The sequence below is a fragment of the Salvelinus namaycush genome, chromosome 26 (assembly GCF_016432855.1).
Source record: "Salvelinus namaycush isolate Seneca chromosome 26, SaNama_1.0, whole genome shotgun sequence".
Taxonomy (NCBI): domain Eukaryota; kingdom Metazoa; phylum Chordata; class Actinopteri; order Salmoniformes; family Salmonidae; genus Salvelinus; species Salvelinus namaycush.
Window position 1 is genome coordinate 4,732,380 of NC_052332.1, and position 254,579 is coordinate 4,986,958.

General features: G+C 44.4%; 5 protein-coding genes and 2 non-coding genes across 8 annotated transcripts; 1 reads left to right on the forward strand and 6 right to left on the reverse strand.

Moving 5' to 3' along the window:
* Positions 1-22,030: 22,030 nt before the first annotated feature.
* Positions 22,031-41,927, reverse strand: LOC120021510 (metal transporter CNNM3-like). The gene is made up of 12 exons (XM_038965298.1): positions 41,211-41,927; positions 40,720-40,914; positions 39,950-40,089; positions 39,481-39,657; positions 38,863-39,020; positions 38,531-38,674; positions 38,095-38,253; positions 37,024-37,193; positions 36,846-36,942; positions 29,508-29,638; positions 29,180-29,309; positions 22,031-23,735 (listed from the first exon to the last, which is right to left on the reverse strand). Exons 1-12 carry the CDS (start codon positions 41,922-41,924, stop codon positions 23,686-23,688), a joined length of 2,265 nt encoding a protein of 754 aa, XP_038821226.1. The 5' UTR covers positions 41,925-41,927; the 3' UTR covers positions 22,031-23,685.
* A 1,023-nt stretch (positions 41,928-42,950) lies between these two features.
* LOC120021342 (metal transporter CNNM4-like) lies at positions 42,951-87,720 on the reverse strand. Its single transcript, XM_038965052.1, has 7 exons — positions 86,307-87,720; positions 75,739-75,882; positions 66,828-66,965; positions 66,346-66,515; positions 59,018-59,114; positions 51,725-51,900; positions 42,951-47,660 (listed from the first exon to the last, which is right to left on the reverse strand). Exons 1-7 carry the CDS (start codon positions 87,718-87,720, stop codon positions 47,040-47,042), a joined length of 2,760 nt encoding a protein of 919 aa, XP_038820980.1. The 3' UTR covers positions 42,951-47,039.
* A 23,646-nt stretch (positions 87,721-111,366) lies between these two features.
* LOC120021290 (zinc finger FYVE domain-containing protein 16-like) lies at positions 111,367-162,099 on the reverse strand. 2 transcript variants are annotated; one of them, XM_038964984.1, is made up of 16 exons: positions 161,950-162,099; positions 146,757-146,871; positions 144,393-146,524; positions 140,954-141,050; positions 128,715-128,891; positions 127,928-128,031; positions 125,882-126,236; positions 125,443-125,598; positions 122,209-122,433; positions 120,824-120,906; positions 120,182-120,286; positions 114,799-114,949; positions 114,008-114,251; positions 113,803-113,908; positions 113,422-113,598; positions 111,367-113,173 (listed from the first exon to the last, which is right to left on the reverse strand). In XM_038964984.1, exons 2-16 carry the CDS (start codon positions 146,824-146,826, stop codon positions 113,015-113,017), a joined length of 4,341 nt encoding a protein of 1,446 aa, XP_038820912.1. In that variant the 5' UTR covers positions 146,827-146,871; positions 161,950-162,099; the 3' UTR covers positions 111,367-113,014. The 2 variants fall into 2 exon arrangements, with proteins under 2 accessions (XP_038820912.1, XP_038820911.1); XM_038964983.1 differs by having other exon boundaries at positions 127,928-128,067.
* Positions 162,100-196,099: 34,000 nt separating this feature from the next.
* On the reverse strand, positions 196,100-205,154 carry LOC120021761 (60S ribosomal protein L37-like). Its single transcript, XM_038965606.1, has 4 exons — positions 205,026-205,154; positions 204,191-204,326; positions 198,832-198,916; positions 196,100-196,211 (listed from the first exon to the last, which is right to left on the reverse strand). The coding sequence occupies exons 1-4, from the start codon at positions 205,026-205,028 to the stop codon at positions 196,142-196,144; spliced, it is 294 nt and encodes a 97-aa protein (XP_038821534.1). The 5' UTR covers positions 205,029-205,154; the 3' UTR covers positions 196,100-196,141.
* On the reverse strand, positions 203,186-203,264 carry LOC120021944. Its single transcript, XR_005472577.1, has one exon. It is a non-coding gene; the product is annotated as a small nucleolar RNA SNORD72 (small nucleolar RNA).
* LOC120021943 lies at positions 204,400-204,478 on the reverse strand. The gene has a single exon (XR_005472576.1). It is a non-coding gene; the product is annotated as a small nucleolar RNA SNORD72 (small nucleolar RNA).
* Positions 205,155-235,569: 30,415 nt separating the features above from the next.
* LOC120021822 (alpha-2,8-sialyltransferase 8E-like) lies at positions 235,570-253,423 on the forward strand. The gene is made up of 7 exons (XM_038965673.1): positions 235,570-235,715; positions 249,913-250,005; positions 251,276-251,362; positions 251,925-252,069; positions 252,249-252,361; positions 252,538-252,630; positions 252,961-253,423. The coding sequence occupies exons 1-7, from the start codon at positions 235,570-235,572 to the stop codon at positions 253,421-253,423; spliced, it is 1,140 nt and encodes a 379-aa protein (XP_038821601.1).
* Positions 253,424-254,579: the final 1,156 nt, after the last annotated feature.

Below are 254,579 nucleotides of genomic sequence, written 5' to 3' on the forward strand. Positions count from 1 at the left end.
TGTCTATGTTAGTTGATGTTGCATGTCTGCACTTGGTTTCATTAGCGTCACGGTCGTTTGTTATTTTGTTTAGCTTTGTATAGTTTGTTTAAGTGTTCTTCGTTTAATAAATAGAAGAATGGATTCACATCACGCTGCGTTTTGGTTCTCCTCTCTTTCTCCCAAAGAAGATCGTGACACTGTCATCAAGGCATAGGGTGGCTACTGTGAAGAATCTCAATATAAAATATATTTTGATTTGTTTAACACTTTTTTGGTTACTACATGATTCCATATGTATTATTTCATAGTTTTGATGTCTTCACTATTGTTCCACAATGTAGAAAATAGTAAAAAGAAATAAAAACCCTGGAATGAGTAGGTGTATCCAAACTTTTGACTGGTACTGTACTTTTGGTCATCTAGTGTATGTGGCCTAAGAAACAAGGTTCATGAAATCAATAACTTGCTAGTAACAGATGACATTCATATTCTGACTATCTCCGAAACTCACTTAAATAATACCTTTGATGATACAGTGGTAGCAATACATGGTTATAACATCTACAGAAAAGACAGAAATGCCAACGGAGGCGGTGTTGCGGTCTATATACAGAGCCACATTCCTGTAAAGCTTAGAGAGGATCTCATGTCAAAACTGTTAAAGTAATATGGCTACAGGTTCATTTGCCTCACCTAAAGACCATTCTTGTGGGAAGCTTCTATAGACCACCAAAGTCTAACAGTCAGTATCTGGATATATGTGTGAAATGCTTGATAATGTATGTGATATCAACAGAGGTATATTTTCTGGGAGATTTCAATATTGACTGGCTTTCATCAAGCTGCCCACTCAAGAAAAAGCTTCCAACTGTAACCAGTGCCTGCAACCTGGTTCAGGTTATCAGTCAACCTACCAGGGTATTTACCAACAGCACAGGAATTAAATCATCAACATGTATTGATAACATCTTTACTAATGCTGCAGAAATCTGCTTTAAAGCAGTTTCTATATCCGCCGTATGCAGTGATCACAATATAGTAGTCATATCTAGGAAAACCAAAGTTCCAAAAGCTAGGCCTAATATAGTGTATTAGAGGTCACACAAAACGTTTTGTAGTGATTCCTATGTTGATGATGTAAAGAATATTTGCTGGTGTGTAATGAGGAGCAACCAGACGCTGCACTTGACATATTTATGAAATTGCTTATTCGAGTTACTAATAAGCATGCACCCATTAAGAAAATGACTGTAAAAACTGTTAAATCCCCATGGATTGATGAGCAATTGAATAATTGCATGATTATTGGCAAATGAGTCTTGCTGCACAACCAACTGGAAAACGTACTGCAAATTGAGAAATCATGTGACTAAACAGAATAAAAAGATTTAGAAAATATACTATGAAACAAATATAAATTATATAAATAATGATAGTAAAAGCTGGAGCACTTTGATCATGTATTGTACTGTAATGCCTTGTTGCAAACAGGATGCAATATTTTCATTCTGTACAGGCTTCCTTCTTTTCACACTGTCAATTAGGTTAGCATTGTGGAGCAACTACAGTGTTGTTGATCCATCCTACGTTTTCTCCTATCACAGCCATTAAACTCTGTAACTGTTTTAATGTCACCATTGGCCTAATGGTGAAATCCCTGATTGATTTCCTTCCTCTCCGGCAACTGAGTTAGGAAGAACACCTTAGTAGTGACTGGGTGTATTGATCCACCATCCAAAGTGTTATTAATACCTTCACCATGCTCAAATGCATGTTCAATGTCTGCTTTTTAATTTTGACCCGTGTACCCGTAGGTGCCCTTCTTTGCGAAGCGTTGGAAAGCCTCCCTGGTCTATATAGTTAAATCTGTGTTTGAAATTTACTGCTCGACTGAGGGACCTTACAGATAATGTGTGGGGTACACACATTATCAGTTACACCTGAACTTATTTAGGCTTGCCATAACCAGTGGCGGAAAAAGTATCCAATTGTGATACTTGAGTAAAAGTATAGATACCTTAATAGAAAATTACTCAAGTAAAAGTAAAAGTCACCCAGTAAAATACTACTTGAGTAAAAGTCTAAACGTATTTGGTTCTAAATATACTTAAGTATCAAAAGTAAAAGTATACATAATTTCAAGCAAAGCCGATGGCACCATTTTCTTGTTTTTTAATTTACTGATAGCCAGGAGCACACTCCAACATCATTTATAAATTATGCATTTGTGTTTAGTGAGTTCGCCAGATCAGAGGCAGTAGGGATGACCACGTGTTCTCTTGATAAGTGAATGAATTGGATCATTTTCCTGTCAGCTAAGCATTCAAAATGTACTTTTGGGTGTCAGGGTAAATGTATGGAGTAAAAAGTACATTATTTTCTCTAGGAATGTAGTGAAGTAAAAGTAAAAGTTGTCAAAAATAATAAAGTAAAGTACAGATACCCAATAAAACTACTTAAGTAGTAATTTAAAGAATTTTTACTCCAGTACTGGCGATAACAAAGAGGTTGCATACTTATTGACCCAAGACATTTCAGCTTTCCATTTTTGATTAATTAGTAAAGATTTCGAAAAACCAATTTCCACTTTGACATTATGGGGTAATTTGGATAGGCCAGTGACCAAATCATTGCAATTTAAATCAATTCTAAATTCAGGTTGTAAACAACAAAATGTGGGAAAAGTCAAAGGGTGTTGTCACGGCCGTTAACAGAAGAGGACCAAGGTGCAGCGTGTTAAGCGTACATTTTGTCTTTATTTGATAAAAATGACGCCGAACCAAACAACAAACACTACAGAAACAAACCGTGAAGCTACAGGCTATGTGCCCTAAACAAAAGTCAACTTCCCACAAAGATAGGTGGGAAAAAAGGCTACCTAAGTATGGTTCCCAATCAGAGACAACGAGACAGCTGTCCCTGATTGAGAACCATACCCGGCCAAAACATAGAAATAGAAATTTATAGAAACACAAAACATAGAATGCCCACCCCAACTCACACCCTGACCAAACCAAAATAGAGACATAAAAAGGATCTCTAAGGTCAGGGCGTGACAGTCCCCCCCCCCCCCCCCCCCCAAAGGTGCGGACTCCGGCCGCAAAACCTAAACCTATAGGCGAGGGTCTTGGTGGGCATCTATCCGCGGCGGCGGATCAGGTGCGGGACGCAGACCCTGCTCCACCGCTGGCTCACCCCACTTTGGTGGCACCTCTGGTGCGGGGACCCTCGCCGCCAACCCCGGACTGGGGACCCTCGTTGCGGGCCCCGGACTGGGGACCATCGTTGCGGGCCCCGTACTGAGCACCCTCGTTGCGGGCCCCGGACTGAGGTCTAAGGTCAGGGCGTGACAGGTGTGAGTACTTTCTGAAGGCACTGTAGATGTTCATTGTTTCTTTTGAGAAAAAAAATTGATTTACAAAGGAATAGTTTCACCATATTAAAATGTGAGTTCAGTCACATGGCAGGGTTGACCTTAAAATGAGGGACAGACATAAATTTATAGCTAATCAGAAAAATATTATAATCTTCAGAAATCACTTTTAGTCCAGCGGATAGGTGAAATAATTGTTCCATTTTATGTCTGTAATGATTTTACCCCATTTTCTTCTAACAGGAAATCCAAATGAAATCCTCCCAGACTGCCTGTAATCTTTCAAATGTTCCTTAAGGTATTTTGTAATATTGTACCAAGTTCGACACTTGTACCACAAAGTGGAACGATCTCAAGCATATTTGGTTCTTATCAACTGGATTATTTGTCAAAGCAACAAAACAAGTAGGGCTTTTACAATGATGGGGAAAACTTGAGGTTAAAATGCATAGTAGAGATGTGAAGAGGATGGTGAGGTGTGAAAATCAGATGGCAAAAGATAAAGGGTAAATACCCAAATCCAACCTGTTCAGCTACTTTCTGATGCAATACTGAGAGAGAGAGTACGTGTGTGTGTGTGTGTGTGTGTGTGTGTGTGTGTGTGTGTGTGTGTGTGCGTGCACATGTGTGCGTGCTTCTCGCTAATGTCGCTGTATGGGTTATCGTTGGCAGGATGTTGGGGGACGGTTTGGGGAGCTCGGGGCGAGTAAAAACATTACACAGAAGATTGTGGTGAGAAAAGGAAAACTAACTACAACATCAACACACATCTACGAACAACGTAGAAGGATTCTCAATCTTGTGGTTTAGAAACCATACTATTGCAGTTTGGCCTAGATCAGAACTTTCCAACCCTGTTGCTGTACCTCCCTGTAAATTTCCGCTGAAACCCTAATCTGGCGCACCTAATTCTAATAATTATCTGGTTGATAAATTGAATCAGGTCAGTTAGAACTGAGGTTGGATCAAAACCTACAAGAGGGTAGATGTCCAGGAACAGGGTTACAGCGCCCTGGACAACAACAAAAAAACACACATGCATGCAAGTACAGTTGAAGTTGGAAGTTTACATACACTTAGGTCAGCTAGGAGATTTGAACCAGTGACCTTTTGGTTACTGGCCCCATGCGTTTAACCGCTAGGCTACCTAGGCCAGTTGAGAACAAGTAATCATTTACAACTGCGACCTGGCCAAGATAAAGCAAAGCAGTGTGACAACAACAACAACACAGAGTTACACATGACCAAACATACAGTCAATAACACAATAGAAAAATCTATGTACAGTTGAAGTCGGAAGTTTACATACACTTAGGTTGGAGTCATTAAAACTCGTTTTTCAACCACTCCACAAATGTCTTGTTAACAAACTATAGTTTTGGCAAGTCGGTTAGGACATCTACTTTGTGCATGACACAAGTTACTTTTACAACAATTGCTTACAGACAGATTATTTCACTTATAATTCACTGTATCACAATTCCAGTGGGTCAAAAGTTTACATACTCTAAGTTGACTGTGCCTTTAAACAGCTTGGAAAATTCCAGAAAATTATCTCATGGCTTTAGAAGCTTCTGATAGGCTAATGGACATAATTTGAGTCAATTGGAGGTGTACCTGTGGATGTACTTCAAGGCCTACCTTCAAACTCTGTGCCTCTTTGCTTGACATCATGGGAAAAACAAAAGAAATCAGCCAAGACCTCAGAAAAAAAAATTGTAGACCTCCACAAATCTGGTTCATCCTTGGGAGCAATTTCCAAATGCCTGAAGGTACCACGTTCATCTGTACAAACAATAGTACGCTAGTATAAACACCATGGGACCACGCAGCCGTCATACCGCTCTGGAAGGAGACGTGTTCTGTCTCCTAGAGATGAACATACTTTGGTGCAAAAAATGCACATCAATCCCAGAACAACAGCAAAGGACCTTGTGAAGATGCTGGAGGAAACAGGTACAAAAGTATCTATATCCACAGTAAAATGAGTCCTATATCGACATAACCTGAAAGGCCGCTCAGCAAGGAAGAAGCCACTGCTCCAAAACCTCCATAAAAAAAGCCAGACTACGGTTTGCAACTGCACATGGGGACAAAGATTGTACTTTTTGGAGAAATGTCCTCTGGTCTGATGAAACAAAAATAGAACTGTTTGGCCATAATGACCATCATTATGTTTGGAGGAAAAAGGGGGAGGCTTGAAAGCCGAAGAACACCACCCAACCGTGAAGCACGGGGTGGGAGCATCATGTTGTGGGGGTGCTTTGCTGCAGGAGGGACTGGTGCACTTCACAAAATAGATGGCATCATGAGGCAGGAAAATTATCTGGATATATTGAAGCAACATCTCAAGACATCAGTCAGGAAGTTAAAGCTTGGCCGCAAAATGGGTCTTCCAAATGTACAATGACCCCAAGTATATCTCCAAAGTTGTGGCAAAATGGCTTAAGAACAACAAAGTCAAGGTATTGGAGTGGCCATCACAAAGGCCTGACCTCAATCCTATAGAAATGTGTGGGCAGAACTGAAAAAGTGTGTGCGAGCAAGGAGGCCTACAAACCTGACTCAGTTACACCAGCTCTGTCAGGAGGAATGGGCCAAAATTCACCCAACTTATTGTGGGAAGCTTGTGGAAGGCTACCCGAAACGTTTGACCCAAGTGAAACAATTTAAAGGCAATGCTACCAAATACTTATTGAGTGTATGTAAACTTCTGACCAACTGGGAATGTGATGAAAGAAATAAAAGCTGAAATAAAAAATTATATTATTATTCTACTACTATTATTCTGATATTTCACATTCTAAAAATAAAGCCGTGATCCTAACTGACCTAAGACAGGGAATGTTTACTAGGTTTAAATGTCAGGAATTGTGAAAAACTGAGTTTAAATGTATTTGGCTAAGGTGTATGTAAACTTCCGACTTCAACTGTAGCTTTTAGAAAGTCCTTCATTTAGAAATAGGCTACCCACTATTGATCATAACAAATTATTGTAGTGGATTATTTTTGTGACTCACATTGGAATGATTTACAAGACAAAACTAAGGCCTAGATTCAATCAGATCAAGTGTTAGCAGACACCCACATAGCAGATGTTTTGGCAGAGGTGGAACTGCCCTCAAATCGGTGAGCAGCTGCTCTTGCAGTCATTGTCATGAAGCCACGCCCCACAATAACTTTGCTGAAATTGAAAAATCATTCAACGAAATTAGGATATCTATTATCCTAATCGAGGTGTAGATTACATCTCACATTCCAGTGTTTGAACTTGGGATTTCTGTTAATGCGACTCCAATGGCAATGTCCGCTTCAGGTGTAATGCCAGGAGACGCTTGTAGATTTGACAGCTCTAATGCAGTTCCACCCTCGACACAAACCGCTACGTAGATGTTGGCTAAATAGCACAAACACAAAGTCAAAATGTGCTTTTTGGTCTTAATTTAAGGTCAGGGTTAAGCATATGGTTATCAGTGTGGTTAAGGTTAGGTTTAAAATCACAAATAGGAGGGGTTTATGACTTTGTGGCAACTAGTGACAACCCTAAATCATTCTGACAATGGTATGCTGATTCAGTTGCCGGTCATTTTGCCATCGAGGAAGAGGATTTGGGAAAATGGTAGTACCCTGCACTTTATTCCCTATGGGCTCACAACAGTGGTTTTGTAACAATGAGAATTAGCCAGTAACTAGCCTCCCTAGGAAGACAGGTTGCCTCCCACATTCCCACATGAACAATGTTGTGCTGTTGGCATAGGTCCTAGATTAGCCAGTAATGGTAAAACGTATGGTTACAGTGTGTTCTATCAGACCAGAGGTAAGGGGAAAGTAAGGCTGGCTGTGTAACATGTGTGTTTCATCACCTCTGTGGTAGAGGTGTGCGTACTCTTACCACCCAGGGAATTCCACTGACAGGAAAAGTATAGTGCACAGTGTGTGTGTACATGCAGGCCATTACGACATTACACTCCCCCACACCTCCCTCTTATTCCTGTATTGAGGCCAAACCAACGTGGGACTTTCCTTTTCGTCACCAGAGACACGTGTTGTTCATTGGATCTTCAACAATACGGTCTGCTTTTTCCCTGAAAAGTATTGAACTTATGGAGAACAGCCTCTTGTTTTGAAACTAAAAAGTGAAAAACAGAGATCATTTACAGAAGTGAGAATAACACTGAAAGTGTACTCTACAGTGTAGATGGAGTATCAGTTGCATTGTCTCAAGTCTCGAAACCATGATTGCAGTTGGGCCTACACGCAAACATGTACCGTACACTGACACACAAAATCGGGGGCAACAAAATGTCCCATGCTCTAAGGGGAAGTTAGGCACTTGATCGTGACTCTCAGTTCCATCACATGACACATACAGTGCCTTCAGAAAGTATTCACACACCTTGATAGGAGAAAACTGAAGAGGGATCAACAACATTGATCGACAATACTAACCTAATTGACAAGAAGAAAGCCTGTACAGAGTAACAATATTCCAAAACACGCATCTTGTTTGCAACAAGGCACTAAGTAACACTGCAAAACATGTGGCAAAGCAATTCCCCTTCTATCCTGAATACAAAGTGTTATGTTTGGGGCATCTACAATAGAACACATTACTGAGAGCCACTTTCCATATTTTCAAGCATAGCGGTGGCAGCATCATGTTAGGGGTATGCTTGCAATCGTTAAGGAGTTTTTAATGATAAAAAATAAACAGAAGGGAGATAAGCACAGGCAAAATCCTAGAAGAAAACCTGGTTCAGTCTGCTTTCCACCAGACACTGGGAGATGAATTCACCTTTCAGCAGGACAATAACATAAATCTACACTGGAGTTGCTTACCAAGAAGACCGTGAATGTTCCTGAGTGTCCAAGCTACGGTTTTGACTTAAATATACTAAATCTATGGCAAGACCTGGAAATGGTTGTCTAGCAATGATCAACAACCAATTTGACAGAGCTTGAAGAATTTTGAAAATAATAAAATCGGCAAATGTTGCACAATCCAGGTGTGGAAAGCTCTTAGAGACTTACCCAGAAAGACTCACAGCTGTAATCGGTGCCAAAGGTGCTTCAACAAAGTATTGACTCAGGGATGTAAATACTTACAGCACGTAAATGAGTGTTTTCATGTTTTCACTTTGTCATTATGGGAAAATTGTGTGTAGATGCGTGTATTTAATCCATTTTAAATTCAGGCTGTATCACAACAACTGTGGAATAAATAAATACATTTGCATACCGCACCAACAGATCCACAGATGATGCAATCTCTATTGCACTTCACACTGCCCTTTCACACCTGGACAAAAGTAACACCTATGTGAGAATGCTATTCATTGACTACAGCTCAGCGTTCAACACCATAGTGCCCTCAAAGCTCATCACTAAGCTAAGGACCCTGGGACTAAACACCTCCCTCTGCAACTGGATCCTGGACTTCCTGATGGGCCGCGCGCAGGTGGTAAGGGTAGGTAACAACACATCCGCCACGCTGTTCCTCAACACGGGGGCCCCTCAGGGGTGCGTGCTCAGTCCCCTCCTGTACTCCCTGTTCACTCATGACGGCACGGCCAGGCACGACTCCAACACCATCATTAAGTTTGCCGATGACACAACAGTGGTAGGCCTGGCCACTAAAAAACGATGAGACAGCCTATAGGGAGGAGGTCAGAGACATGACCGTGTGGTGCCAGGACAACAACCTCTCCCTCAACGTGATCAAGACAAAGGAGATGATTGTGGACTACAGGAAAAGGAGGACCTAGCACGCCCTAATTCTCATTGACGGGGTTGTAGTGGAGCAGGTTGAGAGCTTCAAGTTCCTTGGCGTCAACATCACCTACAAACTAACATGGTCCGTGCACACCAAGACAGTTGTGTGAGGGCACAACAAAACCTATTTCCCCTCAGGAGACTGAAAAGATTTGGCATGGGTCCTCAGATCCTCAAAAGGTTTTACAGCTGCACCATCGAGAGCATACTGACGGGTTGCATCACTGCCTGGTATGGCAACTGCTCGGCCTCCGACCGCAAGGCACTAAAGAGGGTACTGCGTACGGCTCAGTACATCACCGGGCCAAGCTTCCTGCCATCCAGGACCTCTATACCAGGCGGTGTCAGAGGAAGGCCATAAAAATGGTCAAAGACTCCAGCCACCCTAGTCATAGGGTGCTACCGCATGGCAAGCGGTACCGGAGCGCCAAGTCTAGGTCCAAGAGGCTTCTAAACAGCTTCTACCCCCAAGCCATAAGACTCCTGAACAGCTAATCAAATGGCTACCCAGACTGTTTGCATTGCCCCCCTCCCCTCTTCTACGCTGCTGCTACTCTCTGTTATTATCTATGCATAGTCACTTTAATAACTCTTCCTACATGTACGACATCGGTGCCCCCACACATTGACTATTTACCGGTACCCCCTGTATATAGCCCCGCTATTGTTATTTACTGCTGCTCTTTAATTATTTGTATGCTTATCTCTTACCTTTTTTTTTAGGTATTTTCCTTAAAACTGCATTGATGGTTAATGGTTTGTAAGCATTTCACTGTAAGGTCTACAACTGTTGATTTGTAGCGAAATGCTTGTGCTTCTAGCTCCGACAGTGCAGTAATATCTAACAAGTAATATCTAACAAATTACACAACATATACCCAAAACACACAAATCTAAGTAGGAATGAATTAAGACTATATACATATGGACAAGCGATGTCAGAGCGGAACGGACTAAGATACAGTAGAATAATATAGAAAACAGGATATACAGTGGGGAGAACAAGTATTTGATACACTGCCGATTTTGCAGGTTTTCCTACTTACAAAGCATGTAGAGGTCTGTAATTTTTATCATGGGTACACTTCAACTGTGAGAGATGGAATCTAAAACAAAAATCCAGAAAATCACATTGTATGATTTTTAAGTAATTAAGATTCCGTCTCTCACAGTTGAAGTGTACCTATGATAAAAATTACAGACCTCTACATGCTTTGTAAGTAGGAAAACCTGCAAAATCGGCAGTGTATCAAATACTTGTTCTCCCCACTGTACATATGAGATGAGTAATGCAAGATATGTAAACATTATTAAGTGAATGAGATACAGTAGAATAGTATAGAAAGCAGTATATACATATGAGATGAGTAATTCCAGATATGTAAACATGATTAAAGTTGCTAGTGTTCCATTCCTTAAAGTGGCAAGTGATTTCTCGTCTATACCAATAGGCAGCAGCCTCTAATGTGCTAGTGATGGTTGTTTAACAGTCTGATGGGCTTGAGATAGAAGCTGTTTTTCAGTCTCTCTGTCCCAGCTTTGATGCACCTGTACTGACCTCGCTTCTGGATGATAGCGGGGTGAACAGGCAGTGGCTCGGGTGGTTGATGTCCTTGATGATCTTTTTGGACTTCCTGTGACATCTGGTGCTGTAGGTGTCCTGGAGAGTGGGTAGTTTGCCCCCGGTAATGCGTTGGGCAGACCGCACCACCCTCTGGAGAGCCTTGCGGTTGCGGGCGGTGCAGTTGCTATACCAGGCGGTGATACAGCCCGACAGGATGCGCTCAATTGTGCATCTGTAAAGGTTTGTGAGGGTTTTAGGTGACAAGCCCAATTTATTTAGCCTCCTGAGTTTGGCTCTGTTGCGGCTTCTTCACCACACTGTCTGTACAGGTGGTCCATTTCAGTTTATCAGTGATGTGTACGCCAAGGAACTTGAAGCTTTCCACCTCCTCCACTGCGGTCCCGTCGATGTAGATAGGGGGGGTGTACCCTCTGCTGTTTCCTGAAGTCTGAGCACGCACCCTTGTGTTAAGGATCAGCGGAGTGCAGGTGTTGTTTCCTACCTTCACCACCTGTGGGCGGCCCATCAGGAAGTCCAGGACCAAGTTGCACAGGGCGGGGTTCAGACCCAGGGCCTCAAGCTTAATGATGAGCTTGGAGGGTACTATGGCGTTGAATGCTGAGCTATAGTCAATAAACAGCATTCTTACATAGGTATTCCTCTTGTCCAGATGGGATAGGGCAGTGTGCAGAGTGATGGCGATTGCATCATCTGGGGATCTATTTGGCGGGTAAGCAAATTGGAGTGGGTCTAAGGTGGAAGGTAAGGTAGAGGTGATATGATCCTTGACTAGTCTCTCAATGCACTTCATGATGACAGAGGTGAGTGCTACGTGGCAATAGTCATTAAGTTCAATTACCTTTGCCTTCTTGGCTACAGGAACAATGGTGGCCATCTTGAAGCTTGTGGGGACAGCAGACTGTGATAGGGAGTGATTGAATATGTCTGTAAACACACCAGCCAGCTGATCTGCGCATGCTCTGAGGACGCGGCTAGGGATGCCGTCTGGGCCGGCAGCCTTGCGAGGGTTAACACGTTTAAATGTTTCACTCACGTCGGCCACGGAGAAGGAGAGCCCACAGTCCTTGGTAGCAGGCCATGTCGGTGGCACTGTGTTATCCTCAAAGTGTGCGAAGAAAGTGTTTAGCCTGTCCGGAAGCAAGGCGTTGGTCTCGGCGACGTGGCTGATTTTCCTTTTGTAGTCCATGATTGTCTGTAGTCCCTGTCACATACGTCTCGCAACTGAGCCGTTGAATTGAGACTCCACTTTATCTCTATACTGACGTTTAGCTTCTTGATTGCCGCCTTGCGGAGTGAATAACTACACTGTTTATATTCTGCCATATTACCAGTCGCCTTGCCATGGTTAAATTAGGTGGTTTTCGCTTTCAGTTTCACGGGTTACTTTTCCATTGTTCTTCAACTGCAGTGTATGATAGAACATGTTATATCTTTGAGTCTATACTTTCATACAATGTAAAAAACACAATTTTACATTTTGCTACATAAGACCGAATCGAGGCAGTCGGTCACATACTTGCTGAACAGGCAGTGAAGTTATGTCACACTCCAGGTTTTTCAATCTCTACTTCCTGTTGTCCAGCAATGTTGTAACTTCTTTTTTCAGATAAGGGGGTGCTCAATCTGCACGAAAGATCAATCATGGTTTTCAGATTGATTTCCATGACATACAGTGTTTCCCATGACATAAGTATTCACACCCCTTGACTTTTTCCACATTGTGTTGTGTTACAAAGTGAGATTAAAATGGATTTCATTGTAATTTTTGGTCAACGATCTGTAACGTCAAAGTGGAAGAAAAATTCTAACATTTATAAAAACAATTGGAAAAATAAAACACCAATATATCTTGATTAGATAGGTATTCAACCCCCTGAGACGATACATGTCAGAAACACAGCGATTACAGCTGTGAGTCTTTTTGGGTAAGTCTCTAAGAGATTTGGAAGCTGAATTGTACAATATTTGCCCATTCTAATTTTTTTATTCTTCAAGCTCTGTCAAGTTGGTTGTTGATCATTACTAGACAGCCATTTTCAAGTATTGCCATAGATTTTCAAGCCAATTTAAGTCAAAACTGTAATTAAGCCACACAGGAACATTCAATGTTGTCTTGGTAAGCAATGCCAGTGTAGATTTGGACTTGTGTTTTAAGTTATTGTCATGCTGAAAGGTTAATAAGTCTCCCAGTGTCTGTTGGAAAGAAGTCTGAACCATGTTTTCCTTTAGGATTTTGCCTGTTGTCACACCCTGATCTGTTTCACCTGTCTTGTGCTTGTCTCCACCCCCCACCAGGTGTCTCCCATTTGTCCCCATTATCCCCTTGTGTATTTATACCAGTGTTTTCTGTTTGTCTGTTGATGTTCGTCTTGTCCCATCAAGTCTTACCAACCTGTTTTCACGTTTTTTCAAGTCTTTCTAGGCTTACCGGTTCTGACCATTCTGCCTGCCCTGAGCCTGCCTGCTGTTCTGTACCTCATTGACACTGCCCTGGATTACTGATCTCTGCCTGCCCTCAACCTGCCCTGTCTGCTTGTATAATAAATATTATGAGAACTGTGCTATCCGCCTCCTGTGTCTGCATCTGGGTCATATCCTGAGTCGTGGTAGTACGAACTGGCCATGATTGACCCAGCAGACTCGGACCAGCTCTGCAACACTGTCTCCTCACAAGGAGCCACCATTAGAAGACACGAGGAGTTGCTACAGAACCGTATGAAAGGATTCCACACCGTGGCAGAACGCCATGACCAAACCTTACACACCTTACTGGAGCAATTCTGAGAGCTACCTAACAGGCAGCAAGCCACAACAGTACCCGCCCAGACTCTCTGTAACCCCGCTACTAGTGGTGCTTCTCCCCTTCCTAACTTGGCTCTCCGAGAACTCCACTTGGGGATTCTGAAACATGTCAGGTGTTTCTCTCCCAGTGTTCCCTCATCTTTGAGCTGCAGCCCTCTTCGTTTCCTTCGGATTGCTCGAAGATAGCGTATCTTATAACGCTGATGTCTGGGAGGGCACTCGCCTGGGCTACGGAGGTGTGGGACCAACAAACCACTGTGTGCCACAATCTGGAGGCGTTTGTGGCGGTGGTAAGGAAGGTGTTCAATTCTCCGATATCCGGGAGAGAGGTGGCTCGGAAGCTACTGCAACTGCGTCAGGATTCCCGTAGTGTGGCTGACTACGTGGTAGACTTTCGCACATTGGCCGCCGAGAGTGCCTGGAATCTGGAGTCCCTATTTGACACCTTCCTTCATGGATTATTGGAGAGGATTAAAGACTATCTCGCAGCCCGTGAGCTACCCATGGACCTTGACTTGCTCATGGCCCTGACCATAAGGATTGATGGGCGGCTACGGGAACGCAGGAGGGAGAGGAAGTCTGTTCCCTCGTTTGTCCTCGGTTTTTCCCTCATCTCTGAAGAATCCTGGAAGTCCCCGACGCCTACACTCCCGAAAGAACTGAAGTTATGAGTTCCCTCGGGAATCGAGGACTGTCGACTCGTCTCCTCCAGCGCCCACGCAACTGGGCAAGGCTAGATTATCCCCTGAGGAACTGTTATTGTTAAAGTGACTATTGTTATACTTTGGGACATTACATATCCACCTGTCCAATAAAAATCACAGGCCCATCAGTAGGTACGAGTACACTGGTGGGCAATACAGGGAGTCTCCCATCTCCCTTTACTTGTACTCCTCTCCCATGCTATCCTGGATGACCGGTCTAAATCTCTTCGGGTGCTCCTGGACTCTGGGGCCGATGAGAGTTTTATGGACACTGCCCTGGAGTCGGAGCTGGGGATCTCCACACAACCCCACTGTATCGACTACCGGGGCCTCAATGACATCACAGTAAAGAACCGTTACCTGCTAACACTCCTCTCCTCGGTGTTCGAGCCTCTCCAAGGGGGCGACTGTATTTTCGAAGTTGGACCTTTGGAACGCCTACCATCTGGTTCGGATACGGGAAGGAGATTAATGGAAAACAGCCTTTAACACCGTTAGCGGGCACTACAAGTATCTGGTGATGCCATTCGGATTGACCAATGCTCCTGCAGTGTTCCAGGCTCTGGTCAATGATGTGCTCCGTGACATGTTGAACCGATTCGTGTTAATTTACCTCGATGACATCCTTGTCTTTTCACGTTCGGTTCAGGAGCATGTCCTCCACGTCCGAGAAGTCCTACAGCTCCTCCTGGAGAACCAGTTGTTTGTCAAAGCTGAGAAGTGTGAATTCCATCGTTCCACTATCTCCTTTCTGGTATGCGTCATCGCAGCGGGGAACATTCAGATGGATCCTGACAAGGTGAGAGCAGTGGTTGATTAGCCTCAACCCACAACCAGAGTGCAGCTGCAACGTTTTCTGGCATTTGCACATTTCTACAGCTGCTTCATTCGGGACTACAGCACCCTGGCTGTAGTCCCCCCTCTCAGCTCTCACCTCTCCCAAGGTTCTGTTCACATGGTCCCCAGCTGCTGCTCGGTCGTTTTCGGATCTGAAGCATTGGTTCACCGAAATTCACTACTCGATTGAGGGACCTTACAATTATCTGTATGTGTGGGGCATAGAGATGGGGTAGTTGTTAAAAACTTTTAAAAATCATGTTAACCACTATTATTGAACACAGAATGAGTCCATGTAACTTATTTTGTGATTTGTTAAGCACATTTGTACTCCTGAACGTATTTAGGCTTGCCATAACAAAAGGTTGAATACTTATTGGCTCAAGACATTTCAGCTTTACATTTTCTATTAATTGCGAGAATGTTCTACAAATAAAATTCCACTTTGACATTATGGGGTATTGTGTGTAGATCAGTGACACAAAATCTCAATTTAATCAATATTAAATTCAGGCTGTAACACAACACAATGTGGAAAAAGTAAAGAGGTGTTGTAACGGCTGTCTAATGCCTCCTCCTCGGATGAGGAGGAGGAGTAAGGGTCGGACCAAAACGCAGCGTTGTATGCAGACATAATGGATATTTATTAAAGACAAGACGAACACGAAAAACACTTTGAAAATTACAAAACGACGTAGACAGACCTGAACTTGAGAACTTACATATAGACACGAAGAACAGGAAAGACTAGCCAAACGAACGAACAAACGAAACAGTCCCGTGTGGTGCAACAGACACAGGAACAATCACCCACAAACAAACAGTGGGAACAGCCTACCTTAATATGGTTCTCAATCAGAGGAAACGTCAAACACCTGCCTCTAATTGAGAACCATATCAGGCAACACATTTAACCCAACATAGAAACACATAACATAGAATGCCCACCCCAACTCACGCCCTGACCAACTAAACACATACAAAAACAACAGAAAACAGGTCAGGAACGTGACAGGTGTAAATACTTTAAGACACTGTATGTTGTAAGAGTAGATGTGATAATGTGTGGCCTCATTAAAAAAATGATTTTACGCACAGATTTCAATGGCAAAATCTGTTCCAATGGCAAAATCTGTTCCAATCTGGTTAAGCCATTGTTGATTAAGTCATTGAGTCATTGTTGACAGACAATCCTTTTTTCACCTCTGACACACTCACTTTACGGAATTCAAAAATGACAATGTTAGTCTTGTCCTTCAATAATTTGGTCAGTTATGCATGGATGTGTAGGTTTAGAATTTGTTGTTGGCATGTCATGCCTAAGTTTGCTAATCTTGCCAATGAAAAAATCATTAAAAGTAGTTGCCAATATCAGTGGGTTTTGTGATGAATGAGCCATCTGATTCAATGAATGATGGAGCCGAGTTTGCCTTTTTGCCAAAAATGTCACTTAAGGTGCTCTAAAGCTTTTCATTATCATTCTTTATATAATTGAAATGTGCTTCTTCTTTTTGTTCAGTTTAGTCATATAATTTCTACATTTACAGTACGTTTGCCAATCGTCTGTGCAGCCAGACTTATTTGCCATTCCTTTTGCCTCATCCCTCTCAACCATACATTTTTTAAATTCCTCATCAATCCATGGGGATTTAACCGTTTTTACAGCCATTTCCTTAATGGGTGCATGCTTATTAGCAACTGGAGTGAGCAATTTCATAAATGTGTCAAGTGCAGCGTCTGGTTGCTACTCCTCACAGACCAGCAAATATTCTTTACATCTTCCACAAAGAATCACTACAAAAGTTATTGTATGACCTCTTACACAATATACGAGGCAAAGCTTTTGAAACTTTGGTTTTCCTAGATATGGCTGCTATATTATGATCACTACATCCGATGGATTTTGATACTTCTTTTGAGCAGACTTCTGCAGCATTTATAAACATTTAATCAATACATGTGGATGATTGCATTCCTGTGCTGTTTGTAAATACCCTGGCAGGTCGACTGATAAGCTGAACCAGGTTGCAGGCACTGGTTACAGTTTGGAGCTTTTCTTGAGTGGGCAGCTTGATAAAAGTCAGTCAATATTTAAGTCACCCAGAAAATATACTTCTCTGTTGAGATCACATACATTATCAAGCATTTCACACATATTATCCAGATACTGACTGTTAGCACTTGGTGGTCTATAGCAGCTTCCCACAAAAATGGTCTTTAGGTGAGGCAGGTGAACCTGTAGCCATATTACTTCAGAAGTATTTGACATGACATCCCCTCTAAGCTTGACAGGAATATGACTGAACATGAATGGCAACACCTCCAACATTGGCATTCCTGTCTCTTCTGAAGATGTTGAAACCATGTATTGCTACCACTGTATTATGAAAAGGTATTACCTCAGTGCATTTTAGAGATAATCAGTATATGAGTGTTATCTGTTACTAAGACGTTAACGATTTCATGAACCTTGTTTCTTAGGCTACATACAGTGCCTTTGGAAAGTATTCAGACCCCTTGTTTTTTGCAGACTTTGATACATTACAGCCTTATTCTCCAAAATGGATTAAATAAATACAACTCCTCAGCAAACTACACACAATACCCCATAATAACAAAGTGAAAACAGGTTTATATGTTTTGCAAATTCATAAAACAGAAAAAAACAATAATACCTTATTTACATAAGTAGTCAGACCCTTTGCTATGCAACTCGAAATTGAGATCAGGTGCATCCTGTTTTCATTGTTCATCCTTGATTGGAGTACACCTGTGGTAAATTAAACTGACTGCAGATGATTTGGAAATGCACACACCTGTCTATATAAGGTACCACAGTTGACAGTGTATGTCAGACCAAAAACCAAGCCATGAGGTTGAAGGAAATGTTCCTAGAGCTCAGAGACAGGATTGTGTCAATGCGCAGATCTGGGGAAGGGTACCAAAACATTTCTGCAGCATTGGAGGTCCCCAAGAACACAGTGGCCTCCATCATTCTTAAATGGATGAAGTTTGGAACCACCAAGACTCTACCAGATCTGGTCGCCTGGCCAATCTGAGCAGTTGGGGGAGAAGGGCCTTGGTCAGAGAGGTGACCAAGAACCTGATGGTCACTCTGACAGAGTTCCAGAGTTCCTTTGTGGAGATGGGAAAACCTTCCAGAAGGACAACCATCTCCGCAGCACTCAACCAAACAGGCCTTTATGATAGAGTGGCCAGACGGAAGCCACTCCTCATGCCAACGGTCAAGCATGGTGGTAGTAGTGTGATGGTTTGGGGATGTTTTGCTGCCTCAGGACCTGGACGACTTGCCATCATTGAAGGAGACATAAATTCTGCTCTGTATCAGAGAATTCTACAGGAGAATGTAAGGCCATCCGTTCATGATCTAAAGCGAAAGCGCAAAATCCAATTGAGATGTTGTGGCAGGATCTGACACGAGCAGTTCCTACTCCAAAACCCCACAAATGTCTCAGTTCTGCATGGAAGAGTGGGCCAAAATTCGCCACAGCGATGCGAGACTGATCAACAACTACAGAAAGCGCTTGGTTGCAGACAGTCTTTGCAGCTAAAGGTGGCACAACCAGTTAACAAATGTAAGGGGGCAATTGGGTGTTTTTCACACAGGGGCATTGGGTGTTGCACAAGTTTGTTTATTAAATCAAATGAAATAAGTATCAGATGTGTTATTTGTTCACTCAGGTTCCCTTGCACTAATATTGGGTTTTGGTTGAAGATCTGTTAACATTTAGTCAAAATGTATGCAAAAATAGAGAAAATCAGAAAAGGGGGCAAACACTTTCACAGCACTGTATATGTCTATAATTAGTCTATAATGTGATGTGTGTCTAAGTCTGCATCTTTTTTTGCACTAATCTGATCTGAAAACATAGTGGGAAAAAATTATCAGAATTGTGCCGCCTATGTAAACGCAGCCTGTGTGTGACCAGATGTTACCTCACCAACTGCTCTCGCAGGTGCGGCATGCTTTTGGCTCCCTCTAGTGTCAACCAGATGTAGGCTACCATACCAAAGACCGCTCTCAGAATAATAATAAACGCACCATAGAGTCCAGAGACATAATTAAGGTTAGGATTGACGGAGGGTTAGCTGATCTAACATCAGTGGCTGCACACTATCTATAACCCTCAAACTCAACTCTGGACCTCAAAGTATGGTTGTATTTTTTATTTTATTTCCCTCTAATCATGGACTGATTTAGACCTGGGACACCAGGCAGATGCAATTAATTGTATTTATTTATTTTTATTTAAACGAGGCAAGTCAGTTAAGAACAAATTCTGATTTACAATGATGGCCCACCGGGGAACAGTGGGTTAACTGCCTTGTTCAGGCAGTCAGAACAATAGATTTTGACCTTGTCAGCTCAGGGATACCTTTCGGTTACTGGCCCAACGCTCTTACCACTAGGCTACCTGCCACCCCGGTAGAACAGGTAGAACATAAAACCAACAGGCTCTGCTCAATCGTTTGCAACATTATATAGCCTACTGTAGTCTCGGTTAATGATATTTGATGACGTTCATTGATTGTTTTGGATGGTTTGGATATGTGTACGAGCCCTCTACTTATATTTTTCAAGGCACAAACACCAGTGAATGGAAACAGCACCTGGTTTTGTTCTCTGCGCCCCAGCCCCAAGCACTACCGGTACTGACTGGTCATCAGGCCCCCCAGCCCATCTCCCACACTGAGCTGCAGGGAAGAAATAAAAATAATCTCCATGCAGGACCTGGGAAGCGCTATCCTGGGCCCACCAATATCTACTCCACTGGCTTGCTCTTCATTGATCCTACAGAGCAGCAGGGGTGTGAGAAGAGGGGAGAAAAGAGTTGCAGACTCAGCCCTTGACACGTCACTCGCAAAGACATGCAAATGATTGAAAAAAAAGCCACCAGCTTGTACCAGAGGTAAATAAATACAAATAATTTCAGACTCTCCTTTACTCTGATCCTCTTTCCTCTCTTCTGTTGTCATTTTTCCTTCTCTCCTCATCATGAACACTGCTCTCCAGACACTCCTACCCCCCCACTTCTCGCCACCTAAACCCGAAATGAGGGGAGTAAAGCTGCTTTCTAACTAAGAAACAAATCAGGTAAAGGAGGCTGGTGAGAGGAGGACATTATCAAACGTGTGATTTCCATATATTTGACTCCGTTCCATTGATTCCCTCCCAGCATTTACAATGAGCCCATCCTCATATAGCTCCTCCCACCAGCCTCTTCTGAAATCAGGGTAAAAAAAATACAAAAATAAATTGAAAGACAGATGTATACCAGGTCTGGGTTTATTACTAAGAAACAGCAGATATTGAAAGATTTCAATGCAATGTTCCCTGCAGCCACAACTCAGCATTCCAGAGAAAAATTGGGAAAGAATCTATACAATCAAAACCTGGAGAGAAGGTAGACCTGGTCTGGCCTTTATCGTCATGGTAACAGTATTATACATATGTACCTGAAAACAGATTAAAACTACAAGCTTAAAATCTACATCCTTGATTCATATTCTTTCTATAAGTATGTATATAATATACAGTTCTCTACATCATCAACAAACAAAATAATTATCCAGATCAGTATAAGTAGCACAAGTAATGATGACCTTTTTTACAATATACATTCAGTCTTTGATACAATATGAATGGACTTGATACAACAAAATAATATTGTTAAAACAGCTCAACTTTGAATCAAACGGTGAATCACTTAATTAGCATATGTACGTAATTACAGTGCCTTAGGAAAGTATTCAGACCCCTTGACTTTTATTCCCCCCCCCCCCTCAATCTACACACAATACTCCATAATGACAAAGCAAAGAGTGATTAGACATTTTTGCTAATTTATAAAAAAAAATATATATATATATATTTACATAAGTATTCAGACCCTTTACTCAGTACTTTGTTGAAGCACCTTTGGCAGTGATTACATCGAGTCTTCTTGGGTATGACACTACAAGCTTCTATTTTGGGAGTTTCTCCCATTCTTCTCTGCAGATCCTCTCAAGTTCTGTCAGGTTGGATGGGGAGCATTGCTGCACAGCTATTTTCAGGTCTCCCCAGAGATGTTTGATGGGGTTCAAGTCCGGGTTCTGGCTGGGTCATTCAAGGACGTTGAGACCTGTCCCGAAGCCACTCCTGCATTGTCTTGGCCGTGTGCTTAGGGCCATTGTCCTGTTGGAAGGTGAACCTTCACCCCCAGTGTGAGGTCCTGAGCACTCTGGAGCAGGTTTTCATCAAGGAGCTCTCTGTACTTTGCTCTGTTCATCTTACATCGATCCTGACTAGTCTCCCAGTCCCTGCCACTGAGGAGTGGCTTCCGTCTGGCCACTCTACCATAAAGGCCTGATTGGTGGAGTGAGGCAAAGATGGTTATCATTCTGGAAGGTTCTCCCATCTCCACAGAGGAAATCTTTAGCGCTGTCAGAGTGACCAGCAGGTTCTAGCTCACCTCCCTGACCATGGCCCTTCTCTCCTGCTCAATTTGGACGGACGGCCAGCTCTAGGAAGAGTCTTGGTGGTTCCAAACTTCTTCCATTTAAGAATGGAGTCCACGGTGTTCTTGGGGACCGTCAATGCTGCAGAAATGTGTTGGTACCCTGCCTCAGAACTGTGCCTCGACACAATCCTGTCTTGAAGCTCTACGGACAATTCCTTCGACCTCATGGCATGGTTTTTGCTCTGACATGCACTGTCAACTCTGGGACCTTATATAGACAGGTGTGTGCCTTTCCAAATCATGTCCAATCAATTGAATTTACCACAGGTGGACTCCAATGAAGTTGTAGAAACAGCTCAAGGATGATGAATGGAAACAGGATGCACCTGAGCTCAATTTCGAGTCTCATAGCAAAGGGTCTGAATAGTTATGTAAATAAGGTACTGTTTTTTGATTTGAATAAATTAGCACAAAAAAAAAGTTTGATTTGTCATTGTGTGTAGATTGCTGATGATTTTTTTTTTTATTGTTAAAGTAGATAAACAAAAACGAGACCGTCCCGCATAAGGGTGGGGAAGGACTGAGGCAAACAAGATGGCCGACCCCTAACATGGCCGCTGGGAAACACTGTGTCATGTTCATTAGTCACCAAACAGAAGAACACAACTGAAACAGGGTTGGCCTACCCGAACCTGTCCAATAAGAAATGCTTGTTTTTAATATTCCATTGCAAAACATTTTGCTATGGTCTGCACTGTGCACTCTGATCCACTCCAAAGACCCCCTCTCTCTTTGATATTTGCAGATTGGAATTAATCAGATAGGTGGACACGTCATGGTGAAAGGTCCCCTAGGCCTGACATAAAGGCTAGGTGGAGCCAGCACCTTTTCTTTAGATCAACCAACATTAATTCAATAACTAGGGCCTACAAGAAAAGGGTAGAAGGCTATGGGCCAGGGGAAGGCATTAGTGGAAGGCCCAAGGGGTTGATTCTGGACCAGGCCGTTCTCTAGGTTTCCAGTCTCTACAGTGGGTAACAGATGTGTTCCCTGCACACATGGGTAGGTACGCTGCAACATGGGAAATTGAGTTTCCTGAAGGAGTCTGTAAGACTAAATACTGACGGACAAGCGCTAAGAGTTACACACATGGTCAGTCGCACACACACGGCCAGCCAAACAACAGACACACACTCCCACACCTGGACACAGAAGTGATGTGGAATGTTAATGGAAGTCAACCTACTGGGCTATCAAGGATGAGAAAATCAACAAGGTGCTTTAGATATGACACAAACACACACACTACGGCAACTTCATGAATCTTGTTGGCCACACAAAAGGAATGCATGAAAGCAGATTGGGTCAGGGTAATCTGCCTCTCTCATCACAGCTCAGACCTAAAGCTAAACGTCTGACTGTGCAAAGGAATGGGCATCGAATCAGCTCTCTTAAAGGGATAGTTCACCGAAAACGTTAAAATACGAAAATGTTCAAATAGATATTTATTAAATGTTGGGCGATCTATCACTTTAACTAAAGAAAAAATACAGGCCTTCATTAGGCATCAATAAGTACTGCATTGAATGGTATAAACAACAAAAACAAGCAATATTTGGCTCTACATACAAATATGTATGCATCTGAAATGTGGGAGTGTATAAAATAAAAAATGGACGTATAATTGAACTACTAAAGCAAATCACCACACTTTTGTGCAAATCAACTGTTTTTTTGTTTTTTTTTAAACCACCCTCCGTCTAATGCTTGGATGGACGGAGTTTTGACAATCCACGCACACACGTACACCCACAGGAGGTTAAGGTGAGTCGCTTTGGCACACTGATAATAAATGAAGGAACAGGCAATGTAACGTTTAGGAAAGGAGGCTGAATTTACAACAGGGAGGAGAGACACACACACAGGTATGCATACACACGCACAATTGCCATGGCTGATTCAATGCGAAACATATAATGAATGAGAAGTACGACTGAGGATAGTGCAACAGCGCCACACACGCTCACACTAGCCAGGTTCAATCACTGCATTTCAGAGATAAGTGATTCACTGATAAACACATTAAGTCTACTCCTAAAAACAGCCTCATGTGACTGTCGGTTGGTCGTCTGAGTAACACACGTAGTTCTGAGGGAGAAAACTGCATTACCCATGAGCCTCCTCTTCTGTGGAACTCTCCTGGGATTTACTGCCACCTGTAGAACCCAGCCAATGAGAGAGAGGAGGAGGGTGTGAGTGCGGAGATGACATCACACAATGACATCACAATGCCACCCGTTATGACTTCCACAATGGCACCGGTGAAACAAATCACAATCCAGCCCACTATGAAGTCACAATGCATTTAGTCTTTACCTCCTGTGGGTGTACTGTATACACAGCAGATGAAGGAGAAGAGTGGGAAAATAGCGACATACATACCCAGTAGAGAGGGATGAGATAGGGCAGGCAGAAAAGGACAGAAATATGGGACAAGAGAGAGTATGAGGAAACAAATGGGCTTTCCAAGCACTCTCATTCACCTGGACCTGATTGTTTTTGTTTTATTTTATTTCACCAGGTAGGCCAGTTGAGAACAAGTTCTCATTTACAACTGCGACCTGGCCAAGATAAAGCAAAGCAGTGCGACAAAAAAACAACAGAGTTACACGTGGGATAAACAAAAGTACAGTCAATAACACAATAGAAAAATCTATATACAGTGTGTGCAAATGGAGTAAGGAGGTAAGGCAATAAATAGGTCATAGTAGTGAAGTAATTACAATGTAGCAAATTAACACTGGAGTGATAGATGTGCAGATGATGATGTGCAAGTAGAAATACTGGTGTACAAAAGAGCAAAAAAAAGTAAATAAAAACAATATGGGGATGAGGTAGGTAGTTGGATGGGCTATTTACAGATAGGCTGTGTACAGCTGCAGCGATCTGTGAGCTGCTCAGATAGCTGATGCTTAAAGTTAGTGAGGGAGATATAAGTCTCCAACTTCAGCAATTTTTGAAATTCGTTCCAGTCATTGGCAGCAGAGAACTGGAAGGAAAGGCGGCCAAAGGAGGAATTGGCTTTGGGGGATGACCAGTGAGATATACCTGCTGGAGCGCGTGCTGCGGGTGGGTGTTGCTATGGTAACCAGTGAGCTGAGATAAGGTGGAGCTTTACCTAGCAAAGACTTATAGATGACCTGGAGCCAGTGGGTTTGGCGATGAATATGTAGCGCGGGCCAGCCGACGAGAGCGTACAGGTCGCAATGGTGGGTGGTATATGGGGCTTTGGTGACAAAACGTATGGCACTGTGATAGACTGCATCCAGTTTGCTGAGTAGAGTGTTGGAGGCTATTTTGTAAATGACATCACCGAAGTCGAAAATCGGGTGGGAAAGTCAGTTTTACGAGGGTATGTTTGGCAGCGTGAGTGAAGGAGGCTGTGTTGTGAAATAGGAAGCCGATTCTAGATTTCATTTTGGATTGGAGAGGCTTAATATGAGTCTGGAAGGAGAGTTTACAGTCTAGCCAGACACCTAGGTATTTGTAGTTGTCCACATACTCTAAGTCAGAACCGTCCAGAGTAGTGATGCTAGTCGGGCGGGAAGGTGGGGGCAGTGCATTTAGTTTTACTAGCATTTAAGAGCAGTTGGAGGCCTGGGAAGGAGTGTTGTATGGCATTGAAGCTCGTTTGGAGGTTTGTTAACACAGTGTCCAAAGAAGGGCCAGATGTATACAGAATGGTGTCGTCTGCGTAGAGGTGGATCAGGGAATCACCCGCAGCAAAAGCAACATCATTGATATATACAGAGAAAAGAGCAGGCCTGAGAATTGAACCCTGTGGCACCCCCATAGAGACTGCCAGAGGTCCGGACAACAGGCCCTCCGATTTGACACACTGAACTCCATCTGAGAAGTAGTTGGTGAACCAGGCGAGGCAGTCATTTGAGAAACCAAGGCTTGTAATCTCATGATTATATCTCACTATCTGTGTGATACAAATAAAAGGGCACTAAGTATTGAGAGGAAAAAGTCTAATTCTAAAGAACCACTTCCATCTGAGAAGGTTCCACTCAGCAAGGGTTATTCTAGTGTCTGAGAAGGATCTGCCAAAGAGACAAACCTTCCTTAAGGCCGTATTCAGACTTGAAATCGGGCACGCTTAACTTTCCCATAAACCATTAATTGATGTCAATGGGAGACTTCCGTGAACATTCAGGTGTAGTGTGTGGATCTCAAGTCTGAATAAAGCCCTTAATGATTCAGGTGGTTTGTGACTAACTGCAAAGAAAATGACTAGACTGTTTTATTCTCTCTCTCAATGCCTTGGTAACCTTTCAGTATGTATGTATGTATGTATGTATGTATGTATGTATGTATGTATGTATGTATGTATGTATGAGCGCTATTGATATCATGCTACTGAGAAGACCATAGCTGTGTTCGAATACCTATACTAACATTCTGTATACTACATCCTTAAAGAAGGGCCAGATGTATACAGATATACTATAGATTATTAGTTCATTTTAGTGTACTGTAAATGAACGGTATCATTTCAGTTGAGCATACCCAGCGCTTCGCCTGTCTACCGGAAGTTGATGCTGTTGCTATGCAACCTCTGCTAGCTTGTTAGCATAACAAATGAATAGCTAGACATTTTATGATTTCGGGTGTGTTTGTAAATTCAATCTGGAGTGCCAGAGAGCACTCAGTTCGTAAATTCAGAGCATTGTCAGATTGTCAGTTCGAAGGAGGAGTAGGGTTGATCCGAGCGTTCTGACCTTACAACGGCAGTCAAGCACCCAAGCTAACTGGCAGACGTTGGCTAGCTACTTCCAGACACAAATGAGAGAACACCTCACTCTGCCCATTTTACTCGCCCTAGCAGAGCTGGTTAGGCTGTTTTCATGTTATCCAGATCATTGGTGACTAACTGCGCTGCTGGCAACAATTTAATTACTCTTTTTTTTGGCAAGATTTACTGACACCGCCCAAATTCAACAGGTGTTGGAGCATTTGTAAATTCACCAATTATTTTGCACTCTGGCACACTCTGAAATCTGAGTCGATAGCCTGAATTAACAATGTCCATTGAGAACACACTAAGCTAAGAATGACGTGAATAATCAAGTCAATAAACATTGGGCAGTTAGTTAGCATATAGTTATACTGCCTGGCAAGTTTGATGTATTAGCCAACTAACGTTAGGTAACTAGCTAACATACCGGTACATACTGCTGTAATTCTACGCGGTTTGTCAGGATAGCAAATTGTCAGCCAACATAACGTGTAACGTAACTTATTTGAAAAGTAATTTCTTTATTACATTATAACATTCGTCATAATTAAAGCAATGAATTTGTAACCACTCTCCGCCATTTTCTTCAAATCTGAAAACGTGAAGCCACGCCCATTTTCTGAAGAATTGCATTATGGGCCCTAAAAGCACAGAAATAGTGTCTACTGCTTGTATCCTTCGTATTTTGGCAAATTTAGTACGACATCCAGGAACTTTTGGCATGCTAACTTTATCCATACTATGACCTACAAGCATACTACATACTCAATTTCCGTCTCAAATAGTACGGTTAGTATGAGTATTCGAACACAGCTCATGACTCTTACCTCATGCACACAGAAAACACTAACAGTAGTTGTCAATGTTGTCAAAGAAAGAAAAGTTTACAGGGAACTCTGGAGTGGCCAGAGGAAGGACAGGGGAGTGGCCAGAGGACAGGACAGGGGAGTGGCCAGAGGACAGGACAGGGGAGTGGCCAGAGGACAGGACAGGGGAGTGGCCAGAGGAAAGGACAGGGGAGTGGCCAGAGGACAGGGGAGAAAAGGAAGAGAAGAAAGAAAGAGAAGTCTTAGTTCACCCAAAGAGAGTACACAGTAAAGGTTATACATGAGATACGTAACAACAAATATTATCATACTTCAATTATGTCATCGTTCTAGCCCATGGTGTTAGTATATGGGGGTCTGGGAAGGTGTGTGTGTGTGGTGTACAGTATGTGCCTATGTACAGTTGAAGTCGGAAGTTTACATACACTTAGGTTGGAGTCATTAAAACTCGTTTTTCAACCACTCCACAAATTTCTTGTTAACAAACTATAGTTTTGGCAACTCGGTTAGGACATCTACTTTGTGCATGACACAAGTCATTTTCCCAACAATTGTTTACAGACAGATTATTTCACTTATAATTCACTGTGTCACTTCCAGTCGGTCAGAAGTTTACAACAACTAAGTTGACTGTGCCTTTAAACAGCTTGGAAAATTCCAGAAAATTATGTCATGGCTTTAGAAGCTTCTAAATTGATATCATTTGAGTCAGTTGGAGGTGTACCTGTGGATGTATTTCAGTGCCTCTTTGCTTGACATCATGAGAAAATCAAAAGAAATCAGACAAGACCACAGAAAAAGAATTGTAGACCTCCACAAATCTGGTTCATACTTGGAAGCAAATTCCAAATGCCTGAAGGTACCACGTTCATCGGTACAAACATTATTACGCAAGTATAAACACCATGGGACCACGCAGTCGTCATACCGCTCAGGAAGGAGACGCGTTCTGTCTCCTAGTAATGAACGTACTTTTGTGCGAAAAGTGCAAATCAATCCCAGAACAACAGCAAAGGACTTTGTGAAGATGCTGGAGGAAACAGGTACAAAAGTATCTATATCCACAGTAAAACGAGTCGTATATCGACATAACCTGAAAGGCCGCTCAGCAAGGAAGAAGCCACTGCTCCAAAACCGCCATAAAAAAGCCAGACTACGGTTTGCAACTGCACATGGGGACAAAGATCATACTTTTTGGAGAAATGTCCTCTGGTCTGATGAAACAAAAATGGAACTGTTTGGCCATAATGACCATCGTTATGTTTGTGGGAAAAAGGGGGATGCTTGCAAGCCGAAGAACACCATCCCAACCGTGAAGCACAGGGGTGGCAGCATCATGTTTTGGGGGTGCTTTGCTGCAGGAGGGACTGGTGCACTTCACAAAATAGATGGCATCATGAGGATGGAACATTTTGTGGATATATTGAAGCAACATCTCAAGACATCAGTCAGGAAGTTAAAGCTTGGCCGCAAAATGGGTCTTCCAAATGGACAATGACCCCAAGTATATCTCCAAAGTTGTGGCAAAATGGCTTAAGAACAACAAAGTCAAGGTATTGGAGTGGCCATTAAAAAGGCCTGACCTCAATCCTATAGAAATGTGTGGGCAGAACTGAAAAAGTGTGTGCGAGCAAGGAGGCCTACAAACCTGACTCAGTTACACCAGCTCTGTCAGGATTAATGGGCCAAAATTCACCCAACTTATTGTGGGAAGCTTGTGGAAGGCTACCCAAAACGTTTGACCCAAATTAAACAATTTAAAGGCAATGCTACCAAATACTAATTGAGTGTATGTAAACTTCTGACCCACTGGGAATGTGATGAAAGAAATAAAAAGCTGAAATAAATTATTCTCTCTACTATTATTCTGACATTTCACATTCTTAAAATAAAAAGTGGTGATCATAACTGACCTAAAACAGGGAATTTGTACAAGGATTAAATGTCAGGAATTGTGAAAAACTGAGTTTAAATGTATTTGGCTAAGGTGTATGTAAACTTCCGACTTCAATTGTATGTGTATGTGACCTACCTTGCGTGGTGATGTTCCTCTCGTTGATCAGCTTGGTCTGACTGTTGGGAAGGATCTTGATTTCAGAAGGGTCCGGGCTCTGGCCAACACGTGACGCCATCAAAGCATTCAGGTACTGCATGCGAGTCACCTGGCAGAGGGAGGGCACTGTGAGTCTGACACACACACACACACACACACACACACACACACACACACACACACACACACACACACACACACACACACACACACACACACACACACACACACACACACACACACACACACACACACACACCCTCACACACAGATTCTAACACAGATTCTAACACAGACACACCCTCACCCGTATGAGCTGCAGGTCAGTGAGGGCACGGACGGTGTAGTCAGGACAGTAGCTGGACGAGCTGGTGGCATCTCCCAACTCAAACGGATCCCTGGGAGAATGACGCTGGGTCGACACTGGAGACTGGTGCACTGGACACACATACAAGTGCATAAAACAAACGTGCACGCACACTAACGACGGTGTTGCACTGAAGTTCACAGGAATCTCAAGGGACACAACACCCGTGTCAGCTCATGTTCTGCTTCCCTGTCAAACTGTGCCACCACATTGAAATACAGCATCAAATGATGACACTAACTTTGCATTATGTAATCAAATAACAAAAACAACAGAATACAACATGTAAATGACACTGGTAGCCTGGAACTCAAGATAAAAGCACTAGCTAGCGAATGTTGTGGTGTGATACATCAGAGGGCTGTGTTCATTAGGCATGAAACGGAAAAAACCCCACTCATTATTGTTTTCCATTGTGAAACGTTTATGATTTTTTTATTCCGTCGAGACCCCTAATGAAATATGTGACGTTAAATAATGTGGATTGTCGTTCAAGTGCTGTCTGTAAATCCAAATGTTGTAACCCCAGAGCTAGACTTGCCATCATCTTGCTGCTTCTACTGTCTGGAAATGTGCAGTCTAACCCAGGTCCTGACATTTGTACCCCTGCCGAATTAAGCAGTCAGAGTGGCCTGAAGTCTCCGCGTATGAATGTAAGAGGTATTCTGCCGAAGCTTGATTTTGCGAATATATGGATTAAAACTGCCGTCCCTGACGTATTTATGCTTTCTGAAAATATATATTTACAGACATAAATATTGGCATAAATGGTTACAATGTTTTTCATGCAGATGGTAAATCTAAGGGTGGTGGTGTTGCTGTGTACGTAAAAGACAAGTTCACAGCGGTCGTTCTGACTTCTGTTATTAAAACTAAGCAATTTGAATATTTGTCCATGGACCTAAACCTCGACTCATCTTTAAATACTGTTGTATCTTGTTGTTATAGACCTCCATCTGCTACTGCTGGCTCTCTGGGTAGTATTTTCGAATTCTGAGTTTGTCTTGATGGGTGATCCAAACCAGGATTTGTTAACCAGCCATGTCTAAGCATTTTTGGGTCTCCTTGATAAGATCTGTTTTTTTTCATTAAAAAGTTAAGCTGCGGCAACACACACTACGGAATGTGTGGTCGACCAGCTTCATTATTGCAATAATTAAATACGATGTTAAATAAAGATGACTGTTCGAAGAAATGACAAAATCTCTCTCAGTATACATTCATTTTCACTACATTTCTGGCAACGAGGAGAAGATCTGCAACTTCACCTGTTGACCGCTTCTGAAGATCTGTGTAAACTGTGCACAGGGGTTGCGATATTGGGATCTCAGGGAAACCACACTTATGATAGAGCAGCTGGACCCGCCTAAGAGCAGCTGGACCCGCCTAAGATCTGAGAGGAAGTGGACGCGGGTGGACGCCAGATACCGAAAAATAGTACTGACAGAGGTAGGCTTAGACAATCTATCAATAAGTGATGAAAATATAAAATATCTAAAATATCAAAATAAGAAGCCCCTGTTGAGGTTATGCTCAGAGCGAGGTCTTCCTTAAGAGGGTCACAGCTGAGGTAACTAGCAGGACTGAGTTGAGCTGATAAGAGTGTCCTTAAATGAGTTATCCTTGGACATGATTGTTAAATTAGCCAGTTGCAGGGAAACCAAAAGTCCAGATCCGTGGTACTGGGTTGATCACTGTAGGACTGGTGAGGGTAATGTGTAGAGCGAGGAACTAGAGCGCGAGTGGACTTGCGAGAGAACTCGCCTTGGTGAAGCTCATTGAACGAGGGACTAGAGCGCAGGTGACGCCTTACGAGGTCATCTGGCTTGGTGAAGTTCAAATTATAACATGGAATGTTTTGACAAATGAGGTAAACCGGTATGCCTTTACTATTGTTAGATGTTATTGTGAGTTTTTTGATATTTCTGGTACTTGGATTGGATTTTTGGGACCGTGTTACATTGTTAGTGGTTACTCTGTAGGTAGATTTGGATAGACATAAGAGAATCTATTCCACAGTAGGCAATATCCTAGTGTAGTTACAACACCCTGTTTTGGGACCACTAATTAGGCAATATTTTGATAATGGTATGGGTTTCCCTGTTCATATAGACAGGGTTTGAAATCTATAAACAGCGCTACCCGGTTTTTCCTCGTCTGTCTCATTCCCCTGTGTGTCCTATGTTCGTGAGTGTGATATGAGAGTTGTGAGAGTGTGGAAATAAGTGTTCATTTGAAGTTTGGATAATGAGATATAGAAATCTGTATAATAAACAGATTTAAAATTTGGATAATAAGTTTCGATATGTAGCATTATCTTGGAGTTCCGTCCATCACTGCCCATCATAGAATATCACGGGGTGGTATTGAGCACGGAATGCTATTTTAGAACAGTAGCGGCAAGTATATAATTTCTGGAAGTCTAGAGAACCGTTGATGATACGTGTGGAGCATTATTCCCATGACCGGCCGGGCAGCGTCCAGGAAACGAAAGTTCTTGGGTTCCGCTGGGATTATGGCGATGGGGTCGTTGAAAACGCACATGGAATGGTTAACGTGAGTACCTAAGATTTCCTATGTTATACATGGATTCTGTACCCTAACCAATGAAACCATAAACGCTTATGGGATTTTCTCCGTCCTGGTAATACATTTAAATAAAATACCCCATACAACTTGAACATATTTTTTCAGCAGTAAGAGTTAGGGGCATTTAACATGGAATGTAGACTTTTGATTTTAGATTTGATGGAAAGACTAATTTAAAAAAAAATGTTGATACAAATGAGGTTTTCATTACGGTGCCAAGGTGATGTAATAAAGGAATTTCATTATGTCGCACGAGAAAAGCGAATCCGTTTTTATTAAACTCGTCAGATCCGTTTCCAAATCAATGAATGTCGATTCAACTCATTGCCTGCTAATTTATTTCCCTGTGCGCATGTGAAATATTTGCAAAGAAACAGTTGGATGAACTTTAAGGCTATTTTCTGGTAATTGTGTCGTTATTGTGTGCCAGATGTTAAGACTACACAGCGTTATAAAATTGGGTTATTTGTGGGATTTACTTGTCATTTCAATAGGCATAGGTTCTATCTTACTGACTCAAATCTGGGTTTCTGATTGCAATTCAACTATTGCCATGTTTTTCTTAGATAAAACGATCACTGGCTGCTATAAGACGTAAACTGAACGTTTGAGCAGCTTGTTCAGATCAATTTGAAAGGCTAATTTATTCAACATGAATAGAGGGGCTATTTCGGGGTAGTCATTTTTTTGTGTTGCCTACTGAGAATGGAGTCGTATTTGAATCACTGAATCATGAACTGAATGTCAACAATTGCACGTGTTGGTTTTAGTAGCCGTAGCCTAATCAGAAGGGACGGTTACCTAAATCTAATGCATTCTAATAATAGCGGATAGGCAATTGCGATAGAGCAGTGATCGTGATAAAACAAGGCTACAACAGCAATGGATCGAAGATGTGCCCATCGAAATGTGTCTTTTCCTTAAGAATTGGCTGATGTATTTTATGCATTTGGCGCATTACAGGTTAATCTTAAAAATCATAGACGTTTAATAAGTGTGAAGCAGGGGTTGGTATTACAAATATAGATTAGTATTGTTGGGATAGACCACAACGTAAACACTGCCTTCTAGTAAGGAGAGAATAATCGTGTTTAGGTTTATTTTATTTTCTAAACCTTACGATGACTGACAGTGACAAAGGATTGATGTTAACTTAATGAGTGTTGACAGGATGTGAGTGGTATATGTTATTAGTGTTTTTTTTTGGAGAGCACTAATAATGCCATATTTGAAGAAGCTGAGGTTTCAATACTAGGTTAAATTATTGAGCCGTGCGATTGAAAAATAGATTCGCTGCGGTTGAAAGCGAGCGGGCTGTAAGGGGAGCATTGGGACATTTGGAGCAGAAGTATGAGAAATGTTATTTGACAGTTTCTGATTATTGTTGCTCGGTTTTATAGTTTGGGTAACAGCAGTGAATTGGAGCAGGAAGGTAATGTCATTTTAAACGATCATTTGTTTCCATTACGTGGAACAGTGTCAAGTATTTCAAGTGAATGTTTTAATATTGAGCTGCTGACAGCACCAACTGTAGGTCCTAGAGGTTTTACATTTTTACTACATTAATTCAACAGGTTAAAATGATAAGATTACCGGAAAGGGGCTCTCTGATTGTTTACCATAGGTGTCTTTTCCACTTAATGGAACACTATTATCTGATGTGTTTTGAGTAGGATTTTTTTCTTCCAGGACTGAAGGAAGTCCACTACAGTATGTATGTTACGGGAGCTCCCACATTAAATAAGTCCTGGCAAATTGTTTGTTTTTACCTTACATTATGAATGTGTGTTAGTGTTTTTAATGCTTTGTCTGATTTATTGTGAGTGGCCTATTTAATTTGGTTTTAGTGGCTTTTTCACAGGTTAGAGCCAAGTTATCTTAAAGGGGCACACAAATAAAAAATTTGACGTTTTTATTTTCTGAGTTAATTGAACACGTGAATTCTTTGATAAGAAATGTACTGCATAAACTTACTGTAATCTGGGATATGAAATGTGATATTGTGATATTGTTGTATGGAGGTATTAAACATTTTGTATTGTAGATATGTAGTAGTGTAATAATGTTATATGATGTACTGTTTTATCTTTCGTTTTATATGTAATGTAAGTGCTTTAATATGTTTGGATCCCATGAAGAGTAGCTACTGCCTTGGCAGCAGCTAATGGGGATCCCTAATACATACAAATACAAAATTATATGCAATACCTACAATCTCACTCAGATTGTCAACACTAACTAGGTTGAATATAAAGTATCCTCTGAAATCCTCTTTCATTGATTTGATCTTAACCAATACTCCTCATCGTTTTAATGCTTCTGGTATTTTTGCAAATGACATTAGTGATCACTGTGCTATTTATTGCCTGTGTAAAAGATGGTACAATTCCTAAGCGATCTCCACGTGTCGTTACGATAAGAAACTGGAAGCAGTTTGATATTCAAGTTTTTTTAAATATTTTTTTTACATGATGTATTTAGCATTGAATGGAATAGAATAGAATTAATCCCCGATGTCGAATTAGCCTTTTCTTACTTCCACAACGCATTCCAGGATGTATGCAATAGGGGTGCCCATTTAAAAATAAAATCAGAATTAAGGGCAGAGAGAAGCCTTGGTTTACTGATGAACTTAAATCATAAGGGAACAAAATGCTGTGGGCTAAAGCAAGAGGGTCGGATGATTGGATGGCTTTTAAACGTCTTTGAAATCTGGGTGTGGCTATGACCCGAAAACTGAAAGCAGACCACTACCTTAAATCTACATCGGATAATTTAAATAATCCCTCCAAATTTTTTGCAAGTAGTGAAAGGTTTGGAGTGCATAAAAGATACACAGCTTCCCAAGCAATTGTTGGTAGACACAGATTGTAACTGAGAGAACCTCTATTCTGAAAGCCTTAAAATCAAAATTTTCTAGATGCAGGCAGTTCATTTGAAAAGGTTACAGGTCTAAATGAGCCCCCTTTGAATTTATCCGACACCCCTGTGCACTCCTTCGCCAGGTTTTCCTTCTCATCCATCTCTGTTTCAGAAGTACGTAAAGCCCTGAAAGAAATTAATAGAAAGATATCGCCTAGCCCTGATGAACTAGACCCCCGCCTCCTACACCTAGCCGCAGACATCATTGCTCCCCCTTTAACACTTATTTTTAACCTCACGCTTGATGTTAAGGAAATCCTGAAGTTACTGAAATCTGCTTTTGTACGGCCTCGCCTGTAAGGTGGAGATCCTTCGCTACTAGACAACTATCGACCCATATCGAACGTGTCTGTACTTTCTAAGGTACTGGAGTCCTTAGTTAGTAGGCAGCGGAAGCCTTACCTCCATGAAAACGACATCTTAAATAGAATGCAATCAGATTTTAGGTCTGGCCACAGCACTGTTTCAGCAACATTGAAGGTTTTAGATGACATCCACTGTGCTCTTGACAAGAAGTTACAGTGTGTGTCTGTCTTTATTGATTTGTCGAAGGCTTTTGACACCGTGGACCATGCTGTGTTGGTTAAAATGTTGTGGAATTACTGGTCATGCTCTAGATAAGTAGTTTATAAACCAATCAAATCGTACACAATGTGTAATGGTGGATGGTTGTAAATCTGAGTTGTTCCGCAAGGTTCTATTTTGGGCCCACTGTTGTTCATTTTATATGTCAACAACATTGGGGATCATATTGAAACAGCGGATGTTCATTTTTATGCAGACGATACTCTTCTTTATTCAAGTTGTAGCAGTTCATCTTTAGCTTTTGAAAATGACCAAAGAGCATTTAACGCCATACAACAGAATCTGTATGATTTGAAGCTGGTTATGAATTTGGGTAAAACAAAATGCATGGTATTTTCAAATGCCAGCCATGCTACTAATCATGTCATTGCTACATTGGATGGACATGCTATAGAGCAAGTTAAAGTGTACAAATATTTAGGAGTGTGGGTGGATGAAAGCTGAGCTTCACTGTTCACGTGGAGAACTTGATAAGGAAGCTCAAGCTGAGAATAGGTTTTTATTACTGGCATAAGGATTGTTTTTTCTCTGGAGGCCAGGAAGGTTCATTACCAATCAAAAACGTCTAACACATCATTGTGATCTCTACAGCACCTTTGGCTGGTCGTCATTGACCTTGCGTAGGCTTAAACACTGGTATACACTGATTTATAAGGCCATATTGGGTAAAATGCCATTTTATCTGTTCTTTTTTAGTCAGGTCAGTAAATAAATAACAATGACGGTCCCATTCTGATTTGCTTCTAACAGTACCAAACATTAGAACAGGTCATGGTAGAAATAGTGTTAGTTACTTAACACCGTGGTCCTGGAATTCTCTCCTGAACATTTTAAAATGTGATGATCTAGTCACGTTGGTGGAATTTAAACACGCTTGGTCAATTTAAATATCATAGAAGAGTGTAATTGTCTTTAGGCCAGCTGTTTCTTTACATAATATGTAATTGTTGTACTGTACGCGTGTCTATAGTTTTGTTCAATGTTGTGTTCGTGTATGCAAGTAGTTTTTTCTCTGAAACTTTGTTCCCCCTGCTGCTGTTGAACCAGGTCTCGCTTCAAAAATAGATTTTATCTCAATGAGAAAAACCTGTACGAATAAAGATTAAATAAAAATAATAATAATGAGCTCGACCCAGGTAATGGTAGTGAGGTATTTGTGTGTCCTGCAGTTCTGTGGCTTACCTGAGGTTGGCGCTCTGAGTGCAGACACACCGTAGTATGTGAATGCTCCGTTCTCAAACTTCAAGCCCTCTTTACCGATCTCCACCTCCACACGGCCCTACAGCGAGTCAGTTCAAGTAAAACACATGCATGTGCCAACACACAAAACACATCTGTAGTAACACACGCATACACAGACCTGTAGTAGCAGTATGAAGTAGTCTACGGGGTGGTTGCGTGTGTAAAGGTAGTGGTCTGGGCTCAGGCGGTTGGAGGGGTCAAAGTGGACTTCCTGGTTGACACTGGGGTGACGCAGCAGGTGGAACAACACCTTCTCTGACACACGGGCTGGACTGAAGTGTTCTACCTCTGTGGGGAAACACACACAGTTACAGGAGAGGACACACACACACACACACATCTTCTTAGGACCTTTCCAAGAAACACACATTGTCATTGCTTTGCACAAGCGTGTTGCCAAATACTCAGGTCTGTGTTGCTTTCGTTATCCAATACATTTGTGTAGGGCTGGAGCAAAAGCCTGTACACCTCGCAACTATCCAGGAGCAGGTTTGGCGATCCCTGGCCTATGGTTTCATCACTGATCAAAAGTACACTCAATTGTAATTAGAAAAGACAAGCTATGTAACTAGCTAGTCTATTCTATTGTGTTCTACATTCTGTTCTGTTTTAAGTCCGAAACCTTATGGGCTTAAGACGGCTCCATGTCAAGCAGCTGGAGAGGACAGAAATGTCAAACAGAGACCCACATCCAAAGTCTACAACACACACAGATTAACAATGCCTGTTGAATATCCATTCCTGCATATTTTCCACTGAGTATTTAGCTTGTGCTTTCATTGACTTCTATTTCAGTGATATAATCATTACTAGTGGTATTAACAGGGGCGCAACTTTGGTTTTAGAAAAGGGAGGACATTATTTAATAATTTTTTTATCCGGTCGGATCAACACTCCAAACAGCGTACCCGACCGTTTGGAGGTGTCCGCATGGTCCTAAAGCACACTGTTGCCTTGTTTTGTATCACATTCCAATGATAAAACCGAGTAGGACTAAACCCGTCCCCAGTGAAAGTTGCGCCACTGGGCGTTAAACTGTCACTGTCCTGGTAAACCACTGACTGAGTGGGAAGGTTAGGGTCATAAGAGGCTGGATACATGAGAAGTGTGGGTGTCTCTGTGCGTTTCATTTACTCATTTTAATAGGAGTCTTTCTAACGCATGGACACACACGTACTCCCACCCTCACCTCTGGACAGGAAGCGGTGTGTGGCCAGCAGTAGCTGGGGCGAGGTGCGGATCTTGGGTTCGCCCTCGGGAAGTTTGAACAGAGAGAATTCTTCGTGGACGCTGCGAGGCTCCAGGGAAATCTCCAGAGGGGCCAGAGGACGCTTCACCTTCATGTCGACTACAGAGAGACAGGGTGGAGGGAGAGGGGTTAGGGGACAGGAGGGAGGGGTTAGGGGACAGGAGGAAGGGAGAGGGGTTAGAACAGGAGGACAGAGAGGGCAGGAGAGATATAAATTGTAGGAAGACAGAAGAAAATTCTAGCAATCATACTAAATACAACATGCTGTCCTCTTACCCAGTAACCCATTACACAAACGCTCTCTGTATCTCATTCATTCCCATACACACACTCTTACATTCTCTTAATTCTCACACACAAAATCTATTTGTCTTACTGTATCCGTCAGACTCATCTAGGATCTCTGATTTGATGATCTCCTCGATGACGTCCTCCAAGGTGACCAATCCCAGAACCTCATAAAAGGGGTCTCCCTCCCCCTCGTTGTTCACCTTTTGAACGATGGCCAGGGCTGAGTTTCCTGGAGAGAGGGGTAAAAGGTCAGGAGAGCTGGGCCCATCAAAGGTGAATTCATAAGCGGATCACAACTTTGGCTGTCCACAAGGCAGGCCTATGTAGGTGACATTAAAGAAATGACTTGACTTTATTGGCCATCTTTGTAAAACTATCACCACACGTGCGAGTGCACGCAAGCATGCACAGTCTCACCTTTCTTGAACTCCTCCAGCATGGCGTCCAGTTTGGTGTCGTTGAAGACAAAGTGCAGAGGGTGGTTGTAGAACTTGGTGATCGTTGTCATGGGAGTACAGTCATCAGGGTCGACCAGAGCCAGGTCCTTCACGTACAGTATCTCCACGATGTTGGACCTGGGTAAATGACATTAGATACCTGTTAGTGTGTGTATGCATGTGTGTGTGCGTCAGGGGAGAATGACTGCCCCCCCCGCCCCCCATTGAAAACACGGAAGTTCAAGGCCGTCCGCGTTTAAGCAGTAAACGGGATCCCCCATTAGAGTGAATGGAAAAATGGCAATCTTCGTGGTCAATCTGTGGAAATACATATTTTTTACCAATGGCACCAATTATTGCCCATGATAGGCCAGATGTAAGACCTTGAACCGATTATTTTTAAATTGCACACAGAAGAAGGTATAAACTGTGCATATTATGTCTTCATGAGACTCCATCTTAACCGACTTCATTTGGCTTCAATGCGCTCTTGAGTCTTCACATAAGAATGAATGGTGTCACGTGATCGATAGCTTTGTCCATTCATAGAACCAGTCATTGGGGTGTGGCCCTTTAAGTGCGTGTCAGATCTCCCCACCTCTCCTCTTCGTAGATTGGGACACGCGTGTATCCACTCTGCATGATCTCTGACATGGTGGAGAAGTCCAGCACAGCGGTGGAAGACAGCATGAAACAGTCCTTGAGCGGAGTCAGGATGTCCTCCACTGTCTTACTGCGCAGTGCACCACGGCTAAACTCCTCCTTCACAAATTCACTGCAATGGAATCACAACAACAATGGATGGATTACATGTATATCATATATAGCGTCTTCAATGAACTTTACAAACGCTCAAAAACCCTAGACAGAGGAAGGATAACTACAGTGCTAGAGAGCTAGGAGAGTAAAAGCTTTTGTTACAGCCCAGCACTCACCAACCTGATCAGGTTAATGCTAGGCTGGAACAAAAGCCTGCGCCCGTTGGCCACCCCATTCATAGGGCAGTGTGTGCCACCCATGAACGCAACACACGGTCATCTGTATGTGTGTGTGTGCGTGTCAGGTACCTGTAGGGGTCGTTGACATTGGTCCGTATCATCTCCATGGCCCTCTCCCTCACGCCGCAGGTGCTGATGTCACGTCTCAGTGCCAGATCCAGCACCAGGCCCAGTGGGCACGACAGTGGGCACGTCAGCACCATACACACCTGGTAGTTAGAGAAAGGAGGAGCCTGTTCAATTATATTGTATTAAGGAAAAGTATGATAAAGGGTCCTAGAAGACAGCCGTCCCACCGGATGCTAAAGGAAACATAGGTTGTGTTCATTAGGGCCGTGGTTCTCACACCTCTCCTCAGGGATCCCCGGACCTTTCGCAATTTTGTTGTAGCCCTGAAGTAGCACACCTCGGTCACCTAGTCAAGAGACGCGTTCCCCTGCTCAGACATTGCACGCACGAACCAACGGTTGAGTGCCACGTCACTGACTGTGCCGTCGGGCACTAGATTGCTATAACACATGATGTGGTTAGCTGATGCGTAAAATACCTATCCAGGAGTTGTGAGATCCGGCACACGTCAGCCACGTCTGAGCGGAGGAACACGACCAAAGGCTCGATTGAGTTGACAAGTTGAATCGGGCGTGCTAAGTCTGGAACTGATAAAACACATGTAACGGGTAGGGGTCCCCAAGGAAAGGTAGGAGAACCACTGCATTGGGGCATGCAACAGAAAAGGTCTTCAAATGGAAAACAAAAAGGTCGTCCCTCCCCGTCCGTTTTCTTCTGGTTGGTGCCTAATGAACACAACCCTGGCTTTTTAAAAACGTCTCCATACAGACCTGTGCCAGCCAGGTGAGGCCTGGGGCCAGCTGGAAGCCGTAGCCGGAACACACTATATGTGGAACCAGCTCTGACACCAGGAAGATGAGGAACCCGCTGGTGAAGACGGCGGGTGCTATGGAACCCAGGGCCCGGTAGAGCAGCACACCTAGAACCGAATGGCCCAGAGCGCACAGGAAAAGCAGGGAACACACCTAGAACCGAGAGTGGAGAGATGTGGAGTTAGATACTGTGGAGCCAGAGAGATGTCATACATCTGAATATTCTTGAGGGTAGTGCAGGGGTCTCCAGTCCTGGAGAGCTACTGGGTGGGTGTGCAGGCTTTTGTTCCAATCTAGACACGAGCTGATTGTCTGAAACAGGCGCGTTAGTGCTGGGATGGAACAAAAGCCTGCATGCAACCCTGGCTCTACAGGACTGGTGAAAGTTGGAGACCCCCCCAAATCCTGGTGTTTAATTGTGTGTGTGTGTGTGTACACTAGGGACCCACCAGGAAGTTGCCCCTTCTCCGGATGGGCTCGAGGCGCTTGGCGGCCCGTTTGTCTTCCTCAGAGCCGCAGCTGTGCAGGACATAGAGCTCCAGAGGGTCCAGCCACAGCAGGCTGAGGTTCACGGTCCTCAGCACCCCACACACCAGGATCAGCAGCACAATCAGCACCGCCACACCCCACGGAGGGATGTAGTCCGCTGGGAGACCATTTTCGTTGTTGATCCGCAGCCTGTCCAGTCCTACTGACACCCAACTCCCGCTCTTCAGCACACACAGGTGGTAGGTCGGGTTGGCATCATCCCCTGCAGTGAGAGACATAATGCTCTTGTCCCGCACCTTTACCTCTATCAGCCCGCTGTACTCCTCGTCTGCCGTGACCTCCCCGGTGACCTGGAAGGCGGAGGTGTCACGGCGGGTCTCCTGCCCACACGGGTCGGCTGCATCCCCCACCGCCCCGGCCTCCCCCAGTCTAGCCCCAGCGAACGCCACCCACGGCCAGGTACCATTCAGATCCGAGCCGAACAGCCGGAGCTTGAAACTGGCCCCTTGCGGCGCAGAGATTATCCTCTCCTTCATATACACCCGGCCTTCTGGGTCCTCCAGTCGCAACCCCAGAACGCGCGGGGCTTCCTGGCTGCAGGCGCCGTCCCCGATCCTCCCGCAGAGCAACAATATCATCAACAAGAACCGTAGGTCTGCCAAGCTGGCCACCATATTGGAATTGGGCAGCTTGGCTCTGCGCGAATCATGTGACTGCCTGCCCCTCGCAGCTGCCCGCCCGCGGAGGCTCTGCGAGCCACACAGCGCTCAGAGAAAAACTGGCTCCCTATTGACGCCATTTTGGGGAGAAAGTGCATTGGTTTTGTGTCATCCGCTGCTCTCGTTCAGAGCCACAATGGACGCACTTTCCTCGTAAACTAAACCCACCTTCTCAGAAATGAACCAATGAGAGTCCATGGCTGATGACATCCAATGGGTGCAGGGAAAATGAGTATCGCGCCACGCCCATCTTTGTTTGAGAGTCTTGAAAACAAGACACATTTAAAGGGGCTTCGTCAATATTCCTTGACGCATAATAGAGATTACTTAGGCAGCCTAATGATTATGTAACTAACCATTTGCCGGGCGATTTTTTGTTTTCCTTCGTTTGATTGATATTATCAGCTTTGTTCTGCGCAATGAAAACACAGATCTAGGATCAGTTCACCCTCCCTCCCTAAATCCTAACCTCAACTATTCTGGGGAGGGCGCACAAAATGTACGCAGACCAGCACCTAATAGGGACAAAGTCATCATACTCTGTGCACAGACAGCTCCCTCTGATACAAAGCCATGTACTTTGGGATACATTCACAAGAGAATCCTAATCAGTCTGGGTCAGTTAAAACATGGTTACTGATTAAGGATTCCTGTGAAGCATCTGTCACCGACCCAAATGAAAACACAGCATGGATATGCAGTGGAAGACTTCTACTGCACACGTTGTACCTAACAAACTGAACCAGATGACTTTGTGCTGTTGTGAAGTTACGCACCACAGAGCATTTTTGTTTACCTTTTGTTACTTAGCCTACTTTGTCACATAGCTCTACTGTTTGCCAACAGTCACTAATCTTTGTGACCTACTGTTGACATTGCAATTGTGGGAAATCCTTCATCTGTTTTTGTACATTTGACCCAGCTAAGTGAGAAAAACAGTGAACACAGACAGCCAAACAAAAAGGGCACAGGAGACAGTAGTTTACGTAGAGAAATATAACTCTAACTTTATTAACCCCATGTTGACTCCTTCACAGCTCCCTCAAGTCATTATAAAACAGTATGTACACTTTGCTTTAAGTTAAACAACCCAGGGGTAAGATGAAGTTACAGGCATTTACTCTTCAAATCAACATCCCCCTCCAAAAAAGAAAACAGAAAGGAAAAACATCCGAGTCTCTACCACAGAAGTTACTGCTGATCAGTCATTAAACATGACAGTCAATAGTTGTTGAAAACAAGCACTCCAAACCCTAACTTTAAGTAATAAATAAATATAACATTTAGAACTTCATCCCCGACCAGCTTCTTGTGGAAGACTCTCGCAGAGAGAAAGAGATTAGTGTGTGTACCTGGAGGCCAGACCCCTAGTCTCTGTCAGACTGTTCAGTGTGTTTTTACATATGGGGCTGACACTGGACCAGTGTGCTCATCTCTGTCTGAGTAACCTGTATTGTTTATAATCATTGAACTCATTCTAATTCCATGCACACAAAAAAAACATCCTTCTTGGAGGACATTCTATTCCATTGTAGGGTTCTGGTTCCCAAGCACCCAGGCTAGCAGTATGGCACCAGCCTGAACCCAGATCTGTTTGTGCCATCTCCTATATGGTCATTGACGTGACAATGGTCATATAGTAGTTGGCTGAGAGCCCAAACAGATCTGGGACCAGGCTAGTATGGCACCCCTTTGTCTACACAGTGGAAAAGCTGTCCCTGGTCTGAGAATACAGCACCAGAAATCTTAAACCCTCCACGTTTAGGTCGAATATTCACACTGGGGCTGAGCTAACCACACAGCAGAGCAGAGCCTGGCTGCCAGTTAAGCCTTGCCCTCCCGGCAGGAACCACCCACCAGCTAGAAGGATCTGGACATTAAAAAGAGCTTATAAGACTGTTCAGACCAGCAGTCAAGGAATTTCAATATAACATGACCGGCAAGAGAGGAGGGAAGAGAGGAGAAGGGAAGAAGTGGGGGGTGTGAGGGGAGAGAAGCTGGGGGAGAGGGTAAGGAAAGTAGCAGAGTAGGGAGGAAGAGGAGAGGAAAGAGTGGGAAAGGAAAGGAGATGAGGGAAAGGAGTGCTAGTGAAGGGCAAGGTAGTTCAGTCTAGCCAGACATAACATAAGCTAACAGCTACATTAACACAGCGCTGCAATACATCATGGTCAGAATGCTACTACATGCTACTTCAAAATGGGGGAAAAATTAATTTGAGAGAAAGGTAGAAATATTCTTTGTTGTCAAAACAGAGAAATGTTTTTATTGCTAATTCAATATCTTCCAAGTAAAATGTCTTAGTCGAAGGAGATAAAAGTTCTTATATCCAGTAAGTATTCTCACAGAGGCTACTTTATACATGTGTTCCATATAGGCATCCCCCCCTCTCACTCCCATCACAGATAATATAGTAGACAAATGCCAATTTCTTCACAATATACAGTAGTATTCACAGTAACATAGTACAAGCAGGAAATATATAACAAATCTCTTCCTCCGTCCCAGTAACCCGTTGACAGACGTGACTGTCTGTCAAAAATGAAAGCCTGTTTCACACGAGAGAACACAGAACAAAAATGACAGAATATTATTACTTTTCAAATAAATACATTTCTAAGTAGTCGAACGCTTTCATGATCTGACCGTTCTCAGTACAGACTAGGAGCATCGCAGCCAACCAGTGGCTAAACTGGGAACTAGACCAGTGGTGTAACAAAACCAGTAAGGCCCAATGCTATAAGTGACCTATGTGAACCAGCAGTCAGGTCTAGGGTTTTTGTGTGTAGAAGTGTGTAAGGCTGCACCAACCATAGACTTAGAAATCCTAGAACGGACGACCCCATTCAATACCCTGTACTGAGGGGGCATGTGTCCGTTCTATTTATTCCAATTCTAAGGCGGGGATATACTCTTAAAATTCAGGTAGGAACTCTTCCCTGTGGAACAGATCTTACAGAAATTCTTTGGAATAAATACTCAGTTCTACCTCGTTGTTCTAAAGTGATTTTCTTACCAGTGGTAAGTATTTACTTAGAGATACATTTGTATGTGTAAATTTTTTTTTGTCTTCATGTCGACCGTTGCTTGAGTTACTTCATTGTCACTTCATAATATATTTCTAGGGATCAAGATAGGTAGATGCTAGCAGCATTATATGTCTGGTCCGCCCTCCATCCAGAGAATGCATGGTGAGGGAAACGCATGTAGTAATCTCTAAGACAGCACGGCAGGGCACAGTGCGTGTAACAGTTTCATTTATACACACAATAAATCCTACATCAGATTGAATCTGAAGGGTCAATTGTGGAACCCCTGTTTTGGAATGTCTTTTTGGAGTACCTACAATGTAAATGGTAAGGGAACATTGTGGTGGAGTGCCTTTTTTCATGTCATGTCATTAGCAGTGGCAACTACCCCTCACTGATTGTATCATCACACAGTAAAACTCTCAATTCTAAACTCCACTGTGACATCACACACAAACTCTGAACTCAACTCCATTGTGGCATCACAAAGTGGAATTTCAACTCCATAGTGACATCGCCCCTGAAAACAGTGACTTCCATATTCCATTGTGACGTCACACAATAACACTCCAAAGCAACCAATCATGTTAAACCACAGCGTCTCAGACACCCAAATGCTAGTCCACTGCTTATTATGTGAAATTATACAAACAGGAAAACGAGCTAGTATTGTAGTTAAATTGAGCTATGTTCACAAATAGGAAGCTGAGCTAGTATCATAGTGAAATTATACAATAACACAATAAGAAAGAGGAGCTAGTATCATAGTTGAATTGAGCTCTGTTCAGTTAGGTGTGTTTGTAGGTTCTGGGGGAGTTGGTTGCAGTACAGTAGCAAAGTCTCTGTTCAGGAGTGTCAGTGTCATCTGTCACAGTACATGGAGTTTAGAGACTCTTCAACAAAAGAAAAACAATCTATAGAATATAAAACATTGACATCAAATAAATCTCAAAATACATACAAAAGTAATCTGTAATGCAAAATAAATATATTCATATTTAAATAATGAATCATATAAATATACTTCACATCTCTGGTTAGGAGGTGGGTTCACGGTAAACAAACCCACCTGTCAGTCAATTAGCCAGCCGACTCCTCCCCTCCAGCAACCCCGCCCTCCACCTCAGCCTGTTAGGCCTGACAGGGTCAGGTGGTCAACCACTTGTAGGGCTGTTTCGTTGCATAAACTTTCCGAAATGAGAGACAGCTCAGGAGGTACACGCGCAAACCGCTACCCTCCTGTCCCTCCTGTCGAGCCCGTGTCAACAGGCTCCAAACTCAACAATCCCCTAATACTAACGTTTTTTGGAAATTGCCATATTTGGAAGAAAGAAAGGACACCAAATATAAAATAAACCAAGATTCTAGAAATCCCTCCTGAGAATGTTCCATTTGTGTTGGGTGGGGGGGGGGGGGGGGGTGTTGAATGTCATTTCCATGGAAACAGAGCATGTGGGAGGGGAGTGGTCTCAGGAAGTGTTTTAGAGAACACAGGTGCGTGTAGGTGAGAGTTCACAGTGAACACTAAGCTAAAATGCATGAATCTCTAAATATCGCTACATTTCTCTTTAAAAAACATATTTTGCTGTCACTACAGGTCATATTTCTATATTTATTTATACCGACAACCGAAGTGCAGAGAATCAACACATATTATAAACATGCTATACGTGGTGGTCTATCTCCCCCTCCTCAACCCTCCTCCCCCGTCCTCCCCACCAACAAAGCTGATCCCAGACTGTGCCTGCAGCCACCGTTAAAACTGGCAAACACACATTGCATACACACGCACTCAACCGTATGACAGAGACGAGATACATCACACACAATGACCTCTGCACAAGTGTGTGAAGCACCAGTGTTCCCCGTCTCTCTCTCTCTTCACCCCATCTTGAGAGGTAGGTGGGCGGATAGGACAGAGACATGAGGATTCCCACAATGCACCTTAGAATCTTCCAGTGCTCCAGGGGGTAGTCAGTCCACGGCCAACAAAACGTGTGTGTGTATTCATTTTTTACAAATCTTAACCCCCCCCCCCCTGTTGTCAGATGGTGCTCTCTGTGTGTGCGTGACTGATGGTGTGCACGTGTGTGTGCAGGTGTTGGTGTGTGTGAGGGTGTTGTGTGTGTGTTTGTGGGTAGCTGGGCCTGCGTGTGCCGCTTACGCAGTTTTGCGGCTGCTCAGAGAGCAGAGAGGTCTTCTCACCCGGCCCGTTCTCCCCCCCTGGCCTCGCGGAAGAGGGGGATTTGGGGGGGAGAGAGGTGCAGGGAAGAGGTGGGTGGGGGAGAGAGGAGGTGGAGGGCGGAGGCGGGTGAGTGGTGCGTGCACCCGAGGAGGGGGGAGGAGGTGTTTGAGGAAGAGGGGTGCCTTTGGTGGGAGGAGGGGTGGATTGGGGCAGGGCCAAGCGGGGGTTGACTTGAGTGGGGGTGGTGGTTTGGGGTAAGGGGGTACGGTTGGTGGGAGGGGGGGTGGGTTGGGGGAGAGCAAGCGGGCGCTTGAAAGGTGTGGTGGCCAGGGGGAGGGGGGTGCGGGGAGGGGCTGGTGGGGTGATGGGGAGCGGGAGAGCAGAGGTGCTGTCCAGACGGGGGTGGCTGCCCTCGGGGGACTGGGGGGTGCTGTCCAGCCTCGACGCCAGCAGACCATTCTGGTACTGAGAACGAGTGATCTGAGGAGAGGAAAGAGAGAGTGTTAGGAAGAGAGAGGAGAGGAAGAACAAGTATATGAGAGAGACAGCAAAGCGTGCTTTGAGAGAGTATGGCGTCATGGTATAAGAGGTAATGAACAGCCAATCATCATCACAGGGACAACCCAGGGTGCACTGGCCCTCAGAGATGTAACGCTCCCTATACTTTGAATGCATTTTTCCCGCAAAAGGTGGGTAAACGCTCCTGCAAAATAAAAAAGCTGCATAAACAGCGTTTACGTGTGCTTACCCTCCACTACACCACTGCTGGCCAATCAGTTGGGCTGGTAAAACATTTCTCAGTAGAGCTGAATAGTGGGCTGGAATGTCTGGGCTAATTTCTGAAATATTTCAGGTCACCGTTTCATTACATGGGTTAGTCTTAAATGATTGTAAACAAAATTTGGCGACATCACTCTGCGAGAGAGTTTGTCACATTAACGGCTTACAATTTCTGTAGCACAGGCATTTGAAAAGTAACTTTTTAACCAGCACAACTGTAGAAATAGGGCCTTTTCCCATTGTAGTTTTTCCATTTCCATGGCACTGGCAGGGGTTAGAGGTTAAAGGTGAGAGTGTTGTGAGTCACTGTCACAGTCATACTCTGGACCTAGTTTTGTCCCATGAAATAAATGTTGTGGATCTTAATGTTTCTCCTCATAATCCTCGACTATCGGACCACCATTTTATTACGTTTGTAATCGCAACAAATAATCTGCTCAGACCCCAACCAAGGAGCATCAAAAGTCGTGCTATAAATTCTCAGACAACCCAAAGACTCCTTGATGCCCTTCCAGACTCCCTCCACCTACCCAAAGACATCAGAGGACAAAAATCAGTTAACCGCCTAACTGAGGAACTCAATTTAACCTTGCGCAATACCCTAGATGCAGTTGCACTCCTAAAAACATTTGTCATAAGAAACTAGCTCCCTGGTATACAGAAAATACCCGAGCTCTGAAGCAAGCTTCCAGAAAATTGGAACGGAAATGGCGCCACACCAAACTGGAAGTCTTCCGACTAGCTTGGAAAGACAGTACCGTGCAGTATCGAAGAGCCTTCACTGCTGCTCGATCATCCTATTTTTCCAACTTAATTGAAGAAAATAAGAACAACCCAAAATTTCTTTTTGATACTGTCGCGAAGCTAACTAAAAAGCAGCATTCCCCAAGAGAGGATGGCTTTCACTTCAGCAGTAATAAATTCATGAACTTCTTTGAGGAAAAGATCATGATCATTAGAAAGCAAATTACGGACTCCTCTTTAAATCTGCGTATTCCTCCAAAGCTCAGTTGTCCTGAGTCTGCACAACTCTGCCAGTACCTAGGATCAAGAGAGACACTCAAGTGTTTTAGTACTATATCTCTTGACACAATGATGAAAATAATCATGGCCTCTAAACCTTCAAGCTGCATACTGGACCCTATTCCAACTAAACTACTGAAAGAGCTGCTTCTTGTGCTCGGCCCTCCTATGTTGAACATAATAAACGGCTCTCTATCCACCGGATGTGTACCAAACTCACTAAAAGTGGCAGTAATAAAGCCTCTATTGAAAAAGCCAAACCTTGACCCAGAAAATATAAAAAAATAAATAAATAAATAAAATCGACCTATATCGAATCTTCCATTCCTCTCAATTTTTTTTGAAAAAGCTGTTGTGCAGCAACTCACTGCCTTCCTGAAGACAAACAATGTATACGAAATGCTTCAGTCTGGTTTTAGACCCCACATAGCACTGAGACTGCACTTGTGAAGGTGGTAAATGACCTTTTAATGGTGTCAGACCAAGGCTCTGCATCGGTCCTCGTGCTACTAGACCTTAGTGCTGCTTTTGTTACCATCGATCACCACATTCTTTTGGAGAGATCGGAAACCCAAATTGGTCTACAAGGACAAGTTCTGGCCTGGTTTAGATCTTATCAGTTTGTCTCTGTGAATGGTTTGTCCTCTGACAAATCAACTGTAAATTTCGGTGTTCCTCAAGGTTCCGTTTTAGGACCACTATTGTTTTCACTATATATTTTAACTCTTGGGGATGTCATTCGAAAACAATGTTAACTTTCACTGCTATGCGGATGACACACAGCTGTACATTTCAATGAAACATGGTGAAGCCCCAAAATTGCCCTCGCTAGAAGCCTGTGTTTCAGACATAAGGAAGTGGATGGCTGCAAACGTTCTACTTTTAAACTTGGACAAAACAGAGATGCTTGTTCTAGGTCCCAAGAATCAAAGAGATCATCTGTTGAATCTGACAATTAATCTTGATGGTTGTACAGTCGTCTCAAATAAAACTGTGAAGGACCTCTGCGTTACTCTGGACCCTGATCTCTCTTTTGACGAACATATCAAGACTGTTTCAAGGACAGCTTTTTTCCATCTATGTAACATTGCAAAAATCTGAAACTTTCTGTCCAAAAATGATGCAGAAAAATTAATCCATGCTTTTGTTACTTCTAGGTTAGACTACTGCAATGCTCTACTTTCCGGCTACCCGGATAAAGCACTAAATAAACTTCAGTTAGTGCTAAATACGGCTGCTAGAATCCTGACTAGAACCCAAAAATGTGATCATATTACTCCAGTGCTAGCCTCCCTACACTGGCTTTCTGTTAAGGCAAGGGCTGATTTCAAGGTTTTACTGCTAACCTACAAAGCATTACATGGGCTTGCTCCTACCTATCTTTCCGATTTGGTCCTGCCGTACATACCTACACGTACGCTACGGTCACAAGACGCAGGCCTCCTAATTGTCCATAGAATTTCTAAGCAAACAGCTGGAGGCAGGGCTTTCTCCTATAGAGCTCCATTTTTATGGAATGGTCTGCCTACCCATGTGAGAGACGCAGACTCGGTCTCAACCTTTAAGTCTTTACTGAAGACTTATCTCTTCAGTGGGTCATATGATTGAGTGTAGTCTGGCCCAGGAGTGTGAAGGTGAACGGAAAGGCTCTGGAGCAACGAACCGCCCTTGCTGTCTCTGCCTGGCCGGTTCCCCTCTCTCCACTGGGATTCTCTGCCTCTAACCCTATTACAGGGGCTGAGTCACTGGCTTACTGGTGCTCTTCCATGCCGTCCCTAGGAGGGGTGCGTCACTTGAGTCACTGACGTGATCTTCCTGTCCCCCCCCCCCCTGGGTTGTGCCGTGGCGGAGATCTTTGTGGGCTATACTCGGCCTTGTTTCAGGATGGTAAGTTGGTGGTTGAAGATATCCCTCTAGTGGTGTCGGGGCTGTGCTTTGGCAAAGTGGGTGGGTTATATCCTGCCTGTTTGGCCCTGTCCGGGGGTATCATCGGATGGGGCCACAGTGTCTCCTGACCCCTCCTGTCTCAGCCTCCAGTATTTATGATGCAGTAGTTTATGTGTCGGGTGGCTAGGGTCAGTCTGTTATATCTTGAGTAGTTCTCCTGTCTTATCCGGTGTCCTGTGTGAATTTAAGTATGCTCTCTCTAATTCTCTCTTTCTTTCTCTCTCTCGGAGGACCTGAGCCCTAGGACCATGCCTCAGGACTACCTGGCATGATGACTCCTTGCTGTCCCCAGTCCACCTGGCCGTGCTGTTGCTCCAGTTTCAACTGTCCCGCCTGCGGCTATGGAACCCTGACCTGTTCACCGGACGTGCTACCTGTCCCAGACCTGCTGTTTTCAACTCTCTAGAGACAGCAGGAGCGGTAGAGATACTCTTAATGATCGGCTATGAAAAGCCAACTGACATTTACTCCTGAGGTGCTGACTTGTTGCACCCTCGACAACTACTGTGATTATTATTATTTGACCATGCTGGTCATTTATGAACATTTGAAAATCTTGGCCATGTTCTGTTATAATCTCCACCCGGCACAGCCAGAAGAGGACTGGCCACCCCTTATAGCCTGGTTCCTCTCTAGGTTTCTTCCTAGGTTTGGGCCTTTCTATGGAGTTTTTCCTAGCCACCGTGCTTCTACACCTGCATTGCTTGCTGTTTGGGGTTTTAGGCTGGGTTTCTGTAGAGCACTTTGAGATATCACCTGATGTAAGAAGGGCTATATAAATAAATTTGATTTACCTTGACATATTGCAGGTCAGTGAGAGCCCGTACGTAGAAGTCTGGTGTGTACTGGCAGGCGGTGAGCTGCGTGTTGCTAGCAGTTACTGAGCCGCATTCTCCGGAAGCGCCACGCTCAGTGCAGCTTAGCGACGCCGAGCGGTTCAGACCGCTCGCGTGAGTAGGAGAACGGAACTCTGAGATACGGAGAAGGAGAGAGCGGGTGAGCTGGGGATAACCCACACACACGAAGTACACAAACACACACATTCCCACGGGCACACACATCCACATTTGCATGCATGCACACAAGCACGCACACAGTACATAAACACACACATGCACATTCAGGCGCACACAGGACAGTGAATTAGAGAAATCAACATGAAAAGAGAGTGAGATTGTCTATTGATGGGATAGAGACAGTAGGAGGATATGATCGTAGCGAGAGCAGCCAGAACAATATCAACAGTATTTGGCACGGCTGACAGCAACGACAGAGACATTAAGTTAATGAAAAACACTACAGTATGGTTTCGATCACTAGATGGATACTGGCGGTTAGTGAACACACAACACGTGCCGTCACACCTACAGTGCCATGAAAAAGCGAACAAATAACATTTTGATACTCTTCTTATATGTCATAAACCAAGTTATGCAACACCCAATGCCCCTGTGCGAAAAAGCAATTGCTCCCTTACAGAGAGCTCTAAAAGGAGACTGTCAGGCAGTAGGTCCATGATTTGAAGCGAAAGTGCAGCGGGGTCATGCAGCAAGACAATGATCGAAATTACACAAGCAAGTCCGTATCAGAATGGCTGAAAAGCAAGTTTTTTGTTGTTTTGGAATGAACTACGTAGTCAAAGTCCAGACCTAGCCGCCTTTTGCACACTCTTGGCATTCTCTCAACTAGCTTCATGAGGTAGACACCTGGAATGCATGCGTGTCCACACTTTTGACTGGTACTGTAGGCGTGAGACTGATCAGCAACTACAGGAAGCGTTTGGTTGCAGCCATTGTAGATAAAGGTGGCACAACCAATTCAACGAGTGTGAAGGTGCAATTACTTGTCACACAGCGGCATTGGGTGTCGCATAAGTTTGTTTATTAAAGAAATTAAATAAGTATCACCATTTTGTGTTATTTGTTCACTCGGGTTCCCGTTACCTAAAATTAGGTTTTGGTTGAAGATCTGATAACAATCCGTGTCAAAGATATGCTAAAATCTAGAATGTTTGAAAGGGGGCAAATAGTTTTTCACGGCATTGTACACGCAGCAATGCAAATGTATACACACAGCATCACAGAGAGCAACAGGTATATATGCACAACACAACAACACAAACATATGCACAAAGATGAAGGTTGAGTATGATTGGTGATTACAGAGGAGGATGGGGTTCAATTATGATTATATGCTGGGAGGGAGGGAGGGATTATTTCAGGTGCCAGGCTTCCCCATATCACATCAAGGATAGGGGGTGATGGGGACCAATCAACAGCCAGGATCAGGAGAAATGGCATTATGGCAACCAATCAACGATGGTTCTGTGCTTAACCAAGTCACCTGTGGACGTTTTGGTGTTCCTGAGCGTTCACCGTGGCTCAGAGATCGGCTCGCCAGGCATGCCATGCAAATGAGGCTCTGATTGGCATGGGGGGAGGTGGGGGGGATCGTAACTGTGTATGAGTGTTTGTGGTTGGGTAAGTTGGGGTTAAAAGGAGTGTGTAGTGAGTGATGCATGCCCTGTTCCAATTTTGACCCCTAGCTCGTTCCTTCTAGGCACACATCTAAAAACAATGTATAGGTATTGACAAAATGGTAATAGTATCACTGTGTCTTTTGATAGGCTGGGTTGAACTGTCATCCTATTGCCTATACATATATGCTCTTTTCCGCTCTAGTGCCTAGGGGAAGGGGTTAGGGAACTATATGGTATAGGAAGTAGTGAGTGGGTCAGAAGTAGTTTGGTGATTTCTGTGAAGTGAGTGAGTAGTGACCATAGAACTCTAATTCTATGCTAGTGACAGGATCAGGTAATCGCACAAGATACAGTAGAAGATGCCTTTAACCACAGACCTAGTATCAGATTACCCAAAATGTAACCAATGCGGTAATAAGGAAACATCTGACCCTGGACCAGTGGTTAGGGCAACTAGTAGGGGTTAGAGGTCAGATATGAGAGGTAGTGCCGTGGAGCAGAGTGGCTCCACCTAGAGCCCCATCCAGCAAGTTTCTTCCTTCCTCCTCTATTCCTCCTCTTCCTCAGTCGGTACTGTGTAGTCCAGCTCTGCCACAGGTCTGAAGAAATTGGAATCACCCATGTCAAGTCCCTGACACTGCTCCAATATGACGATAATGTTTCCTTCCTTCTTTCTTTCTTTCCCTCCATCCTTCCTTCCTTCCTTCCTTCCTTCCATGTCACTGGCAAAAGCAGTACTGAGGAAACCAGATCAGTGAGTATTCCAAGGAAGAGACCAAGGAAGGAAGGAAAGAAAGGAAGGAAGAAAGGACGCATAATATGCATGTAACTTCAACTGAACCCTTACCTTATTGGAACAGGGCCTGTCAACTGAGTGACGTTGTCCCAGGCTGCTCTGCTCTGCCCTGTCCTGTCCTGCTGACTGAGGACAAACCCACTGATGTGACCTGATGTGGCATACAATCCGTCAAAAGCACATAGGGCTCAGCTGCCATCATCAGCAGTCATCGGTCGAGTAAGAACTGCAAGTAGAACCTCACCACATCACTCAGTCACTAAGAGAGAGAGACCACTGCAGAGCACCGGCTTGTCCACCAACCTATTAATTCAATACCATCCTACTCCACCAGAGGGTATAGTGGAGCGTAAACCGGCATTAAATAGTATTAGACGCAAATATTATGCTAACAATACACTATTAGCTAGGATTAGCGCAGCTGACTCATCTCGAACGGCAGTCGACGTTTAACCGTTGCGGTTCTGTGCGTCGTTAAACCAGTGACATTAAGTGAAACAATAACGAGTGCAGTGTTCAGTCTGGTTTAACCAGGCTACTGTGAGTCGGCTATCGAGTTCTGGAGGAGAGCGGTAGAGCAGGGTTTCCCAAGCTGATTCAAATAATCAAAGCTTGATGATGAGTTGGTTATTTGAATCAGCTGTGTAGTGCTAGGGCATAAACCATAAACGTGCATCCAGGGGGGGCCCCAGAACCGAGTATGGGAAACCCTGCTCTAACTAATGCTCTCGAAAGCTGACTCACAGTAAGGCCTGATTAGATTACTAAGGCTTTGCACCCTTTGGTTTCCAGAGGGAATAAAACAAACACAGAATGAGAGAAGAATAAAATCTTGGGAGGTAAGAGTAGAAAGTTTTCGTATTTGATTCTACTTCAAAGAAAAGCAGGTAAGGCAAACACATGGTGTAACTGACCCTAAATGTAAAGTATTGATATTCTAGTGGATCTCTAGGCTGTCTGTCAGGTTGTACTTGCTGGAGCAGGGCTCTGAAGAAGAGGATGATGGGAGGGAAACAAAAAAGGTGATCTTGGCATAAAAAGTGGCCCCTCCCTCCCTCATGTTGCCCCTACCCTCTGGGCGGTTGGTTCTTTACCTGGGAAGCGAGAGAACAGAGAGAATCTCTTTAAAGAGAGACGTCGTGGAGGAGGGGACGCCACTGATGGGGAGAGAGGGGGAGTTACGGCTGAGCGAAGGGGGGGAGAAGGGGGGGAGAGAGAAAGACGCTCTTGTTTAATCATCGCTAGGCAGTAACAGCACTGTAGTGGTTAACAGCACTGTAGGATGCCCTGAAGAGACAAACCTCCTCCTTCACAGAGCACATTGACATTTTCACCTCAATACATCATTTAGTGAACCATTCACGGAGGCTGTGTCCAAAATGGCACTCCATTCCCTATTATAGTGCACTACTTTTGGCCAGGATTAGCCACATAAGGCTATGGCATAAAGTAGTGCACTACATAGGGGATAGGATGCAATTTCAGATTTGCCCCGGGTGACTCGTCATTTTCACAGGTCAACGAAGGCCTGCTGTCGGATTGGAGGGGGCAGATTGCCCAATGGGAGGGGCGTAACTGAGTGACATCAGACGCTGACATGAGTTGGACACAGTTTGACACATGTAGGCAGTAGTACAGTACACATCATATAGCGCATGCACACACACATTACATAGATGCTGCGCACACAAAGCACAGAGAAGACTACCACAGAGAGAGAGAAAGATGATTTAACATTTAAGAGGCTTTTGACAACCAGAACCTACTCTGCTCATGCCTGCATGTGTAGCACCATCTACAGAGGTACTACACTACTGACAACATTGAAAGCTCATCTCCATCCATTTCTATGACTTACACCATCTCTACATTGATTATGTAGAGGCTTCCGAGTGCTGCAGCGGACTAAGGCACTGCATCTCAGTGCTCGAGGAGTCACTACAGACACCCTGGTTTGATTACACGCTGTATCACAACAGGCTGTGATTGGGAGTCCCATAGGTTCGGCATACAATTGTCCCAGCGTCGTCCGGGTTTGGCCGTCATTGTAAATAAAAATTTGTTCTTAACTGACTTGCCTAGTTAAATAATATATTTCAGAGCAGCTATGGCTGCTAGTCATACTGGTATCTGACCACTAGGTGTCATCAGCGTTTCTAAAGCATCTGGACTCCAGCACTGTGCCATCATCACCCTCCCGCCAACTGAGCTCTCTCAGATATGCACACACCCCCATCATTGGCGCGCGCACACACACACACCTTGTCCTTTATAGGTGACACTAGGGCTGTGGCGGTCACGAAATTGCATCAGCCGGTGATTGTCAAGCAAATAACTGCCGGTCTCACAGTAATTGACCATTAATTAACATAAACACATTTCGCATCTCCTGCCTTCCACACATGATGCAGACCACTGATGCAGACCTTTGGAACATCTACATTAAAAAAATTATAATAAATCCATGTACTATAGCCTAAACCTTCACAATAAATTCCATATTTAGACAGGTCTAAAGGAACATGATATGAAGAAAATGTAGTATTTTTCAGAAGAACTGAAGAGCATACTGAGTTTTGCTTATGTTAGGTCCTGATCTGGCTATGTTAAATGGCTGTGGGCTACACTAGTTCATTTAGCAGACGTGGCATTATTTTATCGTATGAAGAATACAATTGAACAAAGCCGAATGAAATATAAAAAGGATATTTTCTCCAAATGATTTGAGGGAGTGCGCACATGCGGTTATTCTGCGTTGAGCGGTTAACAAAGAAATAGGTACACCTGTATGCTTAATTTAGAGTTATTAATGTAACTTCTGTTGTTCAACAAACATTGGGCTATATGTTTAGATTTTAATACATTGTAAGGCTGCATGATGCCACTAGTGATGATCTGAAAAAAGTAGCATGAAAGGCATGAGCTCTGCTTTGGTTCTTGCGCAGGCTGTACACACTACATCAGTCTCTCATTCACAATTTGACTAGCATTTGATAATGCCTCGAATCTCCTGGCGGCATCCCCTTTGTGTGGCCGCAATGCACCCTAAAATAATACATGCCTTTTGCGGCCAGTGGCCGTTTTGCCCTTGGGCTGAATATAATTATTATAATTCCCTTCTCCCGGATGCGTGCTGCGAAGCACCTCTCACTCACATGGCTCTCAGTCACGTGATCGGGTCTTTCTCATAGGTTACAAGTGAAGACAGAAACATCGGGGAGGCAACTGTGCGCGTCCTTATCCAATTCCGAGGCACATATTGAAGATATTGGAAAAACTGTCCACATTTACTTTATGTCAGCCAACAAGATGAGTAGGCCTAACGAACAGCAAAAGCCTATGTCCATCTACTATCCCCCATAGTACAAAAACCGACCTATTCTATTCTGTGTGAGAAATATTCCAAACATAGTCTGGGACAGTTGTGGGACGCAATAGATCACAAATTAATACAACCACTAGCGTAAAAAAAAAACGCTTTAAAGTAATGAGGCAAACGCAACAGATCAGAACGTTTTGCTTAAAATGTTGATAGCCTAATAGTTTATTTCTTCACATTATAAGCGCAGCAATGCGCTCACACAGCAGTAGGCTATAAGCGGGAATGTTCCATGAGCGGGAAAACGCCATTATCAAAAGTGACCGCAAATGCGATAAAGCATGTCATGCTTTTATTATAAATGTGCATTTTTTTATGGTGAAAACGATCTTCCTCAAACTCGAAACTCACACGCTGCTTATGTATGCCCTTGTAAAGCAGATTCATTTGCTTAATATTGAGAAGTTATTTGTTATCAGTTGTGAAGTGGCCAAACCTTAACAACCTTAACAAAACATACAGGCCTATGGGCTAGGCTACATGAGGTTTGCGACTATGACTCGAAAAAGTCGCAAAAATATCGGCTAATAGTGTCACCCATCAGATTATTCTTGATTTAATCTGGTCTTTACATATACTAAATAATATATGTGGCCTAGCCTATAGAAATGTGGCCTAGCCTATAGAAAGCTGATGGGATCCTCCCACCCTTTAATAAAGGCCATCACTCTGTTTTCTCAGGCAATTGCATAGCCTGTAGAAATGATGCGCAATGAGCTCATGGGCTCTCTCAGTGCTTGATTAGATTTTCCATGACATTTGCATTGATGTCAGAGTGATTAGAGGGACAATAGAGTGCTGAGTCCACGGCAGGTAGCAAGTTTGGCAGGCTACTAACGACCATCAGCAGCATCATAGCTTGGAGAAGCCTAGCTACCGTGACTGAACGGTCACGTGGAATTTGACTGCCGTCATGATTCTCGACCGCCAGTGTGGCGGTAATACAGTCACCGCCACAGCCCTAGGTAACAGTGGTGTACGTTTCTTTCTACCTGTTTATTAAATCAGCTGTGGATCACATTTCTGTCTGTTGGATCTCCTGAAACCTTAGTGATTACGCACACTCACCTACTTGTGAGCTTTGCTAACACACATTTCATTGTGAGCTGTGCACAGTGCTAGTTGGAGCATTTCCCCTATCCCTTCTGGTGTGTGGGTGTTTGAGTTGAGCACTTCTGGACGTTGGTCAGCGAAGCTGGTGTTTCAGGAATACAAATTGAAGGCCGAAATGCTGAAGACTAGACTGAAACAAGTTTAGACAGGGGCAAGTGCACAGAGAGTTGTCACATTGTTTGTGCATGTGTGTATGAGAGAGAAAGGGGGCGAAAGAGAGAGAGTCTGTATGTGTATCTCTGCGCCAGTGTTGATGTGCATTGCTTGTGTCTGTGGTCTGATCACATATACATTACGTGTGTGTGTGTGTGTGTGCTCACCCAGTGATGGTGAGCTAAGAGCCATGACTCCATAGTAGGAGAAGGGTCCTGTCTCAAACTTCATGTTCTCGTTTCCAGCCTCCACCTCCACTCGCCCCTGAGGAACACACACACAGAGTTTCAAAGCAATATAACACACTTTGACTTGCAGGCGCTGTGAACAAAAAGTAAACCAATTAAATAAAGATACATACCCACACGCTGATGAGTAGTTTGCACAATAAAACAGCAAGAGCATTCATCAGTGTGCAGGTATTTACCTTTATTTCATATACATTAACACACACACACAGATCTCAGTCGGACAAAGTGAACATACAGAGATGCAGCATTTCTACTGCTTCAGTGGTGTTGTCTCTTCTATCTACTATGTTTCTACATTCTACTTTTTAAAGTATCCTGTGTTAGCACTGATCTATCCACAAAGGCCCGAATCCTAACTCCATTGACATCAACGCACGATTTATGCAGTCGTCAAGTTAAGCCTGAGCATCAGACCAGGATTATTCTGATTCTATTTCTACTGCTAATGTTGTCTGATCTATCTGCTACGTTTCTATGGCTGAGCCTTCCTACCAAGGTAAAAGAGAACCCTGGCGGTCTCATCAATATTATATCACAGTGCAGGTGTGCATGCTGAGGTTCCAGTGTCACACACACACACACACACACGGTCTAATGTCAATGTGCCCTGGCAAAACACATCCCAATGACCCCCAACAGATGACACATACACACACAACCGTGCACACACACCTTCCTGAATGGTGAAACGAGAGCAACTGTGCTCATGTTGCTGTACCTGTATCTGCACAGTGTCACCTTGGGTATCATCAACAAAACACACAGAATTTTTTTTAAATTTTATTTACACACGGTCGGGCTTCGTCCCCTGGTATCATAAACACACATAAGACATGGAAGAATGTGTAGAATTGCAGAAAATTTGCTTTAAAACAGCAAAAACAAATCTCTGCCGCATGCTAAATGTCAAAAATTGCGTGAAATTAGCTTTAAAACTACAAAATGTTCACACCCCTCTTGTTGGCTGAGAGAACAGTTTGGGGTCGCGAGGTGGAGGTTTGTTACTACACCGATAAATTACATTATCCATCCGGACCTTTGCCACCGAGGAAGAGTGTGACTGGACCTTCTCAAATACTTCAGATTCAGGTCAACTTTATTATCCCATCTGCTTCAAAAGACGGTACATAAAATATGAAAACACAGAAACCACACAACAGAATTATTTGAAAGTGCCATAGGTACACATTTAAAAGTGAAAGTGCAATATGCTGTATACTCGAGGGATCGACAGACTATTATACAGCGTAATGGCTGTTGGAATAAAAAGTCAGGCTGCTGCTGTGACTGAGTTTGCAGTGAAGGGGATCTGTCCTGTAAAATGCTTTCAAGTTTTAGGAGATTTGTGTACAGGTTGATGACTGATTCTTGATCTATACCAATTATCCTTCCCGCCGTCTTAATCAAGCGCTGAAGCTTGACTTGGTCTTGTTTCCAAACATGCATATCAGACCAAAGGACAGCACACTCTGGAGGACATATTTACAGAACATTTGTAAGATATGGCGGTTCGACATTAAAACGGTTCGGTTTGCGTCGAAAAACATTATCGGTTGCAATTTCTTGATCTTTGCAAAGGCACAGTCCTTGCATTTCAGTTTGTCTATTTGGATCCCCAGGTACGTATATGTGGTCACTCTAAATCAGCTGATTCCCCATTGATCTTCGTAGGAGGTGGCGGAGTTTTGTTCCTTCTGAAATCCATTTCCATCTCTTTCGTTTTCTTAACGTTGATTTCAAGGAAAGTATTCAAGGAAAATGTTAACCCAGTTGATCAGTAGAGAGCGGACACCCAAATTCACCAGATTATCCACCAGTAGGTGGGGTTGGATGGTGTTAAACGCACTACTGAAGTCAATGAACACAATTTCACTAAGCTATTTGCCTTTTCTAAATGTTCGTAGATATTCTTCAGCTTGACCAGTAACCCATTATCAACACCCACGGTAGGCGAATTCATTTGGTTCTAATTGGGAAGGGAGACCAGAGAGAATTTGTTTTTCAATTACTTTTTCAAAACAATTCATTAGGTACAGATCTTTTTGTTCTTTTCAGGTATTGGGACAAATCAGTAGACTTTTTCCATAAGACTGGAATTATCCCAGTTCAGTGACAGCTGGAACAGCTTCTGGAACGGTAATGCGAGCTGGTCTGCGCATGCCTGAACTGCCTGGCTGCTGATGCTTTTTGGACCATATCATTTTAGTTTGCTTGACACATTGAAAGTATTGCTTGACGTCATTCAGAGAGATCTGTATATCAACTGGTATGCTGTCTATACTGTCCAAGGCCATTTTCTGCTGCGATGCAAAATCACACGTCAAACCTACAATAGAAACTGTTCAAATCAATTGCAAAAGCAAGGTCATTTCGATGGTCACACAATGTCTCATTGGTTTGTAGCCTGTGATGGTTTGTAGCCCTTGCCAGCCTTTCCTACTGTCCTTGAAAAGGTTTTCTAAATTTGTCTTTGTATGCTGCCTTGCACTGATTTAAACACTTGTTTTTTTCTGGTTGAGGAGCTCTTTTAATTCCTGAGTTACCCACGGGTTATTATTGGGGAAGATGTTGACTTTCTTTTTTAGAAATAACGAGATCCTCACAGAAACGGATGTCCTCCGAGACGGTATGCGCTGCCTCTTCCAGGTCATTGGTTCTGTCCGCCAGGACCGCCCAGTCAGTGGACTCAAAACAGTCCTGCAGGGCTTCATTAGCTGGGATGAGCTGAACCATGTTATGATCTGAAACCCCAAGACTGGGTAGCGCCATGGAAAAATACGCACCTGGGATGTTACCATAACGGAGGTCCAGACAGGCTTCATTTCAGGTCGGACGTGTAACATATTGCTGATATGATGGTTAAAGTTCCCCGTGATTAGCTTCACTGCTTCAGGTGACTCAGTCTCAGCCTGGGATACAAGGGCACGAATAACGTCGGCAGCTACTTGAGTGTCAGCGGAGAGAGGGCTTTGTAAACAATTAATAGCACCTGAATACCCCTGGTCCATGTGTTGTGTTGATGTATCGTCTGTGTGTATTGTGGTAGGCTATGGTATGTACACTTGTAGTGCCTTGCCCTTTCTCAGAAGAGATTAAAACCTTGCACAATTACACACACTGACAGCCGTGCTGAAATGACTGATTACCCAGGGCCGTTTAAGACTCATCGCCCCAATCTCTTCCCCAGGGTGATCTGGGTAATCCCCGCAGTGAATCAGCATGGGGTAGTGTGTGTGTGTGTGTGTGAGGGGAGGGTTAACCTTTGCCCGACCGACATTAAGGGAGCGGAACTCCAGGCTATGATTTAATGATGTGCTCTGTGAGGCAGTGTGTCTGTGGGCTAGGCAAACATACAAGTCTAAACACTGCAGGCTTTTACGGTCTGCAGTCAGAGTGGACTGATGCGTGTGTGCCTGATGCAGCATAGAGCTGACTTAAACAGGGATGTGATTCTTGTCTGAATGAGAATGATGTTAAAGAGTCACTCACTCACTCACCATTCTACAGTTGAGGTCGGCGGTTTACATACACCTTAGCCAAATACATTAAACTCAGTTGTTCACAATTCCTGACATTTAATCCTAGTAAAAATTCCCTGTTTTAGGTCAGTTGGGATCACAACTTTATTTTAAGAATGTGAAATGTCAGAATAATAGTAGAGAGAATTATTTCTTTCAGCTTTTATTTCTTTCATCACATTCCCAGTGGATCAGAAGTTTACATACACTCAATTAGTATTTGGTAGCATTGCCTCTAAATTGTTTAACTTGGGTCAAACGTTTCGGGTAGCCTTCCACAAGCTTCCCACAATAAGTTGGATGAATTTTAGCCCATTCCTCCTGACAGAGCTGGTGTAACTGAGTCAGGTTTGTAGGCCTCCTTGCTCGCACACACTTTTTCAGTTCTGCCCACAAATTTTCTATTGGATTGAGGTCAGGGCTTTGTGATGGCCACTCTAATACCTTGACTTTGTTGTCCTTAAGCCATTTTGCCACAACTTTGGAAGTACGCTTGGGGTCATTGTCCATTTGGAAGACCCATTTGCGATCACGCTTTAACTTCCTGACTGATGTCTGGAGATGTTGCTTCAATATATCCACATAATTTTCCTACCTCATGATGCCATCTATTTTGTGAAGTGCACCAGTCCCTCCTGCAGCAAAACACCTCCACAACATGATGCTGCCACCCCCGTGCTTCACGGTTGGGATGGTGTTCTTCGGCTTACAAGCCTCCCCCTTTTTCCTCCAAACATAACAATGATCATTATGGCCAAACAGTTCTATTGTTGTTTCATCAGACCAGAGGATATTTATCCAAAAAGTACGATCTTTGTCCCCATGTGCAGTTGCAAGTAGTCTGGCTTTTTTATGGAGGTTTAGAGCAGTGGCTTCTACCTTGCTGAGCGGCCTTTCAGGTTATCTCGATATAGGACTCGTTTTACTGTGGATATAGATACTTTTGTACCTGTTTCCTCCAGCATCTTCACAAGGTCCTTTGCTGTTGTTCTGGGATTGATTTGCACTTTTTGCACCAAAGTACGTTTTTCTCTAGGAGACAGAACACGTCTCCTTCCTGAGCGGTATGACGGCTTCGTGGTCCCATAGTGTTTATACTTGCGTACTATTGTTTGTACAGATGAACGTGGTACCTTCAGGCATTTGGAAATTGCTCCCAAGGATGAACCAGACTTGTGGAGGTCAACCATTTTTGGGGGCTGATTTATTTAGATTTTCCCATGATGTCAAGCAAAGAGCACTGAGTTTGAAGGTAGGCCTTGAAATACATCCACAGGTAGACCTCCAATTGACTCAAATTATGTCAATTAGCCTATCAGAAGCTTCTAAAGCCATGACATAATTTTCAGGAATTTTCCAAGCTGTTTAAAGGCACAGTCAACTTAGTGCATGTAAACTTCTGACCCACTGGAATTGTGATACAGTGAAATAAGTGAAATAATCTGTCCGTAAACAATTGTTGGAAAAATGACTTGTGTCATGCACAAAGTAGATGTCCTAACCGACTTGCCAAAACTATAGTTTGCTAACAAGAAATTTGTGGAGTGGTTGAAAAACGAGTTTTAATAACCTAAGTGTATATAAACTTCTGACTTCAACTGTATTTTCCTCCCCTTTCCAATCCTCCCTCTCCCCTCCTGTTCCCTCTTTCGGTTTCTCCTTACATAAAGGGATCAGTTAGTGAAGGGCAGGTCTGCCCCACAGCTAAGCGTCACACAAGGTCACTTGACACACACATACACACACACCTGTAAGCACTTAAAATCTGCTTAAAAAAACTGACTGAGCTTGGGCAATTTTGTCAAAAACTAATGACATAGGTTGCCCTAAGAGTTAATAGGCAGCTAAAGATGCTTCTACCAAATATTAACTCTGGGGTGTGAAGACATATGCAATCAAGACATCTTCGTTATCTTATTTTTAATTCATTAATTTCTCTAACTTTCTTTCACTTTGAATTATGTGGAGTAGATCTGTACAAAAAAAAAAAATCAAAATGAATCCCTTTTAGAAAAATCGGAACACTGTACAACAAGGGGTGTGTAGACTTTCACAAGGCTCTGTACATTGTGCTGTACACTGCAACAGCTAAAGCCAGTAGGCCGAGTCACACCAAAGGAACCACACAGTTGAGCCTAATTCACAGTCAAGAAGTCTGTGGCTGTGTCTGAATACCCGTACTTGCGTTCTAAACAGTAGAGATTTTGGGTATGCGAAAATAGAACGTACTTTGGAGTACGTGAAATTTCTAAAATGTTTTAGGCTTCAAATGCAAGGATTTCATACATTTTGGCTTGTCATCTAGTAGAATTTGCTGCACACTACTGAGGAAGAGAATCGCCTTGAGACCCGTGTGTTTGACAACAGCTGATAATCAGATATGGTGACGAGCTTTACCAGAATGAACGAATGGCAGGAATCAATGCAATTCCGCATTAGATGATGAATTCTCAGTATGGCTGAGGAGTATGTTGATATTTGTTACTTACTGCATTCGATTTGACTAAACAGTACGTTCTAAATAGTACGTAGTACGATTAGTCAAGAGTATGCAGTTTTATTAAGTAGTAGGCAAGTCAGATTTCGGACAGATTGCGTGTGTTTAAAGCTGTAAGTGAGCAGTCTACCTCTCTACCATGCCTTGTTAAATAAAGAAATAAAAAATAAAATAAATAAAACCTGCAAGAATAGGATAGATGCCACAATGTGGTATTGCAGTTTAAGTGCGTGTGTGCTTTTGCACGCGTGTGAGTGTACCTGCAGTATGAGTACAAAGTAGTCGATATACGTTTGCCTCTATGCTAGATGTAGAGGTGTGTGAGAGAGCGAGAGAGAAAGAGCGAGAGAGAGCGAGAGAGAAAGAGCGAGAGAGAGCGAGAGAGAGCGAGAGAGAGCGCGAGAGAGCGCGAGAAAGAGAGCGAGCGAGAGAGAGAGCGAGCGAGAGAGAGAGCGAGAGAGAGAGCGAGCGAGAGAGAGAGAGAGAGCGAGCGAGCGAGAGAGCGAGAGAGAGCGCGAGAGAGAGAGCGAGAGAGAGAGCGAGACAGAGAGCGAGAGAGAGAGCGCGAGAGAGAGAGCGCGAGAGAGAGCGAGAGAGAGAGCGAGAGAGAGAGCGAGAGAGAGAGCGAGAGAGAGAGCGAGAGAGAGAGCGAGAGAGAGAGCGAGAGAGAGAGCGAGAGAGCGAGAGAGAGAGCGAGAGAGAGAGCGAGAGAGAGAGCGAGAGAGAGAGCGAGAGAGAGAGCGAGAGAGAGAGCGAGAGAGAGAGCGAGAGAGAGAGCGAGAGAGAGAGCGAGAGAGAGAGCGAGAGAGAGAGAGCGAGAGAGAGAGAGCGAGAGAGAGAGCGAGAGAGAGCGAGAGAGAGCGAGAGAGAGCGAGAGAGAGCGAGAGAGAGCGAGAGAGAGCGAGAGAGAGCGAGAGAGAGCGAGAGAGAGCGAGCGAGAGAGAGAGAGCGAGAGAGAGAGAGCGAGAGAGAGAGAGCGAGAGAGAGAGAGCGAGAGAGAGAGAGCGAGAGAGAGAGAGAGAGCGAGAGAGAGAGAGAGCGAGAGAGAGCGAGCGAGAGAGAGAGAGCGAGAGAGAGAGAGCGAGAGAGAGAGCGAGAGCGAGAGAGAGAGCGAGAGAGAGAGAGCGAGAGCGAGCGAGCGAGAGCGAGCGAGCGAGAGAGAGAGAGAGCGAGAGAGAGAGAGAGCGAGAGAGAGCAAGAGAGAGCAAGAGAGATAGAGTACTGGGTACCTGCAGTATGAGTATGAAGTAGTCGACAGGTTTGCCTCTCTGGTAGATGTAGTGTAGAGCGGATCGCTTGTCGCTGTCATTGAATTTGATCTCCTGGATGACATCAGGGTGCCTCAGGATCCTCAGTAACACCTTCTCAGTGACCTGACAGGGACTGAACAGACTCACCTCTGTTGGAAAGGAGAGAGGGGGTGAGGGTTGAATGGGGAGAGAGACACACCCGGAAATCAGACTTACAGACAGCGCCTTCAATTCAGACAGATCGGTTACCCTTAAAGGGTGTATAATGCATTAAGATGCGGTTAAAATGCATCATAAAACTTGTGATGAGAATTTTGTCTAACCCCGTTATCAACCAGACTAAATACCAGCTGTTCTGTTGATACAAATAGATACTTTCATTGATTTAGAGAGACCATTTATTATAAAATGTATTATAAGACATTAGGACGGCTCATGCGAGCTTATGACAGTCCACTCACCTGTAGCCAGGAAGCGATGCGCAGCCAGCATCAACTGGGGAGAGATCTTCACCTTGCACTCGTTCTCCGTGTGTTTAAACGCAGAGAAGTCACGCGTTCTCTTGTTCGGGTCCACCTTCTTCCTGTTCCTATTGTCAGCTGGAGAGAGGAGAGGGAAAACGGCAACTGACATGTTTAGCACTGACTGACATGTGTAGCACTGACTGACATGTGTAGCACTGACTGACATGTTTAGCACTGACTGACATGTGTAGCACTGACTGACATGTGTAGCACTGACTGACATGTGTAGCACTGACTGACATGTGTAGCACTGACTGACATGTGTAGCACTGACTGACATGTGTAGCACTGACTGACATGTTTAGCACTGACTGACATGTTTAGCACTGACTGACATGTTTAGCACTGACTGACATGTTTAGCACTGACTGACATGTTTAGCACTGACTGACATGTTTAGCACTGACTGACATGTTTAGCACTGACTGACATGTTTAGCACTGACTGACATGTTTAGCACTGACTGACATGTTTAGCACTGACTGACATGTTTAGCACTGACTGACATGTTTAGCACTGACTGACATGTTTAGCACTGACTGACATGTGTAGCACTGACTGACATGTGTAGCACTGACTGACATGTGTAGCACTGACTGACATGTGTAGCACTGACTGACATGTTTAGCACTGACTAACATGTTTAGCACTGACTAACATGTGTAGCACTGACTGACATGTGTAGCACTGACTGACATGTGTAGCACTGACTGACATGTTTAGCACTGACTAACATGTTTAGCACTGACTAACATGTGTAGCACTGACTGACATGTTTAGCACTGACTGACATGTTTAGCACTGACTAACATGTTTAGCACTGACTGACATGTTTAGCACTGACTAACATGTGTAGCACTGACTGACATGTTTAGCACTGACTAACATGTGTAGCACTGACTAACATGTTTAGCACTGACTAACATGTGTAGCACTGACTAACATGTTTAGCACTGACTAACATGTGTAGCACTGACTGACATGTTTAGCACTGACTGACATGTTTAGCACTGACTAACATGTTTAGCACTGACTGACATGTTTAGCACTGACTAACATGTTTAGCACTGACTGACATGTTTAGCACTGACTGACATGTGTAGCACTGACTGACATGTGTAGCACTGACTGACATGTGTAGCACTGACTAACATGTTTAGCACTGACTAACATGTGTAGCACTGACTGACATGTTTAGCACTGACTAACATGTTTAGCACTGACTAACATGTGTAGCACTGACTAACATGTTTAGCACTGACGGCCCTGAATTTGTCTGAACCGTCTCAGTGCTTCGCCTCCCAATGGGGCGCTTACCTTTTAATTTCCTATTAAATAGCCAGCGTCTGCTGCACAAAAGATGGCTGACAGTGGTGGGAATGAGGAAGTGTTCAACCCTCAGTTCTGAAGCTCCTTTACTCGGTTTGTTTGACGTATTTAAAAGTTTGACGTATTTAAAAGTTTGACGTATTTAAAAGTTTGACGTATTTAAACGTTTGTATTGTAATCGTGTCGCAATAACAACACGGCTCAGATCTACTAATGTACATCGTTGGACTACCCATCTTCCGCTGTTCTCCGTGGCCTTTCTGTTCTTGGCGGATTCGTTTGACTGATCACGACTGTCTCCAACCGGTATTTCATTCGTTTTATTGTCATTTACACCGTGTTTGTTTATGTGTTCAGTTGTTTATGAAGATTACTGGTAGTTCTGATAACCTTTATTGTTGTGTGGCGAGAGAGTTTTTGAGATTCTGATTGTACGATTCAAATCAAATCGTATGTCACATGTGCCCGAATACAACAGGTGTTGACCTTACCGTGAAATGCGTACAAGCCTTAACCAACAATTCAGTTAAGAAAAAAAGTTACCAAAATATTTACTAAATAAACTGAAGTAAAAATTAACAATAAAATAACAATAATTAGGCTATATACAGGGAGTACCGGTACCGAGTCAATGTGTGGGGGTACAGGTTAGTCGAGGTAATTTGTACATGTAGGTAGGGGTGAAATAACTATGCATAGATAATAAACAGCGAGTAGCAGTAGTGTAAAAACAAAGGGGGGGGTGTCAATGCAAATAGTCTGGGTGGCCATTTTATTAATTGTTTAGCAGTCTTATGGCTAGGGAGTAGAAGCTGTTAAGGAGCCTTTTGGACCTAGACTTGGCACTCTGGTACAGCTTGCCGTGTGGTAGCAGAGAGAACAGTCTATGACTTGGTTGACTGAAGTCTGACCATTTTTGGGGCCTTCCTCTGACACCACCTAGTATATAAGTCCTGTATCGCAGGAAGCTTGGCCCCAGTGGTGTACCAGGCTGTACGCACTACCCTCTGTAGCGCCTTACGGTTGGATGCTGAGCAGTTGCCATACCAGGCGCTGATACAACCGGTCAGGATGCTCTCGATGGTGCAGCTGTAGAACTTTTTGAGGATCTGGAGACCCATGCCAAATCTTTTCAGTCTCCTGAGGGGGAAAAGGCATTGTCATGCACACTTCACAACTTTCTTGGTGTGTTTGGACCATGATAGTTTTCTGGTGATGTGAACACCAAGGAACTTGAAACTCTCAACCCGCTCCACTACAGCCCCGTAGATGTGAATGGGGGCGTGTTCGGCCCTCCTTTTCTTGTAGTCCACGATCATCTCCTTTGCCTTGTTCACGTTGAGGGAGAGGTTGTTGTCCTGGCACCACACGGCCAGGTCTCTGACCTCTTCCCTATAGGCTGTCTCGTCGTTGTTCGTGATCAGGCCTACCACCGTTGTGTCGTCAGCAAACATAATGATGGTGTTTGAGTTGTGCTTGGCCACGCAGTCATGGGTGTCATGACGTTGGCCTGGGGGTAGGTTTATGACAGTCATAAATACCTCTTTCCCCCTTTTTCCCTCTCCCTACTATAACTGATGTGACATAAGAAAACCCATTGGTTAACATAGAGATTCTGGGAACATCAGAAGTTGGGGGGAAATGAACTATATTCTGGTAATCCGACCAACTGAACATATGCGGTGGTACTTAAGGTATATTATGTCAGTTCGGTTGCCCTCTGACACATTCTCATCAATGATAGAATGACATAAACTCTACTGTGGAAAGTCTAAACGTCAGAGGTATCGGATTCACATGGAATTGTTGTTAAATTCAAATGTTTGAATATGAAATTATTTGTGAAGAGATGAAATGTAATTTTAGCTTCCAAATGAGAGATTTGGGTTTTGGGATTTGGGAGAGAGATTTGGGTTTGGCTTCTGCTCAACCAGGGGCCCGCCCCTGTGAAGAGACATGGGTTATAAACTTTTCAGACACACCCCTCTCCCTCCGACGTTACCACATATCCAGTGACCACCAGAGGCATTCTTCAAAGGACAGAGGACTCGGGTTGGCGATACTGTCTTCCATCTACCACCAACCTACTGAAGCGCAGCTCAGAGTAAATATTTATTGCATTTTCCTTTTTCAAATGGGCGGTAATTTAGAATGCATAAGATACTGTATTTACGATAGCACAGCTCGCCTATGTTCCAGTCTCCCGCTCTTTCACTAAAATCCCGCCCCTTTTCTTTGTGTAACAAGCTGTCATATCTATTCCGCCCGCTAGGGACGTTTTCCTTTATGACGGCAATTTGTGATCAAGTTATGATTTAATTGTGTATGTGTGATTAGTTAGGTATTTAGTAAATAAATAATTAAACCCAATTTTGTATTGCTGATTCAACTTGTTAGCCAGGATTCTTGCAGATAACCAAGGATTTACCACTTTCAGATGAGACTGAATAAAATGACGATTCATGTGACTGCTATGGATGTAAAATATTACTAAATCTTTAAGAGTTTATTCGAAAGATAACAGCTCTATAAATATTCTTTCGTGGTTTCCCTCTCTAGTTAATTACATTTACATGATTAGTTCAATCAGGTAATATTAATTAAGGAGAAATTATTTTATAGAATAGCCTGTCATAGCAATTAATCTGGCATTGCCAAAGACACGACATGGGTGAACAGGGAGTACAGGAGGGGACTTGGCACGCAGCCCTAAGGGGCCCCAGTGTTGAGGATCAGCGTGGCAGAGGTATTGTTGCCTACCCTTACCACCTGGGGGTGGCCCGTCAGAAAGTCCAAGATCCAGTTGCAGAGGGAGGTGTTTAGTCCCAGGGTCCTTAGCTTAGTGATGAGCTTTGTGGACACTATGGTGTTGAACGCTGAGCTGTAGTTAATGAACAGCATTCTGACATAGGTGTTCCTTTTGTTCAGGTGGAAAAGGGCTGTATGGAGTGTGATTGAGATTGCGTGATCTGTGGATCTGTTGGGCGGTATGTGAATTGGAGTGGGTCTAGGGTTTCCGGGATGATGGTGTGGATGTGAGCCATGACCAACCTTTCAAAGCACTTCATGGCTACCGACATGAGTGCTACGGGGCGGTAGAGACTGGGTTTACGGTACACTTTGTGAACGGACAATTGTTCACAATTTGGGTTCACTCTGCTCATTTACCGGGCTGGACATTTTTAGGCCTGAGTAGGGCTGTGGCGGTCACGAAATTTCGTCAGCCGGTGATTGTCAAGCAAATAACTGTCGGCCTCACGGTAATTGATCGTTAATTAACAAACACATTTAGCATCTCCTGGCTTCCACACACTTACAAGCCACTGATGCAGACCTTTGGAACATATACATTTTAAAAAGTCTAATAAATCAATTTAATGTAGCCTACACCTTCACAATAAATCCATTATCTATTTTAGACAGGTCTAAAGAAACATAATATGAAGAAAATGTAGTCTATTTCAGATTAACAGAATAGCATACTCTTAGTTATCCTTAAGTTAGAACCTGATCTGGCTATGCCATATGACTATGGGCTACACTAGTTCATTTAGCAGACAAGATTTGGTTAGAATTCCATTGGCATTATTTTAGTATGAACAATACAATTGAACAAAGCTGAATAAAATAGAAAGGATATTTTCTCCAAACGATTTGAGGGAGTGCACACATGCGGCTATTCTGCTGTTAAAGAAATAGGTACTCCTATATGCTTAATTTAGAGGTATTAATGTTCTACAAACGTTGGACAATGTGTTTAGATTGTTAATATTTTGTAAGACTCCATAATGCCACTCCAATGATGATTTGAACAAAGTCACTTGAAACGCGTGAGCTGTTTATTGCGCAGGCTGTACACACTTCATCAGTCTCTCATTCACAATTTGACAAGCACTTGATAACGCCTCTAATTTTCCGGCGGCAACCCCTTTGTGTGGCCGTAATACACCCTAAAAGAACCCATGCCTTTTGCGACCAGCGGCAGTTGTTCCCTTCTCCCTGAGTGCTGCATGCACCGAAGCACCTCTCACTCACATGGCTCTGCATCACGTGATCGGGTCTTTTTCACAGGCTACAAGTGAAGACAGACACATTGGGGAGGCAACTGTGCGCGTCCTTATCCAATTACGAGGTGCATATTGAAGATATTGGAAGAACTGTCCACATTTACTTTTCGTCTCAGCCAACAAGATGAGTATGCCTGACGAACAGCAAAAGCACTAGCCTATGTCAATCTACTATCCCCCATAGTACAAAAACCGACCTATTCTATTCTGTGCGAGAAATAAATATTCCAAACAGTCTGGGACAGTTGTGGGATGCAATAGATCCCAAATTAATACAGCAACTAGCATCAAAAAAACCTTTTTTACTCAATGAGGATGACGCAACATATCAGAACATTTAGCTTAAAATATGATAAACTATAAGGCTATTTCTCCACATTATTAGCGTAGGATGGTGGAAAACACCATTATCAAAAGTGACCGCAAATATGATTATTCATGTATTGTTCTTATTATAAATGTGCATTTTTATGGTGAAAATCATCTTCCCCAAACTTGAAATTCACACGCTGCTTATGTAGCCCAGTTAGGCTCTACATGCCTTGTAAAGAAGATTAATGTGCTTAATTTTAAGAAGTTATTTGGCCACTTTAGTTGTGATAAAAACCTTAGCAAAACATATAGGCCTATGGGCTAGGCTACATGAGGTGTGCGACTATGATTCGAACAAGTCACAAAAAAAAGGTATTGTTTCTTATGCTGGGCATCATTCACAAGTGATGATATAAGCTCAGCAAAAAAAGAAAATGTCCCTTTTTCAGGACCCTGTCTTTCAAAGATAATTAGTAAAAATCCAAATAACTTCACAGATCTTAATTGTAAATGGTTGAAACACTGTTTCCCATGCTTGTGAACCATAATCAATTAATGAACATGCACCTATGGAACGGTCGTTAAGACACTGACACTTTAGGCAATTAAGGTCACAGTTATGAAAACTTGGGACACTAAAGAGGCCTTTCTACTGACTCTGAAAAACACCAAAAGAAAGACGGCCAGGGTCCCTGCTCATCTGCGTGAACGTGCCTTAGGTATGCTACAAGGAGGCATGAGGACTGCAGATGTGGCCAGGGAAATAAATTGCAATGTCCTTACTGTGAGACGCCTAAGACAGTGCTACAGGGAGACAGGACGGACATCTGATCGCCCTCGCAGTGGCAGACCACGTGTAACAACACCTGCACAGGATCGGTACATCCTAACATGCTGACCAGACCGGACACGTCGCGTGCGCGAGCATCGCAAAATAAATTTAGAAATCCATGTTATTCAATTATTGCACGCGCCAACGAGCGTCTACGACGCCAGGGGCTAAAATAGAACTCATTCCTATTTCTGACGCAGATCGCGCTGCCTCTCCCATCTCCTCATTGGTTTATAGAAGCAAGTACCCACGTGCCATCTCCTCATTGGTTATACCCACGTGGGTGATTGAAAGACGTACTTTGTTGCCGGTTGTCGTGGAAATACAATGAAAGTTTAGATGCGATCGCCATATAAGTTCAAAGATGAAAAAGCCTGGAAGGAGGAGAGGACTAGAAACGATTCGGTTGGCCGTTTTGTGTGTGGATTAATTGTCAGAGTAGAGGTCCTTGTGCATTTCAGGTAAAATAACTCAATGTTCATATCCCAGGACAAATTAGCTAGCAACAGCAAGCTAGCTAAATAGGACAAATTAACGTTAGCTAGCAAGTGCAAGCTAGCTAGATAAATTGCCATACATGTTTAATGCTTTTCGACCTGTCCCCAAATTAATGTCATTGGTTCAGAGTTTGTTTTGATATTTTAACCTGCGTGTCGTGATCGCGTTTGGTGTGGGGGGGGGGGGCAAAATACATTTATGCACGATAGCGCACGCGTGCAGCCGGTTTGGGTTCCGTGTAACATCACACCTGCGGGACAGGTACAGGATGGCAACAACAACTGCCCGAGTTACACAAGGAACGCACAATCCCTCCATCAGTACTCAGACTGTCCGCAATAGGCTGAGAGAGGCTGGACTGAGATGCACAGCAGTACTTAATGCAGCTGGTGGCCACACCAGTTATTTTTTATTTTGACCCCCCCTTTGTTTAGGGACACATTATTCCATCTGTTAGTCACATGTCTGTGGAACTTGTTCAGTTTATGTCTCAGTTGTTGAAACTTGTCATGTTCATACACATATTTACACACGTTAAGTTTGCTGAAAATAAACGCAGTTGACAGTGAGAGGACGTTTCTTTTTTTGCTGAGTTCATAATTCACAAGCGATAGGCTAATATTGTCACCCATCAGACAATTCTTGATTTAATCTTGTCTTTACACATACTAAATATTATATGTATGAAATTTGTTTTGATTTAGAATGGACCATTATCGTGCACCTGTCTCGAAACAGGGGCAGGGGGGAAAATACATGTCATCTATGCACTTTCCTGTGGTTCATTTTCATGCCAGCCAGGTAGACTACACTCCTGTAGTAAAGATAAGCAATGTGCTTAATAATAGAAAAGTTTAGAAATAAATATAGTAGGCCTAGCCTATAGAAAGCTGATGGGATCCTCTTTTTAATAGAGGCCATCACTCTGTTTTCTCAGGCAATTGCATAGCCGATAGAAATGTTGTGCAACATGAGCTCATGGGCTCTCATGAAGTGTTTGATTAGATTTTCGATTACATTTGCATTAATGTCAGAGTGATTAGAGGGACAATAGAGTGCTGAGTACCAGGCAGTTAGCAAGTTTGGTAGGCTACTAATGACCATCAGCAGCATCAGAGCTTGGAGAAGCCTAATTAGAAGCCTCATTGTTTTTAAGTTATTTCTAATGTTTTTAATGGTTAATGAAAAGTTGACTTTCCAGTCCTTTGCATTGGTATAGATTTGACGGCCCAGACGGGACTCATTCCCTCACAAACAAAAAGGAAAAATCATACAATTTATCTGGCACGCCGACCTACCTGGCACCTATAAACAATAACCTCAAGTCAAAAACGTTACAGCATGTACACATGACACTAGTGAATTTACTATCGTAAAACATTTTCAATAAAAAACGAATCTTTAGCAGGAGAGGCCAACGCTCCCCTGGGAAGCGAATAGGTAGACTTTTGCTCTAGCCCTACACATATTCATTATTTTAACCTTTATTTAACTATTTAGTTCATTTTGAATGGGAATATGTACCCAAAATACATTTAAATAAAAACAAATACCATGCCCAAATGCCACCAAGTAAAGCCCTGCAGTTACACGCTTCATTCAGCTAATCAAGGTCCTGAGGAGAAGCTGATTAGTAGAATCAGATGTGTTAGAATAGGATTGGAACCAAATCCTGCAGGAGGGTAGTTCTCCAGGAGTAGGGTTTACTAATGGCCATGCCCAATTTAACTCATTACACTCCACACAGTTCACTACAGTTTAAGTAAATGGACTCTGGATTGATCCATCGTCGACGTGTAGTTTGACTCACTATAAAGGTCGGACTCATCCAGGATCTCTGATTTGATGATTTCCTCGATTACGTCCTCCAAGGTGACCAATCCCAGCACCTCGTAGAAGGGATCCCCCTCCCCCTCGTTGTTCACCTTCTGAACGATGGCCAGGTGGGATTTACCTAGAAGAGTAACACACCAGAGTTAGAGTCAAGACTAAAACCTACAAGACCTAGACCACAACCAGACCAAGTGTATACCAATGAGACAGTGACAAGACCAAGATCAGTCAGTACTGGAGTCAGTCCTGTGGTCTGTCAGTTCTGTGATCAATCAATCAATCAAGTAGTCAGTCAGTCAGTACTGCAGTCAGTCAGTCAGTCAGTACTGCAGTCAGTCAGTCAGTCAGTACTGCTGTCAGTCAGTCAGTACTGCTGTCAGTCAGTCAGTACTGCTGTCAGTCAGTCAGTACTGCTGTCAGTCAGTCAGTACTGCTGTCAGTCAGTCTGTACTGCTGTCAGTCAGTCAGTCCTGCTGTCAGTCAGTCAGTCCTGCTGTCAGTCAGTCAGTCCTGCTGTCAGTCAGTCCTGCTGTCAGTCAGTCAGTCCTGTGGTCTGTCAGTCAATTCTGTGGTCAATCAAGCAGTCAGTCAGTCAGTACTGCGGTCAGTCAGTCAGTCCTGCTGTCAGTCAGTCAGTCCTGCTGTCAGTCAGTCAGTCCTGCTGTCAGTCAGTCAGTCCTGCTGTCAGTCAGTCAGTCCTGCTGTCAGTCAGTCAGTCCTGCTGTCAGTCAGTCAATTCTGTGGTCTGTCAGTCAGTTCTGTGATCAATCAAGCAGTCAGTCAGTCAGCACTGCGGTCAGGCAGTCAGTACTGCGGTCAGGCAGTCAGTACTGCGGTCAGGCAGTCAGTACTGCGGTCAGTCAGTCATTCAGTCCTGCGGTCAGTCAGTCAGTCAGTACTGCAGTCAGTCAGTCCTGCGGTCAGTCAGTCAGTCAGTCAGTCCTGCGGTCAGTCAGTCAGTCAGTCAGTCAGTCCTGCGGTCAGTCAGTCAGTCAGTCAGTCCTGCGGTCAGTCAGTCAGTCAGTCAGTCCTGCGGTCAGTCAGTCAGTCAGTCAGTACTGCGGTCAGTCAGTCAGTCAGTCAGTACTGCGGTCAGTCAGTCAGGCAGTCAGTACTGCGGTCAGTCAGTCAGGCAGTCAGTACTGCGGTCAGTCAGTCAGGCAGTCAGTACTGCGGTCAGTCAGTCAGGCAGTCAGTACTGCGGTCAGTCAGTCAGTCAGTCCTGCGGTCAGTCAGTCAGTCAGTCCTGCGGTCAGTCAGTCAGTCAGTCAGTCCTGCGGTCAGTCAGTCAGTCAGTCAGTCCTGCGGTCAGTCAGTCAGTCAGTCAGTCCTGCGGTCAGTCAGTCAGTCAGTCAGTACTGCGGTCAGTCAGTCAGTCAGTCAGTACTGCGGTCAGTCAGTCAGTCAGTACTGCGGTCAGTCAGTCAGTCAGTACTGCGGTCAGTCAGTCAGTCAGTCAGTCAGTACTGCGGTCAGTCAGTCAGTCAGTACTGCGGTCAGTCAGTCAGTCAGTCAGTACTGCGGTCAGTCAGTCAGTCAGTCAGTACTGCGGTCAGTCAGTCAGTACTGCGGTCAGTCAGTCAGTACTGCGGTCAGTCAGTCAGTACTGCGGTCAGTCAGTCAGTCAGTACTGCGGTCAGTCAGTCAGTCAGTACTGCGGTCAGTCAGTCAGTCAGTACTGCGGTCAGTCAGTCAGTCAGTACTGCGGTCAGTCAGTCAGTCAGTACTGCGGTCAGTCAGTCAGTCAGTACTGGGGTCAGTCAGTCAGTACTGGGGTCAGTCAGTCAGTCCTGCGGTCAGTCAGTCAGTCAGTCAGTCCTGCGGTCAGTCAGTCAGTCAGTCAGTCCTGCGGTCAGTCAGTCAGTCAGTCAGTCCTGCGGTCAGTCAGTCAGTCAGTCAGTCCTGCGGTCAGTCAGTCAGTCAGTCAGTCCTGCGGTCAGTCAGTCAGTCAGTCAGTACTGCGGTCAGTCAGTCAGTCAGTACTGCGGTCAGTCAGTCAGGCAGTCAGTACTGCGGTCAGTCAGTCAGGCAGTCAGTACTGCGGTCAGTCAGTCAGGCAGTACTGCGGTCAGTCAGTCAGTCAGTCCTGCGGTCAGTCAGTCAGTCAGTCCTGCGGTCAGTCAGTCAGTCAGTCCTGCGGTCAGTCAGTCAGTCAGTCCTGCGGTCAGTCAGTCAGTCAGTCAGTCCTGCGGTCAGTCAGTCAGTCAGTCAGTCCTGCGGTCAGTCAGTCAGTCAGTCAGTCCTGCGGTCAGTCAGTCAGTCAGTCAGTACTGCGGTCAGTCAGTCAGTCAGTACTGCGGTCAGTCAGTCAGTCAGTACTGCGGTCAGTCAGTCAGTCAGTACTGCGGTCAGTCAGTCAGTCAGTACTGCGGTCAGTCAGTCAGTCAGTACTGCGGTCAGTCAGTCAGTCAGTACTGCGGTCAGTCAGTCAGTCAGTACTGCGGTCAGTCAGTCAGTCAGTACTGGGGTCAGTCAGTCAGTCGGTACTGGGGACAATCAGTCAGTCAGTCAGTACTGGGGTCAGTCAGTCAGTCAGTACTGGGGTCAGTCAGTCAGTCAGTACTGGGGTCAGTCAGTCAGTACTGGGGTCAGTCAGTCAGTCAGTCAGTCAGTACTGGGGTCAGTCAGTCAGTACTGGGGTCAGTCAGTCAGTACTGGGGTCAGTCAGTCAGTCAGTCAGTACTGGGGTCAGTCAGTCAGTCAGTCAGTACTGCGGTCAGTCAGTCAGTCAGTCAGTACTGCGGTCGGTCAGTCAGTCAGTACTGCGGTCGGTCAGTCAGTCAGTACTGCGGTCGGTCAGTCAGTCAGTACTGCGGTCGGTCAGTCAGTCAGTACTGCGGTCGGTCAGTCAGTACTGCGGTCGGTCAGTCAGTACTGCGGTCGGTCAGTCAGTACTGCGGTCGGTCAGTCAGTACTGCGGTCGGTCAGTCAGTACTGCGGTCGGTCAGTCAGTACTGCGGTCGGTCAGTCAGTCCTGCGGTCAGTCAGTCAGTCCTGCGGTCAGTCAGTCAGTCCTGCGGTCAGTCAGTCAGTCCTGCGGTCAGTCAGTCAGTCCTGCGGTCTCAGTCAGTACTGCGGTCAGTCAGTCAGTACTGCGGTCAGTCAGTCAGTACTGCGGTCAGTCAGTCAGTAAGTACTGTCGGGGGAATTTCTGACGGTTGAGAGGAGGGACTGTGCCTGGTCCCTGGGGGTACTTGTTTGGGATAGGGGGCAGCATTTTCACTTTTGGATGAATAGCGTGCCCAGAGTGAACTGCCTCCTACTCAGTTCCAGATGCTAATATATGCATATTATTAGTAGTATTGGTTAGAAAACACTCTGAAGTTTCTAAAACTGTTTGAATGATGTCTGTGAGTATAACAGAACTCATATGGCAGGCAAAAACCTGAGAAAAATCCAAACAGGAAGTGGGAAATCTGAGGTTTGTAGTTTTTGAACTCACCCCTATCGAATACACAGTGGGATATGGGTTATTTTTCACTTCCTAAGGCTTCCACTAAATGTCAACCGTTTTTAGAACATTGTTTCAGGCTGCTCATGTGAAGGGGGGCCGGATGGGAGCTGTTTGACTAAGGGGTCTGCCTACAGCCTCGTTCTCAGTCATGCGCTTTCACTTGAGAGGTAGCTCTCGTTCCAGTGCTTTTCTACAGACAATGGAATTCTCCGGTTGGAACATTATTGAACTTTTATGATAAAAACATCCTAAAGATTGATTCTATACTTAGTTTGAGAAGTTTCTTCGACCTATAATAACTTTTTGAACGTTTCGTCTGAATGGACCAGATCGCGCTTTTGGATTGTTTACCAAACGCCCTAACAAAAGAAGCTATTGGACATAAATAGACATAAATGATGGACATTATCGAACAAAACAAGCATTTATTGTGGAACTGCGATTCCTGGGAGTGCATTCTGATAAAGATCTTCAAAGGTAAGTGAATATTTATAATGCTATTTATGAATAATGTTGACTACCCAACATGGCGGATATTTCTCTGGCTGGTTTGGGCTCTGAGCGCCGTTCTCAGATTATGCTTTTTCCGTAAAGTTTTTTTGAAATCTGACACAGCGGTTGCATTAAGGAGAAGTGTATCTAAAGTTTCATGTATAATAGCTGTATTTTCATCAACATTTATTATGAGTATTTCTGTGAATTCATGTGGCTCTCTGCAATATCACTGCATGTTTTGGAACTACTGAATCTAACACGCCAAAGTAAAATAAGATTTTTGGATATAAATATGAACTTTACCGAACAAAACATACATGTATTGTGTAACAAAGTCCTATGAGTGTCATCTGATGATCATAAAAGGTTAGTGATTAATTTTATCTCTATTTGTGCTTTTTGTGACTCCTCTCTTTGGCGGGAAAAATGGCTGGGGTTTTCTGTGAATTGATGGTGACCTAACATAATGGTTTGTGGAGCTTTCGCTGTAAAGCATTTTTGAAAATCAGACACTGTGACTGGATTAACGAGAATGTTATCTTTAAAATGGTGCCTAATACTTGTATGTTTGAGAAATTGGATTTATGAGATTTCTGTTGATTTGTATTTGGCGCCCTGCAATTTTATTGGCTGTTGGCGAGGGCGTCAGGCTAGCGGAACGGGGTTAAGTGCACTGTATAGTAAGTCATCTCATCTCCCTCTGGCAGTTCCCCCAGTTTTCCTCTATTTAAGCTCTAAGTCTGTAACAAGAAAGGGGGATGGGGATAAAAAGACAGAAGGGGTAATCCACTCACTCTCTTGGCTTACCATTCCCCTTCTCCTCTCAAAGTGTTAGAGAGTTGGGAACACCCTGTGCTGTGCATTTCACCATTTCTGTCACATAATGTATAATATTCAGCCTATTGTACTGTCAGTCTCCAGTTAAAGGGGAGGTGAACACAAAGTGGGAAGTGATTGGCTGTCAAAGTCAACCTAACAAACAAACATCACAGAGTTAAGAAAACAAATGCCCATTCCACTGACAACACTGCTCATATCTCAAATACTGCTGTCACCTTCCAGCCAATAAAGAGAAGAGTAGACACCACTGGGTCAGGAGAGGGAGGTCACAGTGATTATATAGCCGTGACGGTTGTTAGGTTCGGTCAGCGTCGGGCCATCTTTGATCTCGGTTTGTGTGATGTCAGGATCAGGACTGTAACTATCAATATCCCTCCACTATCTCACCATGCTGTCTAACAACAAAAACGAGGCTACTTCAACCACTAACTCTACTCTTAACCCTCACCCATACTTTAACCCCAACCTTACAGCACCAGGGTGAGGTACTTCGCTGTCTTGGCACTTTGTTACCAGCAGCTTGCTTTATAGCGGAGCGCTACATTGCCTGACTGACAGTACAGCTGGTTTCTGTTTCTCGCATGTTCCCAACTGATCCATTCAATTCTCTGATCGCCCAGAGAGTACACACACCCGGTTTCCCAAGTCTGAATCAATCTCGGATTAAACTTTGAGGATGTAAACCAGCAGACACTGCAACCAGCAGACAAAGTGGCTCTCCAGGACCAGAGCTGTCCATCCCTTGCCTGAAATACACATTGATATGCTCAGTTTGCAGTACACAACAGTTTGGATTCCAGACAAGTAGGCTACAACCCTGCTCTAAGCACAGTGAAGAGACTTTGAAGGTACAGTGAGTATGTTCTGCTCTCTGTGGTGCGTTCTGGTGTTGCTGGATAACAACGGCAGCGATGCTTTACTAAGAATCGCTTTGTCATAAGGCCTAGGCTATATATAACTCTATCACAAACATTTATGACCGCTGGTGACAACTGTCTTTCTTTACACACTCATGATGACACAAACTGTTGTTTAGGTCAGCTAACCGGCTAGGCATAGGACTAGTTAGCAACACAACATTTAGTGTTCTAGTGTTCAATGTCAAATGACTTGATGTTGATAACACGTGTAAAGGGCTACTGATGTAACTTGTACCCGTATATGGGTTAAAAATGGCAGATTTGGGCACAAATAAGGGCCTAAATTGGAATGGACAGGCTGTACAGTAACATGCAATAAATTGTGTCACAGCTCAGGCTGTGGGTTTTGACTGACAACCATTCTGAACTTGAGCACTGCACGTGACAAGAAGCTGCCCCCATCCCTCCCGCTAATTGGGCAACGTTTGATATACAGTTACAAGATGACATGGCATCATACCCAGGGCTGTCCTGAACAGAATGAGCCTGTTTGTCTATTTAGAAGAAAATTTGCACAAGCTTTCAAATGATGCCCACCTGACCCAGATTGCAATTTATGATAGGCTGTTTTTGGATTGCGTAAACAACAGAAATGATGAGTTGGCGGGGGGATGCGGGGCTCTGTTCCAAACAAAACAACTACCAGTCTGCTTGCTCTAGTTCCTTAACGACATAGCTAGGAGAGTTCTAAAAAGCACCTTATAGTTCAAGACTCTTCTTTGAGTCATAAAAGTGCATTGCAATTACTACGGTGCCCACTTTGGAGAGGTGTGTGGCCACTTGGGAGACAGCAGTTCGTCCTCTCACTCAAACCCTTGTCGTTGTTTTGTCTTATGATGCACCTACAGTTGAAGTCGGAAGTTTACATACACTTAGGTTGGAGTCAATGAAACTCATTTTTCAACCACTTCACAAATTTCTTGTTAACAATCTATAGTTTTGGCAAGTCGGTTAGGACATCTACTTTGTGATTGACACAAGTCATTTTTACAACAATTGTTTACAGACAGATTATTTCACTTATAATTCACTGTATCACAATTCCAGTGGGTCAGAAGTTACAACAACTAAGTTGACTGTGCCTTTAAACACCTTGGAAAATTCCAGAAATTGATGTCATGGCTGTAGAAGCTTCTGATATGCTGATTGACATAATTTGAGCAAATTGGAGGTGTACCTGTGGATGTATTTCGAGGCAGAAATTCAAAAGAAATCAGCCAAGACCTCAGAAAAAAAATTGTAGACCTCCACAAGTCTGGTTCATCCTTGGGAGCAATTTCCAAACGCCTGAAGGTCCCACGTTCATCTGTACAAACAATAGTACGCAAGTATAAACACCATGGGACCACGCAGCCATCATACCGCTCAGGAAGGAGATGTGTTCTGTCTCCTAGAGATGAACGTACTTTGGTGCAAAAAGTGCAAATCAATCCCAGAACAACAGCGAATGACCTTGTGAAGATGCTAGAGGAAACAGGTACAAAAGTATCATATCCACAGTAAAACGAGTCCTATATTGACATAACCTGAAAGGCCACACAGCAAGGAAGAAGCCACTGCTCCAAAACCGCCATAAAAAAGCCAGACTACAGTTTGCAACTGCACATGGGGACAAAGATTGTACTTTTTGGATAAATATCCTCTGGTTTGATGAAACAAAATAGAACTGTTTGGCCATAATGACCATCATTATGTTTGGAGGAAAAAGAGGGAGGCTTGTAAGCCGAAGAACACCATCCCAACCGTGAAGCACGGGGGTGGCAGCATCATGTTGTGGGGTTGCTTTGCTGCAGGAGGGACTGGTGCACTTCACAAAATAGATGGCTTCATGAGGAGGAAAATGATATGGATATAATGAAGCAACATCTCCAGACATCAGTCAGGAAGTTAAAGCTTGGTCGCAAATGGGTCTTCCAAATGGAAAATGACATCACGCAAACTTCAAAAGTTGTGGCAAAATGGCTTAAGGACAACAAAGTCAAGGTATTGAGGTGGCCATCACAAAGCCCTGACCTCAATCCTATAGAAAATGTGTAGGCAGAACTGAAAAAGCGTGTGCGAGCAAGAAGGCCTACAAACCTGACTCAGTTACACCAGCTCTGTCAGGAGGAATGGGCCAAAATTCACCCAACTTATTGTGGGAAGCTTGTGGAAGGCTACCCGAAATGTTTGACCCAAATTAAACAATTTAAAGGCAATGCTACCAAATACTAACTGAGTGTATGTAAACGTCTGACCCACTGGGAATATGATGAAAGAAATAAAAGCTGAAATAAATCACTCAACTATTATTCTGACATTTCACATTCTTAAAATAAAGAGGTGATCCTAACTGACCTAAGACAGGGAATTGTTACTAGGATTAAATGTCAGGAATTGTGAAAAACTGAGTTTAAATGTATTTAGCTAAGGTGTATGTAAACTTCCGACTTCAACTGTACCCCACGTTTTCCAGGAATATTCTTATCATGTTACTGAATGTATCCAGAGTACCAACAAATAAGGTTTTGTTATTAAGAAATGAGGCAAAGTACAGTAGATATCTGTAAGAAACATTTCAATTTAGTCCTGTCCATATAGGCCAATTCCCAACAGTGTAAAGTTTTAATATACGCTGACTATACAAATCATTAAGAAAACCTGCTCTTTCCATGACATAGACTGACCAGGTGAAAGCTATGATCCCTTATTGATGTCACTTAGTAAATACACTTCAATCAGTGTAGATGAAGGGGAGGAGACAAGTTGAAAAAGGATATTAAAGCCTTGCGACAATTGAGACTTGATTTGTGTATGTGTGCCATTCAGTGGGTGAATGGACAAGACAAGATTTAAGTGCCTTTGAACGAGGTATGGTAGTAGGTGCCAGGTGCACAGGTTTGAGTGTGTCAAGAACTGCAACGCTGCTGGGTTTTTCACACTCAACAGTTTCCCGTGTGTATCAAGAATGGTCCACCACCCAAAGGACATCCAGCCAACTTGACACAACTGTGGGAAGCATTGGAGTCAACATGGGCCAGCAACCCTGTTGAACACTTTCGACACCTTGATAGTCCATGCCCCGACGAATTGAGGCTGTTCTGAGGGCAAAAGTGGGGGGGGGTGCAACTCAATATTAGGAAAATGTTCTTAACGTTTTGTGTTTCAACAACAGCCTAGACCCTGTATAGACCTAAGGCTGAGTGATGATAGCAGCACTTGCCCAATGAATGCTCTCTCCTGCGTGGCCCTTCTACTCTTAAACGACAACAGAATGGACTATTTTCTTTGACATCACCCCTTTTGGTTTGAATGAAACCTTCCATACACATTTGCCCATTGTGAAAGTGCTTAGAAAGTGACTTTTTGAACCAAGGCCAAAACATTCCATAGATAGGTGCTCAAAGTTAAGCAATTTTCCATACCATGACACATCCATGTCTTCATCACTGGAAAAGATAAACGGTTGAGAGACGGGTTTCTTAATTTTAAAAAAAATAAGTATTTTTTTTATACCTTTGATGTCAATTACCTGAAAACGCATGAACTCAGACTTTAATATTTGCATATGTTGTAGCTTAGACCCTATTTTGCTACATCACCTGAGTTGTGTTGTGCCCGCCATCTGTTGAGACACAACATGCTCTTGAATACAGGGAGGGTGTCATGTTTTGGCTGACAAATGTACTAAAACGGGAATAGAATTGAAATTTCGACTTTCAAATGGTACCGCAAAGATGGTTGGAGACCCACACATCAGAAAATGTTGACTTGAATGTGAATATCTGTCGTTTTAAATTATACTGTCACTACTCCATAGGAAAACTATAGAAACCATAGAAATATAGGTAATAGAATAGTCATGACCATTTAAGTTGACATTTAACGGCGCGTGGACCCGGCTGCCATCTTTGTGACAGTAATTCAATGTCAATGGTTAACAAGCTAAATTGCAGTGGTCTAAAGGGATAGGTACAATCTATGAATTCTATTTCTATGATGAAAATTACTTCCACCCTGTATTCAAGAGCATGTTGTCTCTCAACTGATGGCGGGAACAACACAAACACTTCAGACGGATGTAAAGTAGGGTCTAACCTACATCATATGGGAATATGAAGAAATGAGTTTGACAACCGTGTTCGTAAACTTTTAAATTATATCAAACTCAACCGTTTATATTTTCCAGGGATGAACACATGGATGTCTTATGGTATGGTGGGGTATGCAAAAAATGGGTTAACTTTGAGCACTTGTATCTCTTGATTGTTTTGGCATTCAGGTCCCAAAAGTCACTTTCTGACTACTTCTTGCATGGGTAAACATGTATGGAAAGTTTTGTTTAAATTAAAAGGGATGCTGTCAAAAAGTGATTGAATTGAAATGGATTTCCTCAGAACTAATTATGGGAGGGGTAACTGGAGAACTAGGCCACCTATACAGGCTTTAATTCCAGCCCAGCACGAACACACCTGATTCAACTAAATGTGTGATTAGTGCAAGTCTGGGACTCAAATCTGCACACCGTGTCTACGTAGCTCTCCGGGGTCAGAGTTGCTGACCCCTAGATTGTGGTGTCTATCACATTTGTTCCCTGCCGTGACAACTGCGTCGAGATATTCCACTCGTCGATACCCACGTCAATACAGCCAAGGGGTGTGTGTCCACACCATATGGCAGGCACATCGCTGTGTGTGTGTGTGTGTGTGTGTCAAAGTGTGTGTGCGCGTACCGTGTAGCCTATTGATTACGTGGAGAGGTGAATGCATTTGAAATACATCAACCATGTATGTAAGCATGGTGATGTATGACACATGCACAAACACACATACACAACCATCCTCCAGATACACACACCTTTCTTGAACTCCTCCAGCATGGAGTCCAGCCGAGTGTCGTGGAACACAAAGTGGACCGGGTGGTTGTAGAACTTAGTGATGGTCTTCAGCGTGGTGCAGTCGTCCGGGTCCACGAACGCCAGGTCCTTCACGTACAGGATGTCCACGATGTTGGAGCGCTCGTCGTCAAACACCGGGATACGCGTGTAGCCGCTCTCCATGATCTCTGACATGGTGTTGAAGTCGAGGACCGCGTCGTTCTGGATCATGAAGCAGTGGGCCAGAGGAGTCATCACGCTCTCCACCGTCTTATTCCGGAGTTCCAGAGCTCCTTGGATCATGTTGAGCTCCTCTTTGACCAGGTCGTTGTACGGTTCCGTCACCCTGAGCATCTCCACCAGCTTCTCGCGGTTATACACAGTGCCGATCTCCTGGCCTAGGAGCACGTCTAGGAGCTTGCTGACGGGGAAGGAGAGGGGGAAGGTGAGCAACATGAAGAACTTGGTCACCTGGATGGTGTTGGCGCCCACCGCCAGCCCGTGGCGAGAGCACAGCGCCTGAGGGACAATCTCGCCGAAAATCACGATACCCACTGTGGAGGCGACCACGGCGCCCAGCCCAGAGCCTATTAAGTCGTCCAGGAGGATGGTGAGTGTGGTGTTGACCAGGACATTGCCAAGCAGCAGCGAGCAGAGAAGGTAGTTCCCTTTACTGCGGATGGGCTCAATTTTGCGGGCATATTTCTTTTCCTTCTCTGAACCACAACTCTGGACTATACGGAGCTCCATGGGGTCCAGAGCCATGAGCCCCAGGTTCAGCCCGCTGAACATGCCAGACAGCACCAACAGACAACAGATAAGGATGATCTGGAACCACAGGGGGAGGAGAGTTTTCTCCCCCTCTACCACCCGGAGTCTCCCGTCGCTATCCCCGAGCAGAGCCCACCTGCCATTGGCCAAACTCTTGATGCACAACCCATACTCCTTGTGCGGCTCGCTCTTACGAAGGGGTTTAATGTTTATGCTGAGTACCCCTGTGGTCCCCCGGCTACTGGTGTTCATGTAGGTCGCGATGCTGAAGTCTTTGGTGAAATCAACACAAGTCCTGTTAGGTGTGTCGTCAATAATGTTATTGTTTCCCCCCTCATCGCTCCCATCCCCTCGTTCCGTGAAGCGGATCTGAGCCCAGGTGCCCGAGTTGAGCTGCACACCGTAGAACCGGAGCTGCACTGTGCTCTCCTCCGTTACCTGTATGACCCCATCGTCAGTGGTCGTAGCCGGTTTGTCGCTCCTCTCCAGCCGCATACCGAGCACCTGGCTCCCGCTATTAATGACACTCGACGTGGCTGTTTCGGTGCGTCCCCCGACTGCACTCCAAAGGAAAACGATTAGAGTTAGAACGTAGCCTTGCTGCCCGCTCCATTCTGTCGCCATGTTTGTTTCACTCTGTTGCTGGCGAACTGGGTGCTGACGTCACTACTCATCTCCCTCCAGCCCCGCTCCTATTACCATAATAACCCTAAAGCACCGCCTATCGGACACGGCAAGTACAGCCCCACACACAAACACACACCACCCGGAACACTTTACTATGCAGGATTTGTTTTATAGGCTACTGTTTGGGTTTGATATTGGGATACTGTCGGGCAATATTCTGAGCTGCACGTTCACGAGGGACCGCGCTGCAGTTTTTCTCATGTCGCATGGTCGTGCGCGTGCATGGGAGACTAAGGCAAGCATAATGCTATGTAGAACTAGCCATAGAAATGTCATGAATCATTCTATTTATATGTAACTAGCCATTTCACATCCGTTACACTTGCACACACTTTAGGTTGAGCAAGTTGAGTGTTTGCTAATTGCATTCTGTAGTTTATCTGTCATTTATTAGGCTCACCATTATAATTGTGTTGATAGCCCATAGACTTAATAGCCACATAAAATTGTACATTATAAAGCCTATCAATGAACACAATCAATTATTCATCTCTTGCATCTTGATATCAGCCCGAGGTATATTATCCACAATTAACTGGCATCCTCACATTTTGCCATAAAGGCCCAAGGCAATGCAGCAAAGTGAATACTGTGGTGCCCAGCGGTTTGTACTCAGAGACAAAGCTGTTATATAAAGTGCCGCACACTGCATCCGTACGTCTCACCAGCATCTCTCTGGCTCTGTACCCGCTCCTAATGTATGATGCAGAGGAGGCTGATGAGAGGAGCTATAGGAGGACGGGCTCATTGTAATGGCTTGAATGGAATTAATGGAACGGAGTCAAACATGGTTTCCCTTCTTTTTTTTTCTTTTAGCAAGGAGTCACCAGTGTCTCTTTTTAAAGGGAGTCCTGCTTATAGAATTTCATAGAACAAAAAAAATGAAATACAATATAAAACAAGTCAAATACAGCACGACACAAATTGCACAGACTAACATAAATATACACAAAACACGATCAACTGAAGCAAACACATTCTTCATTATAAAATTATTCTGTCCACTCTCTAAACTGCACCAGGGACACTAAGGCTGTACTGTGTACTGTTTTTTTGTGGAAATGATTCCAAATATATGGAGCAGAAAAACTCAAGGCCACCAAGGAGTCTCCAGAGTTAACTACCTGTGAACGGATTTGATAACTTGTCATTTTAAATCTTTATAGTGAAGTTAGGTAAGTCATACGCTTGTGGAGCAGGGCTTTGTGAACAAAAAGAGCATCATGATGCGTAATAGTATTACCATAATCAAGAACAGGTAGAAAGGTTGACTGCAAAATCGGCTTCTTGCTGACTAGAGCCCGAGAGACAAGACCTGTTCCTGTGAAAAAAGCCCACTTTAAATCTTCGTTTCTTAACAAGCTCATTTGTATGTTTTTTTAAACGATAAATCATTGTCAATCCAAATATCTATGTATTTGTATGCAGAAGGACTCGCTGGATTCAAGTCAGTTAAGAACAAATTCTTATTTACAATGACGGCCTAGGAACAGTGGGTTAACTGCCTTGTTCAGGGGCAGAACGACATGTTTTTACCTTGTCGGCTCGGGGATTCGATCTAGCAACCTTTCGGTCACTGACCCAATGCTCTAACCACGAAGGGGGGCATTTGGAGGGGGCATGATTCAAATCAAATCAAATCCATTTTTATTTGTCACATACACATGGTTAGCAGATGTTAATCCAAGTGTAGCGAAATTCTTGTGCTTCTAGTTCCGACAATGCAGTAATAACCAACGAGTAACCTAACCTAACAATTCCACAACTACTACCTTATACACACAAGTGTAAAGGGATAAAGAATATGTACATAAAGATATATGAATGAGTGATGGTACAGAACGGCATAGGCAAGATGCAGTAGATGGTATCGAGTACAGTATATACATATGAGATGATGTATATACAACAGTATTGAAGACATTTGCAAAAAAGCTTAAAGCTAAATCGGGTTCAGGGATAGCTGAGATGTAATCAAGGTCAATAAAATAAAGATCATGTAAAAAAGTTTGTTCACTAAAGTTTTTAAAGTTCCTCTTAGTGATGACACGAGGCTTAGGTTAATGCATTTTCACATCTCTGACACCGACAATTGGGCAATGGTCACTCAAATCCAGCGGGAAAACCCAACTAGCAACATATTTATCTAAGATCAATCAAAGTAGATTTCCATGTAGCATCCAGTTATCAGCTGAGACAGGTTTAGCTCAGAGCAAATATCTTTCAGGGTATTTGACACTGACATCCTCCAATCAATATTAAAATTACCCATAATTAATAGTTCAGATTTACCATAGAAATTCAGATAAACTGTTAAGTGCAAACGAGGGAGCCGAGGGAGTACGATTACACTCCTCCTACTAGTGTCAGCTGATTATTATGACCAAGGCCCACATTAAGAATGAGACAATCAAACTGCATAGGGACAGAGGTAGCAAACATTTAAATTGTAAATATGGCAATACCCCTACCTCTGCCAATCCTGTACAATCTGCAAACATTATAACCAGACAGAGACACATCACAGGCCAGCACAGAATTATTCAACCAAGTTTCAGAAATGACCAGAATGTCCACGTTGGTCTGAGGAGTCCGAATTTTAATGAAATCCATAATTGAAATCAAACTTCGGGAATTTACATGAACAAATCTAAAACAAATACATGAACAAATCTAAAACCGCAGCAGCAGTTCTCAGATCAGGTGGAGTCTCTAATACAAGCATGCTATGATCAGTAGGTAGCGAGGACGTGGGTTAAAACAAGAGTCAATGAGGTTTACCTGTTGCGGGCCTGCAGTTTGATGACAATGCTGATTTATGGATGTGATTACCTGAGCGGGACTTTGGCAACATTTTCACACTGAGGAATCTTGGTTTTGTGGGTAACACCTGAGCGGGGCTAGGTCTGTCTCTGAGTCAATATCTTAAAGCGGCCTTGAAACGTGAAGAGAGGCTCCAGGCTCCTAGATGGTTTCCGTGGAGTCCATCATCTCTGTATAGCATTTTTTGTTTCCAAAAGGTGTCGAAATTGTCAATAGAAGTTATGCCAACAGAGTGGCAGTAGTCTTTAAGCCGGATGTGAAGTGCTAAGAGCCTGCTGAACCTTGGGGCCAGAGATAATCAGCTGCGTTTCAGAGCCTTTCAGGGTGTTGATCAGCTCAATAAAATCCTGTTTCATTAGCACTGATTTACCCTTTTGATATCATTTGATCCCACGTGCACTACGACAGCAGCAGCCCTTGGCTGTTGATGTAGGACGGACGGAAAATATCCTGTGATATCCTTCACCTAGGACAGGGTTTTTGCTCCAGCAACCGAGATGTGACTCACCATGGAGCTACCAATGATGACAGCTGGAGGAAGGTGAGTGGCCATGGACGTCCGGATTTTCTGTGCCTCCTTGAGAGCTGACGGGAGATGGGTGATGGAGGACCCCCATCATCCATAGAAGCCCGAGCCAGGGGCTGTGAGGCATGATGTGAGAGGAAGCCCATGGGTGCGGGCCTGTGGTAGTGCCCCTGAGCTGGACCCTCAGGAGACAGGGTAAAGGATAAAGGAGCAGGAATCTCTGGAAGCAGGTGGGTGAAACTGTTGGTCAGAAGGATGGGCCACCCAAAGCCATTTCAACCATCCATATGATGGATGTGTTTGACATTGTTCAGTTCATTCTATTCCAGCCATTACAATGAGCATGACCTCCTAGAGCTCCTCCCACCAGCCTCCTCTGATGGGATGCAAAGGGAAGGAAGCCCCTTGAGAAACCAGAGGCTCTTGATAAAAAAAGGTCTGAATCAACGTATTGTTTGTTAATTGTTATTTCAGTTTAGGCTTACTTAATTAGTTAACTTAAATGCCTCAACGTGACTATTTGGTTGAATTTGTAAAAGGTCATCAATGTCAATGTGGGAAACACAGTTTTGGTCTCAGTTCAATATGTTTCAACAATACAGTAGCTAAAAGTTGTTTTCAGATTGAACTCAGCCCAACCGAAGGCAGATCTGGATAATGCTGTGACGTCTGTGCCAAGTGGGGGGTGCAGATGTATAGTCGATGGTCATTCGTGTCACTGAGACAGCTGCGGTCGCTGTCAGTGATGTAACCAATGATTTATATATACCCTAGATGACTAACAGGGGGTGCTGTTTTGAAGCCACCGGCGCCTCCATCTTGGTACTCCCCACCATTGTAAAAACCATTTAGGAAACTATAGAAAGGCATTTATTAATGTCTACATTTGTTTTTGCCACGTTTATTCTATTACAGACACTTTAATGCATACTTTTAAATGATATTATGTGAGATAAACATAATAAGTTTATATACACACACACATATATATATATATATAATATATAATATGACTCGGTACCGGTGCCCCCTGTATATAGCCTCGTTATTGTTATTCTTATTGTGCTACTTTTTGATGACTTTTTATTTTTAGCCTGCTTGGTAAATATTTTCTTCTTCTTGAACTGCACTGTTGGTTAAGTGCTTGTAAGTAAGCATTTCACGGTAAAGTCTACACTTGTTGTATTCGGCGCATGTGGCAAATAAAGTTTGATTTGATGTATATATATAAAAATATGATATTATATATATATATAAATGTCTTTAAAGTTTCATTATTATTTTTTGCTCTTACTGTCCCCACTACAACAAACAAATTCTTAAATATATGTAATTTAGTCCTTGAAGTTTTTTATTGAAATACTGTAGAATTCCACTCATTCCTATGGAAGACTGCTTCTTTTGGAGTGTGGCAATGTGTCCGACCGCGTAATAAGGGTTTATGCCGTATTCAAAACAACTGGGAACTCGGAACTTGGAAATGTCCGACTTCATTGCGTTCAAAACAACTGGGAACTGAGGGAAAATAGTTTTGAACGGTCATCCTACTCGAAATTCCAACTCGGGAACTCAGGCCTCTTTCCAGAGCTCTGACTTTCCAACCTAAAGATCTCTGATATCATGATTTGACCTCGTGTTTTTCTGAGTTTGCAGTTGTTTGAACGTGGCATTATATCTCAAAGCCTCTAGGTCACTGGATGTTACTTTTGGTGCTTTCAAGAAAACTGGGAACTCGGAAAAACACTAGGTCAAATCATAACGTCAGTGATCTTCAGTTCTAAAAGTCGAGATGCAGGAGTTTCCGACTTGGAATTCCGTGTTGGATGACTGTTCAAAACTATTTTTCCAGTCAGAGATATTTTTTATCCCTGAGTTGCAAATTGTTTTGAATGCACTGAATTTTGATATTTCTGAGTTCGGAATTCCCAGGTGTTTTGTACATGGCATTTGAGCTGAGGGATCCAACAGAGGGTGGATAACAACAAAACGTGTTTCAGTCTCCGCTCCATGTGTATTTTAACAGTCTTTAATATAGCCTAGCATAGGCTAGATCATGTCAAAATGTAGGCTAATAGATTGAAATAATCAAATCTCATATTAAATGCTTTAGGTCATTCAATTTGTGTGCATAAGTTTTAAATATGTCACCGTTTAATATTGAGGGAGGCCTAGATGTGATTTAATTATCTTTTGATCTGTGATTTTTTTTTTAATCCTCTGACTTTGCGGTGACCTAGAGTTACGTAATAATAGCGCTTTATCTCGTCATACTGTAGAAATCCAATCCATGACTGTGGTTTTTATCTCACATCGCCATCTAGTGAACAAAAACGGGAATAGCCCTGATTGTGAAGTGTTCCTGGAATTGTTGGGTGGAGTCGAGGATGAGCTTCATTGCAGAGACTTGAATGCCTTTTCAAATTATGATTTATTCTTTAAAAAATAACATAATACAGGAACATTTAAAAGTCGAGATAATACAAAATTAGTATATGTACAAAATTCAGATTTCGGACCATCTGAAATTCCTGATTTTCAGGACTCAACTCGCATTTTGAGAATAAATACTTTACAATTATGACATATATAGCCTTTCTATAATTACTGCTATATTAAAAATCTTCCATTTGTTTTTATCCATTGACAATAAGTGCATCTTAACATTGGGTAAGAATAATCTTTATTCATGCTTAAACAACCTATGAAGATATCGAGCCTGTCCATCAGCTGCCATCAATGAAAATGTTAATTAAACAGTTAAAGAGAGTTATCAACAGTGAAAACACAAAACGATAGCGAGGATATTTATCTCCCACTTCATAATCATTCCTTTATATCCCTATTTGCACAATTTGTATTTTTACATTGGTCTAATGAAGCCTAAAATACACAGAAGTCACCACAGACACTGGATTCACACAATAGGCTAATAAAACAAAGCCATTTAGTCCTAACTCAAATAAATTCTGACTCTTGTATGAAATGCTTATACGAATGATTATTTGTGTCAACAGAAAATAGGAAAAGTTATAACTGTGGGTTACTTGTCATATCAATGCCCATAACTGAGAACAGTGGTGTTTAAACAGCACTGTATACTGTACATTGCTATCTTCACTATCCAGATCTCATATTCGCGTGTGTGTGTGTGTGTGTTACTCCAGCCGTCCATCCCCTCTGATACTCCTAGGGCTCTGGACATGTCCGTCTGGCAGTACAACATCCACAGTATAGCTGATGTTTTTAAACTGCAGTAAGCTGTAGGTGTTGTCAAAATGCAGCACGTCTACACACAGGACACAATACAGAATTAGTCCTGTGTATCTGTTCAGCTGTATCTTTGTATGTATGAGAGTATGTGTTATTTGTATGTGCTGGTGTGTATGTACATGTGTATCTGTGAATCATGTGTGTGTGTGTATCTTTGTGTGTATGTATCTTAACGTGTATCTGTGTGTATGTGTGTGTGCGTGTACTCACAGGTTCCAGGCTCGGGGCAGGTGAGGGAGCGGTCCTCTGGGACCATGTGTGCGTTGTAGCGTTCACTAGGGAGCACCTGCAGCATATCCCCCACCTTCTGATGCACGCCCCCTTCCTGGGTCCGCATGAACACCCCAAAGCAAATGACTGCCCCATCACTGGCAAACCTAGAGAGGAGAGGGAGGAGGAAAGGGAGGGAGAGGGGAGACATTGGGAAAAAGCTGGGGAGATAAACGGAGGGAGGAAGGAAGATGGAGAAGAACGGAGGGGGGAGTTTGTAAAGTGGCTTCTTCTCCTCTCCTTCATCTGCACTGATTTGAAATCATCACTTGGTAGGTGAAATCAATATGGAAAACACCCAATCCAGGGTTAGGGGTCAGGGGTAGCTCTAGAGTGTTCGGTCAGACTTAAAGTTACAATATGTCATTTTTTGGGTCGGGATCCGTACTTGGTGAAACTGCCACGTCCGTTTGAGATATTACAAAAACAAAGAAGTTACTTCAAACACCGTTGTTTTCCCTTGGACATCATTGCACGTGTGAAGGATGGTTTTGTTCTCTTTTTAACAAAAATATATGCCTTATAGAAATAGGACATGTTAATCACAAAACATAGAGTGACTGCAGAAAAGCTGTTGTTAATCTAGGGTGTCGACTGTGCAAACCACAAGGTTGAGGAATGTGTAGGAAAAATGCTGAATAACAAGAAAACAGGAACTGAGGAATGTGTAGAAACCGACAACTCAGCTCAATCTTCACAAGCACCATTCCGGACATCTGAATCCTGAGTGCTGTGAGGCTTGGACCACCGATAGGCTAGCAAGTTTAAACCACGCTAAGCCTCTACTTTGACAGGCCAACTCTAAAGTTGGAACTACCTCTGTCACAGTATAAAAGAAGATGTCTGTACTATTTCAGTCAGTTCTCTGCTTTACCCTGCGTGGCGATACAGTGAACCCGTATATACGAAAATTGCATTTACCATTTATCACTTGTGTTAAATAAATATAATTAAAGTATATTCGGTGACTCTGAATCACATTTTATCCTGATACCAGATTTGATTGACGCAACCTTTTACACACGTACGATGGGACACCAGAAAATGTACCGCAGATTTTTTTTTTACATGCTGCCGGATGCTCCACTCCTCCGTTTCATCAACAAAACAAAAGCAATAACAAAGGCGCTGTGGTGAACAGTGGTGTTGTTTCACCTTATGTGTATTTCCGCTTAAAGGTCAAAATTACAGCCAGGGTTGGAAAGTACAGTTGAAGTCGAAAGTTTACATACACCTTAGCCAAATACATTTCAACTCAGTTTTTCACAATTCCAGACGTTTAATCCTAATAAAAATTCCCTGTCTTAGGTCAGTTAGGATCGCCACTTTATTTTAAGAATCTCAAATGTCAGAATAATAGTCTCTGCCTGGCCGGCTCCCCGCTCTCCACTGGGATTCTCTGCCTCTAACCCTATTACAGGGGCTGAGTCACTGGCTTACTGGTGCTCTTCCATGCCGTCCCTATGAGGGGTGCGTCACTTGAGTGGGTTGAGTCACTGACGTGATCTTCCTGTCCGGGTTGGCGCCCCCCTTTGGGTTGTGCCGGGGCGGAAATCTTCATGGGCTATACTCGGCCTTGTCTCAGGATGGTAAGTTGGTGGTTGAAGATATCCCTCTAGTGGTGTGGGGGCTGTGCTTTGGCAAAGTGGGTGGGGTTATATCCTGCCTGTTTGGCCCTGTCCGGGGGTATCGTCAGACGGGGCCACAGTGTCTCCTGACCCCTCCTGTCTCAGCCTACAGTATTTATGCTGCAGTAGTTTATGTGTCGGGGGGATAGGGTCAGTCTGTTATATCTGGAGTATTTCTCCTATCTTATCCGGTGTCCTGTGTGAATTTAAGTATGCTCTCTAATTCTCTCTCTCTTTTTCTCTCTTTCTTTCTTTCTCTCTCTGAGGACCTGAGCCCTAGGACCATGCCTCAGGACTACCTGGCCTGATGACTCCTTGCTGTCCCCAGTCCACCTGGCCGTGCTGCTGCTCCAGTTTCAACTGTTTTGCCTGCAGCTATGGAACCCTGACCTGTTCACCGGACGTGCTACCTGTCCCAGACCTGCTGTTTTCAACTCTCTAGAGACAGCAGGAGCAGTTTAGATACTCTAAATGATCGGCTATGAAAAGCCAACTGACATTTACTCCTGAGGCGCTGACCTGTTGCACCCTCGACAACCACTGTGATTATTATTATTTGACCCTGCTGGTCATCTATGAACATTTGAACATTTTGACCATGTTCTGTTATAATCTCCACCCGGCACAGCCAGAAGAGGACTGGCCAGCCCTCATAGCCTGGTTCCTCTCTAGGTTTCTTCCTTGGTTCTGGCCTTTCTAGTGAGTTTTTCCTAGCCACTGTGCTTCTACACCTGCAGTGCTTGCTGTTTGGGGTTTTAGGCTGGGTTTCTGTACAGCACTTTGTGACATCAGCTGATGTAAGAAGGGCTTTATAAATACATTTGATTGATAGTAGAGAGAATGATTTATTTCAGTTTTTATTTCTTTCATCACTTTCCTAGTGGGTCAGACGTTTACATACACTCAATTAGTATTTGGTAGCATTGCCTTTGAATTGCTTAACTTGTGTCAAATGTTTCGGGTAGCCTTCCACAAGCTTCCCACAATAAGGGGTGAATTTTGGTCCATTCCTCCTGACAGAGCTGGTGTAACTGAGTCAGGTTTGTAGGCCTCCTTGCTTGCACACGGTTTTTCAGTTCTGCTCACAAATTTTCAATGGGATTGAGGTCAGAGCTTTGTGATGGCCACTCTAATACCTTGACTTTGTTGTCCTTAAGCCATTTTGCCACAACTTTGGAAGTATGCTTGGACTCATTGTCCATTTGGAAGACCCATTTCCTCATGATGCCATCTATTTTGTGAATTGCACCAGTCCCTTCTGCAGCAAAGCACCCCCCACAACATGATGCTGCCACCCACGTGCTTCACGGTTGGGATGAGGTTCTTCGGCTTGCAAGCCTCCCCCTTTTTCCTCCAAACATAACGATGGTCATAATGGCCAAACAGTTCTATTGTTGTTTCATCAGACCAGAGGACATTTCTCCAAAAAGTACGACCTTTGTTCCCATGTGCAGTTGCAAACCGTAGTCTGGCTTTTTTATGGCGGTTTTGAGCAGTGGCTTCTTCCTTGCTGAGCGGCCTTTCAGGTTATGACGATATAGGACTCGTTTTACTGTGGATATAGATACTTTTGTACCTGTTTTGACGATATAGGACTCGTTTTACTGTGGATATAGATACTTTTGTACCTGTTTCTTCCAGCATCTTCACAAGGTCCTTTGCTGTTGTTCTGGGATTGATTTGTTCTTTTCGCACCAAAGTACATTCAACTTAGTGTATGTAAACTTCTGACCCACTGGAATTGTGATACAGTGAATTATAAGTGAAATAATCTGTCTGTAAACAATTGTTGGAAAAATTACTTGTGTCATGCACAAAGTAGATGTCCTAACCGACTTGCCAAAACTATAGTTTGTTAACAAGAAATTTGTGGAGTGGTTGAAAAACGAGTTTTAATGATTCCAACCTTATTGTATGTAAACTTCCGACTTCAACTGTATGTACAAATCAAGGTTCCGTTTTAAAACGTTATCCTCTTCTCCTTCATGTTGGCAAGCCTGCCAACCACTTTGTCAACGTCTATGTCCCGCTCAATACAAAGCAAAGTGAGTTTGAATAGTCTAGCATCAATCATGAATGCACGCAAGTAGCTCTAGATGAGCTTCAGGAGGCTGGAATTTCGCCCGGCACTGGCACTGCTGATGGGAATGGTTTTGTAGATTATATGGAGAATGGTCAGATTTGGATATGTTCGGTGCCTATCGTTGGCAATGAGAAATGGTAGGACTGCGTCTTCTGAGTAGAAATATGCGAGCTCAATCATGTTATTTTCTGCACCAGGGCGCTTTGGGTTGAGCACAGAGAATACTCGTGCCATTTCTCTAAAGTCGGTAAATCGATTCTCAAACTGCCCATAAAAACATGAATTATGTAATAGTATACATCAACTTTAAGTGCCTTCTGCTTTCCGGAATTGGCTCGTCCTCTGCTCCCTCGTCATGAAACCTTTCCCTCTTGCGCGCGCTCTCCTCTGCAAACTCAGTTGTTGCGTTGTTTTGTTGGGCCATCGATTTCGCACTGTTCTCCATCTTGTCATAGGGCGCATCCATCAGATCTCAGCCAGATGTCAATTAAATCAATTAGATCCACGGAATCTCTCAAATTATTTTGTCTGATAGGCTTTTCAGCACGAGAACGGCTCTCTCCAGCTGCATGTTTTTCTGTTCCTCCTCAAATATTTTAATCCTTGGGAGGCTAGAAGTCAAAAAGCAGTGTACCCCAAAACTCTTTTGCGCTATTCAAGGAACATGCAGCATCCATTAGAATGAATTCGATGTTGTGTGTACAGAAATGCACATAGGACTCATCATCAAGCGTTGATTATTTGAAACAGCTGTGTAGTACTAAGGGAAAAAACTTAACGTGCACCACTTGGGTTTCCCAGGACCAGGTCTGGGAAATGCTGCCATAACGCAAATGAATGAGTGATTTTTCTTTTTGAACGTTTTTAAATAAAGATCTCCAATATTTTACTGTCAATAATGCTTTTATCAATTCATTGTCTCTGTTTCTAAATGGGTATAGTGTGATGACAGGAAAAAACGAATAATCTTGTGATATCTAGCTATATAATATAGTAGGCTAATTAGTGGAGAGGCAGGTAAAACTGCATACAGGCTCCTCTATAAAACAAAGTGGGATATCACAAGCTCGGATTCAACACAAAAGGCAGGGGCGTAGGCCTGGGTGGGCCTGGGTGGACACAGGGCCACCCAATCAGATTGATCAAAAAACAACAAAAATACATATATATATTTTTTTTAACTCCTCAGAAGGCCTATCCACTAACGAATTTCTGTGTACACCCCTGCAAATATGTTGATCAAAGTGTAATGAAGGAAGGATCTGCATTGAATAGCAATGGAGAGTGGGCATTCATATCCTGATTCCGCTATGTTCAAGTTTATTTGCTGCTAGTCTGTGAATCCGGTTATGCCGTAGACTGTTAGAGTTTGAGAATGCGCAGATTGAGAATGCGCCAGCCGGTATACGCAGTATGCGCTGGTCCAAATTGTCTCATGAGGGTTACAGTCATGAAAATCCTGGAAAAGTCATGGAATTTTAATATTGTGTTTTCCTTTTTAAATATATTATCAATCACTGAAAAAGCTACATATCAGCCATGATCAGAATTAGGCGTACCCTTCAGCGCGTCTCTTGTGCATCTGCTTGTGTTCCAGTGCGAGTGGGCTGTTGCCTGAGGAGAGAGGGTCATTTCTGCAGCTGGAAGCCTATAAAATAATGATAGACTAGCTATATAGCCAGTTCAAAACATAACTTGCCATGCTACAATCTCTCTCGCTAGTTAACTATTTAGTTATTTAGCACTAATGTCGTTGACTGTTGAGAAATACATCTGACACCATCATTTGAAAGCGGCGATTTCCCTCTACTAAACAATAGGCTAGCCACGTAATTCCGACGACGAAGTTATACATGTTAGAGGAATAGCCTAATTGACAAATAACTTCCATGCTGTGCATAGATATCCCCTGAAACATGGCTATTTTAGCCTCATAAGGTTATAGATGAACATGTCTTAGTTAGCTACCTTGCTTTGAAGTAACCTACCTGATCCATTTTATCCCTGATTCATTGAATGAGTGAATAAATGTATAAAGACAAAAAAGTATTTGGTTGCATTGTTGATAAGCAGACTCAGTGTGTTTCAGGGCCTGCACACCCAGTATCTCTCCAGATGGTTGACCACATGTGTTTTATACAGTGTAGTTATTCTACTTTGTAGAAGGTCTATGTGCCTTGATCAAGGGCGCAATGGCAGGAGATAGTAGGCCTACATGGAATCAGAGACCAGCAGCCTTCTAGTGTCAATACTACATTTACTGTATGCTGACTTTTTCATGTAGGCTACATAGAAACGCCACCAATTATTGGTAATGGACATTTGGTTAAAAGTCATGAAATTCCATCTGTCAAAATGTGTATGAACCCTTCACAGTGAATAACCAGAGGTCTCTATAGCATAATGTCATTTGGGAATTTCTGTGAACATGGACCAACTTGAAAAAAGACAGCTCCTGCACCTCTTTCATCCCGTCAAGCACTGGTTTTATCCTTTCTGGTTGTTTATTATGTCACTGGACGTGGCTGGCCTCCACGCAGGGAGCCATTACGTCATCTTCTGCCGTATCACACACTAACCTCACATGGTAACTGAGGTACTCACTACCATCTGCTGGATCACTACAGGATTGCACCATATATTACGCTATTCCACAATTTAAGGTGTTTTACCAAGGCTTCATACAGCAGTACTATGTCGCCTTTAGAACGTGATCCATTAACATGCCCAGATTGTTTTTTATGACGTGCCCTGCCCCGCAAATGACCCGCAAAATCGTTCTCTTGTCCCGTATTTGGGCTTTTTAGATGTGATCCCCCTAACCCAGAAGTTGGTCCTGGAATTATTGTAATCAAAAGAAGAGACCTTTAAATTTCTTCAAAACAAGTCAACTTTAACATTTAATTAGTGCAGTAATGGAGCTTGTCAACGAGCCCCCCGTAGCATTTTATAGCAAAGTCCATCCTCCTGGATGTTCATGACAAATCACAGATGAGAGAATTTATACAAAGGCACATTTTGCTCTCATGCAACAGACATCAAGATTTACATGGTGCCAAATATACATGGTGCCTAGAATACTAAATCCTTTCTTTAAAGAAACTGGAAATTGGTTCTCCCTGTTACCGACAGACACACACACAGACACTAATCATGGAACGGAATGTTGTTTTATCACCAATCCATCTTAAATCTACTGTCAGTGTTAAATCTCTCAGAGGCCCCCTTTCAGTCCACACACACAGATTGTGTTCTAAAAAAACGATTCTGTTGCATAAAACAACCATTTGATGCAGTAACAGTATTCCAAAACTTTTTTGGCCCGCAACCCTATTTTTTTTATGACCACACCATGTAAAAAAAAGTTATGTAATCAACAGGCAATGTTTACTTTCTTAATTTGGTCTATGAAGGTCTATTACAAATCAGTCTGACAGTATTTTTGTTTCGTTTTTTTACCCCCTTTTCTCCCCAATTTCGTGATATCTAATTGATAGGTACAGTCTTGTCCCATCGCTGCAACTCCCGTATGGACTCGGGAGAGGCAATGGTTGAGAGCCATACCTCCTCCGAAACACGTATGGCTGTATTTTTGGCAGTATTTCATTTTGAAGACAGTTTGGTTTGATGTGACTGAAATGTATTAGAAAGGTATTGGGAGTTCAGAAGATCATCAGGCAATACTGTTGTATGGTTTTCTTCCCGAGACCTCAACCCCATCTAACACCTTTGGGATGAATTGGAACAAAGACTGCGAGCCAAGCCTAATCGCCCCAACATTAGTGCCCTAGCTCACAAATACTCATGGCTGAATGGAAGCAAGTCCCCGCAGCAATGTTCCAACATCTAGTGGAAAGCCTTCCCAGAAGAGTGGAGACTGTTACAGCAGCAAAGGGGGGGGGGGGGGGGGGGGGGGGGGGCAACCTCATATTAATGATTTTGTTATGAGATGTTCGACGAGCAGGTGTCCACATATTTTTGGGCCATTTAGTGTATCAATGAGCTGTGACAATGCATCTTGATATGGCCTATAATGGTGATTGACTGTACTGTCAAACAAAGCTGCCAGGTCTGAGTACAGGGTGTTAAACTTACTGTGGAATGGTTGAGGCTCCCAGGTGCTGATGGTAGAGGTCTGCTGCTTCCAAAGATCCTGGCAGTAGCTCTTCAGAAATGATCTTCTTGCTCGCACCTTGAGCCAGCAGATTTGGAATTCCTTGGCCTTTTAAATAAGTGGTATGAATGAGTAATATGAAACAAACATCAAAACAAGTACAAATGAATCATTCATTATAAGTCACATCCCAGATGATACAGATCCTCTGAAGTTCGTGTGAAGTCATACTTAACTGCAACAATCCACATGGTTTTATTAGTGAGGTAACTACCGGTAAGTGAACGAACAAAGCTTTCAGTCAGGTTTTAATCCAGGAAGTCTTTAATGATTCAAGTTTGGTGTTCAATACAGACATTGACCCTAATTCTTTGCTGCTCAGGATGTGAGAAAATATTTGTCCTTTTATTTTTAGACCAAGGTTCAAATCCCAGAGGAGTTTGAAAAGGAAACATTTGTCTGGATCAATAATGTAATTGGTCTCTAAGGTCTATATAGTGTAGTTGGTCTACAATCTGGTTGGTCTAGAAAGGTTGGAGGGGTGGGTGGAAGTAGGAATAGTACGAGATCTGTTTTAGTATGGTCGTATGGTTGAAAAGCTTTTAGTGGATAGAATGTGTGGAGTCATTGTTGATCTAACAGCGGGAGGTTTAGAATATTGAAGAAATACCCTGAGTTCTGACAGGTGGGCAGGTGCTGAATTTTATTCAGCTTTGTGCATGAGGAGCAGAACTTAAATGTCAATCCTCACTTTCATGGCGAGTCAGTGTAAGTCGCGGAGTACAGGAATGATGGGGTAACAGGTGGGTGTTGATGAGAATCAGCTTTTTGTGCATGTTGGAGTCAGTTGATGATGTGAGGGGAGACCACTGAGTAGGGCATTGCAGTAATATGTGGGAGAACATGAATTTATGCATCTTTAGTTGATTCAAGTATTACAACCAGTGAAACAAATGTTAATAGACATTATTCTAATAGGGCATAGTGCTGATCAACATGCTTGTGAATATATGTTTTCAGAAATAACCCAGAGGCCCACACTCTTCACCTGATGCCAGAGCCTCCTGGGGTGCCAGGCCTGTGTGAGTGGGCACAGAACTCATCACAGTGCCTAAAGTGCCGGGTAAGAGGGTCCACCAGAACACCAGTGGGCGAAATGTAGAAATCGGACCTTTCTGCAGCAGGTAGCTCTGGCCAGGCAGCTTCATCTTGGAACAGGTTGAGGGGCTAATTTACTTCCACTAGCTACTACTAGCTCGCATGACTACAGCCAGTAACCAGGTAGTGCTAGCTAGTCAGCTAGTGCAAGCCAACTTTATTCAGTTGTTGAGTTTGTTCTATTGGCATGCTAACTTTATAATAAGTTCTGCATCTTAGCTAACATTAGTATTTTTATCTTCCGGTCACACTCGCAGTCTAATCCCTTCTTTGTTCTGCCAATCTAGTCTGTAAACACACCCCCTAAACCAGGTGAATATGCTATGAGGGGGAGTGTACTTTCAGGTATGAACAAAACAAAAATTAGTTTTTATAAATGTTATTTGTTTTCTGTTATTCCATGTGCAATTGCCACAATAAATGAAAGTGTATTTCTGATTTTCAAATTCAGAAATGAAAACTAGCCGTTTTCCACTCTTCGTTTTGACTTGTAAATCAAAATAACAAAACGTACATGGACCTACACATAAAATGAACGCAATATCTAATATATTGAAACGTAGTGCATAAAACATTAGGTAGACCTGCTCTTCTCATGACATAGCTTTCACCTGGTCAGTCTATGATCCCTTATTGATGTCACTTGTTAAATCCACTTCAATCTGAAGGTGAAGAGGAGGAGACATGTTAAATAAGGATGTTTAAGCATTGGAGCAATTGAGACATGTGTATGTGGCCATTCAGAGGGTGAATGCGCAAGACAACAGATTGAAGTGCCGTTGAACAGAACTGCAACGCTGCTGGGTTTTTCATGCTCAACAGTTTCCTGTGTGTATCAAGAATGGTTCACCAGCCAAAGGACATCCAGTTAATTTGACACAACTGCGGGAAGCATTGAAGTCAACATGGGCCAGCATCCCTGTAGAATGCTTCTGAGTCCATGACCCGCCGAATTGGGGCTGTTATGAGGGCAAAAGGGGGTGCAACTCAATATTGGGAAGGTGTTCCTAATGTTTTGTACAATGTATAAATATTGAATATGCAATTACATTTCAATTGAATTTTAAAACTTAATGCAGTATTCATTCAATTCCGTTTCAAATCATGAAATACAAGTTACATTTATGAATTCAATGATTCAATTTGTGGAAGGAAAAAACATCGAATTCAATATCCTAAAACACTTTTTTTTTTTTTTTTTTAAACGTAATTGATGTGACTGAGCGGGGAGGTAATAGATCCAACGGGATATGTCGAGTTGTTTGGGAACTCGGCTGGGGTGTTCAGAGATTGTTATTTTATGTAAACCATTTATTTTCCTTTTATGTGAACGCAGCTGTAACTACTATCCACCTTTACCCAGAGATGACTTGCACTAAAGTTCGATTACTGTTCGATGACGATGACTAGTACCGTAAATCTATTGACATGGAACTGCCATGGTCTAGGTCATGCAATAAAACGGAAAAAGATACTATGTGCTCTAAAAAAGGAAAAAGCAGACATCGCGCTATTGCAAGAGACACACCTCTGTGATGCTGAACATGCCAAACTCCGCAGAGCTTGGGTGGGACAGGTGTATTTCTCATCTTTCAAATCCAACAGTAGAGGTACAGCCATACTTATCCATAAGAATGTTCCATTCATAATTGACAAAAACATATCTGATCCGGAGGGGAGATTTATTTTGATAACTGGGTCACTGTATGGACAACCAATTACTATCTTAAACATATACGCCCCTAACACAGATACTCCTGCTTTTATGTCAAAAATGATAACCCTGTTCAATGAGCATTGTGTTTCCTTTGGAGTGTTGGCCGGAGATTTTAATTGTACCCTGAACCCAACCCTAGACAAATCATCTCAAGTCCCCACCACAAATCCTAGATCTGCAAAGATGTTGAACTCTCTTACTAAAGAGATGGGACTGATAGATATCTGGAGAGAGACTAATAGCTCGTCTATGGACTATACATACTACTCTAATGTCCATAACACCTACTCCTGTATAGAATACATTTTTATCCCAAAGAGTTTCATAAATTCAGCCACGTGTACAATCGGACCCATAGCACTTTCAGATCACGCCTTTGTCCACCTCCGCTTTGACCTCTGCAAAAACATCCCGAGGTAAAAGAGCTGGAAATTCAACACCTCCATGCTATCAAACGAAGCATTCCATACATTGGTAACTACATGGATAGACAACTACACACAAGACAACAAAGATTCTCCTGTTTCTCCGGCCACAATGTGGGACGCTGCTAAAGCCACACTAAGAGGTCATCTAATTGCATATGCTTCCTCTAAGAAAAAAGCAATGGAAGCACACAGGCTAGATCTGGAGAGGGAGCTGGAACGCTGTGAAAAAGTACATAAACAATCCCCAGACAGCACCTCCTGGAGTCAACTTAAAGCAGCCAAAGCCAAACTGAATTTGGACTATACTCGGGAGATTTAAAAAAAAGTGTTCTTTACTAAACAGAAATACCATGAGTATAGCAATAGGCCTAGTAGATTGCTTGCTTATCAATTAAAAAAAGAGCAGTCAGAGCGTACAATTATGGCTATCCGAACAGCAGAGGACGAGGTCACATATGACCCAAAAAAGATCAATTTAACTTTTCATGATTTTTACTGCAAACTATATACCTCTGAGAGAAAACACACGGAGGCAGAACTCCACTCCTTCCTAGAGGGAATCTCGCTACCTAAACTATCAGAGACCGACCAAGAAGATCTCAACTCCCCCTTCACTCCTGAGGAGATCCTGGAGGCAATTACCTCCATGCCACCTAACAAGTCCCCAGGCCCAGATGGATCCCCCACAATTCCTCAGTATGGCACGTTTTCAGGTTATAAGATTAATTTTAACAAATCCACTGTCTGCCCTCTCAATATTACACTCACCAGTTCTATGAAGACACTATGCCCATTCCAATGGAAGACACAGGGGTTTCAATACCTTGGGATATTCATAACACCAGATCTGAATAGGCTTTTCAAGGAGAATTATCTTCCACTCCTGGATCGAATCAAGAACAACCTCCAAACCTGGATCTCCCTCCCAATTAGCTTAGTAGGAAGAATTAATGTAATCCGTATGAACATCCTCCCTAGACTGAACTATTTATTTCAGATGCTCCCATGCTATCTCCCAGCTTCCTTTTTCAAAACAATTAACCAAAGCATCACCAAATTTATATGGGGCAATAAAAAACCTAGGATCAAGCTCTCCACTCTATCGAAACCTGAATCTAAGGGTGGTCTTGCCCTTCCCTCCCTTCAATTGTACTACTGGTCTGCCCAAATCCGCAACATGCTAACATGGATCACAAACAGACAAGAGTCAACGTGGATCCAGATAGAAGCCCAATCCTGTGGTTCATTGCCACTAAGCTCAACTATATTCATTAATAACTTTAGTGAAGTGGGCAACATAGCCAAAACATTTGTGATTTACAGCACCCTACTAGCGTGGAGGGACTGTAAGAAATACCTGGGCATCTCCTCCCAAATATGTTCTCATTCGCCTATAGTAGGCAACCCAGACTTGCCAAAAGCCCTGAGGGATGCCAACTTTAATCTTTGGCATACTCTAGGAATCAGGACCTTTTCAGACCTATTTCATCAGAAGACCACTACACTGAAATCCTTTCAAGAGCTCTGCAGTGAATTCAATGTGCCAAGATCCCATTTTTTTTTTTTTTATATCTTCAAATTAGACATGTCATCTCCTCATTTACTTCCAAGAGGAGGTTTAGAACTCAGTTGAATGAAGTTGAAACCCTTCTTGTCACAGCACAATCCATTAAAGGCAAAATATCTTATATCTATAGACTCCTTTCTGAGAAAGGAGGCTCCTCCTTTACTCCTTTGAAAATAATCTGGGAAAAGGACCTTGGTCTGACTATCAGTGATGAGTTATGGGCGGAGGTTTGCGACAGGGTATACTGCTCCTCTACTAATGTAAAAATGAAAGAATCTAATTACAAATTTTTGTACAAATTTTATTACACTCCCTTGAGACTCCATAAAATGAAAACAGACATTTCTCCTAACTGTAAAAGATGTACCTCTGAAAGTGGAACCTATATGCATGTATTTTGGAGCTGTAGAGAGATTGCCAGATTTTGGCAATCTATACATACTGCTGCACAGAAAATACTAGATGTACAGTTTGATATGACCCCGTGTCTCTATCTTCTTAATGCCCAGCAGGACTTTGTTCTTGATCCTGACAGAGAAAATATGCTCATGACCATTACATACTTTGCTAAGAAATGTATTCTTCTATTGTGGGCCTCTAGTACCTCTCCTACATTTAAAATGTGGATTGACCAGATTGTTGACTTTCTCCCTCTTGAAAAGCTCACTTATGACCTCCACAGGAGACAGCCCAAGTTTGATAGACTCTGGTCTCCACTACTCAACTATATTTCAAATTGGACAGAGTGAATGGGGGGATCAGGGAGATGAGCAGATGCGTGTTGTGTAAGGTGCTGTAAAATCTAAAAACTAATTATTGGCTCGTCATCTCAGCTAAGGCTGGAAATAGCTAATAAGAACCTTGATAGTGCTGCTGCAAGTTCTATATTTAAAATTTTGTTATAATTATTATTTGTGTGTATGTGTGTGTGTGTGTGTGTGTGTATGTATGTATATATATATAAAACAATTTTTTATTATTATTATTAATATTTATTTGTTTAAAGTCTGTCACATCTGTGAATGTGGAATGTGTTTGGTTGGTTGATTGAAAACTTAATAAAACTTAAAATAAAAAAAAATAAAAAAAAACGTAATTCAAACTCAATTTCTTTTGGCACTGAAATCACTCCATAACACTAGGCGTTTAAGTTGAGTGCGTAGCCTACCTTGTCCGTTGACTGTAGAATGGAAAAGAGCCAGTGTAGTCGCACACAGTTACACCACCAGAGAAATCATATCTCCATGAGGGACAGAAGAGACTTGACAGAACCTAAATCAAATACTAAAAGATCACCAGGTGTTCTCTTTCTATCACTAGTGCCACTAGGGAGGGCCTACACAAACTAACAAAAGTCTTCATCTATGATCCAATCAGATTTGGCAAATACATTTAAAAATAAATTACAAAAATGTTTCAACTACATTTACATTATAAACTCATAAGTCAGCGTTTTCTAAACTAAGGGTCGCCTGATTTGAAAATGGGGTCGCAAGAGAAACTCTGGAGAGAAAAAAATGTGCCGTTTGGTTCATAGAACCGTTGTTACGTGAGTAACCTCCGATATCCACTAAATGCGGTCGTGACAGAGCGATTTCTGTTTTCTTACGAATGTGGATCTAACTTTTGAACGGTTTCCCTGCTCAAGAGTCTTGTTAGAACAGAGAGGATAGGACCAGGCACCAAATCAAACTTGGGGAAAAAAGAAAGCAATGAGTATATTTTCTACACAGATGATCAAGCACAATTATTGCCTGATGACCTTTCTGATGCATTTTAGTCACTTCAAACCATACTTCCTTCAAATTGAAATACTTTGAATGTACTGTCAGACTGATTTGTTACAGACTGTCAGGGACACAAATAAAAAAAACAAAAAATTGGCTGTTAATTACGTCGTTTTTTTACATGGTGTGGTCCATCAGTCAATAACACTAAATCAGAAATACAAAAGCAATTTACATAAAGCTATGATTTTATTTAGTCAAGTTGAAATATTTATAAATTAATATTGTTTGAAGAGCTCAATGAGACCCAGATACCAGGTTTACCAAATAAAGCTGGTGTTAATGAATAAATACGGGTGAATTACATAAAACAATACATTTGAACGTTTTTTTTTAAAGCAAAAATATACTTCTGAATTGGATTATTATTTTTTGAACTGGAAAGTTTTCTTAAATCACTAATAGTGAGAAGAATACATTTACCACGAAAACAAATGTACTCCTGATACAAATGACAGAAAACCTATCATTATGTACATTTCTTGAAAACTATTCTCACGCTCTCCATCTCTCATGTGAATGTTCACATAAATGGAGCATTTACTTTAGATAACAGTTGGAGCTCCTAACAAGAACTTAAAGACCTCAGTTGTTGAATATAAAATCAAAATATGTTGACTAGTCCCAGATTCACAGTCAGCTTGTAGCACATACATGAGTCACAGCAGCAGTTACCCTTAACCACAGATCAGATTACCTAACCCAAACCCAAATCTTAACCACTAGAAGATTAAACATTACCTTAACCTGGTGGTTAATGGCAACGTTTTCTTATGAAATCCTTCTCTTCGGTGAACTACACATTTCTCCCAGGTCTGGAGCCTAAATACTGTACATAAGATTCTGTAAGTGACTGACATTAACAAGACAGGGCACAGTCCTCACAATATAAAATGTAGAATCACAGAGGACAGAAACTATCAGGTAAGCTAAGCAATGTGCAAGTGAGGATACATCAGCCACCTTTAAATCCGTAATTTATGCAGCACATCCTGTTACTGCTGGACAGGACATGAGACCTAGAACATATAACACTACCATATATGGAAGCATTGAGGTGACGCAATGTGTGTGTGTGTGGGGGAGGTGTGCAGATCCTCTCAAGCTCTCAGGTTGGATGGGGAGCGTTGCTGCACAGCTATTTTCAGGTCTCTTCAGAGATGTTAGATCGGGTTCAAGTCTGGGCAACTCAAGGACATTCAGAGACTTGTCCCAAAGCCACTCCTGTGTTGTCTTGGCTGTGTGCTTAGGGTCATTGTTCTGTTGGAAGGTGAACCTTCGTCCCAGTCTGAGGTCCTGAACACTGGAGCAGGTTTTCATCAAGAATCTTTCTGTAATTTGCTTCTTTCCCTTGATCCGGACTAGTCTCCCAGTCCCTGCCGCTAAAAAACATCCCCACAGTATGATGCTGCCACCACCATGCTTCACCGTAGGGATGGTGCCATGTTTCCTCCAGACGTGACCCTTGGCATTCAGGCCAAAGAGATCAGTCTTGGTTTCATCAGGCCAGAGAATCTTGTTTCTCATGGTCGGAGAGTCTTTAGGTGGCAAACTCCAAGCAGGCTGTCATGTGCCTTTTACTGAGGAGTTGCTTCCGTCTGGCCACTACCACAAAGACCTGATTGGTGGAGTGCTGCAGAGATGGTTGTCCTTCTGGAAGGTTCTCCAATCTCCACAGATAACTCTAGAGCTCTGTCAGAGTGACCATCGGGCTCTTGGTCACCTCCCTGACAAAGGCCCTTCTCCCCCGATTGATCATTTTGGCGAGGCGGCCAGTTCTAGGAAAAGTCTTGGTGGTTCCAAACTTCTTCCATTTAAGAATGATGGAAGCCACTGTGTATTTGGGGACCTTCAATGCTGCAGAAATGTTTTGGCACCCTGCCTCAGGTCTGTGCCTCAACACAATCCTGTCCCGGAGCTCTACGGACAATTCCTTCGACCTCATGGCTTGGTTATGCTCTGACATGCACTGTCAACTGTGGGACCTTATAAAAATAGGCGTGTGCCTTTCCAAATCATGTCCAATCAATTGACTTTAACACAGGTGGACTCCAATCAAGTTGTAGAAACATCTCAAGGATGATCAATAGAAACAGGATGCACCTGAGCTCAATTTTCGAGCCTCATAGCAAAGGGTCTGAATACTTACATAAATAAGGTATCTGTTTATTTCTAAAAACCTGTTTTCGCTTTGTTATTATGAGGTGTTGTGTAGATTGATGAGGTACAATTTTTATTTAATCAATTTCAGAATAAGGCTGTAACCAAACAAAATGTGGAAAAAGTCAAGGGGTCTGAATACAATTTTTTTGACCGGTACCGGGTACTTTCCGACAAGTCTTGTGAGGCCTGTGGGCATCCTAGAGGAAAACAACTGACATGTGCGTAGTCGTGAGTCTCACCTTTACACATAGGGGTCATATTAGTGTGTGTCCCAAACGGTTCGGACGCTACAGACAGAAGTTGGCAGTTCGTCTGTACCGACTTCAGGCAAGTCCCAAGACGCTTGTGGGGGACGTAGAGCAAAATGGAGAACACCCTCGTGTTCGTGAGAGTCTCATCTTTCCAAAGAGGAAAGTGAATCAATGCCTTTTTATTTATATTTTTGCAAAATGTTCATGTTTTGCAGCAGTATTTGGTTCAACTTGGTGGACTAACCCCATTGGTATGTTACATTTCAGTTGACATCAAGGGGACTAAAGGAAACTCTTCACATATTTTTCTCTGTGCTCCTCTGAATTTATCGGTACTACACCTGCGAAAGTGACTCAGCTAGCCAACATCCTATCAAAAATATGAACTTTGATTCCATTTAAGGAACTGTTCCAAAAATAGTACTTTAAGCTTAAAAAAAATCTAAATATAATTTGTATATGCGACATATACGTTCTATACATTTGGACAAGACGGGACAGTGAGTTGTGTCAGGGAACTTCCCACATAACATCCATAGATACCACTGGTCTGGTCTGCCACACTCCGCTGTTGAAGAGAGAGGAAGTTTGAAACGTCATTCTAGAATGGCAGGCTTACGAGAAGCTACTTCAGAATTGCCACATAGGCCATTTCCTCATTCTAAAATAGCATTCACATCCTCAAATGACGATTAACGTTTCACATCGACAGAGTCTCGTGCTGCTCTTCTCAAGCATGGTATACAGCTGTCAATCAAGTAACATACTTCATTATAATTCATAATTTCTTACCATGTGGTCATTCTAAATATACAGTGAATACATCTTTGTTTGTTGGAAACATTCATCAAGGTGCTCCTTGACTGGCTGACAGACAGATACCAGCAAGGAGCCAAGAAGGCAGAACAGGAAGAGGTGAGAATAGTCAGTGTCAGGATAGTTTGGGTTGTTTTTTTGGTTGTTGTTTAGTGTTTGGCCTTGTGTGTTAAAGCAGCGTTGGTGACGTTTCTCAGACAGAAAGTCGCGTCAGTGTTCCAGTTTCCCCACTGTCCATCCAGGAACAAAGGCCTACACCTCTGGCCTCCAGTGGGAGATTATGTGGGAATGTCCTGCCATTGGCGGCATGTGTCTTTAGTTCAGTCATTAGCTACGCCTGATTGGCTGTGCATGTCTTCTCAGCCCGGTCACAAGCCATGTCTTAATGGCTGTTTGTGTCCTCAGGTCCTGCCAGCTTGTCCATGGTCCTCTGAGCTCTAGCGTTTTTCTCTGTGCAAAGACATCCAGGCTGCGTATGTCTAAAAGTTTGCATGTGTGCAACTGAACTTGCGTGTTTATGTGCGTGTTTTGTATTTGCACGTACTGTGTGTGTTTAAAAGTTTGTGTGTTTCCATGTGTGAGACTAACTGTGTGTGTGTGTGTGTGTGTGTGTGTGTGTGTGTGTGTGTGTTAAATGGTGTGTGTGATGTAGAAGATAAACTCCATGTCCATGGCTGTCTGTGGCACGCTGGCCAAGCCGCCGTGGATGACGGGGATCAGAGCGCTGTCCAGCTCGTTCATATAGCGCTGGGGTAGGAGCCTGCCTCCCGAACCCGCCTGGTACTCCACCTGAGACGCACACAAACCCAGACAGGGTTATAGTATGACTGGAATGTACTGTACAACGGGCATAAGGTCACACTATGTTTCAGAGATGGAACAGTAACACTGACTAGTACAATATTTTATTTATACAGCAATAAAATTATAGATATTTTCATAAACACATTTGTCCGCAAGTACCTGGTAAGAAGAAGGGCAATACACCCAGTCCCTTTCATAGTGTATTGCTTGACCCTTTATAGTATGTTATTTACCATGTCTGTTTGTGTGGAGACTCGGAGGGCGAGGGAGTTGATGCCGCTGGCTGACAGGACAGAGAGGTGAGGGGTCAGAGCACTACAGCTGGCCACAGCCATCTCCCTCTGGAACACACAGCAGGACGGCAGCACCGCAGACAGGATCACGTCTGGATTCTTCAACACGTAGAACACCTGGAGGGAGGGACAGGCAGAGTCAGACAGACCAGTGTAAGTGAGAATGAACGTTTCAGAGAGTTGTGATGGTGCGAGAAGGTGAACAGAACTTGGACTTTACATGTAGGTCAACTGTTATTGTAATACATTGTTAACCCCAAATTAATGTCCATGCAAATGGACAATAAAAGTAGCGTATCGTATGAACTGTGTGTTTCCTACCTCAGTACACCTGATGGTGCGTCCGTCCGACTCAAACTCGGTGTCTTGCTGCATCCTCACACTGTGGACCCCCTCCAGAGGTTTCCCGTCCACACCGCTGGTCACACTGTAAGGACACAAACTAATTAACCAATCATGCACCAGGGAGAAGATCACCAGTGTGTGTGTGTAAATGAACGTGCGCGCATGTGTGTATTACCCTTACCCAGCGTTGACGGGAGCACGCCAGTCGACCCAGCGCACGGTGATGTTGTCCCGGAGCTCCCCTCCGTCGGCCTTGCCACAGGGGATGTGGAAGTCCGTCTGCACCCTCAGGGCGGCGCGCAGGGCCTCCATGGTCTCTGGGGGGATCTGCACCATCAGACCGTCCTCCACAATGCTCGACTTGGCGATGAAGCCCGACGACGCCTTCAGAGCACCGTTGAATACCACGAAGCTGGCCCCCGTCACTAGACAATAAGGTCACAGACTGAGTAACACAGCAGGTGTATAAACTGTTCAGTTCTACTCAGGTTACATGGAGGCACTGGCTCGAGTCACTGGCCTGTGACCTATAGGATCTAAGGTCATGACACACCTGCTTCTTATCGGAGTCGTATTCATTACACACCAAAAGGAAGAAAATGGACTAAAACAGGAAGGAACTACCTGAACTTGTCCACAACTAAACATTTTGCGTCCCTCTTGAATTCGGGCTCCCAAGTGTCGCAGCGGTCTAAGGCACTGCACCTCAGTGCAAGAGGCATCACCACAGTCCCTGGATCGAATCCAGGCTGTATCACATCTGTGATTGGGAGTCCCATAGGGCAGTACACAATTGGCCCAGCGTCTTCCGGGTTTGGCCGGGGTAGGCCGTCATTGTAAATAAGAATTTGTTCTTAACTGACTTGCCTAGTTAAATAAAGGCTAAACAAATTAGAAAAAAATACGACCCTGTTCTTTGAAAACAAAAAACAGTCTTCTGACCTCTAGTGGGCAATCTGGTTTAGTACTGACCTGTGCGTGTCTTGCCAGGCTGGCTGTTGGCCTGGCTCTGGTAGTTGCCCTCGTCGTTCTGGAAACAGACCAGGTGGGAATCAGCCTCCGAGCTGAAGCCAGCGCCCACACTGATCACATGCTCGTTAGATGCGTTCACCACCTTCAGCATCTAGAAAACACACAAAAAGTTATACTCGCATCGAAACACAAATAACTCCAGCTCTTTCTAACACCTGCAGAAGGCACTCTTCCCCTACTAATGGCAAGTTGGTGGTGTTTTATACACCCACCCCTAAATTCAGGTAGTGATTTCATAATCCAAAGCAAATTGCATATAGCAACCTGGCTTAGCATATTAGCATAGCCAAGCCTTAGCATAACCATGCTAGTTAGCTCTAATGCTACTGGTCCTGAAGTTTGCGGGCGACTAATAGTCACAGTCTCCTGCATGCTGATGAAAGTGCCCACGACCCTGTTGTTAATGATTTTGTTCATTTTGGTGTGACAGTGAATTCTTACGAATGAATATGACAAGAACCAAAGATATGTTGTGTATGGATTTCAGGCGTCAAACCCCTGCCCCTCAGAACACTATCGTCAAGGGCCAGGTGGTAGACACTGTAGACAACTACAAGTATCTTGGCACAATGACTGATAATAAATGGAACTTTTAGTAACACTGACATGTTGTGAAAGAAGGGCCAACAATGCCTTTTTGGTTTCGGGAAACTGGCAGAGTTTCCTGACTTGTCCAGGTAGACAAGTCGTACATAGTCTGTCTTACCGTTTTCTTTGATTTGCTGCTACTGCAACCTTGGTGTAAAAGCTAAAAATACACTAACTAGAATAGTGAAAGTGGGGGGTAGGATCACAGGAGTCCAGCAGACAAGCGGTGAGGAAGGCAGAACCCAACCTGTCTCGCTGTGCCCTCTCTACACCATGAGTTCCAGGTTTCCCGGTTTAGATTAACCAATTGTTAAGACTAACAGGTACAAGCTCTCCTTCACCCCAATGGCCATTGCCCTTTTGAATACAGGGAAGAAGTGGTGGTAGGCTAGGGATGATGACGTTGAGCTTGACGATGGTCATATGTTGTTGATGATTAAGGGGATGTTGATGTTTACGTCAGCACATTGTTGATATGTTGTTGACGAGATGAACTAAGAATGCACACAGCACTTTAGTTATTAGGAAACTTTGGCTTGCTATACTTGTGCTGCTGCTGTTGTCTATCACAGGCCTTCAGGAAGTATTCACACCCATTGACTTTTTCTACATTTTGTTGTTACAGCCTGAATTTAAAGTGGATTACATTGAGATGGCCTACATACAATAATGTCAAAGTGGAATTATGTTTTTCGATGTATTTTTTTAAATTATTTATTAGAAAAGTCAATAAATATTCAACCCCTTTGTTATGGCAAACCTAAATAAGTTCAGGAGTAACAATTTGAGTAACAAGTCACATAATAAATTGCATGGACTCGCACTGTGTGCAACACGTCTTCTCTGTACCCACACTAGAGGTCGACCGATTAATCGGGAATGGCCGATTAATTAGGGCCGATTTCAAGTTTTCATAACAATCGGAAATCTGTATTTTTGGACACCGATTTGGCCGTTTTGTTTTTTTACACCTTTATTTAACTAGGCAAGTCAGTTAACTTATTTGGGACTGAGGGGCAGTATTGATTAGCTTGGCTGAATAAGGTGCCCAGAGTAAACTGCCTGCTACTCAGGCCCAAAAGCTAGAATATGCATATAATTAGTAGATTGGATAGAAAACACTCTGAAGTTTCTAAAACTGTTTGAATGATGGCAGGCAAAAACCTGAGAAAAAAATTGGTTTTCAAGTCTTTGCCTATCCAATATACAGTGTAAATTTGGTCCGATTGCACTTCCTAAAGCTTCCACTAGATGTCAACAGTCTTTAGAACGTTGTTTCAGGCTTCTACTGTGAAGGGGGAGAGAATAAGAGCTGTTTCAATCAGGTGTCTGGCAGAATGCCATGAGCTAAATCAGTGTGCGCCCGTGAGAGCTAGCTCTGTTCCTTTTCCTTTCTAAAGACAAAGGAATTGTCCGGTTGGAATATTATTGAAGATTTATGATAAAAACATCCTAAAGATTGATTATATACATCGTTTGACATGTTTCTACGAACTGTAATAACTTTTTTGACTTTGTCTGGACCTAGAGCCTGCGCATTTGGATTTGTGAACTAAACGTGCGAACAAAAAAAAAAAAAAAGGTATTTGGACATAAATGGACTTTATCGAACAAAACAAACATTTATTGTGGAACTGGGATTCCTGGGGGTGCATTCCGATGAAGATCAAAGGTAAGTGAATATTTATAATGCTATTTCTGACTTCTGTTGACTCCACAACATGGCGGGTATCTGTATGGCTTGTTTTGGTGTCTGAGCGCTGTACTCAGATTATTCCATGGTGTGCTTTCGCTGTAAAACTTTTTTGAAATCTGACACAGCGGTTGCATTAAGGAGAAGTGTATCTTTAAGAACACATTCTTATTTTCAATGACAGCCTAGGAACGGTGGGTTAACTAATTCAATCTTGCAACCTTACGGTTAACTAGTCCAACGCTCTAACCACCTGCTTTACATTGCACTCCACAAGGAGCCTGCCTGTTACGCGAATGCAGTAAGAAGCCAAGGTAAGTTGCTAGCTTGCATTAAACTTATCTTATAAAAAACAATCAATCAATCGTTAACTACACATGGTTGATGATATTACTAGTTTATCTAGCGTGTCCTGCGTTGCATATAATCGATGCGGTGCGCATTCGCGAAACAGGACTGTTGTTGCGCCAACGTGTACCTAACCATAAACATCAATGCCTTTCTTAAAATCAATACACAAGTATATATTTTTAAACCTGCATATTTAGTTAATATTGCCTGCTAACATGAATTTCTTTTAACTATGAAAATTGTGTCACTTCTCTTGCAACAGAGTCAGGGTATATGCAGCAGTTTGGGTCGTTGCGAACTGTGTGAAGACTATTTCTTCCTAACAAAGACAGCCAACTTCGCCAAACGGGGGATGATTTAACAAAAGCACATTTGCGAAAAATGCACAATCGTTGCACGACTGTACCTAAACATAAACATCAATGCCTTTCTTAAAATCAATACACAGACGAATATATTTTTAAACCTGCATATTTAGCTAAAATAAATCCAGGTTAGCAGGCAATATTAACCAGGTGAAATTGTGTCACTTCTCTTGCGTTCATTGCACGCAGGGTCAGGGTACATGCAACAGTTTGGGCCGCCTGGCTCGTTGCGAACTAATTTGCCAGAATTTTACGTAATTATGACATAACATTGAAGGTTGTGCAATGTAAAAGGAATATTTAGACTTATGGATGCCACCCGTTAGATAAAATACGGAACGGTTCCAAATTTCACTGAAAGAATAAAAGTTTTGTTTTCGAGATGATAGTTTCCGGATTCGACCATATTAATGACCTAAGGCTCGTATTTCTGTGTGTTATTATGTTATAATTAAGTCTATGATTTGATAGAGCAGTCTGACTGAGCGGTGGATGGCAGCAGCAGACTCGTAAGCATTCATTCAAACAGCACTTTCGTGCGTTTGCCAGCAGCTCTTGTTTATGACTTCTAGCCTATCAACTCCCGAGATTAGGCTGGTGTAACCGATGTGAAATGGCTAGCTAGTTAGCGGGGTGCGCGCTAATAGCGTTTCAAACGTCACTCGCTCTGAGACTTGGAGTAGTTGTTCCCCTTGCTCTGCATGGGTAACGCTGCTTCGAGGGTGGCTGTTGTCGTTGTGTTCCTGGTTCGAGCCCAGGTAGGAGCGAGGAGAGGGACTGAAGCTATACTGTTACACTGGCAATACTAAAGTGCCTATAAGAACATACAATAGTCAAAGGTATATGAAATACAAATCGTTTGGCACTTTTACGTTCTTTTCCAACACTTTGTTGTTTCATTATTTATTTGAGGCTAAATTGATTTTATTGATGTATTATATTAAGTTAAAATACGTGTTCATTCAGTATTGTTGTAATTGTCATTATTACAAATACATTTTAAAAATCGACCAATTAATCGGTATTGGCTTTTTTTGGTCCTCCAATAATCGGTATCGGATTTGAAAAATCATAAAATCGGTCGACCTCTAACCCACACATACAATTATCTGTAAGGTCCCTCAGTCGAGCAGTACATTTTAAACACACATTCAACCACAAAGACCAGGAAGGGTTTTAAATGCCTCGCAAAGAATGGCACCTATTGCTAGATTGGTCAAAATGTATTTTTTTTTACATTGAATATCCCTTTGAGCATGGTGAAGCTATTAAACTTTGGATGGTGTATCAATACACTCAGTCACTACAAAGATACAGGCATCCAGGCAACTCAGTTGCTGGAGAGGAAGGAAACCACTCAGGGATTTCACCATGAGGCCAATGGTGACTTTAAAATAATTACAGAGTTGAATGGCTGTGATAGACGAAAACTGAGGATGTATCAAGAAAATTGTAGTTACTCCACAATAATAACCTAATTGACAGAGTGAAAAGGAAGCCTGTACAGAATAAAAAAATATTCAAAAACAAGCATCCTGTTTGCAACAAGGTATTAAAGTAGTACTGTAAAAAATGTGTCCTGAGTACAAAGTGTTATGTTGGGGGCAAATCCAATAAAACACATTACTGAGTACCACGCTCCATATTTTCACGCATAGTGGTGGCTGCATCATGTTATGGGTATGCTTGTACCTTTCAGCAGGACAATAACCTAAATTACAAGGCCAAATCTACACTGGAGTTGCTTACCAAGAAGACCGTGAGTGGCCGAGTTACAGTTTTGACTTAAATCTACTTGAAAATCTATGGCAAGACCTGAAAATGGTTGTCTAGCAATGATCAACAACCAATTGACAGCGCTTGAAGAATTTTGAAAATTGAAAATAATAAAATGGGCAAATGTTGCACAATCCAGGTGTGGAAAGCTCTTAGAGACTTGGCAGCTGTAATCGCTGCCAAAGGTGCTTCTACAAAGTATTGACTCAGGGGTGTAGATGCTTATGTAAATGAGATATTTCCGTTTTTCATTTTCCAAAAATGCGCAAACATTTCTAAAAATAGGTTTTAATTTTGTCATTATGAGGAATTGTGTGTAGATGGGTGAGACAAATATATGCATTTAATCCATTTTGAATTCAGGCTGTAACATCAAAATGTGGAATAAATCAAGGGGTATGAATACTTTCTGAAGGCACGGCATATTTGTATTGACTTGATGTACCCTCTTGGACAATAAAGTTGAAACTTGAACTTGTCCTTCAAACCAGATAGAAACAAAATAGACACATACCAACAAACTCAAAAGTCCTGCAATGCTGTGTCTTACCTCAGTAAAGCTACTCTTGGGAATGTCTATGTAGCTGTGGCCCATCTCCATGTGGATCCTCAGGCCCTCCACAGCAGGCAGACTGTACTGGTAGTTCCTCAGGTCCTGGAAACAAAAACGCAACACAGAACTTACTTGAGGGCATTAACAGCATGTGACCTACTACATTCTCTCAGACATATGACATGCCTCGTAGACAATCATTTTTTGCAAAGACTAACACACACAGTATCTTAGAGGTTTCAGAGCTGTAACAGACAGTGTATGATAACCCAGTCAGACCTGCCCTCACAGGCTCCTCTCTCCCAGCAGTGAACAGTTGGTAGGAAAACAAACTACTGCAGTGTCTCTCCCACAGGAGTCCTGATCTAGTTCTATGCGTGTCATCTCGGTCCTCTGTCGGCTGGCCCTCAGCTGAACTCAGCAGCACTGCACAGCATATGCTGGCTCAGTGATCATCACAGAGGATCAGGGAGATATCTCTCAACTCTGCTTTAAATCAGGGCTGGAGACCTACTTTTACTGCTTAGCTTCGGTTTGATGTGAATTGTTATATTCAACGTTTTGATTGATCAAATTGCAAAAAGAAAAAAAGATACTCTGAAATGTACAATAAAATAACTTGTGTGTGTGTGTACTTACAGCCAGCAGGTTCATGATGGTGTGTCCGGTCTCTCTGAACACAGTCTCTCTGAAGCGGACGCTGACCAGCGTACTGGGGTACACTGCAACACAACCCACAGAGGGTCAAAGGTCACTAGAACCAGGCTCGACATCCGTCTAAACACTTGTTGCAATCATTTCATTATTATTTCATTGGGTCATTACTGTAAACTATGGCCACGTTTGTAAAGTAGAATCAAAGTAAGAGGATCTCAATAGCCTACAGCACATATCTAGTTCTTGGCCAAGTTCAAAACCTCTATCAGAAAAACTGATTTAAAAGGGGTAGGAAGTGTACGTTTTTACTCAAAGTAACAATGTGGTCAAAGGCTTAGTAACTTAATTGTAGATTCCCCACACGTGGGGGGCCGCATGATCTCTGTGAAGTGGGCTACCAGAGTTTTTCAACCTGGGCTTAGTACTAGGGTGCTACAGTAGCTGACTGACTGTCCTGTTGTGATCATTTCCATCTGCTTGGAGCCTTCCTCCGATCGCCATCTTATTGTTGACTCTTCCCCTCGTCTCCTGTGCCCAACGCCGCCTCTGGATTATTGACTCTGGAATTGATCTACTTTGGATTTACCTCACTATATCACAATTGGATTTACGGACTCTCCCTCGGCTAGTGAAACGGCCTCTCCCTCTGAAGCACCTCTCTCCTTGGCTCTTCTTTGGTAGCTAACTCAGCCGTCAATCAGTAAGTCTCCGCTCGCTCTACTTTAGATAAATGCATATACCGGTAACATTATTTGATACCTGGTTAGATGGCACTATGTATTTCCAAAACTTTGGTTTACTTTAATGTAGCTGTAAGTTTGGTGTTGATAGCAACTGGCTGACTCATGCAGTGCTAACGTAACATTAGCCGGCTGGTAGGGCTAATGTTAGCAGGCTATTATGGCTAACGTTAGCAGGCTAGTTGGCTAGCAAACGTGCAAGCTGATTTGTAACAATAAATTCATAGAGTATTTGTTCGTAAATTGGCTAAAAATTACATTGAAACCTGTAGTCATGAGTGCAAATTGATTTGGTTTAATTTGAAGTTCTACATTTTAAGTTATTTCTGTTGGAGTTTACATTATATGGAATAGGTTGGCTTGCCGGGTCATTCATATAACGTCACACCCTGAAAAAACATTTTCCGGCATGACATTGGCATTGTAATTGGTTTTATGTAATAACTCGAAAAATAGAACAGTGTTGTAATTTTGCATTGGGACTTCTGATGCAGATATTGATGCAAATCCATATGTTTATGCTACCTACCCTCTTTGAAAACCAGTCAAAGTGTAAAGCCTGAAACGATTTACCATGCATTTATTACCACTGCACCTAGACAAGGCTAGTAACGGTTGGGTTCTCACCACTGTGTTCTGCTCCCAGCCGTAGCAGCAGTCTAAGGGGGAAGACCTTGGCCCAGGGCACCTCCAGCCTCTGGATGAGCAGGCCACAGAGGAAGGGCTGTGGAGGCAGACAGAGGCCCTCCAGGGCCTGAAAGGTAGGGGAGAAGAACAGCACCCCGCCGTGCTCCTTACTACCCAGGAAACTACCTGTGAACGCCACGTTGCCCAGCTCCTCCACAAACTTTCCTAAGGGAGGGGGAGAGACAGAGGTCAGTGTGTGCAGAGTACCACTTCAGCGCGGTGGCAGCACCCCTGGCCCCCACGACGACACGCTATGCAACACCCACACTGCTCAAATCAGGCAAATGCACCTTTTTTTAAGCATAATAATGATGTTGGCAGAAGACCGCCTCAGTAGAAATGGTAGACTATAGACTGTTATGGGTACTTAACTGGTTGCTATTCAGTAGATAACTAGAAATGTGTTTAAATGTACAATCAGGGCTCCCCCTAGGATTTTCTGATAAGATGGTTGAGTAGGCCTTAGGTTGGGTAGGGGGGGGAGGACCCAAAGGGATCAGTCAACTTCCACCATCAGGAAGCTGGAGCATTTTGTATTTTTGAGGAACCGGTAACTGCGATTTCCTGAAACCTAGGGCTCTATTTTTGGCTGGCGTTAAGGCGGTGATAGTGTCAAGCGCACGTTAGTTAGCAATTTCATCATGTAAAAACTAGCGCACTGGCATTTTACAGCCCTTAACGCCAGGTTCGGCAATTTACCCGTCTTATAACAACTCGCTTGCGCTCAGATGGGCGGAGTGGAAATATTTTAGGCGTGTCCTTAAAAACAAGATCAAATTTCAGGCACCGCTGATAAGGATATTTAAGACCAACCAAAAGCTGGTTTTAGCGGTAACGCAGTTAGTTATGGCAGGAATTTTGACAAACGGAACGCAGCCTATCCAGCCATGACGACTCACACTGCCCATATGCGCATGGAACAAGAGTAGCCTAATGGGCTTTTGGTGCCTGTATACGTCATATTTAGAAACATTAAAAAAAACTTCCCATTGCGTTTTATTTTCTTAAAAACCAAGCATAGCCTCCCTCCTCTCAATGAAGGCTTTTTCTTTTGTCTGCCAATGCAATCCCGAAGTAGTCAAGACTGTCGATACAGGTTTTGGCTCCTGAATCCAATTGGAAATAAATCTTAAATCACCAAAGCTTTATTAAAATATCAAGTTTGAGAGGAGTAAAATAGCGAGCTGACATTCCCTTTTTATCTATGCATTGTAGGCAGGTCCACATTATTTTAGCCATGCAGGTGCCGTTCTGGACCTGCATGAAATAACGTCCATGATGTAGGCTGTGTCCATGCCCATCATGAAACGAGCGATGAGAACCTCGGTGAATACGGTGAACCTCGTATTTAGAAGTGATCTTTAACCTGTATTTGTTTTCCGTTTCATCAAAACCCAAGCCCTCCCTTAGGCCTACTATAACGAAGGCTGGTTCAACAGCAATGATTGTCTTTCTTATCCTGCTGATTTTATGATATCATTACATAGGACATTTATTTATTGTTGTCGCAAAAAATCAAACAAAATGATTGCTTGTTTTTCGTTTGAATTTTATTACAACCACATGTATTAGAATGATTCCCCTTCCTGGTATTATTGGGACCACGCCCGTTGAGGCTTGCAATGCAACGTCTGGAGATGTGTGAATGTGATCTGTAAAATGGTTGCGATTATGTTAATAAAATACAGGCCTATTTGGGAGCAGTAGAACAGTGAGTGGACATTCTCCCTCTCTTTATATTGAATTTTGTCCCGCTACTGTGAAAAAGTTTGGATGTGTGTAAAACCCTCCATAGTCTGCGTGGTTTTAATATTACATGCCCACGTGGAGAAATGATGGTGCCTGTTAGTGTGTCATAGCCTATTTAAAACAAGTTGTTTCATTTTGTGTAGAATTTGAATCAAATAATTTGTTCTCTTTTAAAAGGCCTTATCAATATTGAATTTAATATTGCTTATTGACAATGTTTGGAATGTCCATGCTCAGCCATAATGCAAATGACAGTAGGCCTAGACCCTATATCAGTGTGAATGCTATTGAAGCCACGCATTTACTGAGAACAATGTGGACTGCAAATGGGTTCAAGTTAACGTATTTAGCAAGGATAGGTCTACATTATGTCATTTCATTTCTGTACGCCCTTTATACAAACTTTAACAGACTAACATTGGAATTGGAGTTGATTCCAAGGCACTACATAAAATATTGTAAATACACAACTTGTAGCAACCATATTATTTTGCCATGGAGCGAAATATTGGCCAGTGAGGGGCCAAGCCTCGACACACCCGCAACTTGTTTACTCATCAAAACACAGCGCTTTCGTGGCAACGTCAGCAAGTGCGGCGATAATTGTGATAGTGAAAATAGCCAAAATATTTCTGACACACCCCTGAACCTATAGTGCTACCGCCTGCGCTTAGATGAACCGTTTCGTTAGGTTAGTTAAAATAGAGCCCCTAGAGTCTTAAATGATTACAAACAATGTAGCTAACACAGAAGTCTTATGTTTGATCCAAAGGATATTGCTGGTGGCTTCAATGACACTTTCACATAAAATGTAGGGGTAATGTAACCCAATAATGGACTAATGGAGCCTAAGGTTACTCCTTCTAGTCCAAGGACCTTACATGTTCTGTTAAAAAGGTGCCTTCGCTCTGGAAACCAAAACAGCCAAATACTCCATCTAAACGTGAATCGATTCTCAATTGCGGTACAGTTCTAGAAACATACAGTCCTCTACTTTCATATCACATCAATCAAATTGAGGGCTGGCCGGAGCAGAGAGCTAGAGAATCCTTCTCCTCAGCCAAGTCCTCAGATTGGCTCAGCTCTAATTGCAGACGTCTGAGTCAGAAACCACAGGGTCGTCTTTCGTACCAGTGTACATGGACCTAAAATTGCGTGAATGGTATGCAAAATGTGTGCAGGTCTGTCTGTGTGTGTGTGTGTGTTTCCGCCTACCTCTGTGAGTCCTGGTAGATGGAGAGGAACAGGCTGTGTGTGTGTGTGTGTGTGTGTGTGTGTGTGTGTGTGTGTGTGTGTGTGTGTGTGTGTGTGTGTGTGTGTGTGTGTGTGTGTGCATCTACCCAGCTGTGCGTCCTGGTAGATGGAGAGGTACAGGCTATGTGTGTGTGTGTGTGTGTGTGTGTGTGTGTGTGTGTGTGTATCTACCCCGCTGTGCATCCTGGTAGATGGAGAGGTACAGCGTGAACAGGTCTTTGGGCAGAGATCTCTCCTCAGGCAGACACTCCAGGATGAACACTACCTCCCTCTGCCCTACTGTCTGTAGACCACTGGAGCCCAGACACCAGCACTTCCTACTGCAGTCTACAGGAGAGTAGAGAGACACACAGTGAGGAAACACATTAGTTTGGGACTGGGACTAGGAATAAGGAGGTTTGAGTTCGATTTCAAAACTCGAAGGTAACACCCTCTCTTTTTCACCTTCCCATCATCTGAACTGATCTGAAGAAAGTGGACAGGGAATGTACCCAGTAGGAATCCACCATATTGCTTTCAACAGTCCCATCTTTTCAGATCAGTGCAGACGAAGGAAGGGAGAGGTGAGGAAGCCACTTTACAGGAGGTTAGAGATGGGTGTTCTACTTACAGCTGACTAGTTTGACATTGACCAGCAGGTTGGCGTTGAGGACAAAGGTTAAAGGTCGCGGGCCTCCTTCCTCCAATAGGAGCAGGATCTGGCAGGGGGCAGGTCGCTCCTCCACCAACAGATCTCCTCCCCCCTCCTCTTCTCCGGTGGTGATGAGTAGAGGTGGCAGGCCCTCGTCATCCTCTGGCAGCAGACTGGGGCTCCTCTCTACGCAGCTCCCTAGCCCACACAGCAGGCTGTAGTCCCAGGGCCCCGACACTGGGGGCCGCACAACCTCCACCTTTGCTGGGACCTCAGGGGCCGACATACCACTCTCAGACACCACTGCAAAGCCAGGGGATACTCTGCTGCCAGCCTGGAGGAGACGGAGGGATGAGAAATGGATGGGATGAAAGAGAAAATAAATAAACGTGTGCGTCTAGGGATTTACAATGTGTGTGTGTGTGTGTGTGTGTGTGTGTGTGTGTGTGTACAGTACCAGTCAAAAGTTTGGACACACCTACTCATTCCAGGGTTTTTCATTATTTTTGTAGAATAATAGTGAAGACATCAAATCTATGAAATAACACATATGGTATCATGTAGTAACCAAAAAAAAGTGTTAAACAAATCAAAATATATTTTATATTTGAGATTCTTCAAAGTAGCCACCTTTTGCCTTGACAGCTTTATACACTCTTGGCATTCTCACAACCAGCTTCATGAGGTAGTCACCTGGAATGCATTTCAAAGTTAATTTGTGGAATTTCTTTCTTAATGCGTTTGAGCCAATCAGTTGTGTTGTGACAAGGTAGGGGTGGTATACAGAAGATAGCCCTATCTGGTAAAAGACCAAGTCCATATTATGGCATGAACAGCTCAAATAAGCAAAGAGAAACGACAGTCCATCATTACTTTAAGACATGAAGGTAAGTCAATCCAGAAAATGTTAAGAACTTTTTAGTTTCTTCAAGTGCAGTCGCAAAAACCATCAAGCACTATGATGAAACTGGCTCTCATGAGGACCGCCACAGGAAAGGACGACCCAGAGTTACCTCTGCTGCAGAGGATAAGTTCATTAAAGTTACCAGCCTCAGAAATTGCAGCCCAAATAAATGTGTCACAGAGTTCAAGTAAAAGACATCTCAACGTCAACTGTTGAGGAAACTGCGTGAATCAGGCCTTCGTGGTCAAATTGCTGCAAAGAAACCACTACTAAAGGACACCAATAAGAAGAAGAGACTTGCTTGGGTCAAGAAACACGAGCAATGAACATTAGACCGGGTGGAAATCTGTCCTTTGGTCTGATAAGTACAAATTTGAGATTTTTGGTTCCAACCGCAGTTTCTTTGTGAGACTCAGAGTAGGTGAACGAATGATCTCCGCATGTGTGGTTCCCACCGTGAAGCATGGAGGTGGAGATGTGATGGTGTGGGGGTGTGTTGCTGGTGACACTGTCTGTGATTTATTTAGAATACAAGGCACACTTAACCAGCATAGCTACCACAGCATTCTGCAGCGATATGCCATACCATCTTGTTTGCGCTTAGTGGGACTATCATTTGTTTTTCAACAGGACAATGACCCAACACACCTCCAGGCTGTGTAAGGGCTATTTGACCAAGAAGGAGAGTGATTGAGTGCTCTATCAGATGACCTGGCCTTCACAATCGACCGAACTCAACCCAATTGAGATGGTTTGGGATGAGTTGGACCGCAGAGTGAAGGAAAAGCAGCCAACAAGTGCTCAGCATATGTATGAACTCCTTCAAGCCTGTTGAAAAATCATTCCAGGTGAAGCTGGTTGAGATGCCAAGAGTGTGCAAAGCTGTCATCAAGGCAAAGGGTGGCTACTTTGAAGAATCTCAAATATAAAATATATTTGAATTTGTTTAACACTTTTTTGGTTACTACATGATTCCCTATGTGTTATTGCATAGTTTATGTCTTCACTATTATTCTACAATGTAGAAAATAATCAAAAAATAAAGAAAAACCCTTGAAAGAGTAGGTGCCTCTTACCGTGTGTGTGTGTGTGTGTGTGTGTCTATATAGAGTCCCTCTTACCGTAGGGGCGTCTGGTGCGACAGGGCTGGACTCCTGGGAACTCCTCCTGCAAGTCACAGATAGCCTGGTGGTGTCGGCCACCTCTCCGTTGGGCAAGATGCCATCTGCAAACCACACACGCTTCTGCTCACGAGGACAACCTGACACATCCACCACACAGGGACAGGGACTTCTGTCATTTTCCCCATTTCCCTATTTAAAGTGTTGTTTAGAGTGCTAAATTTATACCAGTGTTTCCCTATATTAATTTAGCCGCCGCTGCTAAGTCATTGCAGCCACTCCCCAAAACTATGATAGAAAAATATATATGATACGATTTTTGGGAGGAAATCATTTTAGGGATGGTAAAACGTTGTCAGCGTTAAATGAAACCAAATATAAAGTATGTCGAAAAGATAACGGAGGTATATCTTTTTTAAATAAGATCTTTGAGAACTAACAACCACCAAAATAAAGACTTAGTCTGGGAGAATCTAAAATTCCAAAAATGTCATGGCATGGGGCCCCCATTGATTTTGTTATAACGTTGGAGTCACTCAGACAGCATAAGACAGCGTAAGCCATGGCAAAATGCTAGGGGAAACACTGAATACAAATGAGAAACAAGGGAAAATAAAACAGGAAATCTGGTAAAAATGGAAATGATAACAAAAATCTAAATCTTTCATTATAGCCAAACTGTAGCTGGCTAAGCTATCCAATGGAGAGCAAGAGGATGTTGATCACTTTTGGTAACACCATTAGACAACAGCAACCCTTGATACTAGTTCAAGGGGTGCATCAGTACCGTCGCTGCCGGGGGTTTTGAGCACGGAGACGGGCACCATGACGGTGGGCGGAGGGGAGTTGAGGGTGCCTGCAGCCCGGGCCTGCTGCAGGGGCGGGATTGTGCTGCAGTACTCTGACGGGACGTTGGGGTTGGGGCTCGGACCTGTCGGACTCATCATACGCTCCAGTGCCTGGGCTAGAGGGGGAGGAGAGAGAGATAGAGGGAGAGGTGAGGCAGGTAAAGAGTGAGTGAGTGAGGAGGAGAGTTGGCATACAAACATGGGTATTTTACAAATGTTCCACTCTTAGAATAAAATCACTTTTTCCCCGGGTAACCCGGTATTTCTTTAAAGTGTAATTTTTAAGCATTAAGGCCCGAGGGGGTGTGGTATATGGCCAATATACCACGGCTAAGGGCTGTTCTTAAGCACATCCCAACCTAGAGTGCCTAGATACAGCGCTTAGCCGTGGTATATTGGCAATACACCACAAACCCCCGAGGTGCCTTATTGCTATTTAAAACTGGTTACCAAAGTAATTAATTAGAGCAGTAAAAATACATGTTGTCATACCCGTGGTATACGGTCTAATATACCATGGCTTTCAGCCAATCAGCATTCAGGGCTCGAACCACCCAGTTCATAATAAAGCATTTAAAACCATAGGACAGAATCATGTGCCTTTCGAAGGTGTATTTCACATAACATTTCATATTTACTTATTACATTCATTCTCATAAAAATATAATAACTCTAAAGCAATATAAAGTCATCTCACAAGGTCTCGTTTTAAAATGTGTAGGTGTGTCATTGGGGTTTGAAACAGCCTGAAAAACCGAGGCAAAAATAGAACCGGTTCAAATGAACAAACCACTTAGGGTACAGTGCCTTCGGAAAGTATTCAGAGCCTTCGGAAAGTATTCAGACCCCTTGACTTTTTCCACATTTTGTTACGTTACAGCCTTATTCTAAAATGGATTTAATTGTTTTTATCCTCATCAATCTACACACAATACCCCGATGACAAAGCAAAAACAGGTTTTTATAAATGTTTGCTCATCTATATTTCACATTTACATAAATATTCAGACCCTTTACTCAGTACTTTGTTGAAGCACCTGTTTGCAGCAATTACTGCCTCCAATCGTTTTGGTTATGACGGGTAAAAAAAAAAGTCAAACGGGTAAGGAATACTTTGCGAAGGCACTGTACAATCTAGGCCTTCTTTTTTAACATAGGCTATTCATAGGAATGTTATGATAATGAAATAAATAAATAAAATCAACAGCCAACATACAGTAGGACAATAAAAAAAAAAAAAAAAAAAAAAAAAAAATCAGGCTTTTCACAAAATAAATTACTGGTAAAAACACATAGGCTAGCCTACACTGTATCCAAATATAGCCATAGCATAATATAAATGAAACCACAACGTCATTGCATTTTAGTACACAAGAAGCACATTCCTTTCCAATGGAATGCTGCATTTGCCTTGCAGCGTTGCGTTGGAGAGGCAGTTGTAGTGCGTTCTGTGTGGTGCACACGTTGGATTTATCTAACCTATACGTCAAACTGTATGCGTGGACGGCTAGACAGAAATGGTAGCAGAAGGTGAATTTTGAACATTTGCTGAAGCCCCCTCTCTGCACTTGGCGGGCGCACAATTAGCCCAGCGTCGTCCGGTTTAGGGGAGAGTTTGGCCGGCAGGGATGTCCTTGTCCCATCGCGCACTAGTGACTCCTGTGGCGGGCCCGGGCGCAATGCACGCTGACACAGTCGCCAGGTGCACGGCGTTTCCTCCGACACATTGGCGCGGCTGGCTTCCGGGTTAAGCGGGCATTGTGTCAAGAAGCAGGGTGGCTTGGCTGGGTTGTTTCGGAGGACGCACGGCTCTCGACCTTCGCCTCTCCCGAGTCCATACGGGAGTTGCAGCGATGGGACAAGACTAACTACCAACTGGATACCACGAAATTGGGGAGAATTAAAAAATAATAATAATAATGTAAAAATAATGTAGCTCAACGGTTGGAGCCAATTTTGTTACCGTAGGCCTAATAACAGCATTTTAAGGTCACGTATACAGTTTCAACACAAACAATAGGCTATAGTAAATATGATAGAATATTACACACACACACTGAGACATTGCACTTAACAGCTGTACACACATCTGGACAGGACATATGCATGTTCTGTGCTGTAAGCGAATAAACATTATTTCACAGAATGTTTGCCATGTCCCAACAGCATTTATTGTATATAGCCCAAGTAAACATAACGGTGAAAAGTAATCAAAACAACTGTTCCACCACCTCTCTTGGCCAAGCCTCGCGTTTAACAGACACTCCAATATCTACACGGCAATCTAATGTGGACAGATGGAAGCCCTGCGTCCCATTTAAAAATGTGAGCGATCCTTCTCACGCGACTGAGACAAACCAAGCCAAGCCGTACTGCCCTGGTTCTGCGTCCACCATAGTTACAGGAACTGTGCTGGAAAAGACGATGTGAAACTAAAACCGTCAGCACACGATGGTTCAGTTTGGCTCTGTTATTGTAAATCAGGCAAGAGTGAGCGAGGAAGTGGCGAGAGAGAACAAGAGAATGAGAGAGGGATATGGATGGAGAGAGTGAGATGGATGGCGAGAGCGAGAGAGAGTGAGCGAGGAAGTGACGGGAGAGAACAAGAGAATGAGAGGGATATGGATGGAGAGAGTGAGATGGATGGAGAGAGCGAGAGAGAGTGAGAGTGGGGTATGGATGGAGAGAGCGAGAGAGAGTGAGAGAGGGATATGGATGGAGAGAGCGAGAGAGAGTGAGAGAGGGATATGGATGGAGAGAGCGAGAGAGAGTGAGAGAGGGATATGGATGGAGAGAGTGAGAGAGAGTGAGCGAGGAAGTGGCGGAAAGAACAAGAGAGTGAGAGAGTGAGATATGGATGGAGAGAGCGAGAGAGAGTGAGAGAATGAGAGTGGGATATGGATGGAGAGAGCGAGAGAGAGTGAGAGAATGAGTGGGATATGGATGGAGAGAGCGAGAGAATGAGAGTGGGATACGGATGGAGAGAGCGAGAGAATGAGAGTGGGATATGGATGGAGAGAGCGAGAGAGGGATATGGATGGAGAGAGCGAGAGAGAGTGAGAGTGGGGTATGGATGGAGAGAGCGAGAGAGAGAGAGAGGGATATGGATGGAGAGATCGAGAGAGAGAGAGTGGGGTATGGATGGAGAGAGCGAGAGAGAGATATGGATGGAGAGCGAGAGAGAGTGAGAGAGGGATATGGATGGAGAGAGCGAGAGAGAGTGAGAGAATGAGAGTGGGATATGGATGGAGAGAGCGAGAGAGAGTGAGAGAATGAGAGTGGGATATGGATGGAGAGAGCGAGAGAGAGTGAGAGAATGAGAGTGGGATATGGATGGAGAGAGCGAGAGAGAGTGAGAGAATGAGTGGGATATGGATGGAGAGAGCGAGAGAGAGTGAGAGAATGAGAGTGGGATATGGATGGAGAGAGCGAGAGAGAGTGGCGGAGTTGATACCAGGAAAGTGAGTGGTGGCCTAACTCAGATCAGGCCAGGCATGCTAGCAGATATACATATACTTCCAGTCATTGCCCTAGTTAGCATTGGCTTTGCGAAACCCTCTAACTTCCTTCCTACGGGACACAGTCTCATAAAAATGGTACCCGCGACTTCATCTGACTCTGGGGAAGTAGATAAAAGGGCCTCATTGCCAAAATCCAGAAGTATCCCTTTAAAGCTAGACAGTCAGGGAGTATCAAAAATTCCCAAAACAATGGATAGAGGACCCTCTTTTGAACATTTTGACAGCATTGAAATATAACACATTTCCAATGCAGCCCTGTGGACATCACTGGAGACCAAATGTGGCCCAAGGGGCAAAATGAGTTTGACACCCCTAACCTAACTGGACACCCGATGCCGTGCTTCGTCCGCTAGCTGCCGTGTGAGTGTGTGTGTGTGTGAGTGAGAGTGTGTGAGAAGTGCCGACTGGGCTCTGGCCTTCATTATATTGATTAAACATCATATCATCTTTATTGGCCTGGTTGGACAGGCCCGAGCTAACACAGTCCGTCAGACTACCTGCACGACACATACGCACACACTGGCACACACACAGGAATATACAAACCCATGTGAATGAAGCCACACAAGCGCAGACACTAGTAAGGCTATTAGCATGGGTTAAGAGCACTACTCACAACAACAGATCAATAGCACAACAGAAGAGAGAGACTGAGGAGAGAGTTTAAGTGTTTCACCTCGATCTTTCTGAGAGGAGACAATGACATGGCATAAAAAGCACAGCAGTCTGTGTCCTCTAGGAGCACTCAACAAGCCCATACAGATCAACAGAGAAATAAACTGAGATGAATCCAGTGTATGTGTGTGTGTGCGCGCGTTGCGCACCACAACACCATGAGCACAGAATCAGATCATAACAGTGAACCAGTGTGAGCTAGAAGCGCCAGGCTTCTTGTTCTTCTCTTTTAAAAAGTCATAGGGCGTCCCATCTTACCTTGCTTTCACTCCTCCAAACTCGGAGCTCTGTCGGTCCCCTTGGTCACGCTAACCTACTTAGCCTTACCGACGTTAGCCCTTGTTGGCTGAATGTAAAATGGGCTGTACTAGCCTAACTGAAGCAAAGTATATTAGCCATATTACAGTAGATGCTAGCCTATGCTAACTTGACTGAAGCTAGCTCTGTTCTCCCAGCTGGGCTGTTCGCTGCAGACTCCAGGCAGGCAGGGGAGGTGTGCCTCACAGACTGCTCCCCGTACTGATGAGAGCGATGGGGAGAGTAATGGGGGGGGGGGGGGGGGGATGGAGCATCGCGTCACTCGCGTCACTCTGCTCCTCCCCTCAGTCCCAATCAAAGTGGATGGCCCCTTTTCTTTCTCTTTCTCTCACACACACACACACACACACACACACACACACACACACAGCAGACAAGGGGACAAAAATAGTCACGCCAGCCTGTCCCTGGACATGTGTGCCCGTGCCAGAGAGGGCGTCAATGTGCAGTGTGTGTGTGTGCGCACGCATCACATGCTCACTGCGTCAGGTGGCTCCCGTCCCACACACACACACAGTCAAGGACACACACTAACATCCTGACTCCTTCCAGCCATAACTACATACCTCTATCTCCGCCCCTTTCTTTGCACCAGTCATATTGTCCTGACTGTAACCTCGGCTCTGTTTCTGGAGAGGAGAAAGTCATTCACCTGACCAGGGAAGCAGAACCATAGAAATTGAATACATAGAACAGAAACGCTTCTCTCTTCCACCTGATTTATCACCACTCACCAATAACATTGTAAAGCAACAGAAATCACTGGTTAGTTGGCTAGAGTGGCACTACGCGAGACAGGATACCCTGGCCTCCTAGCAACACCACCATCGGCGGGTAAATAAGAAAGCATTATTTTCAATGGGGATGGATGTTCTAGTCATTGTGTTTCTATGTGCAGCTCAGTGGAAGGCCAAAGTCGTCGTTCAGGAGAGCAGAAGGGCTTTGCACAGACCTTTCAGGTGGCAGGTGCTCAAAATGAAAAAAGGGCACCCCCCCATGACACATATTGCACAATATGAGGAAATTATATTCCTAAAAAAACTTTCCAATTTCACTGACTCTGTGATGCGGAGCTCACTCGCTGGCGATGGCCGTTGCGCCCGTGCCATAAACCTACCTTTCTCTTGTAAAACAATGTTCGCTCAATAGGCCTATTTGGAAGTTGATCAAATATTTTGGTAGTCTACTGCAGACAGGTTAGTCTTCTCTTTCCAGCTGGAGCCATTCGCTTTCCAACCGGTGTGTTACCATGATTGTATTTGAAATATTGCGAAAGGCCTGTTTTGTCTCCATGCTGTTCACTGACAGATTTGCCGCACGTTCCCCACTGTCGGCTATGCCTTGTTATTGGGCTGCACACAATCCACAGCTAGGCAACTTCTTAAAGAAGCTATTGGTCCTCTGTGGCTAAATTATAGGCCTACTTATGTTGTAGTAGGCTATTCTGAATTATAGAATTACTTCTGCCTGTTCAATAACTTCAGCAAATGTATTTCAATTTACCAGGGGGTGCTGCACCTCCAGCACCCTTCCCTATGATTTTATCAGGAAATAAATGATGAAGTGCTGCTATGCGTAGGCTATCAGCCAACCAGACTACATATTGATGTAAATCAAGTGTTGTGCTGCTGTGGCAGTACTGTTGACATTTAAACTAGGTAGCTTGCTACAGACACTCAAACAGTGACCGCATTTCAAGCCATGCATGTTTGAATCCCGGGCACCCGCAATCTCTGTACAGGGAAGGCACAACCGGGCCCACGAGAGGTCGGGGGGGGGGTGACGAACTTGACAACGACTTGGGGGCAGTGGGTTTAGAACAACAATGGCAAAAACTGGATACAAAAAAATACAAATGATGTATCACCATCCAAAAGTGCAGTTGGCAACTGGGAGGGCAAAGGGGCAGGTGCTCGGGCACAGGTAGACCCCCATCTGTGTACGTGCCTGGTGAAAAATGACAGGAGCATGGGGAAAAGCACACGCATAGAGACCGGTGAAACACAGTTACACAAGCTGGTCTCACGCTTTTACACAGTCCCACATACACACACACACTGAAACAAAGGAGACACGTTCACGCAGGCTGTGAAAGAAAGCACCTCAGGCACTCAACTCTAACATAAGATAGATCTCAAGGATAAATTGGCTAATTTACAGATCCCCCTTAGACTGTGTCTAAAAACTTCACTAGTTGTCAAGTCCTTGCTTCCTCCGTCCTTGGAAGGTCAATTAGATGAAGTCCGAGGGAGGGACATTGGATCCTCTCCTCCAATGAGAGCTTTGACAGGAAATTGAGGAAACAAGGATTTGACAACTAGTGACATTTTCAGACAACCTTATGCTACTCATTAGCCTACACTGTGACCAAGCCACAAACAAGCACAACTACCAGTTAACAAAGTGCTATTCATCAGTCATGTGCTGCTCTAGATAGTCTAAGGCTCTGTCCCAAATGGCACTCCATTCTCTATAGTGCACTACTTTTGACCAGGGCCCATTGGGATGCAGCCTAGAGAACAGCAACCAATGTTCCTTCTAAGCTGAGCTTCACTCAGCTTTATATGGTTTTCCCTGTTAGTTAACACTATCAACGTTTCCCTTTACTGTGGCAATTGTGATCGAATCAACGCAATATTAGCCACTTTCAAGGCAACGTACCCAAACAAAAACGAACTACGCAAAGACTTTGTTGTAGGCAGAACGGAGCGGAGTAGGATTCTATTGCATTGACATGCATGACTCAGCCCATATTCTACACAGACCGGTGCAGAATAACCAATCAGAGCTGCAGCAGATCTACACTGAACAAAAATATAAACACAACATGTAAAGGGTTGGTCCCATGTTTCATGAGTTGAAATAAAAGATACCAGAAATGTTCCATACGCACAAAAAGCTTATTTCTATCAAATTGAGTGTACAAATTTGTTTACATCCCCATTAGTGAATATTTCTCCTTTGCTAAAGATAATCATTCCACCTGACAGGTGTGGCATATCAAGAATCTGATTAAAAACATGATCATTACACAGATGCACCTTGAGCCAGGGACAACAAAAGGCCACGCTAAAACACAATGCCACAGATGTCTCAAGTTGAGGGAGCGTGCAATTGGCATGCTGACTGCAGGAATGTCCACCAGAGGTGTTGGCAGATAATTTCATGTCAATTTCTCTACCAACGTAGTTTTAGAGAATTTGGCAGTACGTCCAACCGGCCGCACAACCGCAGACCACGTGTATGGCAATGTGGATGCGAGCAGTTTACTGAAGTCAAATTTATTAACAGAGTGCTGCATGGTGGCGGCGGAGATATAGTATGGGCAGGCATAAGCTATGGACAACTAGAGAGATTCTGTGATGAGATCCTGAGGCTCATTGTCGTGCCATTCATCTGCCGCCATCACCTCATGTTTCAGCATGATAATGCACGGCCCCATGTCGCAAGGATCTGTCCACGATTCCTGGAAGCTGAAAATGTCCCAGTTCTTCCATCGCTTGCATACTCAGACATGTCACCCATTGAGCATGTTTAGGACTATCTGGATCGACGTGTACAACAGCGTGTTCCAGTTCCCGCCAATATCCAGCATATTCGCAGAGCCATTGAAGAGGAGTGGGACAACATTCCACAGGCCACTGTAAACAGCCTGATCAACTCTATGCGAAGGAGCTGTGTCACGCTGCATGAGGCAAATGGGTGGTCACACCAGATACTGACTGGTTTTCTGATCCCCACACCCAACTTCTTTTTTTTTTAAAGGTACAGTATCTGTGACCAACAGATGCAAATCCATATAGGGCCTAATGAATTTCTTTAAATTCACTGACTTTATTATATAAGCTGTTATTCATTAAAATCTTTGAAACTGTTGCATGTTACATTTATATTATTGTTCAGTATATACAGTGCCAGTCAAAAGTTTTAGGACACCTACTCATTCCAGGGTTTTTCTTAATTTTTTCTATATTGTAGAATAATAGTGAAGACATCAAAACTATGAAATAATATATGGAATCATGTAGTAACCAAAAAAGTGTTAAACAAATCAGAATATATTTTAGATTCTTTGAAGTATCCACCCTTTGCCTTGATGACAGCTTTGCACACTCTTTGCATTTCTCATCGAATCACAGCCTACTTCGCCAAACGGGTGATGATTTAACAAAAGCGCATTTGCGAAAAAAGCACTGTCGTTGCACCAATGTGTACCTAACCATAAACATCAATGCCTTTCTTTAAAATCAATACACAAGTATATATTTTTAAACCTGCATATTTAGTTAATGTTGCCTGCTAACAAGAATTTCTTATAACTTGGGAAATTGTGTCACTTCTCTTGCGTTCCGTGCAAGCAGTCAGGGTATATGCAGCAGTTTGGGCCGCCTGGCTCGTTGCGAACTGTGTGAAGACCATTTATTCCTAACAAAGACCGTAATTAATTTGCCAGAATTATACATAATTATGACATAACAGTGAAGATTGTGCAATGTAACAGCAACATTTAGACTTATGGATGCCACCCGTTCGATAAAATACGGAACGGTTCCGTATTTCACTGAAAGAATAAACGTTTTGTTTTCGAAATGATAGTTTCCGGATTTGACCATATTAATGACCTAAGGCTCCTATTTCTGTGTGTTATTATGTTATAATTAAGTCTATGATTTGATATAGCAGTCTGACTGAGCGGTGGTAGGCAGCAGCAGGCTCGTAAGCATTCATTCAAACAGCACTTTCGTGCGTTTGCCAGCAGCTCTTCGCTGTGCTTCAAGCATTGAGCTGTTTATGACTTCAAGCCTATCAACTCCCGAGATTAGGCTGGTGTAACCGATGTGAAATGGCTAGCTAGTTAGCGGGGTGCGCGCTAACAGAGTTTCAATTGGTGACATCACTCGCTCTGAGACCTTGAAGTAGTTGTTCCCCTTGCTCTGCAAGGTCTGCGGCTTTTGTGGAGCGATGGGTAACAATGCTTCAAGGGTGGCTATTGTCGATGTGTTCCTGGTTCGAGCCCAGGTAGGGACGAGAAGAGAAACGGAAGCTATACTGTTACACTGGCAATACTATAGTGCCTATAAGAACATCCAATAGTCAAAGGTATATGAAATACAAATGGTATTAGAGAGAAATAGTCCTATAATTCCAATAATAACTACAACCTAAAACTTCTTACCTGGGAATATTGAAGACTCATGTTAAAAGGAACCACCAGCTTTCACATGTTCTGAGCAAGGAACTTAAACGTTAGCTTTTTTACATGGCACATATTGCACTTTTACGTTCTTTTCCAACACTTTGTTTTTGCATTATTTAAACCAAATTGAACATGTTTAATTATTTATTTGAGGCTAAATTTATTTTATTGATGTATTATATTAAGTTAAAATAAAAGTGTTCAGTGTTCATTCAGTATTGTTGTAATTGTGATCACTCCAATTAAAAACACACCAAAAAAAAAACTATGTTTTATTAATTTTTTTTATTATATATTTTTTTATTATATATATTTTTTTTTTTTAATCGGTCCTCCAATAAATCGGTACCGGTCGACCTCAAGATAAAATAGCCACAGTAGCCTACTTGGCCACTTAAAACTAACTTAAAGCGGGTACAGCCTCAGTGTTCACAGCAAACGCGACCAGGAAGTTGCACAGAATTTTCACAACATTCAAATTTGCGCTCAGCAGACCTGACATTTTTTCGGTAGCAAATTTTTTTTGGAAGGCACATAAATAGCAACTCTTGTAAAACCCTGTCTGTTTTGCTTCTTCTTCAGAGTTGTTCTTGAAATGCATATAACTTCGGTTCAGTAAGCACTCCAAGTTTAAATAGTTGAGAGACCTTGTCTGACATTCCTTCTAAGTGCCCTTAAAGTTCAGAGTGAACATAAACTGGGATACTTTCCTTGCATCATTCACCATAAGAGTTCCATATGCCCCAGGGCTGAGTTGGGTAGTTGGTAGGCCTCAGCCTAACAGTGACACCAGGCTGTGAATACTCTAGTGTGTTCTTCAGACATCAAAGGCTTCTTTCATGTTCTTCTGGGAGGAGCCAGACAATGGTGGTTCAGAGCCATACAGAGCAGTCAGCTGAGCTACACACATCTGATGGTGGTCTTGTAGAATAGCAGATCACATACTCTTACGTCTGTGACATGGGTGTATGATATCTTGGAAGAAAACACTCATAGAAATTAGAATCTTAATATCACAAACAGGTTTTTCTTTTTCTTGGGCCCCTCCTTCACTACTAGTCAGCCATCACAGCTGATGGCCCATCGAAACCACACCTAAACTATATCGAAACTAATTTCATACATAACACAACGCCACAGATGTCTCAAGTTGAGGGAGTGTGCAATTGGCATGCTGACTGCAGGAATTTCCAACAGAGCTGTTGCCAGAGAATTGAATGTTAATTTCTCTACCATAAGCCGGCTCCAATGTTTTAGAGAATTTGGCAGTACGTCCAAACGGCCTCACAATCGCAGACCACGTGTAACCACGCCAGCCCAGGACCTCCACATCCGCCTTCTTCCCCTGCGCGATCGTCTGAGACCAGCCACTTGGACAGCTGATGAAACTGAGGAGTATGTCTGTAATAAAGCCCTTTTGTTGTCTCCCAAATGGTTGGGATTATGCCCTCCCAGGCCCACCCATTGCTGCGCCCTCGCCCAGTCATGTGAAATCCATAGATTATTACCTAACGAATTTATTTCAATTACTGTAACTTAGTAAAATCTTTTGAATTATTGCATGTTGCGTTTATATTTTTGTTCAGAATAGTTAGCCTAAAGACAAGACTAAATTGACAATAGTCTGGGTGACAATATTATAAATTGTACATGAAGAGATGGGTGCAGCTTGGAATTGACACAGAGGCAGGGAAAGAACCATCACTTTTTCAAATTCTCCTATCCAGACATTTGATGTCAAGAGGTGAGCTCGATTTCAAAATGTTCTCCAAGAATAACCATGCTTTTCCATGCGCACAATGCCTGAGCACTCACAGCAGCATTGCTCAGGCCACTAAACAAAGACTAGTAACACAATACAACTTTTAAAAAATCATGGTTCCATAATGATTCTTAAGACTTGCCAAAATGAAATTATTATGTATATCTTTGAGATGGATTTAACACTTAAACTGTGGTGGTTTTAGTCTTATTTTTATTTACCACATATAGCTACAGTAACAAACTAATGAATAAGCTATCATGTTCTTCTAAATTGTTTTTTCGTATTCTAATGTTACGAATGACCTTCATAAACACAACTAAATTATTCTTCTTCCGATAGCATATATGATATTGTATTTATTTGACTGTTAGAATTTTGATGACCAGAACACATGTCATTGGTATTTGGCTCGAAGGGGAGTACGTAGAGGACAGGCTTTTCTAATGTCAAGAAGGCGCGATCTTGAAGCGGTCCTTACTCTGTTTTAGAGAGAGAATCGCCTCTTGGCGGGCACACTGGAAACGGGAAAAATCATATATTTTGAAAATTGAGCACATCGACTGGTACAGTATTTCCATCAATGAATAATAAGCCTTATTTTGCAATGGGATTTTTTTTTCTCCAGGACAATTTGGACAGAAATGGTACTTATCGGAAACCCTGACACACACACACACACCCCCCCCCCCCCCCGGGTCTTACTTCTGTGTATGGTCTCGAAGCAGATGACACACACCCGGGCCTCCTTGTCCAGGTACTTCAGCTTGCATTTCCTGTTGCAGCACATGGCACAGTACACCTGTGCCACAGGTGAAAAGACAACCGTCAGGCAAGAGGAAAACACTATACTGCAACACTCTACACCATACGTTGACAATCTACAGTGCAGTTGGGAAACTATTCAGACCCCTTCCTTTTTTGCACATTTGGTTACGTTACAGCCTTATTCTAAAATAAATATAAAACCTTTTTTTTTGTCCTCATCTACACACAATACCACATAATCACATAGTAAAAACAGGTAATTTTTTCAAAAGATATGAAAAATATAAAATAAACACCTTATTTACATAAGTATTCAGACCCTTTGCTATGAGACTCAAATTGAACTCGGGTGCATCCTGTTTTCATTGACCCTCCTTGAAATGTTTCTACAACTTGATTGGAGTCCACCTGTGGTAAATTCAATTGATTGGACATGATTTGGAAAGGCACATACCTGTCTATATAAGGTCCCAGAGTTGACAGTACATTTTAGAGCAAAAACCAAGCCATGAGGTCGAAGGAATTGTCCGTAGAGCTCCGAGACAGGATTGTTTCGAGGCACAAATCTGGGGAAGGGTACCAAAACATTTCTGCAGCATTGAAGGTCCCCAAGAACACAGTGGCCTCCATCATTCTTAAATGGAAGAAGTTTGGAACCACCAAGACTCTTCCTATACCTGACCGCCTGGCCAAACTGAGCAATCGGGAGAGAAGGGCCTTGGTCAGGGAGGTAACCAAGAACCCAATGGTCACTGACAGAGCTCCAGAGTTCCTCTGTGGAGATGGGAGAACCTTCCAAAAGGACAACAATCTCTGCAGCACACCACCAGGCAGGTAGTTATGGTAGTGGTCAGAAGGAAGCCACTCCTCTAGAAAAGGCACACAGCGGCAGGGACTAGGAGACTAGTCAGGATCAAGGGAAAGATGAAGAGAGCAAAGTACAGAGAGATTCTTGATGAAACTCTGCTCCAGAGCGCTCAGGACCTCAGACTTGGAAGGTGAACCGTCGCCCCTCAGGACAGCGACCCTAAGCACACAGCCAAGACAACTCAGGAGTGGCCTCGGGACAATTCCCTTAATGTCCTTGAGTGGCCCAGCCAGAGCCCGGGATTAAATCCGATCGAACATCTCTGGAAAGACCTGAAAAATAGCTGTTCAGGGACGCTTCTCATCCAACCTGAGAGCTTGAGAGGATCTGCAGAGAACAAATGGGAGAAACTCCCCAAATACAGATGTGATAAGTTTGTAGCGTCATACCCAAGAAGACTCGAGACTGTAATCGCTGCCAAAGGTGCTTCAACAAAGTACTGAGTAAAGGGTCTGAATACTTACGTAAATGTGATATTTCAGGTTGTTTTTTTAGTTTTTTTACTGTTTTTGCTTTGTCATTATGCGGTATTGTGTGTAGATTGATGAGGGGGGAAAACCATTGAATCCATTTTAGACTAAGTCTAACGTAACAAAATGTGGAAAAAGTCAAGGGGTCGGGAATACTTTCCGAATGCACTATACATGAAGTTACTCATCCCATGTTAAGTGTCTGACCCATAAAGAAAAGCAGTAAATTACAGTGGAAATTGCGCCGCAATTAATTGTGCAGAAATCAAAGCAGGTTGTAAAGTACATTACACTACTCTTCTGTATCCCGTTGGGCTCCAGTAAGAAGCCTATGGAGTCAAAGCACCTGAGACTCTTGTGTAATGCTGCTTTAATCACTGGGCTGTTAAGGTCTTAGCTCTGGCTTTAGCCCCGGGCTCATACTTCAGAGAGTTGGAGATCTATAGAGGAGCTGGAACCTGAATCGCTGACTCATAGCCCTTGTTATATATATAGCAGCGGGGGAGGGTATAGCATATAGGCTATATCATGCGATACTACGTGATCAAGTATGACGTACAGTACCAGTCAAAAGGTTGGACGCGTACTCATTCAAGGGTTTTTCTTTATTTTTAACATTTTCTACATTGTAGTACAATAAGATAACAAAACTATGAAATAACCAATATGGAATCATGTAGTAACCAAAAATCGAAATATATTTTAGATTCTTCAAAGTAGCCACCCTTTGACTCGATGACAGCTTTGCATACTTTTGGCACTCTCTCAACCAGCTTCTCCTGGAATGCTTTTCCAACAGTCTTGAAGGAGTTCCCACATATGCTCAGCACTTGATGGCTGCTTTTCTTCACTCTGCAGTCCAACTCATCCCAAACCATCTCAATTGGGTTGAGGTCGGGTGATTGTGGAGGCCAGGTAATCTGATGCAGCACTCCATCACTCTCCTTCTTGGGCAAGTAGCCCAAACACAGCCTGGAGGTGTGTTGGGTCATTGTCCCGCTGAAAAACAAATGACAGTCCCACTAAGCGTAAACCAGATGGGATGGCGTATCGCTGCAGAATGCTGTGGTAGCCATGCTGGTTAAGTGTGCCTTGAATTCTAAATAAATCACAGACAAGTGTCACCAGCAAAGCACCCCCACACCATCACACCTCCATGCTTCACGGTGGGAACCACACATGCGGAAATCATCCGTTCACCAAGACACGGCAGTTGGAAAATGGTTGAGAGAATGCCAAGAGTGTCCAAAGCTGTCATCAAGGCAAAGGCTGGCTACTTTGAAGAATCTCAAATATAAAATATATTATATATATATATATATATATATATATATATATATATATATATATATATATTATAAAATATATTTGTTTAACACTTTTTTGGTTACAACATTATTACATTTGTGTTATTTCATAGTTTTGACGTCTTCGCTATTATTCTACAATGTAGAAAATAGTGAAAAATGAAGAAAAACCCTTGAATGAGCAGGTGTGTCCAAACTTTTGGCTGGTACTGTGTGTGAGCGGGGGCTCTCTGTTGCTTTGTGAGCGGGAGATATGAACAGAAGGAGTGTTCTCTACAAGGAGAACGATAGGTGGAAGTCAAATGAGAGTCGGGGGATGAGCCGAAACACAGCTAGGTCACAGCTCCACATTTACAATTGAATCCTCTGATTAAGTAAATACAGAAATGTGCTGCATTGGAAACCACAGCAAGGCTGCTTTATTGAAGTTCACTGAGTGGGTAACAGTCAGGTAATGTCCCCAGAACATGCAATTATGCAGGCTTATTGCCACTTATGATTGCATTTCTTCAGTTTTCATTCATATTCAAGGTCTTTGTGACTGTCACTCATTTAAGTTTAGTTAGAGCTCTTTATTATGTGTTGCAAGGTAAAAGTTATTTATATTTACTTGCACCTAATATAAAAAAAATATATAGTCAAAACACCAAAAATGCTATCAATAGGGAAAAATATGACCCTAGAAATTAGGGTAAAAGAAAGTCCCTTCAAGGACCGATCTAGCTACGTACCTTCCCACAGGCCCGGCAGTGGTGCCTCCTCCTGGTGAACGTGAACTTCTGCCAGCAGTTCATACAGTTGGGAGCCTCCGAATCCGGCACCCAGGGGGGTTGCTTGCACCCCAGCCCATTCTCATCCTCCACCTCCACCTCCCTCCCCTCTGAGGACCCAGACCCCTCCTCAGCAGGCTCACCAGGGTAGGGTGGGGGCTCCGACAGCTCGTTGTACCCCACACTGCTCTCGTAGGGCTCTGTTGGGGAGTACCCTGGGCAGGGCACACCCAGTTTAGAGGGGTCCTGAGCAAGATTGGGGCTGGGAGGAGAGGGGCTCTGGTCCACCTCCTCCCCAGCGTCGGTGCTGTCTGTGGGGCTACTGGGCCCCTGGTCCTCCCCTACTGCTGGAGGTGCCCTGGTTGCTTGGCAGTGCAGCTGTTTGGGTCGGGCCCCTCCAAAGTAGGGTGGTGGGAGGTTACTGGGACTACTGGGGTCCTGGGAGGGCATGGAGGGGGATAGGCTCACACTCCCCTCTGCAGATGCGGACAAGGTCCTGTCGCTATCCGGGTAGGCCAACCCCTCCCCTCGGCTCCGGCTGTAGCTCTGCAGCTCCTCCTCCACCAGCCGCTCCTCCAGGTCCCCATTGAGCTCGGAGAAGCCCTCGTCCTGGAGGTTCTCCCCGGGCCTCTCGCAGTGAGGGACTCCCTGGTCCTCCTCACCTTGAGCCTCCCCACGGAGGAAAGCATCCAGCTCCTCATCCGTCACCAGCAGCCCAGCCTGGTCACTCTCCGGCAGGTACTCAAAGCCAAACTCAGGGGGGTCCACCGGGCTTAGGCTGGGCTCTGAGGGAGGGGACGCAGGTCGCTCTGGAGACATGGGGGCCGGCTGGACCTCCACTTGAGAGAAGCTGACCTGGGAGACAGGGGGAGCTGAGACAGCCAGGTGGAAAGGCATAGTTGTCATCTCTGGGGTCTCTGTATTAGGGGACTGGACAGAGAGGTCCTCAGGGGCAGAATCAGGGCTGGTACAGTCCTCCACAGTCCCAGGGTTCTCTGGAAGACTGACTTCCTCCTGCACCTCAGAAGCAGACGGGGACTCTGCCTCTAAGGTCTCAGTTGAGATAGCCTCAGCCACCTCTAACCCTCCTCCCATGGCCTCCTCAGGGTTCTTGGAGGCCACCAGGGCCCTGCACATGGACACGGCCATGGGCAGGCAGGACAGGGCTGAGGGGCTCTCAGACACACAGCCACTGCAGTCCTCAGAGTTAGGTTCCTGTCCAGTGCAGCTCCCAGAACTCTCTGCTTCAGCCAGCTCAGAGCGCTCCAAAGACCCCTCGCCCTCATCCCTGACATCTGTGGCGATATCACACGTGGGAGTGTCCTCTGTCTTGGTGTCCATGGCAACAGGCAGGACTACAGGCTGGTCCTGGTGGTCAGGTGAGTTCTCCAGTTGACAGTTGATAAGTGCCACCTCTATGCCTGCCTCCTCTCCCTCCGTCTCTCCAGACTCAGAGTTTCTCAGCGAGGGGGGATTCGTGGGCTCACAGGCTCTCTCCACAGCAGCAGGCAAAATCACATCGAGCAGACTGAGAGAGGCAGCATAACCACCAGAGTCCAGCCCCAGCAGCACCTCCCCTCCCCCGCCAACAGCCTCCCTCCCCTCAGTACTCCCGTGTCCGGGACCCAGACCCAGGCCTGCTGAGGCTTCCCTAGGCAAAGCCACCACGGGGCTGGTGAAGTCCACCAGCAGCTCCTCCTCCAGCCGGCTCTCTGCCACGTCCAGCTTACTGAAGGCGTTGTGGCTGTTGGCCCGGAGGAGGTGGGCTGAGCCTGTGTCACTGACCAGATCACACACAGGCTTCAGGGCCCGGTCTGGGCAGGGCGGTGCAGAGCTCTTAGCTGACCCACGGCCGTCTACAGAGGAGAGCAGGTCCACCCCAGTGAGGGGCCGGGCCTTGGTCTCGCGCTCCACAGGACTGGGGCTAGGATGGTCGGGGGAGCTGGAAGCAGAGCCGTAGTGCAGGGAGTTGAGGTCAGGGAGAGAGTGCGGAACTGGAATTTTGGAGGGTTCCGGAAGGAAACCCTGGGCGCCCAGAGAGTGGCCGGGATATGAGGGAGGCGACAGGGAGACTGATCTGCACTCATGCTCATCTTGTGGGGAAGGGAAAAGTATCCATTAATCAGTTCTGTTGTTAATATCTCAGCAGAACAAGTGAGCGACAAGTTGTCAACTAAATTACACCACAAGTTTAACTTAAAAAAAATATATATATTTTTTTTTTTTCACTTAACACTACACCCCTCCGACCTTCCCTCAACATACAGAAATGAAAAACATGCTACCCGAATACATTTTTTCAGACAGTAGTAACCCGTGTCTAACCTGTATTGAGCTCAAAATCATCCAGCAGCTTGTCCAGGTCGCACACAGCAGCCTTAAAGAAGCTGTCCATGCTGGACTGTCCGTGGGAGACCGGCTCCACTCACGCCTTCACCTCCTGGAGAAGAGAAACAAGAGGAAGTAGTATCGTCTGTTATCTTTATCGATTGGTCCTATGTGGACAGGATGAATGTATTTTGATCGACATTTCAGTTCCCACATCAGTGTTAAAAATGCTGTAGTTCTTGGCTATGAAGCTACGCTTTCATCCACAGTCCCCAGACAAGTTGAAGAATGAATAACATATCAATTGCTGACCAAACAGTCAGCAGGGCACCTCAAACTATCTCCAGCTATGCGTGATTGTGTACTTCAGACTCTGACCCCTGCTCTCAATGTCTGTGGGGAAATCTAATCAAAAGATCTACAAGAGAGAATTTCTCCAGTTTCAGTGTAAGGACTTTATTATGACATGTCAACTGGCATCACAATTTATATTGTGAGACTCCACCTGTCTGACCTGAACTCACCTTGCATTGGTTAAAGACTACACACCACGGTGACGTATGACGTAAAGGTAACGTAAGGGTAATGGCGGACTGAAGGGATTTATGTAGAGCACCTCAAGATAAAACATAATATTCGAAATATCTGCTAAATTAGACTAAAATATTAGCACTACTTAATCTGGTGAGTGATAACCTTCAATCTGGACAATAACACAAAACAAATCCTAAAACTAGAGACATTTATCGACAAATATTACGAAAACAGGCAACAACCAAACATGACGGAGAGTAAGACAGGGGAACCGATTACAAAACGAAAACGTGACTCTTCTACAGACACTGATGATTTAATATTCTCACCACCCGGAATGGTAAAGGTCGAAACCGATCTGTTAAAATCAATAAATGACAAACTGGGTATACTTGAATTAGTTAGTAAGGATATAAAAGAGTTGAAGGCAAGCCTAGAGATGAGTGATGAAAAAGCTGCGACATTGGAGAAGCAAACACACGCGCTAAAAGGGACAGTCAATAAGATTGAAACCGAAATGAATGGAATTAAAAAGGAGAACACCGTTCTGAAGGAAACCTTACTAGACATACAAACTAGATCCATGAGAGAGAATTTGGTACTTACAGGTATCCAAGAAAAAGAAGGAGAAGTTCCTGAATCTATAGTTAGAGAGTTCCTCCTTACAGCGCTTCAGATTCCACGCGAAGTTATCGACAAAATCCAACTTGAACGCGTTCACCGCTTCGGACAGAGAGGGCAGAGGTACGAACGCCCAATCGTTGCCAAATTTGCTTCATTTAAAGATAAAATAATGGTTAAAAGCCTGGGTAAAAGACTTGCTGGGACCAAAATTGGCATGAATGATCAGTTTCCGAAGGAAATTGCAGAACGGCGCAAAGTTCTGTATCCAATTTTCAAAGAAAATAGATTAAAAGCGAAACGAGTAGCTCTCGTCGTTGATAAACTATATATTGATAACCAGTTGTTCAGAGACACAAAGACTACTCCATGGTTATTTTAAAAATTACAAAGTTCTCATAGACGAGGGAAATAAACACAATTCAAGCCCGGTTACTGATTGTAACAATACAATAAAAAATATAGCTTTTCTATAAATCTTCACATATAACTAATTGAACACACAAGCACTAATTCAACATAGTGAAGATAAAAACTAAGTAAACAGAAGGCACAGTATGTGTGGATGGTATGGTTTGTGTTTATTTTTTATTTTATTTGTTATGTTTGGAAAGTTGAGTGAGTGAGTAATGAAATGGTTGCATATCCCAGAGCCAATGTATTGCTGTGAGCCGGGTATGAGAGGGCTTTCAATGTTGTTCAGATGATGGATATACTTTTATAATGAATTATACGTCTTATTTATTTATTGTCCTATCATGGAGAACTACATTTTTTATTTATTTTTTTATAAATTATATCTAATTATTTATTATCCTATTTTAATGGTACGGTCCATGGCACTATACCCTAGACACCCACCTGAATGACCCAGATACTAAGGAGAAGTCCCTAACTGTTTTATGTGCCCGCTGTAAGCGGTCTGTATGCAGCTAAAATGAGGTCAGAGACCAAGAGCAGCACTGCCCCCTCAAGATTCTGAGCCTGCTTGGCAGGGTTGGTCCTGCAAAGCCAAAGCCCCAATAAGGGAGAGCATAATATACAAGGAAATTCTCAAAGCTGCTAATGAGAACCTTGACGACCTTGTACCTAGCCGGTGGGGATTCCGGTGGGGTGCCCCCACCCAGGCAGTGGCAGTGCTGGCAACACTAGCTGCAGTAACCCATGGGGAGGGGGTCACACTCGGACATTCAGAGAGGGGGTATATTATTGTGGCCCTGGCGGCACAAAATCAAAGTCGGACTGCATGGAGATGCGTGGGGACATGGTCATGACGGGTGGCCGTATTGTGGGTGTTTCAGGAATAAGGTGTACATTTGACCTCCATTATCTAGGATATGACAATGGTAAATAAATCTCTCAATTTTTGCTAATTTTTTGTGCGGTCTTGCAGGCCTTCTCATGCAGCTGCAACTGCAAGTGCATTTGTAAATCATGACCCATCTTGAGTTGGGCTCTGGGATGGTGCAATTGTTGAGAAAGTGAGCTTATGGTTGTGTGGGGGTAAGGGCTGAGTGTGTGTGGGTGTATGTGTGTATCCCACAACTGTTGCGAAGGAAGAAGTAAAAGATGTTAGGGACAATAGAGGATGATCCACAGATATATATAATACAAATCGAGGTGAGGGCAATGGAAATGCATATGGTAATTGATCTTCTTCAATTCGGTAAATGGCACTGTATGCTCTTTTCAAAGAATGGATCCCAGTCGGTTCAGGGCTATGGGATACAGGGGGTCGAGGGTGGTCTACCGGGCATTGGGATGACAAGCCATCTCGAGATGAGGCCTTTTAGCGGGTGGAATAGTAGGGACCAATTGGAGGTTTACTTAGTAGAAATACAAATATCATGGTACAACTATATAGACACTCAATCATTATGTTACTTTTTAATAGTACGTTTACAAAAATATATTCTGATTAAAAGAATGAAAGGTGTGTCTCATTATGGTAAGTGGTGAAATAAGTATAGCCAGTTACAATTGTAATGGCTTAGCAGATAATAAGAAAAGACGATCAGTATTTACCTGGCTAAAAGAGAAGGATTATAATATCTATTGTTTACAGGAAACCCATTCAACAGTTTTAGATGAAGTTTTGTGGAAAAAGAACTGGGGGGGAAAAATATATTTCTCCCATGGGCAAAGAAATTCAAAAGGGGTGATGGTTTTAATTAACAATAATTTTGATCCAAATGTGCAAATTGTCCAAACAGATCCTCAAGGTAGATGGATTATTTTAAATATGTTATTGGACAATAAACAAATATGGCTTGTTAACCTATACGGTCCGAATAATGATGATCCAAGCTTCTTTGAAAATATATATAAGAATTTATCAACTCTACAAGCAACACTAGACTCTATTATTATAGTGGGAGATTTTAATACGGTCTTAAATACCTCTATAGACCGGAAAGGAAATCACACTACAAACTATCACCCTCAGGCACTTAAGGAAATCATGAATGTCATGGATATATTGGAATTAGTGGATATATGGAGACTTAAATACCCTGATTTAGTGAGATATACATGGCGGAGGCTGAATCAAGCTAGTCGTCTTGACTACTTTCTTATACCATTCTCTCTGGCACCAAAAGTTAAAAAAGTGTTGATAGGGGACAGAATGCGGTCGGATCATCACATAATTGGCATATATATTTCTCTTACAGAATTTCCACGTGGGCGAGGATATTGGAAATTTAATCAAAGTCTACTAGATGATAAATTGTTTAGAACTAGGACAGAAGATTTTATAACTGACTTTTTCAGACATAACATAGGTACAGCAGATCCCCTTATTGTATGGGACACTTTTAAGTGTGCCTTTAGAGGCCATGCAATTCAGTACTCATCTATAAAACAAAAGCAATTTAGATCAAAAGAGTCCATATTAACAAAGGAAATTGAAGGACTAACAGTACAGTTAGATAGCAATAAAAACAGTACCATAGAGGCACAGAATAAGTTAGAGGAAAAACAAAAAGAAATGGAGGAACTTATTCAAGAAAGATCGAGTGTAATACATTATAAAAATAAAGCGAACTGGATGGAATATGGGGAAAAATGCACCAAATTCTTTTTCAATCTTCAATATAGAAATGCTACCAAAAAAAATGTATTAAAACTTGTTACAAATGATGGAGTCACGCATGATTCACCAAATGATATTTTGAAAGAGGAAGTAAAGTACTTTAAGAATATGTTTTCGTTTCAGGCTCCTCCATCTCCACTAACTGAAACTAATTGTATGGATTTTTTTCCTATTAATAATGTAAAATTAACATCTGTACAGAAAGACTCATGTGAAGGCCAAATTACAGAGGAGGAACTGCTTGATGCAATTGGGGCCTTTAAGGATGGGAAAACTCCAGGGCTGGATGGCATACCAGTGGAAGTATACAAAACTTTTTTTGATATACTCAAAGGACCATTATTAGCTTGTTTTAACCACTCCTATATAAATGGTAGATTATCAGACACGCAACAAGAAGGTCTGATATCGTTATTACTGAAACAGGACCCAAGTGGTATATATAAAGATCCAGTCCAATTAAAAAATTGGAGACCTCTTACACTTCAGTGTTGTGATGCAAAAATCCTAGCAAAATGCTTGGCGCATAGAATAAAAAAAGTTTTGTCAGATATTATTCATCCTAATCAGACAGGTTTTTTACATGGACGATACATTGGAGATAATATAAGGCAAGTACTGGAAACAATAGAACACTATGAAATATCGGGGACACCAGGTCTGGTTTTCATAGCTGATTTTGAAAAGGCTTTTGATAAAGTACGACTGGAGTTTATATATAAATGCCTAGAATATTTCAATTTTGGGGAATCTCTTATAAAATGGGTTAAAATTATGTATAGTAACCCTAGGTGTAAAATAGTAAATAATGGCTACATCTCAGAAAGTTTTAAACTATCTAGAGGAGTAAAACAAGGTTGTCCACTATCGGCATATCTATTTATTATTGCCATCGAAATGTTAGCTGTTAAAATTAGATCAAACATTAATATTAATGGATTAGAAATCCGTGGCTTAAAAACTAAGGTGTCATTGTACGCTGATGATTCATGTTTTCTTTTAAAACCACAACTAGAGTCTCTCCACGGCCTCATAGAGGATCTAGATACCTTTGCTATCCTCTCTGGATTAAAACCAAATTATGATAAATGTACCATATTACGTATTGGATCACTAAAAAATACACATTTTATATTGCCATGTAGTTTACCAATTAAATGGTCTGACGGAGATGTGGATATACTCGGTATAAAAATCCCAAAAGAAAGAAATGATCTCACTCCAATAAATTTTTATAGAAAGTTAGCAAAAATAGATAAGATCTTGCTACCATGGAAAGGAAAATACTTGTCTATTTGTGGAAAAATCACCCTGATTAACTCTTTAGTCATATCACAGTTTACCTATTTGCTTATGGTTTTGCCTACACCTAGTGACCTGCTTTTTAAATTATATGAACAAAAAATATTCCATTTTATTTGGAACGGCAAGCCAGATAAAATTAAAAGGGCCTATTTATATAACGAATATGAATTCGGAGGGCAGAAATTATTAAATATTAAAGCATTAGACCTCTCACTAAAGGCATCAGTCATACAAAAGTTATACTTAAATCCAAACTGGTTCTCTAGTAAATTGGTACGAATGTCTCATCCTATGTGCAAGAAGGGCCTTTTTCCCTTTATTCAGATTACACCTGCTCACTTTCGGTTGTTTGAAAAGGAAATAATCTCCAAAATATCCTTATTTTTTAAACAAGCCTTAGAAAGTTGGTTGCAATTTCAGTTTAATCCACCTGAAAGGACGGAACAAATAGTACAACAAATATTGTGGTTAAATTCAAATATAGTAATTGATAAAAAAACTGTATTTATCGAAGAAATGTTTAAAAAAGGTATAATTTTTGTGAATGATATCATAAATAGGACTGGTGGAGTTATGTCACACATGCAGCTCACACAGACATATGGAAATGTCTGCTCTACCCAAAATTACAACCAATTAATTGCAGCATTACCACAAAAATGGAAGAGGCAAGTAGAAGGGGAAAAAAGTAAGGAACTTGTATGTCGGCCCTGTATTAAAGAACATAAATGGTTAAAGAAAAGTGTGATAAATAAAAACATATACCAATTTCATTTAAGGACCAAAAAACTGACAGCTGTGCCATATAAATTGAAAAATAGTTGGGAAGAGATGTTCGATGTACCCATTCCATGGCACATGGTTTATGAATTGATACGCAAAACAACGCCGGATTCAAAACTTCGAATTTTTCAATTTAAATTATTGTACAAAATTCTTGCAACTAATAGAATGTTATATATATGGGGTATACAATCTTCCCAGCTCTGTAGATTCTGCTGTGAGGAGGCAGAGTCATTAGACCATTTATTTTGGTATTGTCCATATGTAGCTCGTTTTTGGTCACAGGTCCAGGAATGGCTGAAGAATTGCAACATTTGCCTAGAACTAACGCTACAGATAGCAATACTGGGGGATTTGAAAAGCCATAGTCAATCAATCAATAATATAATAATTCTTTTAGCAAAAATGTTTATTTTTAATTTACAATCTGTAGAAGCTATGAGAATAGGAAGGTTCAAATCTTTTGTGAAGCATCACAGCACAGTTGAAAAATATATGGCAAATAAAAATCCGAAATGGATGATGTTGGAAGATAGATGGGAAGGGTTGAGTAGAACTGAAGGGTGGGACTAATAACAAGATAAACAATGTAGGGCATACGGGATCTGTGAAATGTGTATAGGTGCGGAGCTTTTGTGAAATAGCACAGTTACAAGTGGAAATAAAATTGGATGGACAACAGAAATAGAGGAAGGACTAAGAACAAACAAGAGAGAACTATTATAAAGTAGTCTGTGTCTGTAAAATAGGTATAAGATGTATAAATTGAAGGTAAAAGCAGAAGTGTTTATTAGTTTACTCCAATTGGGGGAGCGGTGGTAGGGTTGCGGGGAATAATAATAAAGGTATATTCTTTAAAAAAGTATGTATGTCTATATAGGTATGTGTATGTATATATGTATATATGTATGCATGCGTGTATGGATATATATATTTACCCAAAAAAATATGGGGGATTGGAAATGATGCAGACAATTACATTGGAAGCAACATTCTTTCCGCAATATTAAGCTGATCCACCCAAAAAAAAAGAAAAAAAAAAAAAAGACTACACACCAGGCCCAGCTAGGTAGCTAGCTTGCCAGGAGCCAGTATTAGCAGCTGGGCTAATAATACAATAAAATCAATCTGGTCATCTAGCTACGGGCCTAGTTTATGCTGATCGTGACAAATTTTACTAGTTAGGCTAGCGGTTAGGGTTAGGAGTTAGGCTAGAGGGTTAAGGTTAGGGGATGGGTTCACAATAAACGTATATTTTGAATCGATGGTTGTGTGGTGAGAGATGTTTTACAATGCAAAATGAATACACAATGACAGGTTTTGAATGAAAGACTGACTGCGTTACAAGTGTGACCTGTTTGGAGTTTTGTACTAAGAGTTGTGAAAATGTACCACATAATTGTGAAAAAATACAACTACTACCAGAGCGACCCCTCTCACAGGTATGCTTTCACTTTTTAGAATTAGAAGTGTGTGGCAGCAGATTAAATATTCAAAATAAAAGGATTTGGGAAAAAATATAGAGTTACCAGTCAAATGTTTGGCAAACCTACTCATTCAAGGGTTATTTTATTTGTACTATTTCCTACATTGTAAAATAATAGTGAAGACATCAAAACTATGAAATAACACATATGTAATAATGTCGTAACCAAAAAAAGTGTTGAATCAAAATATATTTTATATTTGAGATTCTTCAAAATAGCCACCCTTTGCCTTGATGACAGCTTTCCACACTCTTGGCATTCCCTCAACCAGCTTCACCTGGAATGCTTTTCTAACAGTCTTGGAGGACTTCCCACATACGCTGAGCACTTGTTGGCTGCTTTTCCTTCATTCTGCAGTCCAACTCATCCCAAACCATCTCAATTGGGTTGAAGTCGGGTGACTGTGGAGGCCAGGTTATCTGATGCAGCAGTCCATCACTCTCCTTCTTGGTCAAATAGCCCTTACACAGCCTGGAGTGTGTTTGGGTCATTGACCTGTTGAAAAACAAAATGATAGTACCACTAAGCGCAAACCAGATGGGATGGCATATCGCTGCAGAATGCTGTGGTAGCCATGCTGGTTAAGTGTGCCTTGAATTCTAAATAAATCACAGACAGTGTCACCAGCAAAGAACCATCTCACCTCCTCCTCCATGCTTCACGGTGGGAACCACACGTCCGTTCACCTACTCTGCGTCTCACAAAGACACGGCGGTTGGAACCAAAAATCTCAAATTCGGACTCATCAGATCAAAGGACTGATTTTCACCGGTCTAATGTCCATTGCTCGTGTTTCTTGGCCCAAGTGAGTTTCTTCTTCTTATTGGTGTCCTTTAGTAGTGGTTTCTTTGCAGCAATCGACCATGAAAGCCTGATTCACGCAGTCTCCTCTGAACAGTTGATGTTGAGATGTGTCTGAGCCAGTTTCATCATAGCGCTTGATGGTTTTTGTGACTGCACTTGAAGAAACGTTCAAATTTCTTGACATTTTCCGGATTGACTGACCTTCATGTCTTAAAGTAATGATGGACTGTCGTTTCTTTTTGCTTGTTTGAGCTGTTCTTGCCACAATAGGGAATATAAAATAAATTCCACAAATTAACTTTTAACAAAGCACACCTGTTATATGAAATGCATTCCAGGTGACTACCTCATGAGAGAATGCCAAGAGTGTTGAAAGCTGTCATTAAGGCAAAGGGTGGCTACTTTGAAGAATCTCAAATATATTTTGATTTGTTTACAACATTATTACTTAAGTGTTATTTCATAGTTTTGATGTCTTCACTATTATTCTACAAAAAATAATGAAAAACCCTGGAATGTGTAGGTGTGTCTAAACTTTTGAAGGGTGCTGCAGATCTGCCACATGTGGGATTAGAACTCACAACCATTGAGCTACAAGCCAACTGTTTTCGCGGACTTCGCAACCAATCATAGCAGCTGGGAAATAATACAAGTTGACATGACCACCATGTCATCTATTTCTTGATACGATGATATAGCTAGCTATAATCCTCAAAGCCGACATGTTTTTTTTCTTTACGTAAAAGCACAAAACTTTGAATGTGCCCAATTCCATGTTCAAAACACCTGGAAACTCGGAAATCTCCGACTTCAAGACAACTGTGCACTCTTGAAAAATAGCTCCGACTGGGAAAAATAGTTTTGAAATATCATCCAACTCAGAATTCCAAGTTAGGAACTCGGTTCTCTTTCTAAAGCTCCGACTTTCCAACCTGAAGATCACGGTTGTCATGATTTGACCTTGTCACCCCCCCCACCGGAGGGGATGGCTGCCGTTTTACAGGCTCCTAACCAACTCTGCTATTTTGTTAGTTTTTTCACGTTGTTTGTAACTTATTTTGTACATAAGGTTGCTGCTACCGTCTCTTAAGACCGAAAAGAGCTTCTGGACATCAGAACAGCAATTACTCACCTCGAACTGGACAAAGATTTTTTCTTGAACGAGTCCAACGCGAAGGATATACTGCTTTCTCGAGAACAACCCAAAATCCCCGACATTTGCTTGAAGAAAAGACAGAGATAAAAGGGGTCGGAGGTCGGGCTGCCTACTGAGAATTCGTAAGTGAGTGAGTAAACTTCCACTACCATCCATTCTATTGGCCAACGTGCAATCCATGGAAAATAAAATGGATGATCTACGATTAAGACTATCCTACCAACGGGACATTAAAAACGAATATATTATGTTTCGCAGAGTCATGGCTGAACAACGACATGGATAATATAGAGCTGGCTGGGTTTACTGTGCATCGGCAGGACAGAGAAGCTACGTCCGTTAAGACGAGGGGCAGGGGTGTGTGCCTATTTGTCAATAACAGCTGGTGCACAATGTCTGATATTAAAGAAGTCTTGAGGTATTGCTCGCCTGAGTTAGAGTACCTCATGATAAGCTGTAGATCACACTATCTACCAAGAGAGTTCTCAACTAGATTATTCGTAGCCATCTATTTACCACCACAAACCGATGCTGGCACTAAGACCCCACTCAACGAGCTGTAAGCAAACAAGAATATGCTCATCCAGAAGTGGCGCTCCTAGTGGCCGGGGACTTAAATGCAGGCAAACAAATCTGTTTTACCTCATTTCTATAAACATGCCACATGTGCAACCAGAGGGAGAGAATAAATAAATAAAACTCTAGACCACCTTTACTCCAGATACTGAGACACATACAAAGCTCTCCCTCGCACCCCATTTGGCATATCTAATCATAATTCTATCCTCCCAATTCCTGCTGACAAGTAAAAACTAAAGCAGGAAGTACCAGTGACTCGCTCAATACGGAAGTGGTCAGATGACGCGGATGCTACAGGACTTTTGCTAGCACAGACTGGAATATGTTCAGGGATTCATCCAATGGCATTGAGGAGTATACCACCTCAATCACCAGCTTCATCAATAAGTGCATCGACGATGTCGTCCCCACAGTGACCGTACGTACATAGCCCAACCAGAAGCCATGAATTACAGGCAACATCCGTATCGAGCTAAAGGCTAGAACTGCCGCTTTCAAGGACTGGGACACTAATCCGGACGCTTATAAGAAATCCCGCTATGCCCTCAGACAAACCATCAAACAGGCAAAGCATCCATACAGGATTAAGATTGAATCCTACTACACCGGCTCTGATGCACGTCGGATGTGACAAGGCTTGCAAACTATCACGGGAAACCCAGCAGCGAGCTGCCCAGTGACGCGAGCCTACCAGACGAGCTAAATGCATGCATGCATGAGAGCAACAGCTGTTCCAGGCGACTGTGTGATCACGCTCTCCGTAGCGATGTGAGCGGACCAACTGGCAAGTGTCTTCACTGACATTTTCAACTTCTCCCTGACCAAGTCTGTAATAACTACATGTTTCAAGCAGACCATCATAGTCCCTGTGCCCAAGGAAGCCAAAGTAACCTGCCTAAATGATTACCGCCCCATACCATTCACGTGGGTAGCCATGAAGTGTTTTGAAAGGCTGGTCAGGGCGCGCATCAACATCATTATCCCAGAAACCCTAGACCCACTACAATTCGCATACCGCCCCAACAGATCCACAGACGACGCAATCTCAATCGCACTCCACACTGCCCTTTCCCACCTGGACAAAAGGAACACCTATGTCAGAATGCTGTTCATTAACTACAGCTCAGCGTTCAACACCATAGTGCCCACAAAGCTCATCACTAGGCTAAGAACCCTGGGTCTAAACACCTCCCTCTGCAACTGGATCCTGGACTTCCTGACGGGCCGCCCCCAGGTGGTAAGGGTAGGCAACAACACATCTGCCACGCTGATCCTCAACACAGGGTCTCCTCAGGGGTGCGTGCTCAGTCCCCTCCTGTATTCCCTGTTCACCCACGACTGCGTGGCCAAACACGACTCGAACACCATCATTAAGTTTGCTGACGACACAACAATTGTAGGCCTGATCACCGAAAACGACGAGACAGCCTATAGGGAGGTCAGAGACCTGGCAGTGTAGTGCCATAACAACAACCTCTCTCTCAATGTGAGCAAGACAAAGGAGCTGATTGTGGACTACAGGAAAAGGCGGGCCGAACAGGCTCCCATTAACAGTGAACCAGGGCTGTAGTGGAGCGAGTTGAGAGCTTCAAGTTCCTTGGTGTCCATATCACCAATGAACTATCATGGTCCAAACACAACAAGAAAGTTGTGAAGAGGGCACAACAAAACCTTTTCCCCCTCAGGAGACTGAAAAGATTTGGTATGGGTCCCCAGATCCTCAAAAAGTTCTACAGCTGCACCATCGAGAGCATCCTGACCGTTTGCATCACCGCCTGGTATGGCAACTGCTCGGCATCTGACCGTAAGGCACTACAGAGGGTAGTGCGAACGACCCAGTACATCACTGGGGCCAAGCTTCCTGCCAACCAGGACTTATATACTAGGCGGTGTCAGAGGAAAGCCCAAAAATATGTCAAAGACTCCAGTCACCCAAGTCAGACTGTTCTCTCTGCTACCGCATGGCATGCGGACCAAAAAGGCTCCTTAAAAGCTTCTACCCCCAAGTCATAAGACTGCTGAACAAATAATGAAATGGCAAACCGGACTATTTACATTGACACCACCACCCCCCATTTGTTTTTTCACTGCAGCAATGCACTGTCTATGATCTATGCATAGTCACTTCACACATACCTACATGTACAAATTACCTTGACTAACCTGTACCCCCGAACATTGACTCGGTACCGGTACCCCGTGTATATAGCCTCGTTATTGTTATTTTATTGTGTTTCTTTATTTTCTAAATATTTTCTTAACTCTATTTCTTGAACTGCATTGTTGGTTAAGGGTTTGTAAGTAAGCATTTCAGGGTAAGGTTTACACCTGTTGTATTCGGCGCATGTGACTACGTAATAAAATTATTATGTGACGTACAGTCATATTCAGGTCGTCATTGGTCAACAAGCTTATTTAACGCGCCAGATAGTGTTATTTTCACGTTCGCATGTCAAAAAAGATACACTCAAATAACACATGACAAATAAGCTTGCTGACCAATCAGGACCTGAATATGACTGTACGTCACATAATAATTTAACGCGTATTAAAAAATGTTACGTAGTTATTACACAATGATTAGACTATCACTCATACTTCATATGTCAAAACGATTCGTCCATACGTATGCTATGATGCTGGTAAAGTTGTCTCGCGTAAAGAAAGATGGCTAGCTGATGGATGCAAACAATGTTATTCCCCAAAAACATAGCAAAACGACACATCTGTTTTAGTAACTATAGTTACCTATGTGAAGCAGGCAACAATAATGATTAGCATAATAGTGGACTTTGCGGTTAGCCTTCAAAATAAAGGTGTCATTAACAGTGATGCAAATGAATACAAATAGTAGAATTATACCATAATTGAATAGATCATGCTAAACGAGGTTGGAATGTTATATAAAAATCAACAAAAGACAATAATTTGTAAATTTGACAAAAATCTGTTGAAATCACACTGGATGTATTAGACTTTAGAATTGCATTGGGGGCATACTTATTTCACTGTGCAGCCTTACCTATGGATTGTGGATCAATGACATGGGGTATCGGTCTACTCAGTGACACCCAGAGAACATTAGCGTCGTAGCTCTTATTGCGGGACTCTGAAACAACTGAATTGAGCCACATTTATTGTCAACTTATGTGTATTGAACACTATTCGTGAGGAAAAACAATACTGCGTGTGTGTTGGAGTCTGATAACTCTGAGGAGGACGTTGGGAAAAAATATCTTGGGTATTGAGTAGACTGATACCCAATTTCATTGATCCCCAATCTTGCGGTAAAGATGTTCAGTGCAATATGAAATGTCAATACACACAATAGGCTGACTGGGGAGGTGATTTCACAGTCCCGCGATAAGAACTACAAAGCTAATATTGGCGTAAACTCTTCACAGTTGTGTTCTGTGGGTGTCACCGAGTGGACTGATACCCCATTTCATTGCTTCACATTACAACCTTGTTAAACATGATCTAGTCGAAATATGGCATGATTCCAATTGTAACCTTCAGCATCACTTTCAAATGGGTACTTTTATTTTGAAGGCAAACCGCAAATTCCACTATTGTGCCTAATCCTTATTGTGGCTAGCTTCACTAACTGGCTGCTTATAACGTTAGCTTTGGGCAACAGGGTTAAGTAGTTGGCTAGCTATTTATTTTAATGAACTGAAGTTCAATTTCAATAGGCGAACATAGACAGTTCGACGACTTCCTGGCTGCTGACATTACCATTATTAGCTGACAAATAACCAGATACACCAAGAGCTGTTATTTGACGTGTCAAAGTGTTATTTGACGTAACTTTTTTTACACGCAAAGACCCAATCGGCGTTGGTCAACAAGCTTATTTAACGCCTCAGATAGTGTTATGTGAAGTAGCTTTCTGACACTCAAAGACCGAAACGAGATTCCAGATGCTGCGTTCAAGACAACTGGGAACTCGGGGGAAAAAACGATCACGAATTGAGAATAATTCTTTTTTTACGGTCATCCGACTCCGAATTCCAAATCGGAAACTCGGACTCTTTCTAAAAGATCAGACTTTCCGACCTGAAGATCCCCGACGTCATTATTTTACATCGTTTTCTTTCCCGAGTTCCCAGTTTTCTTGAAAGCACCAACAATCGAACCCCTCCCTTGTTAGAGTCAATGTTAAGAGTTGAACCGCTAGGGCCAAAAATAGTTCGATTTACTACTAAAATACCAAAATGTATCACTTTTGCAACGAACCGTCAAAATAAAGACCAGAATTTACGTGTTCATCTTTAACTAAGCCTAAAACATGTTTTTTTCTTCATGAAAGTTACTCAAATGATTCAACTTCCAGTTGTTTACTAGCTAGCTAGCTCGCTGTCTAGCTAGTAGCTAATTAACGTTGGCTAACGTTAGCTAACTAACATTAACGAACTAACGTGTTAACGAGCTAACATTAGCTAGCTAGTCCTAACCACTAGTTACAGGAGGCTAATCGTCACAAATTAGCTAGCAAGCATAGACAGTTCGACGACTTCCTGGCTGCTGACATTACCATTATTAGCTGACACATATCACCAGATACACCAACAGCTTGTCTGTTATCAAGTTAGCCCATTCAAAACTAAACGGTAATGGGACCGGCTGTACAATGGATTTTCCGCCTTGGGTTCTCGAGAAGTACTATCAAGTCATCACATCCTGCATCATCCGTGAATATCATAAAACGTGGAGCGCAGCCAGATGACATTATTTTAGCTAATAGCTAGCTAAGTTAGCTTGCTACATTTAGCTAGCTAGCCAATGATTATTCACAGGTCAACAAACAATTGTCTTTGTCATTACCGGAAGATTCATAATTCTGGCTTCGCCCTTCCAACTGTTTAACGATTCTTCTGGTTATAAAGAAGGTTTGTCTAGAATCTAGATCGTATCCTCTTTGTCCTTTCGTTATTCCACTGAAGTTGTTAAAGCCAGAGAGGAAGAGGCTAGGCGAGAGGTTTTACTCCGCCCAAAATCTGCCCACGAAGTGAAGAGTTTTTGCATGGAGGTCAATGAGAGAGTGTTGAATTTGGTCAACAAAAAATGTAATAGCTTATTTGATCAATATACACTCAGCAAAAACATAAACGCAACATGTAAAGTGTTGATTTCATGAGCTGAAATAAAATATCCCAGAAATGTTCCATAAACACAAAAAGCTTATTTGTCTCAAATGTTGTGCACATATTTGTTTAGACATGTCACCACCCATTGAGCATGTTTGGCATGCTCTGGATCGATGTGTACGACAGCGTGTTCCAGTTCCAGGCAATATCCAGCAACTTCTCCCAGCCATTGAAGAGGAGTGGGACAACATTCCACAGGCCACAATCAACAGCCTGATCAACTCAATGCGAAGGAGATGTGTCTCACTGCATGAGGAAAATGATGGTCACACCAGATACGGACTGGTTTTATGATCCACACCCCTACTTTTTTAAAGGTATCTGTGACCAACAGATGCATATCTGTATTCCCAGTCATGTGAAATCCATAGATTAGGGCCTAATGAATTTAGTTCAATTGACTGATTTTCTTATATGAACTGTAACTCAGTAAAATCTTCTTCTTGCATGTTGAGTTTATATTTTTTGTTCAGTGTAAGTTTAGTAATGTTAATTAATGTTGTTATGAATGCATTGATATATGTGGACGCATATGGCATTTTGGCAACTTTAAAAAAGAATGACTTTATATTAGAGCCTGTTGTCATAGAGAGAGGACTCATCGATATAACCCATTTTTAGCATGGAAGTGAAATTGAGGTCTTCCACCATTTTAAAGTAGTCAACTGGGTGGGGATTCCTATGAGCTGTGAGCAATCAGCCAATGAAGAAGAAAATTTACTACTTTAAAATGGATAAAGCCTCAATGGCGCTGCCCATGCTGTTTCGGGCACTGTAATGGCACAGATACAAAGATGAGTCCTCTATCTATCTCTATGGCCTGTTGGTCACACACATATCTACCCTCTCATTGGCTAGAATTGTCCCACCTGATCTCACCTCCCGACTGCCTTCCATCTTTGAGGATATATAATTCCATTGTTAGAGCGGTCACTTGACTGTCTTGTCAATATAATAGACAATCTTTGTTAAAACTCAGTGCAGTTTTCACTCCTGCATCCATCTTGGATCTATCACTCAATCTGGTGGATTCGCAACCATCCTTGTTAGGGTGTAATTGTAGAGTGCACTTTCTGATATAGGCATTTAGTTATATCAAGTTATACCCATTAATGCTCGCCATTGGTCCGTGGCTGTTTCTTTAAAGTGCATGTCTTTTTATCAACGAAGAAGAAAGCTGCAGTTAGAATAGATTTCCACAATGTTGGTAAGTTCTTCCACATAAGCAATATCTTTGGTACTTCTCCACGTGTTCAATAAGACACTTTACCATATCCAATTGTTTCGACATAATCGTATAGCTACAAACATACACAGCATGAACATGCAGATAGTGCCGATAGACATAGTGCCGATAGACATGGTTGCCATGTTCCTCTTAGCCAACTTTGCATTATTATAATTTTTTGGATGTTATTTCTTACATTATTTGCTCAGAACGTTTCTTGCATCGTTACAATAAAGTAGAAGTGCTCAGGGTGAGAATCTCCTTCCAGAGAGACGTCAGGGACGGTAACATACTCTGTTTCACAGAATCATGGCTCTCTCCGGACATACTGTCCCCATCCATACAGCCAGCAGTGTTCTCCGTACATCATGCGGACAGGAAGAAATAACTGCGAGAAAAAGGGGATGTTTCATGATTAACTACTCATGGTGTGATTGTGGTAATGTACAGGAACTCAAGTCCTTTTCTTCTCCCGATCTGGAATACCTTGCTATCAAATGCTGACCACATTACCACCCAAGATAATTGTCTTCGGTCATCGTCACAGCCGTGTATATTCCCCCTCAAGCCGACACCATGAGGGCTCTCAAGGAACTACACTGGACATGTGCAAAATAGAAAATGCGTCTCCTGAGCCCGTATTTATTCTAGCTGGAGACTTTAATAATGCAAATCTGAGGAAAACGCTACCAAAGTTTTATCAACACATCTATGCTACTCGCTCATCGAGAACTCTTGACTATTGCCCTCCCCCGCCCTCCCTTCGACAAATCAGATCAAGGCTCAATTCTGCTGACCAATCGGAATCTTTGCAAGATTGTTTTGATCACGTGGACTGGGATATCTTCCGGGTTGACTCTGAGAATAGCATTGACATACAGTTGAAGTCGGAAGTTTACATAAACTTAGGTTGGAGTCATTAAAACTCATTTTTCAACAACTCCACAAATTTCTTGTTAACAAACTATAGTTTTGGCAAGTCGGTTAGGACATCTACTTTGTGCATGACAAGTCATTTTACCCAAAATTGTTTACAGACAGATTATTTCACTTATAATTCACTGTATCACAATTCCAGTGGGTCAGAAGTTGACATACACTAAGTTGACTGTGCCTTTAAACAGCTTGGAAAATTCCAGAAAATGATGTCATGGCTTTAATAGCTTCTGATAGGCTAATTGACATCTTTTGAGTCAATTGGAGGTGTACCTGTGGATATATTTCAAGGCCTACCTTCAAACTCAGTGCCTCTTTACTTGACATCATGAGAAAATCAACAGAAATCAGCCAAGACCTCAGAAAAAAAATTGTAGACCTCCACAAGTCTGGTTCATCCTTGGGAGCAATTTCCAAACACCTGAAGGTACCACGTTCATCTGTACAAACAATAGTACACAAGTATAAACACCATGGGACCATGCAGCCGTCATACCGCTCAGGAAGGAGACGCGTTCTGTCTCCTAGAGATGAACGTACTTTGGTGGGAAAAGTGCAAATCAATCCCAGAACAGCAGCAAAGGATCTTGTGAAGATGCTGGAGGAAACAGGTACAAAAGTATCTACAGTAAAACGAGTCCTATATCGACATAACCTGAAAGGCCGCTCAGCAAGGAAGAAGTCACTGCTCCAAAATCGCCATAAAAAGCCAGACTACGGTTTGACTACGGCACATGAAGACAAAGATCGTACTTTTTGGAAAAATGTCCTCTGGTCTGTTGAAACAAAAATAGAACTGTTTCGCCATAGTGACCATCGTTATTTTGGGGGGGCAAAGAGGGAGGCTTGCAAGACGAAGAACACCATCCCAACCGTGAAGCAACGGGGGTGGCAGAATCATGTTGTGGGGGTGTTTGCTGTAGGAGGGACAGGTGCACTTCACAAAATAGATGGCATCATGAGGCAGGAAAATTATGTGGATATATTGAAGCAACATCTCAAGACATCAGTCAGGAAGTTAAAGCTTGGTCGCAAATGGGTCTTCCAAATGGACAATGACCCCAAGCGTACTTCCAAAGTTGTGTCAAAATGGCTTAAGGACAACAAAGTCAAGGTATTGGCGTAGCCATGACAAAGCCCTGACCTCAATCCCATAGAAAATGTGTGGGCAGAACTGAAAAAGCGTGTGTGAGCAAGGAGGCCTACAAACCTGACTCAGTTACACCAGCTCTGTCAGGAGGAATTGGCCAACATTCACCCAACTTATTGTGGGAAGCTTATGGAAGGCTACCCGAAACGTTTGACCCAAATTAAACAATTTAAAGGCAATGCTACCAAATAGTAATTGAGTGTATGTAAACTTCTGACCCACTGGGAATGTGATGAAAGAAATAAAATCTGAAATAAATAATTCTCCCTACTATTATTCTGACATTTCACGTTCTTAAGATAAAAGTGGTGATCCTAAATGACCTAAGACAGGGCATTTTTACTAGGATTAAATGTCAGGAATTGTGAAACTGAGCTAAAATGTATTTGGCTAAGGTGTATGTAAAGTTCCGACTTTTCAACTGTATGTACTGTTTCCCTCTACTACTGTATGCCCACAAGCCGTTAGAACCGAGTGGACAAGACCATGCACTAATTCAGACTGGGGAAAAGAACATCAACAATCCTCCCAGAAGAACATACAACATTATTTCCTGATTTATCTTCTGAATCTCCCAATGCCTTTCTGATGCATTTCAGTCACTTCAAACCATACTGTCTTCAGGTCGAGATACAGATTGATTACGCAACTTTTTTTTACATATACATGGTGGGGTTGTTAAATGTTGTTGTGGGATTAAAAAGTTTGGGAACCCCTGATTTTAAAGGAACAATCTGGGATGGGTACCATCAATTTCTGGACTGTAAAAGTATTAATATATGGCCTGAAGAATGTAACTTATAAATGCTTCATTAGCTTATCTGTCTTAACCCATCAGAACCCCAAATATAATCTTGTTTACTCCATTGTTTGTAAACAATAATTGGAAACAAACACTGTATAGTTTCAAAATATAGTTAACTATACTTTTGATATCATGTATGGTCAGTCCTTGAATCCATAGGTCCAAGAATTTGAGAGTGGTTGCATTTCTCCAGGCCCATCCCTCAGCTTTTTACCAAAACAGAGGTGGGGTGAGCTTTGCTATAGCTTCAATTAAGGATTCAAGCTTTAAGGTTAAGATTTAAGGAAGATAAGCTAATCCTAGATCTGTCAATTCCGACCACCCACCCACTTCTCTAAATTCAACAAACTTTCTCTCTCAAGTCGTAGAGGCCAAGGATAAAGGTGGTTCTATTCCAACACTTCCATGGAGGAAACAGCATCATGGGAGCTCAGGACACTCTAACACTCTGAACAGGTCACACGCACACATTCTCACTGTGTGTGTGTCTACATGTTCCATTGGGGGCCAGTGTGGCCCTACCCTGTCAGTACCAGGGCAACAGCCAGGTGTGTGTGACGTTGTACGGAGGAGCAGCCAACCAGGTGAGACTTGTTCTACCTTTCTAACGGTTACAGTGAAGTCATGAAGTCATCATCATAATCGTCAACTATCCTCGTCTTGCCCAATCAGGGCCAGATCTAGTGGTTAGAGCGTTAAGCCAGTAACCGAAAAGGTTGCTAGATTGAATCCCCGAGCTGACAAGGTAAAAATCTGTTGTTCTGCACCTGAACAAGGCAGGTAACCCACTGTTCTTAGGCCGTCATTGTAAATAAGAATTTGTTCTTAACTGACTTGCCTAGTTAAATAAAGGTAAAATATTGACCTGGGTGTAGCTGGACGGTTCCGCCCCTCGGACCTCCTCCAATGGGTTTTGAGGAGGAGAGGAATGAGGACACAAGAAGTATGCAATTGAGTTACTCGCATCTGTCCAACAACATGGCTTCTGTGGAGATGATCAAGGTACACACACACACACACGTTCTTCCTCCAATCAGGAGATAGATATAGAGATCAGGAAAGTGATTGAGGGTGCGGCCCAGTTTGCGATCTCTGACCCTGAGCCGCCATTGGACGAGCTCTGCAACCACATCTTCTCCGTTGATCCGCAGGCCCAAACCCAGGGTCATTCTAAAGTCTGTCAGCTAGACACATACACAGCTGGCCCAAACTACAGTGCATCAGCAACACATCCCCTCTGACCCTATGCGACACCAAACCCTGGGTAAAAGTCTACTCCTCTTCTCTTCTTTCTCTCATTCGTTCTCTAAACGCAGAATAAGAGATGAAATTGTCACCGTGTAGGTCAGAGTTCAGTCTTTAGCAGCACTCCAAACCAGTTCCTCACCTCTGACACTGATGTCACTGGTATTTATTCACAATATGTACTGTATAGCGTATAATATGTAGTTTTATATTTATGTCAGAGTTGGTATATATTCTCCTGATACTAAAGGATCTGTCTGTGAATGGGTTGGTGAATTGCAATGGGCAGTCTTTTGTTCTAGACCAGCACTAACACACCTTATTTAACATATCAACCTCTCATCAAGACTTTGATAAGCTGTATCAGGTGTGTTAATTAATGCTGATACGTAACTTACCAAGCTTTGACACACTATAGCTGTCCAAAACCAGGGTTGGCTAATCCTATCTTGGGTAATGTGTGGGTCTGGGTTAAACCAAGTACATCTCTCTGTTTTTAAGGTTTATGACTGTTTGTATGTATTACGTTCCTGCTATTGTAGCACACGTTGACTAGATAAACTTAAGAGACACCAGACTGCAATAACAGTATCATAGCAAAGGGAACAGGAATGGTCTATTTGTCTCTCCTACTGGGCCTTTTATCAATTCAATTTGCGGAGTCTCTGGGTTCGCGCCCAGGCTCTGTCGCAGCCGGCCGCGACCGGGAGGTCCGTGGGGCGACGCACAATTGGCCTAGCGTCGTCCGGGTTAGGGAGGGTTTGGCCGGTAGGGATATCCTTGTCTCATCGCGCTCCAGCGACTCCTGTGGCGGGCCGGGCGCAGTGCACGCTAACCAAGGGGGCCAGGTGCACGGTGTTTCCTCCGACACATTGGTGCGGCTGGCTTCCGGGTTGGAGGCGCGCTGTGTTAAGAAGCAGTGCGGCTTGGTTGGGTTGTGCTTCGGAGGACGCATGGCTTTCGACCTTCGTCTCTCCCGAGCCCGTACGGGAGTTGTAGCGATGAGACAAGATAGTAATTACTAGCGATTGGATACCACGAAAATTGGGGAGAAAAGGGGGTAATATTAAAAATAAAATAAAAAAATTGTCAAAGTTAATCAAGGAGGGGCAGCAGGGAGTGAACATGGATGAAAATGCGCTCATGAAATGAGGAGCTCCACTCGCACGTCATCAAGCAAATTACGTTGACGGGGTGTATTCCAAAATAAATACATGTGTAAAGTGATAAAAACATATTTAAGTTAGTTGTGCAAGACATTTTCTAGATCAAACGATAAGTAGCACATCGTTTTTAAATATGTGCATGCTTTTCTCCTCTGACAAAACAACAACTGATTCAAAGGGGGTGTGGCAGATATCAAAACTCTTTTGTGGTAGAATACACTTCCCACTAAGCATTTTACCGTTGGCAACGTCTTTTGGACCGGATTTGATTTCAACGTCACCAAATCTGAAACAATCATAGATGTCTGTTTGGTTTCGATTTGGTCCAAACATAGACATCTGTAATTGGTTCAGATTTGGTCTGGTCCGGACCGGCCGTGATTTGGCCCAAACATAGACGTCTATAATTGTCCCGACCGGACCAAATCTATGTTTCACAAGTTTGGACGGCGCAGTACAGTAGAGCACAGTACAGTAAAGAAAAGTACAATACAGTAGAGTAAAGCAAAGTATAGTGTACTGAAGGTTTATATATATTTTTTTTTTATTCGCACCAAAGAAAAAAGTGAAAGACAGAAGGCTACAGGTAAAAACGGTGTGCATGTGAGGTTGGAAGTCCAAAAGTGCTTATATGAAAACCACACCACAAAAAACTATATACAAATATAAGTAAAACAAAGTTTGTTCAATCAGTTAAAGGGGAATTGGTTATAAATGGCCTGTGTGGCATTGATATGAGCCAGAAACATTAATTCTAGTATCAAAATGTACTCGTGTAAATAGGAGAATTTTGGCCATAAAGTCAGTCTCGTCCAAAACGAAATTTGGAATTGAGTGCATCTTGACGAGTATGGATTACTTACATGCCCACTTTTGCCAATGATGTACAATTGCCCAGAGACAAGAAGATGTGGTCTACCCCCCAGCTGCCGTGTGTTGTAGACATGTTGTCAAGTCTGCAATGCATGATCACTTGCTTGGCATAGGAGTGCAAATGGGCTTCCATAAAGTTGGTGTAAACTTCTACTGCATTCAACAATATTGCGCAAGATGGCAAGGAATGAATTACATACAACATAATGGCTATGACTGGTGTGTGGGGAGTAGCAAGCTAGCTATGACACTGTGATGTAACTAGCTAAATACATAGCCTCTCCCTAATATGTAATGTCATAGAGGAATATTTGGTTTGATAAGATGTAACATTAGCCAGCTTGCTGTGGATAATGTTTCAACTCAAACTGGCTAGCTAGATCCCTGCTAACTGACGTTAGCTAGCTAGCCAATTAATTTAAACTCAGACAAAGTTATAGATAACTAACCCCGATTTGCAAGTTATGTATCTAGCTATTTTTATGAAAACAGGCATGTTGTTTGCATTAGCACTTGCTGTCGGTATCTCCGGCCCTTGCAGCATTCTACCTTTATGGGAGGTTATTTAAGAGCCAGCTACCATTCGGGGGCTTCATCTGCTACTAGTGATAAAACAACAAGCCTGTTCTCATAAAAGTCTGTGTATTTCCTACGACCTCAAAATTAAGGATGATACTTGTCTTCCCTGAGTACCAGTCTTTTTAGACAACATGATATAAATACGTGTCAGCCAGCATTCAGCAACGTAACATTACACAGCTGGTTTTATAGTAATGGCGTCAGCGTCACTGACCTGGATCTATTCTGTACTTAGTCACTCTCAACCTCATGGCTTGGTCTTTGCTCTGATATGCACTGTTAACTCCGGGACCCTTCCCCCAGATCTGTACCTCGACGCGCTCTTATCTTGGCGCTCTATGGACAATTCCTTCAACCTCATTGCTTGGTTTTTGCTCTGACACAGACTTTCAACTGTGGGAACTTATATAGACAGGTGACGCCTTTTCAAATCATGTCCAATCAATTTAATTTACCACAGGTGGACACCAATCAAGTTGTAGAAACAACTCAAGGATAATCAGTGGAAACAGGATGCACCTGAGCTCAATTTTCATAGCAAAGGGTCTGAATACTTACAGTACCAGTGAAAAGTTTGGACACACTTACTCATTCCAGGGTTTTTCTTTATTTTTTAAATAATTTTTTACATTGTAGAGTAATAGTGAATCAAATCAAATGTTATTGGTCACATACACATAGTTAGCAGATGTTAATGTGAGTGTAGCGAAATGTTCCAACCGTGCAGTAATATCTAACAAGTAATCGAACAATTTCACAACAACTACCTTATACACACAAGTGTAAAGGAATGAATAAGAATATGTACATATAAATATATGGATGAATAGTTAATGCTGAAACATGCCTTTCTTCTTCCCGGAGAGATCTTTATTCCTGTCTGCACCATGAACTGAGAACCCAACTGGCTGTACGGACTCAGACAATATATCTGGAGAGAGACATATGAGTATGTTACAATACCTGATGTCTCTCTGGAAGAAGATCTCGCCCTGAGATCATCAGCTTTATTATCCAGACTGAACATTAGCGAGAAATATACTCGGAAGCGGTGGGTAGTGTGTGCGCCTCCTGACTCGGACTAGGAGTCCACTCCGAATACCTCTTCTCTGTAGTTAGTTACTGATTTCAAAGCTTCATCCTGGAAGACTCTGCTTGTCATGCATTCCACCCCTTCTGCCACCTGACTGCACCTGTCCATAACCTGTAATATATTACATTTTATTTATATATATATATATTAATATTTATATATATATATATTTTACCTTTATTTAATCAGGTAGGTCAGTTGAGAACAAGTTCTCATTTACAACTGCGACCTGGCCAAGATAAAGCAAAGCAGTGCGACAAAAACAACAACACAGAGTTACACCTAAATAAACATACAGTCAATAACAAAAGAAAAGAAAAATAGAAACATCTATGTACAGTGTGTGCAAATGTAGGGAGGTAGGCAATAAATTACATTTACATTTAAGTCATTTAGCAGACGCTCTTATCCAGAGCGACTTACAAATTGGAAAGTTCATACATATTCATCCTGGTCCCCCCGTGGGAATTGAACCCACAACCCTGGCGTTGCAAGCGCCATGCTCTACCAACTGAGCCACACGGGACCACGTGTGGGCCCAATAAATAGGCCCTAGAGGTGAAAATAATTACAATTTAGCATTAATACTGGAGTGATGAATGTGCAGATAAAGAATGTGCAACTAGAGATACTGGGGTGCAAGAGGGTAAGTAATAATATGGGAATGAGGTAGTCGGGTGTGCTATTTACAGATTGGCTGTGTACAGGTACAGTGATCGGTAAGCTGCTCAGACAGCTGATGCTTAAATTTAGGGAGGGAGATATAAGACTCCAGCTTCAGAGATTTTTGCAATTCGTTCCAGTCATTGGCAGCAGAGAATTGGAAGGAAAGGCGGCCAAAGGAAGTGTTGGCTTTGGGGAAGACCAGTGCAATATACCTGTTGGAGCGCGTGCTACGGGTGGGTGTTGCTATGGTGACCAGTGAGCTGAGTTAAGGCAGGGCTTTACCTAGCAAATACTTATAGATAACCTGGAACCAGTGGGTTTGGCGACGTATATGTAGCAAGGGCCAGCCAACGAGAGCATACAGGTTGCAGTGGTAGGTAGTATATGGGGCTTTGGTGACAAAACGGATGGTACTGTGATAGACTACATCCAGTTTGCTGAGTAGAGTGTTGGGGGCTATTTTGGAAATGACATCGCCGAAGTCAAGGATCGGTAGGATAGTCAGTTTTACGAGGATATGTTTGGCGGCATGAGTGAAGGAGGCTTTGTTGCGAAATAGGAAGCTGATTCTAGATTTAATTTTGGATTGGAGATGCTTAATGTGAGTCTGGAAGGAGAGTTTACAGTCTAACCAGACACCTAGGTATTTGTAGTTGTCCACATATTCTAAATCAGAACCGTCCAGAGTAGTGATGCTAGTCGGGCGGGAGGGTGCGGGCAGCAATCAGTTGAAGAGCATGCCTCCCTACACTGGCTTCCTGTTAAGGCAAGGGCTGATTTCAAGGTTTTACTGCCAACCTACAAAGCAGTACATGGGCTTGCTCCTACCTATCTTTCCGATTAGGTCCTGCCGTACATACCTACACGTACGCTACGGTCACAAGACGCAGGCCTCCTAATTGTCCCTAGAATTTCTAAGCAAACAGCTGAAGGCAGGGCTTTCTCCTATAGAGCTCCATTTTTATGGAATTGTCTGCCTACCCATGTGAGAGATGCAGACTCGGTCTCAACCTTTAAGTCTTTACTGAAGACTCATCTCTTCAGTAGGTCCTATGATTGAGTGTAGTCTGGCCCAGGAGTGTGAAGGTGAACGGAAAGGCACTGGAGCAACGAACCTCCCTTGCTGTCTCTGCCTGGCCGGTTCCCCTCTCTCCACTGGGATTCTCTGCTGAGTCACTGGCTTACTGGTGCTCTTCCATGCCGTCCCTAGGAGGGGTGCGTCACTTGAGTGGGTTGAGTCACTGACGTGGTCTTCCTGTTTGGGTTGGCGCCCCCCCTTGGGTTGTGCCGTGGCGGAGATCTTTGTGGGCTATACTCGGCCTTGTCTCAGGATGGTAAGTTGGTGGTTGAAGATATCCCTCTAGTGGTGTGGGGGCTGTGCTTTGGCAAAGTGGGTGGGGTTATATCCTGCCTGTTTGGCCCTGTCCGGGGGTATCATCGGATGGGGCCACAGTGTCTCCTGACCCCTCCTGTCTCAGCCTCCAGTATTTATGCTGCAGTAGTTTATGTGTCGGGGGGCTCGGGTCAGTCTGTTATATCTGGAGTATTTCTCCTGTCTTATCCGGTGTCCTGTGTGAATTTAAGTATGCTCTCTCTAATTCTCTCTCTCTTTCTTTCTTTCTTTCTTTCTTTCTTTCTTTCTTTCTTTCTTTCTTTCTTTCTTTCTTTCTTTCTTTCTCTCTCTCAGAGGACCATGCCTCAGGACTACCTGGCCTGATGACTCCTTGCTGTCCCCAGTCCACCTGGCCGTGCTGCTGCTCCAGTTTCAACTGTTTTGCCTGCGGCTATGGAACCCTGACCTGTTCACCGGACGTGCTACCTGTCGCAGACCTGCTGTTTTCAACTCTCTAGAGACAGCAGGAGCGGTAGAGATACTCTCAATGACCGGCTATGAAAAGCCAACTGACATTTACTCCTGTTGCACCCTCGACAACTACTGTGATTATTATTATTTGACCATGCTGGTCATTTATGAACATTTGAACATCTTGGCCATGTTCTCTATTAATCTCCACCCGGCACAGCCAGAAGAGGACTGGCCACCCCTCATAGCCTGGTTCCTCTGTAGGTTTCTTCCTAGGTTTTGGCCTTTCTAGGGAGTTTTTCCTAGCCTCCGTGCTTCTACACCTGCATTGCTTGCTGTTTGGGGTTTTAGGCTGGGTTTCTGTACAGCACTTTGAGATATCAGCTGATCTAAGAAGGGCTATATAAATACATTTGATTTGATTTGAAATTTGATTTGACTTAGTTTTACTAGCATTTAAAAGCATTTGGAGGCCACGGAAGGAGTGTTGTATGGCGTTCAAGCGCGTTTGGAGGTTTGTTAGCAGAATGGTGTATACAGAATGGTGTCGTCTCCGAAGAGGTGGTTCAGATAATCACCAGCAGCAAGAGCGACATCATTGATATATACAGAGAAGAGAGTCGGCCCGAGAATTGAACCCTGTGGCACAGCCAATGGAGACTGCCAGAGGTCCGGACAACAGGCCCTCCGATTTGACACACTGAACTCTATTTAAGAAGTAGTTGGTGAACCAGGCGAGGCAGTCATTTGAGAAGCCAAGGCTATTGAGTCTGCCGATAAGAATGCGGTGATTGACTGAGTTGAAAGCCTTGGCCAGGTCGATGAAGACGGCTGCACAGTACTGTCTTTTATCGATGGCGGTTATGATATTGTTTAGAACCTTGAGCGTGGCTGAGGTGCACCCATGACCAGCTCGGAAACCAGATTGCATAGTGCAGAGAAGGTACGGTGGGATTTGAAATGGACGGTGATCTGTTTATTAACTTGGCTTTTGAAGATTATAGAAAGGCAGGGCAGGATGGATCTGTCTATAACAGTTTGGGTCTAGAGTGTCTCCCCCTTTGAGGAGTGGGAGCTTTCCAATCTTTGGGGATCTCAGACGATACGAAAGAGAGATTGAATAGGCTAATAATAGGGGTTGCAACAATTTTGCCGGATCATTTTAGAAAGAGAGGGTCCAGATTGTCTAGCCCAGCTGATTTGTAGGGATCCAGATTTTGCAGTTCTTTCAGAACATCATGTCTAGATTTGGGTGAAGGAGAAGCGGGGGGGTTTGGGCAAGTTGCTGCAAGGGGTGCTGAGATGTTGGCCAGGGTAGGGGTAGCCAGATGGAAAGCATGGCCAGCCGTGGAAAAATGCTTATTGAAATGATCGTTTATCGTAGATTTATCGTTGGTGACAGTGTTTCCTATCCTCAGTGCAGTGGGCAGCTGGGAGGAAGTGCTCTAATTCTCCATGGACTTTACAGTGTCCCAAAACTTTTTGGAATTAGTGCTACAGGAAGCAAATTTCTGTTTGAAAAAGCTAGCCTTAGCTTTCCTAACTGACTGAGTATATTGGTTCCTGACTTCCCTGAAAAGTTGCATATCGCGGGGGCTATTCGATGCTAATGCAGAACGCCACAGGATGTTTTGTGCTGGTCAAGGGCAGTCAAGTCTGGGGTGAACCATCTGTTCTTAGTTCTACATTTGTTGAATGGGGCGTGCTTATTTAAAATGGAGAGGAAAGCACTTTTGAAGAGCATCCAGGCATCCTCTACTGACGGGATGAGGTAAATATCCTTCCAGGATACCCGGGCCAGGTCGATTAGAAAGGCCTGCTCGCTGAAGTGTTTTAGGGAGCGTTTGACAGTGATGAGGGGGGGTCGTTTGACCGCGGTCCCAGTACGCATGCAGGCAATGAGGCAGTGATCGCTGAGATCCTGGTTGAAGACAGCAGAGGTGTATTTAGAGGGCAAGTTGGTCAGGATGATATCTAAGGATTTAGGGTTGTACCTGGTAGGCTCCTTGATAATTTGTGTGAGATTGAGGGCATCTAGCTTAGATTGTAGGACGGTCGAGGTGTTAAGCATGTCCCAGTTTAGGTCACCTAACAGTACGAGCTCTGAAGATAGATGGGGGGCGATCAATTCACATATGGTGTCCAGGGCACAACTGGGGGCTGAGGGGGTCTACAGCAAGCGGCAACGGTGAGAGATTTGTTTATGGAAAGGTGGATTTTTAAAAGTAGAAGCTTGAAATGTTTGGGCACAGACCTGGATAGTATGACAGATCTATGCAGGCCATCTCTGCAGTAGTTTGCAACTCCGCCGCCTTTGGCAGTTCTATCTTGTCGGAAAATGTTATAGTTAGGGATGGAAATTTCAGGATTTTTGGTGGCCTTCCTAAGCCAGGATTCAGACACGAGTGATAAGAGTGATAAGAGTACGGCTAAAAGCTAAAATAACTGGTCGTCCAGTGCGCTGGGAAAAGAGAGTAAAAGGAGCAGGTTTCTGGGCGCGGAAACATAGATTCAAGGCACAATGTACATACAAGGGTATGGTAGGATGTGAGTACAGTGGAGGTAATTCTAGGCATTGAGTGACGATGAGAGAGGTTTTGTCTCTAGAGGCACCATTTAAGCCAGGTGCGGTCACCGCATGTGAGGGGGGTGGAACATAAGGGCTAGCTAAGGCATATTGAGCAGGGCTGGAGGCTCTACAGTGAAATAAGACAAAAATTACTAACCAAAACAGCAATAGACAGGGCATATTGACATAGATGGGACTTCATCAACTCCAGGTGTGCTGTCCAGAGGAGGTTGGTTGCACCTTATTTGGGGAGAACGACTCATGGTAGTGACAGGACCGGAATTAGTGGAATGGGCTCAAATACATCAAACACATGGTTTCCAGGTGTTTGATGGCATTCCATTTGCTCCGTTCCAGCCATTATTATAAGCCGTTCTTGCCTCTGCTGCCTCCTTTGGTGCTGTCATGTGCCTTTTTCTAAGGAGTGTCTTCTGTCTGGCCACTTTCCCATAAAGCGCAGTTTGGTGAAGTGCTGTAGAGCCTGTTGTCCTTCTGGCAGGTCTCAGCCAAGTTCTGTCAGAGTGGTCATTGGGTTATTGGTCACCACCCTGACAAAGGTCCTTCTTGCCCGGTTGCTCAGTTTGGTCGGACGGCCAGCTCTAGGCAGAGAGCTGGGTAGTTCCATATTTTTTTCAATTTCCCAATGATGGAGACCACTGTGCTCAAAGAAACTTTCAACACTCTAGAAATTGTTTTATTCGTGATCAAAAATATGCAAAAATATAAAAAAATCAGACAGGTGGCAAATACTTTTTCACAGCACTGTATATGCCTTGTCACAATTCTATCTCGGAGAGCTATAGACTGTTCCTTGGACTTGATGGTATATAAACATGTAAAGTGTTGGTCCCATTTTTCATGGGCTGAAATAAAAGATCCCAGAAAATGTCCATAACGCACAAAAAGCTTATTTCTCTCACATTTTGTGCACACATTTGTTTTCATCCTTGTTAGTGGATATTTCTCCTTTGCCAAGATAATCCATCAACCTGACAGGTGTGGCATATCAAAAAACAGATTAAACAGCAGACCACATGTAACCACGCCAGCCTGGCTTCTTCACCTGCGAGATCATCTGAGGAGGGGGAGGGGGGTGCTGTGGAGTATTTCTGCCTTTAATAAAGCACTTTTTGGGGGAAAAACTCATTCTGATTGGCTGGGACTGGCTCCCAAGTGGGTGGACCCATGCCCTTCCAGGCCCAAACATGGCTGTGCCCCTGAACAGTCTTGTGAAATCCATAGATTAGGGCCGAATTTCTTTCTATGAACTCAGTAAAATCTTTGAAATTGTGTTTATATTTTTGTTCAGTATAGTTTCAGCTGTCAACAGTGGGACCTTATATAGACACGTGTGTTTCTTTCTAAATCATGTCCAAACAATTGACTTGGCCACAGGTGGACTCCAGTCAAGTTGTAGCGATATCTCAAGGATGATCAAAGGAAATTGGATGTACCTGATCTCAATTTGGAGTGCCATAGCAAAGTTGTGTGAATATTTACACTACCGTTCAAAAGTTTGGGGTCACTTAGAAATGTCCTTGTTTTTGAAAGAAGGCCTGCTTCCCGGAGTCACCTCTTCATTGTTGACGTCGAGACTGGTGTTTTGCGGGTACTATTTAATGAAGCTGCCAGTTGAGGACTTGTGAGCCGTCTGTTTCTCAAACTAGACACTCTAATGTACTTGTCCTCTTGCTCAGTTGTGCACCGGGGCCTCCCACTCCTCTTTCTATTCTGGTTAGAGACAGTTTGCGCTGTTCTGTGAAGGGAGTAGTATACAGCGTTGTATGAGATCTTCCATTTCTTGGCAATTTCTCGCATAGAATAGCCTTCTTTTCTCAGAACAAAGATGGACTGACGAGTTTCGGAAGAAAGTTCTTTGTTTCTGGCCATTTTGAGCCTGTAATCGAACCCACAAATGCTGATGCTCCAGATACTCAACTAGTCTAAAGAAGACCAGTTTTATTGCTTCTTTAATCAGAACAACAGTTTTCAGCTGTGCTAACATAATTGCAAAAGTTTTTTTTTAATGACCAATTAGCATTTTTAAAATGATAAACTTGGATTAGCTAACACAACGTGCCATTCACATGTCGATCTGGAATAGTTGCTGATAATGGGCCTCTGTACGCCTATGTAGATATTCCAGTAAACATCAGATGTTTCCAGCTACAATAGTCATTTACAACATTAACAATGTCTACACTGTATTTCTGATCAATTTGATGTTATTTTAATGGACAAAACAATTGTTTTTCTTTCAAAAACAAGGACATTTCTAAGTGACCCCAAACTTTTGAACGGTAGTGTATGTAAATGAGATATTTCTGTATTTAATTTTCAATACATTTGCAAGCATTTCTAAAAACATGTTTTCACTTTGTCATCAGGGGGTATTGTGTGTAAATGGGTGAGAGAAAAAAATCAATTTAATCCATTTTGATTTCAGGCTGTAACACAACAAAATGTGGAATACGTCTCGGGGTATGAATACTTTCTGACGGCACTTTAATTGGAGTATATTAATGTTGTAGATTAGACAATATATTGTGTTTCTTAAACAGAGGGGCAGATGGAGCCAAGTAGTTAGTCGCTAGTCTTGCAAATGTATTTTGTGTGATGAGTAATTTGTGTAGGTAGGAAGCATACGTACTGGCCCAGACAATATTGCAGTAAATAAGATATGGGTAAATTAAGCTGTAGTACAGAGTTAGGAAGCAAGCCTGATGAACCAAACCACACATTCTTCTGATGATATCAATGGACTTCATCACTTTGCGGCAGACAAAGTGAATATGATCTTTTCAGGACAACTTTTCATCAACTAGAACACAGAGGAATCTAGTGGATGAAACCTGGTCCATTTCATTCCCACTAATTGAGATTCTGGCTCTTTTAAAATATGTATTTGTTTTACAATATTTCCTATTCTTAGCAGTGAATGCAATGAAGTTAGATTTTTTTTTAAACACTTTAAAGATAATTTGTTCATCTGGAACCATTCAGACAATTTGGCCATGCCTGAGTTGGCTTTATTGATTATTGAATCGAAATTCTTGTGTGTTAAAATCAAGTTGGTATCATAGGCAAAACAGCAAGGTCATTGATATAGATTAGAAATAACAAAGGTCCAAGGATCGAACCCTGTGAAATGCCACAGGATACACCACATGAGCAAAAGTATGTGGACATGTAGCGGCCTCTATATGTACCACAGGAGAATCAAGAAATGAAGAGTGACACGGCTGTCTTTTTGGTTTTATGTCGATCTGGAATAGTATTATGAAAAGATAGGACAGGAACACATTAGTCTCCAATGCAAGTTGTTCTACACAGGAGCATGAAGAAAGGTAAAACACATCTCCTGTCTCACATCCCCAATACATTGCTAGGTGCTTTCAGTGTTGACAGTATTAAAATACAACAACACATGTACAAAAACACTGTAATACAAACAGGTTACAACATGAAAACGCCTTTATCCCATTCAGACCTTAGAGGGCTAAAACTACATCTCCCATAATGCAACGCTAGCATCAGTCGGCAACTCAGCTAAACGTTTGCATCACAGAAAGGCATGCTAGCTAGCAACAGCAATATTTTTTAGCACTCTGTAAACTATATCAATAACAATAAAACTGTGAAAGTTACATGTTTCAATAGTCTCACACTCCCTTATAACAATATCTACAGCATTAACCTTGGGATGTTTTATTTATTTCACGTTATGGACTTCTACAAAGGAGTAATCCGCAACCCTTTCCTTTCTCTCAGTGTTTTTTCGGACTAACATGCTGACCAGACCGGACACGTCGCGTGCGCGAGCGTAGCAAAATTAATTTAGAAATCCATGTTATTCAATTATTGCGCGCGCGCCAACGAGCGCCAAGGGCTAAAATAGAACTCATTCCTATTTCTGACCCAGATCGCGCAGCAAGTCCTGCCTCTCTCATCTCCTCATTGGTTTATAGAAGCAGGTACCCACGTGGGTGATTGAAAGACGAACTACAATGAAAGTTTAGATGCGATCACCATATAAGTTAAACGATGAAAATGCCTTGAAGGAGTAGAGATGACTAGAAACGATTCGGTTGGCCGTTTTATGTGTGGATTAATTGTCGGAGTAGCGGTCCTTGTGCATTTCAGGTAAAATAACAACTCAATGTTTATATCCCAGGACAAATTATCTAGCAACAGCAAGCTAGCTAAATAGGACAAATTAACGTTAGCTAGCAAGTGCAAGCTAACTAGCTAAATTGCCATACATGTTTAATGTTTTTCGACCTGTCCCCAAATTAATGTCATTGGTTCAGAGCTTGTTTTGATATTTTAACCTGCGTGTCGTGATCGCGTTTGGTGTGGGGGGGTAAAATAAATGTATGCACGATGGCGCACGCGCACAGCCGGTTTGGGTTCCGTGTGAGGAGAACGGGACCTACTGGTAGTACCAGGGTGTTAGTAGGTGACGTAAGCACCCAGATGAAATAAAATACATTTAATGAAATGAAACCCGAAGATGTTAACATCATTCAGCTACTGTAGCTGGCTACTTAACATCAACAGGCAGCACTAATTAAAAATAGATACCAAAAGTAAAGTTCCTGGCGAGCATAGCGATCTGACTCCCCCCTTTTGTCTGAACTTGGAATATTCCTGTTCGCGGGCTTGGGCCACTGACCCTTAACCTAGTTGTTCTGTTCTGCGTTGTGTACTATTCTAATAATTTGAAGTTTGATGGAATACCGATTTTAACTCTCCTACAGACACGTGTTTGTCAAACATCTCAATCCAAAATCATGGGCATTAATATGGAGTTTGTTGCCACCCTTTGCTGCCATAACAGCCTCCACTCTTCTGGGAAGGCTTTCCACTAGATGTTGAAACATTGCTGCAGGGACTTGCTTCCATTCAGCCACGAGCATATGTGATGTTGAGCGATTAGGCCTTGCTCGCAGTCGGCATTCCAATTCATCCCAAAGGTGTTCGATGGGGTTGAGGTCACGGCTCTGTGCAGGCAAGTCAAGTTCTTCCACACCGATCTCGACAAACCATTTCTGTATGGACCTCGTTTTGTGCACCGGGGTATTGTCATGCTGAAACAGGAAAAGGCTTTCCCTTAACTGTTGCCACAAAGTTGGAAGCACAGAATCGTCTAGAACATGCCTGGGCAAAGGCCGGCATACGGCCCCCGACCTGGTTCAATACGGTCCGCGGAATTATGCTCAGATCACATAAAGAATTTGCAATAGTAAAGTTTTTTGTAATGTATTTGTTATTCAAATTAAAAGCCCAACGAATACTCGCCTTTGTGTAATGATTTAACTCCCACCGCTTGTGGGAAATTTATTTTGAAGGCACGTATAAATAACAACTGCACGAGGACAGACAGTGACTGACAGGCTGACACACACGTCACAGTTACAAATAGTAGCTAGCTAGAAATTGAGTTTTTCAAAGATTTAAAAGAAAAGGAAAGTAGACAATTGAATGTAGGGCGTTCCAGCAAGAGTGGACATCAAAATATTTATTTATTGAGGTATCAGGGAAAGCTGTGTGCTTAGCGTGCAAAGAGAGCATCGCTGTCTTGAAAGGCCACAACTTGTCCCGACACTTCCAGACGAAGCATGCAGAGAAATGTAGGAATATGTCTTCTGAGCAGAGGGCAAGTGCATCGAAAGAGTTGCTTTCTCAGGTGCAATAGCAGCAAGGACTTTTCACAAAGCTGTATTCAGCAAACGACGGAATTGTGAGAGCTAGCTACTGTATGTACTATCCCACAAAATTGCTAAACATAGCAAGCCATTCGCTGAGGGCGAATTCATGAAAGAATGTTTAATTGACATGCGGCAATACTTTCCCCCGACAAGAAAGATCTGTTTGAAAATGTTTCCCTGTCAAGACAAACAGTGACACGGCATGTGGAGGACATCGCAGAGAATATGGAACAACAGTTGAAAGACAAGGTAAAGGATTTGACCTATTTCTCCTTGGCCCTGGATGAGAGCAGTGATGCACGTGACACGGCGCAGTTGTTAATATTCTTACGAGGCATAACCCCAGACTTTGAAATTACAGAGGAGCTTGCTTCAGTGCAGTCAGTGCACAACCACAGGGAAAGATTTATTGGAGGAGGTTAATAAGTGTGTGGCAAAGCTGGGACTGAGTTTTGAAAAGTTATCCAGTGTGACCACTGATGGGTGCCCAAACTTGACAGGAAAAAACATTTGCCTTTTGAAAAGGATACAAGATCAAGTAGCTGAGCTGAACCCAGATCAGAAAATTATTTTCCTGCATTGTATTATTCATCAGGAGGTGCTCTGTAAATGTGTTCTGAAAATAGCCATGTTGTGGATACAGTCACTGAAGTGGTAAACTTCATAAGAGCAAAATCTTTCAACCACAGGCAGTTTGTCTCACTGTTGGAAGAGACGGCGTCGGGTAATGCAGATCTCCCCTACCACACAAACGTGAGATGGCTGAGTTTGGGGAAGGCGCTTAAAAAGGCGTGGGACCTGAAGTCGGAGATTGCTGAGTTTTTGCAAATAAAAGGAAAATATGTGGATTTCCCTCAACTGCAAGATAAATAATGGTTGGCTGATTTTGCCTTCCCTATGGACATCATGGCCCTCATGAATGAACTGAATTCCAAACTACAAGGGAAGGGCCTTTTTGCACATCAGATGTACAGCCTTGTCAAAGCCTTCAAGGGAAAAGTACTCCTCCTGACCCGGCAAGTAGAAGCCAACAATCTCACCCGCCTTCCGACACTACTAGTCTGTTCCCTATCAGATGACCAGCGGGAGAAGTATGGTGAGTTTTGAGCGGTGAGTTTTCTCGTCATTTTGAGGATTTCAAAGTATTGTAAAATGACATGCTGTTGGTTTCCTCTCCTTTCACTTTCAATGTGGATAACGCTCCCACTGACCTGCAACTTGAGCTTATCGATCTTCAGTCTGATGCAGTGTTTGGGGAACTATTCAAAACAATGTCACTGACGAGTTTCTATGCATCTCTCGATGAACAAAACCTTCCAAAGATTAGGAGTCATGCTCAGAAGATGTTTGTACTGTTTGGGTCAAGCTATGTATGTGAACAGACATTTTCAGTGATGAAATATAACAAGTCAAGGCGCAGACTCTCACGTCAGCAATCCTGCGGTCAGAAACTATACCTGACCTCACTGCTCTTGTCAATGCCCATCAGAGACTTCACTCCTCACACTGATTGAGTAGTTTAAATGTAATGTTGAGCTCTCTCTCTTTCTTATGTTTTTTGTCCTTGGTGCTGAATGCACAGTGTACTTTTCCCTCCTATAACTATTCACACCCCCAAAGTCAATACTTTGTAGAGCCACCTTTTTGCAGCAATTACAGCTGCATGTCTCTTGGAGTATGTCTCTATTAGCTTGGCACATCTAGCCACTGGGATTTTTGCCCATTCTTCAAGGCAAAACTGCTCCAGCTCCTTCAAGTTGGATGGGTTCCGCTGGTGTACAGCAATCTTTAAGTCGTACTACAGATTATCATTTGGATTGAGGTCTGGGCTTTGACTAGGCCATTCCAAGACATTTAAATATTTCCCCTTAAACCACTTCAGTGTTGCATCAGCAGTATGCTGGAGGCTTATTGTCCAGCTTGAAGGTGAACCTCCATCCCAGTTTAAATCTCTGGAAGACTGAAACAGGTTTCCCTCAAGAATTTCCCTGTATTTAGCACCATCCATCATTTTTTCAAATCTGACCAGTTTCCCAGTCGCTGCCGATGGGAAAAACATCCCCACAGCATGATGCTGCCACCACCATGCTTCACTGTGGGGATGGTGTTCTCAGGGTGATGAGAGGTGTTGTGTTTGCGCCAGACATGGCGTTTTCCTTGATGGCCAAAAAGCTAAATTTTAGTCTCATCTGACCAGAGTACCTTCTTCTATATGTTTGGGGAGTCTCCCACATGCCTTTTGGTGAACACCAAACATGTTTGCTTATTTTTTTCTGGACACTCTTCCGTAAAGCCCAGCTCTGTGGATTGTACGGCTTAAAGTGGTCCTATGGACAGATAGTCCCATCTCTGCTGTGGAGCTTTGCAGCTCCTTCAGGGTTATCTTTGGTCTCTTTTTTTTGTTGCCTCTGATTAATACCCTCCTTGCCTGGTCCGTGAGTTTTGGTGGGCGGCCCTCTCTTAGCAGGTTTGTTGTGGTGCCATATTCTTTCCATTTTTTAGTAATGGATTTAATGGTGCTCTGGGATGTTCAAAGTTTCTGATATTTTTTATAACCCAACCCTGATCTGTACTTCTCCACAACTTTGTACCTGACCTGTTTGGAGAGCTCCTTGGTCTTCATGGTGCCGCTTGCTTGGTGGTGCCCCTTGCTTAGTGGTGTTGCAGACTCTGGGGCCCTTTAGAACAGGTGTATATGTACTGAGGTCATGTGGCAGATCATGTGATCATGTGATCATGTGACTTTATTTAACTAACTATGTGACTTCTGAAGGTAATTGGTTGCACCAGATCTTATTTAGGGCTTCATAGCAAAGGGGGTGAATACATATGCACGCACCACTTTTCCGTAAAACAAATGTATACGTTTTTTTTGAAACAAGTTATTTTTTTCATTTCACTTCACCAATTTTGACTATTTTTGTGTATGTCCATTACATGAAATCCAAATAAAAATCAATTTCAATTACAGTTTGTAATGCAACAAAATAGGAAAAACGCCAAGGGGGTGAATACTTTTGCAAGGTACTCTATGTAGCTAGCTAGCTAGGGATAGCATGCTAGCTGGCAAATTTTTATTGACGTTTATCAACTCCACTTTGAAATTCCCACACCCTTCGTTATTCTTCAGAGGTGGAACATAAACTAAGAATCAGTAGCTAGGTTTCTATACAGTTGGCGAGAGATTATCATGCGAATATTCTAAAATATGCAAATTTTCCCAACATTGGTGTTTCCACCGAACTCACTTGTTGCCGATAAAAATCATTGCGTGATGACGTAGTGCACACATTTTATTTTTTGCTTAAGTTTTCATGTATCAAATATAAATCTAAAGTTCAATGTGTTGCCATCACATTTTCAACTCTACCGATAGTTTTGTCAAAAAGACTGTTGTGTTAAATAGCAAATGTGCCTACTCTGGTCTTGGCATGTGCACTCTAGCCAACAGTTTGCAGATACAGTGCGGGTAGGCTGTGCAGGGGTTGGTGTTTGACAGCAACTTGGAATCGAAGGATCACCGGAACCACAGTGGAATCAGTGGAATCTCTTATATAAAGCACTTAAAATAAAATGTATTATTATGATTATTATAATGTGTTTGTTTGTTTCTGATGATACTGGAGAGGTCTGTGTACAGAGAGCTAATAATGTACCTGTTACGCCCTGACATGAGATATCTGTTTTTTTAATATTTTGGTTAGGTCAGGGTGTGACACGGGTGGATTACGCTAGTTTTTGTATTGTCTAGGGGTTTTGTATTGTCTGGGGTTTTTGTATTGTCTAGGGGTTTTGTATTGTCTGGGTTTTTTGTATGTCTAGGGTTTTGTAGGTATTTGTATGTTTATGGTGGCCTGATATGGTCCCAATCAGAGGCAGCTGTTTATCATTGTCTCTGATTGGGGATCATATTTAGGTAGCCATTTCCCCTTTGGTGTTTGTGGGTTCTTATTCTATGTTTAGTTGCCTGTCTGCACTATTTCATATAGCTTCACGTTTCGTTCGTCTTGTTGTTTTGTTAGTTTGTTCAGTGTTCTTTATTTATTAAAGAAGAATGTACGCATACCACGCTGCACCTTGGTCCAATCTTTATGACAAACGTGACAGTACCATGCTAGGGAGGTGAAGACATTTTCCTGCCCCCCATGTCAGAACGAATCTCAGCCTTAACTAGTCATAACTAGTGCTTATAATTCTTCTATATATTTATATACAGTAGAGATTATGTTTTAACATTGTGAGGTTTCTAGCTGAAGATGGTTGAAGGCACCAGAGTTATAGCCTCTCACTTTGCCAGAAATTCACACGATCTACCACAGTCCTTTTTGTTTTGTTTTGCCAGTGTTAGACTGTTGTAATGTTTTCAAAGTTGAATGGTCATTCAATAAACTGTATGTACGTTAACTGTGTAATTGACTATTTTTTTACAGTGTAATATGTTTGTTGTAGGCTACGTAATACGATTTTTGAGGTGTTGGACAAGAGTAAATGTTACGTTTATTAGTGCTGTTTTATAGCAGTACAAAATGCTAATTCTGGTAAATAGACAGTCACGCAAAATATATATATATTTTTCTGTCATACATAAAGCATTCCTTTAAAATGAGCACTTTTTCGGGATCATAAATCCGGAAGTCGGCTCGATATAAACACCGTGGGTCAGTGCGGGAACTGCAGGTATCAATGGACTAACCAATGGCAGGCACCAATGGGTGGTTCCTGATATCAAGGAACTCCCACATCAAGAAACTGCCCGGATTGCGGTCTGCAATTACACCATATTCTGTTTACTTATCAGGCTGACATTTATTGGGATGAGTCGTGTCCTGGAGGCAGCACTAGGCGATTTCCGCTAGATAGGCGAGTTGCCATGTCAAAATTGGCTATATTGTAAAGATTAATGAAAACAAAAAGCTTTTTGGTATTCATTTAAACCCTGTAACTCTTTTAAAGTCACCATTTGCCTCATGGTGAAATCCCTGATTGATTTCCTTCCTCTCCGGCAACTGAGTTAAGAAGGATGCCTGTATCTTTTGTAGTGACTGGGTGTATTGATACACCATCCAAAGTGTAATTAATAACTTCACCATGCTCAAAGGGATATTCAATGTCTGCTTTGTTTTTGTTCTTCTTTGCGAGGCACTGGAAAACCTCCCTGGCCTTTGTGGTTGAATCTGTGTTTGAAATTCACTGCTCAACTGAGGGACCTTTCAGATTATTCTATGTGTGGGGTACAGAGAGGATGTAGTCATTATAAAATCATGTTAAACACTGTTATTGCACACAGAGTGTGTCCATGCATTTTATTATGTGACTTGTTCAGCATTTAGGCTTGCCCTAACAATGGGGTTGTATACTTATTTACTCAAGACATTCCAGCTTTAATTTTGTATTAATTTGTAAACATGTTGAAAAACATAATTCCAATTTGACATTATGGGGTATTGTGTGTAGGCCAGTGACAAAACAATCTATATTTAATCCATTTTAAATTCAGGCTTGAATACTTTCTGAAGACAGTGAATACTAACAGCATAATAACTGGTTACAAAGTGGCGGAAATGTCCTTTAACATTACTACTGGGAGTAGAGTCATACCATTACTCCATTCAATTATCAGATATTCTTATAATAGAATGGCCATATCTATTGTCCACAAAATGACATGGACAAACACATTATATGTGCATTCATTATCTATGGCCACAAAATGACATGTACAAACACATTATATGTGCATTCATTTCAAGAAGAAAAAAAAACATCTAGAAAGTGATAATTTTCAAATATAAAAGTGTTATAGTATTTTGACAACATTGTTTTAGTAGGCCTAGTGCACTTTTAGAAAAAGAGCTCGATAAATACTAATTCAATGGCAAACATCAACCAGCTTACAATACATGACAAATAACAACATTTACTAACATTACTAGTTGCATTACTAGTGATTAACACGGAATATAAATGCAACATGCAACAATTTCAAAGATTTAACAGAGTGACAGATCATAGAAGTAAATTAGTCAATTTAAATAAATAAATTAAGCCCTAATCTATGAATGTACAGCCAAAAACGATGGGGATTCCCAGGGAGCCTGCCAGGCCGGTTTTGCTTTTGTTATAGAGGAATTTCCCCTTTCTTAGAAATCTCACGTCTGAGAGTAAGAATGTGTGGCGTGAGAAAGTTACTACTGTTTTTCTGTCCAACATGATCCATGCCTAGCCAGTGGTTGGTCTAGTGCTGCTGCCCCCGGACTTCATATGCCTCTGAAAGCAGCGGTTCGATCCCTGGTCTTGCACTCATTTCCGGGCTAAATCCCTCTCATCTGTCTACCATACATGTTTAGGAACAACTGATCTAGGGGCCCTCTCAGCAGACTTGGGGGTGATGTTCAGTCCACATATTTTTATATATATATATATTTTTCCTCCATGATATTACCAAGGGGGACACCTGGGAATTTCCCAGGGGGGTAATAACACTGAGACCATCCTTGAAGGTTCATGATTTTAGAATTGTGTCAGACAAGAGGAAAAGGTATTTTCTTTAAGTCAAGATTTGGAGTGCTTTCTTTCCTCTAGTCCAATGAGGAAGTGTGATATATTCTGACCTGAGGATGTGACTGAGGACTGTCTGTCCCACAAGGTCACAGATTTCCCTTGTTGACAAAATAAACTCTCCCAAGTTAGGAGTCAAGTTTTCCATCACCACCACACACAGTTTGTGCTTAGTTATTTCCTGTTTATGATCCAGACTGCACTATGCCTAAAACAGTTGCATTCAGAGTACTGATAACTGTTGTACTAATAACAATCCAACTTTGGAAAACAGTGTTATACTTTAAGAAAATCCTCTGTGCGTTATTGTGGTGGTGCCTGTAACATGTACAGGTTTGATGACAAATCCAACTTCAACAGCACTTTAAACAAGTAGATTAATGAGATGGTTGTCTTCATAATTATTATGTATCAGTAGATCAAAAAATGAGTCACTTGATTGAATCAGGCTGTTGATTGTGGCCCGTGGAATGTTGTCCCACTCATCTTCAATGGCTGTGCGAAGTTGCTCGATATTGGCGGGAACTGGAAAATGCAGTCGTAAACGTAAATCCAGAGCATCCAAAACATGCTCAATGGGTGACATGTCTGGTGAGTATGCAGGCCATTGAAGAACTGGAACATACATTTTCAGCTTCCAAGAATTGTGTACAGATCTTTGCAACATGGGGCCGTGCATTATCATGCTGAAACATGAGGTGATGGCGGCAGATGAATGGTACCACAATGAGCCTCAGGATCTCGTCACAGTATCTCTGTGCATTCATTTTCTGTAGTTTATGCCTGCCCATACCATAATCCCACCACCACCATCAGCAAAACGCTAGCCCACACAACGACACACAATGCCTGGTAGTTGAAACTGGGATTCATCCACGAAGTGGCCATCGAAGGTGAGCATTTGCCCACTGAAGTCGGTAGTTTGGTGCAGAAATTCTTAGGTTGTGCAAACCCACAGTTTTATCAGCTGTAAGGGTGGCTCGTCTCAGACCATCCCGCAGGTGAAAAAGCCGGATGTGGAGGTCCTGGGCTGGCATGGTTACACGTGGTCTGCAGTTGTGAGGCCGGTTGGACGTACTTTCAAATTCTCTAAAATGATTTGAGGCGGCTTATGGTAGAGAAATTAACAATAAATATTCTGGCAACAGCTCTAGTGGCCATTCCTGCAGTCAGCATGCCAATTGCACGCTCCCTCGAAATTGAGACATCTGTGGCATTGTGTTATGTGACAAAACTGCTCATTTTAGAGTGGCCTTTTATTGTTCCCAGCACAAGGTGCACCTGTGTAATGATTGTGCTGTTTAATCACAGATTTCCCTCGTTAACAAAATCATCTCCCCCAAGTTAGGAGTTAAGTTTTCCATCACCACCACACACAGTTTGTGCTTAGTTATTTCCTATTTCCTGCTGTTTAATCAGCTTCTTGATATGTCACACCTGTCAGGTGGATGGATTGTCATGGAAAAGGAGAAATGCTCACTAACAGGGATGAAAAATGTTTGCACAAAATTTGAGAGAAATACGTTTTTTGTGTATTTGGGAATCTTTTATTTCAGCTCATGAAACATGGGACCAAAACTTTACGTTGCATTTATATTGCTGTTCAGTATAGAACTATACAACTTTCTATCTATAGGATTAATGCAAGTACACAACAGCTGTTATGATATGGGTGATTTGTAACAGATTTATTGCCCCAGAGCAAGAGCGTGCTTCATTATTTTCTGAAGTGAGGCTAAACATAGACACATAAATAAAGTAGTGATATAACCCACACAAACATTCACTGCCATAAGCACATTTAAAACAAATGTCCATAAACAATCGTGAGAACCATTGAGGTAAGTCTCTGTGACAACATCTTGGCCGTTCTCCTGTTTACATGGGAATGGAACACATGGACACATTGTGTACTATGAGTGTCCAGAACGTATTCCGGGAAGGAACCACCTCCACTCCCAGACAGGCTGCAGTGACCGTCTCCAGTTCGACCAATACACACTTGTAGGTGTGAGGCTTTCATCTATTTTCTAATTCTGTACCAACTCAGGGATTATAATTATTTTTTTTTTTCCTTCCCAGTCCTCCTTTTTCGCTTCTGTTGCTCTTCCAGTCTGAAATGCAAGTAAGGAACTTTTACTTTAGGGAAAAAATGGTCTATTGGAAGTTACATTGAGGAAAGGTTTGATGGGGAAATTGTTTAACCTTTTTCTCATCAGGAATCTTTTTCCTAGCTTGGCCTCTGGGTTCAGACATTTTTTCTTACCATTCTTCATTGTGGCACTACAAAGAAAAAATATATATATTTTTAGTCTCACTTCCATACTATCTGAGTGTAAATAGAATTATTTGTAATACTCACATCATTTCTGTCTTTGCACAGAAGACAGAATTTGGGTACACCTCTAACTTCTGGATGCGCTTTATCCTCACAGACTGCAGTAGTTTTCCCCTGCATAGACATTTCTCAGATCTTCCACCTATTGATTTGAAGGAACAGCAGATAAGATATAGTGCTATTACAACAAAAACTAAAGGTAATTGTTATTACTAGCTTTCAACATCTGAATCTGCTATTGACTTATCAAGTTATTCACATCGACACTGAAAAATGTGCCTATGATACATATTAAATAACATAATGGTAAGAATTTATTAAATGAACATATAAAATGGGAGATGTATAAAAGCCCTCTTACAATTGAAGAAGGCTACTTACCAGGGGAATGAGCAAGTCCAGCTCCGAAGACTGTGACACAAAGCAGGATGAAAGTTGCTGTCCTCATGTTTGTTTGAAGTGTGTGCTACTGCTGAGAGCAGGTCAGATGTCTTTATATGAGTGGCTAGTGGTTTCACTTTCCATTTTAAGCTCAACTAATGACCTCTACACAATCAGTTTTCTTCCACACCCTGCAGGGAAATCCCCAGCAAAGAGCAACATTTCCTTTTTAAAAAATAATGTCAGCTCTGTGGCTGTCCAGTTAATTTCCATTGATTGAAGCAGTCAGAAAGAGGGGATGAAGCAGTTTATGCCAACAACAAATCTAAAAATGTTCAACCCAATGCTGCAAAACATGGTTACATAGAGCAAGGGTTTTCAAACCTCTTCTCAGGGACTCCCAGCCATCCCATATATTTGAACTACCCCGCTCTAGCACAAGTGATTCAACTTGTCATCAAGCCCTGGGGCTACAATAAAATTGTGAAACATCTGTGGGTCCAAGAGGAGAGGTTTGAAAACCACTGTTGGATTCTAGCTTGAAATATACTTATGTTACCATACTAGAACTTATTGATTACTTTACATGTATACGGAATGTTAGGGGTCAAGAGAACTCAGGATAAGACCCAGATGCAGACAGGTAGAGTCACAGATGGTTATTGACCGAAACAGGAGGCAGGCAGAAGACAATAGTACGCAAACAATAGTACGGAAGTATAAACACCATGGGACCGCGCAGCCGTCATACCGCTCAGGAAGGAGACGCGTTCTGTCTCCTAGAGATGAATGTACTTTGGTTCGAAAAGTGCAAATCAATCCAAGAACAACAGCAAAGGACCTTGTGAATGTAACAGTTTAACTTTATGGCGTCCCCTCGCCCCGACATGGGCGCGAACCAGGGACCCTCTGCACACATCAACAACAGTCACCCACGAAGCATCGTTACCCATCGCTCCACAAAAGCCGCGGCCCTTGCAGAGCAAGGGGCAACACTACTTCTAGGTTTCAGAGCAAGTGACGTAACTGATTGAAACGCTACTAGCGCGTACCCGCTAACTAGCTAGCCATTTCACATCCGTTACATGAAGATGCTGGAGGAAACAGGTACAAAAGTATCTATAGCCACAGTAAAACGAGTCATATATCGACATAACCTGAAAGGCCACTCAGCAAGGAAGAAGCCACTGCTCCAAAACCGCCATAAAAAAGCCAGACTACAGTTTGCGGGGACATGGGGACAAAGATTGTACATTTTGGAGAAATGTCATCTGGTCTGATGAAACAAAAATAGAACTGTTACTGACCATTGTTATGTTTGGAGGAAAAAGAGGGAGGCTTGCAAGCCAAAGAACACCATCCCAACCGTGAAGCACGGGAGTGGCAGCATCATGTTGTGGGGGTGCTTTGCTTTGGAGGGACTGGTGCACTTCACAAAATAGATGGCATCGTCAGGAAGGAAAATTATGTGGATATATTGAAGCAACATCTCAAGACGTCAATCAGGAAGTTAAAGCTTGGTCGCAAATGGGTCTTCCAAATGGACAATGACCCCAAGCATACTTCCAAAGTTGTGGCAAAATGGCATAAGGACAACAAAGTCCTGACCTCAATCCAATAGAAAATTTGTGGGCAGAACTGAAAAACCGTGTGCGAGCAAGGAGGCCTACAAACCTGACTCAGTTACACCAGCTCTGTCAGGAGGAATGGGCCAAAATTCACCCTACTTATTGTGGGAAGCTTGTGGAAGGCTACCCGAAATGTTTGACCCAAGTTAAACAATTTAAAGGCAATGCTGCTAAATACAAATTGAGTGTATGTAAACTTCTGACCCACTGGGAATGTGATGAAAGAAATAAAAGCTGAAATAAATCATTATCTCTACTATTATAATGACATTTGACATTCTTAAAATAAAGTGGTGATCCTAACTGACCTAAGACAGGGAATTTTTACTAGGATTAAATGTCAGGAATTGTGAAAAACTGAGTTTAAATGTATTTGGCTAAGGTGTATGTAAACTTCCGACTTCAACTGTATGTACTATTCTTCTGCTTTTAACAATGTTCAAAGTTTACCTCCGAATCCAACAACACTTATCAAATATGCAGCTAAGATTGTTAAAGAGTTCATGGATGGTTAATGTAACACTGAAGAAACGGAGAAGACAACTTTAACCAACAGCACATTTATTGACGTGAACCCAAAGTGTGTCTAGGACGAGCTGGAGGCAGCCACTGCAGCACGCTTGGACTTGGGGGTGGTCCCTTCCCGGAATCCATTCCTGAAAAGGATGAGAAAAGAAAACAAGACATCTGTACATCACATAGAAGACTCAAATAGTAACCTTATTGCTCACCTACGCTATTATGCAACTTTTCATTCAGTCACTAAGAGTCTTTACCAGGTTGTGGTGTTATTTGTAGCCAGCCCTGTGGAAGTCTGTTGGATGCAAGCAACATCTTTAACGGAGCACAGGCTGATAGTGGCTTATTGGGCTACACAACCAGACGCAGGAGCAGAGAGGGATTCACATATAGCAGAGTAGTGTTGCACGATCTACTGAAACTTCTGTACTTTTTCGATACGAGAACATGAAAAACGGTTCGGTACTAGAATTTGTTACTTTCGGTACTTCTTTCAAATGTGTCTCACGTCATAAGGATTGAGAGGATCAAGTCTGTCTAGAAATTTGTCTGAATGTTCTCAAGGGGGCAGTAGTAAGCTAGCCAGGCTACTTGTACATGCAGCTGACAAAGTACAAGCTACTTAAGAAGCAAGCGAGAGCCCATAATGACAATAAAAAACAGAAATATCACATTTACATAAGTATTCAGACCCTTTACTCAGTACTTTGTTGAATCACCTTTGGCAGCGATTACAGCCTTGAGTCTAATTGTGTATGACGCTACAAACTTCGGACACCTGTATTTGGGTTGTTTCTCCCACTCTTCTCTGTAGATCCTCAAGCTCTGTCAGGTTGGATGGGGTGCGTCGCTGCACAGCTATTTTCAGGTCTCTTCAGAGATGCTTGATCGGGTTCAGGCTCTGTCTGGGCCAATCAAGGACATTCAGAGACTTGTCCCGAAGCCACTCTTGCTTTGTCTGGCTGTGTGCTTAGGGTCGTTGTCCTGTTGGTGAAGGTGAACCTCCACCACCCCAATTTGAGGTCCTGAGCGCTCTGGAGCAGGTTTTTATTAAGGATCTCTCTGTACTTTGCTCTGTTCATCTTCTCCTCAATCCTGACTAGTCTCCCAGTCCCTGTGCCTGAAAAACATCCCCACAGCATGATACTGCCACCACCATGCTTCACCGTAGGGATGGTGCACGGTTTCATGTACTGCCCAAAACTATGGGGATTCCCAGGGAGCCTGTCCTGACAGTTTTGCTTTTGTTATAGAGGAATTTCCCATTTCTTCGAAATCTCACGTCTGAGAGTAAGAATGTGTGGTGGGAGAAAGTTAGTTTTTCTTTCCAACATGATCCATGCCTAGCCAGTGGCTGGTCTAGTGCTGCCGCCCCCAGACTTCACATGCCTCTGAAGGCAGCGGTTTGATCCCTGGCCTTGCACTAATTTTCTATACTATATCCCTCATCTGTCTACCATACATGTTTAAGAACGACTGATCTAGGGGCCCTCTCAACAGACTTAGGGGTGATGTTAAGTCCCCATATTATTATTTTTACAAAAAAATTGGCCCCCATATTACCAAGGGGGACACCTGGGAATTTCCCAGAGGGGTAATAACACAGACCATCCTTGAAGGTTCATGATTTTAGAATTGTGTCAGACAAGAGGAAAGGGTATTTTCAAGTCAAGATTTGGAGTGCTTTCTTTCCTCTAGTCCAGCTTTTCTTAAAGTATGGGTCGAGACCCAAAGTCGGTCGCGGACCTGTTAATGTGTCAGAGTAAATGTATAATGCACAACAAAGTTGATATCTGTTAAAATATGTTATTGTTGAATATGTATGTTCCTGAGGGAGGCAAAGGGCAAGTCTAGTATCAGTTCATGATAAGAAAGACCAGTTGCTGAGGAATCAGGACCATGAGGGATGTGGAATGCAACTTGAGATAAGGTCAACAGATGAAGAGAAGACATTGCTGGGAGGGGGGCCACAGAGACCCACCCCGAAGTCCATCCGATTATAGCCCTCACAGTTCCACACCTTTGAGGGTCCTAGATTTAGGTAGGGCCATGACAATACCAGTAAGAGGAACCTAGTGTTACGGACTAACAGAGAACAATGTCTATCTTAGACATACAAGAAGATAACTATGCCTTGTCGGAAGGTATATATATGGGCTTGTATGTTGTCTTTGCAGCTGCATGACCCAGTGGGTGAATAAACTTGGTTTGAGTTTTACTCTATTCAGAACCTAACACCACGGACGGAGCACTTGATTCAGTAATACATATTTGTTCTATTATTGCCATCTCAATCTTGATTGTACACTGCACCACCGAAACATCTTTACATAACCTTTTGAGAATTCTGTGGGGTGGGATTATGTCTCATCCATACCATTTCTATGGCTGTTTTGGGCAATGTCAAGAGCTGATCAAAAACAGTGGTACTGAATGCTTGCACTAACTTAACCTGACAGAAACACTTAATTTGTCTCTTCATTTAAAATCCAGGTAGAATAAATAACAAGATTCAATTGGGAATTGTTAAAGAGTTCATGGATGGTTAATGTAACACTGAAGAAACGGAGAAGACAACTTTAACCAACAGCACATTTATTGACGTGAACCCAAAGTGTGTCTAGGACGAGCTGGAGGCAGCCACTGCAGCACGCCTGGGCTTGGGGGTGGTCCCTTCCCGGAATCCATTCCTGAAAAGGATGGGAAAAGAAAATAAGACATCTGCACATCACATAGAAGACTCAAATAGTAACCTCATTGCTCACCTACGCTATTATGCAACTTTTCATTCAGTCACTAAGAGTCTTTACCAGGTTGTGGTGTTATTTGTACCCAGCCTTGTGGAAGTCTGTTGGATGCATGTACACAACCGCTGAACAAACTAAGTAATAGATGGCAATAAGCAGACATATAAAACAATTTATTCTGCTATGGGACCTAGGTCACAACTGATGGCGGAGTGAAGCTCGCCTCAGTTCAGTGATTAATATGTTTTTACTAAGACATTTATTTGTTATCAAACTAATTTCCTCAAGCATTATTTCCAAGCAACAGCTTTAACGGAGCACAGGCTGATAGTGGCTTATTGGGCTACACAACCAGACAGGAGCAAAGAGTGATTCACATATAGCAGAGGAGTGTTGCACGGTCTACTGAAACTTCCGTACTTTTTCGATACGAGAACATGAAAAACGATTCGGTGCTAGAAGTTGTTACTTTCGGTACTACTTTCAGATGTGTCGCACGTCATAAGGATTGAGAGGATCAAGTCTGTCTGGTAATTTGTCTGAATGTTCTCAAGGGGGCAGTAGTAAGCTAGCCAGGCTACTTGCACATGCAGCTGACAAAGTGCAAGCTACTTATTAAGAAGCAAGCGAGAGATAAAATGCATGGCTTCTAACAAAAACATACCTCCACGCCATCAGTTTGTTGACAAAACTTGGGAATACTTTGCTCATATTAAATAGTTTTTCCTCCACTCAATACCCCATAATGACAAAAATAGCACATATGACAAAAAACAGAAATAGTATAATAGTCAGAGTCCTTTAGGTGCCTTTTGGCAAACTCCAAGTGGGCTGTCACATGCCTTTTACTGAGGAGTGGCTTCCGTCTGGCCACTCTAACAAAGGCTTGATTGGTGGAGTGCTGCAGAGATGGTTGTCCTTCTGGAAGGTTCTCCCATCTCCACAGAGGAACTCCAGAGCTCTGTCAGAGTGACCATCAGGCTCTTGGTCACCTCACCTCCCTGACCAAGGCCCTTCTCCCCCGATTGCTCCAAACTTCTTCCATTTAAGAATGTAGGAGGCTAGTGATCTTGGGGACCCTCAACGCTGCAGACATTTTTTGGTACCCTTACCCAGATCTGTTCCTCGAGCTCCACGGACAATTCCTTCGACCTCATGGCTTGGTTTTAGCTCTGACATGCACAGTCAACTGTGGGACCTTATATAGACAGGTTTGTGCCTTTCCAAATCATGTGTAATTAATTACATTTACCACAGGTGGACTCCAATCAAGTTGTAGAAACATCAAGGATTATCAATAGAAACAGGATGCACGAGCTCAATTTAGAGTATCATAGCAAAAGGTCTGAATACCTTTGTAAATAAGGTATTTAAAAATAAAAATACATTTGCAAAAAAATGTAAACCTGTTTTCAGTTAGTCATTATTGGGTATTGTATGTAGATTGCTGAGGATTTTTTATTTATTTAACCCAATTTAAAAGGCTGTAATGTAACAAAATGTGGAAAAAGTCAAGGGGTCTGAATACTTTCCGAAGGCACTTTATATTCAGCATGACATTCATGTGAGCGTTATAATAGAATTATAACCAAAAAGTCATTTGAGTTGCACTCATAACTATGACAGCAATATATTTAGACTGCCAGCCACCAACCCTGGGTGGAGCATTGTACCCTGGGAGTTGAAATGATCTCTGGGAATCGTAGTACGCTGTGTTAAATCCATTGTATTTCTATGGTGTGAAGACTATTGCAATAAAGAAGCTTCAGATTCAGTTGACATAACAGTAAAATGATTTTGTATGCCGAGTCCCAGATATGGTTTTGCATAAGGAAAATGTAAGTTATTCTTCTGTTATTTAATAGGGTGTTTTATTTTTTTGATAGAAATTGAATATAGAACAGAAGAGGCTCTATTTGTTATTTTATTTGTTCTACCAGATAACATATTGCGCAAAAAAAATGTGAAGCCCAGTGGTTGTTTTGTGACTAGCTAACTCTTTCTGCCATGGTATCGAGTATCGTGATACTAAACCTGGTATCGAAGTAAAAAATTTGGGTACCGTGACAACATTTACATTTAAGTCATTTAGCAGACGCTCTTATCCAGAGCGACTTACAAATTGGAAAGTTCATACATATTCATCCTGGTCCCCCCGTGGGAATTGAACCCACAACCCTGGCGTTGCAAGCGCCATGCTCTACCAACTGAGCCACACGGGACACGGGACCGGGACAACACTACAGCAGAGCATCAACCACCACAAATTTACTCTCATTTTAGAATGACCTGCATGTCCTTCACATTTGATCAACTCAGGCCCATGAGACCCACAATCCTGCAGGTTTACATTTTCCCCTGCACTAATGTTACTGATTGGCTGGAGTGCACCATGGTCGCCACCTTCAGTGGGCAAGAAACAGGAGAAAACGCTTTGAAAAGGGGAGAGCGTCCCACCTGAACTTGGCAAAAAACATTTTGCCATGTGCCCTACCAGATAACCCTGGCTTTTCAATGGCAAATATCAGCAGGACTGTATACCTTGGCTTTACACTGTGCTCACCTGAATCTGCGGTAGACGACCCTCAGATGTCTCAGGCGGCCGGTCCCAGTGGTGCTCCTCCTCTTGGCCTTAGCGCTCCAGTTGTCTACAGAAAGAGACGACAGGTCAATACACACAAAGGGAAACTGCAGAAAGAAATATCACAAAGCAGGATCAATGGCTATCATCAGCGAACATTCCAAAAATATCCTTAACTAAATTTGCAGATCCTTGACAATAGAGCACCATTGAATTAGTGGAAGCCAAGACTTCAGGGCAGGCCTGGTTTTAGCTATACGTGTTAGTCTCGTAAGGGACAATTATAGCATTTTAGTAAACCCTAACCCTTTTCCCAATCTTGACCTAATTCTCCTAGCCTGCCACGAGTAACTTTTCTTTTTTTGGACTGCATATGTACAGTTGAAGTCGGAAGTTTACATACACTTAGGTTGGAGTCATTAAAACTAGGTTTTCAACCACTCCACAAATTTCTTGTTAACAAACTATAGTTTTGGCAAGTCGGTTAGGACATCTACTTTGTGCATTAATCTTTCCAACATTTGTATACGGACAGATTATTTCACTTACAATTTACTGTATCACAATTCCAGTGGGTCAGAAGTTTATATACACTAAGTTGACTGTGCCTTTATACAGCTTGGACAATTCCAGAAAATGATGTCATGGCTTTAGAAACTTCTGATTGGCTAATTGACATCATCTGAGTCAATTGGAGGTGTACCTGTGGATGTATTTCAAGGCCTACCTTCAAACTCAGTGCATCTTTGCTTGACATCATGAGAAAATCGAAAGAAGTCGGCCAAGACCTCATAAAAAAAATTGGAGACCTCCACAAGTGGCCACACTACAAACTGACTGTTACTTTTGATTTCCACATGTCTGTGGAACTTGCTCAGTTTATGTCTCAGTTGTTGAATCTTATGTTCATACAAATATTTACACATGTTAAGTTTTCTGAAAATAAACAGTTGACAGTGAGGACGTTTCTTTTTTTTGCTGAGTTTAACTATTAAGTTGGGTCCAGCCCAAAGCTTGCACTAGCGAACTTTCAACACTGTATAAAATATTCTGGGCCCTCAGAGTTTCAGGCTATTTACACAAGGGATAAGAAGCAGTGCTGACTAGGGCAGGAGCTGAGTACCAGCACCTCAAATGTTCTACTGCTTGAGCTCCTGTTCCTCGTATTGAATATTAGCTCAAAAGTATTGTGGAGCTCTTGCACCTAAATATAAACAGTACCAGCACCCAAAATGAGTACCGGAACCTATTTCTGTCCAAGTCCAGCATTGATAAGAAGTATGACGTTTCCACACGATCAGAACATGCCATTTTTCGATTTCACACAGAGTGGTAAGCTGGAAAGATTTTTTAAATATATTGAGGAACTATTGTCATTCTCAATTTCTTTGTTTGCGGTGAAGAAAACATTACTTTGAGAAGCTCTCCGGGCCATTAGTGGTGTTGCGTTAAGCCAATCAGAATTACCTACAGATCCCCCAAATGTGCACAGTTATATGCCTGCATTTGCACGCAGGCCAGGTAGCCTATAAGCCTACTTCTATGAGTGCTTGTCCTTAACAGGCTCCAAACAAAAGACAATGGCTAAATTGACAAAACTCGTAAATGGAATGAAATAAACCAAAACTTGTTGCATTGCAGCATAGGTTGTGCACTCTTCAAATAATGTGTCCACTCAGACAATGAGAAAGGGGAACATTTGGGAGGAGCATGGCTATGTGGTACAAGAGCTCAATTTGGCCTCTGCTTGCCCATGGAGGCTTTGCTTTTGCATCACACCCTCCAGCCTCTGACCACATTTTCAGAACAAGCATATATTGGCTTTTCGTCTAGGCTTCCGCAATGGATTAGTTCACTGAGATGGGCGCAAATAAATAAAACACACACCCGCTTGACTAAAAAAAATATTGGCCGACCAACAGCCTAATGACCAAACAATCGACCAATTGGGGTCAGCCCTACCAAATGGCAACATTTATAAGCCTACATTTGCGCGCAGGTCAGATAGCCTAGGCCTAGTTCTATGCGTAATCAGGTGCGTGTCCTTACTCAAGATTGACAGGAGTGCTCCAAAACAAAAGACAATGAACAAATTGACAACTCGTAAATGGAATGAAATCAACCAAAACGTTTCCCTCACAAGTGTAGACTAGGTTGTGCGCTCTGCAAACAACATATCCACTCCTACAATGACAATGGTAAAACTAATAATATATTGAATGCATTAACAGAAGTTACCATAACTAAAACATTGTAGATTAGAAATTATGGTAATTAACAGTTAATGTACTACTGGTGTGCCGCCTCCGCAACGGAATAGTCCACTCAGACAGGTGTGAATCAGACAGATGTCTTGTGTGCACTAACATACATTTATATACACTGCTCAAAAAAATAAAAGGGAACACTTAAACAACACAATGTAACTCCAAGTCAATCACACTTCTGTGAAATCAAACTGTCCACTTAGGAAGCAACACTGATTGACAATAAATTTCACATGCTGTTGTGTAAATGGAATAGACAACAGGTGGAAATTATAGGCAATTAGCAAGACTGCAGGTGGTGACCACAGACCACTTCTCAGTTCCTATGCTTCCTGGCTGATGTTTTGGTCACTTTTGAATGCTGGCGGTGCCTTCACTCTAGTGGTAGCATGAGACGGAGTCTACAACCCACACACGTGGCTCAGGTAGTGCAGCTCATCCAGGATGGCACATCAATGCGAGCTGTGGCAAGAAGGTTTGCTGTGTCTGTCAGCGTAGTGTCCAGAGCATGGAGGCGCTACCAGGAGACAGGCCAGTACATCAGGAGACATGGAGGAGGCCGTAGGAGGGCAACAACCCAGCAACAGGACCACTACCTCCGCCTTTGTGCAAGAAGGAGCACTGCCAGAGCCCTGCAAAATGACCTCCAGCAGGCCACAAATGTGCATGTGTCTGCTCAAACGGTCAGAAACAGACTCCATGAGGGTGGTATGAGGGCCCGACGTCCACAGGTGGGGGTTGTGCTTACAGCCCAACACCGTGCAGGACGTTTGGCATTTGCCAGAGAACACCAAGAGTGGCAAATTCGCCACTGGCGCCCTGTGCTCTTCACAGATGAAAGCAGGTTCACACTGAGCACATGTGACAGACGTGAAAGTCTGGAGACGCCGTGGAGAACGTTCTGCTGCCTGCAACATCCTCCAGCATGACTGGTTTGGCGGTGGGTCAGTCATGGTGTGGGGTGGCATTTCTTTGGGGGGCCGCACAGCCCTCCATGGGCTCGCCAGAGGTAGCCTGACTGCCATTAGTTACCGAGATGAGATCCTCAGACCCCTTGTGAGACCATATGCTGGTGCGGTTGGCCCTGGGTTCATTTACATTTTAAGTCATTTAGCAGACGCTCTTATCCAGAGCGACTTACAAGTACATACATTCATACTTTTTTTGTACTGGCCCCCCGTGGGAATCGAACCCACAACCCTGGCGTTGCAAGCGCCATGCTCTACCAACTGAGCCACACGGGGTTCCTCCTAATGCAAGACAATGCTAGACATCATGTGGCTGGAGTGTGTCAGCAGTTCCTGCAAGAGGAAGGCATTGATGCTATGGACTGGCCCGCCCGTTCCCCAGACCTGAATCCAATTGAGCACATCGGGGACATCATGTCTCGCTCCATCCACCAACGCCACGTTGCACCACAGACTGTCCAGGAGTTGGCGGATGCTTTAGTCCAGGTCTGGGAGGAGATCCCTCAGGAGACCATTCGCCTCCTCATCAGGAGCATGCCCAGGCGTTGTAGGGAGGTCATACAGGCACGTGGAGGCCACACACACTACTGAGCCTCATTTTGACTTGTTTTAAGGACATTACATCAAAGTTGGATCAGCCTGTAGTGTGGTTTTCCACTTTATTTTGAGTGTGACTCCAAATCCAGACCTCCATGGGTTGATAAATTTGATTTCCATTGATAATTTGTGTGATTTTGTTGTCAGCACATTCAACTATGTAAAGAAAAGTATTTAATAAGAATAGTTCATTCATTCAGATCTAGGATGTGTTATTTTAGTGTTCCCTTTATTTTTTTGAGCAGTATATATATATATAAACAAGATCTTTGAAAATTAACAATTCATCGAAATAATAGCCAGACAGTCGGGAGAATCAAATTCCCAAAATGATGCATTCAGGAGTATTTTTGTCACGGCATGCAGCCTCCATTGATTTTGTTATGTTCGAATCACCCAGATAGCACAAGCCACTGTGATACAAACCCTGGGACAACAGATGTGGGGACAAAAAAAAATCTTTGCCTAATTTGTCATCCAATGTGCATGCATGGAGAGTTGGGGGTCTTGTCTCAGTCACAAAGTAAGAATCACTGAAATTCATATGTTCAGACATTTGTATTGAAAACATCATTGACAAGACACTGGGTGATAAACACGAACTGACTCATGCTGCACTGTCAAACAATCAAAAACAAGTCACCAAGGCAAGCAGTAAAGCAAACAAAGTGAAAGACAAGGCAGCGACAAACCTCAGTGTTCAATATTGAGACAGAATACCCACAGGTCTGTGACATCTTGGTGATAATATAGTAGCGATGTGCCGTTCGTAAACCATTAATTATCTTTGAACGACTTTACTGACACGACTAATACTCGCCTCTCCGGCTCAGGAGACAAACTGTATCGTGTGCTCATGGAAAAATAGATCATGCATAAAGAAAAACGCATGTTTAGAACTGATAATTGATTGCATGGTGAAAGAATGAATGCTATTGATTGATTATTGAGTGCTAGATGACACAGCTTTGTAAAAACCAGGACATGCCTCTGCTCAACACTCGAACATGAGAATGAATCGTTGGGGAGGGGGGGGGGTTTGCTGCAGTTCGCAACGATATTGTGCTAATCTCCCTGTCAAGCCGACGGCCTTCCGCCAAGAGCTGTTCACAATCTAGTCCGGTTGCGGACGCAACTAGACCTTGTTTCAAAGCTATTTCAAAGCTATCAATAAATAATCGTATTTGTATTAGTAGCCTCAAAGCACAGTTTTATAAGTCTCAGTCACAAATGACAGCTACAATAAGCCCCTATGGAGAACGAGAGGTGTGTAGAATCATGATTCTTATGAGTTTTTAGTTCATCGTTCTCAGTTAGGGGTCCTGCATGCTCTGGGCATTACTGAATCAAATGAACGAAATGAGTTGAAAGATTTGTTCTTTTGCCTGAACGAGTTGAAAAGATCTGGAGTCAAGTAAAAAGTACCGAACATCCCATCACTACAATACAGCAGCTTCAATTAATGGATAAACTGAATTATCGATCTCAAGGAATGGCATGGGCACTTACAACTTCTCTTGCGCTTCTCGGGGTAGCCACACTTCCCGCAGGACGACTTCTGCAGATGGTAAGCCTTGGAGCCGCAGCGACGGCATAGAGCATGAGTCTTATTACGCCGCTTTCCGAAGGACGATGTCCCCTTCGTCTGAAACACACAAGGACCAAAATTTAGCCAAATAGATCGTTGTCATTCGGTTTGAATGCATGGAGAGGTTGGGATCTTGTCTCAGTCAATAAGTAATAATCACTGAAATTCATATGTTCAGACATTTGTATTGAAAACATCATTGACAAGACAACGGCCCATGGATAATTCATAGGAGAGAATGAGTTATTTGTTGTACATCTGATTGCATGTTTAGGTAATTAAGCTGCACTACTAACGTTTCTATCCAACTTCCTGGTAACTTCGCTAGCTAGCTAGCGGTAACGTTAGCTAGTTAGCTAGCTAGACAATTGGCATAATAGACTAACACTTCCAACTAGCAACATTTCACCAAAACAACTCATACCTAGTTAATTGGAGGGAATTAGCTACACAAAGAAAAGCGAGGATGTTGTAGTTTGTAGAGTGGCTTATTTACCTTGAGCAAACTAGCTAGCTAACCCCAAAACATACACAACAGACCAATGCCTCCATTGCTAGATAACGTTAGTTAACGAACGTTAGTTAGCCAAGTTGTTTACCGGTTTTTCTACACCATCTAACGTTTCACCAAAAACAATATCAGTGAGAACCCATTATCATTGATTATAAGTCGTAAACCACTACGATTTCTTAAAAAATAAAATTATAAATAAATAGATGTTGTAAGATCCATCTCTGACAAATTTTTTCACTCACCATTTTCTTACTGTGGGTGGGTGGAAAGAGACCGGAAAAGGCCTTGGTGTTGCGGTAAATCAGAACCGAGGTTGTTCCGGTGTAACAGTAAAATAATCCCCTTTAATTAGGACAAGCATTTCACTCCATGAGTAGCCTACTAAGTAGCCCGCTACCAACTCCCAATCACTGCCTGTTGTGATACAGCCTGGATTCAAACCAGGGTGTCTGTAGTGACACCTCTAGCACTGAGATGCAGTGCCTTAGACCGCTGCGCCACTCGGGAGCCCAGTCATACTATTATCATCTGCTACATTGGCTGCATTTACAGAGGCAGCACAATTCTGATCTTTTTGTCATTCACTGGTCTTTTGACCAATCAGATCAGCTCTGAAAAGGTCTGATGTGAAAAGATCTGATGTGATTGGTCAAAAGACCAATTAGTGGAAAAAGATCAGATTTGGGCTGCCTGTGTAAATGCATTGCTTTTGAGTGTAATATTATTTTTAGCCACAAGATGTTAACATTCAGCTGCTGGTGGCTAAGGGACAATGATCTAAAGCAGCTTCATCTCCTGTCTGTTTTCCTTAATCTGAAACCAACTTCATTAAATAACTGTGCAGTTTAAGCTCGTTCCTGCTTGGTAGCCGACATATTGCTATTCCCAGATTTGTAAAGAGGAAGGAGTGAGGACAAGGACAGGAATCCACTTTAGACAAATTGAGATGGACTCACTGAGGATGAGGATGAGGATGTGATGTGGACTATCAGTTGACTTTATTTCGTCTATTCAAGTTTTTCATTCGCAATTTAAAAAATATATATTTCTAACTTTTATACATTGTATACATATGAAGGGCCACAGGTAGTCTAGTGGTTAAGAGCGTTGGGCCAGTAATCAAAAAGGTCACTGGTTCAAATCCCTGAGCCATCTTGGTGTAAAATCCGCTGACGTACCCTAGCAAGGCACTTACCCCTAATTGTTCCAGGGTTGCCGTCAATAATGACTGACCACACTCTCAGGGTGAGTTGGGATTTGCGAAAAACACATTTCCATTTCACACTTGTACTTGCAGTAAAAAAGGACACATATAAGCACCCCTATTTGACATTATGTTCCCCAGAGAATAAACAGAATAAACATGTATCCTGGAAGGCCCAGTGAAGTCAAAATTCTGTTTTTCTGTTTTGTATTGTACAACAGCTAATGAAACATTGTAAAAGTGTGATTTTTTTATCAGTGTTATTTCCTGATAGTTGCTGGTTGAAAATACAATTTACACAGGACCTTCTAATCAGGAGGCTTTGCATGGGTGGACTTTTGGTTTGCCTGGTGACATCACCAGGCGGTATAGTTTAATAGACCAATAACAGAGAGTTCCAAACCTCTCTGCCAATAACATCTAGTTTTCAGGTTACATATCCCTCCCATTAGGTCCCTCCAATTAGGTCCCTCACTCAGACCACTCCCAGACAGTCCTAGCAAAATTATTGCTTGAGAAAGCTATTTTTGTTGCTTTTTGACCATTTTAATGGAAAACTATTACAGTAAGTTACTTAACTGTTACCCAGAAATGATTTGATTGAACCCCTGGACACTTCCCCCACTGGGTACAGACATCAATTCAACATCTATTCCACATTGGTTCAACGCAACTTCATTGAAATTATGTGAAAACAACGTTGATTCAACCAATATGTGCCCAGTGGGCCCGTTTTACACTGTGTATTTAAATACTGTATCACCAACAGTTCATTCTAATATTTCTACTACTGTACATTGTATTTTAGTGACACTGTTTATACACACACACCACATATTTACAGTTGAAGTCGCTAGTTTACATACACCACATTTAAACTCGGTTTTTCACAACTCCTGACATTTAATCCTAGTAAAAATTCCCTGTCTTAGGTCAGTTAGGATCACCACTTTATTTTAAGAATGAGAAATGTCAGAATAATAGTAGATAGAGAGAATTATTTCTTTCAGTTTTTATTTCTTTCATCACATTCCCAGTCAGAAGTTTACATACACTCAATTAGTATTTGGTAGCATTGCCTTTAAATTGTTTAATTTGGGTCAAACTTCCACAAGCTTCCCACAATAAGTTGGGTGAATTTTGGCCCATTCCTCCTGACAGAGCTGGTGTAACTGAGTCAGGTTTGTAGGCCTCCTTGCTCACACATGCTTTTTCAGTTCTGCCCACAAAATTTCTATGGGATTGAGGTCAGGGCTTTGTGATGGCCACTCCAATACCTTGACTTTGTTGTCCTTAAGCCATTTTGCCAATATATCCACATAATTTTCCTGCCTCATGATGCCATATATTTTGTGAAGTGCACCAGTCCCTCCTGCAGAAAAGCACCCCCACAACACGATGCTGCCACCCCTGTGCTTCACGTGGGATGGTATTCTTCAGCTTGCAAGCCTCCCCCTTTTTCCTCCAAACACAATGATGGTCATTATGGTCAAACAGTTCTATTTTTGTTTCATCAGACCAGAGGACATGTCTCCAAAAAGTACAATCTTTGTCCCCATGTGCAGTTGCAAACCGTAGTCTGGCTTTTTTATGGCGGTTTTGGAGCAGTGGCTTCTTCCTTGCTGAGCGGCCTTTCAGGTTATGTCGATCTATGGCTTCTTGCCATAGATCATCACTGGAGGCTTCGTGCCATGGATCATGACTGGCTTCTTGCCATGGATCATCACTGGAGGCTTCGTGCCATGGATAATCACTGGAAGCTTCTTGCCATGGATCATCACTGGAGGCTTCTTGCCATGGATCATCGCTGGAGGCTTCATGCCATGGATCATCGCTGGAGGCTTCGTGCCATGGATCATCGCTGGAGGCTTCTTGCCATGGATCATCACTGGAGGCTTCGTGCCATGGATCATCACTGGAGGCTTCGTGCCATGGATCAAAACTGGAGGCTTCGTGCCATGGATCATCACTGGAGGCTTCGTGCCATGGATCGTCGCTGGAGGCTCCGGACCGGGGATCGTCGCTGGAGGCTCCGGACCGGGGATCGACGCTGGAGGCTCCGGACCGGGGATCGTCTCTGGAGGCTCCGGACTGGGGATCGTCGCTGGAGGCACCGGACTGAAGGGCGTCATTGGAATGGAGAGAAACACAGGAGGCTTCGTGCCATGGATCATCACTGGAGGCTTCTTGCCATAGATCATCACTGGAGGCTTCGTGCCATGGATCATCACTGGAGGCTTCTTGCCATGGATCATCACTGGAGGCTTCGTGCCATGGATCATCCCTGGAAGCTTCTTGCCATGGATCATCACTGGAGGCTTCGTGCCATGGATCATCACTGGAGGCTTCTTGCCATGGATCATCGCTGGAGGCTTCATGCCATGGATCATCACTGGAGGCTTCGTGCCATGGATCATCATTGGAGGCTTCTTACCATGGATCATCACAGGAGGCTTCGTGCCATGGATCATCACTGGAGGCTTCGTGCCATGGATCATCACTGGAGGTTTCGTGCCATGGATCATCACTGGAGGCTTCGTGCCATGGATCGTCGCTGGAGGCTCCGGACTGGGGATCGTCGCTGGAGGCTCCGGAGTGGGGATCGACGCTGGAGGCTCCGGACTGGGGATCATCGCCGGAGGCTCCGGACTGGGGATCGTCGCTGGAGGCTCCGGACTGGGGATCGTCTCTGGAGGCTCCGGACAGGGGATCGTCGCTGGCGGCTCCGGACTGAAGGGCATCACTGGAGTGGAGAGACACACAGGAGGCTTCGTGCCATGGATCATCACTGGAGGCTTCGTGCCATGGATCATCACTGGAGGCTTCTTGCCATGGATCATCACTGGAGGCTTCGTGCCATGGATCATCACTGGAGGCTTCTTGCCATGGATCATCACTGGAGGCTTCTTGCCATGGATCATCACTGGTGGCTTCTTGCCATGGATCAGCACTGGAAGCTTCCTACCATGGATCATCACTGGAGGCTTCGTGCCATTGATCATCACTGGAGGCTTCGTGCCATGGATCATCACTGGTGGCTTCTTGCCATGGATCATCACTGGAAGCTTCCTACCTTGGATCATCACTGGAGGCTTCGTGCCATGGATCATCACTGGAGGCTTCGTGCCATTGATCATCACTGGAGGCTTCGTGCCATGGATCGTCGCTGGAGGCACCGGGCTGGGGATCGTCGCTGGAGGCTCCGGACTGGGGATTGACGCTGGAGGCTCCGGACTGGGGATCGACGCTGGAGGCTCCGGACTGGGGATCGTCGCTGGAGGCTCCGGACTGGGGATTGTCTCTGGAGGCTCCGGACTGGGGATTGTCTCTGGAGGCTCCGGACTGGGGATCGTCGCTGGCGGCTCCGGACTGAAGGGCGTCACTGGAGTGGAGAGACACACAGGAGGCTTCGTGCCATGGATCATCACTGGAGGCTTCTTGCCATGGATCATCACTGGAGGCTGTGTGCCATGGATCATCACTGGAGGCTTCTTGCCATGGATCATCACTGGAGGCTTCTTGCCATGGATCATCACTGGTGGCTTCTTACCATGGATAATCACTGGAGGCTTTGTGCCATGGATCATCACTGGAGGCTTCGTTCCATGGATCGTCGCTGGAGGCTCCGGACTGGGGATCGTCGCTGGAGGCTCCGGACTGGGGATCAACGCTGGAGGCTCCGGACTGGGGATCGACGCTGGAGGCTCCGGACTAGGGATCGTCGCTGGAGGCTGCGGACTGGGGATCGTCGCTGGAGGCTCCGGACTGAAGGGTGTCACTGGAATGGAGAGACACACAGGAGGCTTCGTGCCATGGATCATCACTGGAGGCTTCTTGCCATAGATCATCACTGGAGGCTTCGTGCCATGGATCATCACTGGAGGCTTCTTGCCATGGATCATCACTGGAGGCTTCGTGCCATGGATCATCCCTGGAAGCTTCTTGCCATGGATCAGCACTGGAAGCTTCCTACCATGGATCATCACTGGAGGCTTCGTGCCATTGATCATCACTGGAGGCTTCGTGCCATGGATCATCACTGGTGGCTTCTTGCCATGGATCATCACTGGAAGCTTCCTACCTTGGATCATCACTGGAGGCTTCGTGCCATGGATCATCACTGGAGGCTTCGTGCCATTGATCATCACTGGAGGCTTCGTGCCATGGATCGTCGCTGGAGGCACCGGGCTGGGGATCGTCGCTGGAGGCTCCGGACTGGGGATTGACGCTGGAGGCTCCGGACTGGGGATCGACGCTGGAGGCTCCGGACTGGGGATCGTCGCTGGATGCTCCGGACTGGGGATTGTCTCTGGAGGCTCCGGACTGGGGATTGTCTCTGGAGGCTCCGGACTGGGGATCGTCGCTGGCGGCTCCGGACTGAAGGGCGTCACTGGAATGGAGAGACACACAGGAGGCTTCGTGCCATGGATCATCACTGGAGGCTTCTTGCCATGGATCATCACTGGAGGCTGTGTGCCATGGATCATCACTGGAGGCTTCTTGCCATGGATCATCACTGGAGGCTTCTTGCCATGGATCATCACTGGTGGCTTCTTACCATGGATCATCACTGGAGGCTTTGTGCCATGGATCATCACTGGAGGCTTCGTTCCATGGATCGTCGCTGGAGGCTTCGGACTGGGGATCGTCGCTGGAGGCTCCGGACTGGGGATCAACGCTGGAGGCTCCGGACTGGGGATCGACGCTGGAGGCTCCGGACTAGGGATCGTCGCTGGAGGCTCCGGACTGGGGATCGTCGCTGGAGGCTCCGGACTGAAGGGTGTCACTGGAATGGAGAGACACACAGGAGGCTTCGTGCCATGGATCATCACTGGAGGCTTCTTGCCATAGATCATCACTGGAGGCTTCGTGCCATGGATCATCACTGGAGGCTTCTTGCCATGGATCATCACTGGAGGCTTCGTGCCATGGATCATCCCTGGAAGCTTCTTGCCATGGATCATCACTGGAGGCTTCGTGCCATGGATCATCACTGGAGGCTTCTTGCCATGGATCATCGCTGGAGGCTTCATGCCATGGATCATCACTGGAGGCTTCGTGCCATGGATCATCACTGGAGGCTTCTTACCATGGATCATCACTGGAGGCTTCGTGCCATGGATCATCACTGGAGGCTTCGTGCCATTGATCATCACTGGAGGCTTCGTGCCATGGATCGTCACTGGAGGCTTCTTGCCATAGATCATCACTGGAGGCTTCGTGCCATGGATCATCACTGGAGGCTTCGTGCCATTGATCATCACTGGAGGCTTCGTGCCATGGATCGTCGCTGGAGGCACCGGGCTGGGGATCGTCGCTGGCGGCTCCGGACTGAAGGGCGTCACTGGAGTGGAGAGACACACAGGAGGCTTCGTGCCATGGATCATCACTGGAGGCTTCTTGCCATGGATCATCACTGGAGGCTGTGTGCCATGGATCATCACTGGAGGCTTCTTGCCATGGATCATCACTGGAGGCTTCTTGCCATGGATCATCACTGGTGGCTTCTTACCATGGATCATCACTGGAGGCTTTGTGCCATGGATCATCACTGGAGGCTTCGTTCCATGGATCATCACTGGAGGCTTCGTGCCATGGATCGTCGCTGGAGGCTCCGGACTGGGGATCGTCGCTGGAGGCTCCGGACTGGGGATCAACGCTGGAGGCTCCGGACTGGGGATCGACGCTGGAGGCTCCGGACTAGGGATCGTCGCTGGAGGCTCCGGACTGGGGATCGTCGCTGGAGGCTCCGGACTGAAGGGTGTCACTGGAATGGAGAGACACACAGGAGGCTTCGTGCCATGGATCATCACTGGAGGCTTCTTGCCATGGATCATCACTGGAGGCTTCTTGCCATGGATCATCACTGGAGGCTTCGTGCCATGGATCATCACTGGAGGCTTCTTGCCATGGATCATCACTGGAGGCTTCTTGCCATGGATCATCACTGGTGGCTTCTTGCCATGGATCATCACTGGAAGCTTCCTACCATGGATCATCACTGGAGGCTTCGTGCCATTGATCATCACTGGAGGCTTCGTGCCATGGATCGTCGCTGGAGGCTCCAGGCTGGGGATCGTCGCTGGAGGCTCCGGACTGGGGATCGACGCTGGAGGCTCCGGACTGGGGATCGTCGCTGGAGGCTCCGGACTGGGGATCGTCTCTGGAGGCTCCGGAATGGGGATCGTCTCTGGAGGCTCCAGACTGGGGATTGTCGCTGGCGGCTCCGGACTGAAGGGCGTCACTGGAGTGGAGAGACACACAGGAGGCTTCGTGCCATGGATCATCACTGGAGGCTTCTTGCCATGGATCATCACTGGAGGCTTCGTGCCATGGATCATCACTGGAGGCTTCGTGCCATGGATCATCACTGGAGGCTTCTTACCATGGATCATCACTGGAGGCTTCGTGCCATGGATCATCACTGGAGGCTTCGTGCCATGGATCATCACTGGAGGCTTTTTGCCATGGATCATCACTGGAGGCTTCGTGCTATGGATCGTCGCTGGAGGCTCCGGACTGGGGATCGTCGCTGGAGGCTCCGGACCGGGGATCGGCGCTGGAGGCTCCGGACTGGGGATCGACGCTGGAGGCTCCGGACTGGGGATCGACGCTGGAGGCTACGGACTGGGGATCGTCGATGGAGGCTCCAGACTTGGGATCGTCGCAGGAGGCTCCGGACTGGGGATCGTCGCTGGAGGCTCCGGACTGGGGATCGTCGCTCGAGGCTCCGGACTGGGGATCGTCGCTGGAAGCTCCGGACTGGGGATCGTCTCTGGAGGCTCCGGACTGGGGATCGTCGCTGGAGGCTCCGGACTGAAGGGCGTCACTGGAATGGAGAGACACACAGGAGGCTTCGTGCCATGGATCATCACTGGAGGCTTCTTGCCATAGATCATCACTGGAGGCTTTGTGCCATGGATCATCACTGGAGGCTTCTTGCCATGGATCATCACTGGAGGCTTCTTGCCATGGATCATCACTGGAGGCTTCGTGCCATGGATCATCACTGGAGGCTTCGTGCCATGGATCATCACTGGAGGCTTCTTGCCATGGATCATCACTGGAGGCTTCGTGCCATGGATCATCATTGGAGGCTTCATGCCATGGATCATCACTGGAGGCTTCTTGCCATGGATCATCACTGGAGGCTTCGTGCCATGGATCATCACTGGAGGCTTCTTGCCATGGATCATCACTTGAGGCTTCTTGCCATGGATCATCACTGGAGGCTTCGTGCCATGGATCATCACTGGAGGCTTCGTGCCATGGATCATCACTGGAGGCATCTTGCCATGGATCATCACTGGAGGCTTCTTGACATGGATCATCACTGGAGGCTTCGTGCCATGGATCATCACTGGAGGCTTCTTGCCATGGATCATCACTTGAGGCTTCTTGCCATGGATCATCACTGGAGGCTTCGTGCCATGGATCATCACTGGAGGCTTCTTACCATGGATCATCACTGGAGGCTTCGTGCCATGGATCATCACTGGAGGCTTCGTGCCATGGATCATCACTGGAGGCTTCTTACCATGGATCATCACTGGAGGCTTCGTGCCATGGATCATCACAGGAGGCTTCGTGCCATGGATCATCACTGGAGGCTTCGTGCCATGGATCATCACTGGAGGCTTTTTGCCATGGATCATCACTGGAGGCTTCGTGCTATGGATCGTCGCTGGAGGCTCCGGACTGGGGATCGTCGCTGGAGGCTCCGGACCGGGGATCGGCGCTGGAGGCTCCGGACTGGGGATCGACGCTGGAGGCTCCGGACTGGGGATCGACGCTGGAGGCTACGGACTGGGGATCGTCGATGGAGGCTCCAGACTTGGGATCGTCGCAGGAGGCTCCGGACTGGGGATCGTCGCTGGAGGCTCCGGACTGGGGATCGTCGCTGGAGGCTCCGGACTGGGGATCGTCTCTGGAGGCTCCGGACTGGGGATCGTCGCTGGAGGCTCCGGACTGAAGGGCGTCACTGGAATGGAGAGACACACAGGAGGCTTCGTGCCATGGATCATCACTGGAGGCTTCTTGCCATAGATCATCACTGGAGGCTTTGTGCCATGGATCATCACTGGAGGCTTCTTGCCATGGATCATCACTGGAGGCTTCTTGCCATGGATCATCACTGGAGGCTTCTTGCCATGGATCATCACTGGAGGCTTCGTGCCATGGATCATCACTGGAGGCTTCGTGCCATGGATCATCACTGGAGGCTTCGTGCCATGGATCATCACTGGAGGCTTCGTGCCATGGATCATCACTGGAGGCTTCTTGCCATGGATCATCACTGGAGGCTTCGTGCCATGGATCATCACTGGAGGCTTCTTGCCATGGATCATCACTTGAGGCTTCTTGCCATGGATCATCACTGGAGGCTTCGTGCCATGGATCATCACTGGAGGCTTCGTGCCATGGATCATCACTGGAGGCATCTTGCCATGGATCATCACTGGAGGCTTCTTGACATGGATCATCACTGGAGGCTTCGTGACATGGATCATCACTGGAGGCTTCTTGCCATGGATCATCACTTGAGGCTTCTTGCCATGGATCATCACTGGAGGCTTCGTGCCATGGATCATCACTGGAGGCTTCTTACCATGGATCATCACTGGAGGCTTCGTGCCATGGATCATCACTGGAGGCTTCGTGCCATGGATCATCACTGGAGGCTTCTTGCCATGGATCATCACTGGAGGCTTCGTGCCATGGATCATCACAGGAGGCTTCGTGCCATGGATCATCACTGGAGGCTTCGTGCCATGGATCATCACTGGAGGCTTCGTGCCATGGATCATCACTGGAGGCTTCGTGCTATGGATCGTCGCTGGAGGCTCCGGACTGGGGATCGTCGCTGGAGGCTCCGGACCGGGGATCGGCGCTGGAGGCTCCGGACTGGGGATCGACGCTGGAGGCTTCTTGCCATGGATCATCACTGGAGGCTTCGTGCCATGGATCATCACTGGAGGCTTCGTGCCATGGATCATCACTGGAGGCTTCTTGCCATGGATCATCACTGGAGGCTTCGTGCCATGGATCATCATTGGAGGCTTCATGCCATGGATCATCACTGGAGGCTTCTTGCCATGGATCATCACTGGAGGCTTCGTGCCATGGATCATCACTGGAGGCTTCTTGCCATGGATCATCACTTGAGGCTTCTTGCCATGGATCATCACTGGAGGCTTCGTGCCATGGATCATCACTGGAGGCTTCGTGCCATGGATCATCACTGGAGGCATCTTGCCATGGATCATCACTGGAGGCTTCTTGACATGGATCATCACTGGAGGCTTCGTGCCATGGATCATCACTGGAGGCTTCGTGCCATGGATCATCACTGGAGGCTTCGTGCCATGGATCATCACTGGAGGCATCTTGCCATGGATCATCACTGGAGGCTTCTTGACATGGATCATCACTGGAGGCTTCGTGCCATGGATCATCACTGGAGGCTTCTTGCCATGGATCATCACTTGAGGCTTCTTGCCATGGATCATCACTGGAGGCTTCGTGCCATGGATCATCACTGGAGGCTTCTTACCATGGATCATCACTGGAGGCTTCGTGCCATGGATCATCACTGGAGGCTTCGTGCCATGGATCATCACTGGAGGCTTCTTACCATGGATCATCACTGGAGGCTTCGTGCCATGGATCATCACAGGAGGCTTCGTGCCATGGATCATCACTGGAGGCTTCGTGCCATGGATCATCACTGGAGGCTTCGTGCCATGGATCATCACTGGAGGCTTCGTGCCATGGATCATCACTGGAGGCTTCGTGCTATGGATCGTCGCTGGAGGCTCCGGACTGGGGATCGTCGCTGGAGGCTCCGGACCGGGGATCGGCGCTGGAGGCTCCGGACTGGGGATCGACGCTGGAGGCTCCGGACTGGGGATCGACGCTGGAGGCTACGGACTGGGGATCGTCGATGGAGGCTCCGGACTTGGGATCGTCGCAGGAGGCTCCGGACTGGGGATCGTCGCTGGAGGCTCCGGACTGGGGATCGTCGCTCGAGGCTCCGGACTGGGGATCGTCGCTGGAGGCTCCGGACTGGGGATCGTCTCTGGAGGCTCCGGACTGGGGATCGTCGCTGGAGGCTCCGGACTGAAGGGCGTCACTGGAATGGAGAGACACACAGGAGGCTTCGTGCCATGGATCATCACTGGAGGCTTCTTGCCATAGATCATCACTGGAGGCTTTGTGCCATGGATCATCACTGGAGGCTTCGTTCCATGGATCGTCGCTGGAGGCTTCGGACTGGGGATCGTCGCTGGAGGCTCCGGACTGGGGATCAACGCTGGAGGCTCCGGACTGGGGATCGACGCTGGAGGCTCCGGACTAGGGATCGTCGCTGGAGGCTCCGGACTGGGGATCGTCGCTGGAGGCTCCGGACTGAAGGGTGTCACTGGAATGGAGAGACACACAGGAGGCTTCGTGCCATGGATCATCACTGGAGGCTTCTTGCCATAGATCATCACTGGAGGCTTCGTGCCATGGATCATCACTGGAGGCTTCTTGCCATGGATCATCACTGGAGGCTTCGTGCCATGGATCATCCCTGGAAGCTTCTTGCCATGGATCATCACTGGAGGCTTCGTGCCATGGATCATCACTGGAGGCTTCTTGCCATGGATCATCGCTGGAGGCTTCATGCCATGGATCATCACTGGAGGCTTCGTGCCATGGATCATCACTGGAGGCTTCTTACCATGGATCATCACTGGAGGCTTCGTGCCATGGATCATCACTGGAGGCTTCGTGCCATTGATCATCACTGGTGGCTTCGTGCCATGGATCGTCACTGGAGGCTTCTTGCCATAGATCATCACTGGAGGCTTCGTGCCATGGATCATCACTGGAGGCTTCGTGCCATTGATCATCACTGGAGGCTTCGTGCCATGGATCGTCGATGGAGGGCACCGGGCTGGGGATCGTCGCTGGCGGCTCCGGACTGAAGGGCGTCACTGAGTGGAGAGACACACAGGAGGCTTCGTGCCATGGATCATCACTGGAGGCTTCTTGCCATGGATCATCACTGGAGGCTGTGTGCCATGGATCATCACTGGAGGCTTCTTGCCATGGATCATCACTGGAGTGCCATGGATCATCACTGGAGGCTTTCTTGACATGGATCATCACTGGAGGCTTCGTGCCATGGATCATCACTGGAGGATTCTTGCCATGGATCATCACTTGAGGCTTCTTGCCATGGATCATCACTGGAGGCTTCGGCCATGGATCATCACTGGAGGCTTCTTAGCATGGATCATCACTGGAGGCTTCGTGCCATGGATCATCACTGGAGGCTTCGTGCTCACGATGGATCATCACTGGAGGCTTCTTACCATGATCATCACTGGAGGCTTCGTGCCATGGATCATCACAGGAGGCTTCGTGCCATGGATCATCACTGGAGGCTTCGTGCCATGGATCATCACTGGAGGCTTCGTGCCATGGATCATCACTGGAGGCTTCTGCCATGGATCATCACTGGAGGCTTCGTGCTATGGATCGTCGCTGGAGGCTCCGGACTGGGGATCGTCGCTGGAGCTCCGGACCGGGATCGCGCTGGAGGCTCCGGACTGGGGATCGACGCTGGAGCTCCGGACTGGGGATCGACGCTGGAGGCTACGGACTGGGATCGTCGATGGAGGCTCCGACTTGGGATCGTCGCAGGAGGCTCCGGACTGGGATCGTCGCTGGAGGCTCCGGACTGGGATCGTCGCTCGAGGCTCCGGACTGGGGATCGCGCTGGAGCTCCGGACTGGGGATCGTCTCTGGAGGCTCCGGACTGGGGATCGTCGCTGGAGGCTCCGGACTGAAGGGCGTCACTGGAATGAGAGACACACCGAGGGCTTCGTGCCATGGATCATCACTGGAGGCTTCTGCGCCATGGATCATCATCTGGAGGCTTCGTGCCATGGATCATCACTGGAGGCTTCTTTGCCATGGATCATCACTGGAGGCTTCTTGCCATGGATCATCACTGGAGGCTTCGTGCCATGGATCATCATTGGAGGCTTCGTTCCATGGATCATCACTGGAGGCTTCTTGCCATGGATCATCACTGGAGGCTTCGTGCCATGGATCATCACTGGAGGCTTCTTGCCATGGATCATCACTTGAGGCTTCTTGCCATGGATCATCACTGGAGGCTTCGTGCCAGGATCATCACTGGAGGCTTCGTGCCATGGATCATCACTGGAGGCATCTTGCCATGGATCATCACTGGAGGCTTCTTGACATGGATCATCACTGGAGGCTTCGCCATGGATCATCACTGGAGGCTCTTGCCATGGATCATCACTTGAGGCTTCTTGCCATGGATCATCACTGGAGGCTTCGTGCCATGGATCATCACTGGAGGCTTCTTACCATGGATCATCACTGGAGGCTTCGTGCCATGGATCATCACTGGAGGCTTCGTGCCATGGATCATCACTGGAGGCTTCTTACCATGGATCATCACTGGAGGCTTCGTGCCATGGATCATCACAGGAGGCTTCGTGCCATGGATCATCACTGGAGGCTTCGTTCCATGGATCATCACTGGAGGCTTTTGCCATGGATCATCACTGGAGGCTTCGTGCTATGGATCGTCGCTGGAGGCTCCGGACTGGGGATCGTCGCTGGAGGCTACCGGACCGGGGATCGGCGCTGGAGGCTCCGGACTGGGGATCGACGCTGGAGGCTCCGGACTGGGGATCGACGCTGAGGCTACGGACTGGGGATCGTCGATGGAGGCTCCAGACTTGGGATCGTCGCAGGAGGCTCCGGACTGGGGATCGTCGCTGGAGGCTCCGGACTGGGATCGTCGCTCGAGGCTCCGGACTGGGATCGTCGCTGGAGGCTCCGGACGGGGATCGTCTCGGAGGCTCCGGACTGGGGATCGTCGCTGGAGGCTCCGGACTGAAGGGCGTCACTGGAATGGAGAGACACACAGGAGGCTTCGTGCCATGGATCATCACTGGAGGCTTCTTGCCATAGATCATCACTGGAGCTTTGTGCATGGATCATCACTGGAGGCTTCTTGCCATGATCATCACTGGAGGCTTTCTTGCCATGGATCATCACTGGAGGCTTCTTGCCATGGATCATCACTGGAGGCTTCTGTGCATGGATCATCACTGGAGGCTTCGTGCCATGGATCATCCACTGGAGGCTTCGTGCCATGGATCATCACTGAGGCTTCGCCATGGATCATCACTGGAGGCTTCTTGCCATGGATCATCACTGAGCTTCGTGCCATGGATCATCACTGGAGGCTTTCTGGGGCCATGGATCATCACTTGAGGCTTCTTGACATGGATCATCACTGGAGGCTCGTGCCATGGATCATCACTGAGGCTTCGTCCATGGATCATCACTGGAGGCTCTTGCCATGGATCATCACTGGAGGCTTCTTGACATGGATCATCACTGGAGGCTTCGTGCATGGATTCATCACTGGAGGCTTCTTGCCATGGATCATCACTGAGGCTTCTTGCCATGGATCGCATCATCGAGGCTCCGGACTGGGGATCGTCGCTGGAAGCTCCGGACTGGGGATCGTCTCTGGAGGCTCCGGACTGGGGATCGTCGCTGGAGGCTCCGGACTGAAGGGCGTCACTGGAATGGAGAGACACACAGGAGGCTTCGTGCCATGGATCATCACTGGAGGCTTCTTGCCATAGATCATCACTGGAGGCTTTGTGCCATGGATCATCACTGGAGGCTTCTTGCCATGGATCATCACTGGAGGCTTCTTGCCATGGATCATCACTGGAGGCTTCGTGCCATGGATCATCACTGGAGGCTTCGTGCCATGGATCATCACTGGAGGCTTCTTGCCATGGATCATCACTGGAGGCTTCGTGCCATGGATCATCATTGGAGGCTTCATGCCATGGATCATCACTGGAGGCTTCTTGCCATGGATCATCACTGGAGGCTTCGTGCCATGGATCATCACTGGAGGCTTCTTGCCATGGATCATCACTTGAGGCTTCTTGCCATGGATCATCACTGGAGGCTTCGTGCCATGGATCATCACTGGAGGCTTCGTGCCATGGATCATCACTGGAGGCATCTTGCCATGGATCATCACTGGAGGCTTCTTGACATGGATCATCACTGGAGGCTTCGTGCCATGGATCATCACTGGAGGCTTCTTGCCATGGATCATCACTTGAGGCTTCTTGCCATGGATCATCACTGGAGGCTTCGTGCCATGGATCATCACTGGAGGCTTCTTACCATGGATCATCACTGGAGGCTTCGTGCCATGGATCATCACTGGAGGCTTCGTGCCATGGATCATCACTGGAGGCTTCTTACCATGGATCATCACTGGAGGCTTCGTGCCATGGATCATCACAGGAGGCTTCGTGCCATGGATCATCACTGGAGGCTTCGTGCCATGGATCATCACTGGAGGCTTTTTGCCATGGATCATCACTGGAGGCTTCGTGCTATGGATCGTCGCTGGAGGCTCCGGACTGGGGATCGTCGCTGGAGGCTCCGGACCGGGGATCGGCGCTGGAGGCTCCGGACTGGGGATCGACGCTGGAGGCTCCGGACTGGGGATCGACGCTGGAGGCTACGGACTGGGGATCGTCGATGGAGGCTCCAGACTTGGGATCGTCGCAGGAGGCTCCGGACTGGGGATCGTCGCTGGAGGCTCCGGACTGGGGATCGTCGCTCGAGGCTCCGGACTGGGGATCGTCGCTGGAGGCTCCGGACTGGGGATCGTCTCTGGAGGCTCCGGACTGGGGATCGTCGCTGGAGGCTCCGGACTGAAGGGCGTCACTGGAATGGAGAGACACACAGGAGGCTTCGTGCCATGGATCATCACTGGAGGCTTCTTGCCATAGATCATCACTGGAGGCTTTGTGCCATGGATCATCACTGGAGGCTTCTTGCCATGGATCATCACTGGAGGCTTCTTGCCATGGATCATCACTGGAGGCTTCTTGCCATGGATCATCACTGGAGGCTTCGTGCCATGGATCATCACTGGAGGCTTCGTGCCATGGATCATCACTGGAGGCTTCGTGCCATGGATCATCACTGGAGGCTTCGTGCCATGGATCATCACTGGAGGCTTCTTGCCATGGATCATCACTGGAGGCTTCGTGCCATGGATCATCACTGGAGGCTTCTTGCCATGGATCATCACTTGAGGCTTCTTGCCATGGATCATCACTGGAGGCTTCGTGCCATGGATCATCACTGGAGGCTTCGTGCCATGGATCATCACTGGAGGCATCTTGCCATGGATCATCACTGGAGGCTTCTTGACATGGATCATCACTGGAGGCTTCGTGACATGGATCATCACTGGAGGCTTCTTGCCATGGATCATCACTGGAGGCTTCGTGCCATGGATCATCACTGGAGGCTTCGTGCTATGGATCGTCGCTGGAGGCTCCGGACTGGGGATCGTCGCTGGAGGCTCCGGACCGGGGATCGGCGCTGGAGGCTCCGGACTGGGGATCGACGCTGGAGGCTTCTTGCCATGGATCATCACTGGAGGCTTCGTGCCATGGATCATCACTGGAGGCTTCGTGCCATGGATCATCACTGGAGGCTTCTTGCCATGGATCATCACTGGAGGCTTCGTGCCATGGATCATCATTGGAGGCTTCATGCCATGGATCATCACTGGAGGCTTCTTGCCATGGATCATCACTGGAGGCTTCGTGCCATGGATCATCACTGGAGGCTTCTTGCCATGGATCATCACTTGAGGCTTCTTGCCATGGATCATCACTGGAGGCTTCGTGCCATGGATCATCACTGGAGGCTTCGTGCCATGGATCATCACTGGAGGCATCTTGCCATGGATCATCACTGGAGGCTTCTTGACATGGATCATCACTGGAGGCTTCGTGCCATGGATCATCACTGGAGGCTTCGTGCCATGGATCATCACTGGAGGCTTCGTGCCATGGATCATCACTGGAGGCATCTTGCCATGGATCATCACTGGAGGCTTCTTGACATGGATCATCACTGGAGGCTTCGTGCCATGGATCATCACTGGAGGCTTCTTGCCATGGATCATCACTTGAGGCTTCTTGCCATGGATCATCACTGGAGGCTTCGTGCCATGGATCATCACTGGAGGCTTCTTACCATGGATCATCACTGGAGGCTTCGTGCCATGGATCATCACTGGAGGCTTCGTGCCATGGATCATCACTGGAGGCTTCTTACCATGGATCATCACTGGAGGCTTCGTGCCATGGATCATCACAGGAGGCTTCGTGCCATGGATCATCACTGGAGGCTTCGTGCCATGGATCATCACTGGAGGCTTCGTGCCATGGATCATCACTGGAGGCTTCGTGCCATGGATCATCACTGGAGGCTTCGTGCTATGGATCGTCGCTGGAGGCTCCGGACTGGGGATCGTCGCTGGAGGCTCCGGACCGGGGATCGGCGCTGGAGGCTCCGGACTGGGGATCGACGCTGGAGGCTCCGGACTGGGGATCGACGCTGGAGGCTACGGACTGGGGATCGTCGATGGAGGCTCCGGACTTGGGATCGTCGCAGGAGGCTCCGGACTGGGGATCGTCGCTGGAGGCTCCGGACTGGGGATCGTCGCTCGAGGCTCCGGACTGGGGATCGTCGCTGGAGGCTCCGGACTGGGGATCGTCTCTGGAGGCTTCCGGACTGGGGATCGTCGCTGGAGGCTCCGGACTGAAGGGCGTCACTGGAATGGAGAGACACACAGGAGGCTTCGTGCCATGGATCATCACTGGAGGCTTCTTGCCATAGATCATCACTGGAGGCTTTGTGCCATGGATCATCACTGGAGGCTTCTTGCCATGGATCATCACTGGAGGCTTCTTGCCATGGATCATCACTGGAGGCTTCGTGCCATGGATCATCATTGGAGGCTTCATGCCATGGATCATCACTGGAGGCTTCTTGCCATGGATCATCACTGGAGGCTTCGTGCCATGGATCATCACTGGAGGCTTCTTGCCATGGATCATCACTTGAGGCTTCTTGCCATGGATCATCACTGGAGGCTTCGTGCCATGGATCATCACTGGAGGCTTCGTGCCATGGATCATCACTGGAGGCATCTTGCCATGGATCATCACTGGAGGCTTCTTGACATGGATCATCACTGGAGGCTTCGTGCCATGGATCATCACTGGAGGCTTCTTGCCATGGATCATCACTTGAGGCTTCTTGCCATGGATCATCACTGGAGGCTTCGTGCCATGGATCATCACTGGAGGCTTCTTACCATGGATCATCACTGGAGGCTTCGTGCCATGGATCATCACTGGAGGCTTCGTGCCATGGATCATCACTGGAGGCTTCTTACCATGGATCATCACTGGAGGCTTCGTGCCATGGATCATCACAGGAGGCTTCGTGCCATGGATCATCACTGGAGGCTTCGTGCCATGGATCATCACTGGAGGCTTTTTGCCATGGATCATCACTGGAGGCTTCGTGCTATGGATCGTCGCTGGAGGCTCCGGACTGGGGATCGTCGCTGGAGGCTCCGGACCGGGGATCGGCGCTGGAGGCTCCGGACTGGGGATCGACGCTGGAGGCTCCGGACTGGGGATCGACGCTGGAGGCTACGGACTGGGGATCGTCGATGGAGGCTCCAGACTTGGGATCGTCGCAGGAGGCTCCGGACTGGGGATCGTCGCTGGAGGCTCCGGACTGGGGATCGTCGCTCGAGGCTCCGGACTGGGGATCGTCGCTGGAGGCTCCGGACTGGGGATCGTCTCTGGAGGCTCCGGACTGGGGATCGTCGCTGGAGGCTCCGGACTGAAGGGCGTCACTGGAATGGAGAGACACACAGGAGGCTTCGTGCCATGGATCATCACTGGAGGCTTCTTGCCATAGATCATCACTGGAGGCTTTGTGCCATGGATCATCACTGGAGGCTTCTTGCCATGGATCATCACTGGAGGCTTCTTGCCATGGATCATCACTGGAGGCTTCTTGCCATGGATCATCACTGGAGGCTTCGTGCCATGGATCATCACTGGAGGCTTCGTGCCATGGATCATCACTGGAGGCTTCGTGCCATGGATCATCACTGGAGGCTTCGTGCCATGGATCATCACTGGAGGCTTCTTGCCATGGATCATCACTGGAGGCTTCGTGCCATGGATCATCACTGGAGGCTTCTTGCCATGGATCATCACTTGAGGCTTCTTGCCATGGATCATCACTGGAGGCTTCGTGCCATGGATCATCACTGGAGGCTTCGTGCCATGGATCATCACTGGAGGCATCTTGCCATGGATCATCACTGGAGGCTTCTTGACATGGATCATCACTGGAGGCTTCGTGACATGGATCATCACTGGAGGCTTCTTGCCATGGATCATCACTTGAGGCTTCTTGCCATGGATCATCACTGGAGGCTTCGTGCCATGGATCATCACTGGAGGCTTCTTACCATGGATCATCACTGGAGGCTTCGTGCCATGGATCATCACTGGAGGCTTCGTGCCATGGATCATCACTGGAGGCTTCTTGCCATGGATCATCACTGGAGGCTTCGTGCCATGGATCATCACAGGAGGCTTCGTGCCATGGATCATCACTGGAGGCTTCGTGCCATGGATCATCACTGGAGGCTTCGTGCCATGGATCATCACTGGAGGCTTCGTGCTATGGATCGTCGCTGGAGGCTCCGGACTGGGGATCGTCGCTGGAGGCTCCGGACCGGGGATCGGCGCTGGAGGCTCCGGACTGGGGATCGACGCTGGAGGCTTCTTGCCATGGATCATCACTGGAGGCTTCGTGCCATGGATCATCACTGGAGGCTTCGTGCCATGGATCATCACTGGAGGCTTCTTGCCATGGATCATCACTGGAGGCTTCGTGCCATGGATCATCATTGGAGGCTTCATGCCATGGATCATCACTGGAGGCTTCTTGCCATGGATCATCACTGGAGGCTTCGTGCCATGGATCATCACTGGAGGCTTCTTGCCATGGATCATCACTTGAGGCTTCTTGCCATGGATCATCACTGGAGGCTTCGTGCCATGGATCATCACTGGAGGCTTCGTGCCATGGATCATCACTGGAGGCATCTTGCCATGGATCATCACTGGAGGCTTCTTGACATGGATCATCACTGGAGGCTTCGTGCCATGGATCATCACTGGAGGCTTCGTGCCATGGATCATCACTGGAGGCTTCGTGCCATGGATCATCACTGGAGGCATCTTGCCATGGATCATCACTGGAGGCTTCTTGACATGGATCATCACTGGAGGATTCGTGCCATGGATCATCACTGGAGGCTTCTTGCCATGGATCATCACTTGAGGCTTCTTGCCATGGATCATCACTGGAGGCTTCGTGCCATGGATCATCACTGGAGGCTTCTTACCATGGATCATCACTGGAGGCTTCGTGCCATGGATCATCACTGGAGGCTTCGTGCCATGGATCATCACTGGAGGCTTCTTACCATGGATCATCACTGGAGGCTTCGTGCCATGGATCATCACAGGAGGCTTCGTGCCATGGATCATCACTGGAGGCTTCGTGCCATGGATCATCACTGGAGGCTTCGTGCCATGGATCATCACTGGAGGCTTCGTGCCATGGATCATCACTGGAGGCTTCGTGCTATGGATCGTCGCTGGAGGCTCCGGACTGGGGATCGTCGCTGGAGGCTCCGGACCGGGGATCGGCGCTGGAGGCTCCGGACTGGGGATCGACGCTGGAGGCTCCGGACTGGGGATCGACGCTGGAGGCTACGGACTGGGGATCGTCGATGGAGGCTCCGGACTTGGGATCGTCGCAGGAGGCTCCGGACTGGGGATCGTCGCTGGAGGCTCCGGACTGGGGATCGTCGCTCGAGGCTCCGGACTGGGGATCGTCGCTGGAGGCTCCGGACTGGGGATCGTCTCTGGAGGCTTCCGGACTGGGGATCGTCGCTGGAGGCTCCGGACTGAAGGGCGTCACTGGAATGGAGAGACACACAGGAGGCTTCGTGCCATGGATCATCACTGGAGGCTTCTTGCCATAGATCATCACTGGAGGCTTTGTGCCATGGATCATCACTGGAGGCTTCTTGCCATGGATCATCACTGGAGGCTTCGTGCCATGGATCATCACTGGTGGCTTCTTACCATGGATCATCACTGGAGGCTTTGTGCCATGGATCATCACTGGAGGCTTCGTTCCATGGATCGTCGCTGGAGGCTTCGGACTGGGGATCGTCGCTGGAGGCTCCGGACTGGGGATCAACGCTGGAGGCTCCGGACTGGGGATCGACGCTGGAGGCTCCGGACTAGGGATCGTCGCTGGAGGCTCCGGACTGGGGATCGTCGCTGGAGGCTCCGGACTGAAGGGTGTCACTGGAATGGAGAGACACACAGGAGGCTTCGTGCCATGGATCATCACTGGAGGCTTCTTGCCATAGATCATCACTGGAGGCTTCGTGCCATGGATCATCACTGGAGGCTTCTTGCCATGGATCATCACTGGAGGCTTCGTGCCATGGATCATCCCTGGAAGCTTCTTGCCATGGATCATCACTGGAGGCTTCGTGCCATGGATCATCACTGGAGGCTTCTTGCCATGGATCATCGCTGGAGGCTTCATGCCATGGATCATCACTGGAGGCTTCGTGCCATGGATCATCACTGGAGGCTTCTTACCATGGATCATCACTGGAGGCTTCGTGCCATGGATCATCACTGGAGGCTTCGTGCCATTGATCATCACTGGAGGCTTCGTGCCATGGATCGTCACTGGAGGCTTCTTGCCATAGATCATCACTGGAGGCTTCGTGCCATGGATCATCACTGGAGGCTTCGTGCCATTGATCATCACTGGAGGCTTCGTGCCATGGATCGTCGCTGGAGGCACCGGGCCGGGGATCGTCGCTGGCGGCTCCGGACTGAAGGGCGTCACTGGAGTGGAGAGACACACAGGAGGCTTCGTGCCATGGATCATCACTGGAGGCTTTGTGCCATGGATCATCACTGGAGGCTTCGTTCCATGGAACATCACTGGAGGCTTCGTGCCATGGATCGTCGCTGGAGGCTCCGGACTGGGGATCGTCGCTGGAGGCTCCGGACTGGGGATCAACGCTGGAGGCTCCGGACTGGGGATCGACGCTGGAGGCTCCGGACTAGGGATCGTCGCTGGAGGCTCCGGACTGGGGATCGTCGCTGGAGGCTCCGGACTGAAGGGTGTCACTGGAATGGAGAGACACACAGGAGGCTTCGTGCCATGGATCATCACTGGAGGCTTCTTGCCATGGATCATCACTGGAGGCTTCTTGCCATGGATCATCACTGGAGGCTTCGTGCCATGGATCATCACTGGAGGCTTCTTGCCATGGATCATCACTGGAGGCTTCTTGCCATGGATCATCACTGGTGGCTTCTTGCCATGGATCATCACTGGAAGCTTCCTACCATGGATCATCACTGGAGGCTTCGTGCCATTGATCATCACTGGAGGCTTCGTGCCATGGATCGTCGCTGGAGGCTCCAGGCTGGGGATCGTCGCTGGAGGCTCCGGACTGGGGATCGACGCTGGAGGCTCCGGACTGGGGATCGTCGCTGGAGGCTCCGGACTGGGGATCGTCTCTGGAGGCTCCGGAATGGGGATCGTCTCTGGAGGCTCCAGACTGGGGATCGTCGCTGGCGGCTCCGGACTGAAGGGCGTCACTGGAGTGGAGAGACACACAGGAGGCTTCGTGCCATGGATCATCACTGGAGGCTTCTTGCCATGGATCATCACTGGAGGCTTTGTGCCATGGATCATCACTGGAGGCTTCTTGCCATGGATCATCACTGGAGGCTTCTTGCCATGGATCATCACTGGTGGCTTCTTGCCATTGATCATCACTGGAGGCTTCTTACCATGGATCATCACTGGAGGCTTCGTGCCATGGATCATCACTGGAGGCTTCGTGCCATGGATCATCACTGGAGGCTTCGTGCCATGGATCGTCGCTGGAGGCTCCGGACTGGGGATCGTTGCTGGAGGCTCCGGACTGGGGATCGACGCTGGAGGCTCCGGACTGGGGATCGACGCTGGAGGCTCCGGACTGGGGATCGTCGCTGGAGGCTCCGGACTGAAGGGCGTCACTGGAATGGAGAGACACACAGGAGGCTTCGTGCCATGGATCATCACTGTAGGCTTCTTGCCATATATCATCACTGGAGGCTTCGTGCCATGGATCATCACTGGAGGCTTCTTGCCATGGATCATCACTGAAGGCTTCTTGCCATTGATCATCACTGGAGGCTTCGTGCCATGGATCATCACTGGAGACTTCGTGCCATGGATCATCACTGGAGGCTTCGCGCCATGGATCATCACTGGAGGCTTCTTGCCATGGATCATCACTGGAGGCTTCGCGCCATGGATCATCACTGGAGGCTTCTTGCCATGGATCATCACTGGAGGCTTCGTGCCATGGATCATCACTGGAGGCTTCGTGCCATGGATCATCACAGGAGGCTTCTTACCATGGATCATCACTGGAGGCTTTGTGCCATGGATCATCACTGGAGGCTTCGTGCCATGGATCATCACTGGAGGCTTCTTACCATGGATCATCACTGGAGGCTTCGTGCCATGGATCATCACAGGAGGCTTCGTGCCATGGATCATCACTGGAGGCTTCGTGCCATGGATCATCACTGGAGGCTTTTTGCCATGGATCATCACTGGAGGCTTCGTGCTATGGATCGTCGCTGGAGGCTCCGGACTGGGGATCGTCGCTGGAGGCTCCGGACCGGGGATCGGCGCTGGAGGCTCCGGACTGGGGATCGACGCTGGAGGCTCCGGACTGGGGATCGACGCTGGAGGCTACGGACTGGGGATCGTCGATGGAGGCTCCAGACTTGGGATCGTCGCAGGAGGCTCCGGACTGGGGATCGTCGCTGGAGGCTCCGGACTGGGGATCGTCGCTCGAGGCTCCGGACTGGGGATCGTCGCTGGAAGCTCCGGACTGGGGATCGTCTCTGGAGGCTCCGGACTGGGGATCGTCGCTGGAGGCTCCGGACTGAAGGGCGTCACTGGAATGGAGAGACACACAGGAGGCTTCGTGCCATGGATCATCACTGGAGGCTTCTTGCCATAGATCATCACTGGAGGCTTTGTGCCATGGATCATCACTGGAGGCTTCTTGCCATGGATCATCACTGGAGGCTTCTTGCCATGGATCATCACTGGAGGCTTCGTGCCATGGATCATCACTGGAGGCTTCGTGCCATGGATCATCACTGGAGGCTTCTTGCCATGGATCATCACTGGAGGCTTCGTGCCATGGATCATCATTGGAGGCTTCATGCCATGGATCATCACTGGAGGCTTCTTGCCATGGATCATCACTGGAGGCTTCGTGCCATGGATCATCACTGGAGGCTTCTTGCCATGGATCATCACTTGAGGCTTCTTGCCATGGATCATCACTGGAGGCTTCGTGCCATGGATCATCACTGGAGGCTTCGTGCCATGGATCATCACTGGAGGCATCTTGCCATGGATCATCACTGGAGGCTTCTTGACATGGATCATCACTGGAGGCTTCGTGCCATGGATCATCACTGGAGGCTTCTTGCCATGGATCATCACTTGAGGCTTCTTGCCATGGATCATCACTGGAGGCTTCGTGCCATGGATCATCACTGGAGGCTTCTTACCATGGATCATCACTGGAGGCTTCGTGCCATGGATCATCACTGGAGGCTTCGTGCCATGGATCATCACTGGAGGCTTCTTACCATGGATCATCACTGGAGGCTTCGTGCCATGGATCATCACAGGAGGCTTCGTGCCATGGATCATCACTGGAGGCTTCGTGCCATGGATCATCACTGGAGGCTTTTTGCCATGGATCATCACTGGAGGCTTCGTGCTATGGATCGTCGCTGGAGGCTCCGGACTGGGGATCGTCGCTGGAGGCTCCGGACCGGGGATCGGCGCTGGAGGCTCCGGACTGGGGATCGACGCTGGAGGCTCCGGACTGGGGATCGACGCTGGAGGCTACGGACTGGGGATCGTCGATGGAGGCTCCAGACTTGGGATCGTCGCAGGAGGCTCCGGACTGGGGATCGTCGCTGGAGGCTCCGGACTGGGGATCGTCGCTCGAGGCTCCGGACTGGGGATCGTCGCTGGAGGCTCCGGACTGGGGATCGTCTCTGGAGGCTCCGGACTGGGGATCGTCGCTGGAGGCTCCGGACTGAAGGGCGTCACTGGAATGGAGAGACACACAGGAGGCTTCGTGCCATGGATCATCACTGGAGGCTTCTTGCCATAGATCATCACTGGAGGCTTTGTGCCATGGATCATCACTGGAGGCTTCTTGCCATGGATCATCACTGGAGGCTTCTTGCCATGGATCATCACTGGAGGCTTCTTGCCATGGATCATCACTGGAGGCTTCGTGCCATGGATCATCACTGGAGGCTTCGTGCCATGGATCATCACTGGAGGCTTCGTGCCATGGATCATCACTGGAGGCTTCGTGCCATGGATCATCACTGGAGGCTTCTTGCCATGGATCATCACTGGAGGCTTCGTGCCATGGATCATCACTGGAGGCTTCTTGCCATGGATCATCACTTGAGGCTTCTTGCCATGGATCATCACTGGAGGCTTCGTGCCATGGATCATCACTGGAGGCTTCGTGCCATGGATCATCACTGGAGGCATCTTGCCATGGATCATCACTGGAGGCTTCTTGACATGGATCATCACTGGAGGCTTCGTGACATGGATCATCACTGGAGGCTTCTTGCCATGGATCATCACTTGAGGCTTCTTGCCATGGATCATCACTGGAGGCTTCGTGCCATGGATCATCACTGGAGGCTTCTTACCATGGATCATCACTGGAGGCTTCGTGCCATGGATCATCACTGGAGGCTTCGTGCCATGGATCATCACTGGAGGCTTCTTGCCATGGATCATCACTGGAGGCTTCGTGCCATGGATCATCACAGGAGGCTTCGTGCCATGGATCATCACTGGAGGCTTCGTGCCATGGATCATCACTGGAGGCTTCGTGCCATGGATCATCACTGGAGGCTTCGTGCTATGGATCGTCGCTGGAGGCTCCGGACTGGGGATCGTCGCTGGAGGCTCCGGACCGGGGATCGGCGCTGGAGGCTCCGGACTGGGGATCGACGCTGGAGGCTTCTTGCCATGGATCATCACTGGAGGCTTCGTGCCATGGATCATCACTGGAGGCTTCGTGCCATGGATCATCACTGGAGGCTTCTTGCCATGGATCATCACTGGAGGCTTCGTGCCATGGATTATCATTGGAGGCTTCATGCCATGGATCATCACTGGAGGCTTCTTGCCATGGATCATCACTGGAGGCTTCGTGCCATGGATCATCACTGGAGGCTTCTTGCCATGGATCATCACTTGAGGCTTCTTGCCATGGATCATCACTGGAGGCTTCGTGCCATGGATCATCACTGGAGGCTTCGTGCCATGGATCATCACTGGAGGCATCTTGCCATGGATCATCACTGGAGGCTTCTTGACATGGATCATCACTGGAGGCTTCGTGCCATGGATCATCACTGGAGGCTTCGTGCCATGGATCATCACTGGAGGCTTCGTGCCATGGATCATCACTGGAGGCATCTTGCCATGGATCATCACTGGAGGCTTCTTGACATGGATCATCACTGGAGGCTTCGTGCCATGGATCATCACTGGAGGCTTCTTGCCATGGATCATCACTTGAGGCTTCTTGCCATGGATCATCACTGGAGGCTTCTTGCCATGGATCATCACTTGAGGCTTCTTGCCATGGATCATCACTGGAGGCTTCGTGCCATGGATCATCACTGGAGGCTTCTTACCATGGATCATCACTGGAGGCTTCGTGCCATGGATCATCACTGGAGGCTTCGTGCCATGGATCATCACTGGAGGCTTCTTACCATGGATCATCACTGGAGGCTTCGTGCCATGGATCATCACAGGAGGCTTCGTGCCATGGATCATCACTGGAGGCTTCGTGCCATGGATCATCACTGGAGGCTTCGTGCCATGGATCATCACTGGAGGCTTCGTGCTATGGATCGTCGCTGGAGGCTCCGGACTGGGGATCGTCGCTGGAGGCTCCGGACCGGGGATCGGCGCTGGAGGCTCCGGACTGGGGATCGACGCTGGAGGCTCCGGACTGGGGATCGACGCTGGAGGCTACGGACTGGGGATCGTCGATGGAGGCTCCAGACTTGGGATCGTCGCAGGAGGCTCCGGACTGGGGATCGTCGCTGGAGGCTCCGGACTGGGGATCGTCGCTCGAGGCTCCGGACTGGGGATCGTCGCTGGAGGCTCCGGACTGGGGATCGTCTCTGGAGGCTCCGGACTGGGGATCGTCGCTGGAGGCTCCGGACTGAAGGGCGTCACTGGAATGGAGAGACACACAGGAGGCTTCGTGCCATGGATCATCACTGGAGGCTTCTTGCCATAGATCATCACTGGAGGCTTTGTGCCATGGATCATCACTGGAGGCTTCTTGCCATGGATCATCACTGGAGGCTTCGTGCCATGGATCATCACTGGAGGCTTCGTGCCATGGATCATCACTGGAGGCTTCTTGCCATGGATCATCACTGGAGGCTTCGTGCCATGGATCATCATTGGAGGCTTCATGCCATGGATCATCACTGGAGGCTTCTTGCCATGGATCATCACTGGAGGCTTCGTGCCATGGATCATCACTGGAGGCTTCTTGCCATGGATCATCACTTGAGGCTTCTTGCCATGGATCATCACTGGAGGCTTCGTGCCATGGATCATCACTGGAGGCTTCGTGCCATGGATCATCACTGGAGGCATCTTGCCATGGATCATCACTGGAGGCTTCTTGACATGGATCATCACTGGAGGCTTCGTGCCATGGATCATCACTGGAGGCTTCTTGCCATGGATCATCACTTGAGGCTTCTTGCCATGGATCATCACTGGAGGCTTCGTGCCATGGATCATCACTGGAGGCTTCGTGCCATGGATCATCACTGGAGGCTTCTTGCCATGGATCATCACTGGAGGCTTCTTGCCATGGATCATCACTGGAGGCTTCGTGCCATGGATCATCACTGGAGGCTTCGTGCCATGGATCATCACTGGAGGCTTCTTGCCATGGATCATCACTGGAGGCTTCGTGCCATGGATCATCATTGGAGGCTTCGTGCCATGGATCATCACTGGAGGCTTCTTGCCATGGATCATCACTGGAGGCTTCGTGCCATGGATCATCACTGGAGGCTTCTTGCCATGGATCATCACTTGAGTGGAGAGACACACAGGAGGCCTGGCTCTGGGAGCAGGCACAGGACTCACCAGGCTGAGGAGACATGCCGGAGGTTTAGGGCTTAGTACAGGCACAGGACTCACCAGGCTGGGGAGACATGCAGGAGGCCTCTTCCTTAGCCGAGGCACCGGATACACTGGGCCATGGAGGCGTACTGGCGGTCTCAAGCGCAGAGCTAGCACAACCCGTCCTGGCTGGATACCCCCTGTAGCCCGGCAAGTGCGGGGAGCTGGAACAGGCCGCACTGGGCTGTGCTGGCGAACCGGGGACACCGTGCGTAGGGCTGGCGCAGGATACCCCGGGCCGAGGAGACACACTGGAGGCCAGATGCGCTGAGCCGGCACCATCCCTCCTGGCTCGATGCCCACTCTTGCCCGGCCGATGTGAGGAGCTGTGATGTAGTGCACCGGGCTATGAGTGCGCACTGGGGACACCGTGCACTTCACCGCATAACATGGTGCCTGCCCGGTCACTCTCTCCCCACGGCAAACACGAGGAGTTGGCTCAGGTCTATGACCTGACTCCGCCAATCCCCCCGTGTGCCCCCCCAAAACATTTCTGTGGTTGCCTCTCGCGCACGCCTCCTCGAGCCAACTCCTCATAGCGTCGCCGCTCCGCCTTAGCTGCCTCCAGCTCCTCTTTAGGATGGCGATACTCTCCCGTCTGTGCCCAGGGTCCCTTGCCGTCCAGAATTTCCTCCCATGTCCAACTCTCCAACAAATGCTGCTCCTTCCTACCACGCTGCTTGGTCCTTTGGTGGTGGGTAGTTCTGTAACGCTCCTCTTCCTGTGAATGACTGGACCAAAGTGCAGCGTGAGACGTGTTCATGATATTTATTAAAATCAGAACACTATAACACAAAATAACAAAGAGGAAAGCGAACAGTTCTGCCTGGTAACTAACAAACCAGAAAACAACTACCCACAAAACACAGGTGGGAAAAGGATACCTAAGTATGGTTCTCAATCAGAGACAACGATAGACAGCTGCCTCTGATTGAGAACCACACCCGGCCAAACACATAGAAATAGACAACATAGAACAAAAACATAGAATGCCCACCCCAACTCACGCCCTGACAAACCAAAATAGAGACATAAAAAGGATCTCTAAGGTCAGGGCGTGACACCCCTGTGACACCCCTAAATGTGGAGTATGAAATAATTTTTACATAACTAATTTTTGCTATCGTTCGTTTTTTACATCCGTTATTAGACAGTGGCAACGATGATGATTATGAACATGGTATTTTGCCTGCTAATGCCTGCAATGCAGTGAAGAAAACGATGACAACAATAACGTCTAATGTAACTGGCCCCTCTGACAGTACAACTGGCCCCTCTAACAGTACAACTGGCCCCAGCTTGGCCCCCCCAGTTGAAATGGTCTAGAACCGCCACTGGCACTGTGGGCAGACAATTAAACCCGTCTGGAGGTGTCTATCTTGTCCTTAGAAGAAGGCACGTTGACCTTGGTTTTGGCTGACCGGAGATGAACCCAACAGGGAGAGAGAAGATACGAGTGATAGAGAAGCTAGCGATTTATAGAAGATATACGGTATATACAGAGAGATAGAGACGAGCGAGACACAGATAGATAGATAGTGAGAGAGAGAGAGAGAGAGAGAGAGAGAGAGAGAGCATCAGCATCTATGGACCAGTCTGCTGTAATAGAAAGAAGAAACTGTTATTATCACCAAACTGTGCGTCACAATTAACGCCATTATGTTTGTCCTGAGAAAAGAGCGATTTCGTAGACTACACCATTCTTTTGACTATTTACGAATTACAGTCATGTTCTTTTTATGAGCTAGCCTATCCAGACCGCTTATGGAACACTGTTAACTGAGACTAGAATATCTGCATTGCCTGCCACTGTCTGTGTAGCCCTACGATCGAGCGCACCACCCAGTCGAGACAGCAACGCATGATCACAAAGAGATGTCAGGCATTTTTGAAGAAACATTTAATGTTTTCTGTACCATCATCAGCTTTGCAAAATACCAGACGGTAGAAGATTTTTATTTTACAATTAATAATCAAATCACGGTCCGTCCGGAGTCGTAGCCTATTTCCATGCTTTCTATTTATAAGGAGGCAATGCTTCTCGACCAAGACCAATGAGATTTGTGCTGTGGCCGCAGCGAAGTAGATTTTAAAAAATACCGTAAATACATCTGGACAATTGTCTTCTCGAATGCTTTCACGGTAAACTTGTGTGATTGATTCTGAATGGTGCGGCGAGAGAAGGCTAATTCTGGGGTTTTTGGCACCAGCGGATGCTGCGCCGAAGAATGGGATACGCCGACCCTACGTCGGGTAGAGATTTACTCGGCAATAGGTCGCTTTGTTTTATATTCATTTGCGCATTTGGACTGGTTACACTTTTACAGCAGATTCTCTATGGAAAAAACTACATTAAAAGGTAAGCGATGTGAAATACAGTGCCTTCGGAAAGTATTCAGACCTCTTGACTTTTTCCACATTTTGTTACCTTACAGCCTTATTCTAAAATGTATAAAATAGTGTTTTCCCCCTCATAAATCCACACACAATACCCCATAATGACAACGCAAAACACAGGTTTTTAGACAGTTTTACTAATTTATAAAAAATAAAAAAAACACTGAAATATCACAGTTTACATAAGTATTCAGACCCTTTACTCAGTACTTTGTTGAAGCACCTTTGGCAGCAATTACAGCTTTGAATCTTCTTGGGTATGCCGCTACAAGCTTGGCACACCTGTATTTGGGGAGTTTCTCCCATTCTTCTCTGCAGATCCTCTCAAGCTTGGTCAGGTTGGATGGAGAGCGACGCTGCACAGCTATTTTCAGGTCTCTCCAAAGATGTTCGATCTGGTTCAAGTCCGGGCTCTGGCTGGGCCACTCAAGGACATTCAGAGACTTGTCCCGAAGCCACTCCTGCATTGTCTTGGCTGTGTGCTTAGAGTAGTTGTCCTGTTTGAAGGCAAACCCTCGCCCCAGTATGAGGTCCTGAGCACTCTGGAGCAGGTTTTCATCAAGGATCTCTCTGTACTTTGCTCCGTTCATCTTTCCCTCGATCCTGCCTAGTCTCTCAGTCCTTGCTGCTAAAAAAACATCCCCACAGCATGATGCTGCCACCACCATGCTTCACCGTAGGGATGGTGCCATGTTTCCTCCAGATGTGACGCTTGCCATTCAGGCCAAAGAGTTCAATCTTGGTTTCACCATAAAGGCCTGATTGGTGGAGTGCTGCAGAGATGGTTGTCCCTCTGGAAGGTTCTCCCATCTCCACAGAGGAACTCTAGAGCTCTGTCAGAGTGACCATCGGGTTCTTGGTCACCTCCCTGACCAAGGCCCTTCTCCCCCGATTGCTCAGTTTGGCCGGGAGGCCAGCTCTAGGAAGAGTCTTGGTGGTTCCAAACTTCTTCCATTTTAAAAATGATGGAGGCCACTGTGTTTTTGGGGACCTTCAATACTGCAGAAATGTGTTGGTACCCTTCCCCAGATCTGTGCCTCGACACAATCCTGTCTCGGAGCTCTACAGACAATTCCTTTGACCTCATGGCTTGGTCTTTGCTCTGACATGCACTGTCAACAGTGGAACCTTATAAAGACAGGTGTGTGCCTTTCCAAATCATGTCCAATCAATTGAATTTACCACAGGTGGACTCCAATCATGTTGTAGAAACATTTCAAGGATGATCAATCAACTTTGAGTCTCATTGCAAAGGGTCTGAATACTTATGTAAATATAAAAAAATACAAAAAATAATAATGTTTTCGCTTTGTCATTATGGGGTATTGTGTGCAGATTGTTGAGGAAAGAAATGTATTTAATACATTTTAGAATAAGCCTGTAACTTAACAAAATGCTGAAGAAATCAAGGAGTCTGAATACTTTCTGAAGGCACTGTATATATCTTCCACAAATAGCCTATAGGCTCAAATCAAATAAATTGCCATTCATCTGAAGACTCAATTATTATCAATTGCATAATGTTGAAATGTAAGGGACGGCCTGACATTTTTAAAATGTTGTGAATTAAGTGGCTCTGTCATTGTTATAACTGCATTCATACTGTCGTCGTCGTAACTCAGTGTAAATATGGGAGTAGTGGTTGTAGTAAATGCTGCATGGGAGGGGGAGGGGTGCGGGGTAAGCTTGAAAAAGAGCAAATCGGTCTTCCATTTTTCCAGTGGCATACAGCTGTTCATGGTGGTGTACTTCCTTCTTTTTAAAGTGCTTATTAGATGTTCAGTTTCTGTCTTATCTACAGATCATACATAAATAAGGCTTGGATATCTACTGATATCCTATCTGCTGACATCACACTTTTAAAAAACAACTCAAATCTATTGATGCAGTGTATTGTTCAGTATCTTTCACTTAATATTGATCATTCTACATGTTAATGTCGAAGGGGTTACTGTCCGATTCGATTGTCATTTAGCTACTGTACACCGTGGGCTTCAATGCACACACAGTCATGCTGCTGTTTCAGCATAATGCACTCCTAAGATGTTTCGTAACGCCTCTGCAACAGTAATATCTCTATTAATAGGCACTCTACCTTTTCTCATGCAATCTGTTGTTGCTAATAGGACCCATAGTGATACATGCTATTATTAATCACTGGAAGGCTTTGACTTCTGCATTTGACTTCTGCAAGCCCACTGCTTGGGCTACTCTGAGGAAATCCTGTGGATTCATGGCATCCACTATCGAATATGTTATGGCTGAGATGGCATGAATCCAGCCCCAGCAATACCTATATATATCTATCTATCTATCTATCCTGCCCAGCACTCCTAGCACTCTGACTGGGAAAGAGGGGAACGGGCTACAGTCACAGCGAAGCTACTGAGCCAGCCAGTGGGCAACAACGGCAGCCATTTTGCTACACAGTATCTGCACACCTCAGGAGAAAGAGAGCGAGAGAATGAGAGTGTGTTTGAGAGAAAGAGAGAGAGAGCGTGATGGAGAGAGTGAGTGTCTTAAAAATGATGTCACTGTGAGATATTCTTCCCCTCTTCCCCCCACATGCTGAAACCATGACAACAAGCTAAAGTTGTGAATGGGACCAACGGTCCAACCCCTCCCGACCTATGCTACCAAAACGTAGCCCAGTCAAACGCTGCCTAAGGACATGGGTCTCAATCTCATGAGATTCTCTTATGCCCCAAAGGATCTCAGTAAACTATCTCTTGCAAATGACCAGATTCTGTGGGTCTGGAAGAGACTGTACTACAGAAGACACTTAAACTACAATGCAATAATGCCAGTTGTTGAGAGCACTATCTGAGAATAACCAGCATGAAATACATGCACTTTAGTCCTCCATTACTCCAAGATTATTTTAGATTTATTTTTGCAGCTGTAGACAGAATTGGGTCGTGGACTGCCATTTTGATCTTTTTCGTTTTGCAGACTTTGTTTTACCCTCAATGATTTGGGTACACAGTCGTCTGATGATGTCACCATTTTCCAAAGAAGGTCCAGATTATGTTAGACCTTCAAGATAATTCAGGGTGACTATTCAGAGAGTGCACATGTCTGTTAAAAGACATAAGGCACATGTGCTTTGGAGTGGTGTGGTGCTTTTAGCATTCTGACACGTGATAAATCTCTCATTTTGAATTGCCACAGCGTGTATCATATAGCACAGCTGCAGTGACATTAACAAACACCTCTTAAAGCTCTATGCCAGGGTAGAGATCCGCGAGGCTGTGAAATCACAGGGTAGAAAGGAAGAAGGGCTTATTAAATAATACGGTGACCCACTTTGGAGCAGTGCACATGATCTTCTCTCATCTCCACTTGACTCGGAGAGGGCGATGCCTAAAAATACCCGCAGCAGGCTGGGTAGGCTACAAGTGGCACCAAACAGAGATGATGTTAGAAATCCACTCAGAGATAACAACTAGCTTGACTAGATCCATCGATATGTTTTTTTTTTGAGGGGGGGGGGGGGGGGCACAATTTTACATTTTTGGATTGAACTCTTGGTTATTATTTAGTTGAAGTAAAACTCCAAAACTGCACCCAGACCTTTAAAAAAAAAGACTGTTTAGTTGAGCATTCCCGATTCTTGATTCAATTATATAACTGGAACCATAGCATCCGTAGCAGATTATTCTAAAACAAAGCTTAGCTATTAGTATGTTGATTGCCTGCCGACCTTCCCTTAGAGGAGAAAACACCGGGAGGACTGGGACAAATGTCTTCATAGATAATGGACCTGGGCACGTTGATAGTTGAATCTCCGTTGAGTAAGCACTTAAGAAACCTTCACCAGTCGAAATGATTATCCTGAGTGAGTAATGGACATCCTATTAGGATATTATTCATGTTCTACTCTCACAACCATAACTCTGCCTCTGCAGAGTTGCCTTCCATTCCAGACTATAGGCCTTAGAGTGCAATATGGACTGCTGCTAACTCAATCTAATTGGGTCCTTTTCTAATTAGCTGATTTATGTTGTTTGGAATTGTGGTGTAGAATTGAATGGAAGGTCAAAGACTTGTTTCCGCATAATATGATAGTATTGAAATTGACAGGCTGATAATACACGCTAAACAAAATTGACAGGAAGCAATATTGATTTATTGATCAACTCAACAGTAACGGAACAGTAGCTCTTTAATGCCTATAAATAGTCTGCAGAGTGACATCAGCCATATCAACACTGTGCCATGTGACATCAGTAATATTAATTTGGATAATACGGTGGATCAGATAGGTCAGGTTCAGTATTTTTAGAGAGCACATCAGTAGTTTCTTTGTTGGGAAAAGAAAGTGTCACCTTTTTTGAGACAGGGCATCCCTCTAGTTGGATGGTGTGCAGGTGTGCAGTGGCTGCACCCACTGGTTTCTTTAGGAGCATCATGAAGCAGATCCAGAAGCCTAAATCCATGTCCTGTTTTAGCGCACTCCATCCTGACTGCAACAGCCAGGGGCAGAGTGTCATTGAGATTTTTAAGTGGTTCTCTGAGAAGCCAAATGGGTGCGCAGTATTGACATGAGGGTCAAAGTAGTGTTTGTTTCATCACATAATGTGTTTATGGAGAGGATTTATGTGCAAGATTATTTTCCAGTACACTGTAGTGATACACTTTGCTGTCCACAATGATTTAATGGAACAAAGTCACAGGATTATTTGCACAATGGCATGAATGCTCAAATAGGTTTATTTCGATTCATATGTTTTTTTAGGCTTCAAATATGATGATTGAAATCAAACATGTCCCTTTTATACAAAATCCATCTTTGAATTATATAATTTTAATTTCTTACAGGTTTGGATATTTGGTTGGGCTATTTGGATTTGCCTCATGCAATTTTGACAAAATGTGTTCAATTCACTCATGTTACTCAGGGAGGAGATGGAATCTGTCCCATCCAGTAGGGGTCAGCGTCGTGGCCTGGGAGGGTACAGGTGCTATGCACCTCTCAACGGTGGCCTATATGCTGCTGTTGTCTGTAAACCGTTAAGTATCCTCTCAGTTTGTCTGTTCTCTATGTAACCCGTTAACCAGAATCATTTGGTTCTGATTTATAGAATGTGTTGTGGTTTTTTAGATTGTGCATGAGCGTAATGTGCAATAATACCCTATAGGCTAATCTACCGAACTAAGATGTGCTGCATATTGGGCAAACCCCCCTAAAATGGTGAATGATTAGGGGTTTTAGTGAGACAATAACTGAGATTTGACCTGTTTGACCACAGTGAATGGATTAAGTGAATCATCTTTATTTCATGTCATAAACAGACGTAGCATATTTACACACTGTTTTAAAACCAAGTGTGTTTTCTGTCCCACTGCTCTTCAGCAGAGATAGAAGTGTGTGTCTGCTTTGCATGCCATTCTCAGATTTGAGGTATCCTTGCCAACCACACCAGATGGCCAGACCCATATACACTTCGTCATTCAGCTGTGTCTGAGCTTGGACTTATTTGTCCCCTTCAGATTTTTAGCTACTGTTTTTGCTTGTATATTTTTTTCTCTCTCAATGTAGCCTATCATCATTCTTTGGTAAGATTGAATATTTGACATACAAGGCACATTTGTCCATTTATTTATTTGCCCCGTATTCTTTTTATCCCCAACTAATTTAGATTTTTTTTATGGGTGTTTTATTCATGACAAATGTATTACTGAGTTTCAATGTTCGTTTTACAATCTAGATTTGTTATCAACCATGGTGTTATTATCTAGGTTCATTCTAACCATGTTTGGCTTGGTTTGATTTGGTTTACTAAAGCCAAATGCTGATCCCTCTGTATGGTGTGGTGTGTCTCTGTGTGTGTTTGTGCATTGTGTATAAAAGTGTGTGTGTGTGTGTGTGTTTGACTGACTGACTGTTAGTTCTCAGGTAATTAAAGCACAATAAATCCCAAATAAACTGCCTCATTTTCTTACTAGTGCGCAACAGTTTAGCCGACTCAAAGGAGACGAGACAGGAAATTGGACCGGTCCTGTAAATTTCTTGGATGATGGATCTCTGAAGCCTGCCAGGAATGGGAAGAAAAGGTACATTTCCAATGTGATTGACTGACTGTACAACACCCCTGTGAGAAAGAAAGAGAGATAGCGAGAGAGAGAACTTGAGATTCCCTGCTGATAACCCAGCCCCCTGCATGTGTGGCCTGGGCCTTAGAAGCCTCCACTCGCAATGCATAACCAGTATAACCAACAAACTGCTGTACTAACTAACTAGTAAAGAGACGAAGTCAGCAACACACACATAACCATTTTGCTTCTGCTTGTTTTTGCATTTCTGAGGAGTCCTAGTTGAGATGTTTTGCAGGGGTGATGATGACACAGGAACCACTCACACTGACGTTTAACTCTAACTTACCTGTCTGCATGTTGACAGATGTTTCCGTCAGAATTTTCAGCCAGATTCACAGATCTCCGTAATAGTCACACCCTGCCTAGCCGATATTAAGAAGAAAAAAAAACGCTCTCAAAGGTAGGCTGGTCTGAAGGCATTTTTAAGTACTTTTACAGAAACCCAAGAATGCCTCTTTCTTTTCCATTGGTCTGAAAGGATCAAACTCTCATATATTTTCAGTGGTGGTTGCACTGCAGATTTGCTCTTGCATGTTGCCTCATCCCTTCCACCCCCTGCCACCCCGTGACCCTCGAACCCTGACCCCCCCCCCCCCCCCCCCCCCGAGAAGCTGGTTGGACCACGGTTCTCCTGTTGATGCACTGGCTTCTCCTTGTACCGCTGTGTCTCATCCAGCACCCATTTCGCAAACGCCTTTCACCCTCAACCTGTGTGTTCATGCATTCTGCACAGCTCTGAGTGTATGTCATATACATAGTGGACACATCTCTCTGCTCCCCTATCTCCTCTTCTCACATCTGCATTGTATCTCTCTGCGACCGACCTGGATTACCTTTCCTTTTTGTTTTCCTCTCAAGAGAAAACAAAAATATGAAACATTTCCCAGTAGGTCTCTGGCTTCAGTGGGCTGAGGACCTAAAGTCAGTAGGCGTGATAACCCGCTGGTTATTAATAGGTACTCTTCCATCAGGCCATCCCTCGTGGATAGCAGAACGCCAGTGTGGCATGGGCGATCAAAGGCGACATTCAGAGTCATCCTCTTTCTTCTCTATCTAGGCTACAGTGCTTATTAGGGGTTCATCATTAGAGGTAAACCAAAAGAAGCTAAGAAGCTAATTCTTCAATGATAAAGGATAAGAGACATGCTGCTCTAGACCTTTTAAGTATTTACAAGCCAATCCAAAATACACCGCATCATCAGGGGGATGTAGACAACCAGTTTCATTGTTCCTTACTAATTTTGATTTTTATCCCACCATCTCGTTCAAATGCATTTTTCTGTCATGTCGTCCATGTTGTCTTTTTGTGTTTTACCTCACCTCATTTGACTTTAACAGCCACATCAATCATGCTTACAACATTAACCCCCCTTTTCACCAACATTCTCCACCTCATCTTATCTCACTGAGATAGCATTTATTCTACAAATTCACATACTGGCGTGGCACATTGTGAAGGCCGCCATCTTGGATTCAACTGAGCAACACCTCACCCAGCAGACAAAATTTGACACTTGACGTCATAATAACTTAATTTTTTGTTTGTAAACTGGCTTTCTGGTATAGTAGAGGGGACTTCATATAACCAGATTCCAACCAGATAAAGGTGACATCAACACGTGATTGGAAATACATTTTGGGGTTGTTATCTTGTCGTATAGCCAGATTACAATCAGATTAAGACATATTTTATGGTTGCTAAAAAGATGTTTAGCCAATGGAACCAGTTTTGCCCGCTGGGCAGCCACTCTTTGCCCATCCAGTAGAGAGTAGGACTCAACATCACCTATTGGGTATCTACTTTTAAATATATTCCAAATAGAAAGCACCTTCTCAGTAGGTATCAGGTATTGGGAGCTTTTAGCTGTCCTCCTTTCCTGGTGCCTCTGAGGCTATGCAGTTGGCTGTGGTCCTCAGGCAAGAATCCTCTTGCTCAGGCGCCAGATAGGGCAGCCTTTTCCAAAGCTGGTACGTGGATCAATAACATTATCCATTACAAGCCTATTAAAATACACCTAGTGGGAGATTTGACTCCTCTGCCTTACCTGAGAGGGAGGAAAAGATTTGGGTCAGATTCTGGTGCCGATGATGCTCTCAAAAGGGAGGAGAAGATGCAAAATGTTAGTCCAAAATCATTTCCGCCCTGCTAAAATGTTCACCATGTTCTCACTTTCCTTAAGTTTCCTTCCCTTCAGATGTCATTGTGTTTTGTCTCAAATATTACACAATCACTACCACCATATCGATCTGATGTTGTTGTTGATTTTCTGTTTTTGGTTTTCTGTCACCATTTTCCTGTATAATGTTTCTTTATTGGTTTAATTATTTATTTCCTTGTCTGAAACCTCTTGTTAAGAAGATGTCCTAGCCTCGCAAGCATGTGAAGGTTGTATTTGTCCAATCGGGATTTTGTCAAATCACATCTGAATCATTCACTGAGCTGTACAATCTTATCGAATAGTTTGAATCTGAGTGAGAATGATGACTGTGTACAGTATGTACCTTATGATTATGTGTATGATTGTGCATGTATGTGGGTATGTATGTGTGTGCATGTCATACCAGATAAGGTAATAAATACAAATGTAGGACCAACAGATTTTCATGTGATCTTCCTTAGTTACATTTCTACATGCAAAGAGATCTGCAGATAAGGGAGACTTTTATGGTTATTCCAGACAGGGCCTGATGAACTCAGGCTAACCAGCAAGCAAAATGTGGCACATGAAGTCTAAATTAAGTTATGTTCTGGTTGTAAACTGGTTGAGAGTACGTCTTATAACAGGATTACAACCAACTGGTCTTTATTACAACTAGGTAAAGACATATTTTTCGTGACAAGACCAAGACGTCATGGGAAAGATGTCAGATAATAAGATTTTATAAATTATATCCAGATAAAGAGGCTTACTTCGTTGCTAAAAAGACATGGGAAAAAGCTTCCTTATACAACCAGTATACAAGATGAGGTAACACTTTACTGTAGGTGTCCTTATGCATGCATTCATAAAGCCTTTATAACAGATATATAACACATTATACAATTTGTCATAAGCTGTCATAAGTAGTTTTAAATATTTATGGGTCAAGGCATGAGACGTTATAAAACCAGTTATAATGTGTGGTAAAAATGACTTTTTGTCCTGTTGTCATATACGCTAATGTCAACTGTTAATAACAACTGATATTACACAGTCTGCAAGACAACTTATGTTATATGTTGTTACATGCTACATTAGAGTCTACATGCCAGACGTTATAACAGGATGCTATGTAATTGACCAACCTCTGTGTCACATTATTACATTGAATGGAATGATGGGCGTCATAACAATGTCATATGCCCTTACAGAGTGTGCACAGACACCTTAAGTAAAGTGACATTAATTTGAGGTGTTAGAAAACAGTTATGAATGTGCTTATACCACAGGATGAGTTGAGAGTACCATAAAGCATTACCATTCAAAGGATCTCCAAGAAACATGAGCAAATGGGAGCACAGATGTTTTTTTAATTTAAAAAAAAGCACACATTATAATGCCAACAACTTGTCCAAAAAAACGTAAATATTGAAACGAAATGGAAGCAAAAATAATTTTCCAACAGAATCAGCGTTGCTGCGGCACAACAGGATATGTGACAGCTGTGGAAAAAGTCAGATGTGCAGGCTACAGTAACAATGACAGTGTGAGGACAGACTCTGGGAGACGAGAAGCAAGTACAGGGAGGCGTGGGAGCCGGACGAGCCGGCTGAGGCGTGGAAGCCCGACGAGCCGGCTGAGGAGTGGAAGCTTGACGAGCCGGCTGAGGTGTGGGAGCCTGACGAGCCAACTGAGGCATGACGTGGGATGGGAGCCTGCCGAGCCGGCTGAGGCATGACGTGGGAGCCTGATGAGCCGGCTGAGGCGTGGGAGCCCGTCGAGCCGGCTGAGGCATAACGTGGGATGGGAGCCTGCCGAGCCAACCGAGGCAAGAAAACCTCTCGAGCCAGCTAAGGCATGGAAGCCCGACGAGCCAGCTGAGGCACCCTCGGTTCCTCCCTTCCAATATTGGTGTCTGCATTTTGTGAGGACAGACGCTGGGAGATGAGAAGCAAGTACAGGGAGAGAAGAAATAATGGATAAACAGACATGAAACAAAACAAGGACAGTGTCTGGACAAGGGGAACAAGATGACATTAATGCAAAGCTGCCATCAAGGCAAAGGGTGGATACTTTGAAGAATAAAAAAAAAAAGTTTCATATGTGTTATTTCATAGTTTCGATGTCTTCACTATTATTCTATAATGTAGAAAATATTAAAAATAAAGAAAAACCCTGGAATGAGTAGGTGTGTCCAAACTTTTGACTGGTACTGTACATATAAATAGCATCAGTTTTCCTCAGTGAACAAGTTTCAGATAGATACCATACATGGATACTATAGTATTATTCTATCACATCCAATATTCAGTGCTCTGAATACTATAACAGAGAGATGTACATTTGGCTCATCGAGGGGGAAGGGTCAACTAGTCCTTGGGCTTTGTCCTTTGTTTTTGTACCATTTGCCATGCAACTCCAGGTTTCAGAGAGCACAGAAATTAGGGCCAAGCCTACAATATTGCAAAAAAATGTGGCAAAACAATTAACTTTTTGTGCTAAATACAAAGTGTTATGTTTGGGGCAAATCCAATACAACACATTACCGAGTACCACTCTCCATATTTTCAAGCGTAGTGGTGGCTGCATCATGTTATGAGAGTATGTTTGTCATCGTTAAGGACTGGGGAGTTTTTCAGGGGGAAAAAATAAACAGAATGGAGCTAAGCACAGGCAACATCCTAGAGAAAAACCTGGTCTAGTCTGCTTTCCAAAAGACACTGGGAGATGAATTCATCTTTCAGCAGGACAATGATAACCTAAAACACAAGGCCAAATCTACACTGGAGTTGCTTACCAAGGAGACAGTGAATGTTCCTGAATGGATGAGTTACAGTTTTGACTTAAATCCATTTGAAAATCTAATGGCAAGACCTGAAAATGGTTGTCAAGCAATGATCAACAACCAATTTGACGGCGCTAGAAGAATTTTGAAAATAATAATAGGCAAATGTTGCACAATTCAGCTGTGGAAATCTCTTAGAGACTTATCCAGGAAGTCTCGCAGCTGTAATCGCTGTCAAAGGTGCTTCTACAAAGTATTGACTCAGGGGTTTGAATAGTTATAAATGACATATTTCTGTATATTATTTTCAATACATTTGCAAACATTTCTAAAAAGGTTCGCTTTGTCATTGTGTTGTATTGTGTGTAGATGGGTGAGATCCATTTTGGATTCAGGCTGTAACAACAAAATGTGGAATAAGTCAAGGGGTTTGAATACTTTCTGAAGGCGCTGTACACTTTAAATGCAATTAACTTTTCATCTTAATACATGTTATTTAACTCAAGCTAACTAATGTTGTATTTATCTATGCTATTAGCTGTAGCTAGCTAGTTAGCTAAGTTTTCCACATGATGAGCCAAGAGCTCTTCTCCCATCTTATGTTTCTTTTACGCCTGCTACGTTAGGTTATGTTAATCCCCACCCTTCTTCTGATTTCAGCGATATGATTCGCTGACACAAGTTTGCGGATCCAATGACAAGTTATTGCGTCTCTTGTGTCAGTGAATCATGTAGCTGAAATCGGAAGAAGGAGGGTGGGACTTACCAACATAAAAACACAGAAGCGAGAAGATCACCTCACAAACCAATAGCAAAGAACATGGATAACGTTTGCTAGTTAGATTGAGTTAAAAAACATGTATTAAAAACATGCTCCGGAACTTTGCGACAACAAGGTCTTTTTTAAACCTCCCGCTTTTGGGCTAGATGTGTGAATGTGTAGTTCATACATCCATAATCTATGAGCAGAATTTTTGTCTTCCCTCAATGAGTCACAAAAATCCCTCGTTTGAAAGCAACTGTTTTTCTGGAAGTTGTGCTGTGCCTTTTTCCCTACATTTTCCTCCACGTGGGCCAGCCCCCTACCAATTCGAGTTCTAGCCAATGAGCTTCAGCCCCTCACCATTTGAGTGACAACTAGCAAGATGCGTACACAGCAGAGCGAGAGAGAGAGAAATGACGTGGTGCACATATCTGCACATATGTGACGAAGTACGCAATTTTCGGGGACCATTTTTGGCTCGTGAGCACTACTTTCGGGACTACTGGCTAAAAAGTATACAAAAGTACCGGAGAATCTCTTTAAGATTAAAAAGTAATTGCCTCTAAACTAAAGTATATATGAAAGAGAATGTATTGTGTGATGTGCTGCAAAGTAAGATTTATAATTCAGAATTCCCCAACTAGCTAGCTACGTTTAGTACCTCTAGCTCTAGCTAGCTATGCATCGATGGGGGCAGGCAGCACAGTGAGGCCTCTTTTGCTCATGTCGGCCACTAAGGGTATGAATACACATTGTTTGGACTGTGTAGAGCAGGGCTCTCCAACCCTGTTCCTAGTTACCTGACTGACTGACTAACTAGCTAGCTAGCTACCCATTTTTTTGGTAATATAGCTGCTGTCATTATTACTGTAGCCTGCACATCTTCTTTTTTTCCCATCTGTCCCATTTTTCCACAGCAACATTGATTTTATCGTAAAATGATATTTGCTTCCATTTCGTTTCAACATTTTTGCTATTATAATATGTAATATTTTAGTACATCTGTGCTCTCATTTGCCCATGTTTCTTGGAGATCCTTAAAATTGTAAAGTTTTATGGTACTCTCAACTCATCCTGTGGTATAAGCACATTCACAACTGTTTTCATTAATTAAATGAATGGAACTTTACTTAAGGTGTCTGTGCACACTCTGTAAGGGCATATGACATGGTTATGGCTCCCAATGTAACAATGTGACACAGAGGTTGGTAAATTACATCACACCCTTTTATAACATCTGGTATGTAGACTCTAATGTAGCAGGCATATGACATAAGTTGTCACCCAGACTGTATAATAGCAGTTGTTATTAACAGTTGACATGCTCTTTAATTACTTGTTACTTTTATTTCTTATTCTTATTCGTATTTAAAAAAATAAAAATAAAGTTTTTAAACCGTATTGTTGGTTAGGGGCTTGTAGTAAGTAAGCATTTCACTGTAAGGTCGCATGTGACTAATACAATTTGATTTGATTTGACATGAGAGCATAGGACAACAGAATGAACATTCATGTAAAACACCCATTACTGTATAACCGGTTTTATGCTGTGACTCATAACTATTGAAAACTACTTATGACAGCTTATGAATGCATACATGAGAACACCTACAGTAAAGTGTTACCCAACCGGACTATAATCACATAAAATACCAGTTTTGCGCCCCTGTGCTGAGTCTGCCTTGTGCAGTGAGACAGCCGCAGTTACTCCCCATGTTCTCCATTGGCATCATACTGTGCAGCTGTGCGGTTCACTCTATCCAGCATACTGTACATGCCATACAACAGAGACAAACCTTATCCATGATAAAGGTTATGCAGTCTAGGTGCCCCTGCCATCAGGATTTAGTCATGTTTTCTCACAACTTACCACAAGATTTCTACCTCCCCCTTCCCCTTTCTCACTATGTATTTCATGCTATTTTTGTTGTTTGCAAACACAATTTTTTTGTTAAGAAGAATGTCCATGTTAATTGTTGTTCCCCGTGTGAAGTCAACGTTCCCATGTCAAGTCAAAATACATAATGAATGTTATCAGCAACAAGAAAATCTGAAAACAAAACAGAGAAATTATGGTAGCTGGGGACTTAAAAGTGTCCAGGATACATATTGTGGATCCCCAAATCCATAGGAATGATATCACACCTGCCACTCACTCCATAACAATGTCTTCACGTTAAAGATTAATATTCATAATGTATTTTAAAGTAAAGCCACAATTGTATTTGAATAAAGTGCCCCACAATGTATAACATCTTTCCCCAACCCCACTGTGCTATGTGTTTTGTGTCCCAACCTCTTCCTTATTATTATTGATTATTGTGTAGATCAGATCAGTGCAGCGTGACGCTGACTGTGACTATCCCTCCAGGTATCTGGACTCATACGATGGATCCTATGACTACAACTCCACTGCATGCAAAGAGCTCAGGCAGGAGATTATGGATGTCAAAGTCCTGACCATGTGAGTGTAATCGCCTGTGTTACACTCTTAGAAAAAAAGGTTCTATCTAGAACCTAAAATGGTTCTTTGGCTGTCCCCACAGGAGAACCCTTTGAGGAAATATTTTTGGCTCCGGGTAGAACCCTTTTGGGTTCCATGTAAAACCCTTTGCACAGAGGGTTCTACATCGAACCCAGAAGGGTTCTACCTGGAAACAAAAAGGGTTCTTCAAAGGGTTCTCCTGTGGGGACAGCCGAAGAACCCTTTTGGAACCCTTTTTTCATAGAGTGTACAAATGCAGTGATGGGCAACTATGATCCTTGAGGGCCTATGTGCCTTACTGGTTTGTGTTCACTCTTTGAAATGTTGATATTAGATATTGGAGGAAGCAAAGTCTGTGCACTCCGTTCCAACATTCAGGCCCATCCCTTGTCCTATCAACAAACATTTAAATAATGATTTTATAATACAGCAGTAGGAAGCTATAGTGGGAGAAACAGACAAGTGCAAAGATAGATGAGAAAGTAGGCGAGACAGGCCTTGAACCTCTTTTGCCAGGGGGATGTACAGTGCTACCACTAGAACAGACTCTGGCACAGGCTTACATGTTCTTGAGGATGTTTGAGCTATTTATCACACTTGTAAGAGGTGCTTGCTGAGGGACAGTGTGCCAGGCCAGGCAGCAGACAGCGCGACAGACAACAACCACTTGGCTCCGCCAGCAGTTACAGTGCAGTGACTGACTCTCATTACACTACTGCCAGCCCTGGTAGTGCTTTCCCTCCCTGAGCAAATCACATTTTCCAATCATCGAGGGGGAATGTCAGTTCAAGGGGAGCTATTTAGAGACCTTCTATTTCTGGCCATCGCCATCTTCTCCTCAAGACGGCGGACGCAAGGCGTCAGTCAGAGGGAGTGCCTGGGCGCAATGCTAAATCCATTGCCACAGCTTCCAGTGCCATTCTCATGTTACACCTCAGCGCGTGTTTAATATTCATATTACAGAGCAGAGTGCTGCAGTGTCATCTCTGTGGTTTTTGTAGCTCCATGCAGCCCCCTCCCCGTTTTGAAATATTTAAAAATTGTATCTATCTGTGCAGTTTTCAACCCCCTCATTGTGAGACAGCAGGGATTTTTTGTGGCCCCCACCCCAATAAAATACCCCTCTGATCGGCAGTATATGCAGTATAGGACCATAGGGTATAGGGCTTACTCTTAAACATGCATGGATCACTTGACTCTTCTCTTGTCTGTCTCGGTTTTATGTGGGGTTTCCCTGCCCATCTGCCAGGGTGAAGACGTCGGAGCTGTTTGAGAGATGGAGGAACCTGCAGGTGTGCAAGTGGCAGCAGAACATGGTGGAGACCAACAACTTCAAGTGAGCTTCTAATTGACCTTTAACTTGAACGCATCACAGAGATGGCCTTTCAGGTCACCGTTCTTGCAGTCACGCTGTACATCTCAAAAGATTGCTATAATCATATTATTGTGGTTCACGAGACCTTAAACACTTCTTTAGGCATTGTGATATCTGATCATCTGCAGAGCGCGAATGCAAAACAGAAGACTTGGAATGCCACCAGTCTATTAGCACGAGCCTGTTCAGAGGAGTTATTAGTGCTCTTCTGCCGTACGTCACACACATTAGCCTCCCTCTCTTCTGTGGTACTCCCACTCGGTATCGACCATCTCTATCTAGTGTGACTCTGCCCCTATAGTACCAATCACATTGCTTAGATGTCTCTCTGTATATCAGGGCATCTTTATTGTGTGACTAACCAGACTCATAGAGAGACTTTCTACTGCAGGTTTGCAACGTTCTAGTCCTCAGGGACCAGGGCTGCAGTGTTGCTCGTTTTTGGCAACACCCTTGTTCTACTACAGTTTTCTTGGGGGGGGGTCTGACAGTAACTCTTCCCTTCTATTGTTCTTTCCAATAGGATGTCTCTGTCGCGGTGTTGTAACGCACCCTCCTTCCTGTTCACGACCAAGAGGAACACTCCAGCAGGCACCAAGCTGAGGTATGAGGTGGACACCAGTGGCATCCTGCCCATCAGTACTGAGGTCTTCAAGATGTTTCCTAACGTGAGTGTTCCAATTATAACAATATACAGTATATCACCCTGTACGACTGACTACCTGTCATCCATGTGTCCCATGCTATGTACCCTACCTCGTATCCTAAGGTGATGGAACTCCACTTTCTCTGGTTATAAAAGTGTACCCCATATTTCTGTTTGACTCTGGTTCTGTTTCATTGAAAGGACATGCCGTACTCCAAGTCTCAGTTTAAGAAATGTGCAGTTGTCGGAAACGGAGGAATCATCAAGAACAGCAAATGTGGGAAGGATATTGACTCCGCAGATTTCGTGTTTAGGTACACATCATCTTTATTCTGTCGTGCTACAAACATTCCCAAGCATCACGCTCGGGCTGAGTTATTTTCGACTGCAGATATCAAATGGCAAGATACACTATTTAATTACGTTCGCTCTGCTCAGACCTTCTCAGAATCTGCATTGGATAATGTAAATAATTCTCCTTCCTTCAAAGATGCAACATTCCACCCATCAACGAGAAGTACTCGGCTGATGTAGGCGCCAAAACGGATCTGGTGACGATTAATCCAAGTATTATAACGGAGAGGTACTCTACGGCTATGTCAACAAAAAAATGTGAATTCCCACTGGGCACACACTGGTTGAATCAACGTTGTTTCCACGTTGAACCAATGTGGAATAGACGTTGAATTGACATCTGTGCCCAGGCACGCACACACACACACCATCTAGACCTGAAATCCATTAACGGCAGCAGATACAATGGGCGTGCACTGCACTTAGTCAAATGTAATGTTCTGGCACAGAGCTGCAGCACGTCTGCTCCTTGCAAACACACACACGCACACACGAAACACACATACACCTCCTCCCTCTTTATACACACTCTAATCCCTCTCCTCTCCTCCACCACCAGATTCCAGAAGCTAGAGAAGTGGCGGCGACCATTTTACGAGGTTCTTCAGAACTACGAGAACTCGTCAGTGGTCCTACCCGCCTTCTACAACACGCGTAACACTGACGTCTCCTTCCGGGTCAAGTACATGCTGGACGACTTTGACTCCCAGAGGGGTGTGTTCTTCTTCCACCCCCAGTACCTGCTCAACGTCCAGCGCTTCTGGACTGTCCAGGGTGTCCGCGCCAAACGCCTCAGCAGCGGCCTGATGCTAGTCACCGCCGCCATGGAACTGTGCGAGGAGGTCCACCTCTATGGCTTCTGGGCGTTTCCCATGAACCCCTCGGGCATTTTCATCACGCACCATTACTATGACAACGTCAAGCCCCGCCCCGGGTTCCACGCCATGCCCCACGAGATCTTTAACTTCATGCACATGCACACGCGAGGTATCCTCAATGTACACTCAGGACCTTGCACATGATCGTGCACCGGAGCCACGCCCACACTGTAATGCATCGTGGGAAGTCACCATTTACTCCTGTTTTTGTCTCGGTTCTTAATTTATCATCATTTTGCATATCTTAATTTAGATACAATGGTTTTCTTACAGTTGACGAGAGATGGCCTTTTGAGCTCACACCGTATATTTGTGCTTTTTACACTAGCTCCATGTGTTGAAGGCTGCTTGCTTTTATGCCAACACTATAATTTATCTTGATGTGTTTCTTACTCTCTTGCTGAATAAGCAACTCCAATGGCCGCTGGTATCTCTGATTCTGTAGGTTGCTTGTTCTAATGTGAAGTGATCTTTCCTAGTGATGTCGTTTCTGTGAAATCTTAGTGGCTCGGTGGTACTGCTGTACAGAGGTTTGAACTTGACGTGTTGCACAACTATTTACACTGAAATAAGGCCACTCTGTGTGTCCCTCTCTTCCTCCTGTACTTTCTCGTTGCCGCTTCCTGTGTTATGATCCCCCCCCCCCCGTGCTCTCTTTCTCAGACACTCTGTAGGTGTGGCAGCTTTTATTTATGTCCGTGTAAAAATCCTGAACACTATTGACGTTGAGCGAATCCAAAAGAAAATGTTCAAAGATCCAACTGTTTAACCTTCAGTTGTCCAGCTACATTCAACTGTTTTATATGGGTAAATATTTCTTATAAAACACTGTTAACACTCCTGACCTGAGAGGACCTTTTTCACAGGTCCACTTCCTTCTGTACAACTAACTAGCCAAACACCGGAAGACATCCTTGGATATTTCTGATGTGAAATGGTTGTGTTTTATTTGCTTGCTGTTTTTGGACAAAGGTGAGATGATTCATATTTTATAATTACCACCACCATAGTAGGCCACATAGTCAGAAAAACACTAGTTATTGGGCACTGTTGACCAATCTGATTTCCCTCTGTCATCCATGTCTTAAAACCATGCTGCCTTACGATATAAATGTACAAATCCTCTCTCAGATATGCAGTTCACCCCTGAATTGTGTATCTAATGGACGTTCGTATCAAACAAACTCCTGTTCCCACTGTCTGCTGACTCACCTTAATAACCATGACGAGAAGAGGTTCACTTCTGCTGTTGAAATGACGAAATATAATATAATTCCTGTAAGATATAATGCTATTTGTA

Bases quoted from the DNA above. Each gene is read 5' to 3' on its own strand.
- LOC120021510 (XM_038965298.1), bottom strand. From the start codon at position 41,924: ATGGTGGCCAGCTTGGCAGACCTACGGTTCTTGTTGATGATATTGTTG. The intron at 39,658-39,949 runs GTACCTGACACG...ATTCCATTGCAG, and splicing joins AATGTCAACGACCCCTACAG to TGAATTTGTGAAGGAGGAGT. The intron at 36,943-37,023 runs GTCTGTGTATGC...GACTCGCTGTAG, and splicing joins ACTTCATACTGCTACTACAG to GGCCGTGTGGAGGTGGAGAT.
- LOC120021342 (XM_038965052.1), bottom strand. From the start codon at position 87,720: ATGGCGACAGAATGGAGCGGGCAGCAAGGCTACGTTCTAACTCTAATC. The intron at 59,115-66,345 runs GTACCCAGTACT...TGTGTTCCTCAG, and splicing joins ACTTCATACTCATACTGCAG to GGGCGAGTGGAGGTGGAGGC. The intron at 51,901-59,017 runs GTGAGCACACAC...TCCGTATCTCAG, and splicing joins TCTTAGCTCACCATCACTGG to AGTTCCGTTCTCCTACTCAC.
- LOC120021290 (XM_038964983.1), bottom strand. From the start codon at position 146,826: ATGGACAGCTTCTTTAAGGCTGCTGTGTGCGACCTGGACAAGCTGCTG. The intron at 114,950-120,181 runs GTAAGACACAGC...TGTGTTTTCTAG, and splicing joins CCAAGAGTAGCTTTACTGAG to ATGCTGAAGGTGGTGAACGC. The intron at 113,174-113,421 runs GTAAATAACATA...TGTGCGTCTCAG, and splicing joins TCTCCACACAAACAGACATG to GTGGAGTACCAGGCGGGTTC.
- LOC120021761 (XM_038965606.1), bottom strand. The intron at 198,917-204,190 runs GTAAGTGCCCAT...CTCTTTCTGTAG, and splicing joins CGAGAAGCGCAAGAGAAGTT to ACAACTGGAGCGCTAAGGCC. The intron at 196,212-198,831 runs GTGAGCACAGTG...CATCCTTTTCAG, and splicing joins GTCGTCTACCGCAGATTCAG to GAATGGATTCCGGGAAGGGA.
- LOC120021822 (XM_038965673.1), top strand. From the start codon at position 235,570: ATGCTGCGCCGAAGAATGGGATACGCCGACCCTACGTCGGGTAGAGAT. The intron at 250,006-251,275 runs GTGAGTGTAATC...CCCATCTGCCAG, and splicing joins GATGTCAAAGTCCTGACCAT to GGTGAAGACGTCGGAGCTGT. The intron at 252,362-252,537 runs GTACACATCATC...CTTCCTTCAAAG, and splicing joins TCCGCAGATTTCGTGTTTAG to ATGCAACATTCCACCCATCA.